The sequence below is a fragment of the Anolis carolinensis genome, chromosome 1, assembly GCF_035594765.1.
Source record: "Anolis carolinensis isolate JA03-04 chromosome 1, rAnoCar3.1.pri, whole genome shotgun sequence".
Taxonomy (NCBI): domain Eukaryota; kingdom Metazoa; phylum Chordata; class Lepidosauria; order Squamata; family Dactyloidae; genus Anolis; species Anolis carolinensis.
The window spans coordinates 290,210,370-290,427,911 of NC_085841.1; the positions used below are offsets into that span (position 1 = coordinate 290,210,370).

Consider the following 217,542-nt stretch of genomic DNA (forward strand, 5'->3'; position numbering starts at 1 on the left):
TAGCTTGTCTGTGACTGTAGTCCCTCCCTTTTCACAATGCAGTGAAATTAACATTTCCAAACCCTGAATCAAACTGAATTTAAAGCTTGCCTGGCTAGCTTGTGAAAATAATACACATGCCAGTATGTGTCACTGGCCAAATATGTTTTGAAGGTGTTCAACAACTACAAAGGCATTTTCTTTTAGAACTTATGAGCCACACCTCAATTGCCTTCATTTTAAAAATTCAACTTACCTTTTATCATTCTTTTTAAGAGAGAAGTACAAGGAGAGGGAGAGGGAGAGAGAGAGGACAACTTTCTTTCTGCAAAAATGTTTTATACTCACCTGTTAACAGGTAAGACAAGTATTCCCTTGTTTCTTCTAGGAATAGATGTTTATGCATTGCTTTCAAGGAGCGTGATCTAACATATGTGTTGATTTTTGTCATCTGAAGTTTTTCGTTGATATTAGTGAGTATCCACTTAGAATATAGATTTACACAAAGTAAACATTAACAGTAAAAAATTTATTTCATTTACTGGTGTGTCTAAGACCGGAATTGTTTGTATTTGAGAACAAAGTTGTTTGAGGACACGTGTTTCAGTTGATGTCAAGAAAGCTTTGAGTTCTAATTAAATAAAGGTTATGAAACTAATGAATTTATATAGGTGAAGCTCTGTCTTCAAGTAGTATTTAATTGCTTTTGGATTCTTCAAAAATTATAATTCTACTATACTGCTACATTGCTATTCTTCAATATTGCTATACTGAACCAGTGTGGTGATGTGGTTTATGCCACAACTATTATTCAGGGTTAAAATCCCAACTTAGCCATGGAAGCCCACAAAATGACCTTGGACAAGTCACAGTCTCTCAGCCTTAGAGGCAAAGGAAAACAACCTATGAACAAATCTTACCAAGAAAAACCTATGATGGATTTGCCTTAGGGTCACCATTAGATAGAAATGAGTTGAAGGCAGAAACAACATATGGCTTTGTTTCATTGGCAACTAATCAAACAGATTTTGATTAGAAAGAAAGGTGAAATAAACAACTGGGCTATTGAAGTTATCCTAATTACTTGGCTACTGTGAATCACTTATCTTCCTGACTATCAGATATTGTGCAATGGTGTCATATATTCAAATTTTCTACAGCACTATCTTTCAGGCCAACATAGTGTGTATATTCTCATTTAGTACTAGGAATATTAAGAAAGGGGCCATTTACTTTTATGAGAATATTTGGATGACACCCAAATAATTTTAATAGAAATGGTGTTCACTTTGTCAAAATAGGCATAATAAAATACTAGGATGCCTTTTATTTAACATTTTCTAAAATAAAGAATTAGGGATTTGCTAAGGTCAGCAAACTATCAATTCACTTTTCTCAGCTGCATTGTGTCATCTGGCTATCTTCCAGTTAAACACAGGCACTTAAATAGATTTAAAACTAACTGTGCATGCTTTCAAGTTACCTGTGGCCTATGGTGACTCCATCAATTCTTGGGGTTTTCTTAGGCAAGGAGTACTTAGTAATGATAAAATCTAAGTAAAGATGGCCATGTTTTTTTAAAAAAAGAAAACACCATCCCTATCCTTTAAAAGCTTTAAATAGGACACCATTCTGCTTTTCCTGTCCCCACGGCTACTGCACTGTGGTTGCAACTCCTGCAATCTGGTGCCAGTTAGGGGGGGAAATGCTCTGAATTGGCCTTGGAGGCATCTACATGGACCATCCTGAATGCACAGCTGCAGCGAGCCAGGGTCCAGTAGAACCAAGACCACATTATCCCCACTGGGCTGGCACTTTACTGTTCATGTCACTGTTGCCATTTCCAGATCCAGCAGTTGCACAACTCCATGAGAATAACAATCAGTTCAGCAAAGTATCAATTTAGGAGACCATTACAGGTGCCCTATGCTGACATTAGCAGACATGTTCATATGACCAGGAGGAAGGAGTGGGGATATTCCTCTCCATCTTCCTAGTTATGCAAGTGCCTCTTCTAACATCAGCACAGGGTGTCCATGATGGGCAGGAACTCTCATGGAGGTCTGTGGTTGTCTGGGGGAAGCCATGACCGCAACATGGACTCAATTTGACCCCTTTCCCAGTACTGATGAATGCAAGGAAAGGAGGATGCCATGTGGACAGTGGGCCAGTCTTTCTGCTATATGAATCTGCAGGATTGTTCCAAAATTTCAGGCTTTTCTTAACATGAAGCTAGCCTGAATTAACCCAATTTACCCCATGATATCTATGAGAAGTAGAAGACAGCCAGGATCGAAGCACAGTGAGTAAGGGTTATTAGGCCCATGTAGATAAGCTCTATGAGAAGAGGCTACATCCGGTCAGACAAGGCATCCTGTCCATAAATAAGGTTCACCACTTTGGATAGTTAAGTATGGACTAAAACTAAGACTCATAACACAGAACTCTTGATCTGGAAGCCATCAGTGCCCCCAGTTGTAATGTAATATTATTGAAATGTGCAAAGGCCAATACATATGCCCATTTTGTACTCCATGGTTCACTGAAAATATTTATGGGAGGTTATCTAACTTCATTTCAATTTACTTGGCCAAAAACTCAAAACAAGACAAAGGGGACTCTTAAAATACAGAGTTAAGGGACTGTTAAATACAGAGTTAATTTGTCGAGGGGAAAAGTGTCTGTTTTTCTTGTTTCTGCAAAATAAACTGGAGGAAATAGATAGAAAATAATCTTGAGAATTTTAATATGAAATCCTTTAGAGAAAAACAAGTAAGATAACAAGCTTTAACTATGGAAAAATATTGCAAGTACCATGTGAAAATGCAAAACATGCAAAAACAACCGCACAGCTTTGGAACTATTAACTTCAAATCAAAACATGGTTTTTAGTCATTAACTATAACACCATATTTTTACCATAAATATCTTGTATTAATAATATTGGAAATAATAGAGAGAGACCATGGTCGCTTCCATGTATATCTTGCAACAGACTTTCACAAGGATGCAAGTGAAAGTTTATAATAAGACTTCAAAAATCGAGACATATTTGCATGGAATAGAGCCTCAATTCTGCAATCATATGAGCAGATATCAGATCTACTCTGAAGGGTTGGGGAACCCTAGAGGGTAGACTTGATGGCTATACTTGGCGGCATGAAAGAGGAAGGAAAAGTCCTGTTATGGGAACAGATGTCAATTTACATCGTTGAAGCTAACACATGGCCCTGAAGAGAGGGAGAGAGAGAAATCTATAACATTTCAACCTCCCTGAATTCTTTGTGCTTTTGTGAACATCTGGCTTGACAGCAGTACATGTGAAAGGGATATAGGAATCTATAAGACCAGAAGCTGAACGTGAGTCAACAGCTGATTGAGCCTATGCAGCTCTAGGTACAGTGAATGGATCAAGGGGAGTAATAATACAGCTCAATTCTGCTTTGGTCAGACCTCACATAGAATATTGTGGAATCATAGAGTTGGAAGAGACTACATGGGACATCTAGTCCAATTCCATCTGTCATGTAAAAGACAATTCAGAAAGAATATTGACATGATTGAACTTGTACAGAAGAGGGTTAAAAATGGTACCAGGCTTGGAAATGATAGCCTTACAACGAATGTCTTAGTGAGCTGGGTATGTTTTGCTTGAAAAAGAGGAAGTTACGAGGGGGCATGATAGCCATGTTTAAATATTTGAAAGAATGTCATATTCATGTAGCCAGCTTATTTTCTGCTGCTCCAGAGACTAAGGGTGCACCTGCTGTGTGGAATTAATGCAGTCTTGACACCATTTTAATTGCTCTAGACCAATTTAAACGCTATGGGATCCTGGGAGTTGTAGTTTTACAAGGTCTTCAGCCTTCGCTGCCAAAGAGTGCTGGTGCCTCACCAAACTACAATGCCTAGGATTCCATACCATCAGGCCATGACAGTTCAAATGGTGTCAAACTCCATTGATTCCAAAAGTGTAAGAGCATCCTGAGGCATGAAGCAAACTACAAGAAAAGATATCCCACTTAGAATCATAGAATCATAGAGTTGGAAGAGACCTCATGGGCCATCCATTCCAAACCCCTGCCAAGAAGTAGGAAATCACATTTAAAGCATCTCTGACAGATGGCCATCCAGCCTTTGCTTAAAAGCCTTCAAAGAAGGAGCCTCCACATTAGGAAGAACTGTCTGGAAGTAAGGCTGTTTTCTAAACAGACGCTGGATGGCCATCTGGTGGGAATGATTTCATGTATATTCCTGCATGGCAGAATGGGGTTGGACTGAATGGCCATAGTGATTCCTTCCAATCCTATGATCTTATAAACAGGTATGCCTCTCTGAGACCTGTGTTTAGCTGGCATCTTGTATTTTTGTTTGTTTGTAAAACTGTACATATTTGAGAATGACCTTTTAACATCTTCTTATAGTAAAGAGTAGTGAGGCCCATCGGTATAAATTTGCCAGCATCACCAGTAAAAATTCTTTGAGGTTGGAATAAAGATCAGGGAACATAATTTGCCATCGCCATAAATTTCAAAGGCCATTGCAGGTGCAGAATCTCTGGTTCAGACTGGGACCACAAAGGTTCCCTCCATCATTGCTAGTGTATATATAAATATTTCATCTTTCGTAGAGAGATAATAGCTAGCTAGCTAGGCAAAAATGCATAAAGGCTTTGAAATGGGATAGTTTCAGCTTTGTCAGCTTTGTCAGAGAAGTGCAAAGAGCTGAAGAAGAAAACAATGGTGACATAAGGGATGGCCTAATTGCTGGACAGTATGGATCAGTATTCAGGGCAAACCGATAATTGGTGACACTTAAAGCATGGAAAGTATAGTTTGTGGAGTAAGACATTTAAAGTGATTTAAAAGTCAGCTATATCGGTTACCTTAGCAGTTTGTTTATTTATTTATTTACAGTTTTTATATTCCGCCCTTCTCACCCCAAAGGGAACTCTGGGCGGATCACAATGTACATATACATGGCAAACATTCAATGCCATATTTTTTTTTCTTTTCCTACTCATTTTATTATGTTATCTATAAGTGTGAATGTATTGACTCCAATCTATGTACTGTAATGCTTCATCCTGTTGGCATCTTTGTGTTTTACCCTGTTGGTATCTCTGTGACCTAAACTCATTAAACTCTCTACTGCACTTTTGTTGTTTTGAGAGCCAGCTTGTGTCATAGTTTTCCTTTTGAACTGAGACTCTGAGAAACTGGGGTTCAAATCCCCACTCAGCTATGGAAACTCATTAATTGATCCTCAAGTCACACTTTCTCAGGTACCAAGGAAGTTGATGGCAAACCCCCTTTGAATAAACCTTGCCAAAAAAAACCATGATAGTGTTCCCTTAGGATCACCATAAATCAGAAACAATTTGAAAGCAAACACAGCATACTGATTTTAGAGTATAACTTTCTTCTCCTTTTCCTGGAAAAGCTCCTGGACATCCTCCAGTGTAATATGAAAACTCATTTAAAGTCTTTAGGTTTACTGCTCAGCCAATTGGCCATCACCAGAGAAAACACTTTAAATTAAATGCGCCTGAAACAAAATTATCATCACACAAATCATATATTGTGGGTATGATATTTCATCTCCATTAGTTCATGTTGATACAATAAAGGTGGCTATTTTACCTACCACTGCTCATATACTACTCCCTTGTTCTCCTTTCTAAAGGTATTTGGGAACCTGCAGAAACACTTTCTAATTATACTGAGAAGGACCAACTTTGTGCTGCCCCCTTGTGTTTGAAGAAATGCAATATACTGTAGTTGTTTTTTCATTCTTCAAAAATTGGGAGTAATGAACATATTTTAGTTTATATTTTATTTTTAAAACCTTGAGAAAGGTGTGTTCAATTATTTTTAAGTCCATGTCCTATTATCTCTTGGACATTTTCCTTTTTTTAAGAAAGAGGAAAAGAATAATGCACATTATCAAAATGTGACAATGTCAATGGAAAATATGAACTGAAATCTAAATACTTAGAAGTCCGTCTATGTAGCCATCTGACTTAATGTTGTCTGAGCCTTCTGAAATCAACATGAACTAAAGCATGACAGTTTTGAGGTCAATTTTCTGCCTTCAGTGGCCTAAATACTACATCCCTTCTGAGTTTGGCAGCTAAGCAAGGCCATCCCTGGTTAATACTTGGGTGGGAGACTGCCAACGAAACCACATGCTGTAGGCCATATTTCAGAGAAAGGAACTGGCAAGAACACCTCTACCTGGGGAAAATCTGGGAAATTCATTTAGCCATGATAAATTATCAGGCAACTTGAAGTAACATATAAACACAGAGGATCAATCCTCTAGAGCAGGGGTCCCCAAACTAAGGCCCGGGGGCCGGATGCGGCCCATCGAAGCCATTTATCCGGCCCCCATGGCACAAGGGCAGAAGGGGGTTAGACTAAATGACCCAAGGGGTCTCTTCTTTTCTTACAACCCTTATTATTATTATTATTATTATTATTATTATTATTATTATTATTATTATTATTTATGACACAGCAAACAAGATAGATATGCTGGATTTCATATCAGAAAATCACATTATTATTATTATTATTATTATTATTATTATTATTATCATCAACATTGAGGCTGGGTGGCCATCTGTCAGGGGTGCTTTGCTTGTGCTTTTGGTGCACAAAGGCAAAAGGGGGTTGGACTTAATGGCCCAAGGGGTCTCTTCCAACCCTCTTTATTATTATTATTATTATTATTATTATTATTATTATTAATAAAAATTGAGGCTGGGTGGCCATCTGTCAGGGGCGCTTTGCTTGTGCTTTCAGTGCACAAAGGCAGAAGGGGATTGGACTCAATGGCCCAAAGGGTCTCTTCCAACCCTCTTTTTTATTGTTGTTGTTGTTGTTGTTATTTTATTGTATGACACAGCAAACAAGATAGATATGCTGGAATTATTATTATTATTATTATTATTATTATTGCTCGGTGGCCAACTATAGTCCGGCCCTCCAATGGTCCGAAGGATCGTGAACCGGCCCCCTGTTTAAAAAGTTTGGGGACCCTTGCTCTAGAGTCACATAGACTGCAGAAAAATGCCTTGTTCCCCCAAAATTGTTTTTTTTAAAAAAAGAAAGAAAACCACAGAAATCTACTTCTGGTTTTGAGAAACTCAGATTTTAAAAAAAATATTCAGTGGTGTAGGAGGGGGACTGTGGCCTAATTAAAAGATAACTAATTGTTCCTGAAGCCCTCTAGAAAGGGTTTCAAAAACAGTTCTTTTTGCCCCCTTGTCAGAGGCAAGAAGTGCAGAAATGCTTTAGGGACTTCATGTAGTGCCAGGGGTGGACGTTTCCAACCAGTACATTGGGTCCTTGGTATCAACTGGGGTTTGGTTCCAAGACTGACACACACATGGATACCAACTTCTACCAGAATGCAAATCCAATTATATACAATGGGGGTAGTTACATCGTGCCCCCCTATATAAAATGACAAAATCACACTTACTTTTTGGAAATTTTTTTTTTGAGAGGGGGGATATTTTCAATCCATAGATGACTGAATCCATAGATATAGAATCTGTGGATATGTAGGGCCAACTGTAAATCATTTTTATTGTGTTAGAAGCAACTTGTAAACATACTGCAAATTGCTTCTGGTGTGAGAGAATTGGCTGTTTACAGAGATGTTGCCCAGAGGATGCCTGGATGTGTTACCATCCTGCTGGGAGGCTTCTCTCATGTCCCCCCAAGCTAGAGCTGGCAGACGGGAACTCATCCTGTTTTGTGGATTTGAACCTTCCACCTTCAGGTCAGCAACCCAACCTTCAGGTTAGCAGTTTATCCGACACAAAGGTTTATCCCATTGTGCTACCAAAGCCTGTAAATCATCGTCAAATGCCATAAACATTGAGGAGTTCACATTTACCTGGAGTGGTAGCTCTGGAAGAGGTACTCCACAGTTCCCCCTCCACAGAGTTTGGGAATGTTATTTTTCTGAACTACAGTTCCCAGAATCCCCCAGACAACATGGCTAGTGCTAATCCAAAATGTAACTTCTTCAAACTTTCCCTCTGTACCATTTCCTTAATCCAACTCATCCCTGCTTGATACACAATGAGAGGATGGCTTCAGATATCTCTGCTAGTCTCCCTTGTTCTCTGCTTTTGTTATGTGATGGCTTGAGCCTTTGGTTTTTACTGCAGTGTGCTGCTGCTGCTCAGTCATTTAGTCATCTCATACTGTCATTTTATAAGGCACCACGTGTTGCTGTGGCATTGTCTGGTGGTGTTGGTGAGAACATGTTGAGGTAGTGGTGGTATTGAATGTCTGTTGTATGGTTGTCTTTATGTTTAGTATGCATTGGTTGTTTGTGTACTGTGAAAGTGGTGAGGGTAGAGGGGGTCTATGTCCCTGTGTAGTATTGTATAGTATTTATACATTGTCCATGTGTTGTGAATGCTTGGATTGTGTCCTGCTGCATAGTAGAAAGAGTTGGGCGGGATGGCCCTTAGGGGTCTCTCCAAACTCTTGGATTCTATGCTTCTGTTATTATTATTATCATCATCATCATATTCATCATATTCATCATCATTATTATGTAGAGGCTGGATGGCCATCTGTCAGGAGTGCTTGGTTTGTGTCATCCTACATGGTAGAAGGAAGTTGAACTGGATGATCGTTAGGGGTGTCTCCTAACCTTATGATTGTATGATATTATTATTATTATTATTATTATTATTATTATTATTATTATTATTATTGAGAGGATGGGTGGCCATCTGTTGGACGTGCTTGGATTGTGTCCTCCATAGCAGAATTGGGTTGGACTGGATTACCACAGTAATTATTTCATATTAAAGTAGAATCTCACTTATCCAACATTCGCTTATCCAGTGTTCTGGATTATCCAACGAAGTCTGCCTTTTAGTAGTCAATGTTTTTGTAGTCAATGTTTTAAATTCATTGTGATATTTTGGTGGTAAATTTGTAAATACAGTAATTACAACATAGCATTACTGAGCATTGAACTACTTTTTCTGTCAAATTTGTTGTATAACATGATGTTTGGTGTTTAATTTGTATAATCATTACCTAATTTGATGTTTAATCAGCTTTTCCTGAATCCCTTCTTATTATCCAATATATTCACTTATCCAACGTTCTGCCGGCCTGTTTATGTTGGATAAGTGAAACTCTACTGTATATTTATAATCTTATATTATCTTCTTAGAACTGGATTATATGAGGCCCCTTCTACACAGCTGTATAAAATGCACATTGAAGTGAATTATCTGGCAGTGTGGACTCAAGGTAATCCAGTTCAAAGCAGATAATATAAGATTATAAAGATTATAAATGGGTAATATAATCCAGTTAAAATCAGATAATCTGTATCTTATAGGCAGTGTGGAAGAGGCCTGAGGCCTTACTGTGCCTGTCCCCTGGGCTGAGTAGGTTGCTAGGAGACCAAGTGGGTAGAGTTTAGCCTTGTAACTGGCAGCAATTGGATAAAAAACAATTATTCGTCTCTCTCTAATTAGGACTTTATTTTTCTTTTCTTTTTGTTGTATGGATGAGGGGTTGTGTTGCCAAGTTTAGTGTTTCTGGGATGTATAGTTTTGTTGTTTTGTCCTAAGCCAAAATTTTTTTTATCCTTTTATATATATAGATCTTCAGTATCTGTTATGATGGAAAGGTGGCAATAACTTTTATTAAAATATTTGCATATACATATTATTGTCATGACTGAAATATAAATTCAGAATCTCAATAGCCAAACTGTACAGTTATTGAAGTAATAACGATTTCGATGTCTGCAAAAGAGCATTGCAAGGATTTTCAAGGCAAACCCCTTTTTCACTTAATCAATACAAAGTTGCTTAATTGGCATTATAGCACTGTGATTTGTTTGATGAAACAATTATGATTCTAAATATACAAAACAATACATTTAGTTTTGTGATCAGACTCTAGCGCAAAAAACCAGGAGACAAAAATTCTGCTTTCATATATTTTTTTTAAAAAAGTTAAGCTGTATAAATTAATTAGGCCATTTCTATAGTATCACTGAATTTTTGCCATAAACCTTTATTCATTGGTTCTTCCTCTTCCCCTGGATACATCTGGACATAGGAGAAGTAGTAGGCTGGTACCAAATTTTTCAGTAACTGATGATGCTATTAAATAATGTAGAAGCAGTTGGTAACTGTGAGTGATTTTTACCTTCTCTTGTAAAAGATGGCCTCTTTCCCTTTGTGGTGATATATTTCACTTCAGAGTAGGTATTTCTACTGTACTGCATATACATTTTAATTTTCCACCTACAAAAGATTAATTTCCAGGAAGGGAATGACAGGTATCCAATCCTACTATATATTTATTACTGGAAAATCAGTCTATATCATACCAATGCTATCGATGTATCAGCATTCATGATACCAATGCATGCTTGGAAATATTCCAGAAAAATCTAATTTCTCTAGATCAGTGGTTCTCAACCTGTGGGTCCCCAGGCATTTTGGCCACTCCAGTTTGCCAGATGTTAAGATTTCTGGGAGGCCAAAAGGCCAAAACATCTGGGGACACCCATGGGTTGAGAACCACTGCTCTAGATTTTCTTAATCTTCACCCATGTGGTCTTTTTCTGGCCCTATGGGAATTCCAATGTATAGAAGGATATAGCTAGAGGAAGCTACTTCTGGGAACCTCTAAGAAGTGGAATGTTTCACTTCCTTGAAACATCTAAATATGCATTTCAAAACCTTGGCCTTGTGCAAATGTGGACAACCTCTTACTTCACAATAACCACATGAGTTGTCAGCATGGGGAATGGAGGTGCCAGTGTTCTTTTATTGTTTATTCGTTCAGTCCAGTGAATGCAGGTGAAACCAGCACTAGGTGCGGCTTGGTCTGGTGTTAATCCATCATCTCCCACCATACAAACACATGAGGGAACAACTGGTTTATGCACAATCCCTTCCCTATATAATTCATCCTTGTTTGTCTGTTATTTAGTGGTCTGTAAGGATGTGCAAGCAAGGTGTACCATCTCCATTTGCCAGCTTCTCCATTACAAGTGTGCTCCCTGTAGCCTGTCAAATGGCCTGAAGCCCAATTTGCTGGTGAATTTTGGCAGAGGCAATGATGGTATTGAGTAAACTATGAGTTATCAATATGCGACCTGTGGTGAGCTCTTGTATCCTTCCTCAGTCTTCCTTCATTTCTAAGTATGCACCATCATTTAGCAAATGACACTATGTTGCAATTTTCACAACATATTTATCTGTTTGTCAGAGATATTCACTTATGGAAAATCTGTTCTCTGTGCTAAGCAATTTCCCAGTTAATGGTTACCCTTCTGTTTCTATTTACAAATTTAATACCACACAATAGTATTCTTGTGACATTGTGGTACATCTTTTATACAAAATATTTTAGGACCAAACTGAAACACTTGTGTTAAGTGAGTCTTTGTGTACAAATAGTCCTTTAGAGCTCCCTGGAACTATGTAAGGGGAGAAGACAGAAAGATATGGGCATAAAATATTTATTATTCTAGTAAATCAATAAAACACTAATAGCTGTTCCCACAAACCTTCCTGAAATGCATATTGTGTATCAATTTACAGGCAAGTGATGCATCTACAGGCACTGTTTCGGGATGGGGGGGGGGGGACACCCTACTTTTATGGTCCAGACTACCTCTTCATTCACACAGCCAGATGGGTTTCAAGGGGTCAGGATAGTTCACACCAGAAAGAATACTATACTGTTAACTTATTGTGCCTTTCTGAATGGGGGAGCCTTGCTCTTCTAGAAACCAAAGCAAACAGAAACATGAGAAACTTCCTGTGCAGACCTCCTTTTCTATATATTTTTTCTGGCTATCACAGATAGCAAGAAATCTTATGAATATGATAGACCAGGTTGTACAAAGAAAAAGTCTGAATGATCCAGAACAATTAAAAGAAATAAATACATCCAACTACTATGAGCCCCTTTGAATCCATGAGCTATGGTGATCTATATGTAAGTAAAACACAGCAAATTCTTGTAGGGGACTCTAAATGCTAGGGAGAGGAGAGACATCCAGGTCTACAGGCAAATAATCTTTTTCTCTTGAAATAACCTGAAAATAAAAGTACTTGATTGCTGAATAAGCAAGGAAGTGACATCGCTTGGTAAATGGTGTAAGGGAGTTACATTCATCAACCATGACATGGCATAAAGACGTGTCTTGGTGAACATGGTGACCAGCTTTCTGTTCCAGCAGCCTTCAGGATTTATACAATTGAAATGACTGCAAGTCCCTTTTGTTTTGTTGTTGTAAAAGTCCTTTTTTTAAATGTTAAGCAGTGTGTAAAAATGGTCTGCAGCTTATTTGAAAGGTTGCTTGACAAAAACTAAATTGCCAGAAAAGCTGATTGAGCACTTCAATGAGATCATACTTTGCCCATCTCCGTATTACATTCTGTATAATACTTGCACACCCAACTCTTATTTTTTTACCATGCAAGAGGTGCTGTAGTTTTGGCTGTAGCAATAAATGTCTGAAGGTGGGTGTGAGGTGGAAAAGATGCAGAATGGAAAGCCAAGAGTTTCCATCTACCTGGCTACCAGCCAGTGCAGCTGGAAGGGATTTTTCCTCCCCTTGGAATTAAGGAGGGATCTTGACAGAGGATGACTCATAAGTCTCTTGAGTCACTGTATTGTTATTCCGATGGTGGGCGATTTTGTTACCTTGGGCATGGCTACGCCCAGAGTCACTGTTCTCTTTTAGAAAATGATCTAAACCACAGATTGGCTAGGGCTGATTACTACCTGTGTGTCATCCACAAGAAGAAATATTGGTTTTCACAACACACTGCTGAATTCTTTGTGTCATTGTTGTACTTAAGGATACCATTTTTATAATTTAGGATATCCTTTTTTGTGTACAAGAGTCATAACCAATATATACAATTTCTCTAGACATGAAAATTGTATCACTTATCTAGTTTATAGTCTTGCATAATAATGGAAAAGAAATTTTATATGCTATTTTGAGCACTTTGGAGTAAATTTAAGAATCACAAAGGGTCTCCCCTTTTTTGGAGAGAAAAAGCAGGTATAAATAAACATAAACATAATAATACTAAGAACAATAATAATAATACAATTAAACTGTAGAATTAATACAGTATGACACTGCTTTAACTGCCATGGCTCAATACTATGTAATCATGAGAGCTGTATAAGATTTTTAGCCTTCTCTGCTAAAAGAGTGTATCCAATTCATATTCCAGCATTCCATGGCATTTCAAGTGCTGTTGAACTACATTAATTTTATAATGTAGATGCACCCTAAATGAGTTCAGATCTGCAGGATGAGACAGACTGCATCCCACAATATTGAAGGCACTTGCTGATGTACTCTCTGAGCTGCGTGACATTATTTTTGAGAAATATTGAAAAATAGGTGGGGTGCCAGAATAATGGAGAAGAGTGGACATCATCCATCTCTTTTTTAAAATAGGCAAAAAAATAAAATCTGGTAAACCACAAATCAGTCACTCTGATTTCAAAACCAAGATCCTGTCCTGCCTAAAAGAAGTGGTGGTAAGACTCTACTGGAAAGAACCTTGAATTCCACCATGGTAGACAATTATTAACTTATTTCTAGTACTGTATCTGGAAAGGTTCTGGAGCATGTAATGGCCTCCCTGAAGTGGATTCTCTAGATCCATTTCAATCTGGCATCTATCATGTTTGTGAAATGGAGATAGCTTTGGTCACCTTGGTGATTTGTGTATGCCTGAATTTCATGTAATGTCTCCACTGAACTAATGAAGCTAACCTAATGAATGTGTTTCTACATTGCTGAGTGAATAACTTTGATTTTTGTGTCTCATAAGCATTGTGGAGTGCTTCATAATTAGTTGTGAACACAAGACTTCACTTATTAGAATTCTTGCCCCTTCTGTATCTATGATATTATTTCCCAGAACTTTGGACATAATGCTATTAGCATTTCACATTGTACCCATAAATCCAGAAAACTGCTGCTTCTTTTAGCAGTGTTAGGCTTATTACTTTCTTTATCTGATATCTAAACCAGACTTTGGAAATCTTACACTGCAGATGAAATGTTTCAAAGACTGTTGCAAAACAATGCCATTATCAGAAACTCTCAGTCAAAAAAGCATTTAGCAGGAATGTAGCTAGAATAAGTAAGTTTTCATAGATATGGGCTTATATTAATGCATAAATTGATTGTATGATCTTGCATGCCAGGCAGTGGGACTGCATAGCCCTTGTGGTCTCTTTCAGCTTTATGATTTTATTGATTCTGTCTATTCATTATCATACAATAGGAGTGTAGCTCCAAGATCTTGATTCTTGTAGTTCATGTTTGGTAAAAGCCAACCACAGTCTCAAGAGAATCATCACTTGTCTGTTCTTTCACTCAATTTCATATGTCAGTTTCTCTATAAGAGTATGTCAGAATTTTTCCCCTAGACTCTCTTGAACTACTTTGAATTCTCTTTCCATACACTCTCAATGGCCACTCTCATTGCCAGTTACTCCTTGGATATCTTGCAAAATTCCTGCATCATGGATTAAAATAAATACCAAGATCTCTTCAATGCATGATCGGGATAGTTTTATTACTAGTGTAGCAGGGGTATAACACAATACAACCTTAAATGTGCTGTTCCAACTTGTGCAGAGAAGATTTCAATGGGTGAGCACTGAACAGCCCAAATCTAGTTATGATGGGAGCACTATGTAGGTTATAATATAACATTGATATTATAACTTGCATTGTCTTATATTGATTTCTAATATTGCTGTTTGTACTTTATATACTTGTGTATAAGTTGAAAATTTTGTCTCAAAAATTGACCCCCCCCCCCCAAAAAAAACTTGGGTTGATTTAGGGCCCTTCCACACAGTCATATAACCCAGAATATCAAGCAGATAATCCACAATATCTGCTTTGAACTGGAATATCTGAGTCCACACTGCCAGATAATCCAGTTCAATGTGGATTTTATACAGCTGTGTAGAAGGGGCCTTAAACACGGGTTATTTAGAGCAGTTTAAACAATGTTTCCAGCGGTTTCCTGTTCAAGCAGTTTCAAAATGTATTAGCATTTCTGACACATTATATCTCAGACTCCGTACTCTGCCTTAATACATACTTGCACCTGGTTATAAAAGAACTGTTACTCTCAACCAGGACAGTTATTTATTTCATGTCAAAAGCATTGGTACAGCAAATACATTTCAAATAATGGAAATAAAATAAAAAAAGAAAAGAAATCACAAGCAACTAAATAGTTTTGGACCAAAAGCGGGCAACAGCAACCGCATTGTCTGTAGCTTTAAACAACTCCTCCTCCGTACATGAGGCAGGGCATTGTGGGCAAGCATACATATGCTGAGTTGTTTGTTCAGCTCCACAGTCACACAAGGTGGAGGATTCCTCCAGGTAGTGCCACCTTGCCAAGTTGTCTTTTGATCTGCCCACTCCACTTCTGAGTCTGTTCAGGGACTTCCAAGTTGCCCATTCCTGGTTTGCCCCTGGAGGAAGACCCTCATGGGGGGCCATCCAGTTAGAATTGCCAGATTTAGCTGCCCAGAGGATTTAGTTGCTGGAGGAACATCAAGAGGAGTGGTGGTTCTCATGAAGCCCTTCCTTGATTTGAGTCTGGTGGGAGGAGGGTAATAGTCATGCAGTGGGTGGCTTTCACAATGTTTGACCTTTTTTCTCTCACCGTTAGCAGCAACTTTCCGTCGCACGTCAGGAGGGGCAATGCCAGCTAACTTGTAGAGTTTATCAACAGGTGTAGGTTTAAGGCATCCCATGATGATTCTGCATGTTTCATTCAGTGCTATGTCCACCTGCTTTGCATGGGCAGACTTGTGCCAGACAGGACAGGCATACTCTGCAGTTGAGAAAGACAAGGCCAGGGCTGATGTTCTTATTACTTGTGGGTCTGCTCCCCATGCGCTGCCAGTCAGTTTCCGCAGTATGTTATTGCATGCAGCTACTTTGTGCTTGGTGTTCGTGCAGTGTTTCCTATATGTTAGTGTTCGGTCTATTACTGTCCTGGTTCATCCAAAAGCATTGGATGAACCAGGACAGTAATAATAACACTCAGTATATGAGACCAGTCCTCTAGGATCTGACTATGATCTGACTATGCCATGGAGTAATAGAAAAGCAAATTCTACTCATTTCCACTAAGCTTTCTGTCTTTTGGGAAGGAATTCCTTAGAAGACCCTTTTCTGTGAACAGGACTCCCTTCACAGACATGAAGATGTAGTTATAATTTCTCCACATATGAAAGCTTGGCTATTGCTTTGTACTCTATTAGAAAGTTCAGTACAATGGCTTTTTAAAGGTTACTCTTAACATTTTATTTTTTTTAAATTACATTGGAATAGCTTTCCTAAAACACTTCCATCTATTAAACATCATATTGTGTCTCTCTATCAGGTCGAGATTGGGGAAGAAGACAAGAAAATTGTCTTTGGAACAGAGGTCAGGGTTTTGCATTAGTTCCCATATGAAAGGAGTAAAAAGCAAAAAGGCTAGGCTTCAATTTATCACAAATCTAGAACATCTCATACTGTACCGTGGCCCTAATAAAGTAAATAATGTGCATTTTTCAAAGTTATCTAAATCCATATTTGCACAGTGAACCATAAAAGTTATAATGAATTGAATAATGGGTATTAAAAATAAACCAAGGCACATTTACTTCTTTGTAACGTCTTTGAGGAATACATTTTACTTTTAAAATACCCACATTTTAAAATGTGCCTGGTTTATATGTTTATAGAAACTGTCTTTCATATATAATCATCTCATCTCAACAATTAAATTCCTTTCAAAAAAGGATGGGTTTGATTACTCTTGTCAACATGAAAGCACTGTGAATCAAACCTAATAGATAAAGTGAATTTAAGACCATTCAGGGTTTTTCTTGTTTGGCTCTGCAACTCCGTCCCTAGGGAGATTAGGTTAGCACCCTCTCTACCCTCCTTTAAGAAACAACTCAAAACGTGGATGTTTAGGTTGGCCTTTGGAGAAACAGCCATTGGATGACCAGCCTCATTATAATTCTAGTCTGAATTTTAATAGGTCCCTCTTATCTGGGTATTTTAATCTAATGATTCTATTTTATATTGCTGCTACAGCCCCCCCCCCCCCCCAATGAGGTTGACTGAACTGTATTGGTGGTTGTTTGATACTATTCTGTTGTATTAACTTTTGTTTTAACTTTTGTTTTATTATCTTATTGTGTTTTAACCTGTGTATTTTGTGCTAATATATTTGTGTTGTTACTTTTGTAACATTGTGAGCTGCCCCGAGTTCCTGCAGGGAGATGGTGGCGGGGTATAAATAAAGTTTTATTATTTATGTTTTTATTTATTATTAAATGAAAACAATCCCATTAAGTACAAACACAGAAACTAAAAATGTGCTAATGCTATTTTTTGCATAATTTTTTCCTAAGATAAACCCTTGTTTGGCATAATATTAAACTTGTGACTGATTGTACCACTTCAGGTGGCAGGTGTTACGAGTCAGATGCCAACCAATATAAACAACTCAGTTTATTGCAAAAACAACACAAAAGAGCCAAAGAAACAACCAAAAGGAGGCTCAAAACACTTTCTCTTCAGTGTGAGGTAACAATGTCCAAAAAGAACTCAAAAGACCCAAAGTTGGGATATAATTTGGATTATCCTGGGAAATAATCCAGATTAAAACAAACTTAGTTGAAAAGGCTGGAAACTCGCTCCACCTGCTGGTTGGAGCTAAACAAACACATGAAAGCTACTAACAGTAACCCACAGTGACCAACGACCACACAATGCCCCAAAACGTTGCTAAAGCAAAACCACATTGTAAAGGAGAAGTCACAGCTGCCAGGTCCGGTCCGCGTCATTAGGGAAAAGTCACAGGCGTCGAGTTCTAGTCCAAGTCGTCAGGGAGAAGTCACAGTCACCAAATTCCAGTCCAAGGTAAAGACAAAGAGCCAAAGCGACGGAGGCAAGCCAGCAGGTCCCAAAGCAGTCTTCCAAATACGTCTTCTGAAACAGAGATCCCAAAAAGCGCCCAACAAAACACCTTGCTGATTGCAAAGTTACGTTAGCAACAAACTTACTTTTATCTACAAGTCCTCCTCTGAACTTGAGCCAGCCAACGCCCCATCCACAGCTGGTTGCTGCAAATCCTCATCAGAGCTGGAGTCACCCAACGCCCCACCTCCAGCTGCAGCCCTTCTACGATCTCTCCAGCCAGACCACCTTCTATCCAAACCCATAACTCCCCAGGATCCATCTGTATCTTCTCAGTGCCATCCCTCAAATGTACCACTGCTTGTGGGCTCCTCAAGAATCTCCCAGATCTCCTGAACCATAGTCCAATCCATCACCTCACTCCCAGAGTCGGACACCCCATCCTCCTGACTCCCAGTCCCACAATCCCCTTCAAAACCCTCAAAGGTATCATTATCAGAGGGCTCCATAAGTACTGTATTTCCCAGATTCTCTTCCTTTGTTGCTCCTCATCAGAGTCTTGCTCACGAGCATTTTCCTGCCTCTTCTAATACAACTAGTAGGATCTCTACTTGAAGACTCCATCACAACAGCAGGTGAATGTTCTCTGAAATGAAATAAATCTGCATCCCCAAATAATTTGGAAATTCTTTTAAAAAATTGACTGTCATATGAAAAAGGTAACACTAAAACCCTTAACATCTAGGATTTTGTTTGTGAAGGGATTTTTTCTCTGCATGGAGGAGGACCATATGACCCTTCCACCCATTTCTTCAAATTGCAGAAAGCTTTGCATTGTTGCTTTGAGTTTCTAAGAGAACTGTTGCTTCCACTGTGGTTCTGTTCAAAGAGACTGCTAATATAGGTAGGGTTTCCAGTTCAGGATTAAACTGGGCCCTGAAGTTTCCCAGCCAGAATCAGAGACCTCGGGGTGCTGCTGATGACTTTGTAAGGATCCTGAAACTCCCATCTCACTCGCTATCTTCTCTATTGAAATGGCTTTAGGGGTGATAACACCTAGCAACCCAGGAAACCACTGTGTGTAAATTGCAATCTTTGGATTCAGATTGTCTATACCTAAATAACTTTCCAGGCTCACTGACAAAAGTTATTCATATACTTGTAGTATTAGAAAAATAAAATAAAAATCTTTTTGCATTGAAATCAAGATATTTTCATTGTGTACAAAACACAGTCATAATGACTGATTTGTAAACAATTATTAACTAAAACAGCCAATCCATAGACTTACAACCTAATTAACGATAAGTATGTTAGGGAGAAGCTTAGAGAAAAGATAGAAGAATGACATCTATGCTAGATATCCATATTGTCAGTGTAAGCTTCTTTTTTTCAAATTTAAATGTGATTAAACTATTTATAAATTTTATAAACCACATTCATTAAAGCCCCCCCCCACACACACACACACACAGAAAAGCACTTCTCCCCAAAATTGGTGGAAAGAACCTACTTTTCACCTGCCAACAAAAGATCAGCAACATCTGAAACCAGTGACCAGGAAGACCTTGTCTGAGTCTTTAATAATGATTTGTTTATTCATTGGATACAAGGTAGCTTTACAACACAAAATTAAAGAAAAGTACACCTAAAATGTAACAATATAAAGTTTTAAAATCATTAAATAAACAATCCTATTAAAAGCACTGAGTCAAATCAATTGAAAGCACATTTAAAACATAATAGATTTCAAAGGGATAGCACCCTTCATTAAAAGATTCTTCTGTGATGGTGGAAGGACAAACAGAAATCTATTTGGAACCTAAGGCAAAACAAGGGATAGATTCCCTTTACCACATGAAGTTTTTTTCATGTCAGGAGCAACTAGAGAAACTGCAAGTCACTTCTGGTGTGAGAGAATTGGCTGTCTGCAAGAATGTTGCCCAGAACGTTTTGATGTTTTACCATCCTTGAGGGAGGTTTCCCTCATGTCCCCACATGGGGAATTGGAGCTGACAGAGGGAGCTCACCCACTCTCCCTGGATTCAAACCGCTGACCTGTCAGTCAGAAGTTCTGCCAGCACAAGGGTTTAACCCAATGCGTTACCAGGGGCTCACTATAGGAATGCTGACAGTAGTCTTCATGACATCTCATAAATTTCTGGCCTCTTGTGATGTACCTGGTTTCAGCAACAATGCAGAAGCAGGAGGTGCCAGCATGAAATAATGTACACTACACATAGTGGTGTGCAATTGTATGGAATCGCTGTTCTTTTAGCTTAGTTTCATTCGTTTTGTATCAGTTTTGTATTTGTCCCCGTTTCCGGAAACGGGGCACCTTTATGAATAGAATTTCCATCTCGCTTACAAAAAAACAAAAATTTTCAGACTATTGGTGGCAAAGGGAGGGTTCCGAAGCTATCCCCCCCCAAGCTCGGTTTCTGGGCTAGAGGGGTGAAAATCGCGAAACCTCAGGAAAGAATACTTCTGGAACATGGCCATGCTGCCCAGAAGACACACAACAACCCCATTAATAATATGAATATTATTATTAACACCCATTGGTACACATCAGATGTCATGGGGAAGCAGAACTCTCAGTCTCAGCTTAGGGTCCCAGAATAACTATTGTTGTTGTTATTATTATTATTATTATTATTATTATTATTATTATTAACACCCATTGGTACACATCAGCTGTAATGGGAAAGCATCCCTCTGTCAGTACCTGCTTATTGTTACGCAGCCCAAAATGAAAGGAAAATGAAAGCAAGCATGGTAACCGTGTTGCCTTTTGTTTCATCCGAAAATGGCATCTTTCGTTTCATGCATCTGAATGGATGATACTAAATGAATAGACGAATGAAACAGATGAAACAAATACTGCGCACATCACTAACTACACAGTAGTGTTTTGTTGAGAAATATTTTGCTTTTTGGTATCCAGGAAAAAAAAAACCTCTTTGGAAATGTTCAGGCTTGCAATTCATTATGAACAGAAAGTCAGAGAGGCACCGTAAGCCTTGTAAAAATGTATTGCACCATTATTACATTATTCCAGTTGTGGACAATTTGCATGTATGAGCATGTTTCCATACTTGCCTGATTTATGCAATCCTAATAGTGGCTAAAAACATATCAGTTCTATAGCCTATACCACTAGACAATAAACATACTAGAGATAACTAATTTTCAAGCAAAAGAACATCACTACTCTGAATATCACTGGCCTCCCTGCCTAACTCCATTGCATGGGACTGGTTTAATAAATGCTGTTTGTAAGACATCTAATATTCTGGCTAGATCTTGAGGTTCCTAAAGTGCTAATGTGTTTATTAACCATGAGGCCTATTGCAAAGTGGCTCAACTATTTTTTGAAAACTGAGAAGGTTGAGTGAATAGACAAACTTTGGCTAGATGAAGGAGTCAGTAATCACACAATGAAAAGAGACAGGAGGAAGACTTTAAATTTCGGTGAAGTGGGCAGAAGTCAAATTTTTAAAAGAAATCAATATCAATAAATAAATAATCTATTGCTAAATGGCATTTCACTTTAGAGATAGCAAGATGAGAACCCTCAGAGCTTTTATCTATAGAGCTTCCTAACAGCATCTCTTAATTATATTTCCCCCGAACAGCCCTTGGAGGCACGATGTGCGCATGATCTCGGCTCTCTTAACACAGAGGATGTGGTCCTAACCCCACCTCTTTCCCCTCCTGGGCTACCAGCCTGCGGTTTCCAGTAGCTGCCTTTTTTCCTGCAGCCTGCCGGCACAGATCTGTTAGTGACCTTTACAGAGGAATTCTCCATGCAGAAGTCAGCTGCTGCTATCATTCAGGGGTACTGTTGCTCAAAAGCCCAAGGTCAGTTCCCCATGCAAATGGCTTTGTTTGAGGGAGACTTGCCTGAATTTATTATATTTATCTGTGGATGTCACTTGCCAAGTTTTATAGATATACAAGAAGGCGCCATCAATGGAAGGGACTCCACCCCTTCGCCCCCATCCTCTCTTGCTGTCTCAGGCAGCCAGGCTGGGATAGGAAGTCTCCGGTATCTGCAGAAGAGCCATGCACATTTCAGTTGAGGATTACAAAATCCCTACACAGGGAAGAAGAAAGTATGAAGAAAACCAGGTCTGTGTTTAGCAAGCATCTTTAAAATAGAGACTAACGAGTAGTGGTGGATAAACAAACATAGCCTGAGAAGACCTGGATATGAATCCTCCCTCTGCAAAAAAAAAAAAAGGGGGGGGGGGCATTTTCTTCCCAATGAAAATCAATTTTGTTTCAGTCACTGTATTTTGAACTGGGTTTTGATGCAGATACAGCTGCCTTGAGAAACACTGGCTAAGCAACCAATGCTGAGGTTAAACTCTTTTTTAAAAAAATTATAAAGACTATGTCCCCTGAGGAACATTTATGTTGAAATGCATTAGAAATGTAGAAAATTATCTTTTCTTATTTGCTGTTTAAACAAGCTTTTTTAACTGTTTGTATTTTATAAAGCTATTTGATCTTGCTTATTGCTTTGATGAAGTGGAATAAATCCATATGGACCAGAGTGGAATCCCCAGAGGTATACTGAGATTAAAAATATGTTAATTAAGGATGTGCAGTTGGCTACTGTGTATCCTGTGGCAAAAAGAACTGGCCTACATCCCTCCGTGTGGAAGTGGATGTCTGCCTGTAAAGGGGACCGACCCTTCTCGTCTACTCTGCACCTCTGTATTCAATGAAATTTGCCCAGTTGGTGCCCAGTCCTCACAGGCCTCTTTTGCTTCAGAGTTTGATATTTAGGAACCCCTTTTTTCAAAATTAGAAAAAGAATTCTGGATACTTTCCTTTTGTGGACACCATTTTTGGCAGTCTGTATCCCCCCCTGCAAGGCCCAGAGAAGAAAACTGAGACACAGACCCACTGCAGTTGGGCACCTTGCTCTATGACTTTTGGACTGGCCGATTTTTGCATCTTCTCTCAGACTCCATAACTACTCTTCTACCCACAAAACATCCACATGGGAATTATGTTTAGATAAGATCCAATACACGTTAGAACTCTACTGTCCACAAATGGCAGGATCTCCACTTTTAAAAAAAGATTTCAAACTGTATAAATTACCTTTAAGGTAAAAGTAAAGGTTTTCTCCTGACATTAAGTCTAGTCGTGTCCAACTCTGCCGGTTGGTGCTCATCTCCATTTCTAAGCCAAATAGCCAGCATTGTCCGTAGATGCCTCCAAGATCATATGGCCGGCATGACTGCATGGAGTGCTGTTACCTTCCCGCTGGAGCGGTACCTATTGATCTACTCAAATTACCTTTAAGCACGTGCAACTGGAAACATTGCCTAAATCTCATTTAATTAGTCCTCATCCACTTAAAAATAACATGAGGCAAAAGAAGTCTCATTCAAATAGTACAACCTAAGCCTGTAAGCTCCAAGGCCCCAAGGTAAGCAGAAAGAATAAAATAAGCAGAAATGAACACCAGGATTTTTGGAAATTACGTATTTAAAAACAGGGATAGGAAAAGTGGCCTTCTAGATGTTGATAGATAGAACTCCCAGCATTCCTCACCACTGATTATCCTGACTAGGATTGATGGGAATTGCAATCCAACAACTCTAAAGGCTAAGCATTTTCAACAACATCTAAAGGGCCACAACATAATGTGAAGGGATCGTCATTTCAAATTATTAATGTTCTTATTTCGAAGAAGTGATTTTTTGCTAAACATAATAAATGTCCAGTTTCAATGGCAACTTCTAAAAACAAACACATAAATCCATGTGTTTTCCATTTCTTGATTTCTCTGCGGCTGTGAATTTAAGCCAAGCCAGTAGTTTAGCATGTGTGTGTTTTGTTCATAAATTGAAATATAAGATATAATTTAACCATAAAAGGTATGGTTCTATAAACATTAGGGTATGTTTTGCAACACCGAAGTTAATTAAAAGCACAATTGGTGACTGGCAGTGATGAGAAAGATAAGTTTCCCCACTAAAAGTCTATAAGGTGAAATGTCTGAAGTTTTCCAGGAAATTTCTAGACTTTCACATCATGTGTTCTGCTTGACAACACTGAAAGCTCCAACACTACAGTAATGCTTTTCATAGTCATAAATGACCAAAGATTCTACATGAAGAAATGTCTGTGATTCTAAGCATTTCTTTCTATAATTTATTTATTTTGGGCAAGAAGAAAGAAAACATGGTAGATGCTAAGCAAGCTTTTAAAATCTGTGCCTATGCCAACAGGATAACATGTGGCCCTGGGGCTGTATGTGTCCCTCCCAGGCCGTTTAGTGGCCCACAGAGTCCTCCAAAATTCCCTAATTCACCCCTTTCCTGGTCAAAAAGTGTGAATTGCCTTCCAATAAAAGTTTCCAGGAGTGAGTTGGAAGCAAATGCCTTGTGCTGCTCCACCCAAAGCACAAAATGTATCAAGATTGATCTTTACCTTGTCTGCAAACACCTCCAGAAGTTCAGCAGTCTCATGTAAACAGCGTTTTAGCATGAATGACACCTATGTTTGTTCCCAAAGCTCTCCCTGTGTGTACACACAAACCTGAATTCCACTGTTAGACCCAGCTATCGCAAATACACTGAACCAATGGGATTTGTCCACATATTGCTGCACCAATGTACAACCATTGAGTCAATGGTTGTACATTAATTGGGATAAACGAACAATTTTTAGGCTACACACAAAAGTGTATAAATGAGTTGGGCTTTCCAACTGGAAGTTCTCCTCTCTAATAAATGTTACTTCGGTCCCCAACTTTGCAGCACTACAGAGTGGAACAATTAAAATGTCTTTGTAGTTGTTTGGATTTCTTGTATTTTGCTCTGTTTACTTTATTTCAAAAACTTTGCCCCTTTTCTTTGAATTCCTAAACTGTATTTCTAAATGCTCAATGGAAGATGTAAGTTACTGCAATGTTAAAAATCTGGAGACAAATGGAAAACTCCATTTGGAAGACAAAATTCTTATTTGGAAGGCAATGCCCTCACCTTACCCATCTGCCAAAGATACCCCTGAACACACATGATATGAAGTTACTATTTCTAGCTCAAAAGCTGCCATTTGGTGACAGAAAGATACTCAACACTTGTTTGAAGTTGTATTCTTCTTCAGTGCTAAGAATGTAAGTATTCATTTAATAAAGCATTGCTTTAGTATCCTTGGCAAAAAATAACATGGAAAGAGTAGGGGTTGGTTCCTACACCACAAAAAAGAATATTCAGCAAAATTTAGAATAATCAAAAGCTAGGTCAATTCCAGGCTGGATATGTCAACAACAATATTTTGAACCTTCTAAAGTCCACTGGAAGGCTTCTTCAGAAATGCACCCAGGGATGACTTCTTCTTTCCACCAGCCTCCACTTTTCCCATATATCTCATTTTGGTGGGCAAATCATGCTCTTTTTTACAATATTCTGGAGGTACCTGGTGAGAGAGTACCTGGTGAGACAGGCTCATATAATATCGCTTTTTTACAGTTCACACATTTTCCATTAAAAAAGTCTGGATGCACTTCCTGTTTATCTTTTGTTACGGGAAGACACATCCTATTACAGTTGTATAAGCTAGAGTAGAATTCCATTCTTTCCTAGATCAGGCTGTATTTCATTGTCTACTGCAGGCATTATGCTGCAAGCCATCATAACAAAATATTTTTCCATCCCTCTTTCGGCATCTTTCAGATGCTGCTAGAACAAAAAACCTCCAGCTGAACAGAAGAGGAAGAGGTGCATGGGAAAAAGGAGTTTCCCATGCACATTTAAAAAGGAGTTTCTTAATTAGAGGGTTTGTTTGTGGAGGTATGACTGTCATATCTCAATTACCTCATGGTGTGGAAGACTACCAGGCTACATTCACATGGAACTTCTAAATGGTAATATGTGGCTATGAATCCAAAGCACACCAGAGCTCAGCGATCCCCTTATTCAAAGACTTTTAGTCCTTTCCAGTGTCAATATCCACTGTCCCCATGAAATTGTAGCACACTGGGCTTCCCAGCAGTGCTGAATTAAATGGGCATTAAGAAAGGATGCTAAACATAGTTCTTGCTGCCACCAGCTCTGTCATTCAGCACAGCCACTAGGCTTTCTGTGAAAATGTGTCCTAGCCAATTCTACAAGAAGGTTACCGAAGTGATAAGCTCTGTCCTTTGTCCAAGGACAGGTGCTAAGCAAGTGAATTCATCCTGAAGACTCAACCAAAGGAGAAAGAAAGCCTGATGTTTTCAATATCCTGCATTCTTTCCTGATAAGACAGCAAGATTGGAAACTGGGGGCAGATGTTGCTTGTTAGGAAACCAGGTAACAAGGAACACTTGTTGCCTGCTGACATTTTCTGTACAAGCATTAAAGGGGCAAGAGCCCTCTCCCCTTTCCACTCTGGTAACCCCCTCCAAAAATCAAGGACTAAGATTTCACATTTATATCCCGCCCTTCTCACCCGAAGGGACTCAGGGAGGCTTATAAGATGGCCATTATATTCAATTATGGACCAAAATATTGGGGGGGGGGGGGGAGGACTAAGGAAATAAATTAGCATACTGTACACATACACATACAAAGCATCCACAAATGTGTACATCCTTTACATCTCAAGGTTACAGAACTATATTTTTTTGCCATTTTTTGGAAAGAAGTGTGCACCTTTAACAAGATTAAAGGTTCCTAATAGTAGAGAAGTGTCACAAAATGGCCAAACTTGGAATGAGATGCATAATTCTGCGCTTCAATAATGTCGGCACTACAGTGTGTTGCTATGCATAGATAGCACTTTGAATGCCTGGCATAAATGTTTCATTTAAAATGAAACTCGTCACTGATTAAATCATTATTATAACATTTATTCTTCAATGTATTTACTTTTCCTTCAAATAATCACCACGGCTATTAGCCTTTGAAGGGTGTATGCATTTTTGGGGGGGAAACACCCTGTGTCTATACCAGGCATGGGCAAACTTCAGCCCTCCAGGTGTTTTGGACTTCAACTCCCACAATTCCTAACAGACTACTGGCTGTTAGGAATTGTGGGAGTTGAAGTCCAAAACACTCCGAGAGACAAAGTTTGTCCATGCCTGGTCTACACTACTTGTAAACGTCACTAGGGGATTGGAACGGAGTGCCTAATCCGGTGCTAAACAGTCCCCTCTGAATGTGTTGTCGAAGGCTTTCATGGCCAGAATCACTGGGTTGCTGTGAGTTTTCCGGGCAGTCTGACCATGTTCCTGAAGCATTCTCTCCTGATGTTTCACTCACACCTATGGCAGGCATTCTCAAAAGTTGTAAGGTCTGTTGTAAACTAGGCAAGTGGGGTTTCTATTTCTGTGGAATGTCCAGAGTGGGAGAAAGAACTATTGTCTGTTGGAGGCAGGTGTGAATGTTGCAACTGACCAGCTTGAATAGCATTGAATAGTCTTTCAGCTTCAAAGCCTGGCTGCTTCCTGCCTGGGGGAATCCTTTGTTGGGATGTGTTAACTAGCCCTGATTGTTTCTTGTATGGATTTCCCCTGTCTTCGGTGTTGTTCTTTATCTCCCCCCCCCCCAATAGGAAGCAGCCAGGCTTTGAAGCTGCAAGGCCATTAAATGCTAATCAAGGTGATTAACTGTAACATTCACACCTGCCTCCAACAGACAAGAGTTCTTTCTCAATCTGAAATGATAAAAACCACAGAATTACTTTGATGCTGCCAGGCTATTCAATGCAAATCAAGCTGGCCATTTGCAACATTCACACTTGTCTCAAACAGACAGGAGTGTTTTCTCTCACCCTGGACATTCCACGGATATCAAATCCCCCACTTGCCTAGTTTCCAAAAGACCTCACAACCTCTGAGGATGCCTCCCATAGATGTGGGCGAAACGCCAGGAGAGAATGCTTCTGGAACATGGCTATACAGCCCGGAAAGCTCACAGCAACCCAATTCCTTCAGGAGCTGCACACTGTCCCATGATGTTATGGGATTGCCGGGTTGGAAGGAGCCCAGAGTATCCTCACAACTTCTGAGGATGCCTGCCATAGATGTGGGCAAAACGTCAGCAGAGAATACTTCTGGAACATGGCCATACAGCCCGGAAAACACACAACAGCACAGCCCAGAGTCTGCTCTCTCCCATTCTTGACTTCTGGGTCGTTGCCCAGGAAGGGGGTGGAAGCTGGCTATCTCCCCCCCCCCCCCCCCAATGACGAGGGGCAGCCACGCCGCTGCTTTCTGGCGGTGCAGGGGTCGCAAATTTTGTTTCAGGCGCACAAGGAGGGTCGCAAAGCCCCCTGAGGCTGAGCGCAGTAGGTGCCGAAAAAACAATCAATGCACGCCGTGCTTCTCCACATTTGCAGCCTGGGATCCGAAATGCCCAGCGCTTGCGGTCTCAGTGCCAAGAGCTTTTGGTCCCAAGCCTGACTTGGGAAGCGCTGCTCTGGGCTCGCCCTTCTTCGCCAGTCTCGCCTTGGCCAAGGCTCTTCTCCCCGCTGCCACCGCTCCCAGCCCGGGCTTGAAGCGGCTGCCTCATCCCGCCCGCGGCTCCTCTTTCCTTGCCGGCGGGCGGAGTCACGTGGCGGGCGGCTCTTTCCCGCTGCCTCGGGCGTCCTCAGTGGCGGAGGCGGCAGGAGCAGGGAGAGCCCGGCTGGCGTGGCTATTTTAAAGCCCGTTCCTCCCTCTCCGGCTCTGGCGCTCTCTCTCTCTCTCTCTCTCTTTGCCAGGGGAGTCCCTCCTCCAGTTCCCGGGAGCAGCATCAGTTTCCAAGCTCTGCACCAGGCGAAGAGGGAGGGAGCCTGCCTTGGAGAAAGGCTTCCCAGAGATCCGAATCGCCCTCTTTCCAACCTCGTCCTCAACTGATATATCATTAAGACCTGCCTTCCGTTTGATGGGATCCCTAAAGCCTGGAAGAAGGCCATGTGCGGTGGGCGGCGTTTCTCCTGAGAAGTAGTAGTATCTGTAAGTCCCGCCGCGCCTTCTTGAATGAAACTCCTTCCAGAGAGGAGAGAGAGACGCAAAGAGCCCCGCGATTCAGCCTTCCTTCCTCGACAGCTCAGGCTTCCCTCAAGCGCAGCCTCCCCGACCTGGCTGGAGACATGGATCAGGATGGCATTGATCTCCACAGGATCTCCCGACAGCCGTGTAAGTGGGGGGTCGGTCTGACCGGGAAGGAAGAGAGGACGCAACGCATTAGTCCTCAATCGCAGACCTAGAGGTTTAGCCCTTGGAACTGGGGGTGGCTAAAAGCTAAGACATCTCTGGGTTGCTGTGAGTTTGCCGGGCTGTATGGCCATATTCCAGAAGCATTCTCTCCTGACATTTCGCCCACATCCATGGCAGGCATCCTCAGAAGTTGTGAGGTCTGTTGGAAACTGGGCAAGTGGGGTTTATATGTCTAGAATGCCCAGGGTGGGAGAAGGAACTCTTGTCAGTTTGAGGCAGGTGTGAATGTTGCAATTGGCCAGCTTGATTAGCATTGAATAGCCTGGCAGCTTCAAAGTCTGCCTGTTTACTTCCTGGGGGAATCCTTTGTTGGGAGTGTAAACAGAGCCCGCGGTGGCGCAGTGGGTTAAAACCTTGAGTCAGCAGGACTGATGACTTGAAGGTTGCTGCCCTGAAGGTTGCCGGTTCGAATCCAACCTGGGAGAGCGAGGATGAGCTCCCTTTATCAGCTCCAGCTCAATGTGGGGACATGAGAGAAGCCTCCCACAAGGATGGTAAAAACATCAAAACATCCGGGCATCCCCTGGGCAACGTCCTTGCAGACGGCCAATTCTCTCACACCAGAAGCAACTTGCAGTTTCTCAATTTGCTTCTGATATGAAAAAAAAAACTGGCCCTGATTGTTTCATGTCTGGTATTCCCCTGTCTTATGAGTGCTGTTCTTTATTTACTATCCTGATTTTAGGGTTTTTTAATTCTTTGTTCATTTGCATGGTTTCTTCCTTTCTGTTGAAATTGTCCATTTGCTTGTGGATTTCAATTGTCCACATGCTTGTGGATTTCAAAGGATTTCCCCAAGCAGGACACTGCCAGGCTTTGAAGCTGCCAGGCTATTCAATGCTAATCAAGGTGACTAATTGCAACATTCACACTTGCTTCCAACATACAAGAGTTCTTTCTCCCACCCTGGACATTATTCCACAGATATATAAACCTCCCTTGCCTAGTATGCAATATACCTCACAGCCTCTGAGGATGCCTGCCATAGATGTGGGTGAAACATCAGGAGAGAATACTTCTGGAACATGATCATACAGCCCAAAAGACTCACAGCAACCCAGTGATTCCAGCCATTAAAGCCTTCGACAACACTAAAAGACATTCTTATCAATTACTCATTCTTTCAGGGGCATGAGTGATTAAAAGCTTTCCTCTTGGTCCCATCAAACGGAAAGGATCTTCCAGTTCCTTATAAATGCAGAATGATCTACTGTTTAAAAAGAAGAGGGATTGTTTCATAGTCATAGCAATCCTTCTAAGATTAAATAACGAGGCAGGCATGGGCAAACTTTGGCCCTGCAGGTGTTTTGGACTTCAGCTCCCACCATCCCTAACAGGCTCAGGCCCCTTCCTTTCCCCCCTCACCCACTTAAGCTGAAGTCCAAAACACCTGGAGGGCCAAAGTTTGCCCATGCCTGAGCTAGATGCTCCCCTCCCCCTTTGCGAACACATTCTCAGGACTATACCAATTAGGAGCTTCTCTTTGTTTATCCAAGACCCAAAGCAGTTTTGAAGGTATAGCCTCTTGTTGTGTGTCGAAACTGCAAAAGATGTTGGGTTTTCACAAGACGCGTTTCTGCAGATAAACAGAAAGTGTTGCATTACTTACAGTGAGCCACATGTTGCAAGGATTGTGCTGTATCCAAATTGCAAAGAGAAACTGCAGGCAGTGTTAACAGAGTACTTGGAGTTGGTGTTCATCTGGTATTTACTTTTCTGATTAGCAGAGAGTTGAATTCAGAGTGCTTCAGACATTATTCAGTGTTTAATGTTAGTCTTCTAACCTTATTTGCATCTGTTCTCTCTAAAGTATGTACGGAAATAACTGACAATAGGATCCAGGTAGATGTGTTGTCAAAGGCTTTCATGCCCAGATTCACTGGATTGCTGAGAGTTTTCTGGGCTGTATGGCCCTGTTCCAGAAGCATTAACTCCTGAAGTTTTGCCCACATCTATGGTAGGCATTCTCAGAGGTTGTGAGGTGTATTGGAAACTAGGCAAGGGAGGTTTATATATCTGTGGAAGGTCCATGGTGAGAGAAAGAACTCTTGTAGGTTGGAGGCAAGTGTGAATATTGCAATTAGTCACCTTGATTAGCATTGAGAAGTCTTGCAGCTTCAAGGCCTAACTGATTTCTGCCTGGGGGAATCCTTTGTTGGGAGGTGTTAGCTGGGAATCCATTGAAATTCACAAACATGTGGACAATTTCAACAGAAAGGAGGAAACCATGAAAATGAACAAAATCTGGCAACCAGTATTAAAAAACTCTAAAATTATAACAGTAAATAAAGAACAACACCCAGAAAACAGGGGAATTCCAGACATGAAACAATCAGGGACAGCTAACACCTCCCAACAAAGGATTCCCCCAGGCAGGAAGAAGCCAGGCCTTGAAGCTGCAAGGTTTTTCAATGCTAATCAAGGTGGCCAATTGAAACATTCACACTTGCCTCCAACAGACAAGAGTTCTTTCTCCCACCCTTGAACCTTCCACAGATGTATAAACATTCCTTGTCTAGTTTCCAATATACCTCACAATCTCTGAGGATGCCTGCCATAGATGTGGGCAAAACATGAGGAGTGAATGCTTCTGGAACATGTCCAAACAGCCCAGAAAACTCACAGCAACCTAGGGTCCAGGTTGCTTAATGGAATTCATAACACTGATACCAGACATGGATGAAGTAGATAATTTGTTAAGGAATTTAAAAAATGTGGGAATTTCTTCCACTAATAAAAATGAAAAATACGTACATTTTAGAAAAATGAGTTCTAGATGTTTCAACACAAACATTTAGAAATGGTCTCTAGGCTCCTATGAGAAATAACCAAATGGGCATATCTGATACATTTATATTTGCAGTAAACCTCTTTGTGCATGTTTAAATGTTGTCATGGTGGGTACCAGATGACACAAGCAGTCCCGTTGTATGGTTCTGTTTTCTTTCTCCTTTTGAATGTGTTGCAGAACTGAGCTGTTGTGCTGGAACGTGCGGAAACACATGACTGTCCAGCTGAACTGTATACAAATGAAGTAAATTTAGAATGGCACAGTTTATAAATTCCAAGCTTGGTAATCAAAATGCCAAATCTGATTGTTTGCTTCTAAGAATAGTAAGGGGAGTCCTTTTCTTTACTCCCTTCTTCCAAATTCCCATGAAGTACCAGTATCCCAAAGCCGCTTGCTAAAACAGTCCTATCCTGAACTGGAGTTCAGCCCAAATCTAAAAGTAACACTGTATGCTCATCAAATATCTTGCCAGCCAGAGCGTCCCCGGCCAGGGCAGTGAAATGAGAGACACTTAGGAAAATTGGTCTGACATGAATCAGCTGTACTTTGGTCCAAAAGATTGCTTCTTTGCTAGATACTGTTACTACTCACTGTGATCAGTATGGAGAAGAGGCAGCGGTTAGCATCATACCAAAGTTTAATGTGAAGGACAGCTTTTAAATAATTTAAAACAAACCGGGCCAAACACAGGAAGCTGATGCTTAGAGTGTATTAATCAATTTGAGAGGTCGATATATAAATGTACTCAATGACAGATCATTACTCATGGGGCATATTGGAAGTTATTTGTTAGGACATACTTCTGTGTGATAGACTGAGAAATCACTGCCTAACTCAGAACAAATTAGGAGCACTTTATCATGACTTTTGGGCTTTACTTGATAAAATTAATTACTTATATCAATATAATTTAATATCTGTATTTTCTTCTCTTGGAGTGTATCTATGTTGTATAATTAATGCTGTTTGGCACCACTTGAAATGTCATGGCTGTTTGGCACCACTGAAATGTCATTCAGGGATCTGGGAGTCAAAATCTGGTGAGCTACCAGCACACTTTGGCATAAAAGGCTAAAGACTTAGAACTTCCATGATTCCATATCATTGAACCATGGCAATTAAAGTGATGTCAAGCTGCATTAATTCAACTGTGTACATGCACCCCTAGCCATTTATCTTTTTGCATATACACCCACTGATAAGTAGATTTCAAAATCAAATTTTAATTTCATCCTTCAATCCCTCCCACTAATTTCACCAGTAAAGGGATTTACAGATTTTCATTCTTTCCATCATGTGAGAGATTGCCAAAGTCAGAACCACACAAAATTGTAATGAATCTGTGAAACATACTACCATAAGAGCTTAGATATTTATATAAATAATATAATGGGCATTTAAAAGGGACTAGTTATGCCCATTAATAGAATGACCTTAAATCTCAAACTGCTAAAAAAGTCAGGATCATTTTAAACAACAGAGAGAAGAAATTTCTTCTTTTCAGTCTCAAAGGTGCTATTGGGTTCCTTTATGCTAAAACAAATAATGCTAGCTCCATGAATATAACAGAAAAGAGATGTTATTTATATCTGTGCAGTACTTTCCCAGAATATTGAAAGATGCTATGAAACAGTTATAAAGCTGGTTTTCTGTCACTCTGATTGCCTTTCATGTTGTGACCTCCTCTGTATTATGCAGAAATTCGGAATATCTTATTGTGATTGCATCGGTGCTTGAATTACAGATAGGCAAGTGGCCCTGGAGTCCTTGCATCTTGTGATGAATCCTTAGCTAATTTGTTTAGAAGGTACAAAAATGAGCATGCTTAAAGGAGCATCCAAAGTGTACATTTAAGTAAAGACTCCATATATTTCCAGCCATATTTCAAATGCTGAGTCTGCTTTTTTGTTTGCATAGTTCATCCATTAACTAAGTAAGCAGGGTCAATGCAATTTTCCTCATCCAAAATCAAGCAAGAATGTGGTTCTGTCATCAAACACATGCCCCTTGTATCATTTTTCTTCCTTTGCAGGAAACCAAAATAGTTAACAATAGGATTTTATAGTCAGATTCTACCTTTACATAAGTAGAGAAATGACCTCAATGCCAGAAATGAGGAACCTGTCTGGACTACAAAACTAGTTGGCTGGGGTTGGGGGGCAAACCACCTGCAGATGGCTCACAGACTGGTATTAGCCTGCAGATCACTGCTTTGAGTGGTGCTGGTCAAGAAGGCCACAGGTTTCCCCAGCCCTAATCAATATAGGTTGTGTGTCCCACATAAGAAATGCTTTGGACCAAAAATGTTTTGGATTTCAGATTTGAGGTGAGGGCAAGGATTTTAGCGCTCCTGCCTTTGTACATGTGCACATAATGACATATCTTGAAGATGGGACCCAAGTCTAAACACAAAATCCATTTATGTTTCATATACTCCTTATACACATAGCCTGATGGTAATTTTATACAATCGTTTTCCTAATATTGTGCATGAAGCAAACCTTGTGTACACTGAACCATCAGAAAGCAAAAGTATCACTATCTCAGCCACGCATGTGGACACTTTTGGATTTTTGAATTCCAGACAAGGAATTCCTCATCAATATTGCATGTTGATTATACCTTATCTGGAATGCTTGGGACTAGAAGTGTTTTGGATTTTAGAATACCTGTATTTGCATATACAATGAGATTTTTTAGAGAAGGGACCCAAGTCTAAACATGAAAATCCTGTATGTTTCGTTTATGTCTTACACTCATAGCCTAAAGCAAAGTTTCTCAAACTGTGCTCCTCCAGAGGTTTTGGATTTCAGCTCCCACAATTCCTAACAGCTGATAAACTGGCCGGGATTTCTGGGAGCTGAAGTCCAAAACACTGATAAACAGTGACCTAAAGGGAAATTAATATTATATTTTAAATAATTTTGTGCGTGAAACAAAGTTTATGTATTATCAGAACGTAAAGATGTCGTTATCTCAGCCACCTATGCAGACACCTTCCAATTTTGGACTATTTCGGATTTTGGAATTCTGGATAAGGGATGCTTAACTTGCACCAGTTCTCTAGACCTATGCTGTGAAATACACAATACTCCCTTCAGTAAGTAGTAGCTTCCAGTTTAGGCCACTGTCTAGAACAGTGATTCTCAACTTGTGGGTCCCCAGGTGTTTTGGCCTACAACTCCCAAAAATCACAGCTAGTTTACCAGCTGTTAGGATTTCTGGGAGTCGAAGGCCAAAACATCTAGGGACCCACAGGTTGAGAACCACTGGTCTAGAAAGTGCTGGACTTCAAATCTTTTACTGTAATAGTGTGGTGCAGAGTTTCTCAAACTTCTCCTTCAGGTGTTTTGGACTTCAACTCCCACAATTCCTAACAGCTGGCAAACTGGCTAGGATACCTGGGAGCTGAAGTCCAAAACACCTAGAGGAGCACAGTTTGAGAAACACTGGTGTGATTGAAGAAGTTGTATTTGATGGATTTTCCCAATCTATTCTGATTTCTTAAGGGGACAGACATCATTACCACCAGCAGCCAGTGTTGGAATATGGGCATCCTGAGCCTGTCTGAATCACTAGAATTCTATCATGAGTTCATAGGTTTGCTGAAGGGAAGAGTAAATAGGATGACTGCTTTGCCCGCTCTTGTTATAATCTTTCAAACCCATGGGCATGTTATCCTGTGAGGCAAGCATTACTGCATCACTGATATTTCCCAGTTGCTAGCTCATGTTGATTTCCTTTCTGGTCTCTACTCAGGCTGAAGCACAGCTGTAAAATACCAGTTGGGGGCAGACCAGAGCCAAAGTTGAAAAGGGTAGCATGAATAAATAAACATGCTCCCTCGCCACAGCACTGCATTGTCTACCCAATCAGTATACAAATGCCATTGCCCCAGCATAGAAATCTGGAGACAAGTTTAAATAAAAAGTTTTCTCTGGTTTAATTGGCAAATAGAAAAAGACAAACTGGCCTAAGTTGCCATCCTAATGATAGATGAGGTGTTTGTGGAAGCAGACTGACTTTATATATTGAATTTCCATGGATGGTGGGACACCCTGTCCAAGATAGGGTCAGAGTTCCCATGTGCAGTATTTTACCTTCCCCTAGTGCAGGCCTGTACAATCTATGACCCTCCATATGTTTTGAACTTCATCTCCCAGAATTCCTGTTCATTGGACAAGCTGGCTTGGGCTTCTGGGAGTTGGAATCTGAAACACATGGAGGGCCACAGGTTGTGCAGGCCTGGCCTGTGTTGGACTATGACTCTGGAGAGCAGAGTTTGAATTCCTGAAAACCCATTGACCTTGGGCAAGTCACACACTGTGAGTCCCAGAAACCCGTGTGATAGCTTTGGCATCATTCAGAAATGACTTGAAGTCACACACAACAAGAAGTTGCAACCATTCACTTATATTAGAGAAGGTAAAAAATATGCACTTGGGACACTAATTCACCCAGAGGATTTCGGCTCAAGTCCATTCCTGAATGTAGAACTCCACAATAGTCTGGTTCTCAATGAAAAGGTAAAACTTCATCTGGGCTACACTTACTTGAGACTGCAGTTTGGAGTTCATATAATGGTACAATACTCTGCAAACCCTCTCTCTCTCTCACACACACACACACACACATACACATATAGCCTGGCTATCTTTCTGTTGTACTAAGTTTTTCTGTGTATATGTCAGGTGTGGGTGGTAACATAGGATCTCCACCCCTTTCTGAAGAAACTGGAAAGTGATTGCTTTCAAGTTGTGGGAAATGCTAGTTTCAATTTTTAAAAAAACCTTTATTTGGGGATTTTGGGTATTGTAGTCCAAGCAGTGGTCCCCACAAACAATTAAGCAAGCCCCTCTTTTGATTTATATCATGTATGATTGATTGATCTTTGAAGGCACTATAGTTTCAACGGTGAAATTGGCTACAATTAGATCACACACAACATCTGATTCTTAGTATAGAACACCTGTAATTTGAACACGAGACATATCTGCTATATTATTATAAAATAATGTTTTATATTGGCCTTAGAAAACATTTTGATCATGTGCAATGAATACACATGAGAGGAAGGTTATCACATCCATGTGTTCATTTTAATATGATAAAATAGCTTGCATTTGTAGCTGTAGACAAAAAGGGCTCTACATGCATTCAAGAACCCTGGAAAAGTTATGTGTAAGGAGGAGTTGTAAAAGGTTAATTTGGGCATTTGTAGACTGCATAAATGCACATTCCTTGACCCAACGAAGAGGTAAACCTTCTAGATACCAAATGACCCTGCCTGGGAATGCTTACTCATACAACCCACTGGAAGAGACGAGAACTTGGAATCATTCATACTAACTTATCAGATTTAGATATACCCAGCAGCATTTACTCCCTTGATAATAGGATTTTGGAGTTCATTAGAGGAAAGCAATATATTTCAAAACATACATTTATATGCAGGATCTACACCTCCACCATGAAATGCAGACAGATTTGCACTCCTAGAGATTTATTTATTTACCCTATTTATACCCCGCCATTCTCTACCCAAAAGGGGACTCAAGGTGACTTACATATAGCAATTATTCAATGCCTTAAACACATATAAAACATAAACTTAAAATAAAGTGAATTAAAATTAATACCTATTAAACATTTTAAAACATTACATTCAATATTAAAATTACCAGCTATTACCAGTGCAAATCTATTTTTGCACTGTGCTATTCTCCAAAAGCCTGATCCCAGAGCCAGGTTTTTACTTTCCTTCTGAAGGCAAGGAGGGAAGGGGCTGATCTAATGTCACTAAGGAGGGAGTTCCAGAGCCGAGGAGCCAACACTGAGAAGGCCCTGTCTCTCATTCTCGACAGTCGTACTTGCAGAGCAGGGCCTCCCCAGAAGATCTTTATCTCCAAGCTGGTTCATAGGGGGAGATATGTTCAGACAGGTAAGCTGGGTTGGAACCATTTTGGGCTTTATAGGTTAAAGCCAGCACTTTGAATTGTTCTCAGTAGCAGACTGGCAGCCAGTGGAGCTGACACAACAGAGGAGTTGTGTGCTCCCTGTACACCGCTCTGGTGAGCAACCCGCCTGCTGCCCGTTGGACCAATTGAAGCTTCTGAACAGTCTTCAAAGACAACCCCACGTAAAGCATATTGCAGTAATCTATACAGGATATAACAAGAGCATGGACCACCATGGCCAAGTCAGACTTCTCAAGGTACAGATCATTAAGGAAGTGGTCTGCGAACACTTAGAAACAAATGCGGTCATTGCTAATAGTCAACACGGATTTACCAAAAACAAGTCATGCCAGACTAATCTGATCTCTTTTTTCGATAGAGTTACGAGTTGGGTCGATACAGGGAATGCCGTGGATGTAGCGTACCTGGATTTCAGTAAGGCCTTCGACAAAGTCCCCCACGACCTTCTGGCAAACAAACTAGTAAAATGTGGGCTAGACAAAACTACGGTTAGGTGGATCTGTAATTGGCTAAGCGAACAAACCCAAAGGGTGCTCACCAATGCGTCGTCTTCATCATGGAAAGAAGTGACAAGTGGAGTGCCGCAGGGCTCCGTCCTGGGCCCGGTTCTGTTCAACATCTTTATTAACGACTTAGACGAAGGGTTAGAAGGCACGATCATCAAGTTTGCAGACGACACAAAACTGGGAGGGATAGCTAACACTCCAGAAGACAGGAGCAGAATTCAAAACGATCTTGACAGACTAGAGAGATGGGCCAAAACTAACAAAATGAAGTTCAACAGGGACAAATGCAAGATACTTCACTTCGGCAGAAAAAATGGAAATCAAAGATACAGAATGGGGGACGCTGGCTTGACAGCAGTGTGTGCGAAAAAGACCTTGGAGTCCTCGTGGACAACAAGTTAAACATGAGCCAACAATGTGATGCGGCTGCTAAAAAAGCCAATGGGATTCTGGCCTGCATCAATAGGGGAATAGCGTCTAGATCCAGGGAAGTTATGCTCCCCCTCTATTCTGCCTTGGTCAGACCACACCTGGAATACTGTGTCCAATTTTGGGCACCACAGTTGAAGGGAGATGTTGACAAACTGGAAAGCGTGCAGAGGAGGGCGACTAAAATGATTAAGGGTCTGGAGAACAAGCCCTATGAGGAGCGGCTTAAAGAGCTGGGCATGTTTAGCCTGCAGAAGAGAAGGCTGAGAGGAGACATGATAGCCATGTACAAATACGTGAAGGGAAGTCATAGGGAAGAGGGAGCAAGCTTGTTTTCTGCTGCCCTGCAGACTAGGACACGGAACAATGGCTTCAAACTACAGGAAAGGAGATTCCACTTGAACATCAGGAAGAACTTCCTCACTGTGAGAGCTGTTCGACAGTGGAACTCTCTCCCCGGGGCCGTGGTGGAGGCTCCTTCCTTGGAGGCTTTTAAGCAGAGGCTGGATGGCCATCTGTCGGGGGTGCTTTGAATGCGATTTCCTGCTTCTTAGCAGGGGGTTGGACTAGATGGCCCATGTGGTCTCTTCCAACTCTACTATTATATGATTCTATGATTCTACAGGCACAATTAGCACACAAGTTTTAGTTGTGCAAAAGCTCCCCTACCCACCACCGAAACCTGGGGTTCCAGACTCAGCAATGAGTCCAGGAGAACTCTCAAGCTGCGAACTTATGTCTTCACGGGGAGTGTAACCCCATCCAACACAGGCTGTGTAACCCTATACCCTGTTTGGCCTTGTGACTAACCAGAAGGACCTCTATCTTGTCTGGATTCAGTTTCAATTTGTTCACCCTCATCCAGTCCGACACAGCTGCCAAGCATCGGTTCAGGACCTGAACAACCTCCTTAGTAACAGGTGGGAAGGTGTGACAGAGTTGGATGTCACCATCAGATAAAGTGACCCATGCTAATAAAATTATAAAGAGGTAGTCCCATAATATTTCTGAAAGACAAAATAAGACCAACGACTAACATGGGAAAAAATAATCAAGAAAAACAAGAATACTTCCTTTTGTAAAAAGAGCTAGGGATGTAGTGAGTTGGGCTTTTGGGGTCCTTGTTAACTCATGGCCAGAGTTAATTTGTAGTAGTGACTTTGATACTTTTTCTTTAGTTTAGCAGTTTGAGAATAGGAAAAGATACCAAGGCTGAGGACTGATTAGGGCGATGAGTTTTTCTCTGTACACATGGAGCTACAACCATTGGTAGAGCTGATGTGATTTCAGTGATTACTGTCACCAGAATACACCAAATGTTTCAAAATCAGATGTTCACTGATGTAATTGAATGTCCCCTCTCCCTCTTTTTCAAGTCTCCCGAGGCAGATTTGGGGTGTTTTAGGCCTATAGGGGCAAAGGAGAACCTATTTTTTCAAAGTCCATTAAGTTAGTACAATTTCCCTTCATATCCACTGAATCAGCATCTATGAATTCAACCATCCACATCTTGAAACTATTTTTAAAAATCCTAAATGCAAACTTTGGTGTGGTTATTTTATATAAGGGGCACAGTTTTACTATGTCACTGTATGTAATGAGATTTGAGAATCCATGGATTTTAGTGATTAGATGGGGGTGATTCTGGAACCAAACCCCAGCAGGTACTAATGGGCCCACTCTATAAACAGTCCAGAAGCTATATTCAGTGGTGTTTATGATCACAGATCATGGGCTTCAGTGAAGTAGTCTGTCTGATTGATTTGACATGGAATCTTATGACACTGCTGATAGAAAACGATTCCATGAGTTCATGGTAAACAAGTGAATTTTAGGTTTTTCAGTCCCATTCATTTTCCCTCACTTTCTCTTTAATTGGGACTTTCATGGGTAAAAAATTACCGCATTTTGAATTAGAACTTCCAGAACAAGCTAATAGCTTTGTCTTCTTTGTTCCATTTTGGTACTTGCCAGCACAGTAGCTATTTTGATCACAAATTAAAGTGACAAAGTATCTCATGATAATAATTAATCAATAGTGACAAGAAACTAATAAGCTCTTTGATTTAATTAGTTGTCCATTGCCATCCCTGAAGCTGACAGTCATGCACATCATAAACCTCATATATTAATTTGAAATAATAACCTGTTCATTTATGGAGACTGAAACATGTTCAGCACAACACAACAGTACATTCTGAGGAAGGATCGCTGGGAGGTTATTCCTTTCAGACTTTTTGTGGAACTTTTTATAACAAGGCACGGTTGGTTGCCAGCAAGGTTGGGAAGCTACCAGGTCTTTGCTCAAAGGGCATAGGAATTTGAAACATTGGTTTGCAATTTGCACAACTTTAGGTTAGATTATGCCAATAACATTATTTCTGGATTGCAGGATTCACTTCCAGGAAGAAGGAAAAATACGCTTTCTTGTTTTTAAAGTGCATCTCTGGAACAGAATTAGTGTTTGGGGGACATAGTTTTATTGGAGGAAGATAGGATTCAAACACCCACATTTACTAAAGTTATCACACATCCTTTTTAACTAGTGTCATCATGAAACACGTTCTGGTTAGTGCTGTTCTGAAATGGTAAGGTCCCTTTCATGATCATTTTATCCCTTCTTGTTGATATTATTTCTCAGCCCATTGGGGGAAAACATGATGTGAAACTGTTTGCTGAGGAGACTGGTGTCAAATACATAGTACATATGTTGGATCAGAATGTGGAGGAATTTGTGCATCCAAAGGTATACAGTTGTCATTAAAAAATACTGTGGGAAAGATACATAATGAGAAGACAGGAAGGCTTGGAGAAGAGAATGGTGCTGGGGAAAATGGAAGGAAAGCAGAAGAGGGGTCACCCAAGGGCAAGATGTATAGATGGTATCCTTGAAGTGACTGGCTTGACCTTGAAGGAGCTGGGGGTGGTGACGGCTGACAGGGAGCTCTGGTGTGGGCTGGTCCATGAGGTCACGAAGAGTTGGAAACAACTGAATGAATAAACAACAACGTGGGAAAAATGATAATCACATTTTAGATACATATCTTGATACAGATATCATCTACGCACAGTGCATTACTTTTTGTGGGATAATTTGTATGAACATCCCAGTGAACCTTCTGTCCCAACTAGTCATACATGACTAGAGACAAGTCAGGGCCAAGTGTTGCTGTATAGTACTGGTAGGCAATGGAGCATCATGACAAGATAAAAATATCAGTCTGTATGACTAAGCTATTAACAAACATCCCCTCCTCTGGTCACCCCATTTAGAAGGAGGGCTATGTTAGCCTTGATAGATTAGATAGCATCACACAGTCTGCTTTGAACTGGATTATATGGCAGTATAGACTAACGCAGGCATGTAGCTGGGGGGGGGGGGCTTGAGGGGCTTCAGCCCCCCCCCCCCAAAATGATCAGGGTGGTCCACGAGAAGGCCTTACTGGTACTGTTATGTTTATTCATATCATGATCTGATCACCATGCTCAATATATCCCATATGCACGGGGGTATTGGGATAGCGATACAAAAAGTTTGCTAGGGTAGATCCTCTCACACTCAGACTCAGCTCCCCCAGCCCCCCCCCTCCGGAATCAAAATCCTGGCTACGGACCTGGACTAATGTAATCCAGTTCAAAGCAGATAATCTCTGTGTGTGTACATATGGCAGTGTAGATGAAGCCTTATACATGCTGGTGTCAGTCTATAGTAAACTTGTAGGGAAAGAAACGTTATAGCCAATAGTACTGTACCGAAGGAAAGTTGCCACTCAGCCATTGAATAGCTTGAGAACAATGGCTCTGTGTGATCCCTGATTACCTGGGACTATTTTATCAACTTTTAAGTTAAGAGAAGGATGAAAATAAAAATATAACAGTAAAAAGAGAATAGGGTGAGATATTGGAGTGGAAGGGAGCAAGGCTAGGAACAAAATATTCCAAAAACCGAAAGATGAAAATTCCCATGTGTCCTCCCCTTTAAAAGAACAATTTTTACACTGAAATTACGTCATGCAAGATTTTGAGAGTGAATGTGAATGAAGCAACAGCCTTTTCTTTTGACAGCACTTAATATTAATACATTCAATATGTTTTACAGGTATATGTGTATACACATATGTCCCCTACGCACAAACATTCATACACATGTCCCTTGGTGTTCCTTGAAAGATGTAGAATATCCATGGAATATCAATGATGACCATTTTTAGAGCTTTCCTTTTCATAAGACACAGACAATTTAATTTAGTATCTCCTAGTACAATATATTTTGATTCTCTCATGAGAATCTTAGTGAATAAATGTCCCATGCACAGATGTTGGAGCAGTTGCCAGTGGGCTGGGAAATGGAAACTCTGGCTTTCCACATTAATAACCCCAAAATATCCATCTAGATTCATGAGAAAAAAATCCAAAATCTGTAGTTCTGCAGTACCTTGATGGGAACAAACTAAAACACCACAAATACATTTGACTTCTAGAGAACATTTCCTCAGACTGGAAAACATCAAAAGTGATATGCTTCTCATTATCTATGTTGAAAGAGAGTTGGGTGCAGTACAGTACAACTCCTATATCTGATAGGGATACATTTCCATATGTCATGTAGATATGTGAAACTGAACATAATGGCAAACCATTTTATTTTCAGTAGGATGAACAATGAAGGACTGAGAAGAGGGTGTAGCTTGTATAGGAAGCTCTATGCAAATAAGTGAAACCCTGGATAAGTGAAAGCACATAAATAGACTCTCGGTTTGCCAACACCCATGAGGATTGGTAGATATAGTTTCTGATTGCTTCACATTGTGTCAGGATCATCAGGATCTGATGTTGATTTAGCTGGGATAGGATCAGGAAAAGTGGGTTTTGGATCTGCATTGATGTTATTTTTATTCAAAGTGTTATTTCATCAAATGTTTTGCCAGTTGTTTGAGAGTTCCGATTTCTTGAGTTCCAGTTAACTGAAAGTCTATTGTATATGGGTTTTGTGGATATAGGGATCATACTGTATAGAGATTGTGAGAATACATGTGGCACACAGGGTGATTGGGACTCAAGTGTCACTCTTGGCTTAAATATAACCCCAGGTACAGTAACGTTTTGGACTGTGCTTTTTAACATTTCGGACTGCACTCACAGGCCTCTGGAGAAATTGTTGCTTCCTATTCTGCTTGGGAAAGGCAACAATTAGGGTGTCTCTCAGGACTGATGATAAACATGGATCTTTTAGCCAGCACGCTAACAAGTGGCTAGTCTCCTGGATTTTAATCATTTGAAGTGTGTCTTGAGTACTACAGTGCAAATACTACTGTAAGCATTAGCAATAATAAAAGATGAAATATTTGCATAGCTTCTGTCTTTGTCTTGTAGTGAAAATTTAGAATCACAAAAGGTGGATCCTTGAAGGAAAGGGCTTTAATTCAAGGAAAAAACGTCTTCTTTTCCCATCAACTTTCCTCTCAAACATAAATTTAGCATTAGTTAATGTTCACTGAATCAGTAGAAAGCAACAGTGTCATTATCTCAACTATCCACATGGACAATTTTGGATTTTTTTTTGGATTTTCGAATTCTGGATACGTGATGCTCAATCTATATATCATTTATAGCATTATTTACATTAGGTTGAAAACAGACTGATAGAATATATTGGGTCGGATCCATTAATGAATGCAGTTTGACACCACTTTCATTGCCAAGGGCTTGATGCTATGAAGTCCTGGGACTTGTAGTTTTACAATGCCTTTAGCCTTTTCTGTCAGAGTGCTGGTGCCTCATCAGACTACAGTTCCCAGGATTTCATAGCATTGGCAGTTAAAGTGGTGTCAAACTGCATTCATTCTACAATGCAGATATACCCTCAGTCTCATTGTGTTCAATGTGTTATGATCCCCGAAAACCATATAAGGTTGCATCCTACAGGAATCACAGTTAGTTTCCATTGTAATCAACATGAACATTCAAGTTCCATCAAATTCAGTGGTATCTCCATGCAAGTGATCCCTCAGTCTCATTGTGTTCAATGTGTTATGATCCCCGAAAACCATATAAGGTTGCATCCTACAGGAATCACAGTTAGTTTCCATTGTAATCAACATGAACATTCAAGTTCCATCAAATTCAGTGGTATCTCCATGCAAGTGATTCTGGCTTTTAAAAACTTATTGCTGTAAGCATCCTGCTTGACCTTTCTTCACTTACTTATGGTATTTCTTTATTCTACCTTTTGCCCAATATGGGACCAATTTTTGATCTTTGAATCAGTCAAAAGTGGTTTTTAATGTGTTGTTCTGTTGTATCCCATCTGCAGCTGGTCCAAATTGACTCAGATGATTCAGATGAATTGGATACTAAAAGTAGTGGCTCCTTTTGTTTTACATGGATCTAAACAGCTGAGAACTATGTTATTTGCAATTCTACCTTCTTTCACATAAGTGCTTTGGTTTCTGTGTTTGAATGGAAGGTAACATGCTTTCAGTGCCTTGACCTAAAGGAGTTTGTGAGTGAGGATTGTATTCTATTTAGTAGGGCCAACTGTGTGAAATAATCTTCACAAAGGCACCTTCTACACAGCTGAATAAAACCCCACATTATCTGCTTTGAATATATGGAAGTGTGGACTCAGATAACTCTGTTCAAAGCAGATATTGTGGGATTTTCTGCCTCGATATTCTGGGTTATATGGCTGTGTGGAATGGCCCAAAGAGATCAGCCGGGATCCCAGTGATGGCTGCTTCTGCCACCAGTGAAAATTACTGGTAGTTAGTTTGCTTGCGCCTTATTTTGATCACTAACCTAGTTGGTTATTCCAGATAATTTTGATAATTTAAATTATTTATTAAAATAAAATGTTTCATTTTATTTTATCTCTGTGGTTTTATGATTTGATCTTATTATATTTTGTCCATCTTACGGTAATATGTAAGCACTGTTGTAAACTGCTTCAGGTGTTTTGGGGAAGGAAAGTGGTGTGGACATGGCTTTTCTTCTTCGTTGTTATTGCTGTCCTCATCATCATCTTCAGTTTCTCTGTTTTAGACTAATAGATGGCTTTTGCTGTCATCTCTGCAGCATTTTGGACTAAAAATCCCATTTTAGCATCCCGTTCCATCTGGATAATTTCCTGCTTGGAGCCCAGTGCTATTTTCTTAAGTCTCCTCTTCAATTACATTCATGTAATATGCCAGCTCAGCGCCTGTTACTGCCTTTTTTCAAGGCGTCCTCTATCTCATTTATCATGTCTCTTTCTGTCAGTGTGCCAGACTGTACATAAAAGTCCTCCTTATACACACATTACTTCATCCTTTCACTGCTACCATCCACCCCAAATATCTGTATCATGTAGATTTTTTAAAGAGGGGCAGGAATATAACTCTAAAAGATACTGTAATATGTGAAGATGTGATATGATTATTGACTTCATGTTGATATTGTTTGTTTTCATTCTGAAACAAAAAAGAAATTACTATTTGGTCCAGGGGTAAAATTAAAAAACATAGATTTGAGTAATACCTTTACTGGTCACCAATAAAAAGTACACCTTTTTCATATAATTTTTTTGTATTTTCATGGTTCCACAGAGATCTTCAACAGCTGTGCAGTCTCTAGAAAGTCACAACTCTCATTAAAACCAGTGGAGCTTCCATTAGTTGCCCCAATCAAAATGTTGTATAAGTTCATTAAGTACAAAGATCATGGCATAATCTTTTCCATACTTTTCAGAATTATTGTCCAGAAGAACAGTAGATGATTTAACTCTCAAGTTGCACTACTCCCCTTATTAATCTTTTTTTAAAAGGAATAATATGAGGGGGAGAATATGGGGGAGAATGGAGAATAACATATAATGGTTTTCTTAAGAATCTTGTTGTCCTTCCATATCAACCACCAGAAGTAGTCTGGGCTTTCTCTGCTATAGATTCCTGGAGAATCTTCTAAAAAGGAACAATGAAACCACTATGTTCATAATGCCACAATAATTTGGAATGAGACATTTACACTCCAAGTGGTTACTAAATCATAGAAGGATTGAGGTTCAGTAAAGATAATTTCATCGGAGGGAAAAATTTACCCAGAGACGTAAGAGATATAAAGATGTCCAATAAGCTCCAGACAAAAAAAAAAAAGATTAATAGCCAGCATGATGGAGTGGTTTTAGATTAGGTCACTGGGATGAATTTGAATCCCTGTTCATCCATAAGACCCCACTGGGTGACCAATCCATGTGACCTTCAGAGGGAAGCTAAGACAAACCCCTTCCGAACAAATCTTGTGAAGAAACCCTGTGATAGTTTGGCATATGTCAGGAATGACAAAGGCACACAACACCAGGACTAATATAGTGCATGTAATAAACTCCTGGGTTTGTCATTCACTTACATGGAGAGCAAAAAGGGATGAAAAATTCAACCTGATTCTTATTGACACAAGATTTTAAAAATCTATAGGATGGTCCTGTTTCTTCATAAGATAAATACTATTCTGCACCTTGTTTATTAGTCCATTGGAGCAAGAGTGAGGAAGTTTTACCTTACCAGTGCCTCTTTGACTTGATGTCCAGGGAAATGGAAGTTCCAAACACATGGAGAACTTTGGAAATAGATGGATCTTGAAAAGATTGAAGCCAGGTTCATCTTTTTCAACAGCTTAATTAAAAAAAAACACTGAGGAGGGGATTTTCAACAGGATCACAGTGAATAACTGGAAACAAGGGTGTTAATGTATCCCAAAGAAAATTGATCAAATCTAGCATAAGTTTTCATTTTAGAAAGAAAACTGCCATGGTAAGATATGCCCTTCCCTCATAAGGCTAATAGCTGAGTTGGAATAATTTTGTCAGGATTATGACTGAAAAAGAAAGGCTAAACTCCCCTTTCTGTACATTGCCAGCCTGATGACACTTTCTCCCATATCCCTGCTATTAAATTAAAAATAAACCTCATATGGTTTCAAGTGGGCACATTTAGTTTTGCCCTCATTCATTAGTGAAAATTGCCTTATTGCTTAATATAGCTATTGGCACAGCATCTTCTGTTTGGTCTAAAGAAAGCAAAGGGTTCTCTAGCATTTAGCAATGAGGCCAAAAAACTCATGGTGTTGATTAATGACAAGCAAAATGTTCCTCTGAAGTAATGTTACCTCCTTTTGTTTGTAATGTTTAAGCCATTTTTCATTCATGTAGTATAGTTAGGCCTGCCAAAAAGTATCAGATAAATGTCTGTATTCCTCATTCCATTTTCAGACATTTCAGCTGAAAAGTTAGGAGTCTTTTGAAGGGATATGAGATGAAGTTAATAAAGGAGAAAAGAGACGTTCCTTTTTTTAACTGTTAAGTGTCTTTACAAGCATTCCTCTCCTATGTTGATACATTTGAACATGTACATACAGCCCTTATGTAGGACTCTAAATTTCTCTTCATATGTTTTGATGAAATTGGATGGTTTTTCAGAAGAGACTTACCAAATCGCTGCATCACTAACCACCCCATCTCATTTCATTCAACAGTAACATCTGGAAAAGATTTCAGTGTCCTCTAGAACAGTGGTTCTCAACCTGTGGGTCCTCAGGTGTTTTGGCCTACAACTCCCAGAAATCCCAACCAGTTTACCAGCTGTTAGGATTTCTGGGAGTTGAAGGCCAAAACATCTAGGGACCCACAGGTTGAGAACCACTGCTCTAGAAGATCACCTTTTTACAAGCTATATGACGAATGAAGGGACTGTACATGATTCAAGCTCTCATAATCATAATAATATTACAAGACTGAAGTAAATGTTTGTGATATAGTTCTTAGAACACTGGATGTGCCCATCACTAGCTGAAGAAGACAGATTTATGAGAACCCTTTGAACATGACAGTAAGTTACAGAAAAATCCACTGATACAGAATACAGCTATAGAATTGTCTGAATACAGAACTTCCTTGCTGTGTTGAAATATCTCCATAGTATGCTAGAAAGCACAACAATCTTATATGTACAGACCAGGGATTAAAGAAATTTAGATCATCACTCCTAGAAGTTTGTACAGCCTCACTGCATACCCTCAGACCTTGTGTGTCTTGCAAGATAAATAAGAATTCTTATCTTTTCTACCCATGCATTCCTTCTTTATGCTTTCCACAATGCAGACTTCTTCAGGTTATCTGGTACGAATGGTATGTACTGTGTCTGCACACTTTAGTCTGGTAAAATTTCTGTTTGGGAATCTGTTTTGTATGAGAGAATCACATTAACCTTCCTCCCATAAGCACCATAACTTTGGACATGGCCTTACTGCTTCCGTATTACCATATTTTTATAGTACAAATTATGCTCTGAGCAGAGCATGCACATTTAGTGTGCATCCGCAAAGATTCAAAAGTTCAGAAAGTCCCATATTATTGTTCCTGCTCTGTCCAAATTTATTTTGGAGATCCATACACATTTTGGTTTCTCCATATTATTTACTCTTGGTATAAATAGAGACTTTTTGTGCCATCTTCCTAGGCCAGTTTATTTTAACCCAGTATAAAATTGGAAAGAACAGGAACAAAATCTGAGACTTTTCAATCAGTCAGGATGCACCCTTGGAGATGACATAGAAAAATGACTCATCAAAAGAAAAGAGAAGAAACTAGATCACATTTCTTTATCATGATTAGCTTGCTTATTTTTGTGATAGTTTTGCCCTGTGCCAGATCACTCTTACTCCTCTAAGTTGGAGGGAACATTTCAGAGTCTGCACCTGAAAGTTCCTATTCATTTGGCTGTGTTTTTTTTTTTAATTTAATGTTTGTATGCCATTCTTCTGGTCCACAGATGAGAACAGCTTAGAAAACAGAGGAAAAATATTCAGTAATTAAGTTACAATGGTTTAAATAAAACAAGCAAGAACTTAAATGCAACAATAGGAAGGAAAAAACAATGTATACAGTGAAGTCCCAAGATATGTAACAAGGAAGAACATCATCATGTAAATTACAAGTACAGTGAACTAATACTACTGTAACTAGATGTTGCATTCTGGACAGTCAAAGGAGTACACAATCTGTGACACATATCTGTCATGGGACCGATTCCAAGAGCTGAGTCTGCAAGCTCTTGAATCGGAGCCATAACAATTCGCACTCCTCTATAGCTCCTACGGACACCTGGCAGCAAAGCATGGGAAATTCTGGAGTGAGAATCAAAACAATTTTAATGAGTAGTTTGTGTTGTAGTGATGATAATGATACATGGGGTGGGGCTTGGGTGATGATATTTACGTGTGGTGTGACGTTGTAGCGAAGGTAATAAAGATGATTGTATGTAAACATTAGGTCATTCTCAACTTTTCCAAGTCGTGTGTTCTTCAATAAAGATTGGTTTTGATAGCAGCTACCTTTGGTCTGTGTTCATGCTGATCGTTTGAAGTAAGCGTGACACATATCCTTCAAAGGTATTTATGAGGAACATTCAACAGCTCTTCCCAAGAAAATGCCATTGGAATGGTAGACTCATCTAGAATTTTTGTGTGTTATATCCTTATCCAGTTGAGTAACCAAACCATGTTGAGTTGCACAGCATTTAATGTTGTTGCATTTGCGTTATTTACAAAAAAAAAATCCCTTTACAGACTGTTTGAGTATAAGTGGGAAGAAAAAGGCACTCAAATCTTCTACACCACATGATTTCCAGAGAGAGAATTTACACCTACAGGGATCTTTTACCTGCTGTAATTTTTCTCCATCTTTACCTATTCCAAGCTTCCCACTTTTTTTCTCTGCTTGTTCATGCATTCAGGTAATAGACAGAGCCCTCTGTCCTTCCATTTAGCTGAAAGCATGCCTATCAGTTTCCTTAGGCTTTGATTGGTATTTTATTCAACCATACAAATATTTCCAACAAACTTTCAACCGTCTGCTTTCACCAGTCAGCATTTCTGGGCTATTAACCAACAATCACCCCAAGAAAGTAATAGGGAGATATCATGCCTGAAATGTAGTGTTGAAAGAATCAACCTTATTCACAAGTCAGTATTCATCTCCAAGGTAAAAGAAGGAATTGCATTGTAAACACTGAAATTATATCTGTCAGTGTAAAAGCTCTAGTTAAAACTCTTTGAAACTTGTTTGTAGATTGTATGTTTGAATCCAGTAATGGACATCTTAGAAAGAGTTTTGACCAGAATATTTAATAATTTGGTATATTGGGACTACAGGTAAATGTAGAATGTGAAGGGGAAATAACTTATTAATAGTCAGGTTGAATGTCTAACTATTTTTCTCAAGGTTTGTGCTGATGTTAGCACAGAAAAAGGTTTGCAGCACAATTTTACATTTGCTGCTATTATCGGTAATGTTATTTGGCATGTGGCCAGACTGAGCTTAAATACATTTCACCATGAAAGCTGAGTCAAAAAGATGATGTGAACTAGAAAAAAATTCAGTTGAAAGAGCGGACTATTTTTTATTTCACTATAACTTTGGCAAAAGGTTTTATTCCAGAGTTCCATGCAGTAGAGATTGGCATGACATAGTGGCAGAAGAGGGGTATGGAGATGCTGAACTGGGTCAATGAAAAATATATAGGGATTATTCATTCATCAGAAGATGGCCATGCTTAATTACTGGTTTTCTGTGCTGCATATTCTTCACAACAGTACTGCAGGTTCACCCCTTCTGTCCATGACTTTTGGTTGCATCCCTGGAATGTTTTATTTCCAGAAACAAATAACTATATTGATGGGCAATATCAATTTTAGTGAGGCTGTAGAATTCTCTGTAGCATGGTAATTCAGGAGACTAGAACAGCATTTCTCAGTATTCTGTTGGGGGTAACTATTACATTTAAAGACTACTGTAACTATCATGTATCTGTGAAATCTTGTTCTCCTGGTGTTTTGGCCTTCAGCTCCCAGAATCAGAGAATCTGGGAACTGAAGTTCAAAACCCATGGAAGAACAGAGTTTGAGAAAAACTGGTATAGACACACTGTCAGAAAGCCTTGCTGTTTGTTGTCACTGACTGTAACTCAGAATGTATGATCATTCATCAAGCATATTCTGTCATGATATATCTACACTTCAGCTTTCTCTCCCTGTTTTTGCTATAAATATGTCTGAAACAAATTCAGGATCCTGAAGATTTTATTTCATGTCATCAGACTAATGCCAGCATATATTTCTCTTTTCCAATTAAATATTTTAATTAAATATTTTGAGCAATTTTTCTTGAATCAGTGCTGTTGTTTTCATATGTTCTTTGTCCGCCTCCACAGTTGTTCCATATTTATTGCCCTTTTAGCATGACCTGCTTTGAAGAACTAACATTTCCTTTACAAAAGAAACAGAGATAAAGCAGTGACACAGTAGAAGAAGAATATGCAGGTTAATATAAACAGGTAAAAAGTCTATCCGGAACAGGAATGAAGTCTGGAACAGTTTCACAATTTTGAATGCATCTGTTTTGCTGTTAAGTCATAATCAACTTCTCCAAAAGAACATAAGGAAACTGAGCATTTTCAGTGATGAGAATCATGAGAACAAATCAATGTATGTGTGTTTGTGTTATCTATATGAGGTGCACAGAAGGAGAGATAAAACACCAAGATATAGGAAAAGAGATTGTAGCATTGTGAAGTTCTCCCATTCAGGGTTCCAGACAGTAAGCCATGCCTTTTCTGGAATACAGTAGTTGATTGTATTCACATTCACCCACCTTCACCCCAGCAGTTTTTACTATAAACGATTGGCTCGTAGTCCTTAGCATATATGATGTACTTTACGTAATTTTGAATGCGTAGCTATATAATGCAGTGAGTCTTAATGATGGGAAAGTATGCAGGCAGGAGTGTATTCTTGATGTATCTTTTCAGTGCAGTGATTGGAAAAAATGTGTTAATGGATGAACCTAGAACCTTTTGTGACATATCTGAACTGCAGTGAGAGTGCCCTGTTTTGAAATGTCCAATCAAATCTTGTAGTTAATCAAATCAGGCTAATTTTCTTATGTAACAGCTCGGGCTTGGAGGTCAGTTTTAGGAAAGATGGTGATCACATGTGAACATATCCACTAGTTAATTCCAAGGCAAGGAGTCCATTGTCACCTTCTGTTAATACTTTGCATGAAGTATTTCCCCCCCAGCTATATTTATAATATTCTCAATCTCTTGGATTTCTACTGAGTCTTGGGGGCCAAAATCTAACAGATAGGGTTGGTTTATGACATAATACAGGTGGGTCTCAGTTTACATCTGGGTGGTCTGATGTCAATTGAAACAGATATAAATGAGGGAGGGGTAATTTATTCATTGGAGACCAAAGGAATGTATTCTGATGGAGGTAAAGTTGCTACACAACTAATGATTTTACTCAACCCATCACCCATGCAAAGTGGTTTCAAGCAGAAAGCATCAACCCCTATCTTTTCCATGCTTAAGAAATGTGCAGGTGTTTTCCAGAAGAAACAGCCACTACTGATTTTTAGCAGGTTTGGGTTGGTTGAGCTGGCTCATTATTACATAACATTTCTTCTTCCAAGAAGCAAAGTAGCAGAAAGCAACTGGTGTGAACTGTGTTCTCAGTTTCCTATGCATTCTCCACCAGGGTTCCTACTGTAGGTGGAAATAACATATTGGGAAGGAGAGTGATAATCCATTTCCTTCTTCTGAAGCTGGGGCATATGGCACAAGAAAAACAAAGGCAGACCATCTTTTGCTATGCTCTTTCCAAAAGCTTTGTCAAGTTAAAAAGGAAATGTTTACCTCCCTTTCAACGTACCCATGAAAGCAGAAGAAACCACATCTAGACCCCCCCCTTCTAAGTAGACAAAGGACACTCTTACTTTCCTCCAATGCCAAGATTGCAGTTGTTTATTTCTTCTCCCTGCTTCTTGAATGTAGGAAGCTTAAATAAAACCAGTCCAGTCACCTTTTCTTGTTGCTCAAAACTCCTTACCCGAAACTCCAGACAACCACATTCCCCTGCTTCATCCTTAGTTCCTCCTTGCTCTCCTGTCTTGCTCAGCTGCCCAGACGCTTTGGGAGAGGTATCCATTGTGGGTGAGACTTTTGTTTTTATTTATTTATGGGGAAAATTGTATGTTTTAAATGTTCTAAATTGGAGCCATACAAATTGGGACCTGTCTGTATAACATAATCATTGGTCAGCCCTATGTGAATGAGCTTTTAAAGTTTATTGAAGTTTTATGCTCATTCCTCCCTAGTTGCTGGTTTCTAATCTCTTCCTTTGCTTGTGGTAGACTGTGGTTTGATATTTTCTGTGAAGTAACTAATTATGGTTTGCTTTTGTGCTGTTACATAGTATTTGAAACCAGAATTTAATCTTAGTTTCCAAGCCTGGTTTCACAAAATGTCAAACTATAGTTTGCTACAGACCTGGGTCAGAGGGAAGAAATTTCTGGCATGGAAGAGTTGGACAGCATGAGAAGACGGAAGATGAAAAATCTTCTTCTGCAACAGAGAGGAAATGAATGGTTTGGGCAGAGCATGTCCTTCAAAATCTCTTCATATAGTGTCAAGCAATTACTTGGTGTGACATTTGAAACTGTGTGTACAAATTCCCAGTTGGGAAAGTGAATATTCTTCAATTATTCTTTCTGTAGGAATTTAATGGTAGCAAATATCTTGTCCTCTGCATTTCCTACAAGTTAAAGCAAAACAATATCTAGACTTTTTGGCTTGACTTCCTGATTATACAACCTGTATACAATGGGAGTATATTCTACTTTTGGGATGGGTGTCAATGGTTTGAGTTATGGTTGAGTGCTATGGCTGGATCTTAGTGTTGAAGATTATGTAGTGATGATCATTGGCTGGTAAATTAAAATGAGTACCAGTAAGTGTTTTACTTTCTCTTGAGAAATTTTGTACAACAAACTCTTATGTGAAGATTGCTTTTTTAGAATTCTTTTTCTTGCCCTTGATGCAATGGCTAGCAACACAAGTCCTTTTGTTGTTGTTTCTAAGGAACGTTTCTCTATTGGTTCGCATGGATTCCTTTGAACAGAAGCAGATGTGCATGTACCGAGTTATTTGTTCATCACAGCTATTCCATTTATAACTTTTCCCCTTCTTTTTAAAAACTGAAGGGTTGTTTTTTTTAAAAAAACGTATGCTTTGGTACCCTGTTTTAAGAGTCTTGTAGTAAAATTCTCCCAGTTGAACTCAATCCCTTGAGGGATTTAAAAGACCTCCTCCCTCCTGCCCCACACACAAAATATCTCTTATTTGGCACAACATCTGTTTTAATTATAGTTCCGAACTGCCTCATCTACATAATCTTCCCATGGCCAGATTCTTCAGTTTTCCAACTATTATGTACAGCTAATATAGAAAGAATGGTTAAGTCACCTAAATAATCTATCTGAGAAACATGTTCAGAAGCCTAACTATTTGATGTAGCATGCAAATACATTACAACCCTTGTATCTATGGAACAAGTATCTGTGGTTTCATTTATCCTCATCTGACAAAATATGGCATTTCTAGACTTTTTATAGGTCCCCCAATGTGACTGATATCTTGAATTGGAAGTTCTTCATTGCAATAGGGTTTTCTATTATCCAGGCTTTTGCATTTTAGTTCAAAGTCTAGGAATGCATCCCCCACAAATGCAGGGGTCGTACTTTATGTCCCCAAAAGACAAAGAAGCTTATGCATAGTTTAAGTGTGCAACATAATTAAATGAAAATTCTGAACAAGATTTAAATTTGTTATGGACAAGACTACTGCTTGCAATAAGAATGCTCTTTGTTGTTTCAAACCCTTTAACCATCTGTATAGCATGATTCATTTCAGTATTAGATACCTATGAGAGGCTAATCAGTGTTACCTACTTATGGCTAACTGCTTCAGGCACATTTATCATAAAGTTAACTTTTGGCTGAAACAATCCCATTTGTGTTTGCATTTGCCAGCCCTTGTTTACTTTAGTCATTATGTAGAAGGAAGAAAAATCTAAGGAGTCTGGTTTTAATCTAAGTCTTTCCTCATTCATAATCCAGGTAAACAAAAGAATGTAATCTGGAGGGACTCAAAATTTGGTGGTAGAAAGCAATGTTCTTTCCTTCAGCAAATAAATCAGCTCACTGCACAATGCACTGGCTTTATATGAATATAAAAGGATGTGTATATTAAGGATAAGCAGACCTATCAACAGAGGGAAATCTTTGACAGATCTTAAGTATGTCCTATGTACAAGCAATGTCTCTTTACCGACATTTGTTCCTTAATAACTGTTGACAAGAGACAGGCCTTATGACAGCCTTTTTGGTAGTTTATTTTAAGGGAGGTAGTTTAATTTTCTTTTACTCTTTTATGGTTACTTTTATGTTTTTATTTAAACAAAGAAAATCTTATGTTTGTGGGGAGGGTTTCGTTTGGATGACTCTGGGGAAAGAAGCCGGTTATATCAGAGGGGATGTAAGCAAAGGATAAAGAGGACAGCTGGATTATATCCATGGTGTTCAGTTCTTTGACCTTAGCGGAAGTCCCTGAAACTCCATGGCTTATGTGTTCATGATCATCACTGAAACAAATGGGAGCAACATGTACTCCATAATTACAGGTCCTGGTTCTGTACCTTGGAATGCACATTATACTGTTAGGTTATATATGTGCTGTTTTAAAATAAAGACATTTACTTTGACACTTGTGCCAAACTTTCTTTTTTCTAGGGCTCGGACAAGAATTTGTTGCCTGAGGCAGAGCAGAAATAAACACTTTCCCCAAACCTGGGTAAAGTAGCATAGCACCTAAAGATGGCCAAGTGGATGCATGTGGCAGAAAAATCCCACAAGCATCCTGGTGGTAAAAGTACAATAAATAACAAACTAAAAATGTAATAGTTTCGTAGAACTGACACTCTTCCTATTTTGTCCATTACATGGACAATACATACTTTCGGTGAAGATGAAAAATGAGGTTTGAAAGCTTAACGAAGCAATAATTATACCAACTAATCAAGATGAAAAACATGAATTGTAAAAGGAGTAAAGAGAAGAAAATGACAATTCTAAATGACAAGGTGATGAGAGAACTAAAATGAATTCCATAACCCAGCATGAGATGAATTTTTAAAAAGCTCCTAAAAGCAAGCACAGCAGAGCTATATCAGAGAAAAAGTCATCCTCCAATTATAAAAAATATACAATATGTTTTAAAATAAAAAAAATATCAGACATAATAAGTGTAGGAAACACAGAGACTGTTCAGACAGTGACTATGGACTGAATAGAATAGACAAGTAATTAAAATTCAACAAAAATGCAAATTGAACTCTAGGCAAGGAGAATTTGAGATGACAAGACTGTCATCGGGATAACAAAAGAAAGTAGCCCAAGTAACAAAGACAGATGATTTACATTTCCCAGGAAGGAACAGCCCAAGCTTCACAAAGTCTGAGCTTGCTACAGGCCCTTGGTCTGTCTGCAGAACTTTCTGAAAAAGATTGCCTAAGGAAAAAAACTGCAAAGTAGGAGGGAAGAGTTCTTGCTCAAGTAGCCTGAATGTTAACAGATTGCTGTACCTTTCATTTATTCATTCATTCCCATCTTTCCCCAAGGGATTGGAAGCTTGTGAAGGCAGCTTACAAAGTATTTCAGGCCAAAGGTCCACACACCACCTCAGCTGTAAAGTATGCTTCATTTGTTGAGAAGGTGAGATAGCTACACTCAAGTAGTTTGAGTGTTGTACTCTCGGAGGCAGGGTTTGATTTCCCACTTGGCCATAGAAACTGACCGAGTGACCACGGGCGAGTGAGATCCCCAGAAAACCCTATGATAGGTTCACCTTAGGCAATAAGATACACAACAACAATATGACATAATCACAGAGAAGACAGCTTGATGTTAACAGAAGGTCAACCTCCCCAGACAGATATTCAGCCTGAAACAGCACTTAATGATGCCTTAGAGAGAAAGATTAGTGTGAAAATAGCAGCATTCATTTCCATCTCTCTTGTTTCCTCCACATATGGAAAGCCAATAAGCACTTATTATTACTGGAACATGGTCTGAAGTCCTCTGATGCCTTTATGTTTTGTTTTGATGTATAGTTTCACATTCAGGTATATAGTAAACACTATGACTAGTTTTCTGCTGAGAACAAAACTACAGGACACTTGAGTGCAGTCTCATAACTTGGTCAGGAATAGTAGTACAGTATTATTTGAGCTGGGATTCAAAGCAAGTGACATAAATTAAAACAAATGTAAATGTCAGCACATGTCAACAAAAATTGAGATATTCAACCTGAATTTCATTTGGATATATAAAATCATGGGTAACTAGTGAAATGAGAGGCTTCTAACCCAAGAATGCCATAGAGTTGTGCTGAATAACTAAGAAAATGCCTAGAGAGGCCATCGTTTGTCAAAAGTGGATAAATGAAATCATAGGTGCCAGTCCCACGGACATAGAAGCTGTACTTTATTTGCAGGTCACACCCTATATTTAGGCTAACAACAGAATTTAAATATGTTTAAAACATATTCTTTAAAAGAGCAAGAGCTGAAATTAATACAGTATAGTACAGCTCAGAACTGTGCATGGTAAGGTTGTTCAGTAACAGAACTGGAGACCCTCTCTTCATTTGTTCACCAGCAGCAACCTTTTACTTCGGTCAGTTTCCCCTGGCCAGGAGACATTGGGAGACAATCAAGTCAGGGAAGTTTCCAACAGTCATTTAAAAAGTCAGATCTGCTGTAAGGCAGATTCCTCCACCCCATCCCAGTCCACCCAGAGTTTAGAAATGAACCCCTTTCCCAAATAATATTTCCAAGCTCTGGGTGGATTAAATTTCCAAACTTTGAGTGGACTGGAATGGAATATACGAGTTTGCCTTACAGCAAATCTGACTATTTTTCCATCTGAAAGGAGCTCCCACGATTCTCTTAGCATGCTATCTGGGGGATTTGAGGGAGTTGGAACCATCAAAGTAACTTTTCCAAACATTTAGCCCACCTTATCTGAGGAACAGCAGCAAGGACCAATGCTACCTAGAATGTATTTAGAATGTAGCATGGCTTTCCATATACCTATGTATTGTTTTTTAGTTTTTAGTTAAGTTGGCAAGTTTTTTTAAAAACACATTTTAGGAAATCTAAAGAAGGATCTTTCCTCCCACTATGAGATCGTTTAATGAATTTAAAAGGGATGCTGCACTATTATACACAGTTATCTATTAGTAACTTGTGGCTATGGCACTTCATTTGCAGGATAGTTTGCTTGTTAGACTGCTAGTATTCTTATTCTTCGTACTGGGGAACATCTTCGTGAATTGCTTTTTGTTGTTAATAATGTAATTATTTGGCTTTGTTCTAAATTATTAGACTTTCATGAGGTCAAATGAGTTGTTTCAAGAATCTGATTTAGATTTATATGGATTATTTAGATGCTAGGTTTAGTTATGAAATTTTATTTATAATATTTTCATCCTGAGAAAAAAATATCAGTAGGAATATTTTTGGTGGAGAACTGCTGATGGACTCTGACTGCTTAATCTTTTTTCTTTTTGTTAGTTCTTTGTTCAAAGCCTCCCTTTCTCCAATAAACTAGTAACTAGCTCACTTCAGAGGTGAGTATAGCAACAGTTAGATTACACAAAATTAATAATGCATTCTAATATTATTAATAATAATAATAATAATACACTTTATTTACATTCCGCTTTATGTCCCCAGAGGGACTCAAAGCGGATTACAGTATACACATATAAGGCAAATATTCAGTGCCTTTTACACAGTGAACAACAACGACATACAATACGCAGACAGTGTAGAAGGCTTTCATCTCCATCATCTGGAGGCAATGCTCAACTCTGGCCATGGGGAGATGCTCTTGTTCTGTTATTCTATGCTGAGGAACCTGTTGTCCGTTGATATTTCTAATCATGTTGTCGGCATGTCTGCATGTGTCAGGACCCAGGCTACAGAACACCAATAACCATGCGCAGAGGCCAGATTCTATCTAATATCTTTATTTTAGGAATATATAAAGTCAATAAAAGCAAGTGAAGAATAAAGTTCAGAAGTAGACCTTTCAGGAAAGGTCAAATATAGTCCAGGAAAATAATGTCCAATATGAGATATTAGAGTCCAAAGTTATAATCCATTAACCGAAACACACACTTTGCCAAGCAATAGTGTGGGGAGATGACAAGGTCTTTTAGTCCATTGAAGCTTGACAACAGGGCTGGAAAACAAACTAGATTCTTGGCGAAACAAGACTTGATACGAGGCAAACAAGAACAAGGTCCGTGGCGAGGTCCGCGGTCAAACGTGAAGCAAGGCAGGCTTGGAACTTGGTCCGGGAAACAAGGAACTGGGATTACTAAGTCCACACACGATCTCACTCCTCAAGCTGACGAGTTGACTCCGCAAGATTTCCTTCGCGGCAAAACACCTAAATAGGGTCTCGTTTCCCGCCAGAAGAACACTTTCCCTGGAGAACTAGAAGTGAAACCACTCTGTCCAGATGCATGACTCCTTAGAATTTCCCAAGGGAAGCAGACCTAATCAGCTAATTGTTTGGCTGCGATTCTGGCACTCCGGCGATTCGCCTCCCTAGCTCCTCTATCTCTATTATAATTGTCTCTCCGGGAAAACGGGGGAGAATTCTGCCCAAGGCTTGTTTGGCTGACTTCTTGAGGGCAAACATCCTCCAGGTGCAGGGGCTCCGATTCTGGCTGAACCGGTGGAAATCCCATGTTTTCCTCTTCGTCTGCCACAATAGTACTAGGAACGGGACTACAAGGCCCATGAGACATCACAGCATGGTGCGTCCTTTTACCTTCCCTCCAAGGCAGTACCTATTGATCTACTCACATTGCATGCTTTCGAACTGCTATGTTGGCAGAAGCTGGGGCTGACAGCGGGTTCTCACCCCAACTTGCAGCTTTGAACTATCAACTCTCTGGTCAGCAGATTTCCTACAGCTAGTAGTTTAACCTACTGCACTACCACGGAGTGCAAGAGACACTCTCGGAGTATATGTACCTTGGAATATATGTTGATGTTTTCCCCTATAGTTTTAGCTTTTAGGACAAAATTATCAACTGGTTAATTAGACAAAATATCATTTTCTCAGAATCTTCATTAATGTTTTCCATGTATGATGGAAAAAACCACCGAATTGCTATAAAGATATGATCTCAAACCTATTGGATCTGCTAGAAGCAAAATAATTGGATGCTAGAAGTTTGAGATGTAATTTCTCCTATGCTGGCTGGATACATCCTGGTGAGTTGCTGTAGTGGATAAATTGACAATAAAAAGCTTGATTGCCAAGAAGGAAAACAGCAAAAAAATGGGAAATATTAAATTTGTTGGTGTCCCAGGTTTTTGACTTAATAATGGGTCAATGTCCACCACAACCGATAGAAGATTAAGGGTTTTTTTTAAAAAAAATAATCAGAATATTGTTTTACTATAAGGACAGTCATAAAGTAGGTTATCCAAATAAGACAGTAGGTTTGCTATTAATGTTGTAATACCAATTTTAAAAATAAAAAATTAAAATCTGCCATCATTCCCCCATCTCTTTTATTCATCCCTACTCTCCCACTAAGCACTTGCTTCCCCTCACAATATATCTTGAATGAGAGGGAATGCACCTGGGGTGAAATGAACATCTGGCAAGAGAAAGATAAACTAGTTATTCATATCTTCTCTGACCAATAAGATTCAATGTAAAAATCCCACCCTCCCCATAGTTTTCTTCTCTTTTCCTTTCAGAAAAGAATTGTGGGTCTGCACATAACAGGTGGTTTAGCTCCAAAGCACCAAGGATCATTAAATGGAAATCAAATGCTAATTATAGCAATGTCCCAACCATACACCTATTAATATTAATCAGACATTCTTCTTCTGTGTTTGTAGCAATAATAACATCTTGGATACTTAAACTATTCACCAGATTGTTAAGCAGGTTATCATGTGATATGCCATCTTGTTCATCGGCGATAATACAATAAATCACTTGTGTGTTGAAGTTTGCACAGGGAAAGAAGCCAAGCAGGTCACTACCACAATCAGAAAATCTACCTGAAGGGTATCGAACTAGAAGGAGTAGGCAGGAGGAATGTAGAATGATGCAACTATTAATACCGTCTTTCAATACGCTTTGCACAATATATGAAAATGTTCTGATCAGCAAGGTATAAAGAAACTAGAGCACTGGTCTGAAATAGGACAAACATTAATGTAATGTTTGTGTTGCTTTTATGACTGTAAACCGCCCTAAGTCCCATCCGGGAGATAGGGCAGTATATAAATAAAGTTTTATTATTATTATATTATTATTATTATTATTAAGATTAGGTCAACCAAATGCAGTTGCTATCCAAGTGAAGTAGAGCCTTTGAATCAAGAGAATGCTTAAGTAAATTCCCATTATTCATTGAGTCTTCTGTAGTTGGGACTAGCCATTGAAATTAGGTCTGTGGATACAAGCAACAGTGGTCTAACCATTTCTATGAGGGTTTGGTTCTAGGTCCTCATATGAAAAAAAACACAAATGATCATGCCACATATCATTAAATGGTGGCAGTGCAAACACACACAATTAGCATGCCATTTGATAATATGGAGCATGACGATCCATGGTTGGTGGACAATTTGAATCCAGAGCCCACAGATCCGGGTGGCCCACTATACTTGGAAGAACACATAAACCTTCCAGGCAGAAATGAGTCATCTGTTTTACCTTCTCAGTTTCTCTTATTGATTAAATTGATATACAAGGATCATGTCAGCTGAGCATTTTAAAATGTATTATATAGTCCATGTACTTCAGCAAGGCAGTTCTGAAATATAAGGAAGGGGGGGGGGTTTAAAGTAACCAAAATACGCTAACATGATGAATTATGCAATCCTGGGTTCATCTCTTAGCTCCCACAGATTTCCTGAATGGTTCTGGAAAATCACTTAAACTTACTGTAGTTCAGTTTACAGAACATGAACGTAAGGTTGATAAGAATACCCCTTTTTCCAATCTTCATATGCTTTTGTCTATTTACAAATACAGTCCTTTAAGAATAAGGCATGCCACATATTAAACTGGTTCTTCTGTTTGTGGCATTGCAGGCAGCCGAAGAGTAATAATAATAAATTAAATAATTGTTAAAGGATTGAAAGCTGGTTCTTAGAGCAGTTTCAACACTGATTGTAATCAATGAGAAAGTGGAATGGGGAAATGTGTACACTTGGCATGTGAAACTACGGACTATTTTCAGCCCAGGAAAATGTTATTTTTTTCATTAATCTAACTGTCTAATGTTTGGGGTCAGTGAAAATACAATACAAAGAATATCAGAAATAGATTAAAATCTTTGCTAAATTCCTGTCAGTTTAATTGCAACCCCTAGTAGTGGACTTAAGGCCTTAGGGGGCTTCCTGTCAATTCTCTGGCCAACTTCTCATTAATCTTCAGTAAGAGCCCATTTTACAGATCCAGACAACTGAGCAAACTTCTGTACTTGTTCCTGATGTCAGCACAGGTAGCATTAAATGGAAACTCTTAAGTGTGCTTAACCCACTGATCCATGGGCTGGGAAATGTATGCATGCCAAATATTAGGAATTACAACTCTCATTTTCATTACTGTTAGCTATGCTAGCTAGAGTTGATTGGAGTTGCACTCCAACCACATTTGGAGGATGACACTTTCACCCACACATATCCTACTATGGTTTTCAGTAGTTCCCTTAGTATACTTAACAGTACATTTAAGATAGCAGTCATTGGACCCATTCCTTTGCAGGTTTATCACTCTCAAATAGCTACTGATATGTACACTTTGAAAATGGCATAGATGTGAGTGGTTTCATCTTGATTACACCATGGTATCCTATTGTAAAATACAAAATGTGTTTTCATACATTGATATTATTTATTTCAGCTCCAATTAATATGGTGAGGAAAATTATAAGTGACCCTTTTCATCAGGTGTGTTAAATGTGACACAAGGACCCCACAACATACCCTTTTTTTAAAAAGGGTCGATTGTACAAATTTGTCTCAGACACATACATTTTTACATCTACATGATGTTACTTTATGTGCATAGTATGTGTTCACCTCCATAGCTTGGAAAAATTAGGTTTTTAGACTACAATTTCTGAGAATCTACAGTCAACCAGGCTATTGGCCATGCTGGCTAATTGGAGTACAGAAGACGTTACATTTACAAGCCGTTTCCACTGTACAAATTCCACAGGAGGAGAAAATATGTGGGACTGTCCCTAAGCCTAAAAGCACTTAAATCCAATGGAGGTCACTGATGTTCTTCAAAGTTACACACACATATAATAAATCCTTTGTTAATGAATCAAGTCCTGAAATGTCTTTATGTGATACTGCCAGTGGAATCCTCTAGCCGAATCCAAGGGATCTCTGACACAAGAGGCCAAACCAGAGGGCATCAAACAGGAAAGGAGAATCTGTCATATGTACCCGGGCATTCTGCCATTGATCTATCCACATACATTTCAACCATGATACTTAGAAAACAGCTGTTGCCCACCAGTTCTGCCTTTCATTTAAGAGGGGAAGAACTTTAGGCCTCCTACCTTCACTGGGATAAAACTAGGTGGCAGTTATGTCCATGAGGAATCATTCCTTTAATAGTCCAGTCCAACAAGTATCAGTTTTTGCTGTTAGTTCTATTGCAACTCAATCCCCTGAACTGAATCCATTTTTCGTTCTGGTGAAAGGAAAGTTGTGAGAAAGGAGATATGTAGCATCACAGTCAGAAAGTCATGCCTGACAGAGGTCAAAATAATGAAGACATAAGAAGAAACCACCTGCTACCCAGTCACCTTCTGTGCCAAGGGATACGCTTAGGTTATAGCATAAGTTTGGGACTATTACAGAGTTTTCAATTTTATTTATTCATATCTTTCAAGGCAGATTAAATGCTTATCCAAACAAAAGAAGAAGAGTAGGAGAAAGGTTTTGCATAAAATGTTCTGAAGGTTATTTAAAAAATTCAAGAAGTGGTAATAAGAAAACTGCATATAAATTGTGTGGTTGTTTGCACTAACACAAGGAGCTGACTCAGATCATGCATTCACAATACTAAAGCATATGTTATGACACTGAGCTACAGCTCTTCCAAGTAGTCATGTAACCAATGTTTCATTTCATGTTCATGTTGTTGGCATTTTAATCTATATTTTGTTTGATTTATGAGCCACCTTAGGTCTCATACTGGAGGAAAGACAGCAGACAGACACACAGACAGATAGGTATTATAGAGGGACACCTACTTTTTTTCTGAATGAGTGAAATCAGGTATGATTGTACTGTATTCTAAATTAATATTTTTTGTAGACAAATAATATAATCTATACTATAATTGCTAATGTATTATCCAACGCAGTCTGCCTTTTAGTAGTCAGTATTTTTGTAGTCAGTGTTTTCAATACATTGCGATGTTCTGGTGCTAAATGTGTAAATACAGTAATTAGTACTTAATGTTACTGTGTATTGAACTCTTTTTTCTGTCGATTTGTAGAAAAACATGATGTTTTAGTGCTTAATTTGTAAAATCATAATGTAATTTGACATTTGATAGGCTTTTCCTTAATCCTTCCTTATTATCCAACATTTTCACTTATCCAACATTCTACCGGCCCATTTATGTTGGATAAGCGAGACTCTACTGTAGTAAGATACCCATATGCGTTTCACATATATCGTTGTTAGTGAAGGTCTTTTCTCTGCCTGACGTAATTTCATAACAAAACGTAATTACCCCTCTCTGTAGAATTAGCATCCAACTGACATACTGCCTTCAAGTTTAAAAATTATGTAATGGTAACTTGTTAAAGGCCTTGCTGAAAGCAAGATACATGGTGTCAACAACATTCCTGTGACCTAGCAGACTACAAGAAGGAAGCAAGGAGAGCTCATCAGATCTGATTTTCTTGATAAACTTATACTAGTTCCTAGTAATCAATGCATTAACTGCTCAATAAAAAATAGCACAATATCAACTGAAAGTTAACTGGTATTTCCTTTTTGCCCAATCGCACACCTACACCCAGGGCCGTAGCCAGAAAAAAAATTGGGGAGGGGGTTGAAAAATTCGGGGGTGGGTTGACACCCCCCCCCCCCCCCCCGCTACAGGCCTGTCAATATTTGCTTGAGATAGTGCTTGTAGTTCTGGAGGGATACTTATTTTTTTTGCATCTCATAGACTTAGCATGGGGAGTTGGTTAAAGGTAAAGGTAAAGGTTTCCCCTGATGTTAAGTCCAGTCATGTCTGACTCTGAGGTGTGATGCTCATCTCCATTTCTAAGCCGAAGAGCCGGCGTTGTCCGTAGACACCTCCAAGGTCATGTGGCCGGCATGACTGTATGGAGAGCCGTTACCTCCCCGCCGGAGTGGTACCTATTGATCTACCCACATTGGCATGTTTTCTAACTGCTAGGTTGGCAGAAGCTGGGGCTAACAGTGGCCGTTCACGCCGCTCCTGGGGCTTGAACCTGGGACCTTTCGGTCTGCAGCTCAGTGCTTTAATGCACTTTGCCACTGGGGCTCCTGGGGAGTTGGTTGACCAGTTAAAATTCATGAGTAAAAATTTCAGAGGGGGGTTTGAACCCCTAACAACCCCCCCCCCCCCCGGCTACAGCCCTGCCTACACCTCACACATCTTTAAAGATTTCTCAACAATTCTGAACTATTACTTATAAGCTCTTTTGACATGTTAAAATATAATTCATCTGGTCTTGTAAACTTGAATTTGTAGCTAACCATTCTCTTCTCATTCCTGCTGGGATTGAAATCCCTCTGTATATCATTTGTGCAATTTATAACAGTCTGAACAAAATTCCATCTTTTATCGTATATTCAAACTGTTTAAGATTGCTGCAAAAAAAAACTTGAAGTTGGTTCTCTCTATCAATGCTTGACAGAGAATGCTTGCAATTTTTTTTGTTCTTGCTTTAGGCTTAGCCTTTTTGTTGTTTTTACCATCTTCTGCAAGTCTAAGCCTTCCAGATGCCATCCATCCAAGTGTGGCTAATGTGCCTCTCCTTCCTCTTCTGTATACTTTAAATATATTGAGAGAATTAATTAACATTCTACTTTTATCATTTTCTGATTTTCTACATTTAATGACTTCTGCAAATGCACAAAATTATATGATTCTGTACAGAAGGAATTAATAGTTGTTTATCTTGTATGAATATTTGTGTGGAGTTTTTATTCCTTGAAAGGCACCACAGTTGAATCGATGTTTCTGTGTCTAAGCCAGAGCTAAGGGTAAGGAAAGGGAGCTCCTATTTCGCAGACTTTCCACAACACTCTAATACCTCTACAGATTTTAAAATTGTGGAAGTACGTCTTTTTTCCTCCCACTGCTTCCACAAAATCCTATAAACATTCTACCGGAACCAAACCAGAAGTATTATGGAATCACCTCTGGATCAGCTGAACCACTTCTGGATCAGCTGGAACATCTCCATAAGCCAAAAAGCGAGTTCCTGTTTCAATTTTGCATGCAATCCAGTACAATTGCCCTCCTTTGTACTAAATAATATTGATATTTATTTACTGTTGTGCAACTACTAGCATACTACCAGGACAAAACTCAAAAAATACAACAATATTTGACTCTTCAAATGTACTTTCTCGGCTGTTTTGTTCTTATAACATTTTAGACGTTTTGTTCTTAAACTGAAAATAAGTATTTAGGACTAGCCACAGTCAAAGTGTGAGGAAAAAATTGGATCAGTGTTCTGTTCTAAATAGAAAGGAACTGAAGAACCAGACATTTGTTATTTGAAACTGTTTACATATAATAGACTAACTTTATATTACTGTTTTAATTTGTTCTTGGTTTGCTTCCTTCCTTGCCTTTGAATTTAGTGTAGATGTCATGAGTATTGCAAGTTGAAGTATATTCAAAGACTGAAACTGTTTGTCATAAGCTTTCATGGTCTATAGCAGGGGTCCCCAAACTAAGGCCCGGGGGCCGGATGCGGCCCTCCCAAGATCATTTACCTGGCCCCCGCCCTCAGTTTTGTAATATAATATTTTTATATCCATTTTAATAATATATTGTATATACATATAATATTGATAATAATATTATGTTATACAATATACTACTACTACTACTAATAATAATACCATATAATAATATTAATTATATGTTATATATTACATATTATATAATAGTATAGTGGTGTAGTTCACTATATAAATATATAATGCTAATATTGTGCTATGCTAATAATATAATGTATTGTATGTACATACAGCTGCTCTGAGTCCCCTTCGGGGTGAGAAGGGTGGGATATAAATTTAGTAAATAAATGCAGTAAATAAATAATTAATTTTAGACTTAGGCTTGGCCAAAGTCTGAAATGACTTGGAGGCACACAACAACAACAGTCCTAATTAACTTAACTATCTCATTGGCCAGAAGCAGGCCCACACTTCCCATTGAAATCCTGATAGGTTTATGTTGGTTAAAATTGTTTTCATTTTTAAATATTGTATTATTCTTTCGTTGTTGTTGTTGCACTACAAATAAGACATGTGCAGTATGCATAGGAATTTGTTCGTATTTTTTTTTCCAAAAGATAATTCGGCCCCTCAACAGTCTGAAAGATAGTGGACCGGCCCTCTGCTTCAAAAGTTTGAGGACCCCTGGTCTATAGCCTGGGCTATATTCTTCTAAATTGTGATGCCAAATGAAACTTGTTAATCTTTGAGGTGCTTCAAGACACCTTGTTGTTTATTCTGCAACTGACTAATACGGAAGTTGTTTTAATATGAACACTGCCTCCTGCTGCAGTGTTATTGACAACATGCTCTACATGGTTAAGGTCCCAGTTTTAATTCCTGATATCTCCTGTTACAGCTTTTGAGGTTTTGAAGCTGAGAGAGGGCTGGAGATTTGTCTTTGTCAGAGTAGTGTATGCTTGGCTAGAGGAACCCATGCTCTGTCAATATAAAGCAGTTCATTTATATAATATCGTAATATTGGATTACCCAGCTTTTTTTTTGAGAACCACGTTGTTGGCAAATCGTTGTTCCTGCTCTTTCATCTGGAAGGTAGGCTAAACAGAGTACAGAATTCAGAACCTGGATCGAGATAGATAGATCTGCTTGATGATGTGGTGATTTTCAGAATATGGAGAGGTTCTTTGGGGTACAGTGTAAAATACAGAAAGCAGTAATTTATCTAAAGACTCATTGAGTATAAAGCAGAGATTGGAAGCAGTTTGAAAGAGTAGCAAGAATGAAGATGAAGTTGCAGTTGAGAGGTAGAGGTGATTGGGCATATAGAGAAATGAATAGATAACAGCAATGACATCAGTTGTGAATTTCCAGCCATGTGGCAACCATATGCAGCAACTAGGACCTGTATTAGCCTAGCTATTGTAATTACACTAAACTGGTTTTCAGGGAGTTCATCATTTGGATCCAGATATTTTGGGCATTTAAATTCTACTCAGATATTTGCGTCACTCCTACTGTTTGCGTCACTCGGGCAAAAACTCTTCCCCCTACCAGGACATTTTCCCTTGATTGAGTTTATCATTTACTATTGTGCTCCCTGGTTATTTGTTAACATAATATTAACTTGTGCCTGTGTCATCATGGATTTGTAGTTACTTACTCAGTAGATATGCACCAAGGCATGGTATCTTCACTATGTCATGCACCCCTATCATATGTATTACAGCCAGCTCAAATGGTGTAGGAATTTGCCAACATAGACGCAGGTACAGTTTTTCCACTGCATCAGCATTGCACGAATTTAAAATCACCAGATGAGGATGGTTATTGACAATCCTGACCATATATATAAATAAAAAGAATTCCTAGAATATTGAATTTTGTGGATTTAATATTCAAAGTAACACTAGTGTGGTTTAGAAAGTGAATTACGTTGGAGTGTAGAACAATTGCCAAAAATGAACTATTTTTAGGCTATTCCCTTTTCTTGTTTACATCCAAAATTCAGTGAAGTCCCTGAAGAACTGATGAAAGGATTCAGTTGTGACTCTACCATTTCTGTATGAATTTAGAAGATTAGCTTGGACAAATTGGAGTTCTATTTCCATGATTAAAATCAGAAAATGTGATTTGGCACAGTCACTGTAGATGTTCATAACTTTTCTACATCTGTTTATTTCTTCTTCCTTCTACTGCTGAGCTGGCATAAAGTACAACTTGTTGGAAAGGAGAGCTATTGATAGTGGCAATTATTCATTGGGACTTGAACCCTTAATGGAAGTTCTCACCAAAGAAACAAGAACCAGGAAATGTCCCTTCTTTAATCATAGGGATACTTAGTTAATGTTATTGGATGACTGGATTTGTCTGGCAGTCATCCATAATTTGTGTTTCATGGGAAAGAAGTTATTTGAGAAGCAAGTTATGCATGTCTAATCTGATCATTCAAACACTATCCTTTTTAGACCATCTCATTCTTTCCATGACACTGTACATTTTGTGGTGCACATGGTGCCCTTGAAGCACACACTTACAGTTATAGTTGAAGAGATGACAGTTATCTTGGAAAATGCACCATCAGCTAGACATCTGTGGAGGGGATTGATTATATAAATGGATCACTATGATTTTATGTCCAAAATTACAATTGTACTATCCATTTAGAATCATGGGGTTGGAACAGACCACAAGAACCACCCAGATCAGTCCCCTGCCATGCAGAAACACACATATTTGTGCCACGTCATAATTTAAAAACATGTATATACTTCTTAAATGGACTATTTTGTCACTTATCACAAATTGCCCTGATTTTTTAAAAGCTTAAGTAGAACATGTCCATTCTTGTATTCCTAGCTGGATCCTGTGGGCAGTGTGAAGAGAAGACTAACTCAAGTGGATAACATTAATTGCAAACGGTCTGCATAGCTGTATCATCAGAACTTCCAGAGCTGCCAAATTGAATTTGATTCTCATCCTGATCGGGAAGAAAAATATTAGAATATCTCTAATAAGCATTATAACATTTATTATCCCAGCCGTCTCCCTGACACTTTGCACTTTATCAAAAGCCCTTGGAATTATGTATTTCTTGTGATCGTACCCTTTTATTCATAGTGGTGATGTTGATATTATTGATATTATTAGGTACTGCTCCGGCGGGAAGGTAACGGCTCTCCATGCAGTCATGCCGGCCACATGACCTTGGAGGTGTCTACGGACAATGCCGCCTCTTCGGCTTAGAAATGGAGATGAGCACCAACCCCCAGAGTCAGACATGACTGGACTTAACGTCAGGGGAAACCTTTACTTTTTAATGTTTTTAACTGATTATTTTACCTGATTGTTGTACTACTGTTTTTAGTTATTGATATGTGTTTTAATTTGTTATTCTTTGTTTCTATGTTGGGCTCCGCCCTATGTTAGCTGCCCCGAGTCCCTCCGGGGAGATGGTGGCTGGATAGAAAAATAAAGTATTATTATTATTATTATTATTATTATTATTATTATTATTATTATTATTATTATTATCTTGATGAGTATATCATGTACTGATATCCTTGATGGACATATAAGTTTGTGTATCGTAAATACCTTCAGTTTAGATTCACAGGAAATCCTGATTTATGAGACCTATTCCCAAGAACACTGCCATTTAATCTGCAATGTTCAAGACTGTGCATTTTGTTACAGGCTAACTAAAAGCATTCTATGAATATGAATTTTGTTCCACTAATCATAGTCTTAATGGAAGTTCCTCTAGGCTTTGAGAACATAATGAGCTGTTTTTAATGTCAACTCTGTCTGTGATGCCCTAAAGTAGCAGAGAGAGAGGGCCTTTTCAGTGGTGGCATTGTAGTTTCAGAATACCCTTTTAGTGGAGATCCATTTATCCCCTATCCTCATGTGTTTTAGGTACCAAGTCAAAGTGTTCGTTTGCATAAACTTTCAGGAAACAAGGATTTTATTGTACTTTCTTTTATTATTTGTTGGTGTAGTTGATCTTGTTTTATCGTAGTCTATCAAACATGTATACTTTTATACAATCACGAATTTGCGATTTTGATCTTGTGTTTTATGTGGACTTCCAGTGGCAGATATTGGTTACCAGGACACACAGAGGGCCCCACCCACAACTATAAAGCTATCGTTTATTTTTATTAAATTGTGGGAAAAGGTACAATGATAATTATTAAAATAGAAATACAATGTCAATTTTATTTGCATACAGAAATCATATTGGAACTTCTGTTACATGTTCAAGCTACTAACATATTGCCTAATGTTTAAGGGGGGCCACTTGCCATCGGGCAAGCTGATACCCTAAATAGTCTATCACGGTGGTATTCTGGTTTTTAGATTGCTTATGTGGATATAAATATAACCAAAAAGAAAAGCTTTTGGATTCTTCTTCTTGATTAGATCATTAGATAAGAGCTGAAAAGCACAACATTCATTCATGCATTAGTCTAAACTACAATTTAGCATTGTCTCTAAACGCAGCCTGGGTATTTAGCCAAAAAGGCTCTTCACATCTAGAGTAGCTTACATTTACAGATCAATAAAAGCAATACAGTCCCTTCTCTCAAATTTCTGTTATACATATATATTTAAAGGCACAAAAGGAAAAGAAGACGAGGAGGGAGAAGGAAACAGAAATACCCAAGCACCAATTCTATATGTCATATGGTTCTTACAATAGCCATATGTAATAGAGATACAGTGGTTGTAATGGAGCCAACAATTGTTACTTTCTCAACTAAACTATTGGAGTGGTCTTGTTTCCTATCTCTTCTTCTGTTACAACCTGATAGAATGGATGTCAAACAACTCCTCAGGTAGAGCAAAAGGTCAATACAGTCTAAAAATGCAGCGAGCTCAACATATACGTGTGGGCTGGTTCTGGGATCACATGTGGATATGAAAAAAAAATGGGTTAGCATACCTCATATTATGTATTTTAGAGTAATGTGTTTTTACTGTGTTGTAACCCACCTCGAGCTGTAAGGAGAGGTGGAAAACAAATAAAAATGACACTAGCAAATACATATATTGGTGCCTCAAATGACAGACCTGATTCTGAATATATTTAACCTGCTGATTCCAAAAATGGCACCCGTTTTCACCTATCAGCTCTGGTTTCTGAGATACATAGCATATGCCATATACCAGTTGCCACCAGCTTGCCTATAGAAAACCAAACTAGAGCCGATGAGGTTTATCCCATGCAATTTTTTGAATCAGCTCCTCAAATAACTTCAGGAACAGGCCTAAAAACCAAGACATCAAGAATTGTTTGGGGTTGGGCTGTATTATTATTATTGTTGTTGGCTGTAAATGCACACATTTCAGTGTGTCCATTTAATAAGATGGGGTGTTTCATGGTCACTGAAAACCATAGATCCAGGGCCTGCAGATCCAGAGGGTCCATGGTACGTGACAAAGAACTGAGATCTTGTTTTACTGTACCAGACTCCATATGTTTTGGGAATGAGAATGCTTGGTATCAGTCTTACACATGGCACCAGTAATTATATTTTCTTTTGATTACACAGATATTGAGGTCTGAATGACTTCCTTGCAGCTTGCCTAATACTAAATTCATTTGAAGTGCAGCAGTTCTATCATAAAGCAAAAGCTTGTATTACTGAAGTATTTACATTTCCTGCTAACCATAACAAACCAGTTTTATGGTTCCTTGTCTATTATGCTAGTGTGTTTGTTCTGCCTTATGTCACACATTGCCAAGGCTCATGACACCAGGGGCCCAGGTGAATCTAGTGACAGATGGGCCATTGTTTGATATTACACAATTGAACTGAATCATCTGAACAGAGTCCCAACCCATTCCTCTACTCCTTCAAATTAACAGCCTTACGGCACCCTTAAAGATGAATGCATTTTATATTCACATAGCCTTATGTAGATTACAGCCCACTTCATCAAATATGAGCTGGAGTCCTTTAACATTTATACCATAATAAACATTTGTTAGACTTTAAGGTTCCACAAGGCTATTTCTTCCATCTTTGCTGTAATACACTAATAGAGCTAAATCTTTGATAATTTTATAAATTGGTTACTTAAACATGAACTTTATAAGTGCAATTATTGAGGAATCTTTTAATGATTTCTTCTTTATGTAACTGCTTCTTTTGAACATAAAATCTCTCTCCTTTTCCTTCCAAGCAATATATATATATATATATATATATATAGAGAGAGAGAGAGAGAGAGAGAGAGAGAGAGAGGGCATTTTGTTCAAGTTTTGGAAAGTGTGCCTTCTTCCATTTAAGTCTACAGTGGTTCTCAACCTTCCTAATGCCGTAACTCCTTATTATAGTTCCTCATGTTGTGGTGACTCCCAACCATAAAATTATTTACGTAACTATAATTTTGCTACTGTTATGAATCATAATGAAAATATCTGATATGCAGGATGTATTTTCATTCTCTGGACCAAATTTGACACAAATACCCAATACTGTTGGGGTGGGGGGCTGATTTTGTCATTTGGGAGTTGTAGTTCACCATCAATCAAAGAGCATTCTAAACTCCACCAATGATGGAATTGAACCAAACTTATCACACAGAACTCCCATGACTAACAGAAAGTACTGGAAGGGTTTGGTGGGTATTTCCCTTGAGTTTTGGAGTTGTAGTTCACTTACATCCAGACAGCACTGTGGACTCAAACAATAATGGATCTGGACAAAACTTGGCACCAATACGCAATATGCCCAAATGTGAACACTGGTGGAGTTTGCAGAAAATAGACCTCAACATTTGGGAGTTGTAGTTGCTGGGATTTATTGTACACCTACAATCAAAGAGCCTCTTGAACCCTACTAACAATAGAATTGGGCAAATTGGGCTTTTGGAGGGAGGATTCACTGTTTCCAAAAAGGAAAAGAAGGGTAGGCGAAGAGATATTCAGCCTTCTCTGCCAAAGAGATTCCTAAGACTATCAGAAATATGTGTTTTCTGATGGTCTTTGGCGATCTTCTTGACATCCTCTCACAACCCCCCCCCCCAGGGGTCCTGACCCCCAGGTTGGGAAACACAGATTTAAGAGATCAAATGTGGAGCAAATAAACAGAATACAATTTTGTACAGAAAAGATATAAGTAGTCTGCAATTTTAGAATGACTTCACTAGTACAAATTTTCAATTGGTGCAAGTTTCCAATGAAACCTTACACATTGGCAGCTGATAGCTTCTGGGCTGGTGGTGCAGTGAATCTACCTCACTTTTCAATCCAGACCTTGAAGGTGGTATCTTGAGTTTATGAACCCAGTCTCCAAACAGGTTTAAAGAACTATCTGAGGTACTGAACCTGTTTGGAGATTAGGATTCATAAGGTCAGATAGCACCTTCAAAGTTCAGAGCAAAATCACCATCACACTGCCTTGAGAATCATTGATCTTTCACCTAGATTTGAAACTGCAAAAATCAGAGCAAACATTACCCAAAAAAAATGTAATGCATATCTATTTTTAACATGTGATAATGTGTACAACATTTGCAGGTTTGACATTTGATTTGATTACAGTGTTCTCTCTAGGAATTTCTATGTCCTCTGGTGCAATGCTATGATCAACTTCTGCCAGAATCATGCTGGAGGACCTAAAGACTCCTAGGGAGAACCCCTCTCTTAGGAATCTCTGTAATGTCCAGTGCAATTCTACCACATAGTTGTGCTGTAGGATTCCAAAAATTGTTCTCTCAGATTAAAAAAAAAAGCACTTTGACAGTTTTCACTTTCATGGGGGTTCTGTGCCCCTAAGCCCAGTGAATGCGAGAGCTGGTTATATTTACACACCACAATACACCTATATGTCCCTTTGTCATATAGTATAATTTTGCATAATTTAGAAACCTTCCAGATGTTTCAAATCATAGAATCAGCCTGGAGGACCTGGAAAATGCATAGAGAGGTATTTTCTCTAGGCTTCCACCATGATTCTGTGATCAGCATCTGCCAAAAATTCATGCTGAAAACCTAGAGATAATGATGATGATGATGATGATGGTGATACTCATCTCCCTTGATTGAAGCAGTTTCTTTGAGCATTTTCTAAGTTTTCCAGAATGGTTCTATGGTACTAAAAGGTTTTAAATGAAACAGTGTTCATTGAGCCTGCTAAATTATCTTATATATCACAGGTCAAGGGATTTGAGATACATTATTTGTGCAGGTTCCTGATTCCTGTGATCCGACATGCAATGGTTTTCACACATACAAAAGTTGCAAAACGTTATGCATTTTTGACCAATTTACTGCTTACTAACTAGTTAAACCTTACAACCTAAGCCCCCATCTCATTTTTGCCAATGTAATCACACTACCATTTGATTATAAACATTTTGTTTCTATTATAAAATTATTGTTATACATGGGTATTGCTATGACAATGCTGTACAGATATGTAACTGTGTGTCAGTTTTAAATTATATTTTATTATGTTATGATCATGCAATTTATTTGTGGTATAGATCATAATAAGTCTGCAGAAGCTATGGTTCAGTTCACTCTGTCTCTGAGTACAGTTTGGAAGAGTCCATCGATCCCTGTGATCCTGAAACACAGAATCCTTTCTTGCAGTGTGAATGAACAAAGCCATTCTCAAGCAGGAACTTGGGGAAAATATACAGGTGCTCGAAACGGAGCCAGGGGAGCATAAGGCAAAGCTGTCAGGAGGGACGTACAAAGGGGAGGGAAGACAAAAGACAAGGGGCAGATGCAGGCTGGAATGTTGAGTCGCCTGTGAGACTGGATATGAGGTGCAATAACAGGCTTTAAACCAACCTGTTCTCTCTTTCTTTCTCTCTCTCTCTCTCTCTCTCTCTCTCCCTCTCTCTCTCTTTGGTAGACACGGATGGTACATTTAATGGGGTGGAGTTTCTGCCAGAAGATTTTGGAGACGCTGCTCATGAAACAACAATGAGAGTGAATGACAAATACTCCAGTTTCCCTCCGGAGGAGAAGGGAATCCACATTATCAACATCAGAGCTATTGAAGATATAGGATATGTTCGCACAGAAAGTACGGTGAGTAGAGGAGCTAAAGGCCTTTGCCCCCTCTTTATTGGCATATGTGGGCATTTCAGGGCACTTCACCTGTGTTCTCCATCCCTTTATAGCCAATGGTTATGGTTATGTGTCCCACTGTATGCCAAAAGCAAAGCTGTTTCTTGAAACATAATCATTTTTTAAAAAAAACCTTTAAAACTTCTCATTGCCTTATGAGACCTAATGAGAAGCTTCCATTCTCATCAAAGATGTTTCAAAGACAAAATGTCTTTTTACACCTGTATGGGAACAGATGTAAACCCATACACTGCACTTATTTGCATTATAAAATAAATAGGCAGTTTCTCCATTTTTTTTTACTCACTGCTTTTGCTTGAATTTTCAAGAGAATATTTATTGATATTGTATTAAAACATTTGCCTTTCTGTCAAAAATACCCTTAAGGCAACTGTTCCCAAATATTATTTGGGAATAAAATAGCAATATTTTGCAAGTGTGTACAAACCCACAAACTCACATTGTACCTAATGCAGAATTAGGTACAGTTCTTAATATAGAGGACATCTGATGGTGGAGCTTCCCTTGATAAAGATATAAGATGGGAGAATTTATCTTTTTTCTCCTATTATAAAGTCTCTGTCTCCTGTCTACTAAAAGAAAGTGAAAAGCTCCAACATCATAAGGTGCAGAATGTATTGCCGGTTTCCAGAGAGGAAGCTATGTTAATGTTTTCTGGCAAAACCAAAAGAGCTTTGTGACATGTTAATCTATTTATTATCCCAAGTTTTGTTAAGTTTTAACTTGAATAATATATCTGTGTATTTGTGTGTATACATGTAGTAAAGTCAGAGTGAAATGAAATAGAAAAATAAGTTCAAACTTAAAAATATGTGAACAAACTACAGAAGCCACTTACAAAGCAATGTTGATAATAACACCATACACTGTCATTGATCAGCTGGTTGAAAACATTACTGATAAAGAGGTAGAAAGATGAAAACACATGGAATCAGTTTTTGCTGTTGAACTATGAACTAGAAATAGACATTTATTTTCATGTTATTATTATTGCAATAGAAATTGCCATTTGAATTAATAAAATGTCATTGTGTTATAGGGTAAACACACAACATCCCCAAGACTCATTTCTTGGGGTTATACCCTTTATCAGTCATATTAAGATATTTCTGTGTTGGAGTGACAGTCTGGAATAGCAATTTAAAACCACAACAACACTAGTCTGCTTATAAGCCTTAACTGAATATATATTCTAGCTATCAAAATCAGTACTGTGGATCATAATGGTATGCAGCTACCATGGAAATATGTGTCATATTACAATTAGTTCTTTGAAAGAGTACTCCTACCTGTTATTCCTGTGATGAAAATGGTAAAAATGAAATGATTTATTGTTTTACCTGCTGGTGAGTTTGTAAGAAACATGACAAAAATATGGTAGTAAATTGATGTGTCTTTATCAAGAAAAAACAGTTTTCATCATACATCGCAGGAGCCCCCGGTGGTGCAATGGGTTAAACCCTTGTGCTGGCAGGACTGCTGACCAAAAGGTGGGCATTTTAAATCCGGGGAGCGGGGTGAGCCCCCGTCTGTTAGCTCCAGCTTCCCATGTGGGGACATGAGAGAAGCCTCCCACAGGATGGTAGAACATCAAACATCCGGGCATCCCCGGGCAACGTCCTTCTCTCACACCAGAAGTGACTTGTGCTTTCTCAGTTTGCTCCCGATACAAAAAAAATTATACATATTGTAAGAACTGGGTTTATTTATAACACCACTCCAGCACCAGTATAGTGAATGAACATCTTTGTCTGAAGCACAGGTTTTTGAGAAGATTGACAGTTTAAAGGACACTAATGACACTAGTGAAAAAAACTTTTGCTTTCCCATTGTTTCGCTAATGTTTAAGTAGGATGAGAGTTGAAACATTGTGGAACAGCATGTACAGGACACTGAGAGGTTATAAGAAGTGGAAAGAAGAGAGAGAAAAGAGGTCAAGTTGATGGATTCAAAAGTGCTGTTTAGAAAAACTTGTAAAGATCACAGAAAGGTTCCAAAAGCAGGAGAAGAAACAGAGGAAAAGGAATAGAAAAAGTAAATGAAACTGACAGCTGACTCATTGGAAAACTCGTATTTAGTTTAGATGACAGGCTATTACTTTATACCTATTTTATTGCCTGTGAGATGAGAACCCATTTCTCCATCAATCCCAAATTTGTTAGGTCTCATCTTTTAAACAGATAGTGGAGTATCTGCAAATGTAAAGCAGTTTGAATTAAGAATCCAGAAATCATCAGGAGACATGCAGCTCATTGGGACCGTCATAACATTATTTATTTTAAAATGAGAATCCTTATTCCCATCTTTCTCAAAGGTAACAGGTCTGATACTTTGAAGAAATTGTACAAAACTTGGGGAGGGTGAGAATGTGCCATTTGAATGGAAAACACATTCTAAGGGTAAGAATAAGACCTACCTATCAATAAGAAAATAAATGCAATTAAATAAATGAACGAATCATAAATTAAATTGAAATTTATGTAATTTAAAATGTATTTAAAAACACTTAATTTTTAAAATGACAAATAAAAAGTGATTTTAAAAAAATGAGTACCCAAGCCTTCAGGGCATAGAGGTTACATCAGAATTCTCATAATATTCAGGACTCTCCATCTCCCTGCTGCTTCTCCTGCCAGCTACTGATGTGACAGATGAGCAAAGAGACCCACAGCACAGTGATACACATCACACATTCTTTGTGTCTTAGGCTAAAAAGAAGATCAAAGAAACATGGTATTAGGCAGATCCTTATCCCTTATAAAATCTAGTTTGGCCTTTAGTAAAGTCCTCATGTATCTTCAGTGACCTGACACGAGTTTTTTAAATGCCACAAATTACTTCTTTCCACATTATGAAAGCATTTAGTCACTTCAGCAAAGACTTGTGCAGTAGAATTTATTAAGAGCTATTTGGAGGGAATAACACTTCTCAGATCAGGAGGCTGTGACATCTTTGAGAAATGGCACACAAGAAACAGCACGAGATACTTTTTCCCCCTCAGAAGGAAGCATCTGTTTTTATACTACAGTCAAATGTGTAGCAAAGTGGTCTCTGCAGAGAAAGAGACCACACATGTAAACTTGGAAGCATCAATGAGTTTCTTTCTGCTTACAGCCTAATAAAGGAATCATTGTGAGTCCTTTGTTTAATTAAGAAAAAGTGGGTTTATATATAAAGATCCTGATCTGGAACATCCATAATAATCTTAACCACTCAGTCCAGCCAAGTCCTGCTTATATTCCACTTCTATGGTGCAACTTTGGTGGTCTTTAGATGTCAATTTACTGAATTTGACAACTCTCTTTGAGAAAAGTAGCTCCTCCAGAATTCAGTACTTCAGTATTTGATAGGCTGTGTTCCTCTCAAATGATAGGTGCCAAGTGACCTACTGTCTGATGGTACAAAATTAAAATAATACATATAACATGATTGTAAGACAGGGAAGATAGTTCAGATACCTCTGTCATTCTTGCAAGGTAGATGTCTTTACTTTCATACAATGGGAACTGTGCCTCCTTATTGCACTTTTTTGTAAGCACAAAGTTACATGGAAGGAGTCATGCAACAGGTCCTCTCTGAGTTACCATTTTCTGTCCTGATAAAGCAACAGTGGCATGGAAAATAACCATACTGTGGACTGTTTTCTCATGAAAAAATCATACAACATTATTAAAAACATCATATGGATACCCATGACAAACAATACCAATATATTATCTGACCCCTGTATCCAAGTTCCTAAACTTACGGCAGAAACAGAAAACTATGGATAATAGCAAAACCTATGAAAATGAGTATCTTCTGCTAGATGTTACCATAAAGTCACCCTGGATGACCTTCTAAATGTCTAGGTGGACAGAGTTTCCACACACAAGCAGATATTGGCCCCATCTACACTGCTAGTTTGCAACTACATTATAGAGTCAGTATAGACTAATATAATGCAGTTTAACTGTATCAAACTGTATTATATAAGTCTATACTGACCCTATAATACCGTTTCAAACTGTATTATATGGCAGCATCGATTAAGTCACTGATCAGAGTGCCCTACACACAAGTAACAGTTTGGGGAGAAAGGCAAGATTGACTTATTGCTTAGTTGATTAATTATATCATTTCTATATCTACCCAGTATCAAAAAGAAATCTCAAGATTGATATTTTAAATCAATTTAAAACATTTAAACCAGTTAAAAATAATCTTAAGAGTCCAGAAACATATTAAATGAGATAATAGTTTAAAAGAGTTTAAAATCATTAACCAGCTGTGGCACAGCTAGTTAAGTTGCTAGCTGCAATAAATCACTCTGACTAAGAGGTCATGAGTTCGAGGCCAGCCCATGTCGGAATGAGCACCTGACAATTAAAATAAAAAATAGCCCCTGCTTGTTGTTGACCTAAGCAACCGAAAGATAGTTGCATCTATCAAGTAGGAATTTAGGTACTGCCTTGTAGGGAGGCTAATTTAACTAATTTACAACACCATAAAAAAAATCATCTGGCTCCCATTTGTAATGAGGAAGTATCCATCAAGATGCCATTATATGTGGACATTGTGATCCGCCCTAAGTCCCCTTCAGGGTGAGAAGGGCAGAATATAAATACTGTAAGTAAGTAAGTAAGTAAGTAAGTAAGTAAGTAAGTAAGTAAAATCATTAGACTTTGTGTTAAAAGCCATGAAGTTAGTGTCAGTGCCAGTCAGGCCTACAAAGCGAGAGCATCAAACAACAGTAAAGACAAACATCCTCAAACTGCAGCCCTACAGCTGTTTGGGCCTCCAACTCCCAGAAGCCCTAGGCAGCTTATTCAGTGATTAGGAATTCTGGTATTTGGAGACCCAAACAGCTGAAGTGCCACAGTTTGAGGATGTCTGAGTTTTGGGCACAAAGGAGTGAATCTTGAAAGATGGATCTAAGAGCACAATCAATTTTTGCATCTGATATCTCAAGGGGAGTACATTCAGAAAAAATTGCTTATCCATTTCCCAGTTTTTAGTTTAAAGTTTTTGTCATTTAGCTAGCAAATTCCAGCATTCTAGGATGTATCCAACCAGATGGGTCTCGTTTCAGACGAAGTATGGGAGACTCAGTTTTCCTGAATTGTGACCTACTTTAGATCGGGGCTTCTTAATCTTTTCCCAGTTTTTCCCTTATAAATCATTATGCAACCCCAGATATATGGATATATAAAATAGATACAAAATCAAACACTTATTGATAATAAATCAGCATTTGCAAGGTTTACTAAACAAGCTGGTTTTTCCTTTTTATGAAGTACAGTTGAAGCATTTTCTGCAGAGTCTACTGTAAATGCTGCACATTGTTTCTAACAGATTCATATAATGCCTACAACAGCCACTAGGTTGTGATCCAAAACCATTTTCTGTTGCCAAATGTTTCACGACCCCAACATTGAACTTAGAAGACCCAATTTGGGGTTGGGCCCCACAGTTTAAGAAGCAGTGCTCTAGATGAAAAATGAGACAGCTCCCTTTTGATCCAGATGGCAAAGAATTCCGCAGGAATCTCATAATAACAACTCTCTAAATCCAACCTTGTAGGTAGAACCAGCTTGAGATGGTGCCTCCTACTACTCTCTTGTAGAACTAGCCAGTAATTTGTCATGATCAATAGTATCAACAGTTTTTATTGATGCATGACCAAATGTTTTATCTAGAGATTCACATTTTAGTTTAGATGTCTGCTTTTTACTACTAAGACATCGCAGTAGATTGGTGTGGGAGATGCATTTTCATTTTTATCTTCCATGAGAAAAAATCACGAAGAGAGCAAAACATCTGAACCTTGGTCTTCTCCTGGCTTCACTCCATTGGCCTTTTTGGCTGAGCTACATGACCAGCTGGCTCCTTTCAGTCTCTGTTAAAACTGATCTCTTTTTTTCAGATGACACAGAGAAGTGACAAATGTTTGAACATAATCTTAATCTGTTTGTCAATACTAACACAGATGCCTTTGGTAGAAAGCAGCAAATGATGTTGGGTATCTTTCAATCATAGAGAGCAAGAGCATAAAAGTTCAGGCCAAGTATTTCTAAGCTGAAAAAGGCAAGTAATGATTTTTCAGGATGTGGTAACATGAGATTGCAACCCACAGGGGTGATATCACAAAGATCAGAGGGTATATTGTATTAAAAGCACAAAGCAAGTCATTTTGTATTGATCTGTTAACCACAAATGCTTTCTTAAAATTATCATGAGGGAGGCTGGATAAATGGCTTTCTGACCACTGAATCCTGTCACTGATCAACCAACATCATTTTAGGCATTTGATAATATTGTCCAGAGGTTATTTTTGCTGTATCCAAAAAGTAATATTTAATACTTAACCATTTCAGCTCAAAGAGACTATTAAACATCTTTTCCTTTCTCCATTTATAGATTTTAAATTCATTCTCACAAGATCCAGATGCCAACTGCAAATATGGACTCTATTTTAGAGATGGGAAAAGGAAAGTGGATTATATCCTGGTTTACCACTACAAGAAGTCCTCTTTCAGCAGAACACTCACCCGCCGCATCCACCTCAATGATTTGGCACCTCGGAGCATCAAACAAGAGCAGCCGCTTCCTGGCAAAGGAGGGCAGGCTAACATGGATGAAAGTGAACCACACATGGATTACCATGAAGATGACAAGAGGTTCCGCAGAGAAGAGTATGAAAGCAACCTTATGCAAGCAGGCCTTGAGCTGGAGAGAGACGAAGATGTAATTATTCCTCTTCCTTCTTTTTAATTAACTATATTAACAATTTCTTATGTCTATAGTGAAACATTGAACCGGGGTTCTGAAATTTTCATAGGTGTCTGTAAAGTTGGAACTTTTCTAATCAGCATTTCTTAGAACCTGTTCTTTGGTTCCGCATAACTTAAATGTAAAGCTGTTTCATGTATGGCCATTGTGTGTATGTTTTATACGGAATCCACTTTGAGTGAGCTTTTTGTTGCATAAAGACTCTTCACCTTCCAGAGAGTTTTATATGAGCTGAGGAGCATACACTCACAATTGAGAACATTCTAATTATGCAATGTTTTTTTTTTTTTTGTGACAGGCACATGAGATGCTCAGGTGACCATTGAATATAAATGTGTATGTTCATACAAAATGTGCTACATTGTGAAACATATATGATGGGGCAAGGTAATGTGTAATTGTTAAGTGTTTTTCAAACAAGTTAGTAGCTCGCTTATTAGGGCAGAAGTAGCAATGTAGTAACATTGATATTACATTTGCTGTTTCTTATGTCTTTAATGCACACTAACTGAGCAGTAAAAGCTAGAATTTTTTTCCTAGAAGATGTGACTGGAGAGCTCTATAAATCTAATGTTTCTAGGAGCAGGTAACAATATTTGGAAAGCAGTCAGGCAACTAATCCACATTCCTGCTACCAGTTCTTCTCCTGGAAGAAAAGAAAATATGTCTTAATAAGGATCACCTGACTCTTAAGAGAGAAGAGCCACGAGGGAAAAATGAAGATGCGCAAGCAAAACAGATTACAGCATCCTGCAGAACTGTTCTACAGATTCAGAAAGTCACAACTACCTTATTCAGAGTCTTAAAGGATCTAATTCTGGGACTGAGCACATGACAGTAATTCTGCAAGATCATATAGGGTGGCATGACAGACTAAAGTAATGTGAAATGTTTATCATTTTCCAACTGAAACACCTTAGGTTGATTCAGTACCTGCAGAAGGGATAGGTTGTGAGGGTACTGTAGCATCTCATATCATAGATAAAGGATATCACTTTCAGTTGCTTCCACTTGCATATGAGGAGATCTGCCAAAGAAAAGAATTTCAGCCTAGGCCTGGTAGTTCCCAAGCTTTGATCCTTCAGGTGTTTTGGACTTTAGCTCCCACAGCCAAACCCCCAGTTAGCTTGGTCAACATGAGTTGAAGTGCAAAACATCTGAAGGACTAAAATTTGGGAACCACTGGCCAGAGTGATTCCTAACTCGCTCTCCCTCCGCCTCCCTGTGTTCAATTTATTGTATAGGATTTATGTTCTGCCTTTTTTTCTGATGTGGGACCCAAGGCAGCTTACAAGACTAAAATAAAATAAAGCTAAAAACCTGGTAAAGATAAAACCCTGATTATTAAAAAAGTTGAAATACAATTAAGCAAGACAATATCTTACATTTTAACGGTATACAATTATTTTAAAACCTTAACAATAAAGATAAAATACTGTGTGTGAACTGGAGAAAAGGCTCAGATATCCAATGCCTGTCTTTGCTTGACAGCAAAGAGATAGCAGAAAGAGTCTCCCATGAAAGGGAATTCCACAGCATGGGAGGAGTAGTCATTGAGAAGGCTTTCTTGAGAACTCACTAGATGGGTCTCTGATGTCCTCCCTCAGTAAAGTTAAGGCTTGGGTAGATTTGTATAAGGAGAATATGGTTTTTCAAATAGCATATGTTACTTTTAGATGTTGGAGGAGGGGGAGACTCTGCTAGAGTTAGTACTGCTGTCTAGAGTGCCCAACTGTGATGATGATGATGATGATGATGATGATGATGATGATGATGATGATAATGTTTATGTTTATTTATCCCCACTTTTTCTCTCCACAAGGAGACTCAAAGCAGCTATATTCTGAAGTGGGGTGTGTATAAGCATATGCGGGCTTTGTTCTACTGTATTAGTCTTGTACATTATTGTACTAAACACTATTGATGAGATATTTGGGAGACAACTATGCTGAAATTTCTGATTGTGTGTTCTCAAGTTTTCATTTATTGCACAGAATTTTTAGATATGTTATATTACTGGAAATATATTCTACTATGCTGATAGAGAAAATACAAAGCTAGACTACAACGATGAAAGCTTATTTTGCTCAAAAAAGTGAAGAGAGAAACAAAAGGAATGACTACTGTTTCATGTTTGCTTTAGCCGATTGTTAAAGCCTAGATTTAGAAGGCCTGTCAACATCTCATGGGTGTTGCTTTTGTGCAGGTTAATCCCCAAATAAATGGCTATGACTTTTAAAGCATTTTCCCTTAGAACTAGCATGAAGAAAGCTGCAGAGTCCGGGGGGGGGGGGGGGCCACACAAATTATGTGTGATATTAAGTTTTCAAACATTATACTTTTATAGAAAGAAGAACTCACCATGGTCCATAGACTAGAGGTGGCCAACTGCTGCAGTTGTAGCTGCCAATTTTCTGCTGAGGAAACCTTGATTCCATAGACTGCCAAGAAACTGGCAGAAACATCGAGAAATTTTTACAAGTCTATCTTTGCATTTTTTTAAAATGTGTAGTCTTTGTTTTATGTTAAACAGTGAAGTGAGTTCTTGGCATTTGAAATATAAGTTGCCCCTTCTTACAGAGGCAATTCACACTCTCTGTGGCTAGAGGGGAAAGCTGCCCATGATGTTTGGATGGGCCAATGATCGCATGCAGCCCTAGGGACACCTTTTGCCCATCCCTGCCTATGTGTAAGCAGCATATTGTCAAGGATGTGCATGGTAGAAGAGATAAATTGGAGAAAGAGATACATGGGGCATGTTTCCAAGACAAGCCAGTGGAGAGATTTCCCACGGAAGTATATTTTGACCATGTCAGTGTATTTCCCACAGAGATATGGCTCTTTCTGCCACTTGCCTTTTATAAGGGTAGTCATGCATGGGTGAAAATGAGTAACAGAAAAACAAGAACTGTATTTATTGAAATGAGAGAAAAGTCTGGAGTTTCACACAAAGCTTTTGGTACTCTGATCCCAGTAGAGCTCTTTGTTGACACTCACACTAATGCAAGCTTTCTGTACGGATCTGGGAATATTCATACATAATCTTGCCAAGTCTGCTTCCTTTCCCTCAGGATCCCTACTGTGTTTGAAAAGTCATAGGTCTTATCCTCCATTGCACTTTTCTACTCTTCCTCTAACTTGTTCTTCCCTTACGCAAGCCTTCTGAACATAATGAGAACTAAAGCCAATTCATATGACAAACCTACCCTAAAAAGCAAGAACATGAATGTGTAGTAAAATGGCTGTGTGAGTTGTTAACAAGTTTAGCTCAAATTTACTGTGCAGGAAGAGAACTTAGAGAAAGTTTCCCATTTTTCCACAACAGAATCTCTCCATTCAATAGTTTAACTGTCTTTTATGCTGGTGAATTAACCTCATATATGTAAGGGTGGATATGTGCATATGTGCTTGTATATACGTGTGCACAGTCTAGTATAGTTTTAGGGATGAAAATTCCTATTTGTATAAAATTATTAAAATCTAAAAAATCTAAAGGTTTTTGTTGCAATAAAATATTTTTCTTTAAAAATGGGTTAAAAAACTGATCCACATTAATTCCAGGTACATGGAAAGAATCACAAAGATATTTAAGGTTGTTTACATCACGGCTACAAGTATCAAACTGAAGTAACAGTTTAATGGAGAAACATTTTTATCATCAAAGTTTTAAATGTCTATCTATTCAGAAAATGAATAGTTCAATTCCTTCCATGCAAGACACATGAAATCAATGATCCTTTATTGGAGGACAGAGAGGGATAGAGATAATTTTGAATATACATTTTCTCCTTGGTTTGTTTACTCTCCCAATTTTTATGTTCGAACATCCAATATGGAATCCAATTCAACATACAACAAAAATTAAAATAACACACAGTAAACATAAACAACTTAATTGGCCATTTAATATTTTAATAACTGTTTTAATGGACCGTTATGTGTGTTTTCTATAATTTATGCTTAATGTTTTTTACACAAAATGCAAAGTAACTGGTAGATTATGTTATCATTTAATTTTTGTTTAATTTTGTCGTAGCTGTTGTTTCTTTTTGAGATTTGATTACTCTGTTTTTGTATTTTTCCTTATGAATGTATTTGGCATGTGTGCCTTTTTTTTAATCTACCCTGAGTCCCCTCAGGGAGAGAGGGTAGAATATAAAGATTATGATGATGATGATTATTATTATTATTATTATTATTACTGTATTATTATTATTATTATTAAATACAATGCAAGGAATATATATATATATATATATATATATATATATATATATATATATTGATATATATATTGATATAGACGATAAGACAGAAATAAACCAACCAAAACATTAATTTAGTATGGTGGAAAAAAAACCCTTAGAAGCATAACAAAAAGTAGAGCATACTCCCATTAAAATATATCACTCCTTCTGCCTCAACAAGTTATCAAGCCAAAGGCTTGTTTTTATATATACAGTATGTATGTATGTGTGTGTATATGTATATGTATATGTGCACCTGCAGATAAAAAGATCATGAGGATGCTAATGATTACTGAAGAAGCAAACTATAGACACATGGATTTAACACAGAAACATGAATCAGAATGTTTGTATTCAGAATCAGATATTGGAAAATTACTTTTTTGGACTGCAATTCTCAGAATTCCCCAGCCAGTAGAATGAATGTTTTGATATCTATTTTGAATTTCATACAAGGCTTTCTCCATATAAACACTGAAACAGGATTCAAGAGGCTCATGCCTTTCTCATGTCATTAACAGGAACTATAATTCTGTGTCAAAAATAAATATAGATACTTCTAGGATATGTTTTTGCTTATGATTAAGGAGCAGCATGTCATCTGCATAGCCAAAGAAAAGAGTTCTGCCATAAGAACGTTTATCTCAAATTATAATTGTAGTAGCTGTGAACTAATGCCAATATGTTTAAATTAGATCTACTATAGTCAAACTAATTGCAAAGGGGCAAGTTTAGGTTCAGTTGGTGGTTGCTTTCAGAATTATGGAACAAAAACTTCTGTGCAGGAGCAAAATGGTGACAGGTTCATATTGGCTCATTTGTTATGAGGTCGCTTATCCCATTCTGAATTGATACAGCTGTTTAGAGAAAAGTGAAATAATTTGTAAGTGTACTCAAATTGGGACTAACTATTGGATTTAGGTCGCTGTTTTAACTGTGATGCCTGAAACATAACAATGTAGACTTTTGAGAATGCAGACTATACCATTAGCCATGTTGGCTAATGGGACCTGAAGCCCAATATGTTCAAAAACTTACATAAAGTGCTAAATGTATTGCAAAAAAAATTGCATAAAATTGGAGAAATGGCTTAGTAAGCTGCGGGATTCTTCATGTTAACCTAGTGCATAGTTTGACATTAGATGTTCACTCATCAAAGTAGCTGCACATTTTAAGATAATCTGCTTCAATCAAAATTCTGTAGACATAGTGTTCTTCTTTTAGCTTTAATGTGATATAGTAAAACTATCTTCTTGCTCTACAGCAGGGGTCCCCAAACTAAGGCCCGGGGGCCGGATGCGGCCCATCGAAGCTGTTTATCCGGCCCCCACGGCACAAGGGCAGAAGGGGGTTGGACTAAATGACCCAAGGGGTCTCTTCTTCTCTTACAACCATTATTATTATTATTATTATTATTATTATTATTATTATTATTATTATTATCAACATTGAGGCTGGGTGGCCATCTGCCAGGGGTGCTTTGCTTGTGCTTTCGGTGCACAAAGGCAGAAGGGGATTGGACTCAATGGCCCAAGGGGTCTCTTCCAACCCTCTTTTTTATTATTATTATTATTATTATTATTATTATTATTATTAACATTGAGGCTGGGTGGCCATCTGTCAGGGGTGCTTTGCTTGTGCTTTTGGTGCGCAAAGGCAGAAGGGGATTGGACTCAATGGCTCAAGGGGTCTCTTCCAACCCTCTTTATTATTATTATTATTATTATTATTATTATTATTATTATTATTATTATTGCTCAGTGGCCAAATATAGTCCGGCCCTCCAACGGTCGAAAGGATCGTGAACTGGCCCCCTGTTTAAAAAGTTTGGGGACCCCTGCTCTACAGTTTCTAGGAAAATCCAAACTGTTGCTATATTTGTATAATTGAGACTGGGTGGCTTTAAGGTAGTGGGAGGGACAGGTTGCTAGGTGTCAAGTGTCCACTACAACTTGCTGAGGTATATGCTTTCTGACATTAAAGATTCCCATATTTTTGCATTGGAGAAATGGTAGGGGAAATAACTATCACTTCCTCTGAACTGACTTGCCATTGCCTTCCGTTTTCTGTCATTTTTGTGCTGAGAAGTGGCAGAAAGGGGGGAGATTGCTGACTTTTTGTGCTTGTTCTGAGGGGGTTGTTTGCTCAGAATAAGGTGCCCATAGTTGACGTGGCCACCTCCTCACCATTAATCTTCTCCTGACATCCATGCACACAGCTTCCTCAGCGAGACTCCGCCAGGAAGCTGTTTGTCCAGGAAGACAGGAGCAACAGGCAAATCACTTCAGAGGAGAAGGAGGACTAGAAACAGTTCTGATTCTAATTTGAGGTGTGGGCAGATATCCAGTTTCAGTGTGTTATGTTACAGATAGGTGTCTTACTAATGGGGGTGAATCCAGGGCATCTCCAGAGCTGAATTACACCTGAGTTATTTTGGTGTTGTAGACAAAGCTCTTCTTTAAACACTGAGCATGATTTTAGTACATGTGGAACTGAATCAAGTCTTAATAGAGGCCAAATGGTCTTGTTACAGTCAGTTGATTGGCCGTCATGGAGAGTCCTCCGAAGCCTTCCCAACTTTAGTGCTGGTAAAAAGTAGAATCTTGTTTCAAGAAAGGCATATATTAAGTTGATTAAATTTTCCTCCCTGAAGTAAGCTAATACATGTTTTTGAAGCTATGCCATACTGAAGATTGACAGCTATTTATGTCCCTCGAGTAATGTATTTTTAGTGAGCAGGTGCACATGGGGTGGCAGGATGAAAACAGGTTTTTATGCTTGTGTAAACTAGTACAGCAGCAACAGCATTATAACAAAGGGCTGAGAGGAAGAGTCTCCTAGCTTTGGAGGTGATATTACCAGACAGTTGCCTGAAAAGGATTTCAAAACTACAGTCCAAATTGACATTGTCACTGATGTAGGTTCTTAATCCACCAACTCTTATCATTTTAAAATATAAGGAAAATGAATACCACAGTAGAACATGCTTTGGAAAACCCAGATTTATATTAGAAAATTCATAAAATATTAATGCTTCCATCCTGCGGATGAGATCTGGAATTGAAGACACTCGTGAACTTGAGCTGAATGAAGTGATATTCCAATGACAATGAATAGGGAAGCTGTAAAGTAAATGAGTAATGAATTGCAGCCAATTTTTTTTCTGGACAAGTGTCACCTTATCTTCTAGTCTTTACCCACAAGACATAGCTAGGATTACTAACTGTTTATAATAGAATTATTTAAATTTGAAATTAAATTGCTACCATTTAGAATTATCTTCAACTAAATTCAGTTAAAGTGGTACATTTAATATCAGTGTTATGCTTATAAACTATCTTTAAGAGGCAATTGGCTTATTCATGGTGACTGATTGGGTTAATATAGTGGCACAGAGAATCTGTTTTGGGCTTTTGTCCAAAATTTCAAGGAGTTTTAATACAAATGTTAAAGAAGGTGTCAAAGTGGCAAACGTATTTTGGGCATTTGTATCTTGGATGGCACCATTAAATTTCAAACAAAAACACTGACCAAGTTTGCCTCCCTACCTATGGAGAAGCCATTGTCCACCATCTTTTAAGACAGAATTTGCTTATTTGCAGCAAAATATCTATCCTGGTTCAAGTACCAATTCACCACCCTGTCATCTTTACATCTTTTTCCTACATTCATTATAGATAAAGGTAAAGATTATCTCCTGACATTAAGTCTAGTCGTGTCCGACTCTGGGGTTGGTGCCCATCTCCATTTCTAAACCAAAGAGCTGGCCTTGTCTGTAGACACCTCCAGGGTCATGTGCCTGGCATGACTGCATAGAGCACCCCAAGTATTTGGTTATCCCAAATATAATACCAGTTGTTGTTGCTGTTGTTGTTTTAATCATTGGGGGAAGGGGCTAAGAAATTGAACAAATTTGAATTTTATTGATTTTAAACTAAATATTTCTTTCTCTTTCAATGTTTTTAGACAAAGATACACGGGCTTGGATTTGTAAAAATACATGCACCCTGGAATGTATTGTGCCGGGAAGCAGAATTTATGAAACTGAAAATGCCTACAAAAAAGGTTAGTTTCAATTATCTTTCTGGCACAGAATCATAGAATAGTTCTGCACGTCTTAGAAATCTTTAAAAGTGGATTGATTTTCACAAACAAATTTTATCTATATGTAAAGGAAGCAGAATAATTTATTGACTATTTAGTAAAAATTGCTTTAGAATTTATATTGTGATAATATGAATGCTGTGAAATGTTAATGTAAGGAATTCTATTAACTGAAAGTGGTATACAGTGTTCCTTTAAAGGCAAACAAAGATGGTTGGTGCCATTTTGTAGTTACTTAGTATAAACATTTCTATTGCATCCCATGAATCATGCTCATAGTGTTTTACCCATATGACACAGTTGCAGTTTTCTTTTTCAAAATACTTCATGTTATGTTTTCCTGGCCAGTCTCAACTGCTAATGGGACACCAATGCCTATCTAATAACTACTGTAGTTGCAGAATGCTAAGTTCTGTCATGTATCCAGGTGCAAAGCTGGAAATGTTTATTTAAGAGAATGAATAGAAAAGGAGATAAGAGAACTGAAGGAAGAACGAGGCTGTCAATGGCTGAGAGACAGGAAAATTAGCAAGAAAGGTGAAGATATTAAGTAAATTGTTAAAAAATTAGAACATCTAATTATATTGTATTTACATTGAAAGAATAATATATATTCATAATTAAGTTACTTTTCTATTGATGTTTAAAATTTATATTCTAGTGATCCAATAAAAACCAGAATAAATTGGGGAAATTCTTTCATGGTTTCTGTTTTCTGTGCATTTGTCATGGGCTGGCAATTATGGTAAGATAGAGAGTAATTTTTGTTTTGCATCCCCTAGCAGGTAGTGTATTCCATTTTTACCAAAAACACAACCTAGAATGACTCTGAAGGCTGATTCAAATTTCCCCTTTTTGGGGGGGGGGGGGGAAGTATATTTTTGGTTTTTTGCAGGGTCGTGGCACATGCTGCCATATTGTGTTATAGTTCTAATGTGTTTTCCCATTTTGGGGTATTTTTCCCATCTGAAAAAAATTTAATTTGTAAGATCCCAGAGCTTTAGAAGACTGGGAGTGAATTTAGAGTATACATACAAAGGGTTGGGCTGCACATACCTCTTCTCTGGCCTTTTTGTTCAGATGTATCTGAATATTTGGAAAGCAAATATTGCCTACCCTAACAAGGAAACATAATGATATTTCTGCCCTACAGGCCTAAAATATTGTATCTGCTCCACGTTCTCCCCATGAGAGTGTAACCTTGCTGTCCTATTATGAATTTCCTTTTTCTTTGATAGAACAGTGTAAATTCGGCCAGCATTTTTTTTCCCGTGTCAGGAGTGATTTGAGAAACTGCAAGTCGCTTCTGGTGTGAAAGAATTGGCCATCTGCAAGGATGTTGCTCAGGGGATGCCCAGATGTTTTGACGTTTTTACTATCCTTATGGGAGGCTTCTCTCATGTCCCCGGATGGAGCTGGAGCTGGAGCTGATAGAGGAAGCTCATCTGCACTCTCCCTGGGTTGGATTCGAACTGGCAACCTTCAAGTCAACAACCCAACCTTCAGGTCATCAGTCCTGCCAGCACAAGTGTTTAACCTACTGTGTCAGTGGGGGCTCCTCTCTGCCAGCACTGTAGTTCTGTGAGGGAAAAACCTTAATGCCTGTGGACTAGATCTAGACAGTGAAATCATTAAAATCCTTTTGACAAAATATAATCTCAAATTGTTTGTTATGTCCCATGGATTACAGTGAATCTGCTCTCATTACATTTGGATGCAGCCTAGTATGGATAACATTTCTTCACTACTAGTATTGGATTCCCAGCCAACTTACTAGATGCCTTGCTGTGGTGGTGATATAATTATATGTCTTCTTGCTATGACAAGCCCACTCAGCATGTTATTAGACTTTGGGACATTTTTGTTGCAGGACTAGAACAGAGAAGAAACATGGGGAAAGGATTCTTAGCTCTGTGTTCACATGCACTATAGCAATGATTTTTATGTTCACAAATGAATGTAAATAAAAGTGATGAGGTCTCTGTGTCCTTTGGGATATGTTGCCTCAGTGCACCAACAACTTTATGGCAAGTTTATTTATTTATTTATTTATTTTTCAAACTTATATGCCGCCACTCCCCTAGGGCTCGGAGCGGCTTACAAGAACCGGCTAAAACCAACAATTTAAAAAACATCTTTAAAACATCTTTAAAAAACATCTTTAAAACATCCTAAAAGCACCTTTTAAAACATCAACAACAGAACTCAAAAGCCTGTTGAAACAGATGTGTCTTACATGCCCTGCAGAAGGCCGACAAGTCCCGCAAGGCGCGAACTTCAGGTGGCAAGGTGTTCCAGAGAGATGGCGCCACTACTGAAAAGGCTCTGCGTCTAGTTGTTGTTAGGCACAAGGTCTTAAAACTGGGGACTTCCAACAGGTCTTGGTCCTCAGAACGGAGGGATCTCTGGGGTTTGTAGGGAGTGAGGCGGTCCTTCAGGTACATCGGCCCTAGACCATGTAAGGCCTTGAAGGTAAGCACCATCACTTTGAAAGTGATCCGGTGCTCAATTGGTAACCAGTGCAGCTGCCGTAAGATTGGTGTTATGTGGCATCTTATTGGGACTCCCACAAGGAGCCGGGCAGCTGCATTTTGCACTAATTTGAGCTTCTGGATCACCGACACAGGAAGGCCAATGTAAAGGGCGATTCCATGTAGAGAAGTGTATATGCATGTGAGTATTCCCATGTCAGTGTCCAACATGATCTAAAAATAATGGGATAAATAGGAACCATTCTTAAATTCCAGATGAATATTTGAATTATCTTTTTAAAGGTGGAGTATGTTGTCACCATGGTTGGATGATGAATGTGAAGCTTCTGAGAGATATAACTGTACCTGTTCAGGGTACAAAACTGAGAAATGGATCAATATTTAATGTCACACTAAGTACAAAATCCAGACTCTAAAGGGAAATGTCTTTAATGGAACATGAGACAGCCTAAAAGTGCAAAGTAATTTATTGCAAGTACAACTAAAATTATACTTTGAGTTTGAATTTCCTATTAGTAGCTGATCTATTCCTATTTTTCATGTTACTTATTTTAGTTATGTTTCCAATTTTTTTTAAAAAATAGCCTTCCCATTGTGCTTAAGAGTCTTGAATTATGAAGATGTAGAATTGGAAAGGATATGATCTTGTCCAGTCTCCTACACGGGTTCAGTGATCCTTGTTTAAAAATAGATGGTTGCATGGTCTACAGCAGGAAGGTTGAGGGTGCTATTAGCATACCATATAGACTCTGTAATCTGTATACATTATTCAAATGTACACAGTCCCTTGCATAGCATAGTTTCTTCTGTAGTAGTTCAAGGTACAGCATTCATACTGCTGCTAGAAATTTGGAGAAGAAAGGAAGAATTCATGCATTGAGGCTCTATCCTCATCCATCAAGTAGATAATCCTCTGTTTTCTGAGATTTCTCTAAGCATTTCTCCAACACATTTAAGTTGCAGTTCAACCTTCAGAGTCAGAAATCTTTTTACTGGGGTGATTCCTGAGATTTCAGCTTTCTTGAGGTATTATCTTAACTACCTGTAGGGATCTGTGCCTTCTCTCCAAGGGCTGCTTTTTACATTATTGATTAACAACAAACATGCAAACATAGTGTAAAGTCACTTTTAAAGTACATGTATGCATTTTATTTCACTGGATGTACACAAAGGAAGAAGCTTGCAACACCTGAAGCTTTTGGCATAGCACACATGTGCACAGCAGAATGTAGCTAGTTCCAATATTGTGGTCTATGCTAATATTTCTCTGAGGTATGATCCTTTGAATCTGATCTTATAGCTACTGACTAACAGATTGTTGGACTAACAGAAAGAAGGATGTAATGTGTTAGCGTTAAAATAGCCAAATCATTGTTGGTTACATCTGTTAGAGCCTTGGTGAAGCAGGGCAAATTAGAGATCATTAGCTTATCTCTTGAGAGAACCTACAAGCTCACAGTAAATGGAAAATACCAGTAGTCCCATTCAGTCCTGGTATTGTGAGGAAGATGGCCTTCGCCCCATGTAGACCTGGGTCTTAATTCTACAATTTATTGGTTTACATTGGATATGCTTCACCTGTTTTTGAGCACAGAATATTAGCAATTTGGTTTTGAACATACATAATCTATCTTGTACTGAATCAAACCAGTTAGTCTATGTAGCCCCAAAGTTTGGCTGGCTACAGGTTTCTAATGTCAGGAAAAAGGTATTTTACACTATCCAGCATCTTGGTGGGTTGAGGATTGAGGGTGGCACCCTAGCCATTCAAGGGGATGTGATCTACAATTTGGTTAGGTATCTTCTTTTTGTATTAAATGTCATTTACAGCTGTTTTTCCACTTTCTTTCTTTAGTTTGAAGAGTGTTTTGTTCTTAAAACCTTGGTATGTTTTGCATATGGTGGGAAAAATAAAGCCTTATTTATTTGTTTTTTGACCCTCAGATGTATCAAATTCATCAATCACATGGCCTTCTGAAAAAAATCAATTCTGTAATTCAGAAAATAACTGAGCCCATACAACCTAAAGTGGCAGAACCCAAGCATCAGACAGTGAAACGCCTCTCCTACCCCTTCTCCAGGGAGAAACAGCACTTGTAAGTCAAAGTTAATTATCTTTATTCAATGTCATTTTTAGCCGAATCGCCTCTGGGAATACCATTAGAGGCTAAATCCTGGGGCTATTTATAGAAACACGTAGAAGCCGGATGGAAGAGGGGAATGACGGGGAAAGGATGTGAAGAAGGGAAGTCATAGTAAAGAACGAAAGAAGACGGTTCCCTCTGCTTTTCCCTGCTTTCCCCACTTTCATGTGATGAGGTCCTGAGAGTATACAAAAGAATTCTATACATTTTTCCTTGGAAATAGGCTTCATTGGATTTGGTAGGGCTTATTATAAGCATATATAAGCATATAAACATATATATTATAAGCTCAAAATACAATTGCGATATCTCCCTTTCTGTATTGGAATAAGACCCAATAAACCTATTCAGAATTACTATCACGTAGTTTACTACAGAGTCAACATAGTGGTTTGAGAGTTGGATTAGGACTGTAGTTGACCAGGATTTGAATCCTCACTCAGCTAAGGATACCCACTGTGTAGCCATGTTCAAGCCACACACCCTTGGCCTCAGAGGAGGGCATTACAAAACCTCCTCTGAATAAAGCTTTCATCTAAAATCTGCATGATAAGTTCACTTGTGGGCTCATCATAGGTTGGAAACAACTTAAAAGAATACAGCACGCAATTGCCCACTGCAAAACAAATATAAATGTAGCCCTCAATGGCAAAATAGACAGCATACCTCAAGAAACATTCCAGACACTTATTTGGAATAGAACACACCACAATGTTTATTGATTACAGCTGAAAGAAGGTTTTTTTGGTATGGAACCGAATGCCAACTGTCAGCCAATAGTGCATCATTGCCCTACTAGCTCAACTCCTGGGGGGCAGAAACCAGGATCCCATCAGTTTGTAAGCCACCTGCCACTGCACCAAGGCTAGGACTTCCACCTGCCTAAGTTGGGGGCATCCCAACATCCTCATCACAAGGTATTCATAAGGGGATCCCCTTTCCCCAAGGGGGATAGGCACTCAAGACAAAACCCCACTTAATTCGGCCCCATACCAGCCATGTCAATGTTGTGACAAGTAAATTTAATAGCTCATCAACTGCCCCTAATTCAATCCCCAATCCATATTGACATAGGGAAGTGTAGACAGGGAAGCTACTCCAAAGCCACCTTATGAAACTGACATGTGCTAATGTTCTTAAGATGAGGAATGGAAACTTCCTCAGTCATATCAACCTCCATTGGCTGCCACTTTCTGCCAGGCACAGGAGCCCACAAATTTGAACACCGCAGAGGCTTGTGGAATGAAGAGACTGGTGCCCAGCACCATTTTCCTCATTGTGCACTCCTGCCCTCTGCTGCTCAGGTGAAAATGGGGTAGCCAAGGTGAGGCCGGTACCCGTTATTGTGCCTCCTGAAAGTTAACTAATTCAAAAAAGAATTCAGTTGTTACTCCCAACCAGAGTAAATGATTATATCAGTGGAACTTACGTAAGTGTGGAGTTTCCCTTATTCCATTGATCCAGTAGATCTACCCCATTTGGAATTAACAATTGGATTTAGGGGAAGGAATGATTTACATGGTAGTTTTTTCTTAGCTAAAATCTGAAAACAGTTGGATTTTAACAACATGCTCAGTTTCCAAAAGTGGTCCACACATAGCCAGATGTGAGTTCTTTCTGAGGTTCAGTCCTCACATGACTTATGTCAACTATAGTAAACCTGATCCATGCAAAGTTTTCTGTAGTCACCGTTTGCATAAAAGAGCTCGCTGGAAGTTATCTGGATTGATTGACAGATTCTGGAGTGAAAATCATTGTGCCTGTAATGACAAATGAAAAGGAAGAGATAGGCATAGCTTTTACTTTCAGTGTGTTCAAAGCCTTTGTTAGAACAAACAAGAACCTGATGACATGTTAAAAATTCATTATTTGTCATACATTTTTGTGACTCTGGCTATGTTAGATGTAGCAGATGATTATTAGCCTTTAAGTGCACTGAGCACATTAAGAGCTAATGAAGTGTAGCTGCTAGCAATTTGGTAAACATTGAGTAATGTCTGTGATCCATTTAGCTATAATATTTGCCTTAGTTTATCTTTCATCTCCACATGGAGTCTTCAGAATCTTCTGCATTCTTATGGAGCCCACACTCACAGATAGAAAACAATGGAAGTACAAATTGATCTCTTTAGATCATTATGCACAATTAGTATTAGTTTTAGCTGTAATAATGAGATAGCTTGTGAACATAGTTGAGTAACAAACATGTATTTTATTTTATATGAATTACATTATTACTGCACTGTTCCCTTTCTCAGGCAGCGATACATGAAACCCACAAAGAGCAGAATATGTGAAAAATTGCTTTCTCCCATATACACGTACATAGTATATGTGAAAAAGATCTTGCGAGTCCTCGTGAACAACAAGTTAAACATGACCCAACAATGTGATGCAGTGACTTAAAAAGCCAATCGGATTTTGGCCTGCATAAATAGGAGTATAGTGTCTAGACCCAGAGAAGTCATGCTTCCTTTCTATTCTGCCTTGGTCCGACCACACCTGCAATACTGTGTCCAATTCTGGGCACCACAATTGAAGGGAGATATTGACAAACTGGACTGTGTCCAGAGGAAGGTGACTAAAATGATCAAGGTTTAGAGAACAAGCCCTATGAGGAGCAGCTTAAAGAGCTGAGCATGTTTAGCCTGCAGAAGAGAAGGCTGAGAGGAGACATGATGGCCATGTATAAATATGTGAGAAGTCCTATGATGGCCCATGAGGTCTCTTCCAATTCTATGATTCTAAGTCATAGGGAGGAGGGAGCAAGCTTGTTTTCTACTGCCCTGGAGACTAGGATGTGGAACAATGGCTTCAAACTACTGGAAAGGAGATTCCACCTGAATATTAGGAAGAACTTCCTCACTGTGAGAGCTGTTCAGCAGTGGAACTCTCTGCCACAGACTGTGGTGAGGCTCTTTCTTTGGAGGCTTTTAAGCAGAGGCTGGATGGTCATCTGTCAGAGTGCTTGGAATGCAGTTTTCCTGCTTCTTGGCAGGGGGTTGGACTGGATGGCCCATGAGGTTTCTTCCAACTCTATGTTTCTATCTATATATATAAAAGAGCGATGGCATCAGGGCAGCGGACAAAACAACAAAACTACAGGCCCCCCAACCTCGAAATTTGACAACACAACCCATCATCCACGGCTCTAGATTGATACAACAAAAAGAAAAGAAAAATAAAGTCCTAATTAGAGGGAGAGGAATAATTGTTTTTATCCAATTGCTGCCAGTTTACAGGGCTAATCTCTGCCCACTTGGTCTCCTAGCAACCTACTCAGCCCAGGGGACAGGCACAAGAGTTTGGAGAGACCCCTAAGGGCCATCCAGCCCAACCCTTTCTACTATGCAGCAGGACACAATCCAAGCATTCACAACACATGCACAACGTATAAATACTATACAATACTACACAGGGACATAGACCCCCTCTACCCTCACCACTTTCACAGTACACAAACAACCAAATGCATACTCAACATAAAGACAACCATACAACAGACATTCAATACCACCACTACCTCAACAAGTTCTCACCAACACCACCAGACAACGCCACAGCAACGTGTGGCCGGGCACAGCTAGTGATTCTATATGAACCTTCCCCAAATGGCTTAGTTTCGTGAATTTATGTGACAGGGCTTTCTCTGTAGCAGCATCCCAACTATTGAATTCCCCCTCAAGGAAAGTCTTGCTGGCTCTGTCACTTTTGATTTTCTAGCAGGGAATTAAGTGTGTGTCTATACTGTAAAATCAAGTTTGATTCTGAATGGTTTGTGTGCATTTAATGTCCTAAAAGGTTTTTTCCTGTTGTATTTTACCTTGGGAGCCCTAGTTGAGAGGCAGTGTAAATGTATATGTATTCTTTAAGTAAATAAATATATATATAAATCAAGGACAACAGATTCAATGCATTATTACGGAGACAACAAATGTTAATTCTTTGCCCAGTGCAGCCAGTGAATTAATGAACGTTAAGTTTGCTTGCAGAAGGGTTTGAAATGATGAAGCTTTGAAGGGCTGTTGCCTAAAGCCCGTGATTAAAACTCAAGAAGGAAAAAATTGACAGTAAAATAAGGATACCTTATTTGATTTTCATAGTTATTATCACTGATAGGTTTTTTCCTTTTTTAAATGTTTTAACAGATTTGACCTCTCTGACAGAGAATCCTTTTTTGACAGCAAAACTAGAAGTACCATTGTAAGTATACACTTAGTCGAGAAAGAGACATAGATTGTGATGTAGGCATTTCTCCATACTGGTCTGGTGCTCCTCTTTAGACGTTTATATTGAGGCTTTGTTTTACTGTACTCTTACCACTCTGGAAGAAAGGTAGCATACAAATTCAATAAATAAATAAATAAATAAATACCGCCAGCTGAATATATGCAGATTCATACACATCCATATACACAGTTGCAATGTGGGCTTTGCTACTTTGCGGCTTTAAGGACAGCAAAAGTGGAATTCAGGAGCTGCATGCACCCAGTGGACCATGTCCTGCCCATTTAAAACAAATATATTTTAAATTATAGAAATGGTCTGAAACCAATATTGTAATACAAAGTAGAAGTTATGAAATGTTACTCATTGCACTGAAGTGAAATACATTTACATTACCAGCCATTTATATTTATATTTATATATATTTAATTAGCAACATTGATAATGTCATTGCCCCAGAGGTACCATGATACAAATTGTTACTTCTAACCAATTATTCCAATCCCTGATAACATATATTCCTCATTAGGGGTTATTAAAATAGAAAGGAACCATATGGCTTTAGACTCCTTTAATTGGTTTTGACCTTCACATCAGAAGACAAGGAGCCACAAACATATGAATAAATCATGAATCTCAAGGTTGATGGGAAAGGATCCAAGTGATTTCTTCCCATTTGTGGCCCCCCCATTTCTGTTGGCTGTTGCAGGTGGATGTTTATGCTGGGCATAATTGTTAACTATGGGTCATTGAACTATATTACTGTGTCAAATTGTTTAATGTACTTCTGGTATCTTGAAATTATTTTTAATATTTCAAATAGTTTTCATTTTGTTCAATTGATTTCATTTAAATATGAAATCTCATGATGTAAGGTGATAAGTAACAACATTTATAATACATGGCAAGCAGTTTAGTTCCTGCTTATTAATATCTTATGTTGACTAAAATGCTTTAACAACACTATAAAGCTTAACTATCCAGTGCATAGAATTACAAATGTAAATAACTATTTTTTGCTTTGTATTTATCTTTGTTTTTGCTTGAATGTTAGGATAGAGAACATTAAGCTACCATATATACTGTTTCCCTGAAAATAAAACATCCCCTGAAAATAAGACCTAGAAGAGCTTTTGCTGAATTGTTAAATATAAGGACTTCCCTGCAAGTAAGACCTAGCAAAGTTTCTGTTTGGAAGCATGCCCGCCAAACAGAACACCAGAGCATGCAGGATCGGAAAAATGTACATACTATAGATTGTTGTACATGGAAATATTGGTAGTAACAAGAACTTCCCGATAGGATTCACAGTTTGTCTGGTTATGCTGGTTTGTGATGACAACAACTGTACAGTATATAATAAATATTCATTTCTTTTGTTCAACAATAAATGTGAATTCTTATTCATGGAAAAATAAGATATCCCCTGAAAATAAGACCTAATTCATCTTTGAGAGCAAAAATTAATATAAGACACTGTCTTATTTTCAGGGAAACACGGTAGCTGTTTCTAAAGTATTGAACTGTAAAGTGGGTCAACTGATTTTTTAAATTATAATCCACTTTCATATTAAAAGGAGTGACGGCCTTCTGTTATTTTCTTCTAATTGAGTTTTTATACAGGTTGAGCATCCCTTATGCAGAACTCCAAAATCCCAAATAATAATAATTCAAAATTATTCACATGGGTAGCTGAGATACTAATACTTTTTACTTTTTCATGCTTCAATGTGCACAAAGTTTGTTTCATGTACAAAGTTATTAAAATATTATATACAGTTACCTTCAGGCTATGCTTATAAAGTGTATAAATGAATGTTATGTTTACAATTGGGTCAAAATACTTCATTATCTCATTTTATGCAAATATAGCTTTTCCAAAATCTAACAGAAATACAAAATACCAATATATTATTAAGCATTTAGTAAATCACAAGCATTTCAGATAAAGCAAACTCAATCACTCCTCCCCCCCCCCCCCCCCGGTAGTTTCCTAGCACGTCATTTTTTGAACCAGGAGTACCCAAGAAACACCTTAATGGTAACCGGATACATTTTTTAAGTTTTAAGGGTTTTTTTGGGGGGGGGGTCTTCATGGTGGCTGCATGTCATCCTGGTAGTTACTGGAATGGCAAGTAGCCACTTTTCCCAGGAAAGCCCAGGTTTTTGAGGGGAGTGGGAATGGGAATCCGCACCAAAGCGAGTTTCTTAAACCCACTTTGGCATGGATTTTGGTGCTATCTGGAAGTGCCTCCAGATTGCTTTGGAAATAAATGGAGCTAGTAGTTAAGGAACTCAAGGGAACCAAATCCAAAGGATTCAAACTTTTCCTTAGGAAAAAGATTATTTTAGCCCCAGATTGCCCAAACCCTAGCCCTTTGAATTCTTTGGAGGAAGTGTAATTTAGTTCTGGTCTACTATAATGGAGCAAGTTCATAGACATAAATCAAATGGCTAGTCCCAACTAGAATAGGCACATTGACTCAGTCGTCAGATGGTAAATCAACAGTTATGTAAATTGCACTGCTTTCAATGAATCAATTGTAATTGGGATTAGCAGTTGTATTTAGATGTGGATATTATGTTCTGGTATTCTTTATGGTGCTTAAATAATTAAAGAGAGCTGCACCTTATTTGATTGAACAAAAAGAAAATGTTTTATTTCCGAATGATATTTCTTGAGGCTTGGTGCTTATGAATCTTTCTTTTCTGTAGGTTTATGAAATATTGAAAAGGACTACATGCACCAAAGCCAAATACAGCATGGGTAAGACATTTTATTTAGGCTTCAGATCTCCATCTTTTCCTAGGCTTAGAATGTTCCCAATTTTTAAATGAAAAACATGCTGTGTTTTGTATACACACACATACATTGAACCTAATTATTTATCTTCATCCTCCACCTTTGTTGGTCTCTGTGTTTGTGGACCTATCACACATGTGCACACCCCAGTGTTATTGATAACAGCTCCCATCAGCCTTAGCCATGTTGGCTGGGGTTTGTGGACTACAATATCTGAAGGGCTGCAGATTCAAACCATTATTCTATTATGGATAGATGTCATGACCACTGCAGATATGTGAATGTGCTGGGATTTAATCCCACCATGTTGATCATCATGTACTCCCTAGAAAGAATGTTTAGGACATGTTCAGTGTGTGTTTTCATTATTCATTATTTTATTCAAAGCTTTTAAAAAAAACAGTTTACATTCTAGGGTTAAATGCAAGTGTGGGAAACTGGATTAATGTTGTGCGTGTGCAAATATTAGCACAAGGGCTGATTAACCATCCTTCAAATAATGAAAGACAAATTAAGCTTTGTTTATTTATTAATTCCTGGCTTAAAATGGGCCATGTGATCAGCATATTGCACAGTGCTCAAGTATGCTTCCCTCCCTCCCTCCTTCCCTCCCTTCTTTCTTTATATCTGTCTGTTAGTTATTTAAAATCTGATTTGCAGCCATTAACAGGATACTTCCTATGGGAGACAGCAAACATAAAACTACAAATGCAATCAAAACAGAGTACTTAAAAATTCAGACCACAAAAATCCAGTGCAGTTGCAGAAAGAAAGAAAAATCGGGCCTGATCAATAAAAGGTTCTTTCACCTCCCCTCAACAAAATCTAGAAAAATGTTCTAAGGATCTCCACAATTATATGGAAACATCATAAGGCATATAGTCATGTGGGCCACAGTCTGCAGTTTTTGATAAAAATTTCATGTGGCTTCTCCCAAACTATGGAATGTCCATATTCAGACACTTCATTGGTATGTGACAAAGTTTGTTACAGTAAATTTCTAGAAACTTATATTAGAACATACATAGGTATGCATAATTCAAAGATATAGCTGTGTTAGTCTGGAATATCAATTTACAAAGGGATCTTGCAGAACCTTAGAGATTAACTGAAAGAATGAAGTTGGTAGCTTAAGCTTTTACAGACTAAGTCTATTTCCTCAGGTGCATAATATTATGTTTCCAGGGAAGTAACATTTGATGTGTCCTTCTTCATCTACATACTGTACTTGCTGGCTGCATGCAGATTTTAAAAATATATTTGATCCTCAAAACCGCCAGAAAATATTTGGGGAATTGGTCCCTGTGGCCAGAGCTTTAGAAATATCATTTAAAACCTGTGGTTTTCTATTTCATCATTCAAGTTCAAGATTCAGAGTTTTATTTCCACTATACATGTGTTAGATCTGTTTCACAGCAGTGGCAATTCCCTTTGCACTGTGGGCTCAGTATGACCTAACAGTCATAAGTGCATTTACTGAGAAACTGATGTCATGAATTGTTTATTCCTTTCATCAAATGTGGATGTGGGAAAACACTGGTGTTCAGAGCTTGTTTTGGAAGGAAATGCTTTGACGTTTTCTACAAATATGAAAATGGTGCAATTCCATCTGGTAGTATATTTTATATAACTGTGAGAGATATATCAAATTTGCAGCCAGAATCAATAGTAACAGAAAAGGCAATTGTGTTCTATGGGGAAATTGAATAGTCATAGTTTTGATAATTTTCTTCCTCTAAACATGGGTATTATTAAAACATACCTGGTCATGAAATGAGTTTTCAAGAATTTGCTCTTCTCAAAATCTAACTTAAGACACCCGCAGGATTCTCAGTTTGCAGATGGTGTGCCTATTGTCTTTCATACTCATATTGAGTGGTCATGGTTCCACTGGATGGTGGAACTGAATTCTTGCTGGATTTTGTAAGCCGGCTTGAGTCCCCTGTGGGGTGAGAAAGGCGGGGTATAAATGATGTAAATAAAATAAATAAATAAAATGGTCTGGCAGCATTAAGAGTCACAGCAGAAAACAAATACTTCAAAGCAGTGCTATTTAACCTTTTAGGGAGCTAGCACTGCTCGGGCACCTTTTTTTTTTTTTGCAGCTGAAATGCATAATCTTGGCACTTAGTTGAAGTTGCATGTGTTGGACTGGCAGGGACATTTCCCAAGCATGTCAGAGAAAGCATTATATTTGTGCCCACTGGCTACAATTGTTCCTTTCTTTTCTGGAAACTCACTTCAGATCAGCAGTCAGTATAATGCTAAGGACATTTAGTATAACGCCAAGTTTTTAACTTTGTGTTTTTAAATACATTACAACTGTACCCTCGGTTCACATTTGATATGATAAATATAAATAAGCAGTCCATGGACCACTGCAAGTCCATGGATTGTTAGTTGAGGTAACACTGGTATGCATAATCCTTTTGGGATTTTTCAAACTAGTTGTCAGAACTTCTTTGTTACTTCAAATGTCTAATGATTAACAGAATGCTTAGTAATTTGATTGCTTCCCTTGGGCATCATGGCGGCAGGGTAGAAGGAAACCATTGTGGAAAATTCATGATGTTTAACAAATAAGCCGTGTTGGCATTTCAATTTTGCTCTATAGCATGATCCATACTTCTGGTGAACTTTTAGTAACTGAACAGGTGTTTTGGGGTATTTTATAAGCTCAGCCCATATTTGCTCTCTAACACCATAAATGAAACACTATGTCAGCAGTGCCAAAGCAATAAAACCGAGTTATAGCTTTTCTTACAGCCAAGTAGTTGTCTATATCTTCACTCACCTCAGTGCTATAAACAAATATTGGCAGAATACTTCCTTGGCTGAAGGAATTCACTAATGTTACTACTTTACTGTTAACAGTAAATTGTGTGTGTGTGTGCGCGCGCTCCCTTGTATGTTGTTATACAGAAAACATATACCAATCTGACATTTTTCTTGATCATAATGGTCATTTGAAAACAAAATCCATTATTTGGTGTTTCAAGCAAATAGTTTCATAACATCTTAGGGCATATTATCTACACAGATGCTTTAGCCTGAAGTGGGTGAGAATTGACTCTGGGACATTTACATGGCACAAGGAGCCATCTTGCCCTCAACACAGGACACAGTTGCTTGACATAGTTGTGCCCCGTGTTAAGCAAAGTCAAGGAATGCTTCGGAGCTTCCCCATACATGTGTGTGCATGCGTGCAGATGTGTGAACAATGTGGTTAATTCTGATTCAGAACCAGCCCCACTGCTCACCTGGGATAGTGCTGCCATCCTGATATCACTACACTCAGCGGCTTGAAGAAAATGGGGTGACACTTGTGCCATTATTTCTCAATTGAGCATGAATGTCCTGGAAATAACCCTTGTCACAGAAACAGGTACAAGCCAGAGGCTATTCCATAGGGATATTCTGTATCTAGAATAATCTCTAGCAAAATCACTTGGGGATGGGTGTAGAATGGATTGTGTTGTTTAATGAATTTAGCAGGGAAGTTTAAAAGATTAATTCCAGCATAGCCTACTTCATTCCATGGTTCATAACTGCCTTTTTAAAGAAAAAAGTCTAGCCTTTGCTTTCTTATCATGTCAATATCTACATTGTCTTTTCATATTGCTTTTTTCATATTGGCTTTACTGACTAGATCCTAGCTAGCACTGAAGATAGTGTATCAGAATAATCAAACGTGTTTTCTTAGGTAACATGACCCTTTCAGAGTCTTTCAGGTATCTTGTATCTGAACATAGCTATATTAAAGCCAGCAGCTGTGATGATTAACAACATCTAAGAACTAAATACTCACAGCTTTTAGCGTCTTTAACCATGTGGCCGCTGGAATTCTGTTAGAAGCTAAGATTTCTAAGTGCCTTCTTCACTCATGGCAAAATCCCATCTATATTTACCGCATCTCCCAATATATACTCTCCATCATTCAATTCCTAAATTAAAGATTATATCCATGAAGAAATAACCTACTCTAGTCAAAGTCCTCATCACGCACGCAATTGTAACTGCTGAATTATATAACTAATAGACAAATGTGTAAACAGGGCAAGGAGAGGGAAGAAAGAAGGAACCTATCCTTTTAAATAAAAGACGGAAATGTGATAAATATGGTAAGTATTATGTCAAGGACCTTTCCAAGGGCTTTCCAAATGGCTTCTCTAATCAAACTTCGATCTGATCTTTTAAACTCTTTGTGTGAAAGTATGTATGGTTGTGGCTATGTGTATGTGTCAAGAAATTGAAAAGTAATTTTTTGGACCCAAGCTCCAGAATCCCACAATGACCATGGGGGATTCTGGGAGATTTAAATTTCTAAAAAACTAACATCTCCAAGCTCTGGTGTGTAGATTGCCCCCAATGGGCCAATCTCAACAGAATCTTCTCTTTCTTGCAACTTCTCCTTTTGCTCCACTTACAAATCTCTGGGTCTGCTTTTCGAATCCAGATGGAAACTTCTGGTTATATAATTTATTGTAATGACTAATTTCAAGTCATTGGCTTTCTGCTTTTGACTCTGAAATGTATTCGTTTCTTTCAGTCTCCCCAATTCTCCATTTCTGAACTCACTAATAATCAACACAGTCTAAAGATGTGGTGGCAAATGAACTGGGTCAGGATTCACTAACAAAACTGGTGCTCTTTGAGGGGAAATCTCCACAATTGGAGGGCTGTTTTACTTGTACAAAATCACTCTTGAAAGTGTAAATAGATCTCCTCTGTTGCTCTTTCCCTCAGGAATCACCAGCCTGCTTGCCAATGGCGTTTACAGTGCTGCATATCCCTTGCATGATGTAAGTGATCTTGGAATACATTTTATGTTTCTACAAGCTGATACCAAGAATGTCCTAAGAATGAATGGCTCCATCCCAAACATCTTCAGTGTTTTATGGGCTCAGTACCTTGCTCTACCTTTATATTACATTTTAGCCATTTCTTCAAGAACATGCCTGCCGACTTTTACTGGTCATACCAACACAAAAGATAACTGCCTCAGTTTTATATAAAACACCATTGTAAAAATGACTCAACAACTGACTGACTCAGCAAATAACTGTGCTCCTGACCTTCTGCTGCCAAGGACACCGAGGCTGTTAGGATACATATTTATATCTGTGGCACCATCTAGCTGATTTCCTAATCTAAATCTCTTAGACATCCTCCAAACAAATGCAAAGCATGTTCGTGACGGTGAAGACAGTTTCTACTGGGGAGATGGATTAGTCACATATTTTAATTGCTACAGCCGGAAACATAGCTGTAAATTAAATCGTATTTATTGTTGTTGGGTTTTTTTTAAAGCAGAGACAGCTACTTGACAGTTCATATTTATAGAAAACTATCCAAAGGCTGCTGATACTTTTTATATTTAGAAGTAACATTAATTAATTAATTTGTTTTAATTGTATGACTGAATATACAAGTATGCTTGATGATGCTGGTGCTGGATGATTATGACATCAGTAACAGCAGGAATATATTTTATATGAATATATTGCATATTATATTTATTAATGTAATGAGTTTATCAAGATATTTTTAAAGGAGCAATTATTAACACTTAAGCCTAAATCATACATTCTTGGAGATTAATGGAAACTAAACTAGTGTCTGGCCCACTAGTTTAGACTGATTTCAAATCCTCACTCATTTGACCAGAGTTCAGGTCCTCACTCAGTCATTTAAACTCACTGGGTGACCTTGGGCAAATCACATTTTCTCAGCCTCAGAGGGAGAGAAGGACAACCACCCTCGGAACAAATTATATCAAGACAACCCTGTGATGAGATCATTATAAGTCAGAAGTGACTTAAAGGCATACCACAACAATAGCTAGACCCATTAAATCAGTGTAACTTTACATAAATATCAACTGGTTCCCATTGATAGATCTATTCCACTTGAAATTAAGAATCGATTTTAGGGTAGTACAGAACAACCCTATATTTTGATTATATTTGGGCTGGAAGCATACCCCAGAATAGCAGTGGAGGACCTAGAGAGTCCCACAAACACTTCTGGAAGAGTATAATTATGGGATCATTGGTAAGATACACCATCAAGTCCATAGATATCATGGTTCTCTTTTATTTTAAGTGTCAGGTATCCACGAGAATCTTGGAACATGTCCCTTGCAGATATGGGGATCTTACTGTCTATAACTTTGTCAAGGCAACATTTTAGGCTGTGATCCATTTCTTTGAATACAAGCCATACATCATGGATTAGATCCATAAACAGAAGGTTTCCATGTGATTCCATTCTGGGGAATAATTTTTCCCCCTACACAGCCCCCCCACACACACACACAGACCCCCCCAGACACACACACACACACACACACACAACATTCTATGTAACATTTTTAGCGACAGGGAAGGGATGACATAGGTAGAAAAGCAATCTCCTTCACCAGTCCAGCTACATGTGTCTAAATCTGGATCCAGCCCCATATATAATATGCTTAATATGCATGCCATCTTTGTAGGTTAACTATTGAATAATATTCATTTTCTCTTCTCTTTTCTTTTTTTAAAAAAGGGTGATTATGAAGATGAACATGTTGAGCCCAATGACAGAAAAGTAAGTTGATATTCAACAAGTTCTCAGAAATGGCTTCTTCATGAGTCTCCTGTTGGGATATGGACATTTGCCAGGATTTCATGAAAAAAACAGTGACTGTCATTTAGAAATGTTGCTTTGAATATTACATTCACTGTAGCAGAAAACATAATATAATCCATGCCAACTCTCAGGGTCAGCCAAACCACCCAAGTGAATACATAAGGTAGCAAGTGAGAGGAAGCAGTATTCTGGCAGGACATTCCAGCATCAGCGCTAGGAGTAGTTTAGACATATGGCAGATTGTTTTATGTGTTACATGACTGCATTTCTGAGTGTGTTGCAAAATTTAAATTCTTCTACTGATTTTTTTCCCAGAAAGTAAGAAGCAATGCCTTTTGAAATTAGTGAGACCTTTAGCTGTGCTGGAGAAAGGGTGACAATGTGGTGTAGTACACATGACTCTGTAGACCAGGCTTCTGATTCCCACTCATCAGGGCCGTAGCCAGAAAAAAATTTCGGGAGGGTTTTGAAAATTTCGGGGAGGGTTGAACCCCTAGCACATACCCCTCCCTGCTACAAACCTGTCAATATCTGCTTGAGATAGTGCCTGGAGGGACTCTTAATGTTTTGCATCTCATAGACTTAGCATGGGGATTTGGTTAACCAGTTAAAATTCATGAGTAAACGAGATTTTTTTTATAACTTGAAAAATTTCGGGGGGGGGGGGGTTGAACCCCTAACGCCCCCCCCCCCTCGCTACAGGCCTGCCACTCATTCATGGAAACTGTCCATGATCTTGGGCAAGTCATGGTCTCCCAGCCTCAGAAGAAGGCAAAGACAAACTCCCTTCAAACAAATCTTAACAAGAAAACCCTGTGATAGGTTCACCATAACTTGGAAGTGACTTGAAGGCACATAACAACAGTGACGAAAGAGGCAGAACAGTATCTAGCAATTCTACCTAACACAGCAAGTGTCCAAACACTTGGATGCAGATCACAGGGGTGAAATACAATAGTACCTTCTGAACTGCCAGAATGAGCACAGGAGGCATTTCAGCAATCAGAGAACTGGCTAAGTTTAGAATATTGTTTACATAAACACTCATGTATAACTAAGTTTTGAATTGGTTTGTGTGATTCACTGAATGTTACTCTGGGAAGCTTCAGTAAAAAGTGTATTTTAAGATGAAGTCAAGAACATACTAGCCTCTCACAATTGTGTAAGACCATGAAAAAGTGTTGATGCACTATGAAACAAAATGTGAAAAAAAATCTGTTCCTGGTTTGAAAGTATTCTTTCCTGTTTAATTGTACAGTACTTACTTTGAAAGTAGTTGTCATACTCCTCATTGAAAAACTATAGCAAAATGTGCTGCAGAATGTCCCACATTAACCAAGTTTTTGCAGTTTAATAAATTTTTCCATGTTTTTATGATAGAAACAATTAGGAAATGACATTTATAACCAGGAACTAACATTGTGTTACATTGGACTAGACCAGTAGTTTTCAACCTGTGGGTCCCCAGGTGTTTTGGCCTACAACTCCCAGAAATCCTAGCCAGTTTACCAGCTGTTAGGATTTCTGGGAGTTGAAAGCCAAAACATCTGGGGACCCACAGGTTGAGAACCAATGGTGTAGAGACTTCCTAAACTCCATTAATCCATTTTGTGCCTCCATACTAAATAGCTGGATTCAATTATAGCATCACCTGTTTATTAACACTTTCATTGCTAGCAACCCTTCTGCAATTTTGCACATACTCCACAGCTGTCTGTTTTTAAGCATAGTGGTATAAACCCAAAACAAATCTTTAAACTTAAAATGTCCGATTTGGAATTTATGCACAGTACACATTGAGGTAAGGCCTTAAGAGTTCAAATATGTTATTGCTTCTTGTTCTTAAGTAAAATGAGGCTTGTGTTCAGATAAATCCTAATGAGGATTTGTTCAGATAAATCCACGGCAGCATTTATTTTATTCATTTATTTTACTAAAACATTTATTTCCCATTATATATTGCGAGGACTACTTGCAGTATACAGGTGTAGAATGTTGGCTGGGGAATTATGAGAATTGTGGTCCAACACATCTTAAAGGCACCAGGTTGGGAAATGGTTGCTGTCAGATATTTGGGTTGAATGCACAGGGTGCTTGGCGGTAAGATTCATGTCTTTTAAGGAATATTTAAAATGTGTTGTCGAAGGCTTTCATGGCCAGGATCACAGGGTTGTTGTGTGTCTTTCGGGCTGTGTGGCCATGTTCCAGAAGCATTCTCTCCTGACGTTTCGCCCACATCTATGGCAGGCATCCTCAGAGGTTGTGAGGTATGGAGAAAACTAAGCAAAGAGGTAAATATATATCTGTGGAAAGTCTAGGGTGAGGGAGGTCAGTGTGAATGTGTGTAGTTAATCACTTTAATTAGCATTGAAAAGCTTATCTGCTGTCTTCTAAACGACTCTAAACAAAGGATGCCCCAGAGGCAGGAAGAAGACAGCAGATAAGCTTTTCAATGCTAATTAAAGTGATTAACTACACACATTCACACTGACCTCCCTCACCCTAGACTTTCCACAGATATATATTTACCTCTTTGCTTAGTTTTCTCCATACCTCACAACCTCTGAGGATGCCTGCCATAGATGTGGGCGAAACGTCAGGAGAGAATGCTTCTGGAACATGGCCACACAGCCCGAAAGACACACAACAATATTTAAAATCCTTGGCTGAAGTTCAACAAGTGTGTTAAAAAAATGGAGGTAGGGTAGAACTGCTTTTCCAGAAAGGGCAATTATGAATATTTTCAGTAACTAACAATTTACCAAGAAGAAACAAATTTATTTTGCCACATTGTTATGCTGAGGTGAGAGAGAGCAGGAGAATATGCTTTTTTGGTCACAGACCTTTAAACAATGGATATAACATAGTCATAATCCCCAAAACAAACAGTATAGACAATATTAAAGGTTAACATAACAAAGAGCTAAACTAAGATGTACTCTTCTGGGTAACTGCACATACCCTAATTATATAACTTGGTTTTTTTTTCTTTTGCTATAAACTGAGTGATAAAAAATACTATATTTCAACATAAAAAGCAAATCTGCAAAGGGTTACGGTCTCCTTTCAGTTGAAAGGAAATGGGTTTTACTCAGAGCTTCCATAAATGCATGCCTGGAACACATATGTGTTTTAGTTTCTTCCAGACCAGTCTTTCAGGGTTTGGAATACCCATAAATCCAGTAACAGCACTGCAAAAGGAAGTACATTGACCCTAGCCTATGCATAGGCATTTCTAAATGTAGAGATAGCTGAATAAGGTACTTGATTATATTTATTCAACATTTCCCATGAGCTGGCATTAAAGTGATCTATCTATATTAGGTAGCCATTGGGTAACTGGCTTTTTACTCAAAGGGGCTTTACAAAAAGCAAAATAAGATAGGAGAAATTACTTATTTGGTTCTTGGCTTCCATATACTTCAAGCAAGAGCATTTATGATTGTTCATTATTATCAGATATTAATAGGCTATTTCTATGCCATACCCTCTGCACTTCAGAAAGTGTGACCATGCTGCCAAGGTTATTAATGAGGAAGAACACACAAGGTAGGAGAGACAACAGCAGTTTGCTTTTACCTAAAAGCAACTGTAAAAATGGGATCTGACAGAATTAATTGGGACTATCCCTGCCAATTCATGACAGTTGGAGTATGTGATGACTTTAACAAAAATGATATGAAGTCAAAATATTAGTCCTGTATGTATGTTGTTAGTCCTAAAAGTAACTAGAGAAAATGAACCAAACCACAACACTGCTGAAGAGACACTCAGAGACCCAAACAAAATGTTTTTTTTAAATACTTCAGAAATACTTCAACTTGACAGCAAATTTGAATCCCCTAAAGCAGTGATTCCCATCCTTTGGTCTTCAAGTTGTTTTGGACTTCAACTCCCAGAAATCCCATCCAGCTTACCAGCTGTTAGGAATTTTAGGAGCTGAAGTCCATATAAAAACCATAAGAGAGTGACTCAAGATGAAGGTGGCATCAATTCTGCAGAAAGATGTGGAAAGTAAAGACTGTTTGTGTTTTTCACTTTCATTTCAAATTCCTTTTAACAGCTCCTTTGTGAGGAATGGGCAAGCTATGGAGTCTTTTATAAGTACCAACCAATTGACCTAGTGAGGTAAGGATAATTTGAAGTTTAATAATATTAAATCATATGTTAAAGCCATGCTGTTATTTTGTCCCTTTACTGCATATACTTGTTTGTGTAAGTATGTGAAACAGCTGCATGACCTACAACTATCTGGAAGGTTATATAAACATGTAGCAAGAAACTTCCTCTTCCTTTTTGGTCAGATAAATTTTATATTTTCTGCTTGCTTATTGACATTCCTCTTCTGACTGTGAAAGGTTGTCTTTGAAAAACAATTCATCTGGAGGTTCAGTGTCAAAGGACATGGTCTAAATGAAAGAAGGAGCTAAGAAGACAAGTCCAGATTGGCTGAGTCATATGGCAATCCTTTGTCTGTATGGTTGGTTTCCAAACCAATAGTGCTCCTGAACTGATTTACTGGTTTAATTTTTTATTCATTTGTTTTGCTTTCCTTACCTAAGAAAACCTTATGAAATTCATGAGGTCACTGTAAGTTGACAAGTGACTTGAAGGCATGCACAGAGAGATGGCTCTCAAGAAAAATCTCAGGGTCAGATCATGAATATTAAAACCAACCCACAAAAAGCTTTATGATTGGCCTATCATCTCTCTGTCTTTCTTAACATCACACATACTGAACACATGTTTTCTCCTTCATGAGAAAACAGGAGCTGTCCCTCATGGCAAACAATAGGACAATAGGAATGGTTCACTCCCCACTTTGTGAGCACATTTAAATGGGAAGAGCATGTTTAGCAATGCTGTATTTATCTCTAACCTGAAATTACAAGGCAAAAGATTGGTTGTTGACTTGCAACTTGACCCCATACTTTTCAGTTATTCCTTTCAGCCACAACTTTGTGAAACTCAGAATGCATCTTTCTATTGCTGCTGTACCTGATCCCTTTCTCCTTCCTAAATCAACACCATAATTTTCTAGATGTGGTAATTAGAGCTGGACAGAGGACAACATTCATTAGCTGTTCACATTAGCTGTTGACATTTTGAGTGCTTCATTAGGAAAAGACAGCACACACACCCCGCCCCCCGGGAGGATACATTGTGCCAAGAAAGAATTGCACCTTATTTTCCCAGACTCCTAAGCAGAAGTTCCAATGCTGATTGGGAAGTCTGTCTCATGCTGGCATACATTCTTACAGGACTTCATGTGGTTTATGTGGATTGGGCCAACAGCACTGCTGGCCATTGTTGATCAAAGAATATACATGTATGTAGAAACCCAAACTTTCTCCTTTTCGTTTGTTGAATTTTCACTGTATTCCCAAGATGTATGCAAAGTGCTCATTAGAGACCAGAAAGGAAATTTTGAAAGAAAATGCGTTTCACCTTTTTTGAAGTGTTTTTTCACTTCAGACAGAGCCCTATGTATCATACTCTGTATCACTGTGAGCCAGGGCCCTATAGTGGATGACTCTTTGTCACATCTATATAGGTATAGTGATGAGGAACAAGAATGTGCAGAATTCCAGATCCACATGATGTTAGTCCAGGAGTGGGGAGACAAGTCATTTAATTCAGTTTGAAGCTAGCTTTAAACTCTGGCAGTTAGACAACAAACTCTCACAAAAGCATGCAAAGAAAGCAATTAATGTGCATCAGTGGTGTGATCCACATTGATGGCTTTGGGACTCAAACTGGTACCAGGATTTCCTATGTAATCCTCTGCGCAGCAAAACCACTTTCTTTAATACTGTTTGAAACTGTTGTAAATGGTCAGTGTAGCTGTGCCCAGATCATAGATGTTCTCTCTTGCAGGTTGGGGCAACTGTGGTACTGGCCCACATTGGCTTGTCTCACAGTACTTTCCTCAGATTGGATTGATACAGCATGATCTACTTACACACTGAGACACCATTTTTATCTCCCTAACAGAACAAGTTGGGTTAGAGTAGACCCTTACAGAATTCTCATACAGTATGCATTAAATATTTCACAATCAAATTGTGGCCAACCACTTTACACGACAGTGTCCAGGTTGTTGTTTTTTTATGTAAGCAGACATTTTTGCCCCAAATATCATTTATTTACACATTATAAATATGCAAAATATAAAAAGATTGTATTAAAGACTCTTTGCTTAGAATGTTTATTGCCTTTTGCAATACCAAATCTGGCAAGGTATGGTTGATGCAAAGCATAGTTGCCTTCAAACTAGAATGCCAATGGGAGATCAATAATCAGGATTTGTGGTCATACTATGTTTCAGTAAACCATGACTTGCTGTATTCAGATACAAACTGTGTTTTTCCAATAACTAGAAACAGGAGCTTCTGACTGCCGTATCTTGCACAAGTTAAGAGAAAGGTCTAAGTGGGCAGATTAAATTGAGGTTCATACCTGATCATCATTGTAACAATAAACCACAGATTATCAGAGAACCGAGATGACGTGAAGAGATTTCCATTTAACAATCTTGTGGAAACAGAAGGACAGGGCTGTTTGATAAGCAGGAATGGAGGGCTGCCTTGATCCCTTCGGGTCTGGATCTAATCCAAACAGTATGCAGAGAATTCTCCAGGGGAAAATGCATTCCAGCTAATCAACAGAGCTTATTTTCTCCTACATAGTCAACCCTGCTATGTGATTCATAACTTTAGCTGGGATAAATGTTAAGAAGTAGTAAACATGACAGTGATTTCTTCATTCTATGTATTTCAGAAAGTACTTTGGTGAAAAGATTGGACTGTATTTTGCATGGCTTGGAGTTTATACACAAATGCTTATTCCAGCTTCCATTGTGGGGATTATCGTGTTCCTTTATGGCTGTGCAACAGTCGATGAGAATATACCAAGGTATGTGTATACATACATACTGCTCTCCATGCTCAGTGTGTGCAAAGATTCCTTATTAATTCATTGAGTTTACTCCATAGTGGGGCAAACAATAGGATTTAGGTTATTGACATCTGTAACATTTACTTCTGAGTCAGTGTGTATGTACTGCCTGAGATGAAACACCAATATTATGATACCCCTTACTCTCTCCACTTAAGCAGCAGTTCTGTTTGACCTGAAGTCGGTCTTGAAAGCTTGTTACCAACAGATGTTGCTCAATAAGATATCAGTTTACCTGTTTTATATCTCTCGTGGGCCCTGGTTCTCTATTTCCTCATGGCTACTTTTTAAAGCTTAGAAACATTTAATTGAAAATAGATCAATATAGACTACAAAAAGTACACGAAATCCAGCAGTGCATATTAGTCAACGCTACAATGGCAACAGAGTTGTAGTTTGTAGGAAATATTTTTATCCAACATTTTGTTTCCTTTTGTTTTCTGGAAGAATGTTATTATAGATGTCAAAATGAAATATTAAATATATCTTGGAAATGTTATACCAAAAAGATGCATGGAACGATAAGAGAAAAAGCCCCTTCAGTATAGATATTCCATGACTGGAGCTAGTTTCCATCAATGTTAGCTCTAAATAGACCAAATAGACGCAGACTACAGCCTGGAAATCAGAAGACATTTACTTCTTGGGAGGAGAGCAATGACCAATCTTGATAAAATAGTGAAGAGTAGAGATATCACACTGGCAACGAAGGGCTGTATAGTTAAAACAATGGTATTCCCAATAGAAACCTATGAATGTGAGAGCTGGACCATAAGGAAGGCTGAGCGAAGGAAGATAGACGCTTTTGAACTGTGGTGTTGAAGGAAAATCCTGAGAGTGCCTTGGACTGCAAAAAGATCCAACCAGTCGATACTCCTGGAAATAATGCTCAGCTGCTCACTGGAGGGAAGGATATTAGAGGCAAAGATGAAGTACTTTGGCCACATCATGAGAAGACAGGAAAACTTGGGGAAGAGAATGATGCTGGGGAAAATGGAAGGAAAAAGGAAGAGGGGCCGACCAAGGGCAAGATTGATAGATGTCATCCTTGAAGTGACTGGCTTGATCTTGAAGGAGCTGGGGGTGGCCACGGCCAACAGAGAATTCTGGCGTGGGCTGGTCCATGCGGTCACAAAGCAACTGAACGAATAAAGAACAAAAAAGTCATTTTGAACTCTTCTGTACAAATGAGACAATTAGAGTGAAGTGATAGTGACATTTTGCACTGTTTTGGCCTGTAATTGGGTAGCAATATATTTTCATGGTCTTTTACTCTAATAACAATAACAACAATTTAGCAAGGAGGAAGAGTGGAATATTAAACCATGCATTTAGAAATGGTTTATATCCAGAGAGTTGTCCACTTTGTTTTATAGATAGGTTATCTGTCTGCCTTTAGGCTAGGCCTATATGTTTGATGGTAGCATCCTCCATACATTAATCATGTAAAATGGACTGTGTAATTAAAATGAATTCTTCATTTGGTCTGCTTGATTTCACGTGGTTTGCTGGATCTACTTGCTGCATCTAGGCATCTGAGAATAGCATCCTGCATATATAAACTTCTTCAGGAGTGAAGACACTGGATATACAAGGGGAGGGGGAGTGTAATAAATGTCCAAAATCTTGAGTACTCCACACATTTTGGTGCAGGCCTCACAACTCCTTGCTACTCGCAGGCCTACCCAGCCAGTTTTAATTGCGAATTTTAAACTCGTGTCCTGTGCTTTATGTCTGTCCTGTGTATTTTAATATGTATATTTTATAAGAATACATTTAACAAAGAATTCCCCCAGGCAGTAAGCTAATCAAGGTGGCCAATTACTACATTAACACTTGCCTCAAACAGACAAGAGTTATCCCCCCCCCCCCGGACATTCCACAAATATATAAACCCCACTTGCCTGGTTTTCAACAGACCTCACAACCTCTGAGGATGCCTGCCGTAGATGCAGGCGAAACGTCAGGAGAGAATGCTTCTGTAACATGACCATACAACCTGGAAAACTCACAGCAATCCAGTGATTCTGGCCATGAAAGCCTTTGACAACACATTAATAGATTTAATATGTGTATTTATAGAATTTTTACAATGTTTATGTGTTTAAATTATATTGTAACCTGCCTCAAGCCATGAGGAGAGGCAGGTAAGAAATATAATCATCATCATCATCATCATCATCATCATCGTTTTCTGGTCTTTAAAAAGGAAGCAATGATCTCTCCAGGAATTTCAAATCTAACTTACATATTTATATTGTACATTTTGACCAAGAGTCTATATGACGAATCCTGTAATACATAGAATCTAAAGTGGAAAAACCATAAAAAGACATTATAATGGGATCAGATGCATATGCATAGTATTAAAGGGCACACCCAGACTGAAAAGTCTGACATTTTGTTCATTTTATTTTAATTTTATACTGTGAGTAAACTGACCTGGGGAGCTGGTATAAAACATCACTAAGTTGGGATATTATAATAATAATAATAATAATAATAATAATAATAATAATAATAATAATAATAATAATAAAAACCAACAGTGCCTAAAGGCCTTGGCCTCAACTTAAACACAATCGGCACTGACAAAATTACCATCTGCCAGCTTCAGAAGGCCACCTTACTGGGATCTGTGTGCATTATTTGCCGATACATCACACAGTCCTAGACACTTGGGATGTGTCCGACGTGTGATTTTGTGATATGAAATCCAGCATGTCTATCTTGTTTGCTGTGTCATACAATAAAATAATAATAATAATAGCAATAACAACTTTATTTTTGTATGCCACCTCCATCTCCCCAACGGGGACTCGGAGCAGCTCACACGGGGACAAGCCCAATACAAATCACATAACATAAAATCAAACAGTTAAAACACAAAATGTCCATGGATGTTCAAAATAAAATCGCAAAGAACAGCTACAACATTTGGGGGACCTTCTGGTCTTTTTAATCAGTCTGGATGTGACCAAATTTACACAGGTCAGGACAGCACAAGATAAAGCTGCATTTGAACACTGAGATGTATTCACTTTGTGTACTGCTTGCTTTCCCTCAGCATGGAGATGTGTGACCAGAGAAATAATATCACCATGTGTCCCTTATGTGACAGAACATGTAACTATTGGAAATTGAGCTCTGCATGTGCCACGGCTCGGGCAAGCCATCTCTTCGATAACCCAGCAACTGTCTTCTTCTCAGTCTTCATGGCTCTCTGGGGTAAGAATGTCATTGGTTGGCTTGAGGCTTGGTAGCAGTTTGGAGTTTGCTTACATGCAGAGGACAACAAGTGAGAGGATAAACCAGTATTTTTGCAATTCATCAGTTAATTATCTGTAGCCCTTTCCCCCTTCCCTTGTCTCATAAAACTGACAGATTTTTTATTTACGCTCTGAACTGAAGGTTAAAATACAGAAAACCGCTTGGCTGCATATAAAATGAAGCATTTATCATAAAACTGCAGCATGGCATGTATAGATAGCATTAAGGGAATCACATAGCTTGCCAACAAAATCTATTTGCAGACTTGGCTTCCAAATTAGACCACTGAAGAAGAGATTTATTGGGGAGGGTTTTTTTCTTAGAGAAGTGGTCTTTAACTTCTCAGAGCAAAGCAAGAATGAATAATGACCAACCTCATAAGTGCATTAGCGTTATCAATAGGATGTGTTTTGTACATTTCAAGGTGTCCCTTTTATTTCTGAGGGGCATCCCACCTCCTGTGGCAATTTTGAATCAAGCACTAACCGGATTATAAAAACAAAGGAGAAAAACTGACATCTAGCTTTAAAATGTGTTCTCCTAACTCTGAGTCTGAGTCAAAGGTCCTAAAAACTACTGAGATACATACATACATACATACAAATGTGCGAAGGATATAATTTGCTTTTTACATAATCAGATCATGTGTATTTCTTATAAAGACAACAGTGAATATGAGGATAGGAGGCAGTGTGTTTCTCTATGCCAGTTGGTGGGAATGTTTGAGTAGGTTGGCCTTTGGCTTTACCCAGAGGGCTGTTCAATTGAATATCATATTTAATGCAGTTCATATGCAGGAGGTTCCCACATAATTATTTAGTCACTATTGTTTGAGTTGGGTTTCAGTTCTTGTATCTTAAGGATGGGGACAGGGTTGCTTATCTTAATAACATTCAGCCAAGAGAAAATCGCCCTTTATGTAGAGGACAGGATCTAATGCAGATCTTTCCTATCACACTTGCTTCATCTCAGTATAAACATTTGTGAGAATCCTCAGATCCCATGATATTTGTTCCATGGGACTTGAGGTGGTAAATTTCAAAACTTGTGAAACAAGGCTTGTGCAGCCTTATCTATATTGTCAGGCTCAGTGCGGGGATTGGAAACTGAAACTTGCAAAACTGAGAGATTGAGTTAACTACTTCAAACTGAAAAACCGCACCTTGACTGTTTTCAGACCTTCGCATCCCAGAATTTTTATTTTAAAATGTGACATTGTAGTTTGCTACCAAAATAAGAGGGCCTAAATATCCTAAAGGCATCAGATCCCGATCTCTGAAGCTAAGAAGAATCAGCCCTGGTTAGTATTTGGATGGGAGACCACCAATGAATACCAGATGCTATAGGCTATATTTCAGAGGAAGGAACTTGGAAAACCATCTTTGAGCATTCCTTCCTTAAGCAAACCATATGACATTCATGGACTTTCTATAATGGCTTTGCATGCAGTAAGACTGCAGCATCTCTAGATAAGTGAGAACAACTGCTTGCTGCTCCAGAGAGATGTTTATGAGATCTATAGAAATATTTTTTCTGCTCATGAATGAGTATAGTATGCCTTACATTAATTTATCTTTTGTATTCTAAGAGGGAGCTACAAGAAATCTGAGGTTAAACTAAAAAGAAAAATAACTCTATGTATGAAGTGTCTGAGGAGGGAAGGTCAATAGTACTTGTAACTAGCCAACCAATGCAATATCCACTTCCTATATGAAATTCTACCATGGTGTTTTTAAAATGAGGCTAAGTGGCTGCCACATGAAAAACTTCATTTTTTAGTATGAAAATATTTTGTATTAGATTTGAGAAATACAGTTCATGTTTCCATTTGCTCAGCTGTATAGGAAATCGTTTCCCCATATTAGAACAAATTCCAGCGAAGTTAACCCCAATTCAACATATGGGTTCTCTATCCCTATTTTATCATTCACTGAATCATCACTTTTCATAAGCTATAATTCTAACAACACACAACTGTATATTTTTCTTAATATGGATGGAGCAAAAGTCCATGTATTTCAGAATAGGAGATTGGAATGCAGAGTGATTGAGTTTAAATTTAATTTTATAGTGCAGTCAGCAGTAGGCAAGGAAGATGAATTCAAGGGAAGGAAGATGAATTCAAGCAAAGCAATCTATACCACTGAAGGAGATTATTTGTTATCACGAAGAGTGGCTTTACATTGTATTAAGAAATGTGATATATAAGTCAAAGCACAATGTCATGTCTTCAAATAACCTTATCCTCTCATACAAGCAATCAAATATCCAATATCCAATTTCTCTTCAACTCCTGCCTAACCAGGTTTTTCTGTATATGTGTATAACTGTGTATATATTTCTGTGTGTGTGTGTGTGGGGGGGGGGGGGGGATGTCCAGAAAACATCACTCCTTCCACCTGAATATGAAGTCTACCTGTATTATCACCTAGGCAGTCACGGTGCTTGGAATAATTTAGTATGATGCCAACATCAGTAGAAGCTGACTTGCGAGAGTAATGTGTGATGCAGCTGAAAAGGTAGCTTACTTCCTAGAGGAGATCAGTATCTGGAAATAATTAGGTGGTAGATACAACATATTTGAGCCATTTGCCTCAATTACCTTCAGTGCATTTTAGCAATTTTGATAACATAATGCTCTTTGCACATATGTGTTAAGATTTTGCTCTTTTTAAATCATAAATCTGGCACAAATTGGGTTATTTTTTAATCCTTTGTAAAAAAAAAAGGGGGGGGGGAATAGTTATGTTATTTCTGAACAAACAAACCAACTGATGTGAAACATGGTGCTGGAAAGGAGTTTGGTATCATGGACCACAAAAAAAGTCAAATATGTTGTCAAAGGCTTTCATGGCCGGGATCACAGGGTTGTTGTATGTCTTTCGGGCTGTGTGGCCATGTTCCAGAAGCATTCTCTCCTGACATTTCACCCACATCTATGGCAGGCATCCTCTGAGGATGCCTGCCATAGATGTGGGCGAAACGTCAGGAGAGAATGCTTCTGGAACATGGCCACACAGCCCGAAAGACATACAACAACAAAAGTCAAATAAATGGTTTCCAGAACAATTCAAGCCTGAACTCATGCTAGAAATCAAAATGACTAAATGGGGGAATGATTCATTGCAAAAGGCAATGATGCTTGGTAAAATGTAAGACCGAGGAATAAGAGGAGTGTTGGTAGATTTGTTCAATAAAGAAAGCCAATCACCCCAAGTTTGCAAGCCTGAGTAGTGCTGTTAATGACCAAAGCTCATGAAATTCATGGCAATTTGGTGGATTGCCATAATTTGAAGACAATTTATGTCAGATGACAACTACAAAAAATCATGAAATTTTTACTTTTACAGGTCCTAATTTAGCTTGTCAGCATTCATTTCAGCATTCAGAAGAGATAACAGCCAAGAATCAGCTTAAGGCCAGCAGTGTGGAAGGTCATGCCAACATACTTGCATGGGGTTATGTAACCGTGAAGTGGGGGGACATAGGCACTGAGAAACTCCGTACTGAATGCTTCCTTGTTCAAGCTTGAAAAAAAATCTTTTTTGCAATCAGAAATTGTGCAAACAGTGTCCCTACTGGATTTACTCTTTGATGCTGGAGGAGGAGACAAAACAGGTGGCCCTACCTGATTCCTTGGAGAGCACCGTGCTTACTTCTGTTCCAGCAACAACAAATAGCCTTTAAGCCTTGTATTTTTAAAACTCAAAATTCTGCAAATTAAGATCTTCAGTAAAATATTAAAAGCATGATCTTAACTGTATCAATTTGTTACAGATGCTGCTTTTTTTCCAACAAATTTGGTTTGTTTTTTAGAGATGTGGCCTGCACTGTTTTGTTGTTTAGTCTCTGCAAGAGTTCATTGCAGCTGAGTGTCACTTACAGAAGATGCTGTACTGTTCAGTGTTCATTACTTTTAAAAGTCTGTTTCTAACCCCTAGTATAAATGCAAATTTTGAAGTGCAGATATTCAGCCTGATCAAATCTCAAAATTCAGGCTGAATTGATCTTAATTTCTCATTCATGACCAAACCACTACAACAGAGCTTGTATTTATTTTACATTTTATTTTTATAAAATGGACTGTCAGGTTTGTTTTAGTTTTGCAATATATCTGTATGGCAATCCACATTATAATGGATTGTGCATCTATGTCAATTATTTATTTCTAGTGCAAAGGGGGAAGAAAATGTGTATCTGGGATATGCCATTTTTGATTATTTTAATTATTTTTGTTCTGCCACATATCAACCAGTATAGGCTTATACAAATAGGTAATCTACATAAATAAAATGTCAAACCCAGCAATCAAATGTTTGAATTGCAGTCTGTATTCTAGGCATGCAAATGCTAGTCCTCGCTAGGTGACAATCTGTTTTATTCACTCCCTAAGTTGTTACATTTCTAATATCTCAATTGTCACCATAGCACATTCATAGCCAAACTTCATACTCTTTATACACACTTGGCTGTGGGCAGGATTTTGTGTCTTTCTCAAAGAAAATCTCATTCAGGTTGGTTATGAGGAGAGCCAAGTATGTTAGATGAACTTGATGGACGGCAAGATTTATCAAAAAATAAATAAATAATGCAGAAAGAGCAACAGCTGCAATAAACCTCTTTCATTGCCAGGCCTATTCTAGAATGGAATTAGCTACCTCAGTTGAGAGACTGAAGATCAAGCTAAATGTGACAGGTCGTCACATATATTTTTCCTAGTTGTGAAAAAAAACCTGGGGAGGGGGTCTATCAGCTCACCTACATGGGCATTATAACCTGGATTCATACCTGGCTACATAATGTTTCTTCACTTCCAGTAACATCACAAGATAAATTGGGTTAATCCAGTTTTGCCCATGTTAGGAAAAGTTGGGAGATGTGCCAGACTTTGCGTAAAACTTAAGTATAATCCCATGTCTCCACAGTAGTGTAAACCACAGGATAGGGTCCAATTCAGACAGATCCACTGTCCACAAGGGTCTTTGCCATCATCCCCTTTCCTTTTGCTCATTGGGGATGGATAGTGCCTGTGTTGCTGCTCTCAAATGGCCACAGAGCTCCCAGCATGCTTCAAAAGCTGTTTTGGTGCTCTCATGTTTGCAAGATGGAGAGTAATTCCTGTATTATTATTTTCTTTTAAAATGTTATTCAAGGAAATCCACTGTGTTATTTTTTAGGTAACATTCTAGGATTTCAGGTAGTAAATGAGAAGCAAATAAGTGTTTCCCATAATTCTTATCTTAAATATACACATCACATTCAGCAGGTATGCATATGACCAGAAGAGCTATTCCCAAGTTCCGGAAAACCAACTGAGTTATTTTAAGGATTATCATATGAATTATATATAATTATGATGTCAGTTTGTGCTGAACATTTAGGATTTACACATCCGAGGCACAGGGTGGATTAATGGAACTGAATAAAACAAGTACAGAAGTGATTAATGCTAAAAAAAACAGTTGGCAAATTCCCATTGTTGCTACACAATTAAGACGCAACAGAGACCTTGGCTAGTCCCTCCCATTTCCTTGGTCTCCAGAGGTTTACTGGGGACCACAGAACAGCTTGTTGATCACATCTGTTTGCAGTCACTTCATTGCAGTTCTCGTGGGATTAGATTTTCTCAGTACACGTTCTTCTTTCACAATCGCTTATTTACCATGAAGTGCTGGTTTGTTCCCAGGATTCACATTTATGTCCCCAAGGCCTCCCATAACCTTGGTGTCAGATAGATTGATATACACAAGCTGTATTTCTTGTAACTATGCTTCTCTTATACAGTAGCTACTGTCTAGTTCTCCTTCCACCAATACAAATGTGCCTCTTTATATAGGATCTTTCAATTTGGTTATCTGTTTAAACAAGTGCCTGGACTTAAGAAGGTTTTGTTTTACATGAACCCATGTTAACTTGCAAGGACTACTGTCAGAGAATTGGAGAGGGCCTTGATGAAGTGCTTCCAAAAGGCTTGGACATGTTACTGCAGCTTCTGGCTGATGAATAGAAAATGAATAGAAATCCCCACCCACCACTCATTTCAATAATTTATTGGGCTTTGTGATAGTTTCTTACAGATATTCAAATTCCTCAGAAGTTACAAATATAGTAGAGTCTTACTTATCCAAGACTCGCTTATCCAAGGTTCTGGATTATCCAATGCATTTTTGTAGTTAATTTTTTCAATATATCGTGATATTTTGGTGCTAAATTCGTAAATATAGTAATTACAACATAACATTACTGCATATTGAACTACTTTTTCTGTCAAATTTATTGTATAACATGATGTTTTGGTGCTTAATTTGTAAAATCATAACCTAATTTGATGTTTAATAGGCTTTTCCTTAATCCCTCCTTATTATCCAAGATATTCGCTTATCCAAGGTTCTGTCGGCCCGTTTAGCTTGGATAAGTGGACTCTACTATAGTAAGCCATGCTCTGTCCAACCTCTGGTTGTGCAATTTTTGTTGTATTGCTCAGCGTTGTGGGAGAGTTTAGAATGAGAAGAGGACAGGATATTAGCACGGGAAGGAAGGAAGCATAGACACATATTTAAATGGGACAGGAGAGATCAATTAAAATGGATCACAAAATTTCTTATACTAGTAGTTGCAAGTCAGATGACCAACACCATGTCCACAAATTGAATATTTGTCCATTCCATGATTGCTGGTTCTGGTTCATAGTCCAGAATAGTTGATGGAAGTTTCTTTAATGAATATGAATATAGGAGATGAATTAATATTTTCTTCTGTGTGCTTATTTGATATCAGTTTCTTTCTATCCCAAAGCTGTTGCTTAATTTGGACTATAATGGTCTAGTAGGAAAATTTAGATCAGGAAGCAATGTCAAATGAAGGAGTATCCTTTTCAGGAGAGTTTATTGGGTGGTAGGCACCTGGAGCAAATTCACACTAGAAAGTTACAGTGCTATGATTATTACACTTCAACTGTCATGGTTATGCACTCCAGCGCCTCACCAAATTTCATTTTAACTGTAATGGCTCAATGCTAAAGAATTGTGGGAATTATAGTTTTACAAAGTCTTTAGCCTTCTCTGCCAAAATGTGCTGGTTCCTCATGAAACAACCAATCCCAGGACCCTTCAAAACTGGATACTCAAGGCCAAGTCTTGAGATCTGGCAGGCAAATATACTCCTCACCATCACTGGCATCTAGTGTTCACGTGTGTAATACGCACGCCAACATACACAGTTATAATTAATTTCTCAGTATTATGATTCAAATTTAGATTGACCCCCATCTCTCCTACTGTTTGTGTTAAAAACAAATATGCAGACCACAGACAATAGTGAATGCACTGAAGATCTGAATAACGGATACCACTTACTAAATTTCATGTACCTGAGATTTTTCTTAGTGGGACTTGTATGTTTGCAAATGCCTGGTGACTAATCCAAATTTTGCTAATAACTTGCCATTGTCAAATCTTTCAGTAGAACTCAATGTTTCTTTAAAATTGTCAGTGTTGTAGCCAGTAAGTTCTGTTCCAATTTCAATTCTTTCCAGAATTATCACTAAACAAAGTAGAATGTATACTGCCTAAAAATTGTATGAAATATAAGTGATAGAATTAGCTTTCACATCTAAGTATTTTTTTTTAAAACCATCAGCTGCTACATTCATGGAACACTGGAAGAGAAAACAGATGCGTCTGAACTATAGATGGGACCTGACTGGCTTTGAAGAAGAGGAAGTAAGTTAATTTTGCCGCACACTATTTTAGTGGGCATAAAGATTGCTGAATGATCTTTCATTTCCAGTAGTTTGCTCACTGGAAAGGAAAATCCTACAATTACCCAGGTTTGGGAAGGGTGTGTTAGCAGCATGTCTTGTAACCATGGAAGCATAATGTTAAAACTCCAGAATGATGGTCACACCCTGTAGTGTAGACATTAAAATGATTCAGTTCACCAATGATTCACGTAATGTAAAAAGCATATTACATGAGCACACTTTTTAAAAGGATTGGGGAAAACATGTAAGAAAAACCTGGGCAATTACCCTGTTTTGGGAATAAGACTGGAATCTTGCTGGTAAGGTTAACTGATTTAATCAGTTTTAGAGTACAGTCAAAACTTCAGAAAATCCCATTGATTTCTTGTATTTACTCTCATTAGGTCCTCAAATAGAGTTCAGGCCAAATACCTTTGGCAAGTGGTCAAATTGTACTTGTTATATGAGTCTGAAATGTCTGAAATACAGCTTGTATCCAGCATATAAAACAAAGCCATCAAATTATGTGCCAGGTGTTAAAAAACGCTGGCATATTTGTATTTCATTTTAATTTTTAAGGAAAGGACACATTCTTATCTTTTTGAAATAGGCTATATAAATAATGCATCAAATAGCCATTTAATTTTAATGATAAACATTTATTTATAATATCATTTATTCTGGTTTGAAAACCAGAATTTCCTTCAATAAATTACACGGTAAGCTAAGATATTCATCCAAAAATACAGTATTACTTTGAAAATGAGAAGGGACAAAAAGGAATATTCTCCCTTGATGAGCCATGAAACCAAAGGACTCACCAGTTTCAAGAGGCTGATACATACTTTTTTGAGAGATATATTTTCTGGTTTCTGTTTTAGATGCCTTAATCACAGCCTGTTATAGTTGGGAAAGGTGTATGGTTCAAACGCCTGCAATATTTTTCCCCAGACTTATTTTTGGAAGACTCCGTCAGTTGGTTTTGCTCACAGTGCCTATTATACAGAGCATATTATATAGACATTTCTTAAAAACCCACAAAAGGAGTCATCGGAGAACGAGCTGCTTAATTGCTTCCCTCAAGCTACTCTGTTCTCTTCAACAGTTGCCAATTTTGCCAGTCTTTTAGCTTTTCCTTTCTTTTTCCTTTCTTTTTCATTTTTCATTTTGTTGTTATGTGCCTTCAAGTAATTTTCAACCAATAGTGACCCTAAGATGAACCTATCTCAAGGTTTTCTTGGCAGGATTTGTTCAGAGGGAGGTTGCCTTTGCCTTCCTGAGTAGATTTCATGGACGAGCAGGTTTCAAACATTGCTCTCCAGAGTCATAGTCCAGTATTAAAACTACTACATCACACTTAAATATGACCAGTTCCAATTGCTATTTGCACTAGAATAATTGAATCAGCTGCTGATTAAGTAAGTCCCACTGATTCAAAGCTGCTTCTTTAGCTGGAACTAACAGTTGGATTTAAGCCTTTGTGCTCCTTTCTCTCCATTATTCGAGAACACATCTAACATATTTTAATATATCAGGAGTCGTCCTGCAGTGAGGATGTACTTGCATTCACAGAGTTTTAATGGGAGATATACTACTAGCAAATATCAAAGTCAGTTTAATGTAGTCTTGTATGATCTAGCATGTGCAATCTGAATTCATTAATTGCCTATGATTCAGCTGATCATTAAGTAATTACACTATACATATGATATGTTTGCATATGAATAAAAACAGTCCTTACTTCTGATGCAAAAACTGAACTTTTTTCTGTAATGCTTGCATATGTATATAGTACAGTAGGCATTATCTTAGAAGAGGCATTCTGTCTTTGAAGGAAACAAAAGGAATGCCAATGTCCATCTTTTTCACTGGTGTTTGCTTCCTGCAGTTTAAGTTCTTATACTATGAACTATATTTCTGATGAAGGAATTGGCAAAATTACCTCTGCATATGCTTTGCTTAAAAAACCATATGAAAACCATGAGGTCATTGTATGCTGAGAAGTGACTTAAAGACACGCACACGCACGCACACACACACACACCAGTGGGAACATGTTCACAAATCAACTATTTCTTAATGGAATGATCTAGCTTGTTCAATTATTTAAAAATTGCAACGATCATGTCTTCTGCCCCTGATTTCAGAACATTTACAGGGGCATCTATTCCCCAATTTCCAATATTTAAAGACATGGCACCACGTTTACATAAACCACATATCTAGAATTGAGCCCTAGCATATTATAATAACAGTAGGATATTTTTATGGATACCATAAGACAACTGTTCTTTTATTTTTGGGACCTTGTTGTTTGCTTACATGAAAGTAGGCAGGATTAACTGTATCTTTCTAGCGGCAAATATTTTTCTGGGTAATGCTCAGTGTTCTCTGCAGTGATAAGAACCTGTGACCTGAGATAACTGCGATTAATAGAATGTATTTTATTTATTATTTTGCTTAACACACTTCAGTCCCTTTAATTCAGACCTATGAGCAAAGCACTTGGATGTGCATTTAAATCCCACTGAAGACTAAAAGTGACTTAATAGTATGAGACAAAATCTATGGGAATCTCTTTGCGGGCATGACCCATTGCAATGAATTACTGATATGCTGGAATACTTCTCGTTAGCTGTCCTTTTCTGTGGTTACTAACTTCAGTGATGGTTGTGTAAGAGGGAATTGCGTAATACATACATTAAATTACTTGGCACCATCAGGGCTTTCATACTACTTATTTGTGGATCATTCTGGATCATGATACAGTATTATGTTTCCTACTATGCCGTTCAGTCTATCCCCAGTTCATGTATGAATGAAGACTATTTCCACAAAGATACAGCTGTGTGACTTCTAATTCTCACATCTACCTACACATTAAAGAAACCATTGTAACCCATGTGCAATTTTTCAGCAGTGAAGTAATTTTAATTTTTATGTTTTGTTTGTGTTTTTATGGTTTCCTGAAGGAGGCAGTCAAGGTTTGGAATTTAATTTTTTTAATTTCTCTACCTTTTTATCTATCTAATGGTCAAAAAATGCCTTTTGATCTCACCTCATTCTTTTTTCCTAACATCTGATTTCCTTTAGATATTCCACTGCAATTATTCTCTCTTCCTTTATATATCCCTGTGATGGGACTTTTTCATATCCATTCCCATCTCCAACCAATGCATTTTTGAAGGTACTTTCTGAATCCTTTGGCTGTCTCATTCCTTCAATTTCTGATTATTTTCCACATCTTTTTTTCCAATGTGTTTTGGGAGAAACAAATATCAATTTAATGTACAGAAGGATATCTATTACAGTTTGCTCTAACATATTACCACTACCCCTCCTCAAATCATTTGCAGTATCTTCCATAATTTGAATGATTATGGCCTGCCTGTTATGCTGTGAATACAATATTTTACCTTTAAATGAATTGCAAAGTTTCAAATATAGTACAACCCTGTATTCCTGGAGGATATGTTCTGAAACCACCACCACCACCCCAAGGATACCTGAAGCCATGGGTAAAAATGAACCCTACATTTTGAGTACACAAAAGCATACCATAGAATTGTACTAGGGACCTAGAGATGTCCACAGACACTTCTGGAAAGTGTGTGTGTGTTTTGGAGCATGGGTAAGTGAAACCATGGATATCAAATCTATGCATAAGGGTTCCATTCTATAGTAGTTTTAGGACTATGCCTGATTTGATTTGCAGTTTCCTATCCCAGTGGTGTGATTACTGTGTCATATTGGAGACAGATACATCTTACATTCAATGCAATTACACAGTTATGACAGTTCTACTGCAATCCTACCTCAAAGATGTACCAGTTTTAGTGGGTTAGGATAGAAATCCCCCTCTGCCAGCAGATTTCAGAAATCAGCTAGTAGAAATTCATGTCTAAAATCTGATGGCAGAAGAGACCAAAAGAGTTGAGAGAAGGATTAGGTCAGTGCAATGTCAGCTGAGGACAAAGATAGTCCTAAGTAATTTCCTACATGCTTGGCCCAAAGAGATCTAGATTCAGAGCAACTTTGGACCTTATCACATTGGGATATAATCTGTTTCTGAGACTGTTTGAGAATTATTTTGTACAGGTCCCATCACATGACATTTGCCCCATCCCGTCAGTATTCCGTCTGCAAAGCGTTCCAGAAACTGATTATTTGCAGATGGAATTCTAATCTTGTTTTTTGAAATACAGTATTGTCTTGCTTATCCAACATAAACAGGACAGCAGTTGGATAGGCCTGGCTGTGGCGCAGGCGGGAGAGCAAGCCAGCTGCAACCAGCTGCAATGAATCACTCTGACCAGGTCATGAGTTCGAGGCCCGCTCGGAGCCTATGTTTGTCTTGTCTTTGTTCTATGTTCAAAGGCATTGAATGTTTGCCTGTATGTGTAATGTGATCCGCCCTGAGTCCCCTTCGGGGTGAGAAGGGCGGAATATAAATGCTGTAAATAAATAAATAAGCGAAAATTTTGGATAACAAGGAGGTATGATGGCACGCCAAGGACTTTGAGGGAACTATGGTTTCTGGCTTTCATCAGGGGCTATCTGGATACCCTCTGTTGAAATGAGGTCCTTAGCATAAATGCACTTTAGACAGTCATACTAAACTCGCTGTACAGGTTGTACGTACTGGAAATGCCTGTTTGAATTGCTGGGGCCAAAGATTTCCAGACAAAATCCTGGCCTCCTTCTCTGTAGCTCTGAAAGGCAAGAATGGGAAGGCCTCACAAGCAGGCTCTGTGAGGCAAATGGGCTAAACCAACTGAAACTAGCCTCTAAGGGGTTTTAAAGCTCCACCCCCAAAACTAATACAATGGAAGAATCTACACTATAGGGAAAGCCTAAACAGGAAACTAAAACAAAGAAGAAAGGAAGGGCCAAGACTTCACAGGAGGGATTAAGGAAAAGCCTATCAAACATCAAATGACGTTATGATTTTACAAATTAAGCACCAAAACATCATGTTTTACAACAAATTGACAGAAAAAGCAGTTCAATACATGGTAATGTTATGTAGTAATTACTATATTTACACATTTAGTCCCAAAACGTCAACTACAAAAACATTGGCTACTAACAAATTGACTACAAATAAAGATAGAACTGCATAAAATGAACTTACAGTAACAACGTCATTGGAAGTTAAATCCGTAAAAAGTTCAGTCCTATGAAGATTTTTTTAAAATCTGTAATCCTTGCCTGCCTAGAAAAACAACTGCGGATCTGAGCGGGAGACAGACTGCATTGGATAATACAGAATGTTGGATGAGTGAAGATTGGATAAAAGAGACTCTACTGTACTACGATTTCTTCCGTTGCTGAAGCACTGTTTTTGTGTGTGTGATAGGAAAATCTGTGTGCATCCCATCAGCAACTGTTGGGGAATCAGAGCTGTTAGGCCCAAAAAATAACCCTCAATTAAGGTTGATTCCACTAAAATATACCAAGGTACCAGAACATCCGTTCATAACCAGCAAAACGTTACATGTGAGCAAAGAGAGCCTTTATCCTTTTAGGAAGGCTGAGGATTGCAGAGTGAATTTTAGGTTTCGAAACATTCATTCTGGAAAAAGGAATACATTCAGTATAGAATATCCTGGAGCTAAGTAACTTACTTTGACTTCAACTTCTAACAGAGGCAGAAGGTAAAAGGTTCATGCTGCTTCATTTTGCCTTTAAAAGAGGCAAAATGCATCCTCACAAAGAAAATAAAAGCAAGGGGAAAGTAGACCCGACCACATGGCTTGGCTTAGAGGAAAGACAAGTTCAACAGGAGGCTCCTCCCAGTTCCCTTGGCCACATCATCCAAAGGGGAGGAGACAGTGGAAAGCAGGAAAGCAAGAAACAAGACCCTCTAGGCATGGGCGGGAAGGAAGGGATTCCCTAAGCTTAGCCCTGTCTCTGCCTACCTCTTTGAGGACTGAGTAGTGAACCCAACAGCAACTATACTTTTAAAAGGTCATGGACTGAAGTAGCGGGTGTTTTGAATGGATTGAGAGGAGCCAGCCTTCCATGGTCAAAGCACTGTATTTTCAAAACATAAGAATCATAATAATCAGGTGGGACGAGGAGATATAAATGGATTATATCCCAATGTGATAAGGTCCTAGAATTATTAGCCTATCAACTCATCTGTCCCTTGATCATCTTGGCTATTACAGATGGTGGGTACTCTTTGGCCTTCAGCTGCAATAGACCACCTATAATGGTATTTGAAGCTTATATTAGTGAGGTTTAAGTCCTATTAGAAACTGATTTTAATATCTTGGGATACATTTTAATGGGTAGGCAAAAGGCTTCATGCTCACTTACATATATGACTTATTTTCAGGATCATCCAAGGGCTGAGTATGAAGCAAAAGTATTAGAAAAATCACTAAGGAAAGAATACAGAAATAAGGAGGTAATGTATGTTTCAAATCTATTATTTAACAGTATGTATTTTCAGTGTATATTTATGAAATGTGTGTTTTAAATCTATTTAAACGTTTCCCCATTTGTAATAATAGTACTATAACACCAAATCCTTCCCTGTAATCTATGTTGTTCTCACCTTACCCTAACCATTTACTAAAAAAACAACATCAGTTTTAAAAAGCATTCAAATATAAAGCAGGAGAGAAAGGATAAAATGAACAGAGTGAAGAAGTGTTAATAACAATCTGAATCCTGCGTTGTAAATCAAGTATGGATTCACTATAACTCCAATTGATTTTGGTTTCCAGTAATGTCACATACAACTACATCTTTATGATGATGATGATGATGATGATAATAATAATTTTATTTATTGCATTTCCTGCATTTATTCTATGCTTGTTCTTAGAAGTACTGCGTATTCTCATGTATAAATCTAGAAATTTAAGTCAAAAAATATCCCCTGGTAGCGCAATGGGTTAAACCCTTGTGCTGGCAGGACTGCAGATCGACAAGTCGGCAGTTCGAAACCGAAGAGAGTGGATGACCTCCCTCTGTCAGCTCCAGCTCCCCATGCAGGGACATGAGAGAAGCCTCCCACAAGGATAGTAAAACATCAAAACATCCGGGCATCTCCTGGGCAACGTCCTTGCAGACAGCCAATTCTCTCACACCAGAAGTGACTTGCAGTTGCTCAAGTCATTCCCGACACACACAAAAGGCAAAAAATTAATCCCCAAAACATGGGTCACTTACCCACTGGTCAATGTAAGGACTATTCTGCAACTCTTGCTTTAAAAAAGGACTGTCCCCTTCTCTGAGTAGAATAGCAAAGGCAAGAGCTCAATCCATCCCAAAAAAATCTAAAAGAACCACCGATACCTTTTTCCTCTCTCTGCCACTGTGCCATTTCTGGTCTTTTAAAATGCCTGGGCAGGAAAATGGAGGCAGCCAAGAAGTGGTGCTGGGTTTTTTCATTTGTGGAACTACTGTTATGTTATCCACATATTACATCACAGTCCATAAGTTTTGCCCCCAAACCTGCCCTCAACTTATACATGTGATTGATGTACAAGGGTTAAATGAAAAGTAATGCCTCCACCTTCGTAACTCCCCAACAGAAGGCAGTACTGGTATGTGGCAGGTACTGGCTTGATTTGACAAATTGAATCTTGATTTGACAAATTGTCAAAATTGAAACAGGCATTAATTCTTTCTTTGAGCTTATACAAATGCATACATGGATTTCGCCATCATATTTACAAAGTTCACATGTATCCGTGTAAAGGTTGTTGCATGATTATGTTACACACGTTTGTTTGAATATGACTGTTCATTAGTATCCAAAAGTGCCTCGTCTATAGGAATGTTACTATCTGAATTTGTCCTTTACACTCTATCGTACTTGCTAAATTGAGTATGTGTGTTATCTATGTAATAGCTATAGTACAGTTCTGAATATATTTAATTAAAAGTGTCTCATTGTGTCCTGTGGGGCTTTCCCTATAGTATTTAGGATCAAAGTTCAGGCTGACCATTCGTTATTCTGAAATCTGAAATACTCCAAAATCTGAAATTATCCACATGAGTAGCTGAGATAGTGATACATTTTCTTTCAGATGATTCCATGTACACAATTCATGTACACAGTTTGTACATGCTTCATGTACACAGTTATTTAAAATATGTTATAAAACTACCTTGTGTATAAGGTGTCTTGTTTTGTCTTGGATTCCTTTTTCAAGATATAATGTAAGTGTATGCAAATATAGATATTCCAAAATCCAAGGAGTAGAGGATCCAAAATCCAAAAACAAATCTGCTCCCAAAGATTTCAGGCAATTGATACACAACTTATGTTTATGATTGAGGTACAGTAGAGTCTCACTTATCCAACATAAATGGGCCGGCAGAAAGTTGGATAAGCGAATATGTTGGATAATAGGGAGGGATTAAGGAAAAGCCTATTACACATCAAATTAGGTTTTGATTTCACAAATTAAGCACCAAAACATCATGCTTAACAACAAATTTGACAGAAAAAGTAGTTCAATAAACAGTAATGCTACGTAGTAATTACTGTATTTACTAATTTAGCACCAAAATATCACGATGTATTGAAAACATTGACTACAAAAATGTGTTGGATAATCCAAAATGTTGGATAAGCGAGTGTTGGATAAGTGAGACTCTACTGTATTACTAAGGAAAAAGATATTACAGAAGATACTGACCATGGGAATGGAGAACAGAAAATGAACATTTATCATGTTCTCTGGGATTGTTGTGCATTCTTAGAAATATGCCCCCTCAGTATCAGTAGGTCATCAGATAAATAAAATACATACGGCTTTTTCTTCATTTTGTACATTCCATGTGCTTAGTTTTCCTGGATTTTTTTAATGCACTAAAGCAATACAGGGTGAAAGAAGAGTAGGGCAAGAGGCAAATACAGACCATGCCTACACCAGTTGTTAACCCAGATCCTGTTTTACAAATAACTCAGGTTCAAACCAAAAACAAGTTGGAGTAAGATTAGTCTGAAAGCAGATATTTCTGATAAGGAAGACTCTGGTTGGAGAGGCTGAGAAGGGTGTATTCAGAACTGTATTCAGAAGCAAATCAGTGTTCCCTGTGATTGTTTAAATACTGTATACTCAAGATAAGATTCCCAAAGACAAACATTGACAAATTACATATATATTGTTTTGCAAGATAAAAAATATGTGTGATGAAATGATCAACCCCTGTTTAGTTCCATTGATTTTGGACTACAGACATGAATACAAACTTGCCAACTTTAAGCAGAGAGTCGGTGGATAAACCAAAAGAAGAAAGCATACTGAAATATTGATTCAAAATATCTTATTAAATGTTGAGCTGATAAAAAATTGAAACAATTATACCTGTAAGCAGGGCTGTAGCCAGAAAAAAATTTCGGGAGGGGTTTTGAAAATTTCGGGGGGGGGGGGGTTGAACCCCTAGCACATACCCCTCCCTGCTACAAACCTGTCAATATCTGCTTGAGATAGTGCCTGGAGGGACTCTTAATGTTTTGCATCTCATAGACTTAGCATGGGGATTTGGTTAACCAGTTAAAATTCATGAGTAAACGAGATTTTTTTTATAACTTGAAAAATTTCGGGGGGGGGGGTTGAACCCCTAAACCCCACCCCACCCCTCGCTACAGGCCTGCCTGTAAGAGTATCTCATTGCAGCTCTTTGGATTTTAAAGTTAGGTGGAGTCTTGGTCCTTTTCGCAAAGTCACTTCATATAGGATGGCCTAATATGTAAAATGGGATTGTACCCAATTTGTATCATATTGAAACACTTGTCAGCGAGCTGTGATTCATTGCAACATGTACTGAGTGGTCACAGATCTGTGGTTGTCTCTGCAGAATGTGTAGAAAGATCTGGATGGAGACCATTGTACTGTAGACTATGAGGTCTAGAAATGGTTGATCACTGAGTTTTTTCCCCTTTCCATCCCCAATACTGGATCAAGCGAATTGCATTTTAACTCAACATACCATACATTGAAGTCCGGTTCTGAAATGCATCTTTCCTAGAATTTTTTTAATTTAGTCATTATCTTGGCGGTTCTTAAAAGTGTGCTCTGCGGCGCCCTTGTCGCCTCAAAGCTACTGTTAGCAGTCCACATGATATATGTCAAGTTCCACAGAAGCACTGCCTCTAGTCATTAATCTGTCACGAGAAGAACTGGAGGATACGCTAGAGCTTGTTGGAAACTGTGGGGTGACCTCAGCTGTACTTGATGTCTAGACAGCTTGATCAGACTAGATCCAGGGCAATCCAATGTCTACATGTCAAGAAGACCCATCATGATTTACTAGTCAGAAGGAGCTCCCTAGCAGAGTAATAATAATAATAACAAAACTTTATCTTTAACCCACCCTCTCTCCCCAAAGAGACTCAGGGCAGTTTCCAAAAAATGGCAAAAGTTCAATGCTGTAAACAATAACAGATTAAGGCAATTAAAGCAAACAATTAATAAACAGATAAAAATAGAACAATGGAGCAACCGTGGCCAAAACATACAGCTCATTCAGACCTCATAAATAACACCATGAACAGACTAAACTATTAAAATCTGAATAAATAAATTGTAAAGTATAAAAATATAAGAATATAAAATATATAGGTATATAGCTCTTCACTAAGTTAAAGTAATTGATGCTGTTGTCAACCTCATCCAACAGGTTAGAATTGATGGTAAAAACTAAGTAAGTAACTTTATTTTTCTGCCCCGCCACCATCTCCTGGCTGGGACTTGGGGCGGCTAACATGGGACAAAGACCCGAAAACAATACAATTAAAACATTACAAAGAGTAAAAACACAATAAAATGGCATTATGCAGAACGATACATCAATCCATAAAAGCTCATGTAAAACATAAAATGAGTAACAATATAATTAATAATAAATAAGATATAATAAAATAAGATGGACCACGAATTTGTTGGAGTGGGATAGCATGGAGGGGCCATTTAAACTAAAGTGCAATAGTATGGTTATAAAGTGCTTTGGGGCAAGAGCACAAAGTTCTAACATATCTCAACCGCTGGGAAGGGGGACAAACGTCCAAATTAATTGTAGGAGAAAAAAAACAGTGTGAAGGAAAATGTATTAATTTAAATTTCGATCATGGGGACTAAGTTATTCAAATGCGCAATGAAAAAACCAAGTTTTTAACTCCTTTTTAAAGGATGCAAGGGTGGGTGCCTGCCTAATCATCTTCCTCTCCATAAACTAGCATACCCAAATAAGTTTTTAGCTCTTTCTTGAAGGAGAGAAGAGATGGGGCTATTCTGATTTCTTTAGGGAGGGAGTTCCCAAGGAAAGGGGCGACCACAGAGAAAGCCCCCTCTCTCGTTCCCACCAGCCATGCTTGAGACATGGGTGGAAGCGAGAGAAAGGCACCCCTCTGATTATCGTAGTGTCCAGGTGGGTTTTTAGGCAGGAATGCAGTTTGTCAAATAGTCTGGGCCCGAACTATTTAGGGCTTTATAGGTAATGACCAGCACTTTACATTTAGCCCAAATCGGATGGGCAGCCAGTGCAGCTGCCACAACATGGGAGTTGTCTGCTACCTGTACAGCACTCCAGTTAGTAATCTGGCTGCCGATCTCTGAACCAGTTGAGGCTTCTGAACTATCTTCAGAGGCAGCCCCATGTAGAGAGCATTGCAGTAGTCCAGGCGGGATGTGGCTAAAGTGTGGACAACCATGGCCAAGTATGGTGTCTCAAGGTATGGGTGCAGCTGGTGCACAATTTTTAATTGTGAAAAGGCAGCCCTTTGTAGAGAGTCACCACCGACACCTGAGGTTCCAGGGTCAACAATGAGTCCAAGAGCAGACCTGTGTCTTCAGGGGGAGTGCAATCCCATCCGACACAGGCTGTAATCACACATCCTGATCCGCCTTCCAACTGATCAGGAGTACCTCTGTCTTGTCTGGATTTAATTTCAACTTGTTAGCCCTCATCCAGTCCATTACAATGACAGGCACTGGTTCAGGACCAGAATGGCATCCTTGGCATTCGGCAGAAAGGAATGATAGAGTTGGGTGCATAAATTTGACACCAAACTCCAAAACTTCGGATGAGCTCTCCCAGCAGTTTCATGTAAATGTTAAACACCATGGCGGACAGAATAGAACCCTCAGGCCACCGGCTGCTGTTGATGTCTTTTCTGGTAATCACATGGCTTTCAAATGGGCTGCAGGAGACTTCCATACTGGCACCTGTGAATTCCTCACAGCTCCAAAGCAGATGATTCTACCTGATGTAGACACAGCTTTAGTTTCTGAAATTCCATGTTTTCAATTTCAGTATACTTGTTTTAGATGGTTGTATGTTGTGAGTTCATTTTCATGCATCTGAATTGTAACTCAAAGAGTAATTGTAAGTCAACTATAATTAAGTCCTATGGGAACTGGGGAACACATGTCAATTTTGCAGACTCAGAAACTGAGAATGGAATATATTTCTCTTGGTGTACAGTGCCGATATCACCATCTGTTTTACTAAGCCACACTAACTAAGCAACCTGGGTTAATACCAGACCTATGTTGCAGTAAAGACAGTCACCTCCATATAACTCCTTTTTCCCCAGCAGTACATTTGGGATATTAAATGTTTCAGAAGTGTGTGGAAACCAAATAATTGAGGGAAGGTTTGGAGTTAATTCACCTGAAGCTCACCTGCTATTGGTGAGCAAACCAATGATAGTAAGATTTTAAATTTGATGGTTGTTGCAAGTTTCTCAGGCTTATGATCCCTCTCTAAATGCACCTGTGTGTGTGCCTTGATTCCTGAAGGATGAAAGAATTTGTAGGAAATTCACTTTTCATATGGAATCCATGGTTTTAAGTTAACTTAGGTACAACAATATCAATGCATCACTTTCTGTGTCCCAGTATCCCTAACTGGTTTATAGCATGGTTTCACTCATCTTTCCTTTTGGGTGTTATATGGGAATGAAGACGTGCCTTACTTGGGCCCTTCTGCATCCCAGTATCTTCAGGCTCAGGCACCTTCTACTCTGCCATATAATCCAGATTATCAAAGCAGATAATCCACATTATCTACTTTGAACTAGATTATATGAGGCTACACTGCCATATAATCCAATTAAAATCAAATAATCTGGACTTTATATGGCAGTGTGGAAGGGGCCTCCATTTGCCTTAGAACTAGAAGTCCTTGGAGTGAACCTACTATACTAAAACCTGTTTCCTCCAGGTGATGCAGGTCTTTAAAAATCTCATAACATCTGAAATCTAGCACTGAAACATTATGAAAGCTAGAAGAAGCGAGATAAACTTGTATCAGAAAAATATTTGGTCCGGCACCACTTTTTGGGTCAGTACAAGCCCCATTCAGTTCAATAGCACTGGTGCCGGCAGAATATTTTGGAAACATGGAGAGAACAGTCAGTGGGATCTGCTTCTGAGTAAACATGGAAAGAATAAAAGTGGCTTCTGCAAATGAACTAAAAGTGGCTTCTCCTTAATTAATATCTCGAAGAACATTAAGGCTGTTACATGGGGATGATGGTAAACCTTGTATGTTTGGGACTTCACAGTAATTGACATGATGTAAAATGTAAACTTAGCAGATCACGGGATAATAGGATAGGTCCCCTTATAGATTAGTGAAAAGTTGAGTTTAATAGCAAACAGAGTTGGATATGTATATGGATTATGAAAATCTATACAGAGACCTTCAAAAGGACCCCAGGTAGATTATTCTGGATTTCATTATATCAAACATGGCTACATCACTATTCATTCATCAGTCATTTTATTTTATCTTATCTTTCCCCAAAAATGGGACTCAAGAATAAATAAAAAATACTAGTTTGAAATCACTACTGAATTATTTAAATGCCCCTAAGTCCTGAAGTGCTTTATTACTTCCTTCTGCTAAAATGAAAAATTAGACTTTTTCTTATTTGCCATATAGTGAAAATTGAGGGCAGTATGAATCCCATTTTTATATTCCCTTGCATTGTTGTTGTTGTTGTTGTTGTTGTTGTTGTTGTTTTGCCAAATAATAACATACATTTTCCTGTGGTTTTACTTTATGTATTCTCCCTTTTAGTAATTTACTTCATATCGGATCTATAACACGTATCAGACAGCTTTTACTCATTTTTCAGTTGTACTGTATTCATGTTCTGCTGAGGGTATTGATTTATTTACCTGTACAAGTCAAAGCTTTGTAATGACCATATTGCACGATCCTTTTCTGTTTTCCTTCAAACGCCATCAGAAGGGCCAGCAGTTGCCAGAAGAGGCAGCAAACAAATGGCAACAAAGAGTTAAGAGAGTCATGGCTGGGGTGAAATTGGTACATTTCATTCAAATTTGTGGAAACTTTCTGGATTATGAATAACTATAGAAAGCACAAATTGATTTTCCCCCCAACTTTGTCTGTTTCTAATATCCACAAACATGCCTTCTCCCCTCCCTTTTCCCCTTCCTTCAGCACTCTTGTTGAGACTGGTTTTTTGCCTCCGTTTGGAATGGCACTGCATGGTTAATCCTTACGTGTTAATGGGTGTGCTCTTTTTGAATTGGTGCACGTGCCATCTGCCTGGTGGAGTTGCCTGCTGTTCCACCTCCTGACAACATGCATGTTTTATGCATGTAACATTAAATGCTTGTTCTTATAGTGGCCTTCTGTAATTATGTACATGACATTACATTATTAATGTCTTCCAGGTTTGCAAATAAAATGATCCTAATTTCAGCGTGTCAAAAATAAAATGGTGATAACACACTGGATTTTCAAAAACAAGCAAATTGAAATCATCTAGTACAGTGAGCCCTCAGTATCCACTAGGATTTGTTTCCAGAACTCACCATGGATTCCTAAATCTGTGGATGCTCAAGTCCCATTATATATACAATGGTATATATAATGGCATAAAATGGCAAAATCAAACTTTGCTTTTTAAATTTTTTTTTTATGGAAAGGTATGGTTGGTTGCATCCGTGGAAATGGTGGGCTGACTATATTAGTTACTCTATCTAAACCCAGTACCTTACTTATCCGTATACATAAGGACAGAATACAATCCCTTTCCGTTTCTCTGCCAGTGCCTTTTCTTGCTCCCCCCATTCTTTACTAGTTGTGAAGGACAATGAGCCCATTTTCTGCTCATTTAAGAGAAGAGGATGAAAGAAGAGAGCCAGTGGATGAATAAATTGGGAGATGGAATGGTTGCAATCTATTCTTTTTATCTCAAACACTGAAAAAGTTCTGGGTTGATTATAGAAAACTTCTATCCAAACGTCACCAATTGCCCGATTTTTTCGACACTCAAGAAAGCAACTACTTTTCCTTATTCTTGGAATGAAGAAGAAAAGGAGCAAAACTGGCAGATGCAAAATTAAGTCCTTGTCAATGATTTATTTACTCTCACCATAATTCATCTATTTCTCTGGGCAATGGTTTGGATATAAAATGAAGCTTTCAGGAAGGATGCCAATAGCACAATATAAATATCTTAATACCTTTAAATAGAGTACAAGAAATGAAGAATTACTACAGTATTCAAATTTAAGATAAATCTGCATTGACAGTCCCATAAATTACATGTTTCTAAAGGCTTTTGGCCTCTATTGTTTGCATCCACTAGTTCCCATGGCATCTGCTAACAAGATAGTTGCCACCCAGCCCTTATGTCCTCTTTCCCTTCAAAAAGTACTCTGAAATGCTGGGGACAATGTTGAGCAGATTTCAATGAGTTTTAATGGGAGAAGAAGAGAAAGAAAGCTCTTCTTACACTGGCAAATGCCCTCTCACACAATGTTGGGTATAGCCCTTGGATGCACAGATGAGCTGTGATTTTCTGAATACCTGAAGTGATATACTGACTCCATGTGTAGAGTTGTAGCTCAGTGGAGATCAGTGAACTGATTTTGCACTGTTCTGATATCTACTTAATTTTAAAATGTTTAATTCCATTTCTTGTTTTCGCCCTACTATCAAGTTTGCATTTGATTGCTTTGCTACACTTCAGTGTTTGGATGACAAGCACAAATTAAATAGAAGCTGTCTAGCTGCCGCTTATGACTATAATGAATTGCAGTCTTGTGTTTTATTCCTTCCTTCCTTTCTTTAGACTGAAAAAGAAAAACTGACATGGAAAGATCGTTTTCCCGCATACCTAACAAACTTTGTGAGCATAATTTTCATGGTAAGCATTTTCAAATACATATATAAAATTAATTTTACTGGCATATTTCATAAGGGTGAGAAAAGCTTCTATAAGATATTAAGCAATAATAAAAGTTTTCTTGGATCGTTCTTGTTTACTTATTGGCATCTGTTTCAATCAATGCTGGAATTAGAATACTGATTAGGTTCTTTAAAACTAATCATCACAAGAGTTTGAATTAATGCATGACAGACACAAGATTTAGACTCACTTTTGGAGCAGCTTCAGTTTTCATTCCAGTCTCAAGGGAAGCCCCAAACAGAGCACATTCCAGTAATCCAGTAATTATATATTATATTTTACATGTAATATTACTAATAATATTACAATATATTGATACAGTACAGTATAGTAATTTATTACCAATATTGTACTATGCTAATAATATAATATTGTATGTAAATTTAATTTGTAAGCGGCTCTGAGTCCCCTTTGGGGTGAGAAGGGCGGCATATAAATGTGGCAAATAAATAAATAATCTGTTTATGGCCAGGCTACCTTTATCAAGGAATAACCAAGCAAATATGATAGTTCAAAATTACAAGTCTATAATCTTCAGGGGAGTGCAGTCCTGTCCAGACTATGAACTCTGGCTAAGGACTTCATTAGACGAACAAAATTGCCAGTTCTACGACACTTGGGCCTCTCTTGAGGCATGGAGCCTGTCAGATTCCATCACATGATGTCAATCTAGCTCCAGCAGGGCTCCATGCCTGAAGAGAGGCCCAAGTGTCACAGGTGGCAGTGCTGGCAACATGGGAGGCTTCCTGTGTTGCATAGAAAACAGCGGGAAGCTGGCCGGCAACACTTACTCCCATGGGATAAGGTGAGGGGTGATGCAGGGGTTCAGGGCAATGGGTACCCCATGCTCCCCAGCAGATTTGCCACAATCTGTGGAGAATGCCCCCTCTGTTGCCCAGATTGGAGACCTCAATGTGATGAGGTGTGGAATTGTAAAGAGTCTCTGGCGCTTTTTTAGAAACGAGCCTTATAGCTACATCATCTTTTGCTTCATTGGTTTTTCATTTCATCTTAGAGGGCATATAACGGCACTTAGTTCTTACCTTGGGTCTAATTCACACTGAGAGCCAGTATGGTGTTGCAGATTGAGTGTTGAACTATGACTTGGGGAGATCAGGGTTCAAATCCCGCTTTCACCCAACGAAACCCACTGGGTTACTTTGGGTAAGCCATACTCCTCCAACCTCATAGATAGGCGTAGGTAAACCCCCTTTGAACAAGTATTGCCAAGAAAACACCATGATAGGCGCACCATAAGCCAGAAATAATTTAAAGGCACCCAACAAAATTCACATTTATTTTGTGTCAAAAGCATTGCATAAATAAACAAGTATAAAACTGATAAAACAGAGGGAACACAAGCGACTAAATAATTTTAGACAAAAAACAGGCAACAGTGATTCATTGTCTGTAGCTTTAAAGAGTTCTTCCTCTGTGCATAAGGCAGGGCATTGTGGGCAAGCATACAGATGCTGAGTTGTTTGTTCTCCTCCACAGTCACACAAGGTGGAGGATTCTTCTAGGTAGTGCCATTTTGCCAGGTTGTCTTTTGATCTCCCAACACCACTTCTGAGTTTGTTTACGGACTTCCAAGTTGCCCATTCTTGGTTTGCCCCTGGAGGCAGACCTTCATGGGGAGCCATCAATTCGGGATTTCCTGGTTTAGCTGCCCAGAGGGATACTCTTGCTGTTGCAGGAAAATTAAGAGGAGTGGTGGTTGTCATGGAACTTGTCCTTGATTTGAGTCTACTGGGAGTAGGTTGATAGCCATGCAGTGGATCACAGTGTTCACCCTTATTTCTGTCACAGCTGGCAGCAACTTCCCATTGCACATCCGGGGGGGGGGGGGGGGGCATTGTCAGCTAGCTGATAGAGTCTATCAACAGGTGTGCGTGTGAGACGTTCTACATTATTTGTTCAGTGCTATATTCACCTGCTTTGCGTGGCAGATGTGTGCCAAACAGGGCAGGCATACTCAGCAGTTGAATAAGACAAGGCCAGGGCTTATGTTTTTATTAATTTTGGGTCTGCTCCCCATGTGCTACCAGTAAGTTTCCACAAGATCTTATTGCATGTAGCTACTTTGCGCTTGGTGCTCATACAGTATTACCTAAATGTTAGTGTTTGATCTAAGGTGACACCAAGATATTTAAGATGGGAACAGTGTTCAAGCTCTTGGCCTTCCCAGATAACTTTCACTTTCCTGTTGGCTTCATGGTTATGTAGGTGGAAAGCACACATTTGTGTCTTGGCAGGGTTAGGCTGTGGCACAGCTGGTTAAGTAGCCAGCTAAAAATAAATCACCATGACCAAGAAGTCATGAGTTCGAGGCCAGCCTGACCATTAAAAAAATAGCCCCTGCTCGTTGTTGACCTAAGCAATTGAAAGATAGTTGCATCTATCAAGTATGAATTTAGGTACCACTTTGTGGAGAGACTAATTTAACTAATTTATAACACCATAAAAATCGTCCAGCGGCCGTTTGGAATGAGGAAATATCCATCAAAATGTCACAGTGGATGATGAAGCAGCTGTTCCCCCTGTGGCTGGAATCGAGCATCCCGTCAGGAAGATGGAAGCTGGAGAATGTTAAATTGCCTCTGTGTCTCTGTCTTTGTCTCTGTCTCTCTGTTTATATGGTATTGAATGTTTGCCATGAATGTGTACATTGTGATCCACCCTGAGTCCCCTTCAGGATGAGAAGGGCGGAATAGAAATACTGTAAATAAATAAATAGGCTTCAGGTGGTTATCTTTGTAGTCGCTGGAGAGATCTTTCAGGACAATAGTAAGTTGGTTTTTGACTGTTTCAAAGTATTTAGCTTGTGTTGTTAGTCCAAGGTCATCATCATATATAAAGCTCTTTATGAGTAGTGTCTGTGACTGATTCGTGTTAGTAAAAATGTGTTAGTAAAGATGTTAAACAAGATTGGTGCAAGAAAAATGCACACTAGGTGGCAAGAATAAGTACAGTCACATTGGGACTGCAGATTGGGAATGGTTATATTTCTGTAATCTAAATGTGATTTCATGTTGGAGGGATGGAAAATCAGAGACAAAATGAAACTAGTATATTGTGTAATAATAATAATAATAATAATAATAATAATAATATGCCTTCAGAAAGAACTGAATCATTATGCTGATTTATTTCACTGAAATGCGCTTCCTTACAATCTTGATATGGCCATGCTTTTAAAACTGTGTAATAGATATCTTTGTAAAAAGCCTTTTTTTTTTGCTTGTTTACAGATTGGGCTGACATTTGCTATTGTTTTTGGGGTTATCATTTACCGAATCTCCACTGCAGCAGCTTTAGCCATCAGTTCCTCTCCTAGTGGTCGATCTAATATTAGAGTTACTGTCACAGCAACTGCAGTGATTATTAATCTGGTGGTGATAATAATCTTGGATGAATTGTATGGCTGCATAGCCAGGTGGTTGACCCAGATTGGTGAGTACCGATAATAGAATCATAGAGTTGTAAGAGACCTCGTGGGCCACCCAGGCCAACCCCTTGCAAAGAAGCAGGAAAATCGCACTCAATGCATCATCATCATCATCATTATTATTATTATTATTATTATTATTATTATTATTATTATTATTATTATTTCTTTCCCGCTTCTCCTCTGGGCTTGAGGTGGGTTACAACATTACTAAAACACATAATGAAAACACATAATCATTTAAAAATACTCCATAGAATACACATATTAATATTAAAACATATTTCCACAAAATACACATTAAAATATACAAAACAAAAATTAGACATAAAGTGGAAGTTTAAAATTTGTCATTAAAACTGTCTGGGTAGGCCTGCCGACCCAGGCCTGTCTTAAATTGGAACAGCTGATCTAGTTGTTGGAGCTCTACCTGCAAGTCATTCCACAGTTGTGGGGTGGTCGATGAAAAGGTCCTATGGGTCACAGTTGCCAGTTGGGTTCTGGCAAGCTGGAGCAGATGCCCTCAGAGAACCTCAGTGTTTGGAGTGGATTATACAGGAGAAGGCAATCCTGTAGGTAGCCTGGACTCAAACCATGTAGAGCTTTGAAGGTCAATACCAACACCTTATACTTTGCCTGAAAACTAACTGGCAGCCAGTGGAGTGACTTTAAGATAAGTGTAATATGCTCACTCCTGGATTTTCCTGTAACCAGCTGGAGTTTCTGAACTTGGTACAAAGGTATCCCAATGTATAGCGCATTGCAGAAGTCCAACCTTGAAGTTACCAGTACATACACTACCATCTTAAGGTGCTCCAAATCTAGGAAGGGTCACAATTGGCGTATCAGATCCTCAAATTACTTGATTTAAAAATCTGATTTAATTAGATGAACCAGTCCAAAGAGGATAATCGACTTCAGCTATCCAGTCAAAACTATATGGAAGTCAACATTGTAACCAATAATATAAAAAGATCACTTGGCATTTTAATGCTAATATCTTTCAATAATTAACTAAGAGCTTCTTGTAGAAGCAAAGCTTTTTCAAAAGCAAAGTCACATAATTCATCTTCATTTCCAAAAATAGAAGTGTCCAAGCATTGCTGGGCATGAGTAGTATCATTTAATGGAGATTTTTTTTTCAAATATGTTTCTGATGAGGTGACCAGAATGATATTTTAGATGTATGTCGTTCAAATCATTAGATTGATGTAGTTCACATCATTAACTACCAGGCAGGCAACCCAGTCATGCAAGGGATATCTGTGTTACTCCATTACAACAAAGATAGTGTTATAACTAAATTTTTGGGCATCTATTTTTGTAAAATGCATCTGATGAAATAGTGTAAATTTAGAGTGTTAGAATGGGATGTTAGAAAGTCCAGATTCTAATCCCTGCCGAATCACACCTCATGTCAGTTATATATAACCATATATAATGTACTGCCTCTCAGCCTGATCTATATGGGGTTACTGTAAAGGGAAAACAGGATGGAGGGGTTTTTTAATGTCAAATAGTATAATGAGAGCTATGATTTATTTTAAAAGTGATCACAATGCCTGGGTGCCTCCAGAAGAGTTGTTTTTGGTTTTTTTTGCCACAAATAGGACAAGGTACTTTTGCATTATCTGGGTAGTGTGCACAAAGGGGCGCTAGAGAGAGAAAGATAGTCTGTTTTATGGAGGTGTAGTTGGAGGAGGAAAGCCATTTTCCCAGTTGTTGTTGGTTATTCCCCCTCCCCACTTCCCATGTCATAAACAATTGTTATTTCCACAATGGAGGCATGGGTGGGGAAATAATTTCCACAACTCATTTCTGTGGAATTCTGGGATTTGCAATTTGGTAAGGTATAGGAAAAGGTATATTTATAGGAAAAGGTATATTTGCATGTCCATAAATACTATTTTCTGAATAATATGCAGTTGTCCCTCTACATCTGCAGTTTTAACTTTTGCAGATTTGATTATTCTTGGACTTGATTAACAAATGAATCTCTGGGTCCGCCAATGTAATTCTTTGGTCAGCTTCCAACAGTAGGTAACCATAGACCTAGAAATCCCTAGAGATGTATTCTCTCAGGTAAAAAAAATATTCTGCAATTTCTGCAGTTTTCACTTATTGCTAGTAGTGAAGTCCACTGTTTAAAATATCAATGGCAGAACACATTTGAAACTATCGTGCCACTGATACTTTCCTCCTTTATCTGCACCTTAGTCCCCAATTTTAAAGAACATTCTTCACTACGTACTAGCATAATTCCACATGGAGTAAGCCACTGTTGCCTGGATGACACTTTATAATTGTTTCGTAGCCAGTATTATCTTATCATCCAGAGATATAGAAGCTTAGCACTTTGGGTTCTCCAAATAAACAGCTGTATTAGAGATGGCATAGAGATCAGTATGAAACTTATACAGAAGTACTTGCTCACATTAATAGCAATGTGGTAGGTGATTTCAACTGAATTCAGGCTTGACTCACTAATTTAGTTGAAATAGGTGCATGGCTGAAAACAGACATATATAAATAGACTATTGAGAAACAAATATATAAATATTCTTATGCTATGATTTTTCAGTTTCATTAATCAATTTGTATTGGTTACTTTACTGGTACTTATGTTTGTTTTCATGATTTCGTCTTTGATTTTTGTGGGACCATATTTTCTTCCATCTATAACAGGGGTCCCCAAACTTTTTAAACAGGGGGCCAGTTCATGGTCCTTCAGACCGTTGGAGGGCCGGATTATAGTTTTTAAAAAAACCTAAGAACAAATTCCTATGCACACTGCACATATCTTATTTTGAAGTAAAAACAAAAACAAAAAAACAAAAACAAAAAAGGAACAAATACAACCTCAATGTTAATCATCATCAAAATAATAAAGAAGGTTGGAAGAGACCCCTTGGGACATCTACTCCAACCCCCTTCTGCTTTTGTGCACCACACCATAATCAAAGCACCCCTGACAGATAGCCACCCAATAATAATAATAATAATAATAATAATACCACCACCATAATAAACATGGTTGGAAAAGACCCCTTGGGCCATATGGTCCAACCCCATTCTCCCTTTGTGAACCAAAACATAAAGCACCCCTGACCAACACCAACACCAATAATATTGTAATAATCAGGGTTGGAAGAAATTGCTAGCCTTCAAGAAAAATGAATCCACGACAGGGCTGCAAAGAAGGGAGTCTGCATGGGAAGATAAAACGGGAGGCCTCTACCTTTGGCTACAGGCATGCTTCCATTGTTGTTTTGCCCCCTCCATCGCTGAGGAAGGCACACACCAGGTGAGGGAGGAGGCGGAAAAGGAGCGTGCGAGGCGAGCGAGGAGGCAGGAAAGGCATGAACCTTTTTCTCCTCCCTCGCCCCATGCTGGCCTTTCTCGGCGGCGGCGACAGGAAAACTGCCGGCGGGGGGTGAGGAAGGAAAAGTGCATGCCTTTTCCTCGCCCCGTTCAGCCCTTCCTCGGCGGTGGCAGCGGGAAAGGTGCATGTGGGACAAGGAAAAGGCGTGAGCCTTTCTCTCACTCTGCGCGCACCTTTCCTGCTGCCTTCCTTGGTAGCAGTGGCGGGAAAGCTGTCTGCGAGGCAAGGGAGGAAAGGCACATGCCTTTCCCTCGCCCCATGCAGCCCTTCCTCGGCAGCAGCAGTGGGAAAGGTGTGCGCAGGACGAGGAAAAGCCATGCACCTTTCTTTCCTCCCTCACCTCACTTTCTCACGGCCTCCCTCAGCAGCGGCGGTAGGAAAGCTGCTGTGGGGCGAGGGAAGAAAGGCGCACGCCTTTCCCTCGCCCCGTGTGGCTCTTCCTCAGTGGCAGCAGCGGGAAAGGTGCGCACAGGATGAGAAAAAGTTGTGCACCTTTCTTTCCTCCCTCACCCCGCATGCATCTTTCCCACTGCCTCCCTCGGCGATGGCGGCAGGAAAGCTACCCGTGGGGTGAGGGAGGAAAGGCACAGACCTTTTCCTCGCCTCGTGCGGCCCTTCCTCGGTGGCGGCGGGCGAAAGCGGGGCGAGAGAGCAAAGCCACATGCCTTTTACTCGCCCTGTACGGCCCTTCCTTGGCGGCTTGGGGAAAGGTGCCGTGGGGCGAGGGAGACGAGAAAGGCATCGCCTTTTCCTCCTTCTCCTTCACACCACATGCACCTTCCTTGACAGAGGAGGAAGGAGTCACCGCCGCGGGGGCCGGATAAATGGCCCCGGTGGGCCGCATCTGGCCCGCGGGCCGTAGTTTGGGGACCCCTGATCTATAACTTGAAATAGACAATGTTTTGTGTAAAGCAATGGTTCTCAACCTATGGGTCCAAAGACATTTTGGCCTTAAACTCCCAGAAATCCTAACAGCTGGTAAACTGGCTGGGATTTCTGGGAGTAATAGGCCAAAAACCTGGGGACCCATAGGTTGAGAACCACTGGTGTAAAGGAATTCAACAAATCATGGGATGCCTAAAGTCTTACGTTTTTTTAAATGTTTTAAAATGTGTAGTGATATTTGAATGCACCTTTCAAGCATATTTACAATAATATTTTTCATATCAGAGGTTCCAAAAACAGACAAGAGTTTTGAAGAACGTCTTATCTTCAAGGCCTTCCTTTTAAAATTTGTCAATGCCTACACTCCCATTTTCTACGTTGCTTTCTTCAAGGGTCGGTGAGTTGCATAAGAAGTGAATGAAATGTTTAACTATTGTGTCATCCTCACTGCAAGTTTTGTTTTGATAAAATAGCCAAGATTCACAATTACTCAAACTGTGTTGTTAGCAGAGGATTCATACAATATTTTCAGTCATTAAAAGCCCCTTCCATAGAGTCTACTAATGAATGTTGATACTTTCAAAAATATTATATAGGGACACTTGTGGCTCTACGGATTGAACGAGCTGTGAATCCCACCATCCTTTGCAATAGCCAATAGTCAGAGATGATGGAAGCTACAGTTCAAAAAATCTGGAGGGCCACATGCTAACTAATAACTCAGAGGAATGTAAATAAGCATTTGTTTTTTTATTTACAATCCCCTGCTGTTTGTTTCTAACACTTAGCAATTTCCTCATAAGCACGTTGTTCCTTAAAAACCAGAGTATCAGGACTCTGTAGCATTATTCCATAAGGATTCTCTTACAGGCATAGAAAATACTAAAAGCTGTATTACTGTTGTGCATTCTGGGACTGCACAATTTTCTCCTGAAATGCAGAAACTGAGGATGCATCTACACTGCAGAATTAATAGAGTTTAATACCACTTTGGCTACCATGGCTCAGGACCTTCATACCCTGGGGCTTCTAGTTTAATGAGACACCAACATCCTTTGGCAGAGAAGATTAAAGGCTTTGGTGCATCTACAGTGTAGAATTAATGCAATTTAACACCCCTTTAACCACCCTGGCTCAATGCTATGTAATCCTGAGACTTGTAGTCTCAGGATTTTGCTAAGACACCAGCACTCCTATGGCAGAGAAGACCAAATACCTTGTAAAAAAATATAACTTCCAGAATTCCATAGAATTGGGCCATGGCAGTTAAAGTGGTGTCAAACTGCATTAATTTTACAGTGTAGATGCATCCTCAATCATCACTTAGCATAGTGCAGAAAACAGCAATTAGAACAAGAAACTGGCAAGGCCAAGCTGCACAAGTGGAATCTCCTGGCTTTACTCACCAGATTCTTTGTATTGTTGTATTCGTCGTATTTAACATCAATAAAACCAAATCAAAGTTGCTTCTTGAAAGAAAGATGAGTAATTTTATTTTGAAGAAGAATATTAACCATTTCATTGCGCAGATTTGTTTTTCTTTATTCCTACATAAAATGACCAGTTACTTAGTTACTGTAATTGTCATCCACAGTGTATCTTCTGGATAAATGTTTCAGGAAGAGTATGAAAGCATATACTTGTAGAATACATTGGTCAAATCTCTAACTTTTATTCCAAATTGTCCTAGGTTTGTTGGAAGGCCAGGACAATATGTCTACATTTTTCATTCATTTCGAATGGAAGAGGTAACCGAAATTTATTTTATACATAAGCATTTCTCATCTAGAAAACTGCTATGAAAATTCAGGAAAGTTATGTGTAAGCTCCTTATCGATCTTTTTATTTGTTTTCTCCTTTAGTGTGCTCCAGGAGGTTGTCTAATGGAACTGTGCATACAGCTCAGCATTATTATGTTAGGCAAACAGTTGATTCAGAACAATCTTTTTGAAATTGGCATCCCGTAAGTAGCAAAGGAATTCAAGCATATTGATGATATTTTAACAAATCCTTGTACATCACCTCTATAAGAATAATATAGTTTTCGCTTGACATAAATTATGAATTTAAGAAATGACTATAAGAAGACTAACCGAGCTACTGAACTTACTGACCAAAAGGTTAGCAGTTTGAATCCGGGGAGTGGGGTGAGCTCCCACTGTTAGCCCAAGCTTCTGCCAACCTAGCAGTTTGAAAACATACAAATGTGAGGAGATCAATAGGTACCGCTCCAGTGGGAAGGTAACAGCACTCCATGCAGTCATGTTGGCCACATTACCTTGGAGGTGTATACGGACAACGCCAGCCTTTCAGCTTACAAATGGAGATGAGCACCAACCCCCCAGAGTCAGACATGACTAGAATTAATGTCAGGAGAAAATCTTTACTAAGCCATTTTGGTGCCATTTTACTATTTTCAGTGTTCATTATTATTTTGCTATATTGCTTTTCATACACACATTTCCCAAAGTTATGTACAATTAACTAATTAAAAAGGATCATTCTGAATCTACAATGAGTGCATGATAGAAAGAAGAAACTTGAAATATGTATAGAGAGATGCAGACCTATTTCAGTTTTGGGATGCAGTAGCCCTCCAGATGTTGCCCCGTGTTAGCTGGTACTTAGGCAAATTGGAGTCCAGTCATGGGAGGGATATAGCCTCCCATCCTAGGCTTTAGAAAAAAAATGTGAAAAATAACCTCTCTCTTTGCAATTTGTAGGGAATTGTTTGCTTCTGACTTGGTAATCCTACTAAAAAAAATCCTCAGAAAATATGAAAAAGTTTATATTTGCAATCACAAGGCATTTTAAAACCCTCTTTTTGTCTGTCTCAGCAAAATGAAAAAATTAATTAGATACTTAAAACTGAAACGACGTCGACCTGTAGACCATGAGGAGTATATGAAGAAAAAACAGCGCTATGAAATAGATTACAATCTGGAACCTTTTGCTGGCCTTACTCCAGAATACATGGAAATGAGTGAGTGATATTTCGGGTCTTAAAAGTATGACACAAAATATTGGACATGATATAGAATTAGGCAAATGGAAAAAATATGGACCATTGGCTTAACGAAAATCATACATTATGGCCTTAGAGAAACCTTTTAAAAGATAATAAACAGGTGGTACCTGGCCCCAGCAAAACTTGCTAAAATGTATAAGAAACAGTATGTGTTGGAAATGTAAGGAACAATGAACCTTTTATCACATGTGTGATGGTCTTGCAAAAAAGCAAGGGAATTCTGGGGCAATGCAGGAAATAAAATCGTATAAAATTGTATAAAATCAAAGATAAAACTAGAGCCTGAACTCTTTTTATTGGGACTGGCAGACTAACAAATAAAATCACTAAACTACAAAGTACTTCACTACATGATAATTAGTATGGGTGTTATAGGTATAATATTGTAAGAAGTCAGATCTTGACAATAGTAGAATAGATAGTAAAGGATTAGTGGAATAACAGAAATTGATAAATTGGCTATGATGAATAAAGAAAAACATAAAATAACTTTATCTAAGACTGGAAACCATTTCTAATTTTTGTAAAAAGAAAGAAAGGGGAAAACCTTAATTTGCTACAATTTTTTGCATGGGATTTTTAAATAAATTATGTTAGAAGGAAGAATGGAATAATATATCACTAGGAAGGAAGGATATATTTATATATGATTGTCTTCAACTCAAAGGATGGGAAGTTAACACAACAGGATGGGTGGAGTGAGGAAATACCATAATTAGGAACACTGTACAAATGTATAGAAGTTCCTTTTTGCTGTTCGTTTTGTTAAATGTGCAAATTTTTTTAAAAAAACTTTAAATACAAAATTAGGGTCCTAAACCTTTACTTGTTTACCCATTGAGTAATCCTTGCAGATCAGTTTTAAGTAGTGGAACTAAGCTTTTACAACAACAACAACAACAACAACAACAACTTTATTTTTATACTCCGCCACCATCTCCCTGAAGGGACTTGGGGCAACTTACATATGGGACAGAAAGTTCAACAGACATAAAAGCAACAATCCATTAAATGAAAACCACCAGTAAAATAAAATAACCTGTATTCAATGGGAAGCAACTCAAGGCTATGTGTGTTTATTTATATTTGGTTTTGGACATAATCTGATACTATAGGAGGAAACAGAAATAAAGCATTAAAGATAACTTACATCTAATTAGGAATTGTCATTTCTTCTTTTTTTACTAAGAAAAAAGATCTCAGGGCAAGTTCATTAAAGGTCTGTATTGTCAGCTAGCTAATATTAACTAAAAGTGTAGTAATTTGCTTTATTAATTAGGTTTTTATTTGGTTCACAGCTCAAACAATATTTTAAATGTAAGCAATATATAAATGTTATAATAAATGAATAAACAAATAAGCTAACACATTTATACTTTATATAAACATATATATTATATTACAAACTGTGTTCAAGAGAACAGATTTGCTATGCACCGCTTGACATGGTGAATCAGCTTGTGTTCTTTGTTTTTTTCCCACTGGTCCACTAGCAAAATTATAGAATGACTAGCAAGTTTATATCTGCCCAGTACCAAGTTATCCAATAAAAACAATATTCCTATAAAACTGTACATTCATAATTGCAACAGAAAATGATCAAGAAGCATATTTCAGAGCTGTAACGAAAAACCATAATAGTATGCTTGTATCCTACCACATGTCTTGGGGTCAGTGCTGCTGCCTTAATGTGTGCAACCGAGCTTCTATTTGCTTCAAAGCTCTCACTTGCATAAAACTCCTCCATATAACATCTTGTGGTAGCCCCTACTGCCACGGAAATGTTCCAGATCAACAAGTTGGAACATAATAGCTGTAGATGAATGAGACTATCTGACACAGTGCTTTCAAGGTTATCAGTTGGGGAAGAGGGCTGACTCCCCCCCCCCCTTAATGTGCCAAGTATCATATTTGTACCTATTGGCTACTTTTGTCTCTTTTCTGGAAAAGTCACCAGTGGAGCCAATAGCTTCCAAACTGTCACATGGACCACCATTTACTTTGTATCCAATAGTAGGTAACCAGATCCTTTTGAGAAGTTCACCATTTTCATAATGGGAGTATTTCATTATTCAAACATAATTTTCAGTGTGTCAGTGTGATACTTGACTTTAAAAGAAGCAATTGATCCAAGTAAGCAAAAATATATTGAAATCTGTTTTGAGAGATAATTTTAAACTAGGACCATTTCCTTTCCCTCATTATAGTCATCAGCCAAATTCCTAGTATTTCTAAGTCCATATTATTGTCATTTTGTTATTTAAAAATTTATCAAACAGTTGGATATTCTTTATCTGTACAGTATTTTATATGCAAAACTATTCATTTTACATTAAAGTAAGATATCTAAGCACAAACTCTCTGAAAAGGTTTCTGTTACATGAACTGCTGTGTGGAATTAACATGTAGAAAACCTAATGAGTCAAGTATTTATTTACAGAAATATGCACTTGCTGCTACATTTTCAGTACTTACTTTTGCTCTTTGTTAAAGATCGGTTTGGAAAAATGCATTCCATTTAGAAGAAAATAATATGCAAATTTCTTTTTTTATATTTTCAGTCATCCAGTTTGGGTTTGTAACACTGTTTGTTGCATCATTTCCACTGGCTCCCTTGTTCGCACTACTGAACAACATCATTGAAATACGTCTGGATGCAAAAAAGTTTGTTACTGAGCTTCGGAGGCCAGTGGCAGTTCGAGCGAAAGATATAGGTATGCAGTTCACAAATTGTTACCAATTAATACAAAGCTAGCACACTGTAATGGTTTGAGCTCTGGACTAGGTCTCTGGTGACCAGGAGATTCAGCTTCCACCAAAATCACCTGAAGGACTTGAATTTCCACAAGGCACCAGAAGCATTATCATGAGGGTGCCACACTGGCTTTCCTAGGAATGTCATCCAAGGGCACCGCCATCACAACCCAAAGTGTTAAGTTTCTTTTGTCCATACATTCCACTTAAGTCAGTGGTATGAAGCAGGATTGTATACAATTGGTGCATGGGATGTGACAGAAGAATGCAATTTTTAAGATATTGCAGTTCAGAACTGTTAAGGTTTAAAAAAGACCTTTTGTCATCTTTTGGTGCATCTACACTGTAGAATGAATGCAACTTGACAGCTCTTTACTGTCATGGATCAATGCTTTAGAATCATGGGAATTGTAGGTCTTTAGTTTTCTCTGCCAAAGGGTGCTGGTCCCTCACCAAACTACAGATCCCAGGATTCCAAAACATTCAGCCCTGGCAACTAAAATGGCGTCACACTAATGTATGGGACCAGCCTTTAACAAAACAAGAGAATAGTATTTGTAACATGTTCTTTATGGTTATTCATGTTTGAGATGACATTCTAAGAGTGTTCAAACATCTTACTTGTCTTTTTCTAGGAATATGGTATAACATCCTCAGAGCTGTAGGAAAGCTTGCTGTGATCATAAATGTAAGTGGGTTTTTCTTGTTTCTTTCTCAAATGTAATTACTTACAGTGGCATGTCTATTCTGAAATGTTATAATGAAATAGTGTATATATCCCCTTCATATTTTTTCTCAGAATGTTTTTTTTCTGTGTTCTTCTGTGCTTTTGCCACAACCTCTGTAACAGCGACAAATATAATTTTTGTCCTCTGAGTCATGCTACTTTTACTTTGCTTTCATGGGAAAAAAATACTGCCTTTCTGAGGCACAGGGAGTTCAGGCAGGCTTTATGAAGTCAATTTCCTTCCTTGAAGACAACAGGATTATTGTTATAGTCCTTTTACAAATATTCTTTTTATTTATAAATGCACAGGGATTTTGGAAAGTACAGAACCAAGCATGCAAGCAGTGCCAGTGCTAGGCTCAAATCAATACTCTAAAACAGGGGTCCCCAAACTAAGGCCCGGGGGCCGGATGCGGCCCATTGAAGCTATTTATCCGGCCCCCATGGCAGAAGGGGGTTGGACTAAAAGACCCAAGCTGTCTCTTCTTCTCTTACAACCATTATTATTGTTGTTGTTGTTATTAACATTGAGGCTGGGTGGCCACCTGTCAGGGGTGCTTTGCTTGTGCTTTTGGTCCACAAAGGCAGAAGGGGATTGGACTAAATGGCCCAAGGGGTCTCTTCCAACCCTCTTTTTATTGTTGTTGTTGTTGCTCCAAAGGTCCGGCCCTCCAACGATCCAAAGGATTGTGAACTGGCCCCCTGTTTAAAAACTTTGGGGACCCCTGCTCTAAAAGAAGCACTGGTATTCCCATGGGTGTCTAACTTAAACTGCCAGATCTTCTAAATCTGGTTTTATTGTTCTCCATCAGCCACCTCCTAGAACAACAAATTTAGAGAAAGTACAAGGTCTGTCTCTGGTTTTCTAAATACAGTGGCATGACATAAATACAACGATATACCCATCCTATGCCTAAGACATAGGGCTTCTGAAGACTGAGGGCTTCCCACTTTTTTGAATATTTTCAAGCCATGGATAATAGAATCCATGGATGCAGAAAAAAATTGTCTATGTTATCTTTTATTAGAAATGCCTTTTTAAAAAAACATCTTTTTGAAAGGATTATTTACCAGTAAAGATAATCTGCGTCTTCAAGCAACAGAGGGTTTTCACATGAAGCAAGAACCTATCATAACATCACACAGCAAAACTAGTTAAAACCTTAAGGTGCATAATATTTATGAAAAGTTGTATGATCCATTTATCTTGATTCATTTAACAACCTTGTTAAAATGGATGTTTTTGTGTCTTGGTTGGTTGGACTTTAGTTATTTTCAGCACTTGAAAGTACATTCAGGGAATCTGTCAGGGCTTACAATATTCCACTGGGATTCATTGTTGCGGAAAGATAAGAAAACACCATGATATTTTTAGTATTTTTAAAAGCACAGAAGCATTATAAATAAATAATAGAATTTATTATGTTTTGTGGTCAAACTGGCTTCAACCCTATGAATGAGAGACCTCCAAGATCTCTGGTCATCTAAAGCCGTGGTCAGGTCTTGCAAACTTAGGGCCATATCTTATCTTTTTCCTACTTTTTAAATCATGTCAGAAGCTACTTTTTCCTACTGATGAGACTGATATTGGAGAACACCCAACACTATCCACGGGGAGGGAAGAGGGAGATATTGTCTCCAAATGCTCTGTAGATGAGCTTTATCTTTTTATTTTGGAAAAAGCCCAGTGTGTTTTAGCCTAGAAAGCTAGGCTCAAGGGTTTCTTTATTTATTTTATTTTAGCAGATAGTCAGGAAAAAGAATGGAAAAGAGTGGTAAGTCAGATAGCCTTCAAGGACGTATCATGCAATCATGGTAGGAAAAGGGAAAGATGTAAGCTGTCCTTACAGTCATGTTAGTAAGCTCATCAAATGATAGGAGAAGCTATGGTAATGTGACATAAAGATAGGTGAGTCCTTTCTTGCCCCAGATAATGAAGAATGCTCTTTTGTCTGCATTTCCTCTCAGTGTCCACTGTTACTTACTTCTCTAAGCTCATATTCATTCTAGGTGTTTTGCATCCAGCCATTTTAAGCATGCCCTAATTTGTTACTTTTCTTAATGTGAGGTGTGCTTGTTGTTAGACTATTAATGAGGTTGAAGATGAGTCTTTGAATTGTTCCACTGTCTTTTGGTATCATAACTGCATATGTTACATCCATTGCTTTTTTATTGCATTACCAAATTTTGTCAGTGTAGCAACAGCAAAACAACCTGTAAATCTTCTTAAAAACAAGGCATGCCCTGAGTTAAGGCACATCCAGACTAATTGAAAAGTCCCAAGTTTTATTTCTGTTCTTTCTGATTTTATACTGAGTTAAAATAAACCAACCTGGGAAATTGGTACAGTATCTGTATCAGGAAATGACAGAAAATATTCTGTGATTAACAAAATAAGTAGAGATTTCTACAATAAAATTTTAAAGATCAGGAGCACAATTTGGGACTTCTTAGTCTTTTTAATTAACCTGGATGTATGCTTAGTTTCTACTTTAAAATAACTTGTCTCCTCTTCATACATGTTTTTAAAGGAAGTTTAAGTTCTTATGTTGCTGCTATACCCCCTAAGTTTAGTACTACCATTCTAACAAATTCAGCACTGGGTGCAGCTCCATAGCATTATCAAAGGGGGGAATATGGCCCACAACAATCCCAGAAGATCACCATCTCTATGCTATGGGATTCCTGCGGGGAAAAGAAAGTAATTATCAGTTACATATTACAGTCCCTTCAAATCTCCATTTTCTAGCGGTACCTGTCCTGCTCATATCAGCAAATACTCATATTTATTGGACGAGGGGCCCTTAGTGTTCATTCACTGGCTTTTGGTTCCAGGACCTCCTGTGGATAGATGCCACTCTAGCTAGTGATGTAGTGAATTGGATTTTAAAAATTCAAGCCATAAATAGTTAAATCAGTGGGAACAGAAACCATGAACATGGAGGGTTGACTGTAATGGCAAAAAGCAACCAAAAAAAGACCACATCTTCAGCCTTTGTGACTTCCTCTATTATGATTAAGCATGTGGTACAGATGAAGAAAAATTAGAACGAATTGGTGCTCTTGACAGAACCATCTAACTGGAATGTTTATATCACCAGCCTCAAGCAATAGATTAAGGATGATTTAAAATGATTCCCTGTGTACATATTAACAAAGAGAAAGTAGAATGATTTCATGAGCAGTGAAAACAAAACATGTGGGACCAAAACAGGAGACAGGTCGCATGTCGCAATTAGAAAATTAATCCCCGCATTTTCTGAAGGGATTCTGTTTATTTTCAATGTGTTATCATCTCTTCACTCAATTTCAGTGCCTTATTCTTAATTATTTGATATCATTCTGTAGGATAAAATATGAAAAAAACTGGAAAATATGAGAACAAATGGCCTGCAGATATAATGATCCCAAAACTAGGGGGAGGGAGAGAGAAGGCTAGATAAATTGGGTTGAGCGAATACACATAATGATCAAAACTATTGAATGATCAATCTAATTTGTGCTGAAGAACTACCAGGCACATGAGAAGATTAACACTGTTGTTGAGGTGCTCTAGAAGAGCAAATACTAACTGAAACCTTAAGAGAAATTGAAGAGGGAGCCTCCAGGATTTTTGCTTCGCATAAGGAGAGTCAAATATATCTAGGGAGTTGAAATATAAAAATACACCTGGACCTGCCAATTTTGAACACACTACCTCTACATTAAACCAGCTCCCAATGATATGGCTGAAGAAATTGATCCGTACGCACAGTGGGGAAGGAGACATCGCAATCTGCTTATGTAATCAATCCAGCATTGCCTGAATATTGTGTTCATTCTTTACTCTTGTGGCTTAGGCATTTGTGATCTCATTCACATCTGACTTCATTCCACGCCTCGTGTACCTGTATATGTACAGTGAGAGTGGCACCATGCATGGCTTCGTGAACCATACACTATCCTATTTTAATGTCAGCGATTTTCAAGAAGGAACAGCTCCAAAAGAACCTATGGAGCTTGGCAACCAAATATGCAGGTACATAAATTTCTTCAAACCATTTTTACTTTAGGCCATTCCTAGGGATACTGATGCATCTCAAAATGTTTCTTCTTTAGCTTCCATGTAGTGGTTTTCAGTTGTGTGTACTTCAGTGTAGACTTATTACTGTTGCATTCTTCCTTCTCCCATTCTGCACCACTTATGCATAAATGATCTTCAAATTCTGCTGCTCTGAGCCTTACCAAGCATGTCTCCATTCTTGCTTTAAGTTCTGCTTTAATTGCACCAAGGCCAGGAGCTAGTACACACACATATCTTGCTGGCCTTTGCCCACCCAATTTTTTTTTTCAAAACCTGTAAATGTTTAAACTCATACATCCTATGAGTTAGTTTTATTTCAGTATTTTCTGGATTGTTTTAATCACTTTTAGTAATTGGGAGGAGGGAGCTAAAATACTGGAGGGATGGGGGTAAAGTTAATTTCTTGAAACATGGTGAGGTAGACTGGTTCATGTGTAGCCAGTTGACTATACTTTGCCCATTCCTGACTTAAACTCCCAGCCAGGGATTCCTTTCCTTAACATGCTTCTAGGCTTCACTAGCTTCCAAAAAAGCTCCTATCCTTAAGATACTGCTTAAACTTCCAAACAGGATCACAATGCCAGCTCACTTAGTCCTCAAACACAAAAACCAGGAAGATTATTAAACAGTCCCAAACTATCTTACTTCACAACTCATCTAATATTAGCATCCACACACTATGGGACACAATTTTTAAACAGTGATTACCTGCAGACACCCCCTCCGCTCCCCAAATACAATTTTTATGACACTTGAACATATCTGTAGACCAATCTGCTTATCCACAAAAGCTGCTTCTGCTGTTATTTCTTCTTCATCATCTTTACTGAAATTTTGTCCCAAGCTTTTCAAGCTTGCAATACAAGCTAATGACAATGGGCTCCACCAATTAACCAAGCATTAGTATATGGGCTTCTGAAATGCTCAAAATACCAGTTGGCTTTATGGCCATTACCAGTGTTTAAAAAAAAAAAAAGAATGCTCCTTCAAAAGATTATTAAATAAATCCAGTCCATTTTGCCTTCCAATGGCCCATGAAGATGAAATATGGAATTGTATTTGCTTCTTGTCTAAAATACAGGATTTTGGGGATCCATACTCCTGAATCTGAGGCTAGGTTTGTTCTCTTAGTAGCTGAACAGGAAGAAACATGCGTGTCAAATGTAAGAGTTCACATATGCTGAAATAAACGGATGGACAAATGGCATAACTTTCTTCCATTCCTGTTATAAATCTAAACTGATAAGATAATGAACATTTTAGTTCCTTCATATTAAAGCCAAACTGAAATTTCCATTTAAATTCCTGTTATCCTTTTTTTGTTAAAACCAAGTTGTGCCCTAAAGGTCCTCTCTAGGCCAGAGTAAGCAAAGTGCAAACCCAACCCTCTGGACTCCCCACCTTTTTTTTTTTTTTTTTACTCCTGAAGCTCCTCCCACACAAACAAAACCCACCCAAAGTATTTAGGCATGATTTTCAGACAATTTCTGCTTTAATGTCATTCAGAAAGTTTCCAAATACAGTAGAGTCTCGCTTATCCAACATTCGCTTATCCAACATTCTGGATTATCCGATGCAGTCTGCCTTTTAGCAGTCAGTGTTTTTGTAGTCAATGTTTTCAATACATTGTGATGTTTGGGTGCTAAATTCATAAATGCAGTAATTACTACTTAACATTACTGTGTATTGAACTGCTTTTTCTGTTGATGTGTTGTAAAACATGATGTTTTGGTGCTTAATTTGTAAAATCATAATGTAATTCGATGTTTAATAGGCTTTTCCTTAATCCCTCCTTATTATCCAACATTTTCACTTATCCAATATTCTGCCGGCACATTTATTTTGGATAAACGAGACTCTACTGTACATGAAAATATAGTACTCCCTCCACAATCAGCCCAGAACCACTTATTCCTCCAAAATCTACTTTCTTCTGTGGTCACTCCCCAAAAAGTGATGAAATAGATAAATTTTTACTTCCTATTGCCATTTTAGAAGGTTTGTAGAGGAAATACCTCCTCCCTCATTTGCAGTCATTCTCAAAATGACAAGAGGAGTTGTGCCTTCATGTCCTGTTACAACTTTTAAAAGATCTATAGCAGAAAACACAGATTACAGGGACAATCCTGTGGTGAAGGCCTCAGGGGGAATTGGCCTGATCCCCATTCAGTTGTCTACCCCTGCTCTATATCAAAGGTGGTACCCTTTCCTCATTTCACAAAAGTGCTTTCTTCTACCTTTTCTTCTCTCTCTCTCTGTGGTCTCAACTATTTTTAGGAGAAGGTAAACTAACTGTTTCACTACAATCCATGCTTCAGTGTACAAGGAGGAATGAGTACACTTCACCAGTACATTATATTCCCAACACACACCACCATATCTTTCTATGCAGATTTTGAAAATAATAACTGTTCCACCCTTCACACTCCAAGCAAATCTTTCCTTAGCCAAGAATTCTAGAGCAAGCCACCTTATTCTATTACTTTAATAAATATTTTTTTAGACTCACTAAATGAGGCAAGAAAAATACCAGCATACTTTCTAAATGGGTGGTTGAAGTTACAAAAACCTTTCCTTGCAGAACTCTCAATTATTAGAAATGAGGTCCTTTCACATTACCAATTTAATTGTCATGGCAACATCCTGTGGTTAGTCATCTTGAAAGGCATTAGACACCTCTCCCCTGAACTCAGTGGTTCTCAACCTGTGGGTCCCCAGATGTTTTGGCCTTCAACTCCCAGAAATCCCAAGAGCTGTTAAACTGGCTGGGATTTCTGAGAGTGTAGGCCAAAACACCTGGGGACCCACAGGTTGAGAACCACTGCCATAACTGAAACCCCCAGGATCTTGTAGAAGGCAACAATGGCAGTTAAATTGAGATCATAGTGTGGTAGTTGTATAGCATGAAAGGAATCCTGGAAACAGGAAGGCAGGCTCTGTTGTGTGTCTGAGAGAAACAATTGGGCAGAAAACAGCATGCAGGTAAAAAGTAGGTCCTGCTGAGTGTTTTCCTAGTTCACATTGATAGGTACAGGCAACAATTCAGAAGACCGTTGTCATTCGACAAGTCTATATAGATAACAGACCTTAAGCCTTGTTGGACAACTAAGAAATTTCACACTACAGTTAGGCATTGTGATTCCACTTTAACTGCCATAGCTGTATCCTATGGAGTCTTGGGGGTTTGAAACACTAGATGCCACACTCCACTGTGATGTCTTCCTTATATTGAAAGTGTGGTATCTGAAGAGGAATATAATTCCCATTTGGATAGAGACTCTCCATGTGAAAAGATCATTGGGAAACTAGGGATTTTACTTTTATGGAAAGCTTCCATACACACAGAAACCTCTTCTCTTCAGAAATGTCACTTTTCACATTAGGAAAGTAATGGTGAATATAGGGTAAGGAATTCCCTTGGCCCTGTGTTCACATGAATATATGTCTGAACAGGGTTTTGGTAGGCATTCATTGTGCAATTTGGCCTCACACTAACAATGTTACAAAACTGGATCTTCAATTTTGAGATAGGAAAGAGAAAAAAGATAATTTTAGAACTATCGGGTATTTTGTTTCACTGCTTCTTCTATTTATTTGTTTTCCATGAAGAGTCTATTTAAAAAGTACAGTTGTTTTGTTTTTGTTTTGAAGTGCTAGGAAACAATCTTGGGCCTGAATCTAGTTAGTCCAAACTTGAATAGACCCATTGAATCAATTTGTTGACTCACTGTTCAGCATAATTGACTCAGGCTGGATCTACCTGCCACATAATGCAGTTTGAACTGCATTATGTGGTCAGAGCAGACCCTTATAATGCAGTCTGAACTGCATTGAACTGCATTATGTAGGTCTACACTGACCATATAATGCAGTTTAAACTATATTACAGTAGAGTCTCACTTATCCAAGCTAAACGGGCCGGGAGAAGCTTGGATAAGCGAATAACTTGGATAATAAGGAGGGATTAAGGAAAAGCCTATTAAACGTCAAATTAGGTTATGATTTTACAAATTAAGCACCAAAACATCCTGCTATACAACAAATTGGACAGAAAAGGTAGTTCAATATGCAGTGATGTAATTACTGTATTTACGAATTTAGCACCAAAATATCATGATATATTGAAAACATCGACTACAAAAATGGCTTGGATTATCCAGAGGCTTGGATAAGCGAGGCTTGGATTAGTGAGACTCTACTGTATTTGGCAGTTTAGATCCAGCCTCGGTACATCTGCTGTAGTTGGGAATAACTGATAAGATTTTATCAGTTATTCTAATGTCCAAGCTACATTTAGATTTGGAAGTAGATCCAAATCTTCTTTGAAAGACTCTTACAATTATTCTTTTTCCCTATAAAGGGAGACCAGATCAGTCCATAGATACATGACTTGAAAGATAAACGTTGTTTTTTAAATTTCAGCCCATCGCTAGCTTTTATGAATAAGCCCTTTCTGTTCAGGAACACATTGTGCCACACACTCATACAGAGAGTCTTTAACAGTTTATATCTAAGGATATCCCCACAACTGAATATGGCAAGGGCACAAGAAAGTAGCAAAACAATACTGTCAACATGACAACAGTAGACACAGCATGCCAGCTGTCTGGCTATTATTAGACTTTTTCTTTTCTTCTGCATAAAAAGTGTTTAAGTTTATTTTTAAAAATTTCATAGAAACCATTCATTCTGGCAGAATATCTACGCTTCATTTATGGAGCCAGGCAGAAATGGCTATTGATATTAAATGTGAATATCGGTTTTAATATTAATGTATCGTCCTGGTTCTCACCAAATGAAACCTATTCTTTATTGTGCCTTGCTTTTCAGATATAAAGATTACAGAGAGCCTCCATGGTCTGAAAATAAATATGAAATTGCAAAAGATTTCTGGGCTGTGCTCGCAGCAAGATTAGCATTTGTAATAGTGTTCCAGGTAAAGCATAATCAAAACCTATAGTAATGTAAGGTGATTGAAGTGAAATCAATAGAAGGGAAATGGCATATTCAGGGCAGTCTAATGTCCTAAACATCCGATTCTAATCAGAAGGAGTTTTTAAAAGGTTTGTTGTTCAGACCAGGTGAACACATTGTGAAGAACTCCGAAGGTTGCCACAGAAGAGAATATCATACAGTCAGCCCTTCATATTTGTGGATTTTAGTTTTGCAGATTTGATTAGTCGTAGATCTAATTAATATGTGGTCTGTAGGAATCTCTAGGTCTTCCAGTCCTCTATGGTCAATTTCTATAGCATTGTAGTAGAGGAGTTAGAGAAAACATGTCTTTAAGCATTTGTATCCCATGTAATTGTGTGGTCCACGTCTGGCATCGGTTGACCATAGAACTGCACTGGAAGACATAGGGATTCCTGTAGAAGTATTCTTCAAAGTAAGAAATAGTGTGTTTTATTTGCTATTTTTCACTTTGTGGAGATCCTGATTATAGCAAATGTGGAGGGCTGACTGTACTTCCGGCACTCTGTAAATTTCTTTGTTCTTCCTGGTAACATCTAACATAACATAATACATTATATATTGTACATCTCTATGCTTCCCAGTCACTTTGGCCAGTAGTCAGAGATTCTGAGACCTGGAGTCTAAAACTTCTGGAGGACCAGATTTTGGTAATACTGCTGGAGCAGCTAGCATGCCATGCTGCTCAGTAAGCCATCATATTGACCCCTTCACACTACACAATTATAGCACTGTGATTCTATTTTAACTGCCATGACAGCAGCCTATAGTTTGTAGTTTTGCGAGTCACTACAGATGTCTGGCTAAACATTCAAAACCCTGCTCTGTAAACTGAAAATCCCAGGATTCTATTGGATGGAGCCATGGCAGTTAAAGTAAAACCATAGTGCAATAATTCTATAGTATGAACAAAACCAGTATGGGTGATTACTAGCCATACTTCCTGGAATACTTGAAAGAGCATCATATTGCTGAGTAAAGTAGGATGATATGTAAAGAGAGAGAACGGACAGGAAGGTGCTATCCAACTTGCCTGTCTACCCATCTACCCTCTGATAAGAAATATTTATTGTGTTGGGGGCATTTAAATGACTGCATCAGCTCCTCGTGCCATTAATATAGATGAAAACTAATTTGTACTCTTCACACAATATACTTTTTCTGATGATTTTTTTCTGTAAAAATTGACTATGAGAGAGAGTTATGTACACATTGCCATCAGTGCATGTAATCCGTGATTAGCTGATTTTCTCAAAATCCTTAAATCTTTCACTATGTACATTATGCAAAGAGAGATCAGTTGCACATTAATTTTGCACAGCTATAGTTTACCAAAATTTGGTTTTCACATGTTTAGAAATGTCTGTTTAAGATACATGCTTACATTTTTTTAAAAAAATCCATCGGTTATATGTAACACATGCATGGCCACACTTAGCTCTGTATTGAGAGTTCAAACATGTTTAGTTCTTCTTGCCCTTAATTTTTACTTTGCCAACGTTTTCTCAATGATTCTTCTTTTTCAGAACTTAGTAATGTTTATGAGTGACTTTGTGGACTGGATTATCCCAGACATTCCCAAAGACATCAGCCAGCAAATTCATAAGGAGAAAGTTCTGATGGTGGAAGTCTTCATGAAGGAAGAACAGGGGAAGCTGCATTTGCTAGAAACCTGGAGGGACAAGGATAAAAGGAAAGGTGAAAACTGTAATAGCCATAGCCCGAGATCATCCATGAGCCATAGAGGGAGTGTATCTTCCTGTCATTCATGTCATGTTGATGTGTAGAAGAGAAAGCTGTCCTTACTGCTGGGAGCATTCCATTCCTAAACAAGCCATTACTTAAATAATAGGACTTGATCCTTTGACAACCTGGTGCATGTTTAAGCATATGCAACCATTTTGCTTATATCTATGTGAGAAATAACATTCTTACGACAAATGGAGGACCATATTTTGTTTCTGACAAGACTTTTTCTTTTTTGCACAAAATGTAATGCAGGGATTTTTTTACATATATATATATCGGTATGAAATATCTATATATTACATGATTAGCTTATATCACTGTTTTTATTTCTTAAAAATGCAGGTAGGGTTCTATAGGATTTTCTCTGAGAATTTTATTTTAGCTTATTTATTTTTTAAAATGACAGAAAATAAGAATTAGATGACAAGTATTGGAATAATTGTGGACTCTCCATTCTTGGGAGATTAAGAATATGCAAAAAAAAAATACAAACTGTGTACTGCAGAATGCTTCCTTGCAAGACTAGACAGGAAAACTCTGGGCTTGCACCTGCTGTTGTTGTTTTTTATATTTTTGCAAGCAGAAGTCTTCTGGGGTTTTCTTTGTCTGTATGCTGAATCCACTGTGTTTTCTCTGAAGCAAAAGATGTTGCAAGAATGCTTTATTTTTCATTTGGAGCTCTTAGTTTAGTAGAACTTTTCATATCAACTGCACTTAACTCGCTCTAATGACCAAAATGGTCCAACTAGCAGCATTGTTACCTTCATCCCAGCATTACTGAGAGTTGATCACTTGAATATCTTTCATTTTCTCTTACCTGGAAGAACTAAGAATTGGTGGAACAGCATTTAGTTTAGTAATCTAGAGTATCCGGTGCACATTCCAGAGGGGGTCCAGAGGACAAGAAGGAATATTAGCAACAGCACAATTTCCCCAAGCACTGAAGGGCCTTTTAAAAAACTGCCCAGAATTAAAGAGCACACGCAGACATCTACAAGCAAACTGCACTGCCCACCACAAACCTTGTTGGTGAAGGAATACACTGAGTAAATGTGTTCCCCAAGCCATTGTGTTCACATGTCATCCCTGCTCAGTATGCTCCACAATTGCATTCTTCCAATCATCATGCAATTATTAGAATTTCATTACCAGAACACCATTGTGGCTGACAGCTACTTTTAGCTCAACAATTACAGTGTAGCAACCCAGTTCCATCAGAAAACCCGATGAGCATTTGGAATGTTTGCTTTTACTAGGATACAATATGAGGTCTGTAATAATTATGAACAGCAATGAATAGAGAGGAGAAAATGCTCCATCTCTCATTGTGCTTGAATTCAGGCACACACTTTAGAAATGAACTGAATAGGTTCAAAACATAAAAAAAGGAAAATTCCCACAAAAGATATTATGAACAAATTGAACTCCTTATTGAAAGATGCAGTGGTAGCCACTAGCTGAGTTTATTCTTAAACAGGCTTCAACAAAACTACATATCGCTCTAGCAGTGTCTATTGCCTATGATAATCAAATAAACACCTAAGTTGTAGGAAATTTTACTTTTTTGGACTACAGAATCCCACAACCTGACTGATGGCTCTTTTCTGTAGGATTCTTGGACTTGTAATCCAAAAACGTAACACTTTCAGATTCTGCAAGTGAGAGAGAATAACTTTGAATCTTGAGTGTTTGAGTTATACAAGATGTGAGGGCTGTAGTTTTATGCACCACCTGCAGACTTAGCAGCAGTTGAGGCTCAACATAATGACAGAAATAGCATTAGTTGGGGAAAAACAGGCTACAGCATTTATTGAGTACAGCTGACGAGACTTGGCATTAGCACAGGTTTGGAATCAGATGTTAGTCAACCTGCCTGCCAACCAATGGAAACCAATCACCCAGACTGCTTGCTAGCTGTGGCAACCAATGCCCCCAGCCTGTCTGCTAGACAGATCCCTGAAATGACAGGCATGGGATTTCATGTGAGCAGAAGCCACTGTGTGATTCTCTTGCCACCTAGGGTTGGAAAACAACCATATCACCCTGTTCTCTTCCCCAAGATCCCATCAGTGGACCTCCAATTGGGTTTGACAAGCACATCTTTCTTCCCTATATCAGGAGCCCGTCCTAAGACCATCCAAACAAAGATTTAAAAGTCAGTAAAGATTAAACTATGCCACAACACAAAGCCACAAGAACCTGAACAGGAAAAAGAAAATGAAGATAGGGCAGGGATGAATTTCCCAAGTCAACTGGTGAGGGGAGCTCTGGAATCTAGCCAAGATGCAGAACCTTTGCTTTTGGCTTCTCTGGTTTTTCCTGCCAGCCAACCAGGCGGGTTGACTAGTTTCCCTGACCTTCCTGAGAACTATGGAAACCTTGCATCCTCTTCAGAAGGAAAAGGTTCATGGGGTCTCCTGCCTCACTCTGCATCAAGTCATTTTGCAAATAGGGCTCCCTTTTAAAGTTGGGGAACACCCTTGTAGGCTTCTTGAGTACATAGGTTTGGCCTTTGCTGGAACCAGGATGCTAGGCTTGGAAGCTCAGGGTACGATATAGCAGGGAGGTAGGTAGTTAGGTTCTGCACTCACCTTTTCAGGGACACTTTCACAATCTTGGTAAAAGCAAAACTAGAGTAAAGCTCTAATCTCTTGTGTCTTCTTCCCCTTACTTTCTTTTCTTTTTTGCGTTATTATCTGTTTTTGTAATTCCATTTGTATGAACTTTGCATACTTTACATTTTAGTAGAATTAAGAGTTGTTTACAGTTGTCTTCCAGATAAGAGCTTACAGCAGCTGTTGCCAAACATGGCAATGAAAGGCCCATAAGAACTTCTAATTCTTCCAGGTTTTGTATTACTCTGTCCTTTTCAAATATCTACAGCAAAAAGCATAAAATTGGCATTCAGCCTGCTTTCAAAAGGTAGTGAAGATCCTGATCATATATCATGACAGTTTGTAATATGCATCATCTCAAAAAGCAGTGGGTGAAAATAAAGAAAAGGAATATGAAAAAGAGTAAACAATGAACAGCAAAAAGGTTGTGGAAAACATTCAGTTCGGGGGAGGGGGAGCAATAAGCCATGTAGAGGGAAGGAAAGTATACCAAAAATAGTGGGAAATGATACCCATCTATAAATATATTATAGTTTGTTACATAATTATTCCAAAAATTTGAATATATTTGGTTTGCTTCCTTGTTTATCAAAAGGTCAAGATTGTGTTTGGGGTTTGTTGAACATAGACTAGTACGTCTCCAGCTTTGAATTCCAAAATGACCAAGTGTTACCACATGGTTTGTTTCTCTGTCATTGGTAGGGGTTGTTGGGACAAGACACCTTGGGCCCATCCAGACAGGTCATTAAACCAAAACCTCTCTTGGTTTTACTGGAAATGTTCAAAAAACACTTCCAGTAAAATAGAATTAATTCGGATCAAACCAGGGTTTCCCTGTTTTGATCTGAATATACCCCATTAGGTCCGGGCCTTCCTGAAAACCTGGGTCTAATGGGGTGTTGGGCCTGTGGGGACTCACCCCCAGGTAGTTCCAGGACCAACTGGAATTACCTAGGAGTGAGTCCCCACAACCATCTTGCACCTTTTGGGCTCCTGGAGCCCAAAAGTGTAGGATGACACCCACCCCTCCCCTCAAAACAATCCTTTAAATTTAAAAAAACTTACCCGACTGCCATTAATGTGGTCCTTCAGTCCTCCTGACATGTAGAAATGGCATGCCAGGAGGAGTGAAGGACCACTGTAATGGCAACTGGGTACGGTTTTTAAAAAAAAATAAGGGTGGTTGGGGGGGGGGGGGGGTTCAGTGTGACTGGATGCCATCCTGGCAGTTATCGGGATGGCATCTAAATACACACACACACCAGGAAAGCCTGAATTTGGCACAGATTTGGGCGCTGTCTGGAAGTGCCCCTTTTCTTTTTTGATAACATATATATATGGTCTTGGGATAGAGATGGAAAGAACAAAAAAAAATCAGTTTACTAGGCAACCATCCCATACTCTTCCCGCTATTGCCAAATGCTTGGCAGCAAATGCCACTGGTGATCAAGTACAGCCAAGCATATGACAACATCCCTTCCAATAACAGAGGAAAACCAGGAACAAAAGGAGTATTACAAACTTAGAGCTAGAGCACCTCTGCCAATTGTATCTAGTGTCAGACCTGCTGCTTAGGATAGGAGTTACTAAATGCTACAAAAACACAGTAGTACAGAATAATAGCCCAGTCATGCTGGGAAACATAAAGATGAAAATAGAAACAAACCCCCCAGTCTTGGCCCATACACAGTAGAAAAGTTTCCCCCCCTACACCTCTCCCAATTTGTGCATGTTTTTATAAGGATCAAATCCATCTTACCTACAGCTTGTAGCTGTGACCTCGACAAAGGTCTGTTACTTCAATCAGTGCAAAATTCATTTCTGATATGTTTTTAGACAATGTTCTGCCAAGTTATAAACTGCAAATGTTATATCATATTATTCATTATTCATACATTGTATACGTTGGGAATACTTTTTTATTTTTAATTGTAAGTGAAATCAAATTCACTTTCATTTTACTTAGAACAGCCAATGTCTGGATATATATTGCAAGCTCACCCAATGGTTACTTACAAAACCAGTGTGAAAGACTGTTATCTTTCAATAAAATGCTTTTGTTGCGAAATCATTTAGAATAAAAATCACTGCATAGTTTTGTAACATTTGTTTCAATATGAAGTATGCAATAAATTCTATTATTCTTAAGATGATTTATCCCAAAAATGTTCTGTATGTGGAAGTGAATTATGTTTAAAAATATTATCCAAACATGTTTAAAATATCAATCTAACCAAAGATTGTTCTTAATAAAGGGCTTATTTTGTTTATAATTGTTTCGTATATATTGAATTACAGGAATAACACTTGTTTAAAATTAAAAACCATACTTAACTAACTTTTATTCTAATTTTAGTTAATCTTCCCTACGTTTAATAATATAGGACAATAAATGTATTTTTATTTGACCTAACAACTGTTTTTGCAAAAGTAAGAAATGTATACAAAACAGAACCACTCCTGCATGTTCAAGCTGATTATGGCTCATTCAACCAACCTGTATGCATGGACAAGAATGTACATATTCAAGAATTTGATAACACATTACACGAAGATGTTGTCCAGCCAAAGATATTTTGTAACAGGGTGGAAGGTGACATAGCCATCCTTAAATTGGTATGAAATTTGGGATATTTCCTACTGTTGTTTAATATATATTGCAAGTGCACAATATCCTGGACTGAATTCAAAAATGTTTTGAATTATTCTATACAGCAATCTGTGTCAGGTAGACCAGAGAGTACAAACAGTCTAGTATTGGCCAAAATAAAATCTCCCAATCCTGAGATCCTTACAACAGGGAAAGAATGTGCCACCATCCAGATGAACCTTGACAACATTGAAGGAGATGGTTGAGAATTAGCCCCCAACATATAAATGATATGTTTAGAGTGCATACATTTGAATAGTGAACATGCCAAATGCACTTGTTGTATTATGGGTGCATTTATATGCTTTTCTCCTTCCTAAAGGTAAACTACTGCTGGCTACTGGTAGTAGCCAGATTTACACAATGCTGTTTGGATGATCCTTCTATCAGTCATGAGACCATTTCACTGTTCCACCTCCAGTTGTTTTCTTGCACCAATTCTTAAAGTTAAAAAGAAGAAATGATATTAAAGCAGCAAACGGACATTTGGGGAGATAACCACAAAGCTCTCAAAAGCAAAGATAAAGCCACTAGCACTCCTGAGACATGAAGCTGGGCAAGAAAAAAACAGTGTTAGAGGAAGAAAAAATACATTCTTTAAGGAGCAAAAAGGAGAGAACTTATCCTGAGGCAAACCAGCCCGACCCACTATCTGTTTACAAGGGCAAACTTAGAATTATTCATAGCATTCAGAAGCAGCAGTAGCACCAGAAGATCATAGAATTAGAAAGCATGCTATGAACCATCTGGTCCAAGTCCTTGTAAATAGAGGAACCCACTACATCCAAGCTCTGTTTAAAAACAACATACATATTTAAAAGTGTGACTAAAGATGACCACTTGTTTCTATGGGTGTATCTATACTGTAGAATTAATGTAGTTTGACATTAATAATTGCCACGGCTCAATGCTATGGAATCCTGGATATTGGAGTTTGGTGAAGCACCAGTATTCTTTGGCAGAGAAGACTAAAGGATTGTAAAACTACAACTCTCATGATTCCATAACACCGAACCATAGCAGTTGAAGTGGTGTCAAACTGCATTACTTCTTCACCTGCATTATATGGTCAGTGCTGATCCATATAACGTAGTTTGAACTGCACTGAAATGCGTTATATAGGTCTACACTGACAATATAATGTAATTCAAACTGGATTATATTGCAGTGTAGATTCAGCCTATGTTCATGTTCATTGAATTGGCATAAGTATGAAGAAAGCAGGCATAGCATGCAAAAGTTTCAAAGTACCAGCCTCTTATTTATACAAGAGAAATTTACATCCTTTATTATTTTCATCTTACTATTGCTTTCCATAGAAAGTTTACATTTGTGTAAAATGTATACTCAGCTATTATCACTCAATTTTTTCACTAGAAAACATGATGAACATCCTATACACTCACGGAAAATGATTTCTCTAATGCTTGTTGAAATTTCAGTTCTGTAAGTGGATGGATAACCCAATTTAGAAATACATTCTGAAATGTAAAGGGTGGAAACTGAAATTACATTTTTGAAAACATCCTAATACTGACATTCCTATAAATAAGAAATGTTTATGATTTTCTGAGATCATTAAATAACAAAAAATGCTTATGCTTGTTTTATAGTTTCTTTTGTAATAGTTTTTTAAAAGCTTGTACATCATGCAGTATTGCTGTATAGAAAATTATATAATGCACTTTTTCATGGAACGTTTTTTAAAAGGAAAGTAAATGCGTATAAAGCTTTTTAAAGGTTTTGTTGATTATTTCTTTCTATACCTTCACCCATTTGCATCTAAAGAGAGAAGAAACCAGCATTGTTGGACTTCAGTTATATAAGTCAGTTGCAACTAACTGTATGTGTTCAGTTTGAGTATCCTTAGAGAATTATGTCTCTGTATTTTGGAATTGTAAGCAATATTATTTCTATGTTCCTATCCTATCTTGAATGCTTTGAGGTGAAAATTTCACGGTGCAGCCCCCTGATTTTTGCAGGATGTCCAGATGATGAACTCTCCAGGTTGATCTCAAAAAGCATTAGTTCAATATAACTCTTTGGGTTTTGCCACCTCGTCTGCTTGTTCTGTTCTTCTGGGGAGCTGTTTATAGTAATTTTTTGCATCTGGCATTCTGTTAGGAACATAAACTATGCAAATTATTTGCCATAGTGCAATAGACATATTCTGCTGACAGTTTCCGAAGCAGAGTTACGCACACAGAAGTGTTATGCATTGCATTTATGCATTGAGTACTGTGGCTGTACATTGTCCCCTCCTGGACTCAGCACTGACCCTGGAGGCCCAAGAGTCAGCAGTGGCCTGGAGGGTCTTTGCATAGTTAAAGCGTATGCACCAGCTGCACCCATACTTTGAAAAGCCCAATCTGGCCATAGTAGTACATGCCTTAGTCACATCCAAACTAGATTACTGTAACATGCTCTATGTGGGACTGCCCCAGAAGAAACTTCAGCTGTTACAAAGGTCAGCTGCTAGACTACTTACAGGAGCAGGATATAGGGAAAGAACTACCCTGCTCCTGAAGCAGCTACACTGGCTTCCAGTTTGTTTATGGGTACAATTTAAGGTGCTAGCTTTAGCCTATAAAGCCCTAAACAGTTTGTGCCCTGCCTACTTGAGGGACTGCATCTCCTCCTACAAGACCACATGAGTCCTGAGATCATCAAGAGAGGCCCTTCTCTCGGTCCCACCGCCAACACAAGTGCGGTTGGTGAGAACATGAGATAGGACCTTCTCGGTGGTGGCCCCGTGGCTCTGGAACTCCCTTCCTAAAGAGGTGTGATAGATTCTCTCTTTGCTGGATTTTCGTTCACAAATTAAAACCTTTTTGTGGAACCAGGCCTTTTCTGAAGATCAATAATAGGCAATGATCAGACAATTACAGGTAATGGACATTTTCTGAATGCTATTTTGGACCTGGCAATGCTTTTACACAGTCTAAAGGAAATTGAGTCTTTAGGATTCTAGCTAAAATGTTTTAATTGATAACCTCTGTGGCCCAAGAGTCAAGGAATGTTTGATGGTATGATGCAGTGGTTCTCAACCTGGGGTCCCCAGATGTTTCTGGCCTACAACTCCCAGAAATCCCAGCAAATTTACCAGCTGTTAGGATTCTTGAGAATTGAAGGCCAAAAACATCTGGGGATCCCAGGTTGAGAACCACTGGTATAATGCCTTAATTTATTAATTTGTTATATATGGTTTATGTAGTGTGTAATCTGTTTATTTGGTTATATGATTTTTTTTGTTGAATTTTTTAGCATAATTTATCTTTTTGCCACTTTTAACCATTGTACATCGCTTTGAATCCCACCCATGGGAAAAAAGCGGGATATAAATAAATAAATAAATAAATAATGCTGCTATAGTGCAAGAGTGTCATTTCACTGATGCACTACAATTCAATTTTTTTAAAAAAAAGAATATAAAATAAGAACTTTTTTGTTCTGATGTATCTCAGAGTTTAAAAAAACCCACTTGAGTTGGAACAGAATGTTGCAGATGGTGCAAAGAACTGCAAAGAAATAATCTGGGTTAACCAAATGTTATTTGGATATTTATTTTAAAACTCAAAAATTACAGTAAAAATACTCCCAATGTATTTGTCTCAACTGAAGGAATCTTGCACTTGTACTTTTCTTGTATTTTCCCATCATTTGTGCCATCTTTTTTGTTATCACCAAAAAACACATTAAGGTGGAAAAGATGTAGCAACTGTATAATGTCATTTCATTAGTAGCAATTGGAATAATCCGACTGAAAACAATCCAAGGGGGAAACGATTCTGTTATGAATAGAAAAGGAACAGTAGAATTTATCCTGATCTGATCAGAATTAAAATGATTCTCTAAAGCAGTGGTTCTCAACCTTTGGTTCCCCAAATATTTTGGCCTTCAACCCCCAGAAATCCTAACATCTGGTTGGGATTTCTGAGAGTTGAAGGCCAAAATACCTGGGGGCCCACAGGTTGAAAACCACTGCTCTAGAGCCTTCCTATAGTAATGATGATGGATTTATACTTCCTATATCAGATTTAACAATTTGTATTTAAATAAAAAGATTTTAAAAAAACAGAGTCCCAGTATTAAGTTTCAGATAGCCATAATGAACTTTCTCCTGTGATAGCTCAGTAGTCAGTTTCAGATCAGTTTAGCCATTTATTGTTAATAATAACCTCTATGTTGCACCACTAGTCTAAGTCCAGATACACTGATACAAAAAAGGGCAAACCACATGTAATGCACATATGGTACTTTAACATTGATACACATGAGTGCACTGCTGTTCCATGCATATTCAGAAGCATCTTATGTAGGTGGAAATGTATTTAAAGATTATTTTGATCATCTGGCACAGAACCATTACTATCTTCACATAGTGGAATGGTATATGTGTTTCAACTGAAGACAAAGCACAGAACGAATTCAAATCTGGTGAGTTATGAACATAAAACACCTGCTCTTCCTGGATGGATCTTCCATGATTTGGAAATGATGAAAGGCTGAGCGAAAGCACCATAGATAAGTTATAGAACACATAATACTTTGCATGCAAAAGGTCCCACGTACATTACCAACATTATCATGCAAGACAGAAATGTTTACCCCTGAAATCATCTAGAATTGTCAACAGGTGGGACTCTTCAAATCTTGGATTTCCATTCCCAGCATTCCTCACCATTGGCTATGCTCGCTAGCATTGCTAATAATTTCTGCTCAGTATACTCCTGTAGACATTGCTGAGCTGAATGGTTCAGCAGCTGGACCTTTGTGCAAGGCAGCATTCTACAACTTTGGAAAACCATCCATGGATAATAATCATGTTTAAGTAAGCAGGGCTTTCAATACCTTGGGCAGGTGGACCATGGGTAGGAAACCTATGGAACTTGATATTGTTGGATTCCAGTTTCCATCAGCCCCAATGTGACTTAGAGTCCAACATCTAAAGAGCCATCCCTATAGCACAATCACCTTTAAGGTTTCTTTATACAAAATGGTATTATCAAAATTACAAAGAGGGCCAGCACTTCTGCCCCAGTTTCATTCTGTAGCCAAAAGTACAATTCACTGGGCAAGTTTTCAGAGAATCAAACAAAGCACTGATAAGCAGGTACAGTAGAGTCTCACTTATCCAACATTCTGGATTATCCAACGCATTTTTGTAGTCAATGTTTTCAATACATTATGATATTTTGGTGCTAAATTCGTAAATACAGTAATTACTACATAGCATTACTGCATATTGAACTACTTTTTCTGAAAGCCCATAATGTTGGGGACCGAAGAAGTGGTTTTCTCTGTGTCCACTCCCACACTCTTTACCTCTCTGACAAGAAATGTTAGACTAGTCACTTGGCTCATGTTGTTGCCAATAGGCAATAACTATTTTATTTGGTGCACTATTGATGATGATGATGATGATGATGATAACTTTATGTTTGTATCCCGCTTCCATCTCCCCAAGGGGACTTGGAGTGGCATGCATGGGGACGAGTACAATCAACATCAAAACATCATAAAATAATCAGATTAAAACACATACATCATCATACAAAACAGGATAATCAAACAATTTAAAACAACTTAAAGGCATAAAACAATCTTAACCAATTGTCAGTGAGTCTATGAAAGGTCGAATCCTAGGCATGGGTGGACTGTCGCAACTCATTATAGATTAGGACTGATGAATGAAGTGCCTGAGTCAGAATAAAGTGCATGAGGTGGACAAAACCGGGTGGGAAAATGACCTTGGGGTGGAGAACAACAGTAAAGTGCCAGGACAGATTTCAAAGCTTAATAGGAGCCAGGTTATGGGGGATTGTCTTATCAAATGCATAGCAGAACATCCATGTTTTAGCATCCATGTTATTTGCTGTTGCATTCAAGCAAATTTAACTAGTTCTTTGCTGTAGTATTACTTCTTTTTCCTATCTATTTTCAGTCTGTTAACTAGTTTCGATTCTATTTGTTTGATTGGAATTCTATTAAAACTAACTCTTGTGCCATTTTTTGGCAGAAATATAAAATATAAATGTAATACATATATTAATAAATAAATGCTCACAACTTTCCACAGATGCTTTCCAGATAACTCACCTTTGAAAAAGATACAGAGAAAATGTTTGGGTCTGGCTAAAGAATCATCAAAAATCATGAAATGGGAGGATTTTAGCAAGTAATCTTGGACAAGTTAAAATTGGGGCAAGCAACCCAACTGTGAATAGCAATATAGCCAGCTACAAGTAACATGTTTTGTCCTGCATGGGCATATCGTTGTTGGAAGATGGGTCTAGGGATTAAAAATTTCTACACAGTGTAGTTATGAAGTACACAAGTCAAACTCTACCTCTCAGTCAACTCCAGTCAGGATATGATAATGGAGAACCATTTATACAGCTGAAAGAGAATGTTCTTAGAAGATGGGTATAAATGGAATAAAGAAATGAAATAGCACTTGTTTGGATAACCAATTGCTGCTTTTTCATGTGTTGCTGATTTCCTTAGGTTTTCCACACAACTTGGAAAAGTTATATTTTTGGACTGCATCTCTCTGCGTCACCCAGCTGAGATGGCCAGTGGCTATTATAGCTGTCTGATATTGAATGTTGCAGTTGAAAGAAGTATTTTTTTCCTATGCTAGATGTACATCAATGTTTCCAGTTATAACTATGGTTGATCATGCTGTTGACATGAACAGATGCCTTTCTGGTTCTTTGAAACATATGCTTGCAAGAGAAGTCGTGAACACAGCCATTGCTGCTTACATCTGGATTTCAGTGTGTCATTTGGGATTGATGGCAAAATAGAAAAAATATTCCCATCCCCCCTTTTAAGAGAAAGTTTAACAGTAAGTATGCTCTGAAAAAGGAATTGCTTTTTAACCATTATTTCTGAATCAGTATGAGTAACCAGCCTTGTCATATCCTGTACAGAAAGGACTGAAGATAATATCCACCCTGCAAACATGCCAAGCAACTCCCTTTCTTGTAGAATAGTTAACAGAGTTCAACCCTTCCCATTTCCTGGGAAGGGTGAAGTATGACTCATGGCAAAGGAGGGAGAAAGGGAGACTCTGTGGGTACCTGCTATTATTAGGAATGTATCTACACAGTGACAGGACAGTGATGGATAGAGCACTAGGCTTGCATAAATCCAGTTATAACTCTACCTAAAGTAAACCCATTGAAATGAATGGAACTTATCCTTCACAATGACCTTTAGTTCCATTGATTTCAGGAATATATTCTAGAAAGCACTAACATTGGATTGAGCTTCCTTCCATCTCAACAATCATACACAAAACAACTGGACAAGAATTGATCCAAAGTTCAACTCGAACTTCTGCAGCTTTAATAGAAATAGAGAAAAATGGCTTTTTGTAGAAACAAGGATTGGTGCTAAAGCTTCAGTGGAGACACCTTTCCCCCATGATAACTTTTACAGGAGTTAATTTTTTTTCCTAGGAATAGGTTTCTCTCACTTCCTGTTGTCTCACCCCCATTCTTAACTATGAATCATTTCTAAGTCTGATGTTTGTAACTCGAGGATTGCCTGTGCTCCTTGATTCTAGATTACAGCCTTTAAAAGTAATTATCAAAGGTAAAACCACAGCATTGCCTATTAGGTATAGAGGAGCTCCTAGCATCATAGTTTCATCACATCTTAATTTTCCTCTCAAGGAAAACTCTTCCTTATAAAACGATGTATGTAATCTAATATGAAGATTATTTACATATGATCTGCAGTAGAGTGGCTACATGCCCATCACCAAAAATAAAGTACAGTAGAGTCTCACTTATCCAACACTCGCTTATCCAACGTTCTGGATTATCCAACGCATTTTTGTAGTCAATGTTTTCAATACATCGTGATATTTTGGTGCTAAATTCGGAAATACAGTGCATAGCATTACTGTGTATTGAACCACTTTTTCTGTCAAATTTGTTGTATAACATGATGTTTTGGTGCTTCCTTTGTAAAATCATAACCTAATTTGATGTTTAATAGGCTTTTCCTTAATCTCTCCTTATTTTCCAACATATTCGCTTATCCAACATTCTGCTGGCCCGTTTATGTTGGATAAGCGAGACTCTACTGTATTAACACAAAATCTACATATTCTAATGTATATGATCTGATCCCAGGTTTTCTGATTTAAACTAGATTATATGAGTCTGCACTGCCAGATATTCTGGGATAAACAAAAAACCTAGGATCAGATCCTGTGATATGGGGCCTGTCTGGAAGGGCCCGCAGACTTCTGCCCAGGTGCTAATGGTTGATAGACAATTAATATGGTTCTTTTGCCCTGAACAACTCTTCTGATGGAGAATGCCTTTAGTGTGCTGGGGGCAAGGTCCCCAAAATTGGCAGGTGGATCATTATCAATTTTGAGTACTTGCTACATAGTTTCTTTACTACATAGTAACATAACATTAAATTGTAATTATTATTAATAATAGCAATTATAATAATACAACCTCATGCTTCCAACAATGTGAGTACTATGGAAATGATGACAAAATATTAAATGTAATGTCATAAAACTGTTCAAAGTATAAAATTAATACATCAAGAGGAAATATTAGCCACTAAAAGTTGATTAAAACCTAGGACACTTCTGATTCATAATTCCTCAAAAGGCTCAACTACACAAGAATCTTGATCATCCTGATCCTTCCTGGCTGATTACAGGGAAGACTCACTCCTCTAACCTAATCTTAAGGGGGGCTCAGGCCTCTGTAAAGTAGTGGAAACAACTGACTCCATAGCATAATTTTCAAGCATTTCATTTCCTGCACAGAAAAATATTTATATAGATTATAGCAGGGCTACAAGTGTATCAGATGTGGTTGACTGACAGCTTTATCACCCCACCACCCACACCTCAAGAGCATGCCATGGGCTGGTACCATATTTCCGCCCCTTGGTTACAGCTGTTTCCTTCTTTATTTATTTGAAATTCTTAAACAACCAGTGACTTACAGGCTGGCACTGGTTCACATACCATTTCTTTGAGTAGCATGACTAGAGATTATCAGTTTTATAGATAAATAGACACTATGCAATATATACTGTATATATATATTACTCAGGTGAGAACATAAAAGTTTGCCCGGTTTTCTAGAGCTATTCTGAAGACAGAAGGGTCTGTTTTTCCAGCAACTTCTCATTCTTTGAGCTCCCCCTACTGGATTTCAGCAGATACAACTTCATGAAAGTATTATTCACACTTGCCTCAAACAGACAAGAGTTCTTTCTCCCACCCTGAACATTCCACAAATATATAAGCCCCACTTGCCTAGTTTCCAACAAACATCACAACCTCTGAGGATGCCTGCCATAGATGTAGGAGAAACGTCAGGAGATAATGCTTCTGGAACATGGCCATACAAGCCAGAAAACTCACAGCAACCCAGTGATTCCAGTCATGAAAGCCTTCAACAACATATTTATGAAAGTAAATAAGGAGGAGGTGTACTGTAGCCTGAAACAAATTTTGCTGAATCCTCTCTGCTTTCTCAATTTATTCAAGAAGTGCATAACCAAGGACCAGAACAATCCTATTCATCCCATTCCCTACATTAAATCACTACATCAATTTTGTTTTAAATATGTGAAGGGTTCAGTACTATCCCCCATGTTGTTTAACATTTACATGAAGCTGTTGGGAGAGATCATCAGGAGTTTTGGAGTTCGATGTTGTCTATACACAAAGGATGTTCAACTCTATCACTCATTTCCACCTGTTACTAAGGAGGTTGTTCAGGTCCTGAACTGGTGCTTGGCAGCTGTGATTGACTGGATGAGGCGAACAAATTAAAACTGAATCCAGACAAGACAGAGGTTCTCCTGGTCAGTCGAAAGGCGGAACAGGACATAGGGTTACAGCCTGTGTTGGGTGGGGTTACACTCCCCCTGAAGACACAGGTTCACAGCTTGGGGGTTCTCCTGGATTCATCGTCGAGCCTGGAACCCCAGGTCTTGGAGGCGGCCAGGGGAGCATTTGCATAAAAGCTGATGACATTTTCATCTTAATTCTTCTGGCACAGCCTTTTGATTGAAATGACTAATAAAAAGTTTTGAAAACCTTGTTTCTCATCCATCCCACCAAAATCTTTCACTAGCTTCACTTTTCTTAAATTCCGTTATTAAATTTCTTCTTTTTTATCTCAGCTTTTAAATCTTCCATGTGGATTCCAGCAAAAGTCTTATGGTTTCAAAATGTAGTACCCTGAAATCGAAGGGGATTTGACTATCTGTTTTAAAACAAAGGAGGACTATAGTTATGAGGAGGAGGAGGAGGAGACGGAGCAGCAGCAGCAGCAGCAGCAGCAGCAGAAGGAGGAAGCGGCGACTTTCCCAAGGTCTTCCAAGTTGTTCTTGCTATTTGTTCATTTCAAATCTTTTAATATCTGCACTGGAACTGGCTAAACCTGGCATGGGCAAACTTCGGATCTGCAGGTGTTTTGGACTTAAACTCCCACAATTCCTAACAGCCTACAGGCAGTTAGGAATTGTGAGAGCTAAAGTCCAAAACACCTGGAGGACCCAAGTTTGTCCATGCCTGGGCTAAAGTATCATAGTCCAGTCCTGAGAGGAAAAAACCAAAAATTCCCATAGCCATTTTCTTTTATTGAAGAACCAACTGGGAAGTGCAACATTATTTGACCCTTTAGCATTACCTCAATAAATAAATAATATATTTAATCACTGAAAGTGAAACTGAATTGATCCACTGGAGCAGACATGGGCAAACTGAGGTCCAGGGGCTAGATGCGGTCCCCTGGGCCAGAGGCCCTCCTCATTTTCCCTGTCATCTCAGCATATGGACACGGTTGCCCATGTATCCTTATGCTGGGAGGACGGCCCGAGGAAGGCACACAGCAGCTGAGAGCCCCCCGAAGCACTCTCGGCCATCGCCTGTCTCATCCTCCTCTCAGCATAATGCCAAGAAGACAGCCCAAAGACATGGAGAGGAGGATCAGGGCATCTCCACATGTCTTGTTTCCTCCCAGCAAAAGGATGGGGAGAACAGCCCCATCCTTATGCCAGGAGAACAACAAGAGCATGACCCGGGCCCTGCCCCACCCCCTCCCACTCCCCTCTCACAGGCCCCCTCCTTCCCGGGCCCGTCCCACCCAGCACATGCCCGGCCACCCTCTCTTTTGGCCAGGCCCTCTCAGTCGAGCCCACAATGCGGCCCCAAAGGAAAAAAGTTTGCTCTGCACTGGACGCCGCAACTGCCATGTCCTCTTGGTGGGCTTCCCATAGATAACCTATAGACTACCCATAGATAAGGCACAATCCTGGATTGCATTCCCCTTTGGTTTGCTACAGAATTGCTCTTCTTAATGTTTTGATTAGCAGTCTCATTTTCCACAATGTGCATTTCTTCAAATGCAGCCCTTTCAGAATCCCAGACTGGTTATTGAGCTTGCTTTCCCTGGGATATAATCGCACTAAAACCGCTTTCTTGTTTAAAGTAAGAAAGGTGATCTTTATTAAGAGAAACAGAGATACAATGGCAGAGTAGTTTCTGATTGACTAGCTAGGCTGAAAAGGCAAGAAGCTCTGCCTGCCAACTGCTCACAAAACAAAGACAAGATGACCTCTCTGCAGAAGAAGAAAGAGAGAAATTTGATAAGAAGATGGAAACTATTAGTCTATCTAGTCAAAAGGAATGGCAGCATACAAAGGAGTCTAGAGCGGACAAAGGGCATTCTAGCAACCTGAAGACCACCTTGCTGTCTATCCCTACACAGGAAAGCACGTGCATCTCTGAGGCCCCATTGACACACCAAATAAAATCCAGATTATCTGGATTATATGGCAGTGTAGAAGGGGCCTGAGTTACAGAAGGATAAATTCCTGCTGAACACTAGAAAGAACGTATTTAAAGTGAGAATGGATCACCAATGGAACCAGTTGCCTAGAGATGTGGTGGGGCCCCCTCTCTGGATGTCTTCAAAGAAAGGCAGGGCAACTATCTGATGGGGATGTTCTAGCTCAGGCATAGACAAACTTCAGCCCTCCAGGTGTTTTGGACTTCAGCACCCACAATTCCTAACATCCTCAGGCCCTTTGCTTTTCCCCCTCAGCCACTTAAGCAAAAAAGAAAGAAAAGGAAGGGGCCTGAGGCTGTTAGGAATTGTGGGAGTTGAAGTCCAAAACACCTGGAGGGCCAAAGTTTGCCCATGCCTGTTCTAACTGGAGATTCTGCATTGATCACAGCTGGTTGATAGCCCAACTCGATGGGTGCATCTACACTGTAGAATTAATGAAGTTCAACGTAACTTTAGCCGTTTTGGCTTAATGCTATGGAATCCTAGGGTTTGCAATATTCTTTGGCAGAGAAGGCTAAAGACCTTGTAAAACTACAACTCCCATAATTTCATAGCATTGAGCCATGGGGGTTCAAATGGTGCCAAGCTACATTCATTCTGCAGTGTACTAGACTGTACTCATATGCTCAGATCCACTGGATCCTGATGTTTCTATGGAATTATAGGGTATAATTCCATAGAATCATCAGGATCCAGTGGATCTGAGCATATGAGTTATGTTTTTTCAGCAGAAGATAGATGCTTTTGAACTGTGGTACTGGAGGAACATCCTGAGAGTGCCTTGGACCACAAGAAGAACCAACCAGTCTATCCTCCAGGAAATAATGCCTGGCTGCTCACTGGAGGGAAGGATATTAGAGGCAAAGATGAAGTACTTTGGCCACATCATGAGAAGACGGGAAAGCTTGGAAAAGATACTAATGCTGGGGGGAAAGGAAGGAAAAAGGAAGAGAGGCCGACCAAAGGCAAAATGGATGGACGGTATCCTTGAAGTGACTGGCTTGGCCTTGAAGGAGCAGGGGGTGGCCACGGCCGACAGGGAGCTCTGGCGTGGACTGGTCCATGAGGTCACGAAGAGTTGGAAGCGACTTAAAGAATAAACAACAACAACCTTTGCAGGTTTGTATTATTATTATTATTATTATTATTATTATTATTATTATTATTATTATTATTATTATTATTATTATTATTACAATCAAGCTGGCCATTTGCAACATTCATACTTGCCTCAAGCAGACAAAAGATCTTTCTCCCACTCTAGACACTCCACAGAGATATAAATCTAACTTGCCTAGTTTCCAACAGACCTCACAACCTCTGAGGATGCCTGCCATAGATGTGGGCGAAACGTCAGGGGAGAATGCCTGGAAAACTCACAGCAGCCCTTTGCAAAAGAGTTTTGGCGCTCCTTTAGCGTCCCTTGATACTTTCCTTAGAGTGAAACTGTGCGGAAAGAGCGCCACCTTGCGGCCCTGGTGGCATCCTTGCGCCTGATGGCTTTTCCGAGGGATTTCCGGAGAAAAACGAAGCAGTGGGTGGAGAGAGAAAGTGAGCCAGAGAGTCAGCCCGCGGAGCGTCCTGCTTCCTAGCGCAGACCAAGTTGCAACCAGGAAGTAAGTAAAACTTTGTTAAAACTTTATACATAAAGTCCTCGTCTCCCCGTGTGTTCCAGATTCCTCCCTCCTCATCCACAACAACCTCAAAATGCGTCGTTTGGAGTTTTCTTGGGAAAGGAACCTGGGAACATTCATTGCATTTTGAAACAGGAAGTCAGACCCTTTGTTGTTGTTGACTTCTCTCAAGTCGCCTTCGAATTATGACGACCTTGGGTGCATCTACGCGGAGGAATTCGTGTAGTTTAGCCCCGCTTTATTTACCCCGCCTCTTTGCTATGAGATCCTGGGAATTGTAGTTTGTAAAAGAAGACTAAAGGCCATGTAAAACTATATCCCCCATGTGTTGTCGAAGGCTTTCATGGCCGGAATCACGGGGGCCTTGTGAGTTTTCTGGGCTGTATGGCCATGTTCCAGGAGCATTCTCTCCTGACGTTTCGCCCACATCTATGACTGGCATCCTCAGGTTGTGAGCTATATTGGAAACTACGCAAGGGAGGTTCATGTATCTGTGGAAGGTCCAGAGTGAGAGAAAGAAGTCTTGTCTGTTGGAGGCCAGTGTGAATGTTGTAATTAATCACCTTGATTAGCCATGAAAATGAACAAAATCTGGCTAGTAGTATTTTAAAAACTCTAAAATCAGAACAGTAAAAAAGGAACACCACTCTGAAAACAGAGGAATTCTAGAGATGAATCAATCAGGGCCAGCTAACACCTCTGAACAAAGGATTCCCCCAGGGAGGAAGAAGCCAGGCCATGAAGCTAATTCACAGTTGGCCATGTTGGGTCTGTATGCTAAATTTGGTCCAGATCCGTCATCTGCTGGGTTCAGGGTTCTCTGGATAAGGATGAACTACAACTCCCAGATCCCCAAGGCAATCACCCCCAAACTGTGCCAATATGCACAGTTGGCCATGTTGGGTCTGTGTGCCAAGTTTGCTCCAGATCTGTCACTTGCTGTATTCAATGTTCTCTGAATACGGGTGAACTATAACTCTCTGATGCCAAGGTCAATCAGCCCAAGTTGGTAGCATTGGGTCTGTGTGCCAAGTTTGGTCCAGATTCGTCATTGGTGGGGTTCAGAGCGCTCACGGAATACAGGTGAACTATAACTTCCAGAGTTAAAGATCAATCACTTCAAAGTGCACCAATGTTTCCAGTTGGCCATGTTGAATTTGTGTGCCAAGTTTGGTCCAGATCTGTCATCAGATGGGTTCAGTGTTCTCTCAATACGGGTGAACTATAACTTCTGGATGTCAAAGTCAGTCACTCCCAAACCCCGCCAATATGCAAATTTGCCCATGTTGGGTCTGTGTGCCAAGTTAGTTCCAGGTCCATCGTTGGTGGGGTTCAGAGTGCTCTTAGATTGCAGGTGAACAGTCCCTACTACGCCTATAAATCATGGTGCATTCTCCCCAAACCTCTCCAGTATGTTCAGTTGCTGATCAATTCCCCTGTTTGCAGTGTGGCATAGAAAAGGGTAGGAAAAGGTTAAGAGATAGGCAGTGGGCGGGGACAAGTGAATGGAAAGAGAAAGGAACCCTGGGATGTGCTCGCTGTAACCTGTAATGTCCTGGGAGGGAGTGACTTGGTGGCTCCACAGCACTGGGAACTATAGCCTGTTTGTGAAGCCTGGAGGCTGTCTGTGTAAATGGACTCCCGTACCACATACGCACATACAAATTCAACTTTTATAATGTGTATAGATCGATGTTTTTATGTGGGTGAATAGATGGATGGCATATGTTCTGAACCAGAAACTAGATATGGTCTATCCAATGCAGTTTTCTGAATCGGCACCCCAAATAACCAAACCGAATCTAAAGTTGACCAAAAACTGATTCTTAATTTTTTTGGTACTAATGTTGGAGAGTAGTCCCTGGTCAAGTGGTCCCTGGTCAAATGATCCCTTGTCAAAAAAAGGGTTGGGAACCACTGATTTATACACACACAAATGCATTTTTTTTCTTTTTTTGTTTTCCAGTTGAAAATATAGTCCTGTTGAAAGTATATTCCTTGGTTGAAAGTATATTGTCTGTTAAAACTAATTAAAAAATACTGGGGGGGGGGGAATCTATATATCAATGTCTCAAAGCCTTTCTCTCCCCCCCCCCCCTCCCCTTTGTACTTTACAGTTGCCATGGATCCATTTTTGAACCTTCTGAATTCATTTTCAAGTTCCCTCTCACCAGAGGAACTGGCTACTCTCAAATTTCTGTGTCAGGAATATATTGGCAAAAGAAAGCTTCAGGCAGTGAAAAGCGGCAATGAACTCTTCACTCATCTGCTTGAGCAGGAAAAAATTACATGCAACAATGTAGAGTTCTTAAGATCCATGTTAGAGACCTTGAAAAGAGAAGATCTGCTAACACAGCTGGACCAGTTTCTTAAGGGTGCAGGTGGTGATCCCGTTGGCCGTCTGGATGTTCAAGGTAGGTAGAGAATTATTATTATTATTGAATTAGTAGGTTTCGATCCTCAGGATCATGAATCACAATGCGCTGGCAGAGAATTGCAGTCTCATTAGCAGTAATGAAACATATTGGAGTTAGTCTTTGAATAAAATATGTGGAGCTGGACCACAACATATTGCTTTATGAGATGTAGATCCAAATAGTTCCTCCAGATGCAGAAGGTGTCTGGAGTGGCTGCAGAAATTTGACTTCTACACTGGCAGTGAGGACATGTCCACCTTCATCATGTCCAGGGCAGCAGCATAGTTTAGAGCAGTGGTTCTCAACCTGTGGGTCCCCAAGTGTTTTGGCTCACAACTCCCAGAAATCCTAGTCAATTTACCAGCTGTTGAGATTTCTGGGAGTTGAAGGCCAAAACAAAGGGTGCTCACCAATGCGTCGTCTTCATCTTGGAAAGAAGTCACGAGTGGAGTGTCGCAGGGTTCCGTCCTGGGCCCGGTTCTCTTTAACATCTTTATTAACGACTTAGACGAAGGGTTAGAAGGCACAATCATCAAGTTTGCAGATGACACCAAACTGGGAGGGATAGCCAACACTCCAGAAGACAGGAGCAGAATTCAAAACGATCTTGACAGACTAGAGAGATGGGCCGAAACTAACAAAATGAAGTTCAACAGGGATAAATGCAAGATACTTCATTTCGGCAGAAAAAATGGAATGCAAAGATACAGAATGGGGGACACCTGGCTAGACAGCAGTACATGTGAAAAAGATCTTGGAGTCCTTGTGGACAACAAGTTAAACATTAGCCAGCAATGTGATGCGGCTGCTAAGAAAGCCAATGGGATTCTGGCCTGCATCAATAGGGGTATAGCATCTAGATCCAGGGAAGTCATGCTCCCCCTCCATTCTGCCTTGGTCAGGCCACACTTGGAATACTGTGTTCAATTCTGGGCACCGCAGTTGAAGGGAGATGTTGACAAGCTGGAATGTGTCCAGAGGAGGGCAACTAAAATGATCAAAGGTCTGGAGAACAAGCTCTATGAGGAGAGGCTTAAAGAACTGGGCATGTTTAGCCTGCAGAAGAGAAGGCTAAGAGGAGACATGATAGCCATGTACAAATACGTGAGGGGAAGTCATAGGGAGGAGGGAGCAAGCTTGTTTTCTGCTGCCCTGCAGACTAGGAACAATGGCTTCAAACTACAGGAAAGGAGATTCCACCTGAACATCAGGAAGAACTTCCTCACTGTGAGGGCTGTTCGGCAGTGGAACTCTCTCCCCCAGACTGTGGTGGAGGCTCCTTCTTTGGAAGCTTTTAAACAGAGGCTGGATGGCCATCTGTCAGGGGTGCTTTGAATGCTATTTCCTGCTTCTTGGCAGGGGGGTTGGACTGGATGGCCCATGAGGTCTCTTCCAACTCTACTATTCTATGATAGAATAAGTAAAATTTATGCTCATAAATCAGAAGGATGTTAAAATCTTTCTTGAACTGCTTGAAATAACTTGGAAGAAAGGAAGCTTGGGAAGGGAGTAAATTCCCTTCTAGCCAATTCATTTTGAATCTTCCTCTTCTTTGTAGCAGAGGGCCCAAAAAGTATCACTGTGTTTATGTTTCAAGAAGCTACAAGGAGAATTGTCACTTACTTGGTTGGGAACTGAAGATAGCTAGCAAGTTGCCACTATTTAAACATAAACTGTTCCTGATTAATTTTTCGTTGAATTTTATTTATAACCAAGGACCTTTGCCACCTCAGAGTCAAACCAGATTGTGTGTTTATCTTTCCTTTTTTTATTAGAGATGGTCCCTCAAATGGTGAAAGATGCCTGTTTCTCATAGTATGGATTTTGCTCATCTAATATATCTTGTATTTAGGATGCTTTACTTTATGGTTGTTTATTGAAAGGCAAACACATGTTGATTGCTGGGGCTCATATTTCTAACAAAATCACATCACGACATAGAAAATGTATTAATATAGGAAGCACACATTTCCTTTGATATCAGGTTTGATTTTAGGTATACAGGAATGGTGGTGACATATACTGGAATAGATTTTAAATTATAGTATCCTGGTACTTCAAATAAGAATGTGACAAACTGTACTTTCCTTTCTAGGTAATCTTGACAGAGCTTTTGAAATCATATGCGAGAACGTTGGGAAAAACTGGAAAATGCTTATTCGAAAACTTGGAATTTCAGAAGCCAAAATAGATAGAATAGTAGCAGCTAATCCCTACAACTTGGAAGAACAGTTGATGAAGTCACTTTTAGAGTGGCGTAAATTGAAAAAGGAAGAAGCCAGAGTTGAGGATGTCATCAAAGCCCTCAGGGACTGTCGCATGAACCTCACCGCAGACTATGTTGAAGAAGGTTTGCAACAGGGAAGTTGAAACTCAAAAATCAGAGGAAGAAGATCATTAGTGTGATATTAAAATTCAGTATTCATATGAAAAAAATTGTTTAATTGTCATGGAAGATATGAGATACCATTCACAGTACGGTATTGCATCTAAACTGGCGTGCTGTCTTAATTCTGTGGAAATGGCTGCTTATGCAATTTCAAATCTTGTGCCTTACTCAGAGATGAAGTCTAGGGGACGATAGGGGCTATCAAATTCCATTTTAATGTCAGCATTACTTAGGTGGGACCTTCTGCACCCTCACTTAGCTCATGATCTGAGGAGGAAATTAAAGCTTTCCAAGACAAACAGGATGTACCTGCAATGTAGAATCACTGCAGCCATGGCAGATTCCCTTGCCGTGGCTCAGTGCTAGGGAATCCTGGGATTTGCATTTAGTGAGACATCATCACTCTTTGGCAAAGAAAGTCTTTGAGAATGATAACCTCCCATGATTCCATAGCATTGAGCCATGGCACTTGAAGTGGTGCCAACCTGCATTAATTCCACAGTGTAGATGCACCCGAAGAACATGGTAGTATACCAATAACAGTCCTCCCCCCATTCCCAGCTGTGCCAAATCACGAATTCCCACTCATCATAGGCTATGGTGACAACAGTCAGTCTGCACCAGTTCAGGGAAGTAAAGAGCTGAAGCATACTTATGATTTTCACCCAAACCTGGGAGAATGTCCTTTCTAGACTATACCACTTAGGGTGCACCTACACTGGAACTAATGCAGTTTGGCACCACTTTAATGTCATGGTTCAGTACTGTGGAATCCTGGGAGTTGTAGTTTTACAAGCGTGTTAGCATTCTCTACCAAAGAACGCTGGTGGCTTACCAAACTGCAACTCCCAGGATTCCATAGCATTAAGCCACTGCTGATAAAGTGGTGTCAAACTGCATTAATACTGCAGTGTAAAATCAGTCCCCCAGCCATCATGGCAATTTTGCACATACATAACTAGATCTGCCATTGCTTGAGACCTTGTGGCCCAGCAAGAATCTCAGATGGACGAAATCCCCTTATGCCACACACAGGCAGCCTGCTCGTAAGCATTGGTTTGATTGTACAATACTAATAGAAAGTGCACATTTCCTTTGACATCAGGTTTGATTTTAAGTATGCTTTTTTATTTTTCCAATTTGCATATGGAGATCAAATTGTAAGTCAAGCGTAACAGTCACTAGAAAGGAATTGGCATATGCCAAATAATATTAAAACTAGCACTATGTAGTTGGCAGGTTTTCTGCTAACTTCTCTGCAGCTGGCTTTGTTGTTATGTAAAACCAACGTGTTAATACTTGAATTCAGCGGATACAAGACTTTTCCAACTGAAGTGTCTTCCTAGACTCTGCCACATTTTAATTATGGGATTACTAAGCTGTGGAAATTTCACAGGAATGACATGAAATTCCCAATTGCAGAGAAACTCTATCAGGGACAACACACTCCATAGCATTTTCTTTGATTCTAGATACAGTTTGTAATCATTGAAATGAAGAATTAAGCAGAAGCAAGGAGTGATCTGGGTAACTAAAGATAGATACTACAGAGAAGAATGAGTAAAATTATGTCAAACATTTTCTAATATTTAGGTGCCCAATTTAAACACTTGAAAGAGGTTTTTAAAAAACCAACACTTTATATTGGTTTAATGCAGAGATTACAGATATGGAATGTTTGCAATTGTTAATTTAAAAGAAACACACACCTTAAATCAAAAAAGAGTGTAAAATGTATTGACTGTAAAAGAAATTAAGGGATCCTGAACTAACGGGGGAAATCCAGCATAAGCTTCCAGGGATTCCACACCATCAGATATGTCATGGATGAAAGCTTATGCTAGAAATGCATTTTCCTCAGTTGGTCTCGGTGCTACTGGGATCCTTTGTTTTGTTATATATTTTTATGCTGAAAGATGATCATGTTTGAATGACACTGAAAGTAGATCATCTTTAGCTTGGGGACCCTTTGCTTTAAAGCAAGTGTTTTGGCCTACAACTCCCAGAAATCCCAGCCAGTTTATCAGCTGTTAGGATTTCTGTGAGTTGAAGACCAAAACATCTGGGGACCTCAGGTTGAGAACCACTCCTTTAAAGTTTAAACCTTCAGTACAGTAGTAGCACAAACTGCTACAACTACATTTAAGCATGGCCAAAGAAGAGATAAATCATTAAAGGTACATGCCAACTACCCATGTTGAGAGCAGATTCATACTTACTTGTGCCTGAGTTCTTCACAGTCACTTACAGTTCTAGATATTGCAACACAGAGAGAAAAATGTTGTGAGATAGATTCAGTGAATTCACAAGCACAGTTGTGATGCTGGAAGGGGTTTTGACACGTAATGAAAAGTTGTGCTCTCTACCAGCATATTTCACACAGAATCTCTCTCACAGAAGCCTGTTTTCGTAAGTTGCAGCATCTGGAAATAATTTCCTGCCAATTTTTATTCTAGAACTGCCACATTAAAGCAATGACTTCTTGTGTGGTTTAGGTGAACATTTTACCCTTTAGCATACATTTGTATAATGAATGACAGTGACCAGAAATGACCCATTTCTTCAACTGAATTTTTTAAATACCCCAAATGTATCCAAGAAACCTTTAGACATTTGAGTTAGTTTCTCTATTATAGTCAAATCTGTGTGGCATCAAGCACTATTGAAATGAAACTTGTAAAAATTATTTTTCTTTCACTTTAATGCAAATTGCATTTGATAGTAAAATATTCTGATAACCCTTTTTACTATTGTGGCCCACTTTTATTAGAAATTACTAACTCAGTTTAATAGTAAACATTTGATCATGAATAAATAATAAAATAAAAGTAAATACTTTGCATGAACATATGTGCATGTAAACTATGTTTTGTGTACAGCAGTGCATGTTTGTGCATGTGAGTGCTAATGTCTACAATGCTGGCACAAAATCCTCTATGTTTCATGGTATCGCTTAAGGCTGTTCTTCACATCAGTTGTTAATTACACAAGATGATTCCTGTCTATGATACCTTATTTTCATATAAATATTGTTAATGAGTAACAAGTAACGTGGACTAGAATTTCATGCATCTCTTCAAAGAAAAAATCGGATTCCATGTAATTTACACATTCATTTTTTAACTGAAGTTAAGGCCCAATTTACAGATTATCTAGGTTTTTTGCCAGATCACAAATAGACAATGAGTTACTTGGAGGAAGAAGCTTGGAACATACCTTGTGTCATGGGAGAGTTTATTTTGTTTCTTTTTTCATGACGTAAATAGAACAATAGGAGATGACATGTGGTTCTCCAGATGTTGGATGCAACTCAGAGCAGCCCGAATTAGCATAGACTATGCTAAGCAGTTGTGAAAGCTGCTGCTGAGTAACATTTGGAGAGACATGGATTTTTTCACTCTTGCTGTATTGTGCAACCCTATGGTTACAATAATAATAATTTTATTTATATCCCCCCACCATCTCCCAAAAAGACCCAGCATGATGCAATGCTTTACATGTTGGACTCTGGAAAAAAAAGACTCCAATCTCCACTTGGCTATTGAAACCATTGAGTAATCATGGGCAAGTCACATCTTCTCAGCCTCAGGTGGCAATGGCAAACTTGCTGAGAAAGCCATGTGATAAGGTTGCTGTAAGTCAGAAACAACACGAAGCCACATCACAACATGCATACCTGCTCAGAACAAAGTAGCTCAATAGCAGTACATACTTAGAGCTTAATCATGAGAAAGCATAAAAAAGCTATCAAAGATTATGCAATAAGATGACCATTATTAAGACTGCATGATTAAAGTGCAGAATATTTGTATTTACAATATGTAATAATTAAGTATGCCTTAAGTTCAGAGGGAGCCAAGTGTCAGCTTTCCCAGAGGCACAGCGAGGTCAAGAGGCCTGTGAAAATAGTACCATTGCAAAGTCTCATTAATTTTGTATGTACAGTGTAGCACAAAGGTAGATATTGCCAAGCATTACTAGTGCTGGAAGGCTAAAGTGGATACATGTGACAATGGGCAATAACAAACAAGTGGCGGGGTGGTGAACAGGGTTCAGGAAATAAGAAACAAACCATTGCCTACTATTCATTTGATATGGTAAGGCAGTAGTATATCATTTTGTCCAGTAAAGAAGCATAACATGGCTTTAAAGGATGAAACTTTCCTTTCTCTTGGGAGGCATGTCTCACAGTTTCAGATCCAAATGTGTAAATCTACATATCAATCAGATCGAGAAGGAACATTTCATTACAAAATGCCAGTTTAACTGGGAATAGTTGATGACATTGTCTTTCTTGCTTTTGTGGCTGTTAAAAACTGAAGCAAAATTGCAAGACCCAAAGGGTTTTTGCAGTTACCTACCGCATATGTAATGGTTACTTCTGGCTGTATAATGAAGACATTATGTCCAAAACAAACCGAATCATATATCTAAAATGAACCAAAATGAATTAGTAATATTACCCCAGAGAAAAAGAGGAATTCAGGCTGGATCTACACTGCCATATAATGCAGTTTGAACGCCTTAGTTACCTCCAGATTGGATTACTGCAACACACACTACATGAGGCTGCCCTTGAAGATGGCCTGGAAACGTCAACTTGTACAGTGGAATATGTTCATAATGCCTGACTATTAGCTATTGGTTTTGAGTATGTTTTAATATATTGTATGTTTTATGATTTTATGTTTTTGTGCTTCAAATGTATTTATGTGATTGTATTTTATTGTGTATTGCTGGGCCGCTGAACATATTCCACTGGGCAAGGCAAATGTTGTCTCTGTACAATCTCTTATAAACCTCTACTGAATGGACCAGAAGAAGTGCAGTAACTGAGTCTAGGTGGAGGTCAGGCCAATTTTATGCCAATTTAATCAAATGCACATTTAAATAGACAGATTTTCAGATGTTTACGGAATGTGGCCAGGGTGAGGGCTAGTCTAATTTCTCTCAGGAGGGAGTTCCAGAGCCGGGGGGCCATCACCGAGAAGGCCCTCTTCCTTGTCCCCACCAACCATGGTTGAGACGGTGGTGGAAGCGAGAGGAGGGCCTCCCCAGCAGATCTGAGACCACGCAGGCTCATAGTAGAAAATGTGATCACAAAAATAAGCCAGACACAAACTATTTAAGGCTTTATAGGTGATAACCAGCACTTGAATTGGGACCGGAAACTTATCGGCAGACAATGGAGTAGTTTTAATAGAAGGGTTGTCCGCTTTCACCATTCATGGCTTGAAAATGTTTTTTAAAATTCAAAATGCAAGCCTTGTTTTTTTTTTTGTCATTTCATATAATTGACACCATTTTACTATGCTATTGTACATAATGGGACTTGAGCATCCATGGTTTTTGGTATCAATGGGTCCTAGAACCAAACTCCAGCAGATGCAATGACTTTCTGTATTTCTAAAAATGTGCGTTTTGTAGCAACCTCCAGGGGGAGCACTTGATTTCATCTTTATCATTCTCTAACTGTGAGAATGCCATCAAGAAGTGAACACATACATATTTCAGAGGAACTAGTGATAGAAATATTGGGGCACTGATGCAATGTGCTCTCATCAGCTCAAGCAGTTGCTTTAAAACAAAACTAGAACCAAAGTGAACCAAATTGTTATTTTCTGGTGCAAATGGTCTTAGGATTTTCTAAATACTTCTTAAGTGCATGCATATTTGCCAAATGTGTGATAGTAAGAAACATAGAACTTGACATCTAATCATGGTACAGCAACAGTCAGCATTTGAAAGCTCATGACTACTGCTTTTTATTGTCAGTATTTGACCCTGCTTGGATTGTTGCAAGTGTCTTCAAATTGCCCATTGATTTATGAGAACCCGTCAATTTCATAAAATGTGTTGTCGAAGGCTTTCATGGCCGGGATCACAGGGTTGTTGTATGTCTTTCGGGCTGTGTGGCCATGTTCCAGAAGTATTCTCTCCTGACGTTTCGCCCACATCTATGGCAGGCATCCTCAGAGATTGTGAGGTATGGATACACTAAGTAAGGAAAGGAAAGAATATATATCTGTGTAGAGTCCAGGGTGTGGCAAGAGTCCTTTGTCACTGGGAGCCAGCATTAATGTTTCAGTTAATCACCCTAATCAGCATTGGAAATGTTTTGTCTCTTGCCTGGGGGCATCCTTTGTTCAGTCAAGCCCTCAGAGTTTTGGTTCCCATCTACTGTTTTGATTTTGGAGTTTTGTAATACTGGTAGCCAGATTTTGTTCATTTTCATGGTTTCCTCCTTTCTGTTAAAATTGTCCACATGCTTGTGGATTTCAATGGCTTCTCTGTGAAGTCTGACATGATAGTTGTTGGAATGGTCCAGCATTTTTGTGTTCTCAAATAATATCCTGTGTCCAGGCTGGTTCATCAAATGCTCTGCTATGGCTGATTTCTCTGGTTGAATTAGTCTGCAGTGCCTTTCATGTTCTTTGACTCTTGTTTGGGCGCTGCGTTTGGTGGTCCCTATGTAGACTTGTCCACAGCTGCATGGTATCCGGTAGACTCCTGCAGAAGAGAGAGGATCCTCTCTCTCTGCAGGAGTCTACCAGATACCATGCAGCTGTGGACAAGTCTACATAGGGACCACCAAACGCAGTGCCCACAACCTCTGAGGATGCCTGCCATAGATGTGGGCGAAACGTCAGGAGAGAATACTTCTGGAACATGGCCACACAGCCCGAAAGACATACAACAACCCTGTGATCCCGGCCATGAAAGCCTTCGACAACACAATTAGACCTTTATTCTGATTTTTCTTAACCTTGAAATCATATTATGACACCAAAATCTGAAAAGTAAGAGTGGCAAACTGAATAGTAGTAACCACTAGCCAGGACTTGCCTTCTCCTGGCAAAAGACCGCTCCTCCTCTCAGTTCTCAAGAAACACACTCCCTACTCCCCCAATGTATCCCTCTGCCTAAAGTTCCCGATCCTGTCTGAACATGGAAACTAAGCAAGAGCAGCTCTGGTTAATACTTGGGTGGGAGATTACCAACAAATACCAGGTGCTGTAAGCTATATTTCATATGAAGGAACTGACAAAACCACTTCTGAGTAGTCCTTGCCTAAGGAAACCCTATGAAATGCCTAGGTTGTCAGGCAACTGAAAGACATCACACTAGAGCTTGGATCCACTTTAAATCCACTTCAGGGAGGGGGCTTTAAACGGCTCAGCCAGAAAGGTCCTGGGCCTCACCAAACTACAAACCCCAGAATTCTGTGGGAGGCAGAAACCGGATTTAAAGTGCACTCATGCTCTAGTGTGATGAAGCACATACACACACAGACAGCATTTTAGAGGGCTGAAAGTTCTGTTATAGTGAAGTTTCACTACCACACAGCTATATCTGGATCAGACCAAACTGACTGTGGTCATGTGTAGTGGTGCTTTCTTTTTTCTTCTTTTCACAGAGGTTTGTTTTCACTCTACCTTGAAATAATTGCATGCCAAGTGTAACCATATGTAGAGCACATCACAGTAGTCTAGCCTGGAGGCTATGAAGCAATTCAATGACCTTTGTTATATTTGTCAAGTTTACAAGTGCAGCCTAACTAGGTAAATTCAGAGCTCAGAAAGCTCTGGAGGAAGTGGAAAGGATTCAAAAGGATGCAGGACCTAAAGCAGTTCCCCTGCAATGAAAAGTTTGGGGCTTGTCGGTTAACAGAAAAACAAATAATAGGAGATATGATGAAGAAGTTAAGTTATACATTGTGTGAAGAAAATAAATGGACATTTAATCTCTTGTAGTACTTGAACCCAGGTCATCTAGTGCACTCTTTCTTAAACTGTGGGTCCCAACTCAGCTTCATTGGCTGAGGGGGAAAAGGAAAGGGCCTGAGGCTGTTAGGAATTGAGGGAGTTGACCAAATGTCAACTCCCAGGACTCCATAGCATTGTGCCATGGTGGTTAAAGTGGTTTCAAACTGTATTAATTCTACAGTCTAGATGTATTCTAAGTGTGTAAAATAGCTCTGTTATACCTTGCTACAAACAATATCTCCCTTCCCCTGAGAATATTTATCCTTTCTCATTTATTGCAGTAATTATTCTTTTTCATCCTGAATTTTCATATCCTGTTGTATGCATGACTACCGCAGTCTGTTTCCTTTCATGTCTACCATGCACCTGATGTGATTTTGTCGCAGGATAAATATTAATTTTAGAATGAATGTATTGCTCCAGAATTATTAGCAGCAATGTGAAAGCCAACAGGTATGCTGCCAAGGGATTTCTCAAATCTCATGCCTCTTCGTCAGTATAGTGAGCTTCTTTGCGTCGAGATGAAAGGTAGGAATAGAGTTTCCACTCTTTCTATCATTCTGACCGCAGCTGGAATTCATGTTTCCATTAAAGGAAACAGCAGTCATCATCCCTTTAAAATACTAAACCCAAAGAAAAGAGAAATTACACACACACATCCCACTTTACTTTTTCTTTTATTCTTTTTGAAAGGGCAATCTAAAAGCACATGGAAATACATTTAAAGTATTTTTAGGCATAACAGGATAAATGCCAGATGTTGATGTCTATATATAGGCCAGGTTTCCTGTGGCACTAAAAACACACTATTAATTCCATGCCATTAAAAAGATCTAGGTTTTAGCCACTGAGTGAGAATTAAATTGACTGCTATTGCCACAGGTGAATGACAAATAAATGTCAGTCCTTATGGTGGCATTCTTCCCAGTGAGCACAACATCCATATCATGTTCTCCTGAATTATCCAGGGTGGTCCCAATTAATCCTCTGTAATGCCACATTTTCAGATGTTTTTAAAATATCCCAGTTTCTCTGTCCTCCTCTGACTTCTCCTCTTTCTGCTCAGCTTATTTCAACAACTGCAAACCGGGTTCCCACACACTTCAAAGGCAGCAGTTTGGGGGAAACTGGTTTGTGGTCTTGTTCCCTTAGAGTTCGTCCAGATATTTCCCATCATGTCCTCTCTTTGTCTATATCAGGATTTGTGTGTGTGTGTGTGTGTGTGTGTGTGTGTGTGTGTGTGTGTGTGTAATTTATATGGTTTATTATTAAATGCATTCATGCTAAATGAACTAAATTAAAATTCCACTGCAACATCTCATAACTTACCTATTTGATATGGTACAACACAGTATCTCCAGCATACTTTGATGTGGAATGTATTTGTATATTTAGAAACTAGTAGCTATTTCCATGAATATCATATAACTTCTACAGTAAGTCTGCAATCTCTTGGAAGCATGTAGTGCGCCCAAAAAAATCTGCTTCTAGCCAAAATATTTTTTATTCATTCAAGTAAAGAATATCTCTTTGCCCAATGAAAATTATTCCTTTCAGAGAGCCAGTGTGATATGGCAGTTAGTATAATTTCCTTGGACTGGAGAGAATCAAGTTCAATGCCCATTCAGCCTTGAAATTCATCAGGTGACTTAGGTAAGTTATTATTTCTCTCACTAGCTCACTAGGCAGGGTTGTTATGCGGACATTAATGATAAACAACTGTGTACACTACTCTAGGCTTCTTGGTGAAGACACAGGATATCAGTGCCATAAGATACCAGGGCGAGCTGTGGCACAGCTGGTTAGTAGCCAGCTGCAATAAATCACTACTGACCGAGAGGTCATGAGTTTGAAGCCAGCCTGGATCAGATTGAGTGCCCAATCATTAAAAATAGCCCAGCTCATTGTTGACCTAAGCAACCTGAAAGATAGTTGCATCTATCAAGTAGGAAATTTAGGTACCGCTTATGTGGGGAGGCTAATTTAACTAATTTACAATACCATAAAAATTGTCCAGCAGCATGTGTGCGGAAGAATGAGGAAGTAATCCATCAAGGACTCGGTGTCACAGTGAATGATGAAGCAGCAGCTCCCCCTGTGGCTGAAATTGAGCATACCCTCATGAAGCCGGAAAGCTGGAAAATGTTAAGTTGCCTCTGTGTCTTTTTCTCTGTCTGTGTCTGTTTGTCGTGTGACAATTAATGTTTGCCATATATGTGTACATTGTGATCTGACCTGAGTCCTCTTCGGGATGAGAAGGGTGGAATATAAATACTGTGAATAAAATAAATAAGATCCAGTAAAAGAAAATGGGGCATGAAGAAAATGAGTTGTGAGAAAATAACTGGAAGATTACCAGCCAATAGGAAAATCTGCAGAGGAAGAACAAAAATCAGAGCATATGCATGTGTATGAACCAACCCTGATCAACTCCTTGGAAGTTTTGAAACTTGCATTCATGTCAGCTCCCTTGCGGTGGCCAACATCTTTTGCCATGTGCAGTGTTAGGGTTTTGGCATGCTTCTGCATACACTTCAAAAGCAATGCTAGTAAAAACATTTGAGAAATGTAAGTTTCTGTTTGGTGGTGAAGTGCTGTGATTTAATGCACACAGGAATTTCCTGAGACTTAATGCATTTTGGTTTCGCAAAAGTGTACTTTCTTTATTTATTTCTTCTCATAATTGCTTCACATTCACATCAAGATTCCCAAAACCTCTATTTCTCTTGCTCTGCTGAGTATCCATCTGTTGTTTCTGTAGTTTTCAGTTGTTTCTTCTGCGAATTTGAATCTGGTTTTAACTCTTTAAAAGGTGTACGTTTCTCCTTGAGATAGCTATAATTAGATAGACCTGACTGTTCAGTTTTACATGGATATGTCTCATACTAATTCTTCTCAGATCCTGAAATACTTCCACCACCCTTTTTGAGCACAGTTTCCAGACAAAGTGCATATTTAAAGGCAAAACGCAGAGCTTAAGTTAATCAAGAGTACAAAACAATAAGGCAAGGTAAAAAAAGAAGAAAGAAAATAATGCAAGAAAGAAAAAGCTAGTTCAAGGATATAGCCATCTTCATATATCTGAAGCACTGTCAAGTTAGAGGATGGAGCAAGCTTGTTTTCTGTGTTTCCAAATGAACCAATAGATTCAAATTACAAGGATATACATTTTAACTAAACATAAGGAAGAGCTTCCTGGTGGTTAGAGTTATTCAACAATGGGATACGCTACCGTGGCAGGTGATGGATTATCTTCTTTGTTGGAAGGATATAAACAAAGATTGGATAGCAAGCTTTCAGGTAGAGACTGTTTTGGCAGGTGGTCGATTATTTTCTTTGTTGGAAAGTTTAAACAGAGATTGGGTGACCCACTCCCAGGGATAACTTACCTATGGATTCCTGTCAAGAACGAGGTGGCCTTCGGGTCCTTTCAACTTTGAGTGTACGAATCTAAGTAAGCAATGTAAGGAGCCAGAAATTAATTTCATCTGTTTTATTATGAACTTTAAAGAAAACTGGATTCAATTGGATTGTGGTTGCTACTAGCCAGGGCTTGCAGGCCTAGTACTGGAACTTTTTGATGAACACAGATCATGACATTATCTGACACCATCATTCACTTCAGTCTTTCCTGGGAATTTAACATCAGCATAGATGGTAAACTGGTAGGCTTTTCTAGCAACAATATATTATGCTGAACTATCCTTGTTTTGAGGGGTGGCTTGGTCTTCAATGAGCAATTATCACATATCGTATTAATGTGACGAAACTGCTACTGCTAGTTTCAATGTATTGTCAACACAGTTGCTGATATTGAGATATTTGTTCTGGTTACATCAGCATGAGTTCCTGCACTGTTGATTTATCACTGCACTACTGCCTGAGATATATCACACTCAGGAAAGTATTATTACATAATTGTGTTGCAGATAAAAATCCTTTCATTTTTATTTTTTACAAATCAGTATACTAGAAACATTGCTTAGGACCTCATCCCATTGGGGGAATCTTCTTATCGTAGCATTTCATTCCATTTATAATGAAAATGGACAATATATTCACCCCATCATATGTGATGGTAACACTGGTGAATCTGACAGATCTCATCACATGTTAAATTAAGTGCATTCAGTCTTTTCAGTGCAAATTGGGAGCTCTTAAGACAATTGCTCCCCGACTCCAGAATCCTCTTTTGAAACAGTTTACAGGCAGAGGCCCATGGGCAACCGATAGAAGTAGTCTTGCATTGTATGATGGACTCTGTTGGATTCCATCTGTAATTTTTTTCAAACGTGTCTAGAAGCAGGGGGAACCCTGTGTCTGATGAGGTCCTTAGTAGTTGTACAGTTTGTTATTGTTTATTCGTTCAGTCACTTCTGACTCTTTGTGACTTCATGGACCAGCCTACACCACAGCTCCCAGTCGGCTGTCACCACCCCAAGCTCCTTCAGTATTTTCACTGAAATGTGACCCATAATTTATTCTGCTAGATTCCTTTAAATTCTATACATTTTAATTAAATGTACTTTAAGAAGAAACCAAGAAGACTATATCTACTGGCTGTTAGAGGATACTACTACTAGAAATATTGTTTGATTTTGATTTCTCTATTTCTCATTGCATACCAAGCTGCACTACAAGTTACTACAGTTTCATACTACACATTTGCAGCACTACAATTCTACTTTAACTGCTATAGCTGAGTCCTATGAAATCTTGAGGTTTGCTGTCTCTGATCCAAAAAAGTGCATGTGTATGTGGTTTTGCAGTAATGTGTAGTCATTGATATGCAAACCATTATTTTGTTGGATCATAGCCATCACAAGATCTTGTTGAAGCAATTTTCATTGTCAAACTGTGGGCTTTATGGAGAAGAACCTCCTATTGACTCTCCTTTCTCTGAGCTTTGATAGGCAAATTCTAGAATATGTATTTTGGAAAACTGCATTAAATTCTACAGTGTAGATGCACCCTAAGTTGCAGAGTAAACACAGAGAGGATTGTGCTATACAACTCTACTTGAAGATGAAGGTTCATACTGTGGGTTCCATAAATATTAGCTTTTATAACCAAGGGTGGTGACATACATTTACATGCACATAAATAAAAGAAATGGGCATTATGCTTCAAATATATTTGTCCTCTTGTGTTTAGATTAGCTTCAGGGTACTCTTTTCTCTCTGTGGAATATGATCTTCCTTTTAACTTGCTTCTTTCAATCTAAGGGGAAGGGGAAAATTTAGGTCACCCTCACTGTAATATGAAAAGAAAAGTCAGCACTAGCTGTCTAAAGAACAAAAGTAAAAAAGGAAACTAAAACACCCCTTTTGCTATTTTTATTCTGAAATTCTGAAAGTCTGCATGCAATGAACACATTGCAGAACACAACTGATATATAGGACTAAAGTGGAAATAAGGAGTTTATGAAAAGTATGGGAGAGAAATTATCTAAATAATCTGATGGCACCAGACCCTGTTGAATTTGGAAACTAAGCAGGGCCAGGCCTGGTTAGCAGCTGGATGGAAACTGCCAAGGAATATCAGACATTATAGACTCTATTTCAGAGGAAGGCTATGGCAACACACCTTTGAGTATTCCTTGTCTAAGAAATCCTTACAAAATTCATGGGGTCACCATAAGTTGATAGAAGACCTGAGGGCATACATACATACATACATACATACATACGATGGAAGAAAGGGAAGGAACCGGGTTGGCAATTCATTTTTCCCCCCAAGAAGATTTGTATATGTTTAAGACAGTTTTGAGTAATTTTTTTCTATATATTCTGGTGCGGATTACACCAATGCTAAAATACAGACTGATAAAATTATGAAAATGTTATTTTTGACATACAGATTCACCTATACTATGACTGTTAAAGAAACAAAGCAAGAAGGGTAAGTATATATGATATGTCAGAGAATCATATGGATGCCTTTGAGTATGGGGTCACTTCCTAGACTGAATGAAACAATGTGTGTGGTGAGGGCAGTATTATTTTTCCCAGGCTTTAAACATCTGAAACCTAACACATCAAGATCTCAAGAAAAGGAGCTTTTGTATAATTCAACTTATTTGAATGTGATTGTATGATTGGGTTGCTGTATTAGCTATTTATCCAATGCCTCTTGTGCCACTGCTGCTTACGACACAGAATGTCCTTACATGTGACTGCCGCTAAAAATACATCATCTTATAAACTGTATACAAAGTACAATCTGTATACAAGTACAATCTCTTAATAAACTTCTGCTGCAGAAATGAGAACAATAACAAAGCATTGTCAAACCTCTTACAGGCCAGGAAGCTGTTACTAAGACTTCCTTTTTTGGCTTCTGTAATACGAAAAGAGAGGCAGGGTTCTTTAAAGAGAATAAACAAATAACTTAATCTACTTTATATTTTACTGAGTTTTAGTTTATATAAACACAGGCACAGGAATAACAACAGTAGAGTGACCTAAGGTTAGGACCTGAAAAGCTGCTTGTAAGGAATGTGTATAGATTAGTAGAAATCACTTGATTTCCAGATGTTGTTGTAGATGGATGGAGTACCCCACCCCCAGCCCTAAAGTTGTGGTATCCCATATATGTGCATCTATCACATATGATCAAAATGTATCTCTAAGCCAAAATATTCTCCCACTGACATAACAATATGCTGCCAAAAAACATTGGCAAAACAATAAATCTTCTATAATGGGGAAAGGGATATTATTGATTGTGAAATTGATTATACCAATAATGGTTGTCTATAGGATAGTTAAGATCACATTAAATAGTGTCATATTGAAATAAAATTTCAGCTCACTTTAACTTTAGTTATATATAAATACGGCATTAATACTAATCAATCAAATGAATAGGATATTTATTAATAATGACATTAATAATCTAAATCCTAATTAATTTGCTATGAACAGCAGTGGTTGTTAATAATGGAGTTTTATTTGTTAACAAATATCTTTGAAATATAAAATATAATAATGTTTGCATAGTAAAGCCATGTATTTTAATCTATCTCATTATTTCATTCATTTTTAAAAGTTACTAATCTCTGCAACTCCTTTTTGAGCATATGGCTACTGAGTATTTGTCCAACCTGACAAGTGTCCCCTGGCACTGCAGAAATTATCCACTCTTGCTCTGTAGTGATCTTCTGAATCTATTTCTCATTTTTAAGAGAACTGTCTCTGATTTTTCACTCCATTCCTATAAACAGAAAAAGTACTTCTAAATTTACAATCCTCTGTTTGTTTTCAGCACAGCAGACTGTTCCAGTGATAATCATGAGGTCTTATGCCTTACAAAACAGCAAAGCTCATTACCTCTTATCAAGATTTTGCTGCTGAAAATAAAAAATGCTATCAAGAGTCACAGCTCCTATAAGGCCAAACTATTTCAAGATTCGGCTTTGCTATCACAGGGATCTGTGCAAGTGTTACCTGGAGAAAGTGGTGATTGAACCTGGGACCGTTTACATCCCAAGCGTGTACTTAGCCATCGAGTTGTAGACGTTCCGCTAAATTTTACTATCTGAGCTCATATAATAATATTCACCAGAATGATTCCTGGTGGATTTTCTTTTACTGCATGGAACCTACTAAAACAGAGAGGCATGCTTTAGGGTATTAAGGAATGCATCCTTGGAATGCCATTGTGAAGTTGACAAAGTAGAAGAATGCATACGTATCAGAAGTCTAGACATTTTAGCATGCCAGAAGAACAGTGGTACAGGCAGCAGGAAATTCTACTGTTCTATGAAGGGAAAACTGTCCTGAGATCTTTCTAATGTTTTATTGGCAAGAATAAATCCATCAACAACAACATGAAGGCACATAACAATAAAAGGTCTGCCATTGATTAGAACAAGTAGGTTGTTCTATTGGTTATTGGAGGGGGAAGCACTACAGTGATTTCAGACATTCCGACTCCTGTTAAGTCCATGACGGCATTAAATCATAATCCATAAATCCTCTCAGCTGCATTAATTACTAGCTATCAATTTTCTTCTGGTATTTATATTTATTTTATATATTCTTTCTGGCTTGTAACACTTAATTTTTTCTTGGTTATTATTATTTTACAGTTTTTTGGGATTTTTATTCAAGGTCACTTCGATGGCTCAAAAACTTCTACTGTACTGTTTTTCCTTTGTTTTGTTTGCCACATGTATGAATATATTCCCATTCCTGACTGTAACTTGGCCTGTAACTAAGATTAAGCACTGCACAGATTTCCCTCTTTGGCCCCATCTGCACATTTTTCTTCTTTTGTTGTTTTCCATATGTTGAATATTTTATTTCTTGGATTAGGGATTTCTCCTCTCTAAAGTACCAAACACACAAAAGGAGCTAAATAACTAAATAACCCAAGTTATCATACAGATGCTGAATAGCAAAACTGTGTGGAATGTCACCTGATTCTCAGATTTTGGCAAATGAATGAGGATTTACAGTGCAGCAGATGTTATTAAAATTTTATACATGATGAAATTCAGATAAATACACACATTTTCCATGAGTCTGTCAGCACTCAAGGACTTCTCAATTTGCCTGAGAACTGATGAAGCTTCAGTTGCACAACCCTTTTATCATATAAAGTTACTTTTGCTATGACAACTAATAGTAAAGACTATTTTCACAAGATGTTTGTAGCCAAGATTAATAGCCAAGTTTTTTAAATGGATTCCTGCAAAGAAAGCTTTTCCAGTCAACTTCACACTGCTTCATAGAAGTAATGTGGTACTACATATAAGAATCTAGAGTGCTACTGTGTCAAAAGCCATTCTTTATGTACTTCATTAATTGTGTGACCTGCTGTTTCCTACATGTTTCCTATCTGGTTTTCAGGACATCCGACAGCTCCTTATTCATCCAGCTGCCTTTATTTGGAAAGTGTGTTATCTTTCCTTTAAATCAGAATAGCCTGCAGTTGTGTGTCTGATAAGAATCTCCTTCCAGAGTAACTGTTGGCTTAGATACATTTCTACCTTAGATGTTTTCTTCTCTTCTGTGAATATCTGTGCAAATCCCCAGATGAAATCTGGTGGATTTTTACAAATCCTCTTTTTGTAATGATGCTTTTAAATCTTAACCTGGGTAATTCTGGCTTCTTCTCTTCGGCTTTTCTCTTTTGGTCTCATCAACATAAAAACTTTTTATTTCTTTTAGGTTTTTAATGCAAAATCCCCCCCTCCCCCCATCACTGAGCATTGTGGTGATACGGTTGTTGTTGTTTATTCGTTCAGTCGCTTCCGACTCTTTGTGACCTCATGGGCCAGCCCACGCCAAAGCTTCCTGTCGGCCACTCCCAGCTCCTTCAAGGTCAAGCCAATCCCTTTAAGGATACCATCCATCTATCTTGCCCTTGGTCGGCCCCTCTTCCTTTTTCCTTCCTTTCCCCCCCAGCATTATGAGCTTCTTCAAGCTTTCCTGTCTTCTAATTATGTGGCCAAAGTACTTCATCTTTGCCTCTAATATCCTTCCCTCCAGTGAGCAGTCGGACATTATTTCCTGGAGTATGGACTGGTTTGATCTTCTCGTGGTCCAAGGCACTCTCAGGTTTTTCTTCCAACACCACAGTTCAAAAGCATCTATCTTCCTTCACTCAGCCTTCCTTATGGTGCAGCTCTCGCATCCATAGGTACAGGTCAGAAAACCCCTTTACACACTTTGTAAAACTCTGGCTCACCGAGGGACCACTGTTTGACCAGTTTGTGTGATTTAGGAAATGGTTGGCATTTATCTCATACTTTGATTGGATACTTTTCTTATCATCCTATCTGTTTGGGAACCCTACTGTCAGCTGGTTAGCTTTTGGTGATTGAGGCGGGAGAACAGATGCATTGGATTAAACGTTGTTTGTGGGGCCAATCTTCACCACTCCATTACTTTGGATATATTATTTATACGTTGGGCCTCTGATTTACTTGCAAGGGAAAGAGCAGTGAGTGAGCAAAAGAACCAGGTTTGTCCCCTTTTGCGACTATTACTGCTTTCTCCTAAGAGAGTAAACAGGCATACAGGGGAACTGCAGTAGCTGCAAATAAGAGGAGCAGTTCCGCGATTGCTATTTCAGCTTTAGTCAGCCATCAGGTTTGGGCACAGGACCCATGTGAAAGTGAAAAATCACAAAAACAAATTACTACTTGTTTAACATGAGAGAACATCTCTTTGGGAATCTTTAGGTCCTTTGGTGCATTTCTGTGATCATCTTCCACAAGAGCTTGACCATAGAGTTGTTCTGGACAACCTAGAGATGACCAGAGATAACATATTAATCAAATCCACAAATCTGCAAAAGCCAAGTCCACAAATGTAGCAGCTCAACTGTATTTCTTTCTTGGGCATGTAGAAAATTGGACCTTCTTAAGAACCCATCCAGACACCTATAGTAGCAAAATGAATGAGTTCCCACGTTTTTACCCGGAGTATCCAAATGACGCCTCAGGTAAAAGTGTAAAAGTGGAAAGACCCAGGTCTTTCAGAAAACCTGAGTCTTTCCAGCTCTTGGCCCTGTGTGGATTGGGCCTGGGGATTGCGCATGTGACTTCCAGGCCCAATCCACACAGCTGCCTTGGGATTTCTGGGCTCTGAAGCCCAGAAAACTCAACAACCCCCACCCTCTCCCCAAAATCCCTCAAAAACTAAAAATTAGTAAGGACAGATCCCTGGATACGGATCTCAGCTTCAAACAACTTTAATACTGGAAGATTCCTGGTATTATTTTAGAGCATCTGATCAGTAAAAGCAAGGTTCTGATCAGGAACATTAGCTTTCCTGGTTGTTTTGCATAAAGCAAACACGTGTCCCAAAACATAAGAAAGACTTACCTGCAGTTATGGACTGAAGCAACCATTAGTAAGCATTAGCAAAAGCATCTAATGAGAGGCTTGAGCTCTGTTGCTGATCGTCTCATAAATCATATAAGAAGATCAGTAAGGACAAGCCGCATGAGTCACACAAAATGGTGACAAATTTCCAGGGAACACTAAATATTCCTAGAAGACAATTTGATAATAATAGATTGATTGATGTCTTCAAATGGTATGATCTATAACTATTCCTACACCATTCATCTTTGTATTTTTCTTCTCCTTAATCTGGATACTTCATTTGAACAGCTATGTCATTTCCAAAACGGTGGCTTTCTATCCATACGAGTTTTTCAATCCTGAGTGTTTCCAGTTAGATGATGAGCCACCAGATCTCATCTGATCTTGGAAGCTAACCAGGGATTGCCCTGGTTAGTAGTTGGATGGAAGAATGCCAATGAATAACAGGTGCCACAGGCTGTATTTCAGAGGAAGGAACTGGCAAAACCACTTCTGATTATTCCTTGCCTAAGAAACCCTATGACATTAATGGGATTGCCATAAGTCAACAGATGACTCAAAGGTACATTACACACATAATCACTGCTTCAATATGTGTGTGTGTATGTGTGTGTGTGTGTGTGTGTATGTATGTATGTGTGTGTGTGTATATATATATATACACACACACATACCTATATGTATGTGTGTGTATACACACACACACACACACACACGCACATATACACATACAAATACACTTTGTATATATATGTTGCCACACACACACACAAACAGAGCTTAGGTTGCCAATAGTTGTTTCCCATTATTCATCTGATTTATACCCAGATGCAAGAAATACAAATGCTCCCCAGAAGTATGACCACCACTGTCTTCTTGTCTCTTAGGGCAGGGACTGGGGACAGTTTGAAACCCAGGGACAATGCTCCTGCCAATGCCATTGGTAGCTATGACACTATCCACTAGTTATTTAAAACCACCTGCTCTAGTCTCCGCGGCCTACCCTAGATTTGAAACCGTTCCATAGCATCAGGCTTCCAGTACTTGTGTGTATTTTAAATTATGAGTTTTTAATTATGAAATTATAGGCTGTTTTAACATGCATTGATATTATATATTCTTTTATTGTATAATTGATTCCTGCATGAACATTTTATAGACAGCCATTTTGATGCCACCCCTTCTGATGGTATCACACGGTGTGATTTGTACCCCCCTGAAACCCCCTAGTGATGCCACTTTCCCCTGCCTCAATCCATGGGGAGAGGTGGGTTAAAATTAATATTTCAATTATGATTACTCAAAACAAGCATTTTGGGTGAGGGATGCTAAACCTGTGTATTCATACAAATGCTACATCTTTAGGTGCATTATTTGCAACAGTAAAATTAGTTTTTTCAAGTAAACAAGGGGGAATGGACTTGGAAGAGCTGAACACTGTTCACTGAGTACCTCACAAGCAGCTGAAATTCCCTCCCTCCTCTTCTCAAAAATGTTAATCCCCTCCAGTTAAGCTCTCAGAAACCCCGGCTAGGCTATGGAGCGTGGTTTCTTTGCTCTTCTCAGGCCAGATGCCTGCTCTTCTTCTACCCACCCCCCTTTCTACTGCCTGTCTTAACGTCTCACCGGTGAAATAACATAATTGGCAGGGCAAAGTTGTACATATTCACCTCATCCCCGCCAACGGATGGAAAGAGAGGATGGATCTTACAGCCCAAGGCTCTGCAAACCTGCCCAGTCGTGGGACACCATCTGCGTGACGTGACATGCAGCCATAGGCATTTTTCCTAGGTTTAATCTTCAGTCTCTTGGAGCAAAAACAAGGGAATCTCCTGGCACCTTGAAAAATCTACTCCTGTCAGAGAAGACGGGCATCTGTCAAATAAAATGTGCTAGTCTTTACAAGAGAGGGATTCATGTTTTAACTGTACGCCTGTTAAATCAGAAGGCGAGTCCTTTGTTTTCAATAGCTCCCAGGCTAGAGTAGAAGATAGGATTACTTTTAGCTGTGACCCAAAGGGAGGAAAGGGGATTTCTACTCAATCCTATTTGCAGTCCCTCAGGAGGAAATTCAAGGCATCCCCCCAAAATGTATACACCCTTTGACAGCTAATAGCAGCTAAGGTGATTATTTGAAGGCCAAGTCAGTGCGTCTATACTGAAGACAACATGTTGTCATAATGATTTAATTAGTTACCAATCCCATCTTAAATAATAAAGTTGCAAACCTCACGAAGTTTCTCCTGTAATTTTGTGACATGTCTCTATTATCGGAATCTTTAATCTTGTTAAGGGTGCACATATTGCTTTGGGTGTTACAAAATAAAACAATCCAGAATTATAAAATGCCCAGGATGCACACCCTGAATTAGTTTATAATTCTGAAATAAATATGTGTGTGCGCGCGCGTGTATATACACACACACACACACACACACACACCAATATGGTACCCTTAATAGCTTATAACTGTTTTTGTTTTGCCTAGTTTCCAACAGACCTCACAACCTCTGAGAATGCCTGCCATAGATGTGGGCAAAACATCAGGAGTGAATGCTTCTGTAACATGGCCATACTTCCCGGAAAACTCTCAGCAATCCCATGATTCTGGCCATGAAAGCCTTTGACAACAAAGTCATAGTATTTCCATCAGTTGACAAACAATTTGAAGGCACAAACACAGAAACATAAAAAACACCTTCCCCTTTTAAGTGGCTTATAAGGAACTTGGAAGTTCCTTATAAGCCACATCAGGCTGAGAAAACCTGCAGTGCTGGCAGTTTGACAACTTTGCTTTTGGCCTTAGGTGTAATGGAAACCATGGTGGCACTTTAAGAACTTAATTTAATGAGATCTGTAATTAGAATAAAGAGGTACTCTGATGCCCCTTCCACACAGCTTCATAAAATCCACATTGAACTGGATTATATGGCAGTGTGGTCTCAGATAATCCAGTTCAAAGCAGATATTGTGGGTTATTCTACCTTTTGGTTATATGGCTGTGTGGAAGGGCCCTGTGATTTCCCAAACTTTATTGAGGAAATGTTCACACACCACACACAGCTAACAATCATAATGCATTTGCTTTAGAGGTCAGTTCTATATACCCCAAAGGCACCATATCTCACATGGGTCCCTTCCACACAGCTGAATAAAATCCCACATAATCTGCTTTGAACTGGAATATATGGCAGTGTGGACTCGGATAACCCAGTTCAAAGCACCTATTGTGAGATCTTCTGCCTTGATATTCTGGGTTATATGGCTGTGTGAAAGACCACCAATGAATACCAGCTGCCATGCTGGGAGTTGTAGTTTGGTGGGGCAGCTGGTATTCCTCTCCTTTTGGCAGAAGCCAAAGAACTTGTAAACCTACAGCTCTTGCAGTTTCATAGCTTTGTGCCATGGCAAAGTGCAGTAGTATCAAACTGTATTAGGGCCCTTCCACATAGCTAAATAAAATCCCACATTTTCTGCTTTGAACTGGAATTTATTTATTTACCACATTTATATCCTGCCCTTCCCACCCTTCAGGGGATTTAGAGCGGCCTTACAAAAAGGCACAATTCAATGCCACAAATATGAATACGATAAAATCACAAATGCATTAAAACAAACAAGTTTTGACGTTTAATAAGCATTTCCTTAATCCCTCCTTATTATTCTACATTTTTGTTTATCCAACGTTCTGCCGGCTTGTTTATGTTGGATGACCGAGACACTACTGTAATTTGTTTATTGTGTCAGAAGCGAACTGAGGGTACAAGTTGTTATGTATTTGAAAACACAAAGTTCAAAAAAAAAACCCACCACCACCACCACCACCACTACTACTACTACTACTACTACTAGGCATTATACTAAATGTCCAAGCTGGCCACTTGGAGTGCCTCGGGTGTTGCTATAAGAAGATCATCCATTGTGCTTGTGGCAGGGCAAAGACTGCATTGTAGTAGATAGTCTGTGGTTTTTACTCTTCTCCACACTTGCATGTCGTGGACTCCACTTTGTGACCCCATTTCTTAAGATGGGCTCTGAATCCCGAGGTGCCAGAACGCAGTCTGTTCATCACCTTCCAAGTCACCCAGTCTTCTATGTGCCCAGGACGGAGTCGCTCATCTGGTGTCAGCCACTGATTGAGATTCCAGGTTTTAGCCTGCCACTTTTGGACTCTCGCTTGCTGGGGTGATCCTGCGACTATCACGGTAGATCTTAGAAAATGATTTCTTGATTTAAGGCGATGGCGTGCTGGCTGATATCCGAACAGGGGATGGGCCGGAGATGTCAATGCCTTGGTCCTTTCATTGCTGGCTGCTACTTCCCGGCAGATGTCAGGTGGTGCAATGCCGGCTAAACAGTATAATTTCTCCAGGGGTGTGGGGTGTAGACATCCTGTGATGATATGGGATGTCTCATTAAGAGCCACATCCACAGATCTTCGAGTAGAGCTCCCCTTAGCCTGCCGGCTATGTTCTTGCTTAGCACTTTACCCGCCTCCCTATCCACTATGTATTTTAGCATCTGACACACCTAGCACTTTATAGCTGGCCACCCTGGTTACTATGTCTGGGTTTTGATGGAGTTCTGTCATTGGTTTTTAAATCCTTGATGACTATATGTCTTATGTATCTACAGAAGAGTCTCATTTATCCAACATTCTGGATTATCCAATGCATTTTTGTAGTCAATGTTTTCAATACATCATTATGTTTTGGTGCTAAATTCGTAAATACAGTAATTACTACGTAGCATTCCTGCATATTGAACTACTTTTTCTGTCAAATTTGTTGTAAAACATGATGTTTTGGTGCTTCATTTGTAAAATCATAACCTAATTTGATATTTAATAGGCTTTTCCTTAATCTCTCCTTATTATCCAACATATTCGCTTCTCCAACGTTCTGCCGGCCTGTTTATATTGGATAAGTGAGACTCTACTGTATTTTGTATTATGTTTTAATTGCTGTATGATTTTTAACTTGTTGTATGTTTCCTGTTGTATTGGAAACAGCTCTGAGTCCCTCGAGGAGATAGGGCGGTATATAAATAAAGTTGTATTTATTGTTGTTGTTGTTGTTGTTGTTATTATTATTATTACTTACTTACTTAGGTGATCCCTCGTAGGCCGAGGATGATGGTCCTCCAGTTATAGGGTCTTGGGCGTGTGTCCGCAGGTGACTGAAGAGACCTATTCTTGATCTGCATGTTCTCCCGCAATGAGGACATCGGTTTCCTGGTGGAAGGCGGTCTCGGTCAGGGTTGGCTTGAGGCTCCTTTCTCTTGGCACGTTTCTCCTTTAAGCCCTCCATTCGTGCCTCTTCGAACTCCACAACACTGCTGGTCACAGCTGACCTCCAATTAGAGTGCTCAAGGACCAGGGCTTCCCAGTTCTCAGTGTCTATGCCACCGTTTTAAAGGTTGGCTTTAAGCCCATCTTTAAATCTCTTTTCCTGCCCACCAACATTCCGTTTCCCGTTCTTGAGTTTGGAGTAGAGTAGCTGCTTTGGGAGACGGTGATCGGACAACGTGGCCAGTCCAGCGGAGTTGATGGAGTATGTTATTACAGTAGAGTCTCACTTATCCAACATAAACGGGCCGGTAGAACGTTGGATAAGCAAATATGTTGGATAATAAGGAGGGATTAAGGAAAAGCCTATTAAAAATCAAATTAGATTATGATTTTACAAATTAAGCACCAAAACATCACATTATACAACAAATTTGACAGAAAAAGTAGTTCAATACGCAGTAATGCTATGTAGTAATTACTGTATTTACAAATTTAGCACCAAAATATCACAATGTATTGAAAACATTGA

General features: G+C 38.7%; 2 protein-coding genes, 1 long non-coding RNA gene and 1 other non-coding gene across 7 annotated transcripts; 2 read left to right on the forward strand and 2 right to left on the reverse strand.

Moving 5' to 3' along the window:
• The first annotated feature begins 28,667 nt into the window (after positions 1-28,667).
• Positions 28,668-176,571, forward strand: ano1 (anoctamin 1). 4 transcript variants are annotated; one of them, XM_062967824.1, is made up of 27 exons: positions 28,668-29,110; positions 76,725-76,903; positions 83,363-83,689; positions 91,948-92,046; positions 96,522-96,673; positions 100,870-100,924; positions 103,664-103,715; positions 107,807-107,872; positions 108,498-108,553; positions 110,301-110,342; positions 114,448-114,512; positions 117,165-117,299; positions 120,409-120,569; positions 128,250-128,332; positions 134,696-134,767; positions 142,579-142,656; positions 144,437-144,511; positions 147,805-148,006; positions 152,554-152,665; positions 153,959-154,016; positions 154,131-154,231; positions 155,106-155,251; positions 157,858-158,010; positions 158,686-158,738; positions 162,617-162,795; positions 167,671-167,776; positions 169,341-176,571. In XM_062967824.1, exons 1-27 carry the CDS (start codon positions 29,065-29,067, stop codon positions 169,599-169,601), a joined length of 3,114 nt encoding a protein of 1,037 aa, XP_062823894.1. In that variant the 5' UTR covers positions 28,668-29,064; the 3' UTR covers positions 169,602-176,571. The 4 variants fall into 4 exon arrangements, with proteins under 4 accessions (XP_062823894.1, XP_062823895.1, XP_062823897.1 ...); XM_062967825.1 differs by lacking the exon at positions 107,807-107,872 and having other exon boundaries at positions 28,669-29,110; XM_062967827.1 differs by lacking the exon at positions 142,579-142,656 and having other exon boundaries at positions 28,670-29,110.
• On the reverse strand, positions 96,769-134,113 carry LOC134295420 (uncharacterized). The gene is made up of 3 exons (XR_010001983.1): positions 133,980-134,113; positions 105,514-105,693; positions 96,769-98,481 (listed from the first exon to the last, which is right to left on the reverse strand). It is a non-coding gene; the product is annotated as an uncharacterized LOC134295420 (long non-coding RNA).
• On the reverse strand, positions 173,245-173,331 carry mir5440 (microRNA mir-5440). Its single transcript, NR_130040.1, has one exon. It is a non-coding gene; the product is annotated as a microRNA mir-5440 (primary transcript).
• Positions 176,572-188,162: 11,591 nt separating the features above from the next.
• fadd (Fas associated via death domain) lies at positions 188,163-195,963 on the forward strand. Its single transcript, XM_062967829.1, has 3 exons — positions 188,163-188,293; positions 190,429-190,725; positions 192,824-195,963. The coding sequence occupies exons 2-3, from the start codon at positions 190,434-190,436 to the stop codon at positions 193,096-193,098; spliced, it is 567 nt and encodes a 188-aa protein (XP_062823899.1). The 5' UTR covers positions 188,163-188,293; positions 190,429-190,433; the 3' UTR covers positions 193,099-195,963.
• Positions 195,964-217,542: the final 21,579 nt, after the last annotated feature.

What these genes read in the sequence shown, in the direction of transcription:
- ano1 (XM_062967824.1), top strand. Translation starts at nt 29,065, where the DNA reads ATGGATCAGGATGGCATTGATCTCCACAGGATCTCCCGACAGCCGT. An exon ending in CAGGATCTCCCGACAGCCGT is followed by an intron (nt 29,111 to 76,724) that starts GTAAGTGGGGGG and finishes TCTCTTTGGTAG; the next exon opens with ACACGGATGGTACATTTAAT. An exon ending in AGCTTGCTGTGATCATAAAT is followed by an intron (nt 158,739 to 162,616) that starts GTAAGTGGGTTT and finishes CTTGTGGCTTAG; the next exon opens with GCATTTGTGATCTCATTCAC.
- fadd (XM_062967829.1), top strand. Translation starts at nt 190,434, where the DNA reads ATGGATCCATTTTTGAACCTTCTGAATTCATTTTCAAGTTCCCTCTCA. An exon ending in TGGCCGTCTGGATGTTCAAG is followed by an intron (nt 190,726 to 192,823) that starts GTAGGTAGAGAA and finishes TTTCCTTTCTAG; the next exon opens with GTAATCTTGACAGAGCTTTT.